The 288,358-nt window shown below is 45.6% G+C and overlaps 9 protein-coding genes and 1 long non-coding RNA gene across 12 annotated transcripts; 5 read left to right on the forward strand and 5 right to left on the reverse strand.

Annotated features, from left to right (window-relative positions):
* Window positions 1-38,701: 38,701 nt before the first annotated feature.
* Window positions 38,702-40,713, forward strand: LOC141993715 (galactose-3-O-sulfotransferase 2-like). The gene is given in 3 exon segments (XM_074963259.1): window positions 38,702-39,046; window positions 39,867-39,974; window positions 39,976-40,713. Coding segments are annotated over 3 exon segments (1,191 nt in total).
* A 17,414-nt stretch (window positions 40,714-58,127) lies between these two features.
* On the reverse strand, window positions 58,128-62,104 carry LOC141993492 (aquaporin-12-like). Its single transcript, XM_074963033.1, has 3 exons — window positions 61,498-62,104; window positions 59,159-59,275; window positions 58,128-58,288 (listed from the first exon to the last, which is right to left on the reverse strand). The coding sequence occupies exons 1-3, from the start codon at window positions 62,102-62,104 to the stop codon at window positions 58,128-58,130; spliced, it is 885 nt and encodes a 294-aa protein (XP_074819134.1).
* Window positions 62,105-79,255: 17,151 nt separating this feature from the next.
* On the reverse strand, window positions 79,256-154,797 carry PAK2 (p21 (RAC1) activated kinase 2). Of its 2 annotated transcripts, none has more exons than XM_074964191.1 (15): window positions 153,852-154,004; window positions 111,799-112,009; window positions 106,244-106,344; window positions 105,254-105,404; window positions 104,269-104,300; window positions 103,574-103,681; window positions 101,797-101,926; window positions 100,920-100,983; window positions 98,536-98,584; window positions 95,197-95,309; window positions 92,837-92,954; window positions 88,975-89,074; window positions 83,667-83,863; window positions 81,996-82,133; window positions 79,256-81,414 (listed from the first exon to the last, which is right to left on the reverse strand). In XM_074964191.1, exons 2-15 carry the CDS (start codon window positions 111,983-111,985, stop codon window positions 81,328-81,330), a joined length of 1,575 nt encoding a protein of 524 aa, XP_074820292.1. In that variant the 5' UTR covers window positions 111,986-112,009; window positions 153,852-154,004; the 3' UTR covers window positions 79,256-81,327. The 2 variants fall into 2 exon arrangements, with proteins under 2 accessions (XP_074820292.1, XP_074820291.1); XM_074964190.1 differs by lacking the exon at window positions 153,852-154,004 and adding an exon at window positions 154,501-154,797 and having other exon boundaries at window positions 79,257-81,414.
* PIGX (phosphatidylinositol glycan anchor biosynthesis class X) lies at window positions 119,565-189,172 on the reverse strand. Its single transcript, XM_074963261.1, has 10 exons — window positions 189,155-189,172; window positions 187,221-187,323; window positions 185,801-185,864; window positions 185,128-185,269; window positions 183,624-183,837; window positions 182,129-182,229; window positions 174,539-174,595; window positions 156,605-157,117; window positions 121,630-121,820; window positions 119,565-119,679 (listed from the first exon to the last, which is right to left on the reverse strand). Exons 2-10 carry the CDS (start codon window positions 187,309-187,311, stop codon window positions 119,565-119,567), a joined length of 1,488 nt encoding a protein of 495 aa, XP_074819362.1. The 5' UTR covers window positions 187,312-187,323; window positions 189,155-189,172.
* LOC141994112 (uncharacterized) lies at window positions 161,824-169,778 on the reverse strand. The gene is made up of 2 exons (XM_074964183.1): window positions 166,070-169,778; window positions 161,824-165,403 (listed from the first exon to the last, which is right to left on the reverse strand). Exons 1-2 carry the CDS (start codon window positions 166,778-166,780, stop codon window positions 165,392-165,394), a joined length of 723 nt encoding a protein of 240 aa, XP_074820284.1. The 5' UTR covers window positions 166,781-169,778; the 3' UTR covers window positions 161,824-165,391.
* Window positions 189,173-189,406: 234 nt separating the features above from the next.
* On the forward strand, window positions 189,407-200,265 carry CEP19 (centrosomal protein 19). The gene is made up of 4 exons (XM_074964185.1): window positions 189,407-189,578; window positions 191,234-191,340; window positions 198,780-198,980; window positions 199,347-200,265. Exons 3-4 carry the CDS (start codon window positions 198,851-198,853, stop codon window positions 199,706-199,708), a joined length of 492 nt encoding a protein of 163 aa, XP_074820286.1. The 5' UTR covers window positions 189,407-189,578; window positions 191,234-191,340; window positions 198,780-198,850; the 3' UTR covers window positions 199,709-200,265.
* Window positions 200,266-200,827: 562 nt separating this feature from the next.
* On the forward strand, window positions 200,828-207,549 carry LOC141994111 (uncharacterized). 2 transcript variants are annotated; one of them, XM_074964181.1, is made up of 3 exons: window positions 200,828-201,344; window positions 205,666-206,269; window positions 206,858-207,549. In XM_074964181.1, exons 2-3 carry the CDS (start codon window positions 205,687-205,689, stop codon window positions 207,397-207,399), a joined length of 1,125 nt encoding a protein of 374 aa, XP_074820282.1. In that variant the 5' UTR covers window positions 200,828-201,344; window positions 205,666-205,686; the 3' UTR covers window positions 207,400-207,549. The 2 variants fall into 2 exon arrangements, with proteins under 2 accessions (XP_074820282.1, XP_074820283.1); XM_074964182.1 differs by having other exon boundaries at window positions 200,837-201,344; window positions 205,861-206,269; window positions 206,858-207,548.
* A 23,375-nt stretch (window positions 207,550-230,924) lies between these two features.
* Window positions 230,925-239,353, forward strand: LOC141994114 (uncharacterized). The gene is made up of 3 exons (XR_012641025.1): window positions 230,925-231,247; window positions 234,625-234,846; window positions 237,429-239,353. It is a non-coding gene; the product is annotated as an uncharacterized LOC141994114 (long non-coding RNA).
* Window positions 233,641-234,324, forward strand: LOC141993641 (myb/SANT-like DNA-binding domain-containing protein 7). Its single transcript, XM_074963190.1, has one exon. It carries the CDS (start codon window positions 233,737-233,739, stop codon window positions 234,322-234,324), a length of 588 nt encoding a protein of 195 aa, XP_074819291.1. The 5' UTR covers window positions 233,641-233,736.
* A 26,577-nt stretch (window positions 239,354-265,930) lies between the features above and the next one.
* Window positions 265,931-271,743, reverse strand: NRROS (negative regulator of reactive oxygen species). The gene is made up of 2 exons (XM_074963034.1): window positions 271,626-271,743; window positions 265,931-268,362 (listed from the first exon to the last, which is right to left on the reverse strand). Exons 1-2 carry the CDS (start codon window positions 271,731-271,733, stop codon window positions 266,389-266,391), a joined length of 2,082 nt encoding a protein of 693 aa, XP_074819135.1. The 5' UTR covers window positions 271,734-271,743; the 3' UTR covers window positions 265,931-266,388.
* Between the last annotated feature and the right edge of the window lie 16,615 nt (window positions 271,744-288,358).

Below are 288,358 nucleotides of genomic sequence, written 5' to 3' on the forward strand. Positions count from 1 at the left end.
AACTCTCCGCACCCGTAACACTTATAATAACTTCTAGTCACTCCCTTATCACATGGGTTAGGAGGTTTAGTCCCAGGGTCCCCCCCACTCAGGCCTTTTCCTTCCTTCTGGGTTCCCTGCTGGTTTTTGGTCCCCCTCTTCTTCCACCTAGGACTCCCTGGGGATTTAGCCGCCCAACCCTCCAGGGTCAGGGTCAAGTGTCTGCGTCGTGAGGGGCCTTCCTTGGGGAGTTGGGTCAATTCCCTGGCTGTCATCCGTCTTTCCACCAATGTGATCATTTCGTTGTAGGTGGACGGATCATTCTGGCATACCCATTTGCGGAGATCTGGAGACAGTCCCCGCATGTAATGGTCCATTACCAAAGTCTCCAAAATCTCCTCTGGGCTGCATGCCTCGGGCCGTAGCCACTTCCAAATGAGGTGTATGAGGTCGAATAGTTGGGACCTCAGAGATTTATTCTCCCTGTATTTCCACTCCTTTAACCTCTGGGCCCATACCACTGCCGTCACCCCTGATCGTGCTAGGATCTCTGCCCTCAGCCGGGAATAGTCAGCGGCATCCTCGGTGGGCAGATCAAAGTAGGCCTTCTGGGCCTCTCCTCACAAAAAAGGGGCAAGAATGCTGGCCCACTGCTCCTGGGGCCATGCCTCACACTGAGCAGACCTTTCAAATGAGAGGAGATATGCCTCTACGTCATCCTCTGCTGTCATCTTTGGCAGACAACTGGTGGCCCTCAGGGTTCGGTCCCATAGGACCCCCGGGCCTGGGTGGTGAGGATCTTCAGCTGGTCCATTACCTCACGCAGGAGGGCTCGATCTTGGGTCACCTGGCTCATTAATAATTGGTTGGTTTCCTGCTGTAGCCTCATGCACTCCCGTTGCGCCATCGCCTGAGCCCGGGTTGCCTCCTGCTGGGCTGCCGTGGCTTGCACCAGCGCTCTCACCACCTCCTCCATTGTGGTACAAACAAAAACCCAACACCAAAAACCCTAGTGCACTTTTTTTTAAAAAACCTCTTTGTTCCGCCACGCTGTGAACAATCACGTATCCAACTGCTGACACCAGTTGTGGCAGAGCTCCGACCTTGTCCCCATGGGTCCCGCACTTCCAGGCGGTTTATGCTAGCTTCAGAGGCTCACTGCAACCCTCCACCTAGCCCTTCTCTGTCTAGGGCCAGGGATACAGTCTACTGAGCCCTTTTCATCATAAGCCAGCAATGGAGGTTGCTGAGAGAATTCCCGCAGTCTCTGGGTATGTCTACACTATGAAATTAGGTCGAATTTATAGAAGTCGGTTTTGTAGAAAGCGGTTTTATACAGTTGATTGTGTGTGTCCCCACACAAGTGCTCTAAGTGCATGTAGTCGGCGGAGTGTGTCCACAGTACCGAGGCTAGGGTTGACTTCTGGAGCGTTGCACTGTGGGTAGCTATCCCACAGTTCCCGCAGTCTCCGCCGCCCATTGGAATTCTGGGTTGAGATCCCAATACCTGACGGGGCAGAAAACATTGTTGTGGGTGGTTCTGGGTACATATCGTCAGGCCCCCATTCCCTCCCTCCCTCCGTGAAAGCAACGGCAGACGATCGTTTCGCGCCTTTTTTCCTGGGTTACCCGTGCAGACACCATACCACGGCAAGCATGGAGCCCGCTCAGCAAACCATCACTGTATGTCGCCTGGGTGCTGGCAGACGTGAGACTGCATTGCTACACAGCAGCAGTTAATTGCCTTTTGGCAGCAGACAGTGCAGTATGACTGGTAACCATCATCGACGTAGTCCTGGGTGCTCTTTTAATTGGGCACCTGGGCAAACAGTGTGACTCAGTGACTCAGTGGCTGAGGGAGTGACTCAGCCAGGTCATTTCCCTTTTAAGTTTCGTCTCCTGGCGATTCAGTCCTACTGGCAGTGCACTGTTTTTTAACCTCCAGCCAGCAGAAGAAGATGGCTAGTTGTCATACTACACCATCTTCTGCCGAGCACCCAGGAGATGACGATGGCTAGCAGTCGTACTGCACAGTCTGCTGCCAGCAAGATGTGTAAAGATAGATGAAGTGGCTCAAAACAAGAAATAGACCAGATTTGTTTTGTATTCATTTTCTCCTCCTTCCCTCTGTGAAATCAACAGCCTGCCAAACCCAGTTTTGAGTTCCATCCTTGAGGTTTTGAGTTCTATCCTTGAGGGAGACATTCAGTTTCTCGCAAAGCCACCCCCTTTGTTGATTTTAATTTCCTGTAAGCCAACCCTGTAAGCCATGTCGTCAGTCGCCCCTCCCTCCATCAGGGCAAAGGCAGACAATCGTTCCGCGCCTTTTTTCTGTGCAGACGCCATACCACGGCAAGCATGGAGCCAGCTCAGATCACTTTGACAATTAGGAGCACATTAAACACCACGCGCATTATCCAGCAGTATATGCAGCACTGGAACCTGGCAAAGCGATACCGGGTGAGTAGGCGACGGCAGCATGGTAACGTGAGTGATGAGGACATGGACACAGACTTCTCTCAAAGCAGGGGCCCTGGCAATGTGGGCATCATGGTGCTAATGGGGCAGGTTCATGCTGTGGAACGCCGATTCTGGGCTCGGGAAACAAGCACAGACTGGTGGGACCGCATAGTGTTGCAGGTCTGGGATGATTCCCAGTGGTTGCGAAACTTTCGCATGCTTAAGGGCACTTTCATGGAACTTTGTGACTTGCTTTCCCCTGCCCTGAGGCGCAAGAATACCAAGATGAGAGCAGCCCTCACAGTTGAGAAGCAAGTGGCAATAGCCCAGACGAGCGGGAGAGCCCCGCCTCTGCTGCCTACAATCTGGCGGGGTCCCTAGAGGAGGGTGCGGCAGGGATATCGCCGAGCATGGGAGAGGGCCCGCCCCAGGGGGAATCTTCCCTCCCTCATTCCGCCCCACCAATACCTCCCACGGTCCCTGAGCCATCGTCCTTGCCCCCTGAGCCGACCCCTGTTAGCCAACCCCCCCGATGATGCCATGGAGAGCTGGGCCCTAGTTCAGGGGAAGCGGGGCAAGCGGAGGGCTCGAGCTCCACTCCTTTCCACCTATGCGGAAGCCCCCCAGAAGACCAGAAAGGGGGGCACTGATGCCGAGCCCTCTGCCTTGCCCGTGGGCGCATGCCACTCCCTGGTGCTGGCTGGGGAAAACGTGGCAGCACGGGAGGGCAGTACCGTCCCTCCATTGGAGTCCCTTCCCTCCAAGGCCCCTGATGGAGCCCCACCTGCCCTGTTACCATCCGGAACCCCCGTGAGCCCCGGGGCGAGCGTCGCTTTGGGCACTGGCAGGGAGACCTCCGGGGTGGTGGAAGGAGAGCTCCCCTCCATTTACACGGAGATCGAGGCCCTGGGTCTGACCCCAGTCACCCAGGGGGAGGATGACCCTCTGCTAGTGGGCCTCGATCTGAGCGACCTCACCCCAGCCCCGCCTTCCCCATGCTCCTTTCCCCTAACCGCTGCTTCTGCTCCCACCTCCGAGGGTTCCCCGGGCTCCTCCATCTACCCGGCCGCAGGTGGCACCGTGCTGTTGGCCGCCGAGCCCACTGAGGCGACCGCTGGTGCCGTGCGGCTGGGACCCGAGCCCCACAGGCTGCCCCTCGAGGGCGTGGGGCGACCAACCTTCTTCCCGGGTGGGGACCCCACTGAAGATGCTGTGGCTATTACGCCGGCTGTGGTGCCAGAGCCCAGCGACATGGAGGGCCCCCTGCCCCGCCCCCAGCTCCCAGAGCCCGATCGAGAGGGGCCATTTCCCAACGGCTTGGCTCCTGGGGCCCAGGATCCTGCCTTTGCCCCTCTCCCTGACTCTGCACCCAACCCCTGCCTTACTCCTACTCTGGATCCCTGCCCTGCCCCTGATGTCAACCCCGCCCCTGCCCCCTCCACCTCCCGTGATATCATTGCTACCCCTGGGGCCGTCATCTCCTCGTTCTTAGAGGATAGCCCCCAGGGAGCAGCTTCTGTATTTCCCAGTCCCGACTCACTAGGAGCTGCTACCTTCCCTCCACCGCCCCCAATTGAGCCAGGGTTTGTGGGGGGCTGTGTGGCGCCAGCCCATCGGGCTCCACGTCGGGGGTCTGCCCCTTGTCTGCCCGTTTCGGGCTGTGTCAGTGGTCCCTCCGGAGGTAAGCCTGGGGCTAGTGACCCCAGCCCCCCATACACTGCGAGAGGAGCTGCGGGAGTTCCTTGAGGACGTCTGGGGTTCCTGTAACAAGGTGCAGCTCGCCCTGCAGTGATGGGGGGACTTCCATCAAATCCTCCGGGCCGTTAGGGCCCTCATGGGGGAGGGTAAAAGGACCGGGAAACAGGCCGCCGCGGCCTAGCAGCGGGTCCACCTCTTCCGTGACTCCCTACTTACCTACGGGGTAGGTCACGGATTGTTGCGCGGCCCGTTGTGAACCGCGAGCGTCCCTGCAGGCGAGGATCCCCCCCAGCCCTCCTCATGGCACCTCTCACCATCACCACGTTAGACACCCGGGGCTGTAGGATGGGTCTCCGCAGGTGCTAGGTGCTCTCCTTCCTTCGGGAGAGGGGGTACTCTGTGGTTTTCCTGCAGGAGACCCATACGGATCCAGCCACCGAAGATAGCTGGCAGCTGGAACAGGGGGACAGGGTCTACTTTAGCCACCTTACAGTTCGTACGGCTGGAGTGGCGACCCTGTTCTCCCCTGACCTACGGCCCGAGGTGCTGGGGGTCACCGAGGCTGTGCCAGGCTGCCTGCTGCACCTCCGGGTCTGTATGGAGGGGCTCGTGGTCAATCTCATCAACGTCTATGTCCCGACATCGGGCCCAGAGCGGCTGCGTCTCTTTCAGCAGGCGTCCGCCTTCCTCGGCACCTTGGATCCTCGCGAGTGCCTGGTCCTGGGCGGGGACTTTAATACGACCCTCGAGGAGCAGGACCGCTCGGGGACCGAGCAGTGCCCGGCCACCACAGATGTCCTCCAGGAGATAGTCGACCATCACTTCCTGGTGGACGTCTGGCACGACCACCACCCGGACGACGTCTCGACGTTCACTTTTGTCCGGGTGGAGGCCCATCGGTCGTGCCACTCCCAGTTGGACCGCATTTATTTATCATGTTTCCATCTTTCACAGGCCCACTCCTCCAGCATCCGGCCGGCCGCATTCTCTGATCATCACTTAGCCACCGTGACGGTCTCTCTCTGCACAGAGAGGCCAGGGCCGGCCTATTGGCATTTTAATAACAGCTTGTTGGAGGATGTGGGCTTCGTGGTGTCCTTCCGGGAGTTCTGGCTGGCCTGGCGAGGGCAGCGGTGTACCTTTCCCTCGGTGCGGCGGTGGTGGGACCTGGGGAAGGTGCGCACCCGGCTCTTCTGCCATGACTACACCTGGGGCGCCAGCCGATGGAGGGATGTGGCGATAGGGCAGTTGGAAAGGGAGGTGTTAGAGCTGGAGAGGCGTCTGGCTGCCAGCCCCGAGGATCCATCCCTCTGCGGGGTGTGCGGGAGAAGCGGGAGGAGCTCCGGGCCCTCGAGGACCATTGGGCCCGGGGTGCTTTTGTTCGATCCCGCATCCGCCTCCTTCGGCAGATGGATTGCGGCTCCCGCTTCTTCTATGCCCTGGAGAAAAAGAGGGGGGCCAAGAAGCACATCACCTGCCTCCTCGCAGAGGAGGGCACCCCCCTCACGGATCCGGCAGAGATGTGCGGGAGGGCCAGGGCCTTCTACGCAGGCCTTTTCTCCCCGGATCCGACCGATCCTAACACTTGCAGAGTGCTCTGGGACGAACTCCCGACGGTCAACGCGGGCGACTGAGACCAGCTAGAACTGCCTCTCACTCTGGCTGAGTTCTCGGAAGCCCTCCGCCGCATGCCCACCAATAAATCTCCGGGCATGGACGGGCTGACCATGGAGTTCTACCGTGTGTTCTGGGACGTCCTCGGCCCAGACCTAGTCACCGTCTGCGTCGAGTCTTTGCAGGGCGGGGTCCTCCCTCTTTCGTGCAGGCGAGCTGTGCTCGCCTTATTGCCAAAGAAGGGGGACCTCCGCGATTTACAAAATTGGCATCCCGTCTCGCTCCTCAGCACGGACTACAAAGTCGTAGCGAAAGCCATCTCGCTGCGGCTAGGGTCCGTGCTGGCGGACGTGATCCACCCAGACCAGACCTACACTGTCCCGGGCCGCACCATATTCAACAACCTATATCTGGTCCGGGACCTCTTGGAACTCAGGTGTAGGGATGGTCTGTCGTTCGCCTTCCTGTCCCTGGATCAGGAGAAGGCGTTCGACAGGGTGGATCACGGGTATCTCCTGAGCACTCTGCGAGCGTTTGGCTTCGGACCCCAGTTTGTGGATTTTCTCCAGGTGCTGTACGCCTCCGCAGAGTGTCTGGTCAGGCTCAACTGGACCCTGCCTGAACCGGTCAGTTTCGGGTGAGGAGTACAGCAGGGGTGTCCCCTCTCGGGCCAGCTGTACACTCTGGCGATCGAGCCCTTCCTCTGTCTCCTAAGCAGGAGGTTGACAGGGTTGGCGCTACGGGAGCCAGAGCTGTGGCTGGTCCTGTCGGCATACGCCGACGATGTGCTCCTCGTGGTCCAGGACCCGGGCGACTTGGCGCGGGTGGAGGCTTGCCAGGCTGTTTACTCGGCAGCCTCCTCCTCCTGGGTCAACTGGGTCAAGAGCTCTGGCTTGGTGGTAGGGGACTGGCGGCAGGTGAACTCCCTCCCACCCGCGCTTCAAGCCATCCGGTGGAGCGCGGGTCCACTGCTCTATCTCGGCGTTTACCTTTCTGCCACGCCTCCGTCTCCGCTGGAGAACTGGCATGGTTTAGAGGGCAGGGTGGTAGAGCGGCTCCGGAGATGGACAGGACTACTCCAGTGTCTCTCCCTTCGAGGGAGGGCACTGGTGCTTAATCAACTAGTCCTGTCCATGATCTGGTACCGGCTCAACACCCTGGTCCCGGCCCCGGATTTCCTGGCCAACCTCTGGACGTTGATTCTGGAGTTCTTCTGGTCAGGACTGCACTGGGTCTCTGCAGGGGTTCTCCGTCTACCCCTGGAGGAGGGAGGGTAGGGCCTGAAGTGTCTCTGCACTCAGGTCCAGGTCTTCTGCCTCCAGGCCCTGCAGAGGCTCCTTTATGGTGCAGGTAGTCCGGCGTGGAGCGTACTGGCGCACGCCTTCCTGCACCGCTTCTGAGGGCTCCGATATGACCGGCAGCTCCTTTACCTCCATCTGAGAGGTCTTCTGCGAGACCTCTCCGGGCTGCCGGTCTTCTACCAGGACCTCCTCCAGACCTGGAAACTGTTCACAGCGACCAGGTCTGTGGCGGCCTCCGTGGGAGAAGATCTCCTTGCGGAGCCCCTGCTACACAACCCCCAGCTTGGTGTGCAGGTGGCGGAGTCCCCCTCGGTGTGCCAGAGGTTGGTCCTGGCAGAAGTTACCAGAGTCGGAGACCTCCTGGACTACGACGGGGGAGACTGGCTGGATCCCCTGACGCTTGCTCAGCGCATGGGGCTCTCCAGACCTCGTACTCCCCTGCGCGTACTTCAGGAGGTGAGGGCCGCTTTGCCACCCGCTGCTTGGGTTTACTTCGACCGGGTCCTAAGAGAGGGCGCGCCCCACCCACCCTCCACCCCAGGCCCTCCGGACCTTTTCATCGGTCCCCTGCCCCGTGGACACAACCGACCCCCCCGCCCCTTCACCGTGAGCCGGCTACACGAGCTGCAGCCGATCTGGTTCCAGACCGCGCCAAGGAAACATCTCTACACGCTCGTGCTCCACACCCTTCATGTCCTCACCCTCACGCCCCGCCCTGACACAAAGTGGCAGGACCTTCTGCCACCTCTAGAGGGTGCGGAACCTCGGTGGGCCAGCCTATATTCCACCTTAGTCCCGAGGCCCGCCGGGCATATCAGTTGGCGGCTCCTTCACGGGGCCGTGAGCACAGGCGTGTACTTGGCGCAGTTCACCCCAATCCTGGACACCTGCCCCTTTTGCGGCGTGAGGGAAACCCTGGCGCACGTCTACCTGGAGTGCACCAGGTTGCAGCCCCTATTCCGGCTCCTCACGAATATTTTGGTAAGGTTTTGGTTGCACTTTTCCCCTCACCTCCTTATCTATGCACTCACTGTCCGTGGCCCCACTAAGTCGCAGGACCTCCTGGTCAACCTCCTCCTGGCCCTGGCTAAAGTGGCCATCTATAAAACCAGGGTGAGGAGGTTGGCCGATGGAGTCTCCTGTGACTGTGGGGCCTATTTCCGATCCTCCGTCCATTCACGTCTCTGGGCAGAGTTCCTCTGGGCGGCATCCACTGACTCCCTTGACGCCTTTGAGGAGCAGTGGGCGCTGTCCGGGTTTCTCTGCTCGGTGTCCCCGTCCGGTTCCCTTCGTTTGACCCTTTGACCGCACTCCTGTCCCTGTTATTCATTAGTTGTCCCCCATAATTATTTGGTTTTCCACGTCCTGTGGACCCCCCCCTTAGGCTGGGGAGGGATCCTTTAGCAGTGTTCCACTTCCTGGATCCCAATATGGCTACTCTGCTGTACCCAACTGGCCTTGGTCTATCACATAGGTTAAAGAAGCCAAAAGACTGTGGCTTACCATGTCTGCCTGCAAGCCGAATTCTGTTGCCCGCCGGCCCTGCGTATGTGATCTCTCACACCATACCTCGATATAAGAGGCAAAATGCGAATTTGTAAAGAAACCACACGTGCTATGTAATGTTAAGAGCTTGGTTCACCATGAAAGAGTCTACCCATTGTTCTCTAAAATGTCTCTTTTTAAAGACTAATCTCCCTTTTTTCCATCCCGCAGCGGCAAATGTTTCAACGCTCCCCCTATCATCTCCGTCCCAGGGGCTATCAAAGATTAGAAGCCGAAAAAAATGCACTTGCGATGAAATGTTCTCTGAGCTCATGCAGGCCTCCTACCCTGAAAGAGCCCAGCACAATGTGTGGAGGGAGACAATGTCAGAGTCCAGGAAAGCACAAAATGACCCGAGGACAGGAGGGAGGAGCAAGAGGAGTGGAGGGATGAGCGAGAGGAGAGGGGACATCAGCGTGATTAGAAGGAGGCAGGATGCAATGCTGAGCCTACTGGAGGATCAAACTGATATGCTCCGGCGTATGGTTGAGGTGCAGGAAAGGTAGCAGGAGCACAGACCGCCGCTACAGCCCCTGTGTAACGAACCGCCCTCCTCCCCAAGTTCCATAACCTCCTCACCCAGACGCCCAAGAATGTGTTGGGGGGGCCTCCGGGCACCCAACCACTCCACCCCAGAGGACTGCCCAAGCAACAGAAAGCTGGCATTCAATAAGTTTTGAAGTGTAGTGTGCTTCTTTGGTTCTTGTCCTTCTTTCCTCTCCTCCTCCCCCACCCCACCCGGTGCTTCCCTCTTCCCCCGCCCCTCCTGGGCTACCTTGGCAGTTATCCCCCCATTTGTGTGATGAATTAATAAAGAATGCATGAATTTGAAATAACAATGACTTTATTGCCTCTGCAAGAGGTGATCAAAGGCGGGAGGGGAGGGCGGTTGGCTTACAGGGAAGTAGAGTGAACCAAGGGGGCGGGTTTTCATCAAGAAACAAACAGAACTTTCACACTGGCCAGTCATGAAACTGGTTTTCAAAGCTTCTCTGATGTGCAGAGCGCCCTGCTGTGCTCTTCTAACTGCCCTGCCATTAAGGGGTAGGCTGGGTCCCCAAGGATAACTATAGGCATTTCAACATCCCCAACGGTTATTTTCTGGTCTGGGAAGAAAGTCAATTGCTGCAGCTGTTCCTGCAGACCAGAGTTCCTAGAGATGCGAGCGTCATGTACCTTTCCCGGCCATCCCACGTTGATGTTGGTGAAACGTCCCTTGTGATCCACCAGTGCTTACAGCATGATTGAAAAGTACCCCTTTCGGTTTATGTACTGGCGGCCTTGGTGGTCCGGTCCCAAGGTAGGGATATGCTTTCCGTCTATCGCCCCACCACAGTTAGGGAATCCCATTGCAGCAAAGCCATCCACTATGACCTGCACATTTCCCAGAGTCACTACCCTTGATAGCAGCAGCTCAGTGACTGTGTTGGCTACTTGGATCACAGCAGCCCCCACAGTAGATTTGCCCACTCCAAATTGATTCCCAACTGACCGGTAGCTGTCTGGCGTTGCAAGCCTCCACAGGGCTATCGCCACTCGCTTCTCAACTGTGAGGGCTGCTCTCATCTTGGTATTCTTGTGCTTCAAGGCAGGAGAAAGCAAGTCACAAAGTTCCATGAAAGTGCCCTTACGCATACGAAAGTTTCGCAGCCAATGGGAATTGTCCCAGACCTGCAACACTATGCGATCCCACCAGTCTGTGCTTGTTTCCTGGGCCCAGAATTGGTGTTCCACCACATGAGCCTGCCCCATTGCCACCAGGATGGCCAAATGGCCGGGGCCCGTACTTTGAGAGAAGTCTGTGTCCATGTCCTCATCACTCTCCTCACCGCACTGCCGTCGCCTCCTCGCCTGCTTTTGCAGGTTCTGGCTCTGCATATACTGCAGGATAATGCGCATGATGTCTAGAACAGTCACAACTGCCGCGGTGATCTGAGCGGGCTCCATGCTTGCCGTGGTATGGCGAAAGCAGAGTGGCAGTGGAAGCGGCGGGTGGATGATGATGCTGACAGCAATATGGCGCCCGCATGGAAAAAGGCACGAAATGATTGTTGCCCATTGCTATCACAGAGGGAGGGCAGGGAGGCTGGCAGCGGACGGTGCTGCTGGCTGGGAGAGCTATTCCTCTGCCAATATTCCAGGCAGGACTGAATCTCCATTAGACAAAGCTTAAAGAAGAGAATGACCTGAGTCACTCCCATTTATGTGCAGGCACCCCTGACAGACTTTACCGAGGTCTGCCAGGAGCACCCATGTCTGACCAGGCACCCCAACTGACCTTACCAAGGCCGGCTAGAGCACCCAGGAGACGACGAGGACAGATACCAGTCATACTGCACTGTCTGCTGCCACAGAGCAATGACCTGCTGCTGTGTAGCAATGCAATGTCACGTCTGCCAGCACCCAGGCGACATACGGTGATGGTTTGCTGAGCGGGCTCCATGCTTGCCGTGGTATGGTGTCTGCACGGGTAACCCAGGAAAAAAGGCGCGAAACGATCGTCTGCCGTTGCTTTCACGGAGGGAGGGAGGGAGGGAATGGGGGCCTGATGACATATACCCAGAACCACCCACAACAATGTTTTCTGCCCCGTCAGGTATTGGGATCTCAACCCAGAATTCCAATGGGCGGTGGAGACTGCAGGAACTGTGGGATAGCTACCCACAGTACAATGCTCCGGAAGTCAACCCTAGCCTCGGTACTGTGGACGCGCTCCGCCGACTTAATGGACTTAATGGTTTTAAGTGGGGACACACACACTCGGGGGTATAAAATCGCTTTCTAAAAATTTAACTTCTATAAATTCGACCTCATTTCGTAGTGTAGACATACCCTTAGACTCTATTGAGAGTCTTGTTAAATGCTGCAGAGCTGAAGTCACTAATACCTAGGTCTAAGTATCAGATTTACTTTAGAACCATGTCTCTGATGCAAGAGACTGCCCAGTCTGCACTAGCAGCAAAGCTTTTCCACTAACAACTGAAATCATTGAGAGCTGTGTTAAGTGGTGGAACCTGAAGACATCTTCGCAAGCTGGTGGAGAGGTGCAGCCAGCAGGGTAGCTGGCGGAAAGATGTGGGGAGCGGCCAGTAGATGGCTGGTGGAGAGGGCCAGAGCAGAGCCCTGCAGGGAGGCTAGCAGAGAGGGGCAGTGAGTGAGTGCCTGAACAGCGGACTGAGTAAGGTGCCTCCTTACCACCCCCTCCACCCAGGGTGGGAGGTGACCTCTGTAGGTGCACCTCTGAACTCTGGGGCTGCACTGACCAAGGACAGCAACTGTGAGTGGGTTGCAGGGATGGGCACATTAAAGGGACTTTTGGGTTGCTGGACTTAAGAACCTGAGGGGAAAAGGGCACTGCCCAACTTACTTAGGGGTGGGTCTTTTGCTCATGGTTTATGTTTATGAACCCTGTTTGCGGTGTTTTCCCAAATTAATGCCAAGTTACTTCCTTCCTTTTATTAAAAGTTTTTTGCTATGCTCAGACTCTGTGCTTGCGAGAGGGGAAGTATTTCCTCTTTAGAGGCGCCTAGGGGCTGGTGTGTAATTGCCCCAGGTCCCTGGGTGGGGGTGCTCAAGCCGCTTTTGGGTTGTATTGTTGAAAAAGAACACCTAGATAGTGAACCCGGCCCTTGTTGCTGCCAACTCTGACTGGGAGAAGGGTTACACAAGTTACATTTAGAATTGCTGGTCTCTACGCTGCTCTATGCTCATCCTCTTGAAACTCTGGACCTCAACATGACTCTTCCTTCCCCAAGAGTCTGCACCATACTGCACCTGGAGTCTCTCCCCAGGAGCTCTTACAGCTCAACTTCTGGTGCTCTACCCACACTCCCTTCCCCTCCTGCAGAGGGTCTCCCTGGTGCACCTTGCAGAGACCTCCATCACTTGTAACACTTTTCTGACTGATCTTGTCCCTTCTTGGTTCCAGAAGCAGAGGGTAAAGCCTGTTCTTGGAAAGCCACGATGCTGGGTGAACTGCAAAAGTGGGCTTGCTGGGAACAGGGCCAAGTGGAGAGGCACTCCAACGGCATTGCAATGCTTCGGTCTCATTCAGCACCCCCCCTTTGTTAACATGGCCCTGGTTTCAGTACATCACTGACTGCATCACACTTTATGCCGATCCTAAGGATCTGAGCTAGAGTACATGGAAGTCAAAAATAAATCTTCCCACTGAGTACAGTGGGCTTTGGTGCTAATGGCTACCTGGGCTCTCTTCAGGTCTAGCTGGCCCCCAAAGCAATAAGCTCACCTGGTAGGAAAGAGAAGCTACACAAAGACCTCAGGCTAGGCTGCTGACAGAAGGCATGTGAGGACTTTACCAGTAAGGAACTTTGGGTTCCTCCAGTCCCCACTGAGAGTCCAGGTATCTAGACCTGACGGGAGAGGTCTCGCTCATTTATCCAGAAATTACATCTTGGCATTTTTTGTTTGTTACACTGACATTCCTTGGCGAGTTCAGTGTTTTCAGTGTGACGTTTCATGACAGTGAATAAACAGCTGGCAACACACAGATCTCGCTACACTTTACAAAGGGAGAAGTTGAATTTTTAGGGTTTTTTACATTTGAAAAAGCACAGTAATGACCCCCCCACTAGGTGGCGCTATAGCACAACAACCACGACAGGGTCCTCTGTAGAGTGCCTGGACATGGCATTCAGAATGCAGCAGCCTAGCCGGTCACTTTGCCCACATCACCCTCTCTCTGCATCCCTCCACTGGCTCCCCCCTCTCTAGCACATCAAACATACGCTACTTGTCTTCACTTGCAAGGCCCATCCCAGTCAATTCCCACCCTGCCTCTCATCTCTCACTGCCTGTGCTTAGCTCCAATTGGCCTGCCGTGCCAGCCTGTCCTGCTGATGAATAGTCTCATTGTGTCCTTGTACTCCCCTGTCTGTATCCAACTGTTGTGTCTTGTCTTAGATTGTAAGCTCCTTGGGGCAAGAACTGTCCTTTTGCTCTGTGTATGTACAGCACCCAGCACAGTGGGGTCCTGCGCCAGGCCTAGGCTCTATGATAACAATAAAAATAATCAGTGTATGCTCTTGTGTCAGAGAGGAGCTGGTTTGCATTTCTACAATCTGTGTCCACCTGAGCTGAAGGTTTAAAAGCAGCCAGCCTGGGAGAATGGGAACCTCTGTCACCAATAGCCAGGGCAGTGAAGTGTAGGATTAACTACATAGAATCATAGAATCATAGAATATCAGGGTTGGAAGGGACCCCAGAAGGTCATCTAGTCCAACCCCCTGCTCGAAGCAGGACCAATTCCCAGTTAAATCATCCCAGCCAGGGCTTTGTCAAGCCTGACCTTAAAAACCTCTAAGGAAGGAGATTCTACCACCTCCCTAGGTAACGCATTCCAGTGTTTCACCACCCTCTTAGTGAAAAAGTTTTTCCTAATATCCAATCTAAACCTCCCCCATTGCAACTTGAGACCATTACTCCTCGTTCTGTCATCTGCTACCATTGAGAACAGTCTAGAGCCATCCTCTTTGGAACCCCCTTTCAGGTAGTTGAAAGCAGCTATCAAATCCCCCCTCATTCTTCTCTTCTGCAGACTAAACAATCCCAGCTCCCTCAGCCTCTCTTCATAAGTCATGTGCTCTAGACCCCTAATCATTTTTGTTGCCCTTCGCTGGACTCTCTCCAATTTATCCACATCCTTCTTGTAGTGTGGGGCCCAAAACTGGACACAGTACTCCAGATGAGGCCTTACCAGTGTCGAATAGAGGGGAACGATCACATCCCTCGATCTGCTCGCTATGCCCCTACTTATACATCCCAAAATGCCATTGGCCTTCTTGGCAACAAGGGCACACTGTTGACTCATATCCAGCTTCTCGTCCACTGTCACCCCTAGGTCCTTTTCCGCAGAACTGCTGCCTAGCCATTCGGTCCCTAGTCTGTAGCGGTGCATTGGATTCTTCCATCCTAAGTGCAGGACCCTGCACTTATCCTTATTGAACCTCATCAGATTTCTTTTGTCCCAATCCTCCAATTTGTCTAGGTCCTTCTGTATCCTATCCCTCCCCTCCAGCGTATCTACCACTCCTCCCAGTTTAGTATCATCTGCAAATTTGCTGAGAGTGCAATCCACACCATCCTCCAGATCATTTATGAAGATATTGAACAAAACCGGCCCCAGGACCGACCCCTGGGGCACTCCACTTGACACCGGCTGCCAACTAGACATGGAGCCATTGATCACTACCCGTTGAGCCCGACAATCTAGCCAGCTTTCTACCCACCTTATAGTGCATTCATCTAGCCCATACTTCCTTAACTTGCTGACAAGAATACTGTGGGAGACCGTGTCAAAAGCTTTGCTAAAGTCAAGAAACAATACATCCACTGCTTTCCCTTCATCCACAGAACCAGTAATCTCATCATAAAAGGCGATTAGATTAGTCAGGCATGACCTTCCCTTGGTGAATCCATGCTGACTGTTCCTGATCACTTTCCTCTCATGTAAGTGCTTCAGGATTGATTCTTTGAGGACCTGCTCCATGATTTTTCCAGGGACTGAGGTGAGGCTGACTGGCCTGTAGTTCCCAGGATCCTCCTTCTTCCCTTTTTTAAAGATTGGCACTACATTAGCCTTTTTCCAGTCATCCGGGACTTCCCCCGTTCGCCACGAGTTTTCAAAGATAATGGCCAAGGGCTCTGCAATCACAGCCGCCAATTCCTTCAGCACTCTCGGATGTAACTCGTCCGGCCCCATGGACTTGTGCACGTCCAGCTTTTCTAAATAGTCCCTAACCACCTCTATCTCCACAGAGGGCTGGCCATCTCTTCCCCATGCTGTGATGCCCAGCGCAGCAGTCTGGGAGCTGACCTTGTTAGTGAAAACAGAGGCAAAAAAAGCATTGAGTACATTAGCTTTTTCCACATCCTCTGTCACTAGGTTGCCTCCCTCATTCAGTAAGGGGCCCACACTTTCCTTGGCTTTCTTCTTGTTGCCAACATACCTGAAGAAACCCTTCTTGTTACTCTTGACATCTCTTGCTAGCTGCAGCTCCAGGTGCGATTTGGCCCTCCTTATATCTTTCCTACATGCCCGAGCAATATTTTTATACTCTTCCCTGGTCATATGTCCAACCTTCCACTTCTTGTAAGCTTCTTTTTTATGTTTAAGATCCGCTAGGATTTCACCATTAAGCCAAGCTGGTCGCTTGCCATGTTTACTATTCTTTCGACTCATCGGGATGGTTTGTCCCTGTAACCTCAACAGGGATTCCTTGAAATACAGCCAGCTCTCCTGGACTCCCTTCCCCTTCATGATAGTCCCCCAGGGGATCCTACCCATCCGTTCCCTGAGGGAGTCGAAGTCTGCTTTCCTGAAGTCCAGGGTCCGTATCCTGCTGCTTACCTTTCTTCCCTGCATCAGGATCCTGAACTCAACCAACTCATGGTCACTGCCTCCCAGTTTCCCATCCACTTTTGCTTCCCCCACTAATTCTACCCGGTTTGTGAGCAGCAGGTCAAGAAAAGCGCCCCCCCTAGTTGGCTCCCCTAGCACTTGCGCCAGGAAATTGTCCCCTACGCTTTCCGAAAACTTCCTGGATTGTCTATGCACCGCTGTATTGCTCTCCCAGCAGATATCAGGAAAATTAAAGTCACCCATGAGAATCAGGGCATGCGATCTAGTAGCTTCCGTGAGTTGCCGGAAGAAAGCCTCATCCACCTCATCCCCCTGGTCCGGTGGTCTATAGCAGACTCCCACCACTACATCACTCTTGTTGCACACACTTCTAAACTTAATCCAGAGACACTCAGGTTTTTCCACAGTTTCGTACCGGAGCTCTGAGCAGTCATACTGCTCCCTTACATACAGTGCTACTCCCCCACCTTTTCTGCCCTGCCTGTCCTTCCTGAACAGTTTATAACCATCCATGACTGTACTCCAGTCATGTGAGTTATCCCACCAAGTCTCTGTTATTCCAATCACGTCATAGTTCCTTGACATCACCAGGACCTCCAGTTCTCCCTGCTTGTTTCCAAGGCTTTGTGCATTTGTATATAAGCACTTGAGATAACCTGTTGATCGCCCCTCATTCCCAGTATGAGGCAGGAGCCCTCCCCTCACAGACATTCCTGCCTGTGCTTCCTCCCGGTATCCCGCTTTCCCACTTACCTCAGGGCTTTGGTCTCCTGACATGAAGGTCAGAGATTTACTACCATTTTTAATAGGTAGATATTTTAGATGGAGCAGGGCCAGCCCTTGAGTTTACAGGGCTCTGGGCCAAAATAAGATGTGTAGGAAAGCACCATTTGCAGATTTCTGCACACTTGAGAAAGGGAGAGGGGCTGATGCCCCCTGGAGTGCCTGGGGCAGGGCCCTAAGGCACTTGCTCGGGAGGGGTCAGGTTGATTCTCAGCAGCTGGTAGGGTCTCCACACCTTGAAGGATGGAGTTGTGTTGTGTGAGAAGAGGAGGGGCTGTGGGGTGGGATCATGGCAAGCGGGTGGCCTTGTGGTTAAGGCACTCAATTAGTATTCAGGAGGCCTAGATTCAATTCCTAGCTCTGCCACAGACTGTGTGTGACCTTGGGCAAGCCACACTCTCTCTGTGCCTTAGTTCCCTGCCTGTAAAAGGGAGGATGATACCTCCTTGCCTCACAGGAGTGACATGAAGGCATTTCTGAAGTACTCACATGCTATGGTGGTGAAGGCCATGCAAGTAGCCTCAGTCATTGCTGCTGAAATTTGCTATTTTTTTCCACACCAGAAGCTCATGTCCACCCTGTCCTTCTTACTGCCCTTTGATGGTCCCACACCTGGTTCCACCCCCAAACGCTATTCACGTGTCTGCCCCCTCTCCCTTGCAGCGCTCCTAGAGTGTAATGATACATGCAGATAGAACTTCACACAGTAGGGGGCGCTGTACCATAAAATTACCACCAACCCATAGCCATGTGTGCACACTGCTGTTTAGCCAGCTGAACACAAAATGGAGGGGTCTCCCACAGGCTTAAATAGACTTTATCTTGTGGGTGGAGACCCCCTCCTCTCTCCTATTCAAAGACCAGCTCCAAGATGGAGTTTTGGAGTCACATGGGCAAGTCACAAGTCCACGCATGACTCAGAACTTAGAGGTGGCAGCCATGGTTCACATGATTCCTTGAATGTCCTCAGGTAGACTTCTTATGTGGATTGGAGCCTTACAAGATTCATTGTCCTTCAAGTGTTTCTTGATTGGGTGCCTAATTTGCACATTCCTTTCTCAAGGAACTGACCAAATGCTCTACTAAGGTTATTCAGAAATCAAGCCAGTACACAGCCAATATTCATAACTTTGAATACAAAAATGATACATGCATACAAATAGGATTAATAGATTCATTAGATCATAACCTTTACATAGATATGTTATATGGCATATGTAGCAATAAACATATTCCATTTATGTCAGATATATATTAATAAGCATATTTCCATAAAGCCTGGTGGGAGGCACCATCACAGAGATGTCATCATAATCATGGGTGACTTTAATGCTTAGATGGGAAAGGACAATACTACATGGGCAATCACAACTGGGAAGTTTGGTATCAAGCCAAAAAACAGGAATGGGGAGCAACTGCTGGAATTTGTGGCTGCCAATGAGATGGAGGTCACTGATTCACTTTTCTGTCACCCAGGATTTCACAACGAGATCTGGTACAGCCCAGAACATTTCACAAGGACGGGGTCAGGAACAGTCCTAATTAACAGTCATTGGGGGCCAGTGGACATGCATGTACAAGTTTGAAGAGGTGCTGAACTTGACACTGACCATCAGCTTCTGCTGAAAAATCTGCACCTCTGATTTCAGAGACAGACAGTTAATTGGCTGAAATTAGTTCGATTATCAGACTCTGATTATCACCAAGCTATCAGACCTTTTCTGTTTGGAACTGCTTGTGGCAATCAGCAATGGTGTTATTTCATCAGTGCTGACTGCTGTCAGCTCGGTACTTGGGCCTTAGCCCTTCAAACCCCATCCGTAGATCACTGAGGAGATGCTCTCAGCAGTTGGAGCCTCAAAGTGAGGCTACAATTTGAGGCTTCAAAGATGTGTTTGCTGAGAGAAACAGCAAAGGGTAAATGGGTTCAACTTTAATGTGCCGTCAAGTCATCATGTAAGGAAGATATGGAATCTTTGTGGTTCAACTTTGGTGACCGTTTATAACAGCTGCCACCAGATACACCCTCCATAGCCTCTACTCAGCTTCAGGCATTGATTGGGGAAGGTGGCACCCGCTTGTCCAGTAAAGAATTGGGATACCAGCATCAGTAGTAGCTATGGGAAGACCATGTCAAGATACTGCTCAGTTGTCTGTCACCTGCAGCCCCTCTTCCAACTGAAGGGGGACAGGAAGTTGCAGTAGAGCCACCTTCCTTCAACCAAGACCAGACCTGGATAGCAGTCCATAAGCTGAAGTATGGGAAGGCAGCAGGGTTTGTAACGTCACCCATGGGTTGCTGAAGACAAGTCAGAGCATTCTTGTACCAAGGCTGCATGGAATCATAGGACTGGAAGGGACCTTGAGAGGTCATTTAGTCCAGTCCTCTGCACTAGTGTCAGGACTAAGTATTATCTAGACCAGAGGGGGGCAAACTATGGCCCATGGGCCACAGCTGGCCCACAGGACCCTTCCGTCTGGCCCCCGAGCTCCTGCCAGAGAGCGGGGTCAGGACAGGCTTGCAGAGGAGCCAGCCCAACTCCCTGGCAGCGTGGTGAGTGGGACAGAGGCTAGCCCCTGGCCCCTCCCCTTCTGCTCCCCTCCCTCTCTGCCTCCCTCCCTCGCAGTCACAGTTCCCCCAGCACCTGGGCAGCGTGGCTGCAACTCCGGCTGGGCAGCACAGCTATAGCGCTGCCAGACCTGGTGCTCCAGGGTGGCTCAGTCAGGGGGAGTTCTGGGGGGGGGGGGGGGAGAGGCAAGGAACAGGGGGGGTTGCGGGGCGGTCAAGAGGACTGTGCCCTGCTGCCAGGGACAGGGGCAGAGCAAGCCAGGGCCCCCCTCCACCTCCAGCATGGTTGGCCCCTGTCCCCAGCAGCAAAGCCCAGACAGGGAGTGAGGCCTGCTTGACTGCCAGGGAGAGCAGCCAAACGAGCAGGGGAAATGCACAGGGAAAGGACTGAGCCCCTTTCCCTCACCCCACAGGTAACGTGGGGCAGGGAGAGCAGGGAGGGTTGGATGGGGGCGGGGGTGCCCTAGGAGGGCAGTCAGGGGGTGGGGAGCAGGGGAGATTGGATAGGGGACAGGCGTCCCTGCGGGATGGTCAGAGGGCAGAGAGCAGGGGTGTTCGGATCGGATGCAGAAGTCCCAGGCGGCAGTCAGGGGTGTGGAGTGGGGGGGGGTTGGATGGGGGTGGGAGTTCTGGGGGGCTGGAATGGGGGTGGGGGCCAGGCCACGCCTCACTGTTTTGGGAGGCATAGTCTCCCCCAGCCTTCCCTACCCAGCTCTCTATACAATTTCTATACCCGATGTGGCCCTAGGGCCAAAAAGTTTGCCCATCCCTGATCTAGACCATCCTTGTCAGGTGTTTGTCTAACCAACTCTTAAAAAATCTCCAGTGATGGAGATTCCACAACCTCCCTGGGCAATTTATTCCAGTGCTTAACCCCCCCGACAGGAAGCATTTCCTAATGTCCAACCTAAACCACCCTTGCTGCAATTTAATCCCATTGTTTCTTGTCTATCCCCAGAGGTGAAAGAGAACAGTTTTTCTCCCTCCTCCTTGTAACAACATTTTATGTACTTGAAAACTGTTATGTCCCCTCTGTCTTCTCTTCTCCAGACTAAACAAACCCAGTTTTTTCAATCTTCTCTCATAGGTCATGTTTTCTAGACCTTTAATCATTTTTGTTGCTCTTCTCTGGACTTTCTCCAATTTGTCCACTTCCCTCCTGAAATGTGGCTCCCAGAATGGGACACAATACTCCAGCTGAGGCCTAATCAGCGCGGAGTAGATCAGAAGAATTACTTCTCATGTCTCGCTTACAACACTCCTGCTAATCCATCCCAGAATGATGTCCCCCCCCCCCCTTTTTTTTTTTTTTTTGCAACTGTTGACTCATATTTACCTTGTGATTCACTGTGACCCCTAGATCCCGTTCTGCAGTATTCCTTCCTAGGCAGTCATTTCCCATTTTGAATATGGGCAATTGATTGTTCCTTCCTAAGTGGAGTACTTTGCGTTTGTCCTTATTGAATTTCATCCTACTTACTTCAGATCTTTTCTCCAGTTTGTCCAGATCATTTTGAATTTTAATCCTATCCTCCGAAGCACTTGCAACCCCTCCCAGCTTGGTATCATCTGCAAACTTTATAAGTGTACTCTCTCTGCCATTATCTAAATCATTGATGAAGATATTGAACAGGACTTCACCCAGAACTGATCCCTGTGGGACCCTGCTTGATATGCCCTTCCAGCTTGACTGTGAACCACTGATAACTCTCTGTGAAAGGTTTTCCAATCAGTTATGCACCCACCTCATAGTAGCTTCATCTATGTTGTATTTCCCTAGTTTGTTTATGAGAAGGTCATGCGAGATAGTAACAAAAGCCTTACTAAAGTCAAGATATACCACATCTACCTCTTCCCCCTGTCCACCAGACTCAGTACCCTGTCAAAGAAAGCTATTGGGTTGGTTTGACGTGATTTGTTCTTGACAAATCCATGCTGACTGTTACTTATCACCTTATCTTCTAGGTGTTTGCAACTTGATTGCGTAATTGTTTGCTCTATTATCTTTCTGGGTACTGAATTTAAGCTGACTGGTCTGTGATTCCCTGGGTTGTCCTTATTTCCCATTTTATAGATTGGCACTGTATTTGGCCTTTTCAACTCCTCTGGAATCTCTCCTGTCTTCCATGACTTTCCGCAGATAATCGCTAATAACTCAGATATCTCCTCAGTCAGCTCCTTGAGTATTCTAGGATGCACTTCATCAGGTCTTGGTGACTTGAAGACATATAACTTTTCTAATTTTAAACTCGTTCTTTCCCTATTTTAGTCTCTGATCCTACCTCATTTTCACTGGCATTCACTATGTTAGCAGTCCAATCACTACTAACCTTTTTGGTGAAAACCAAAACAAAAGTCAGTCACTTAGCACTTCTGCCATTTCCACATTTTCTATTATTGTTTTTTCCCCTTGGAGTAATGGGCCTACCCTGTCCTTGGACTTCCTCTTGCTTCTAATGTATTTGTAGAGTGTTTTCTTGTTATCCTTTATGTCTCTAGATATTTAATCTCATTTTGTGCCTTGGCCTTTCATAATGTGTGGTTCAGTTGACCTTTGATCTCCCCCTGCCTAGACTCTGACCCCGGTGAGGTGCAGCACAAAATAATGCTTGTTTTGCCTTCCTTACCCTGCTCTATCACCTTTTGCCATGATTCTGCATCTTGGCTCTGGGAGAAGGGGACCGGCACCATGTTTAACAACATTGTCAGACTGAGCATCAGACTGAGATACTGATACAAGGTGGGGACTAGAAGGGGAACCTGCCTGTGGCCCTGCAAATATACAGCTGCTGCTGCCCTTCTTCCAGGCCATGATCTCAGACGGGAGCGACACTGATCTGTTGGCTGTGGTTTGCTGTCATCACAGTAAGAGGCACTTTTGTTGATCTTGGCTCACCGAGATACAGATGTATGAAACAGAGCAAGACCTGTTTGTGTCTTGGACGTCAGCGCAATATGGCTCTGCCCGGCATACTTTCTTCCCTTGTGTTTCTGGGAACTCTTGTAAACAAACATGGGCCTTTGGTGGATTGGGACCAAACTTTATGGACTCTTGAGAACCCCTGACTGACAAACCCCACAGATTGCTTGCCATGGGAGCAATCAGCTGCCTCACTGCCCCTGAAATAGCCCGACACCTCCCAGAGATACCCAGGGGCACCTCGCTACCACCTGTCCTTTGCAGATCTGTGCCTGATGTAGATCAGCTCCCTGACTCCACCAGCCCCTGGCAGCACAAGCACTGCCTCCGCAGGCCTCATTCTCTCCATACAGGCTAACACCATGTCCACACACCAACCCCTAAGTCCTCTGAGCATCCCTCTGGAGTGCTCAGGCCTGGCTCACTGAATGCTCAGAGCTCTCGGATCCTGTACTCCCAAAGGAACAGGACAAACCAGCTTCCTACGTTCAGCTCAGGACTCCACACCCGTCCACTTTGCACATGGTACTTACAAGGAAAACGAGGTACATTTATTATTCAAATAACAGAGATTTAAATGATAGTGAGTAAGACTACTGGAAACCAATGAGTACATGTAACACAAAATCATAACATGCTTTTCTAGAGCCTACACTTCACTCACAGGACATTCCTGTATGGTAGCTTACCCCAAGTCCTGTCCCCACGATTTTCAGCCAGCTGGCTGAGATCCCCACTCAGAAGATCAAGCCCACTGGTGGACTGAAGGATGCCAGAGCATCTCTGCATCCCCAGATAGACCAGACCAGACCTTTGATGGTCACCTGAAAGCAGGGTGTCTCCCCCCACCGCATACCTCTTCCAGTTAATATCCTTCTGCTGCGTCATACCCACAAGCTCATCACTAGCATTTGACTTAGTCTACACTAATAGACTTCTCTGGTAAGACACACGGTACACAGTGGCCCACCAAGGAATTAAGTGTCTCCCACCTCCTATCCGGAGAGGTTTGTCTCCAGCCATGCTACTTTTGCGTGACCTGCCTTTAACTATAAGGCCTAGGGCAGTGGCTCTCAATGAGGACTATGCACATCCCTGGAGTACACAGAGGTCTCCCATGGGGTACATCAGTTCCTCTAGATGTTTGCCTAGGTTTACAACAGGCTACATGAAAAGCACGAGCGAAGTCAGTACAAATTAAAATTTCAGAGAGACAATGACTTGTTTATGCTGCTCTTTATACTACACACTGAAATGCAAGTACAATACTTACATTCCAGTTGATTATATGATAAAATGAGGCAGTAGCAATGCTTCAGTACTAGTGTGCTGGGACACTTTTGTATTTTAATGTCTGGTTTTGTAAGCAGGTAGTTTTTAAGTGAGGTGAAACTTGGGGTACACAAGACAAATCAGACTCTGGAAAGGGGTACAATAGTCTGGAAAGGTTAAGAGCCACTGGCCTAGAGAACATAATTTTCAGCATATACACATAACTCCTCACATATTTCCATATATACAGCTCACAGTGATTATAATGACCAGTGTGCCACAGGCTTTCATCACAGACCTAGCATGATCCCTTTTGGTGAACCCAGGGGATCCCGGTACACCAGTTGGCATCAGGAGGTCCTTGAATCACATATTCCAGAGAAACAGCCGAAGTGGGTGGGTTAAGTACTGTAAATGGAAAACATGGAAATTAAATTGTCAGAAAAAGAAGTGATGAGATTAGCATAGGGTGACTTCTCAGAGTAATGTTAACCACAATTAGCCTAAATTTTCAAAAGTGAATAGTAAAGCTGGTGGGAAAGATGGAAAAGCTAGTTTTATAACAGTGTCTGAAGTTGATCACATTTCAAAGGGTTTGACACAACACCCCCTTGCCCCCTGCCACCCCGCTTTTAATATTCTTTCAATTTTGCAGAAAATTTTAAGCAAAAGTTTTCAGAATTCTTCATTTTCCAGAAACAAGATTTTTTGGAAAAAAAAATCAATAATTTTTCCATGAAGTAGTATGAATATTTTACACAAAAAATGAGCAATGTTTACATTTTTTTCAGGAAAATTCTTTTTGGAAAAAAAAAGTCCATTTTTTCAATAGAAAACTCTTCAAAAAATTTCAGCCAGCTATTGTGACTTTTGATGCCCAACCCAAGGCATCTTAGAAGTGCCAGAATTTCAGAGAGTGGACAATCGGGTCCCTTTTAGGTGGACAGTTGGGTCCCCAAATATTAAGGACAATAGAGTTGCCAAAGTCATAACAGGTGAACACTGAACAATTTGAAATGGGTGGTGGAAAGGGCAGATGGGTGTGTTTAACTGACACTGTACTGACTACAAGACATGACTTTTGTCATTGTTTAATGCATTGGCCTAACACTGTGAAATGGAAGAGAAGTTTGACTGGCATTTGATAAACTTGAGGCTGGAGGAGAAGGAGTTCTTTCAGGGTTCAATCTTTCTTTGTTTTAGGCTCTCTTATGAAATAACTCCTGATCCCCATGCATTCCTGTTACACATTTACAATGTACAGCTTGCAGAATGAAAAGGAGTACTTGTGGCACCTTAGAGACTAACAAATTTATTTGAGCATAAGCTTTCGTGAGCTACAGCTCACTTCATCGGATGCATTCAGTGGAAAAATTTATATACACAGAGAACATGAAACAATGGGTGTTACCATACACACTGTAACGAGAGTGATCTGGTAAGGTGAGCTATTACCAGCAGGAAAGTGGGGGGAGGGGGTGGGGAACCTTTTGTAGTGATAATCAAGGTGGGCCATTTCCAGCAGTTGACAAGAACGTCTGAGGAACAGTGGGGGGGAGGGAGGGAGGGATAGTTTTACTTTGTGTAGTGACCCATCCACTCCCAGTCTTTATTCAAGCCTAAGTTAATTGTATCCAGTTTGCAAATTAATTCCAATTCAGCAGTCTCTCACTGGAGTCTGTTTTCGAAGTTTTTTTGTTGAAGAATTGCCACTTTTAGGTCTGTAATCGAGTGACCAAAGAGATTGAAGTGTTTTCCGACTGGTTTTTGAATGTTATAATTCTTGACGTCTGATTTGTGTCTATTTATTCCTTTACGTAGAGACTGTCCAGTTTGACCAATGTACATGGCAGAGGGGCATTGCTGGCACATGATGGCATATCACACAACAGAACCACTAACCCAGGAACCTATCCTTGCAACAAAGCCCGTTGCCAACTGTGTCCACATACCTATTCAGGGGACACCATCATAGGGCCTAATCACATCAGCTACCCTATCAGAGGCTCATTCACCTGCACATCCACCAATGTGATATATGCCAACATGTGCCAGCAATGCCCCCCCGCTGTTCCTCGGACGTTCTTGTCAACTGCTGGAAATGGCCCACCTTGATTATCACTACAAGAGGTTTTTTCCCCCCCGCTTTCCTGCTGGTAATAGCTCACCTTACCTGATCACTCTCGTTACAGTGTGTATGGTAACACCCATTGTTTTATGTTCTCTATGTATATAAATCTCCCCACTGTATTTTCCACTGAATGCTTTGGATGAAGTGAGCTGTAGCTCATGAAAGCTTATGCTCAAATAAATTTGTTAGTCTCTAAGGTGCCACAAGTATTCCTTTTCTTTTTGTGAATACAGACTAACACGGCTGCTACTCTGAAACCTGTCAGCTTGCAGAATGTATATTAAAAACAAAATTGTAACACGTATAAACAAAAACATGGACTTCTTTCTAACCCGAGTGAAGCAACAGGAATCTTTGAACCTTAAGCTGTATCATGGCTATTTATCCATCTAAGGAAACAAAGATGCCCTGCTACTTCATGTGTGCAAACCCACCAGCTATTCTTTCACTCTTGTTAGCAATTGTCACCATTTACCTCAGGTGCTCAATTTATCACTGCTCATCAACACCGAGAAGAGTCTCTCATATGCAGCAGGGACAGAAAATGTCACCATAATCTTGTGAATCTTCAAGGCCACATATTGCTTCTGGAAGAGCAATGTGGATGGAGGTCGGTTCCTGTGCAATGGCTCTGGGGCCAAGACTGACCTTACTGCTTAGGTTTGGAACTGCCAGACTGGATGAGACCTGTCATCCAGCTAGTCCAGTACCCTGTCTCCAACAGCAGCTGGTGCCAGCCGCTTCAGAGGAAAGTGTAAAAAATGTTGTGATAGTCTCTTATGGAATAACCTGCACCCAGGGAAAGTTTCCTCCTCAGCCACTAATTGGAGCTTGGCTTGTGCTACAACACTTAATGGGCTGCAGAGCTTCCGAGAGGCTGGCTGCAACCTGTCTGCACGTCCCTCAAAGTTCACATGCTGATTCTTCTCCACCGGACTTTGCTCGTCCTTGTTACGCCCTATTCAGATGGCCTGGTGTGGTGTTTAGATGTTGCTTGTAATTATTAGAATTGGGAGCACTGGACTGGCTGTTGGGAGTCTGAAAGGACAGGAAACAGGAAGGAGTGGGGAGGAGTTGAGAGGCTGGGAGAAAGCTACAGAGGGTGCAGCAGCAGCTTGGTAAAGAGGTTTCCACTTTGAAAATAAAGTCCTGTTGAAGCTTGTTAGTACCTTGCCTGGTTGATACAACATTTTGGCGACGAGGATGGATCTTCTGCCTCTGAACCCACCTGCACCCTTTCTGCAAAGCCCAGGTGAGCCTCCAATTGCTTTTACTACCTGGATCCATATGACTGAGACTTATCTGTTTGCAATCAGTGCTACAGAGATTTCTGAAGTAAGAAAGCGTGCTCTGCCAATCCACTGCCTTGGAGCAGAAGGGCAGCGTATATTTTACACTTTTCCCCTTGCAGATGATAAATATGAGACTGCACTCATTGCATTAAAGAACTTTTTTGTGCTAAAAGTGAATGTAGTAGCTAATTGCTACAGATTTTGCCAGCGTGAGCAGAAACCAGGGGAAACTATAATGCAGTATATTGCTTCCCTGAGGAGTCTGATTGTAATTTGTGACTTTGGGAATATGGCAGATGAGATAATTAGAGACCAGCTCATTGAGAAAATAACCATGCTTCATGCAAGAGACCACTTACTTCTAGAACCACAACTTACACTAGAAAAAGCAATAACCATTGCTACTCAGATTGAGTCAGCTACAGCTGAAGCCAAAATAATGAGCATGGATACAGGAGGCACAGTCCAGGCTGTTACTCCTTTGCAGAAAAGTTCACTAGTGCTGCAGACACACAACTGAAGGAGGAAAACTAATGAAAAACCACCAAATCAGCAAATTCAAAAAACAGTAAAAGCATGCTTTCACTATGGATCTCCACAGCACCTTGCAAGCTACACAGGATGTCCAGCAAAAGTAGCTCAGTGCAATCATTGCAAAAAGATTGGACATTTTGCTAAAGTATGTCGCAGTAGCCAGTTCAATCAACAGGTGCATGCAGTTACAATACCATATGTTACTGTGCTGAGCGTTGACAAAATCACTGCTGCACATATTCCAGAACAGATAAAGTGCACTGTAAACATTTCCACCATACCCTCAGGCAAACCACACTCTATTCAGCTAATGTTGGACACTGGCTCAGCAGTATCTATACTACCTGATTCCATCTATCTGCATTACTTCAAAGATGTGCCTCTTACTGAACCCAAGCTTCACTTGGTGTGCTATTTGAAAAACCATACTCCAGTACGTGGCTGCCTGCCAGCAATAGTTACTTTTGGTGATTGCTATGTAACTGCAGAGTTCTACATTGTCCACAAAGGCACTCCTAGCCATGGCAGGGATTTATTGGCTGCTTTAAATCTCAGGGTATTTAATGGACAAATTGATCTTCCTCAGCAAAGCACTCTTGCAGTACACACACCAGTTTCAGCTGGGACCCAACACCAGGTTGAGGAGAAACACGGCTGAGCTTATGGGTTTCTGCATAATGTTAAAATGCGGAATAATGTGATGCCTGTACAACAGAAGTTACGGCACTTACCATTTTCAGTCAGGGAAGCTATTTCAGAGGAACTTAGAAAACTTGTTCAAAAGGACATGACTGAAGAGATTGACTCCTCGGAATGGGGTTCACCTATAGTAGTGACGCAGAAGAAGGGTGGAGGCACTTTGCCTTTGTGTGAACTTAAGGGAGCCAAATAAAGCTATTGTGATTGACAGCCATCCTCCTCCTCACATTGAAGAAGTATTTGCAGAACTCCATGGAGCAAAGATGTTTTCTACTCTTGATTTGCAGAGCGCATACCACCAGGTTATGTTGTATGAAGATAGCAGAGACCTCACAGCATTTATTACACGAGGGACTATTTCATTTTAAAAGTGTTCCATACAGTCTCACATCTGCCCCAAGTGCCTTTCAAAAAATGATGTCATTGATTCTGAAGAATCAACAAGGAGTTCAGTGCTATCTGGATGATATTATCATGTTTGGAAATACTTCTGAGGAGCATGACAATAACCTGCAGTCTGTACTAAACTGCATCAGCACAACAGGCCTCCAGCTCAATAGGTCCAAATGCAAATTTAGACAAACTGAACTCTCCTTTCTGGGGCATACAATTTCACAGGCTGGACTAAAACCTGATCCAGATCATATCCTGGCAATTTCAAATGTTCCTCCTCCAACAGATTTGCAAACCTTACGTTCCTTCTTGGGTCTTACCTCCTGGTATGCAAAATTCATTCCCAATTATGCTTCTGTCATTGAACCGTTATGGGAATTACTATGGAGAAGTTCGGGATGAACTTTCTTTGTTTGATGGCTGTGTGCTACGAGGTACACACCGGCTCCTTGTTCCAGAAGAATTACAGTCAAAACTCATACACCTGGCACATGATACTCATCAAGGAATTGTCAGACCCAAACAACGACTACGGGATCTGTATTGGTGGCCAGGGATGGACTTTCAAACTGAAGCGCTCATAAAATCCTGTGTCACTTGCCAAATGCATAAGACAGCAGTAACATGTACCCTTCCATTACAGCCTGTTCCTCTTCCTGAATCCACATGGGGAAAAGTGGCGATTGACATTGTAGGACACTTTGATATTGCTCCAATTGACTGCCGTTATGCCATCACTTTAATACACTATTTCAGTAAATGGCCTGAGGTAGCGTTTACATCGCAAATCTCTTCTGCTACAGTAATTAAGTTCCTCTCTTCAGTTTTTAGCAGGAAAGGTAACCCTAAAGAACTGGTTTCAGATAATGGTAGTCAATTTACTTCCCTGGAGTTTGAAACTTTTCTAGCACAGAGGAACATTTTACACAGAAGGTCATTCCCATATTACCCTCAAGCCAATGGGGAAATCGAACGGTTTAACAGAAGTTTGAAAGAGTTTGCAAACAGCTAAACTGGAAGGGCGATTTTGGATACCCTTCACTACTGATTTCTTGCAAGCATACCGGGCTACATGGCATGCCGCAACACAAAGATCATCTGCAGAGTTACTGCATGGGAAACAGATGAATACTAAACTGAACATTGCTGGATTGTTAAAGGCATGACCTGATGCTGCAGACGAGGATGATGTGAGAAAAACAGTTGAACAGAACAAAGCAAAGTATAAGGCTTTCACAGACAAGTGGCGGGGTGCCAAGGAACCAAAGTTGTTCCTTCGTTAGAATACGAAAACCTGGAATTTTACCCAAAGGGGACCATAAATTCACAGCTCCTCTTAAAATCATAGAGAAGAAGGGACCTTACAGCTACCAGTTTTCTGATGGGCGGGTATGGAATGCTTCTTATCTTGCACCTGCCTATGCACCAAGAGGAGATTATGCCAACACCCAGTCTACATTGGATGACTTCACCGTAGTACCAACACAACAAGACATTGCACTGGAACCGGGGCTGGAGAGACGGCCTGTCAGACCAGACAACCACCTGTCTGGACTAGAGACTATGTTATATAGTACCTACAGTGTTTTTAGTGTAATATTTCTGCCAACAGTATAGTGTCTTGTTTCATATTTGTTCCTGTGGTTAGAACAATAACGTTTATTTTAATTCGGAGAGTTTCTCAAGAGAGGAGGGAATGTGGTGTTTAGATGTTGCTCGTAATTGTTAGAATTGGGAACACTGGCTGTTGGGAATCTGAAGGACAGGAAACAGGAAGGAGAGGGAAGGAGTTGAGAGGCTGGGAGAAAGCTACAGAGGGTGCAGCCTCAGCTTGGTAAAGAGGTTTCCACTTTGAAAATAAAGTCCTGATGAAGCTTGTTAGTCCCTTGCCTGGTTGATACAACACCTGGCCAGTGCCTAGCCGTGGAAGCCACTGTGACTGAGCTTAGGGGCACATGGTAGCAGCCACGAAGACTCAATGGCCAACTATTAGGATGCAGTTATAGAGAGAGAGAAGGCCCCAAGCAACCACCCTGGAGATGGAAGAGAAGGGACACAACTGAACCCTCCCTTGTAAGCACAACTGCAGAGTAAAGTAACAGAGATGTCCGAGCAAAGCCAGATAAAATGGTTTCCAGCATATGCAACCATGGCAGTGAGCAGACCCTACTGCAGAGAGCACCATGAATCCGCATGGCACAGCTACCTTCCCCGCAGGGTACTCTATGAATTAGATGCACAGAAAGTAAACAATTTGCAAGGACACTTGATGCGAAAGAGCCCAACTGTGCAAACCAACTATTATTTGCCTTTCAGTTGAAAAGGTGCTAACCCAGAGCAGTCTCTGGGTCGCTGGCAGCGAGAACCATTCAGGTACAGTGCATGCTCTGGAATGTAGGCTCCATGCTCACTGCCTGAGAGAATAGTTGGGAGGGGCTCTTTGGAGCAGCCTCTCAGGAAAAGGCAAAACATATTTGCTTTACACAGTTCGCATCTCAAAGCACTCCACACAGCTCTCACAGTAGGAGTCGGCGAACACCCCAGCACACCATGCTGAAATTCAAAAGACACCTGATCACGTAAGTGTATTTGATTTTATACCTTTGAAATAAATCCTGTTCCATTTTATTGATGCTGTGTCCACCTGTCTCTTGTCTGGTCCACTTGTGTACCTAGGGTGCTATGTAAGGACTTGAGTGTTGAGTATCAATGGAACTCATTAGGAAGCAGCAGACATGCTCTGCAGGAATATTGGGGAAATTCAAACTGATGAGAGCATTGAAGCTTCACTAGGACATGAAGTAGCATTTCTCATCTCTATTGGCAGGAACAATCGCTCTAAGGAAGCCCCAGGGCTGCAAAGGAGGAACGGCAGAAGTGAGCTCACTGGAGCAAGTCGAGCAGTAGCCTGTATTGCTTCTGCCTGCTTTAAAACTACTTTTTAAGCACAGAGCTCCCTAATCGCAAGTGCGTGTTGCCTTCTTCACGTTGGAATTGGAAGGAGACGCACAGCCACCTGTGGTACTCAGCAAATATGCCCGCTTGCCATACTCATTTCTATGGCCTTACTCATGTTCCCTGTTTTCCAATGGAACAACTAATTCTGTTCCCATTCTACTGGGACTGGGGCTGTTCAACACATTCATCAGTGAGTGGGGAAAAGGAATGAACAGTCAGGTGGCAAAGTCTGCAGATGACACAAAAACTACTCAAGATCATTAAGTCCAAAGCTGACTGCAAAGAGTTACAAAGGGATCTCACAAAATGAGGTTATTGGGGGGAAAGTGACAGATGAAAATCACTGTTGATAAATGCAAAGCAATGCACATTGGAAAACAATCCCAACTACACATGCAAAACGATGGTGTTTATATTGGCTGTTACCACTCAAGAAAGATCTTGGAGTCATTGTGGATAGTTCTCTGAAAACTTCAGCTCAATATGCAGTGTCAGTCAAAAAAGCGAACAGAATGTTAGTGTCCATTAGGAAAGGGATAGATAATAAGAGTAAATATCATAATGCCATTATATAAATCCATGGCACTCCCGCACCGTGAATACTGCATGCAACTCTGGTCACCCTGTCTCAAAAAGGATATATTAGAAATGGAAAAAGTGGAGAGAAATGCAACAAAAAGAATCAGGGGTCTGGAACAGCTTTATATGAACAGAGATTAAAGACTGGGACTCTTCAGCTTGGAAAATTGATGACAAAGTGGGGGGATATGATAGAAATCTATAAAATCATGACTGGTGTAGAGAAAGTGAATAAGGAAGTACTTTTCCCCCTTTACATAATACAAGAACCAGGGGTCACCCAATGAAATTAAGAGGCAGCAGGTTTTAAAAAAATATATAAGGAAGTACTTCTTCACAGAAAGCACAATCAACCTGTAGAACTCATTGCCAGGGGATTTTGTGAAGGTCAAAAGTGTAACTGGGTTCAAAAGAGAGTTAGATCAGTTCATGTAGGATAGGTCCGTCAATGGCTATTAGCAAAGATGGTCAGAGATACAACCCCATGCTCTGGGTGTCCCTAAGCCTCTGACTGCCAGAGACTGGGACTGTATGGCAGAGGATGGATCGCTCTAATTGCCCAGTTCTGTTCATTCCCTCTGAAGCATCTGGTGCCAGGCATTGTCAGAAGACAGGATACTGGGCTTAATGGACCATTGGTCTGACCCAGTGTGGCCTTTCTTGTGAGACAGAGGGTTTCATATATGGAAAGGGAGACTGCCGTTTATTATACCAGATACCACTATGCAATGGTACCTGGTCCTCCCCTCTGTTTATCTCTCCTCGTTTAGAATGTTCGCTCTTTCATGCGGGGACAATTTTGCTCTCTGTCTAGTTTCTGGCATGACAGGCTCTGGTCGGGACCCAGAGGTGCTACTGCAGTACACAGAAGAAGAAGATAAAACTCTGGGTTTTTTACTCCCTTGGAGTCTAGATTCAGACCCACACAATTGATTCAGAGTTTATCTACCCAGCCTATTTCAGGGTGAGTACACCACCCAGGGGAACCTCTACCACACCAACATCCACAAGAGAAGATCACATGGCCTCACTGAAGTCAATGAGAGTTTTGCTATTGTCTTCAATGGGGCCATGATATCACTGGAGGTGTTATGTTCTTCCTAACCTTCAGGGAAGTCAGCCCTGTTTTTGTGATTTGTTGACAAATGAGTGAGAAAGCAGTTTAAACTCTGTTCAAATCACCCTAGAAGAGGAAATTAGTCCAATTAATTCCATGAGAAACTGCATCTCGTTCCCCGCAGTACAGAATATTTGTCCCCTGTCATTAATGAAATAAGCCTCTGCCACCAACGCAACTTTGGCAATTTTGTCAATACATCAGTATGAGTCATTGTGGGCTGAAAAGCAGAGGCAGCGTTTGAGGAATAGACAAGCAGTAGAGTATCAATAAATATTTGCTCATCACACAGTTAATTTGTATTGGTGTATTAACACTTCTGCATTGTTTGATTAATGGGATACAGCTGGGGAACAAAGTAACTATTTTACCCGGGCAGCAGCTGTCTCCACTCTGAAGGTGAAGGTTTGGACGGGCTGAAGTTTCACAAGCATTGTATGTCAAGTAAAGCAAACTCTCAAGAAAGGAGCTGACAACTCCTCCAGGTTATTAACTATTATTAATTAGCAATGAGATAAAATCAGGTATAGGGACTTCTCAAGTTAACTTCTCATTTGAAGAATGCTACTTCTACCAATGTACATAGCTCCCCTCCACAGAACAGCCCTGCTGGATCTGTGTCTCTCGTGTCTGGGTCTGAGAACAGTTCAGACCAGGGCTAAAGCAAGAGAGCCTGAGCTCTCGTCAATCTGGGCTCCTTGCATCTCATGCATCACCACCTCTAAGGTTCTGCAAGGCAAATGGGGCTCTCCCTGACACCTGTGCAGCTATCACTTGTCACTGCTGGGTTTGACAAGTATAAATGATTGAGCATAGCAAACAGGTCTACACTGGCAAGTTTCTGCGCAGTAAAGCAGCTTTTTGCACTCAAACTGAAGATGTGTACACACTGCCAAGCCACCTTGTGCACAGAAACTCCTCAGTTGCAGAACTGCAAAAAAAACCACAAAAAACCTTGACGAGAGTCGTAAGGCTATTTGCGCAGAGACTCCAGCGCTCTATTGTCAGTGTAGACACTTGATTGCTTTCTGTGCTGTAACTGGCCTCCAGAGCTATCCCATAATGCCTCAAGTGACAGCTCTGCTCATTGTTTTGAACTCAGCAGCCCTGGAGACATGCGCCCCTCCCCTTTCAAAGCCCAGGGAGGGAGGTGGGGGCTGATGTCGGGGATTCCCTCTCCCCCTGCCTCAGGACTGGTTGCTTCCTGCCACTGTCTGAACTTACAAGACAGCATGCTGACACACTCTCTGTTCCCCAAAACACACTCTCTCGCTCCCCCTGTCCCTCCATACACACAAACACACACACTCCCTGTCACACACTCTTCCCCCCCTTCCCCACTTCAGTTGAAAAGAAGCTGGCAATGTAGTAGGATGCCCATGGAACAATGGGATTGGGAAACCTGCATCATGTGACATTGTGCCTGCCCCATGAGGCACTGCAAACCCTTCCCAAAGCACCCTGCAGCCAATTGTACAGTGAGATAGCTACCACAATGCACTGCTGTCTTTGCCATTGCAAGAGCTGCTAATGTGGATGCGCTCCAGCGTCACAAGGAACACAGTGTGGACATGCAACAGCAGTTTAATTCCAGCATTTTAATAAAAGTGGTATAACTTGTGGCATAGAAACTTGCCCGTGTAGACATACCCTAAGGTAAGCTGTTTGCACTCTGGGCCGCTAGCAAGAATGAAAAGTAGGGAAAGCCTGTTTCTGTTGCTAAAATCAGTAGCTCTACTTTGAATACACAAAGGGAACATGTTTGAGTGAGAAGGTGATTTCATGAAGTCACTTTCCAGAGCAAAATCTCATGGTAAGAGGTAAATGGAAGAGCCTGGCAAATAGGATTTCTAGCGTTTATCAGTGTTTGCTCTTCAATTAGCTAAAAATGTTCCACAGTTGGAAGTTCCCACTGGGCTGCTGCAAGCTATGCGGATTATTGCCATGGCTGACTCTGTGCCCCTTCCATTATACCACAGGGACCCTTGTAAAAAGTGTGACCTTCGGTTTAAAGAAGAGGAACACAAAAGTAACTCTTGGGTCCTTGTTCCACACTGCCTTGCACCTTGCACTGTCATTTTTACAGCTGGGCATGTATTGTAAAACATGACCAAGTTAGAGTGATTATATTAAACCTGGTACATGTGTTTCCCTTCAGGAAATTGAAACTGACGCACAACAGTCAGGTAGGACGACTCTGGATTTCTCTCACCCTCATCACCATCCTGTGTGTTACTCTTCAAATTGTGCGGAATCTGCAACCTACCCAGTAAGTTCCACATATGACGGAGAATATTTCACCTTAGAACTCCCAGGAGCCAGATTGAGAACTGGAGTTGGCCAAATGCTGCCAACCCCCACACATCAAAATCAAAACATGTTTTCTATTCTGTTTCAATTTTCAACCAGATTTACTTCAGGTGTGTCTGTGCCCCTGTGTGTCCCTTTCCAAGAATAGCTCAAGAATGACTCAAGAATGTTTGCCAAAATGGTGGCCCTTAACCAAATATTGCAGAGCATTTGCAGAAAGTGAATCTTTTTTTGCGATCCCAAGCTTTGCTGGAAACCTGGTCTTATGAGGCCCCTATCCAACCATGGAACAGAAACTTGCGATTTGAGCTGTGTGTCCAGTGGAAACTACTTGAATCTCAAATATCAGACTGTCATAAATATAAAGGGAAGGGTAAGCCCCTTTAAAATCCCTCCTGGCCAGAGGAAAACTCCTCTCACCTGTAAAGGGTTAAGAAGCTAAAGGTAACCTCGCTGGCACCTGACCAAAATGACCAATGAGGAGACGAGATACTTTCAAAAGCTGGGAGGAGGGAGAGAAACAAAGGGTCTGTGTGTCTGTCTTTATGCTGCCTTTGCTGGGGACAGACCAGGAATGGAGTCTTAGAACTTTTAGTAAGTAATCTAGCTAGGTACGTGTTAGATTATGATTTCTTTAAATGGCTGAGAAAAGAATTGTGCTGAATAGAATAACTATTTCTGTCTGTGTATCTTTTTTGTAACTTAAGGTTTTGCCTAGAGGGATTCTCTGTGTTTTGAATCTAATTACCCTGTAAGGTATCTACCATCCTGATTTTACAGAGGGGATTTCTTTACTTCTATTTACTCCTATTTCTATTAAAAGTCTTCTTGTAAGAAAACTGAATGCTTTTTCATTGTTCTCAGATCCAAGGGTTTGGGTCTGTGGTCACCTACGCAAATTGGTGAGGCTTTTTATCCAACATTTCCCAGGAAAGGGGGGGTGCAAGCGTTGGGAGGATTGTTCATTGTTCTTAAGATCCAAGGGTCTGGGTCTGTAGTCACCTAGGCAAATTGGTGAGGCTTTTTACCAAACCTTGTCCAGGAAGTGGGGTGCAAGGTTTTGGGAAGTATTTGGGGGGAAAGACGTTTCCAAACAGCTCTTCCCCAGTAACCAGTATTTGTTTGGTGGTGGTAGCAGCCAATCCAAGGACAAAGGGTGGAATATTTTGTACCTTGGGGAACTTTTTGACCTAAGCTGGTAAAGATAAGCTTAGGAGGTTTTCATACAGGTCCCCACATCTGTACCCTAGCTTTCAGAGTGGGGAAGGAACCTTGACACAGACACTTGCAACAAACCACTTATAAACAAGCTACAGGACCGAGAATTTCACATAAATTTGGGGAAATCATGATTTATGGAGGCAATTTCCAACCAAAAGAAAATTAATTGAATGATTTATTCACCCAGCTCTGCTGACAGCTTATGCATTTGGATCCATCCTCTAGCATCCTAGAGACAGCCAGTTTCAGCTTACCAGTATTGTCATGTCCACAGTGTCCAACTCTAGCAAGTCACACTCGGTTTCTAGGAACAGCAAGATTCTTCATACCACAGCCAACTAGCAATTCCCTACTTGTCACCAGGGTACGACAGGAACCAGGCACCATAACATCTGGGTCTTCAGGCTGAGCCAAGAAGGCTAGATCTGGCACGATAGTAATAGATCTGCACACTTATTTCATAGTTGTCATAGATTTCAAGGCCAAAAGGGACCCTTTGATCATAGTGTTACCTTTATAACATAGGCTGTTACATTTCACACTGTTATCCCTGTGCTGAGTGCAATCACTTGGGTTCAACTAAATCATTTGCATCCTCAGGAGATAAACTTACGTGCCACAGGCAGAGAACAGGAGAGACAAAGGAGCCACTCAAGCCCTTGGCAATCCTTAGCACTCTACCTAATATCCAGGTTGAGGTCACCAGGAGACTTGGAAGGTTAGAGAATCTGGGGAGGCTGGACTGGATTAGGTGGCCTGTTGAAGGGTTTGGCAGCTGGAGTTAGACTGGCAAGCTGTGTGTTGAGGGACAGGTAGGTAGGTGGGAGCTTGTCAGTGTGCACAGGACATGTCAACAGCTGCAAGACAGAGAAGGTGATGTGCATCTGGGTTTCCCATCAGTCTGCCGGACTAAGAGAGATAGGGGTCTGGTGAGGAGTAATGGGAAGATCCACTGGTAGGAAGTCAACCTGTGAAACTCCTTGCCAGAGGATGTTGTGAATGCCAAGACTGTAATAGGGTTCAAAAAAGAACTAGATAAATTCATGGACGATAAGGTCCATCAATGGCTATTAGCCAAGATGGGCAGGGATCATGTCCCTAGCCTCTGTTTGCCAGAGGCTGGGAATGAGCGACAGGGAATGGATCACTTGATGATTACCTGTTCTGTTTATTCCCTCTGGGGCACCTGGCATTGGCCACTGTCGGAAGACAAGATACTAGTCTAGATCGATCTTAAGAACATAAGAATGGCCATACTGGGTCAGACCAAAGATCACCCACGATGTTCTAAGGTGTTCTAACATTCTCCCTCTTACAGCAACTGCAGGTGTGACCAGAAACTCAAGCGACTTTCCCTCCAGCAAACCACTGGCCATGAGAACTTGTTCCACCAGGAGAAGGGGACAAGCTCTGGCCACCGATTTCCTGAACCTTTGGAAAGTGATGTCCCACAAAACAGGCAGAAAAAGGTCATAGCCAAGCCCAGGTCTGCTGAAAGCATTCTGCACATCACAGAACTGGGCCAGACGTTCAGCCAGAACCAGGCCAGCACCTTGGACAGCCAAGATGGGGTCTGGAAGAAGAGTCAGGGAGAAGACAGCAAGGATGTGTGGATCCTTCAGACAACCAAGAGACTGAAATCCTAGCCCCAGGTCTCTGAAAGGACACCCAAAAGGGATCATATGGATAGAACTGTGACCCCGCCTCCAAGCAGGAAGCCCATGACTAAGGCAGCAGATCCCTTCAGCAAGAAACCAGAATCTGCTGCAGAGATCATTGCCAAGGAGCAAACTTCAAGGTCACCATTTGGGAAGGTTGCAGGGTCATTCCAGAGCCAGGCAGAAGCCACAGGAGGGGCAGCTCTTCCACACCTGCTACAACAGCTGCCCCAGCACCAGACTGGGTCACAAAGGCAGAGAAGCAAAATGACGTGGCATCATGGAGTATGGACAGAGAGTTGCTTCAGAGCAAATCCACAGTTCCCAGAGCTGGAGGAGATGCACTTGCCCACAGCCTGCCAGCTGTCTCCAACTCTTCTCGCACAGTAGCCTGCAGGCCCAAGACTCATGTGGTGTTCCTGAAGGTGCACAAGAGCGCCAGCAGCACTGTCATGAACATCCTGTTCCACTTTGGAGAGACGCACCACCTTACCTTCGCCCTTCCCATCAATGGTGCCAGCCAGCTGGGCTACCCACACTACTTCCTGGCAGAGTCTGTGGAGGGATTCACCCTAGGCAATGCTTCAGCATTTAACATTATATGCCACCACATGAGGTTCCTGCAGGCACAGGTAAGGGACAGAGCTTCAAGGCATCAGAAGGGAAATGGGTGGGGAGGAAGAGCAGCAGGATAGCAGTGAGATGGCCAGGACACCCCTCTGGGCTAATGAGCAGGGGTTGTCGAGAGGGAAGCTACAGTGATATTTAATTGCCCACTGCTCTTCAGCATCAGCAATGTCTCCCACCAGGCCTAACCCGGAAGCTGGAGACACTGCATCCTAGCGGTTGAGCCAGTGTCAACAAGCCTGACACCATCGTGTTGCTATAGTGGGGAATGATACGCTCAGGTGATGGACAGACTTGTCTCCTAGCATGTCCCATGGGCCAGTGGCTGAGTCGGGTAGTGGTTGGGATTGTGGATGCCATTTGGAGAAGTGTGTCCAATCCACCAGCACAGCTGGAACCAGAGCTAAGTGGGCATGAAAAGCAAACCCACCCTTTGGCCCCTAGAGATGACCCTTCCACTGCAGGTCAAGGCATGCTGGCAGAGCAGTGAGGGGAGCTTCCATTGCTGCTGCCCATTTTGTACATGCTCTGTGGCTAAATAGAGAACTCCAGGCTCCAGCATTGGCCCTGGGGCCCCTTTCACAAGCACTGCACTGATCCTGGGCATCTGGGCATATCCCTATTAAACACCCATCCTACAGCCCGTAAAGCCCCTTCCAAAGCAGCCGGTGGGGTAGGACTTGCTACTCTGCCCACACTCTCTAACTCACCAGTGAATTCAACTGACGTGTTAACCCGACTCCCATGGAAAAGACACATGGGTATATTAGACTGGCAGAGTAGGCTTCCCTCATTCTCTTCACCCCCTTCCCCTCACCCCTCCAGGTGCAGAAGGTGATGCCAAGCTCCACCTTCTACTTCTCCATCCTGCGGAACCCCATCCGCCTCATGGAATCCTCGTTCGTCTACTACAAAGGCAGCTCCCCCTTCTCCCCCTGCCCAGAGCCTGGAAGAATTTCTCAGCCAGCCAGCCAGGTTTTATAACTCCTCAGCCCCCGACAGCCACTACGCCAAGAACCTCATGGCTTTCGACTTCGGCTTCAACCATAATGGCAATTTCTCTGCCAAGCACATGCAGCTGATGCTGCAGTACATCAAAGAGGCCTTCGACCTCCTCCTCCTCTCCGAGTACTTTGACAAGTCCATGGTGCTGCTGAAGGAGGCACTGTGCTGGGACCTGGACAGCATTGTGTCCTTCCCACTCAACAGCAGGGAGGGAAGCACCGGGTCAGCCCTTTCAGAGAGCACAGCAGAGAAGATAAAGAGCTGGAACAGGCTTGACTGGGCAATCTACAGACACTTCAACAGGACCTTCTGGCAGAGGATCGACTGGAGCATGGGCCGGGAGCACATGCAGCAGGAAGTCAGGGTGCTGTGGGAAAGGCAGGAGCAGCTGGCCAAGACCTGCCTTCAAGGCGGGGAGAGGGGTAGTATAGGCCCCCGTGAGCTCAGGGACAAGTCACTGGCACCGCTGCAGCATGGCAAGGCCACAATTCTAGGCTATAATCTGAAGCCAGGGCTGGACAAGGTGACAGAGCGACTGTGCCTGCGCATGGTGACACCTGAGCTTCAGTACAGCAGATCCCTGTACAGGAGACAGTTCCCTGAGAAGGCCCAGCAGATCTACAAGCCAGCTCATCCACCCAGGATACACAACGGGATAATGGACTGAGAAAGTAAAAGTACAATGGCCTGCCCCAAACACTCGCCCCTGCTCCTGGTCTCCCCCTGAAACCTCTGTTGGTGGGCAGAACATAATGCAATTCAGCCAGCAGAACCTCATGGAGCCATACCAGAGAGGGGTCTCTATCTCCATCCATATTCCTCTTGCTGGTGAGGCAGGGGGAAGGTAAAGCCGGACCCATCTACATCAGGCTGAGGTGAAGTTGCCAGCCCGGCTGCAGCTGCTTTGCAGCCTCAGAACCATTTCAGCTAAACTGTTTAAATTCTAGTAGGTAAAAAAAAGTGTAGATCTGGAGCAGATATTATATTCTGTGGAGTTTGGGGTCACACAGGGCAGCAAGGCCTCAGGAGAGAGTAAGGTATCTTTGGCTCTGGAGCACACTCTTCATATTAATTATTTGTATTGTAGCTCCTAGGAACCCCAGCCAGGGACCAGGGCCACCAATGTGCTCGGTGCTGTATGAACACTGCACAAAAAAGCATCAGACGAGACAACCGGTAGACACTGTGATTGGTTGGACCCCACTTCTGGGGTGTCATCTGATGTACTGAGCCTCTCTTTCTCAACCAACCAGGGTTCCCTCTCCCGGCTTTGCTGAATTAGGCTCTCTGGCCTGTTGCTACACACACACACAGGGAGGGCGACACCCCACTGCAGTCACAGACTGAAGTCAGCCCTGTGTGAGAGGATGGCCCCAGTGCTCATGTGCACACCCCTTTTGGGAGATAAATTCAAAATATTACTGTCTTGCACTGTATAGAAAAATCTGCACAGTGCAAGCTCATAAAAATCCACCCTCTTCCTCAACGTAAAGAGAGATGTGCACAACTTCTTGCCCCCCCAGTTAGAAATTACATAAACTGAGTTTTATTATAAATAAGAAATAAGCTTATTAAGTACAAAAGGTTTCAGAGTAACAGCCGTGTTAGTCTGTATTCATAAAAAGAAAAGGAGTACTTGTGGCACCTTAGAGACTAACCAGTTTATTTGAGCATGAGCTTTCGTGAGCTACAGCTCACTTCATCGGATGCATAGCATATCGTGGAAACTGCAGAAGACATTATATACACACAGAGACCATGAAACAAAACTTCCTCCCACCCCACTCTCCTGCTGGTAACAGCTTATCTAAAGTGATCATCAAGTAGGGCCATTTCCAGCACAAATCCAGGTTTTCTCACCCTTCCCCCCCCCCCCACACACACAAACTCACTCTCCTGCTGGTAATAGCCCATCCCTCTTTGAAACCTCTCTTTATAATGCGCATGATAATCAAGGTGGGTCATTTCCAGCACTAATCCAGGTTTTCTCACACACACCCCACACACACACCCCCCTCCAAAAACCCCCCACACAAACTCACTCTCCTGCTGGTAATAGCCCATCCCTCTTTGAAACCTCTCTTTATAATGCGCATGATAATCAAGGTGGGTCATTTCCAGCACTAATCCAGGTTTTCTCACACCCCCCCCCACACACCCCCCTCCAAAAACCACACACACAAACTCACTCTCCTGCTGGCAATAGCTCATCTTACAATGTGCACAGCAATAATCCAAGTTTAACCAGAACGTCTTGGGGGGGGGGGGGTTTGTAGGAAAAAAACAAGGGGAGATAGGCTACCTTGCATAATGACTTAGCCACTCCCAGTCTCTATTCAAGCCCAAATTAATAGTATCCAATTTGCAAATGAATTCCAATTCAGCAGTTTCTCGCTGGAGTCTGGATTTGAAGTTTTTTTGCTTTAAGATAGCGACCCTCATGTCTGTGATTGCATGACCAGAGAGATTGAAGTGTTCTCCGACTGGTTTATGAATGTTATAATTCTTAACATCTGATTTGTGTCCATTTATTCTTTTACGTAGAGACTGTCCAGTTTGACCAATGTACATGGCAGAGGGGCATTGCTGGCACATGATGGCATATATCACATTGGTGGATGTGCAGGTGAACGAGCCTCTGATAGTGTGGCTGATGTTGTTAGGCCCTGTGATGGTGTCCCCTGAATAGATATGTGGGCACAGTTGGCAACGGGCTTTGTTGCAAGGATAGGTTCCTGGGTTAGTGGTTCTGTTGTGTGGTATGTGGTTGTTGGTGAGTATTCGCTTCAGGTTGGGGGGCTGTCTCTAGGCAAGGACTGGCCTTTCTCCCAAGATTTGTGAGAGTGTTGGGTCATCCTTCAGGATAGGTTGTAGATCCTTAATAATGCGTTGGAGGGGTTTTAGTTGGGGGCTGAAGGTGACGGCTAGTGGCGTTCTGTTATTTTCTTTGTTAGGCCTGTAGCAGCATCACTTGCCCCATAACCTCAGCCGTGCAGAACACAATGCCATCCACAGTCTCAGAAACAACTCTGACATCATAATCAAAAAGGCTGACAAAGGAGGTGCTGTCATCATCATGAATAGGTCGGAATATGAACAAGAGGCTGCTCGGCAGCTCTCCAACACCACTTTCTACAAGCCATTACCCTCTGATCCCACTGAGAGTTACCAAAAGCATCTACAGCATTTGCTCAAGAAACTTCCTGAAAAAGCACAAGATCAAATCCGCACAGACACACCCCTGGAACCCCGACCTGGGATATTCTATCTACTACCCAAGATCCATAAACCTGGAAATCCTGGGCGCCCCATCATCTCAGGCATTGGCACCCTGACAGCAGGATTGTCCGGCTATGTAGACTCACTCCTCAGGCCCTACGCTACCAGCACTCCCAGCTACCTTCGAGACACCACTGACTTCCTGAGGAAACTACAATCCATTGGTGATCTTCCTGATAACACCATCCTGGCCACTATGGATGTAGAAGCCCTCTACACCAACATTCCACACAAAGATGGACTACAAGCCATCAAGAACACTATCCCCGATAATGTCACGGCTAACCTGGTGGCTGAACTTTGTGACTTTGTCCTTACCCATAACTATTTTACATTTGGGGACAATGTATACCTTCAGATCAGCGGCACTGCTATGGGTACCCGCATGGCCCCACAGTATGCCAACATTTTTATGGCTGATTTAGAACAACGCTTCCTCAGCTCTCGTCCCCTAACGCCCCTACTTTACTTGCGCTATATTGATGACATCTTCATCATCTGGACCCATGGAAAAGAAGCCCTTGAGGAATTCCACCATGATTTCAACAATTTCCATCCCACCATCAACCTCAGCCTGGTCCAGTCCACACAAGAGATCCACTTCCTGGACACGACAGTGCTAATAAATGATGGTCACATCAACACCACCCTATACCGGAAACCTACTGACCGCTATTCCTACCTACATGCCTCCAGCTTTCACCCTGACCACACCACACGATCCATCGTCTACAGCCAAGCTCTGCGATACAACCGCATTTGCTCCAACCCCTCAGACAGAGACAAACACCTACAAGATCTCTATCAAGCATTCTTACAACTACAATACCCACCTGCGGAAGTGAAGAAACAGATTGATAGAGCCAGAAGAGTTCCCAGAAGTCACCTACTACAGGACAGGCCTAACAAAGAAAATAACAGAACGCCACTAGCCGTCACCTTCAGCCCCCAACTAAAACCCCTCCAACACATTATTAAGGATCTACAACCTATCCTGAAGGATGACCCAACACTCTCACAAATCTTGGGAGAAAGGCCAGTCCTTGCCTAGAGACAGCCCCCCAACCTGAAGCGAATACTCACCAACAACCACATACCACACAACAGAACCACTAACCCAGGAACCTATCCTTGCAACAAAGCCCGTTGCCAACTGTGCCCACATATCTATTCAGGGGACACCATCACAGGGCCTAACAACATCAGCCACACTATCAGAGGCTCGTTCACCTGCACATCCACCAATGTGATATATGCCATCATGTGCCAGCAATGCCCCTCTGCCATGTACATTGGTCAAACTGGACAGTCTCTACGTAAAAGAATAAATGGACACAAATCAGATGTTAAGAATTATAACATTCATAAACCAGTCGGAGAACACTTCAATCTCTCTGGTCATGCAATCACAGACATGAGGGTCGCTATCTTAAAGCAAAAAAACTTCAAATCCAGACTCCAGCGAGAAACTGCTGAATTGGAATTCATTTGCAAATTGGATACTATTAATTTGGGCTTGAATAGAGACTGGGAGTGGCTAAGTCATTATGCAAGGTAGCCTATCTCCCCTTGTTTTTTTCCTACAAACCCCCCCCCCCCCAAGACGTTTTGGTTAAACTTGGATTATTGCTGTGCACATTGTAAGATGAGCTATTGCCAGCAGGAGAGTGAGTTTGTGTGTGGGGTTTTTGGAGGGGGGTGTGTGTGTGGGGTGTGTGTGAGAAAACCTGGATTAGTGCTGGAAATGACCCACCTTGATTATCATGCGCATTATAAAGAGAGGTTTCAAAGAGGGATGGGCTATTACCAGCAGGAGAGTGAGTTTGTGTGTGTGTGGGGGGGGGGGAAGGGTGAGAAAACCTGGATTTGTGCTGGAAATGGCCCTACTTGATGATCACTTTAGATAAGCTGTTACCAGCAGGAGAGTGGGGTGGGAGGAAGTTTTGTTTCATGGTCTCTGTGTGTATATAATGTCTTCTGCAGTTTCCACGATATGCTATGCATCCGATGAAGTGAGCTGTAGCTCACGAAAGCTCATGCTCAAATAAACTGGTTAGTCTCTAAGGTGCCACAAGTACTCCTTTTCTTTTTTCTTTTTAAGTACAAAAGGTGAATGTTATGTAGTTAAAGGGATAGCAAACAGAACAAAGCAGATTACTTTAGTAAATAAACAAAAACTGCAGACTGAGCTTAACACACTAGATAGGTAGGATACAAATTAAATTCTCACCCTGAGTGATAAACAGGCTGGCAGATTCTTAAGGCACAAGTTGCCTTGGCTTTCCCAAGTTTTCTTACCTAAAGATCTTAGCCTGGGAACATCACTTGTCACACTTCAGTCTTTGTTCCTCAGGTGTTTTCAGGTGTGTTGTAGGGAGAGTGAGGACCACTCATGTTGTCATTGTTCTTCTTTTATATCTTCCTCCCACTTGCTGGAAAGCTTTTTTGCTATGACCTGGGTCAAACAGTTCCCATTGTGTAGAGCTATCTCTGAGGGGTTTCTGTTTCACACAGTTCTTGGGATAATCTTTATGCTTGTGTGCATTTCCTCAATAAGCCACTAACATTGTTTGGCCTCATCCACCGTAACACATTTGAAATACAGAGACATGGTCAATATTCCCAGCTTCAGATACAAAAATGATACATACATACAAATTGGATAAACACATTCATAAATCATAACCTTTCCAATGATACCATACATGAGCCATCTTGCATAAAGTATATCTTAGTTGTACCATATTCATATTATAACCATATTTCCATGAAGAATATGGGGTGTAACATCACACCTGTCCCCTTAAATTACTGCCAGAGGATTGGTCACTGACCAATGCGGAGGCAGTGTGCCCAGCTTCCTCTTTTCTAGACAGGGCATCTGCTCCCATATTCTCCTTCTCTTTAATGCGCACAATCTCCATGTCAAATTCCTGCAACACTAGGCTCCAACGTAGCAGTTTGGAGTTTTTGCCCTTGGTTCTGTTCAGCCATATTAAGGGTGAATGGTCTGTTAGAATCTTGAACCTCCTGTTAAAGAGGTAAGGCCTCATTTGTTTAATAGCCCACACTATGGCATAGCACTCCTTTTCTATAACAGAGTAATTCTGTTCATTAAGGGACAGCTTCTTGTTTCCTCCTGTTTGCAGCAGTAGAGCACCCAACCCAGTGTCGGATGCATCAGAGCACAATTCAAAAGTCTTATCAAAGTCAGGGCTGGCCAGCACAGGTTCTGCAGACAAGAGTGCCTTTGCCTTATCAAAACCCTTCTGGCATACCTCTGACCAAATTACCTTAGTAGGTTGATGCTTTTTTACACAAGTCCGTGATTGGGGATTCAGTGTTGCTGAACACTGCCCTCGCCCACCACCCACCCTCCTGTAATAGTTTGCCAAGTCTATGAAGGATTGGCCCTGTCTTTTAGTTTGGGGCACAGGCCACTTGATAATGGCTTCCACCTTGAGAGGGTTGGGGGTTCCACCCCCCCCCCCAACCCAATGTCCTAGATAAGGGATGCTGCCACCCCTATCTTGCACTACGGCCATGTCTACACTACGAAAGTACTCCAATTTTACAGAAGTCGATTTTTGGGAACAGATTGTATAAAGTCAAGTGCATGCATCCACACTAAGCACATTAATTTGGCGGTGTGCATCCACAGTACCGTGGCAAGCGTCGACATTGCAAGCGGGGCACTGTGGGTAGCTATCCCACAGTCCCCGCTGCCCATTGGAATTCGGGGCTGAGCTCCTAATGCCTGATGGGGCCAAAAATTTGTCATGGGTGGTTATGGGTAAATGTCATCAGTCAACCCTCCCTCCCTCTGTGAAAGCAACAGCAGACAATCATTTTGCACGCTTTTCCCTGGGTTGCCTGAGCAGACACCATAGCATGGCAAGCATGAAGCCCGTTCAGCTCACCACAGCAGTTATGACCATTGTAAACACCTCACGCATTATTGTGCAGTTTATGCAGAACCAGTACCTGGAAAACCCGGTTAGGAGGCAACAGCAGCGCAGTGATGAGGACATGAACACAAATTTCTCTAAAACTGCGGTCCCCAGCAATTTGGAGATCAGGGTGTTACTGGGGCACGCTCATGCCATGGAATGCCGATTCTGGGCCCCCCAAAAAAAAAAGCACAGAGTGGTGGGACCACATAGATTTACTTCCCAGACCAGAAAATAACTGTTGGGGATGTTGAAATGCCTAGAGTTATCCTTGGGGACCCAGCCTACCCCTTAATGCCATGGCTCATGAAGTCATACACAGGAACCCTGGACAGTAGTAAGGAGCTGTTCAACTATAGGCTGAGCAAGTGCAGAATGGTGGTAGAATGTGCATTTGGACATTTAAAGGGTCGCTGGTGCAGTTTACTGACTCGCTCTGACCTCAGCAAAACCAATATTCCCATTGTTATTGCTGCTTGCTGTGTGCTCCACAATCTCTGTGAGAGTAAGGGGGAGACATTTATGGCAAATCGCCTGGCCACTGAATATGCACAGCCAGACACCAGGGCGGTTAGAAGAGCACAGCGGGAAGCACTGCGCATCAGAGAAGCTTTGAAAACCAGTTTCATGACTGGCCAGGGTACCATGTGACACTTCTGTTTGTTTCTCCTTGATGAAAACCCGCCCCCTTGGTTGCCTCTAAATTCCCTGTAAGCCACCCGCCCTCCCCCCTTCGATCACAGCTTGCTTGCAAAGGAAATAAAGTTACTTAGGACGGAAGAACCCAATGCACAGCTACAGACTAGGGACCGAATGGCTAGGCAGCAGTTCTGCGGAAAAGGACTTAGGGGTTACAGTGGACGAGAAGCTGGATATGAGTCAACAGTGTGCCCTTGTTGCCAAGAAGGCCAATGGCATTTTGGGATGTATAAGTAGGGGCATAGCGAGCAGATCGAGGGACATGATCGTTCCCCTCTATTCGACATTGGTGAGGCCTCATCTGGAGTACTGTGTCCAGTTTTGGGCCCCACACTACAAGAAGGATGTGGATAAATTGGAGAAGAGTCCAGCGAAGGGCAACAAAAATGATTAGGGGTCTGGAACACATGACTTATGAGGAGAGGCTGAGGGAACTGGGATTGTTTAGTCTGCAGAAGAGAAGAATGAGGGGGGATTTGATAGCTGCTTTCAACTACTTGAGAGGTGGTTCCAGGAGGATGGTTCTAGACTATTCTCAGTGGTAGAAGAGGACAGGACAAGGAGTAATGGTCTCAAGTTGCAGTGGGGGAGGTTTAGGTTGGATATTAGGAAAAACTTTTTCACTAGGAGGGTGATGAAACACTGGAATGCGTTACCTATGGAGGTGGTAGAATCTCCTTCCTTAGAAGTTTTTAAGGTCAGGCTTGACAAAGCCCTGGCTGGGATGATTTAATTGGGGATTGGTCCTGCTTTGAGCAGGGGGTTGGACTAGATGACCTCCTGAGGTCCCTTCCAACCCTGATATTCTATGATACTATCATTTAAAAACCATGTATTCTTTATTAGTTGATTATAAAAATAGGGAGATAACTCACAAGGTAGCCTGGGTGGGGTGTGGAAGGAGGGTAGGAGGGAAGGAAAAGGCCACTTCAAAACTTGTTAAATGACAGCCTTCTGTTGCTTGGGCTGTCCACTGGGGTGGAGTGGTTAGGAGTCTGGATCCTCCCCACCTGCCTCATTCTTGGGCATCTGGGTGAGAAGGCTATGGAACTTGGGGAGGAGGGAGGGCGGTTAAACAGGGGCTGCAGCAGCAGTCTGTGATCCTGCTACCGTTCATGAACCTCCACCAGACGCCGGAGCATGTCCGTTTGATCCCGCAGTAGCCCCAGCGTTGCCCCATGCCTCCTCTGATCTTTCTGCCGCCACCTCTCCTCAGGTTCATTGGCCGCTTTCCTGCACTGTGCCCCTCCACACATTCAGCTGAGCTCTGTCAGTGTCGGACGACTGCATTAGCTCAGAGAACATTTCATTGCGCTTGCGTTTTTTTTGCTGCCTTATCTGAGATAGCCTTTAGGACGGAGGAGGAAGGCTTGAAACATCTGCAGCTGCAGGAGGAAAAAAGGGAGTGAAGTATTTAAAAAGATACATTTTACAGAAAAATGGCTATGCTCTTTCACGGTGAACAACACTATTCACATTACATAGCACATGTGATTTTAGTACAAGGTCGCATTTTGCATCTTATATTGAGTGCTTGCAGCTTTGGTGTTAGAGATCATACACGCAGTGCCGGGCAACAGAATTCAGCTTGCAGGTGGCCATGGTAAGCCATAGTCTTTCGGCTTCTGCAACTTTCACAACAGCAGCGCCCTCCTCTCTCATACCAAACAAAGCACGTTGAGTTGGCCATTTAGTGCTGTGATTTTCCTGTTAACATGCAGGGGCAGAAACCAAACTAACTCCCCCCCCCACCCACAACCAATTCTCTGGGATGATTGCTTTACCCCTCACCCCACTGCGTGGCTGGTATCAGGGAAGATCACTGATAGCCAAACGTGAACAGCTCAGCGCCAATGCCCTCCCCCACCTCACCCCACCCTGCCGCTTGGCTAACTGCAGGGAGGATTTCTTTTCAGCCACAGGCAAACAGCCCAGTAGGAACGGCCACCTCTGAATGTCCCCTTAATTAAATTCTCCTATTTCAACCAGGTTACCATGAACGATATCACTCTCCTGAGGATAACGCAGAGAGATAAAGAATGGATGTTGCTTGAATGCCAGCAAACACCGGGACCATACGCTGCCAGGCTTTGTCATGCAATGATACCAGATTACTTGCTACTAGCATGGCGTGGTAAAGTGTCCCACCATGGAGGACGGAATAAGGCTGCTCTCCCCAGAAACCTTCTGCAAAGGCTTTTAGAGTACCTCCAGGACAGCTTCATGGAGATGTCCCTGGAGGATTTCCGCTCCATCCCCAGACATGTTAACAGACTTTTCCAGTAGCTGTACTGGCCACGAATGCATCCCAAGTCCGCAGGGCTACTTAATCATTAAAAAACACTTGCTTTTATAACATGGATTATATTTAAAAAGGTACACTCACCAGAGGTCCCTTCTCCGGCTTGGTTGGGTTGGGAGGGTATCTCAGTCAGGGTGATAAAAAGATCCTGGCAGTCAGGGAGAACAGTGTGCTGTGTGCTCTCCTCAAGCTCATCGTTGTCCTCCTCATCCGCAAAATCCTCAGGCATGGTGGAGAGTACCCCATCATCGGAGTCCACGGAGAGGGGTGGGGTAGTGGTGGCGGCCCCCCCTAGAATTGCACGCAGCTTTGCGTAGAAGCGGCGTGTCTGGCGCTCTGTCCTGGAGCATCCGTCTGATTCTTCGGTTTTCTGGTTCGCTTGTCTGAGAGCTCCTTAAGTTTCACACGGCACTGTGTTGCGTCCCTGCTGTAGCCTCTGTCCCTGATGGCCTTGGAGATTATTTGAAATGTTTTGGCATTTTGTCTTTTGGAACGTAGTTCTGATAGCACGGATTCCTCTCCCCATACAGCGATCAGATCCAGTACCTCCCGTTCGGTCCATGCTGGAGCTCTTTTTCGATTCTGGGACTGCATGGTCACCTGTGCTGATGAGCTCTCCTGACCAAACAGGAAATGAGATTCAAAAGTTCCCAGGGCTTTTCCTGTACACCTGGCCAGTGCATCCGAGTTCAGAGTGCTGTCCAGAGCAGTCACAATGGTGCACTGTGGGATAGCTCCCAGAGGCCAATACCGTCGAATTGCCCTAATTCAAAATGGTGATGTTGATTTCAGCACTAATCCCCTCGTCAGGGAGGAATACATAAATCCATTTTAAGAGCCCTTTATGTCAACAAAAATGGCTTCGTTGTGTGGACAGGTGCAGGGTTCATTCAATTTAATGCTGCTAAATTCGACATAAATCTGTAATGTAGACCGGGCCTAAGCGTGGTTTTTGTCTGTCTTTACAACTTCACATTTTGCCCTACAGATTTCTGAGAGCAGTAGAATTCCAGTAAAGATATAGCATAACTTGTAAATCCAGTTTTCCTTTCCCCTAGAGTTTCTGGAGCAAAATATCTTGTTCGCAGTCCAGGCAAGAAGCTGCACTGAGCTTTGTGGAAGTTCAAAGGGTGAAAATTAGTGTCAATCTACCACCTGTATTTGACATTGAAAGGTTTTGCTTTTACTTACAACTGAATGTTTGAGCCTTCTGCCGATAGCCCCCACTTGCCAATAAGTGATGTCATTTGTAACCCAAGCAGCATCAGGGTTGCACAATGGCAGACTAAGTTTCACCAATACATGTTTAGGACTCGCTTCCTACTAATCCACAATGTTCAATGTTTAAAGAGTTTTTTTCCAGCATCACAAGAGACTTACTCAGATCAATTAATAAGTGGAACTACCTGCAATACGCTGGAAGCTGCACATCAACCATCTTTAATGGGTTTGCATTACCCTTAAAACTCCAAATAAATAGGGTTGGAGTATTTCGGCAAATGAGCAGTTGAGATTTATTTTGGGGAGAAACATTTAACTTGATAAAAGAAAAGGAGTACTTGTGGCACTTTAGAGACTAACCAATTTATTTGAGCATGAGCTTTCGTGAGCTACAGCTCACATTGTTACTCTGAAACCTGTCATTTAACTTGATGTACTCTATTACCCTTCACACTGCTATTTGGGGCATTCAATGCCTACTACAGGGCTAACACTATCCAATGGCTGGAAGTTGAAGCAAGACAAATTCAGACTGGAAATAAGGCGAACATTTTTAACAGGGACAGTAATTAACCACTGGAACAATCTACCAAGGGTCAGTGTGAGCTCTCCATTACTGACAATTTTTACATCAATACTGGATGTTTCTCTAAAAGCTCTGCTCTAGGAATTATTGGAGGGCTGTTCTGCGGCCTGTGCTATACAGGAGATCAGACCAGATGATCACCACGGTCCCATCTGGCCTTGGAATCTATTAATTTACTTGTTAAAAAGGGCTGAGATTTTTCAAAGCAGTCTGTGGGATTTAGACACATCTTTCATTGATTTTAATGGAATATGAATCTAAATCTCAGACCGTTTTGAAAATCTCAATCTGGGGTTTAAAATACCTTGCAGGTCCCCTTTTGCCCTCCCTGGAGCCAACAGGACAGGATGCAATGAAACAGACAGAATCAAGTCCTGGCAGTTCTGTGCAACTCACATTATTCACCAGTTTTTATCTCCAGCGCAAACACTCTTGGTACCCGAGTTTTCAGTGCTCGGTTAAACAAGAAGCAGCAGCTATTCGCTGGGAGAGCTTGAAGGATCCTTTGAACCTCGCAGGGTCTCATTCAATCCTGCTGCTAGATCCCCTCCCTGGCACATTTCTGGCTATGTTTGAACATGCAATTGTTTTATTCAGAGATTCATAGATACTAAGGTCAGAAGGAACCATTATGCTCATCTAGTCCGACCTCCTGCACAACGCAGGCCACAGAATCTCACCCACCCACTCCTGTGAAAAACCTCTCACCTATGTCTGAGCTACTGAAGTTCTCAAATCGTGGTTTAAAGACTTCAAGGAGCAGAGAATCCTCCAGCAAGTGACCCGTGCCCCATGCTACAGAGGAAGGCGAAAAACCTCCAGGGCCTCTTCCAATCTGCCCTGGAGGAAAATTCCTTCCCGACCCCAAATATGGCGATCAGCTAAACCCTGAGTCTATGGGCAAGATTCACCAGCCAGGAACGAATTCTCTGTAGTAACTCAGATCCCACCCCATCTAACATCCCATCACAGGCCATTGCGCCTATTTACCATGAATAGTTAAAGATCAATTAATTACCAAAATCATGTTATCCCATCATATCATCTCCTCCATAAACTTATCGAGTTTAATCTTAAAGCCAGATAGGTCTTTTGCCCCCACTGCTTCCCTTGGAAGGCTATTCCAAAACTTCACTCCTCTGATGGTTAGAAACCTTTGTCTAATTTCAAGTCTAAACTTCCCAATGACCAGTTTATATCCATTTGTTCTTGTGTCCACATTGGTACTGATCTTAAATAATTCCTCTCCCTCTCTGGTATTTATCCCTCTGATATTTATAGAGAGCAATCATATCTCCCCTCAACCTTCTTTTGGTTAGGCTAAACAAGCCAAGCTCCTTGAGTCTCCTTTCATAAGACAGGTTTTCCATTCCTCAGATCATTCTAGTAGCCCTTCTCTGTACCTGTTCCAGTTTGAATTCATCCTTCTTAAACATGGAAGACCAGAACTGCACACAGTATTTCAGATGAGGTCTCACCAGTGCCTTGTATAACGGTACTAAAACCTCCTTATCTCTACTGGAAATACCTCGCCTGATGTATCCCAAGACCGCATTAGCTTTTTTCACAGCCATACCACATTGGCGGCTCAGTCATCCTATGATCAACCAATACTCTGAGGTCCTTCTACTCCTCCGTTACTTCTAATTGATGCGTCCCCAGCTTATAAATAAAATTTTTTGTTATTAATCCCTAAATGCATAACCTTACACTTCTCACTATTAAATTTCATCCTATTACTATTACTCCAGTTTACAAAGTCATCCAAATCTTCCTGTATGATTTCCCGGTCCTTCTCTAAATTGGCGATACCTCCCAGCTTTGTATCATCCGCAGACTTTATTAGCACACTCCCACTTTTTGTGTGGAGGTCAGTAATAAAAAGATTAAATAAGATTGGTCCCAAAACCGATCCCTGAGGAACTCCACTGGTAACCTCCCTCCAGTCTGACAGTTCACCTTTCAGTAGGACCCGCTGTAGTCTCCCTGTTAACCAATTCCTTATCCACCTTTCAATTTTCATATTGATCCCCATCTTTTCCAATTTAACTAAAAATTCCCTATGTGGCATGGTATCAAACGCCTTACTGAAATCTAGGTAAATTAGATCCACTGCATTTCCTTTGGCTAAAAAATCTTACCTTCTCAAAGAAGGAGATCAGGTTGGTTTGGCACAATCTACCTTTTGTAAAACCATGTTGTATTTTGTCCCATTTACCATTGACCTCAATGTCCTTAACTACTTTCTCCTTCAAAATTTTTTCCAAGACCTTGCACACTACAGATGTCAAACTAACAGGCCTAACTAACCCAGATCATGTTTTTTTCCTTTCTTAAAAATAGGAACTATGTTAGCAATTCTCCAATCATACAGTACAACCCCTGAGTTTACAGATTCGTTAAAAATTCTTTCTAATGGGCTTGCAATTTCGGGTGCCAATTCCTTTAATATTCTTGGATGAAGATTATCTGGGCCCCCTGATTTAGTCCCATTAAGCTGTTCGAGTTTTGCTTCTACCTCAGATATGGTAATATCTACCTCCATATCCTCATTCCCATTTGTCATGCTACCATTATCCCTAAGATCCTCATTAGCCTCATTAAAGACTGAGGCAAAGTATTTGTTTAGATATTTAGATCACATAGACCTGCCTTTTCCTGGTGACGGTGCTATTCTCCAGTCTATCCCCTGTTCCCTCTGGCTGCAAGTTCTTTCCATTCCTATTCTCCCTTGTAATCCTCTTCAACCCATCCTGTATCCTCCTGGAGCTCATATTTGGTGTAGTCTCCATTGACTCTCCCCCTTTTCCTATAGGACTAGCCGCTCTTCTCTTCTTCCTTGCCCTTCCACCTTCAGTGACTACCTGCTGAGCCCCTTCTTCATTTTCCAACTCTGCAAACCTGTTCTTAAGCTCTATTTCTCCTTCACTAGCCCGTCTTTTCCTCTACCTGGTTCTTTTAGTCACATGCTTCCACTGACCACTTTCCTCACGCAGTCTCCCCTCAGAATTCCTCAGTCCTGCTTCCATCTGCAAGTCTGAGCTTTTCCCTTCAGATACCTCATGTCTTTGCTCCATAATCTGCTCGAACCCCTTTCTAAACTCAACCAGACTTTCCACCTGCATCTCCAAACCTCGGATCTTTTCCTCCATCAGCTCTATCAGACGGCATTTCATGCAGACAAAACTCTTACCAGGTGCCCCCTCCAGGATCATGTACATACCGCAGCTTCCACATTCAGTCATCTTCATTGTGTCTTCCGCTACATGGGTCACTCCCACTGCTGCCTCTGTCATAGCCTTCCCACCTAAATCCTGTTAATCTTCTCCTCCAACAGAGCTCCCACTGAAACTCCCCTGTTTACAGCTCTCTTTGCTAGCTCCTGTGCCGCTGCAGCTGTCTGTTATTATTTGTGATCCAGGAGCACATAGGAGTCCAGCCAGGGACCAGTCCCCTCACTGCGATTTTACCAAACCAGCTCTTAGTACCAGGTAGGAAAAGGGGCTGATGGTAAACCACGGTTTTGCCCTACAAAGTCTCCTGAGCCCTTAAAATGCCCAGTTAATTCTTAACTCTGCACCCTTGAAGGACTCACCCCAGTATCTGCACTTCTAGCAGAGAACTGGCCAAGCCACACTCTTGTAGCTCAGTGCAATGCTCAAATTGGGCCCAGGGAGCACTGTTGAGCAGCACGTGATGTTCCTTCTACAGCCCTTCCAAGCCCTGCTGCCCAGCTGGGTCTTGGGTCTGGATTGGTCACATGAGGTGGCCCTGTTTACAGCTTGGAAGCTCGTCTTGACCATTTATCACAGAACAATCACACATGCTGGAGGGATGCTGCCAGGGGTGAAAGTAACTTAAAGGACTTACCGGTACGCCAGAGTCCTGAGTGGGGGCATGGTCTCAACTGGAAGAGGTGATTTAAAGGCCCCGGGGCTCTGCCTGGGAGCCCTGGGGCCTTTAAATTACCCCGGAGCTACCAGCTGCAGAGGCGGCTAGGAGCCCCGGGGCTCAGCAGTGAATTAAAGGGCCCGGGGCTCCAGCCGCTGCAGAGCTCCAGGCATTTTAAATCCCTGCTGAAGCCCCGCTGCCAGAGCTCTGGTGGCGCTTTAAAGAGTCCGGGGCTCCCCGCAGTGGCAGGAGCACAGGGCCCTTTAAATCATCACCAGGGAAGCCGGTCTTGTCCGGCATGGCGTACCGGCTTTTGCCGGTAAGCTTTACCAGACCAAACCTGCTTACTTTCACCTCTGGATGCTGCACGTGTAAACCCAGCCCATGCTACAGAATCACTGTCTCATGACCCCCAGAGAAGAGAATCACCTTGCACACTGCAGGAGTTGATAAAACCGGTTGGAATTCACAAGTGAGACAACAGTTTTGTCCTCAGTTTGTGCATTTGAGAGTTCTTGGCTCTGCACAATATTAGGGACTCTCCCATGAAGGGGCAGGTATTGCATAACAATTGGGGCGCTTGATCACAGGGCCCTCAGATCATAGAACCTCATCGTTTCCCTTGTCCCCTTCTGGGTTCTGCATGCAGCTGGCAAGGCTGGGCACAAGAGCTCAAAGTCAGCGTGCTGAATGAACCGGAGTGGGGGCCTCATTTGGGAACAAGACCTAGTGGGGCCTCAGATTAGTTTGTATAACTTCCCTGGCACACAGCACAGCAATAGAGGAGCATGACTGGCTCACATGTATTGCAAACCCACTCTGTTCCCTAGCACAGCACAGCTGCAGGGCCATCCCGGGGCCCTTGAGCAGGACCCAGCACTCACTTTGCCAGCCAGCCAGTGCAGTCAGCAGATGGGCTGGATTTACAGATAGGCTCTTAAGGCACATGAAAATAATGGTTTCATTAACAAGGCCCCTCCCCTCTCCTGCTGGGTAACAATCTGGCCACTGATTAGCACCCCAGAGACTTTGCCAGCTTTGTGGAGCTGAGAAACAATCAGGAGAAACCATAACTGAGAAAAACAGCAAGTTCAGTCATCTCCCGCGCACACCGAGCTGTTCTCCAGGGCTGGGGTTGCTCATGGTCCACCTGATCCTGTAACTCAGGGTGTGGGAGTGGGTGTCTCCTCTGGGGTGAATTTCCCCCTTAGAGTACAACCCATTATCTAGGGGCAGCAATTACACCCGGCTTTCCCGCTCAGCTTGTATCGCTGTTGGCAAAGGAGAAACAGACAGCCCCTGTGGGGCTGGGCTAAGCCTGGGGACTGGATTCACCATCGAGGCTGGAGTGAAGCAGGAAAAACTTTCTGACACCCGAGCCCCTCTAGGACAGAGGGGCCAGTTGTGAAACGGTGCAGGACACTTTGGAATGGGCTGTTTCACTGAGCAGTCACTGCTTTGCCTTTCTATTTTTAAAAGGACAGTGCATGGATGTTCCAGGGGAAGAAATTAATGTGCCACTAGAGACAGATGCCTAGTGGGGACTTGTTCCACTATCTGGAGGTAACATTTGTATTCAATGGCAGTGACATGACAGGGTTTGAGCCAGAGAGTGGACAGACACGTGTGGGTGCAGCCCTGAGACCCTGCAACAGCAACAGCCCTTCTGGTGGGGAGCGAGATGGGTGGATGCCTGGCTGCACTGAGGGAGCAGAACGGTGGTGGTGATTTCCTTCCCCCTGGGGAGACGGGCTGGGGAAGGTCAGGAAGGAGGTGTGTGCACTGGGTGGAAGGCACGTGCCCTTTAGGTCGTGCTTATGGCACAGTATTGGAGCCTGTGATCTGACCAGCAGCAGAGTGGTGTGGTGTGCACGGTAGCTGGCGACGTTCTCTGGGGGCTTTCAGAGCCAGATCTCCATGGGCCAGCACTGAGGGATTGCTCTCATGTGGCCAAAACAGCTGGTACACTTACACAGTGGCATGAAAAGCCAGTGGTGCCCCCAGCGAGCGCTTGCTCACACATCACAGAGCTGGCCAGGTGTCTTCAGTCCCAGCTTCTGTCACTCTGGCCATGGGAGGGGTCCGATGGAAGGGAGAGATGGGCAGCAGCTAGGGGACCCTCTCACACCCTTCACTCAGCTCTGGGGCTTGGTTCACAGCTGCGGCTGCCCTTCCCCATTGTCTTCTGTCTGTTTGAGCCCAGGCACAGCCTTCCCCTTGGGGGTCCGGTATTTGCTCTTCGGGCTGTAAAGAAGGTTCTTCTGGAAGAGCCTTGGGATCGTCCCCTGGTACAAGAGAAGGGATGTGAGCATCCCTGAAAGCAGAAACAGGGGGATTAGGCCATGTCATTTACCATCTCCCTGCCCCATCCTTTGACACACACCACCCAACCTCTCCTTGGGCCAGATGGCACCTGCCCCAACTGGACCAAAAGCCGCTGGAGTCCCTGCTACTAGCACATGGTACTGTCAAACGCCAGAACAGCAAGAGGATTTAACAGAGAAGTGTTCCACCCGCAAAAGCGGGGCTGGGATTGGTCCAGGTCACAAAAGAATGGCCAAAGTGAATCCGTTTTCTTTGGAAGCAGCCGTCTGGTGCTGCAGAATATAAGTTTCATTTCACAAATTACAAATCTGGGGCTTATGGCTGTGAGGATAACCTTCAAATTACAGACCAAGTAAAATTGCCACAGCATGGTCTTCCTGAGTCTGCAGACAGCCTGCAACAATATAGCTCCACGAGATGTGATCATCACCATGTCTTTAACCCTGTCATCTCTCCCACCCCTCTCAGTCCCATCTGCCTCATGCTTTGCAAAGTGCCCCCCCCACCCCGGCCAGCGTTTGGCAAATGGCATTTAATGCGGCTCAGTTTTGGTGTGGCAGAGTTCCAGCCTGGCTGATGGGGAAGAGGGGTGCTGGGAAGGGCAAGGAGCATCTGGCTCCAATGGCAAGACTAGCCTCCCCCCATAATAAATAAGAACACAAGGAGTTGCCACATACCAGCCGGAGTTCCCAATTTCTATGCTCAGTACTTGTCCCTTTCATGCAGGTTCACTAACATGGCAGACATGCTAGGGAGGCTCCACCCCAGCCACATCCTCTGCCCCACTCTCTAGGTTGTGGTCCAGCATGGCCAGTCAGCAATACCTCCTGCACCTACTCGTACCCTGAACACAGCTCACCTGTGAGGGGTCCCAGCCAGTAAACCTGGATGTATTCTTGCAGGATGTTCCCAGAGCAGTGAAAAGTAACCATGGAGGCCAGGGTGGGGTTGAAAAAGGCCCCTGTGAAAGGCCCAGCTGTGAATGAAGAAAACAAATAGCGCAATGGGTCTCACTTGTTTGACATGGATTTGAACAAATGGGTAGGATTTGAGAAGTTCTACTGCCAGAACTTTGTGTTTGAACTTTCTGAAAAAGCAGAGTCAAGTCACCTTGAACAACCTTAACTCAGCCCAATGCGCCTGCCTCCATGTCAAATAGATACACACCCCGCCTCCTAGCTGCACAATGTCCAACCTCTGAAACCGACACAGTTCAAACCACAAACCCTACTAGCACCGGACAGCCTGACCCTCATGTCCACTGTGGCTAATGCTGCAGAGTATACATTACCTAACTGCAAGGGTAAACAGCATATAAGATATCTGCAAGGAAAGGTGATGAGTGAGAAGTAAAGGGTTAAACTGGCTGTAACACATCACCACCTAGCAGTGGAAGGTGAAATGACTGCTGAATGGTGTTCCTGGTGTGCTAGTGCTACTCTCTTGTCAAGGAGCTAGAACTAAAGATGATCTCTGGAGGAGACCCCACTGCTATAGGTGAGCGGGTGGGTAACGTGCAGGTTCACATGTTGAGTACATGCAGCATAGCAGGGCTGAGTGAGCGAAATTGTTAAGAGGTGACTTGGTCACAGCCTACAAGAACCTATGTGGGGAAGAGATTTCTGACAGGAGACAGACAGCTTTTCAGTCAATAAGAAAAAGGCAAAACAAGGGCCAGTGCTGGGAAGCTGAAACTAGACAAATTCAGAATAGAAATACAGGGTTTAAAAAAAAAATCTACTGAAGGTAAATAACGACTGGAACCGACTTGCCTAGAGGCACGGTGGATTCTCCATGACTTGAAATGTTTAAAATCAAGACCCGGATATTTTTCTACATTGGTTAAGCACAGAAATCCCTGAGTGAAATCCTTTGGCTTGTATTACACAGGGGGTCTGGCTAGATGGTCATAATGGGCCCTTCTACCAATGAACTACCAATCCTGGAGATGTATGGTGTATAAGCAGTACTTAATTTGTGCTGGGACTTGCCAGGGCTGAGCCCTGGCACCTCTGGGCCTGGCAGTTCAAAGCCCCAGCAGCACCACTGGGCTTGGCCCATCTGTTATGAAAGTAAAAAGAATTGCTTGAGCCCCACCCCCTCTTTCATTACACATTAAACGTTGTGTCTAGGTGTCTAACTACCAAGACCTTGGGAGGAGAGTGGGTGGTCACACAAAGGTGGGGTTAAGATTGTTTTGTGGGGGGAGGTGAGGAGTGGAGAAGAGAGGTGACCTTAACTGTGCATTGCTGTGCTTCCTGATGTTTATTTTTGGAGTGTAAGCTTCCCTTTGAATTTTCCTGGCTTCGAGGCACGTGTGTTGGTAACTCTTCCCCTTTGGTTTATGGATCTAGAATTACAACCTTATCTCCATATTAGCAGCTGGGTCTGGGAACTGCCTTTGGTTCTGAGCTATTCTCCCATCCCCTGAGCAGGTCAGCAACCCCCTGATGTACTGCACTGATTTGAAAGCTCAGTGCTGGTCGGGGGCTTGACAGTCCCATGTGGGCCAGTCCTCCAGCTGTCTCCTTTTGACCAGCCAGAAACTCCACCGAAATGCACCCTAACTTGGCTCCCTCCCACTAAGCCCCTCTCCCCCGTGACAAACACATCCTTCTGTCTCCTGGGCTGGGGGTCTCCGGGCTCCACAGAAGACAGCAAAGCTCAGTGTGCAAAATGGTATTGTGCTTTGGGTCCTAGCTTGGGATGTAGGTTCAAGTCCCTGCTTCATCACAGACTCCGTTTGACTCAGGCAAGTCACTCAGTCTCTCCGCTCCCATCTGTACAATGGGGATAACAGCACTCACACGCCATGCGGGGGGCTGGCTGATGCGCTCGGATATTACTGTAAGGGGGGGCCATACAAGAGCCACAGGTAGGAACATTTGTCCTCTATTCAGTGCTGCACTCTGTTCCCCTAGCATGCAGGGGGCTCCTAATATGTAGTGGATGTACCAAGTTCATGGGAAGCCCCATCTTGAGTAAAGACTGCCAGCTGTACCTGCTCAGATGCTGATTTTAGCAACATGAGTAGAGTTGAATCCAAACTAGCACTGGCTGTGAGCTAACCACTACGTAGCTGTAGGTCCCTGGAGCTGAAAAGCCAATGCATTAGCTCCCCGAGTTTCATCCATGTTCCTTTCTTGTATTTATACCAAGATGTTACAGGGGGGGAAAGAAATGTAGAAAGCTCCTCACCTGTGTAAGCCAGGGTGGTCACAGTCACTGCCAGGATGGGCGCTCTGTACCGAGGGTCATTGTGCTGGAACTTGAGAGCCACCAAATGGAAAAAGAAAGAGCAGACGCCTTCCACAAAGATGCCATGGTACAAAGAGGTATGGATAGAGGAATTGCAATCCAGGGCCATTAGATTCTGGATGAGGTGGAAGTCAGTCAGCTCCCAGGACCAGTAGTGTGTGGTGAGAATCCCAGCTGCCTCCATTCCCACAAACTGGACCAGAAGTTTGACAGCAGTAACCACAAAGGAGGAATCCATGACCAGGAATTCTTGGAGAGACACAGTGGGGTTAGCAGAAGCTCCATCAAAAGACACACCATGAATCAAGTAGAGAATGAAGCGGAGGGTCAGAATTACATCTGGGCCAAAGCCACCACCCCAGGGACCAATATCCATCAGCATCCTCAACTCAAGGCAGCAAGCACACAACTGTAATGAGCTGACCAGTTCTCTGACAAGATCATGGTACACTCCAAGAGGCAGAAGTCTCTTGGAAACCTGCCTGACCACCTCACAAATAGCCACAACTGAGAGAAAGAAGGCAATGGAAACATTCAACCCCGCCATAACAAGCCCAACAGAGATGGCAAAGCATGAGTGTCACCGTCCAAAGAACAGATCAACCTTTTCTTCCTCTTCTTTATAAAGGCACTTTTAAGCCAACGTGGCACAGCCTGACAGGCCCCCAGTCAGCAGGGTCAAGGGAGTCTTTGGGAAAATCCACACGTGTGGCTATGCAAAGCTTTTAAGGAGCAGACAGTGAGATTCTCCTACCTACAGTATCAGCTGCAGCCAGTGTTGTTGATGCTTGCTGCTCTCTGCTACCCCCACCAGCCTGCCTGTCCCTGTGCCTTCACCCCTAATCAGAAGGGAGACAACCACAGACCCCATGTGACTCACATATCCTCTCCCCTCCTTCTGCTTTAACATCAGCACTTGCTGCAATTAGAGAACCAACAACCTGCAGCCTGGGGTTTGTTCAGAACTTGTCTTCAAAGTTACACTGCTGGTTTGTTTTACAACTGGATCTAGCAAGTGGGTCCAGCAGCTCGCACCCCATGGCAGTAAATCTGGGAAAGCCCAGCTCCTGCCCCAGGGTTATTATTTGCAAGGCTTTATTATGAGCCTTTGGCTGCTTTGTTCTGGCCCAGCGGGTCATTCACTGCATAGATTTGCTAACTGGAGCAGAAAGCAGCACTTATGTCACCTTTGCTTCGGGTGGGCAGAATATTTGGGCAGCTTCTCTCTTTGTTTCAGTGTTTGGGATTGGTTATTGTACAGCACCTTAATGGTTTTTAGATAGATAGGAGCAGGGAGCTCACAGTGAAAGCCCTGCGCAGTTAACGAGGTGGTGATGAAATGCAAAGGCAGCACAGAGCTTGGGTATGTGTAGGGAAGGACAACAAATGGAAATCTCTTTGCATACCCAGGCCAGGGAAGGCTAACTACATGGAATCCTGAAGAGTCTCATCACTGCATTCCTTTTAGGTCTCCTCCCTCCTCAGCTTCTAAAATACAACTGTATCCTCCAGGCTTGAGAAGTGAAAGGCTCTCCTCTGAGAACCAATGTTCCATCTTGATCAGGTGGCAGGACACACTAAAGTTCAGGTTTGTCTTTCATTGCCCTCTTGCCCCAGGAAGACAAAGCATACCCTAGGAAGCAGCATAGAGTCCTTATTGCATGCTGGATACAACAGAAAGAGGATGGAGGGAACTGAGACACCAACAAGGAAAAGGAAAACCAGAGCAAAGATGATTTAGGCCTGGTCTACAGTAGGCTTTTATATTGGTATAAAATAAGGTGTGAAAAATCCACATCTGAGAGATGTAACTACATTGATCTAACCCCGATGCAGACAGCACTTGGTTGATGGAAGAATTCTTCTGTCGAATCCACCTTGGGAAGGTGAATTACCTACACTGACAGCATAGGTAGCATCTACACTGAAGCGCTACAGCGGCTGTGCATTTTCCCCCCAGTGATCCATGGGTAGGAGACAAGCTCAAAGACAAGTTCCCAGCTCACTCTCCCAAATGTGATAGATTTATTTGATCCCTGTCTCTAGAGGAGCAGTGGAATGGATATTCTTAGCTATGCACTCCACCACCATGTCCTGAACCCCCTGAAACCAAACTCCACGTAAACTGGTCTTTAATCCAGAACTGTTTTAAATCCTGGAATACCTGAGGAAAGCAATAGCAACTAGCGGTGATGCGATGCACCTTGCTTGTTGCATATACAATTCCAGAGGCCTATAGCAGTGGGTCGTCTCTTTAAGTAGGGTTGTTCCTAGTGGGCCACAGAAAGACATATTAAGAACTAAACTGTGGCAGGGTTGAATGAAGGAGATGTGTGATTTGAACTCTTATGATGTAGACAATCAAATGAACAAACTGAAGCACAGACCTATGAAAAAGACATTTACCTTTTCCATAACTGGTGTTCTTTGAGATGTGTTGCTCATGTCTATTCCACAATAGGTGTGTGTGCTCGCCACATGCACCGGTGCTGGAAGTTTTTCCCCTAGCAGTACCCGTAGGGGGAGTGCCCTAGCGACCCCTGGAGTGGTGCCTCCATGGCACAGCATAAGGGGCGCTGCACTCTCCCCCCACCCTCAGTTCCTTCTTGCCAGACAACTCCGACAGAGGGGAAGGAGGGCGGGATGTGGAATGGACATGAGCAACACATCTCAAAGAATACCAATTACAGAAAAGGTAACTGTCTTTTCTTCTTTGAGTGATTCGGGGGGAGGGATAGCTCAGTGGTTTGAGCATTGGCCTGCTAAACCCAGGGTTGTGAGTTCAATTCTTGAGGGGGCCATTTAGGGATCTGGGGAAAAATTGGGGATTGCTCCTGCTTTGAGCAGGGGTTTGGACTAGATGACCTCCTGAAGTCCCTTCCAACCCTGATATTCTATGATTGCTCATGTGTATTCCACAATAGGTTATTCCAAGCTATATCTGTTGGAGGTGGGAAGGAGTTCACAAAGTCTCAGGACAGAGAACAGCCCTACTGAACCCGGCATCCTCCCTGGTCTGAGAGAGAACTGCAAAATGCGAGGTGAACATGTTAACTGAAGACCACGTGGCAGCCCTACAAATATCCTGAATGTGGACATGGACCAAATAGGCAGCCGACGAGGCCTCTGCCCTAGTCGAGTGCGCCTTCACAATTGGTGGCGGAGGGATTCCCGCCAGGTCATCATAGGTACGGATGCACAAGATGATCCAGTTGGAAAGCCGCTGAGTGGAGATCAGCCAACCTTTCATGCACTCAGCCAAGGTGATGAACAGTTGTGAGAACTTTCTGAACGGCTTAGTCCGCTCCAGGTAAAAAGCCAGAGCCTGTCTCACATCCAGCATGTAGAGGCGGTGCTCCTCACTGAACGCATGGGACTTGGGGCAGAGGATCAATAGAAAAATGTCCTGACCCATGTGATAGACGGAGACCACCTTCGGGAGGAATGAAGGATGTGGGCGAAGCTGGACCTTATCTTTATGAAACACCGTATACGGGGGCTCAGAGGTCAGTGCCCTGAGTTCCGAGAACCGCCTAGTTGATGTGACCACCACCCGGAAGGCCACCTTGCACGAGAGGTGTGACCAGGAGCACATGGCTAGCAGCTCAAACAGGGGCCCCGTGAGATGGGCCAACACCAGGTTTAGGTCCCACTGGGGGCCTAACATACGGGAAGAGACAATCCAACCCCTTAAGGAATCGGCCAGTCATAGCATGGGAAAATACCGTTTGGCCCTGCACCGGTGGATGGAAAGCTGATATGGTCCCTAGGTGTACTTTGACTGACGAGGGTGCCAGGCCCTGGGCTTTAAGGTGAAGGAGGTAGTCCAGAATAAGATGGATTGGGGCAGCCACCAAGGAAATGTCCCACTTGTCCACACATCTGGAAAACCGAGCCCACTTTGCCAAGTAGGTTCGGCACATGGAGGGCTGCCTGCTTTCCAGGAGGACGCACTGAACCCCTTCCGAACATGTCCTTTCCTCCCTATCTAACCATTGAGCAGCCATGCTGTGAGGTGGAGTGCCACTGGGTTGGAGTGGAGGAAAGCAAGTCCTGGTCCTAGGAGAGCAGGTCTGGGCGAGATGGCAACGGCCACGGCAGGGTGACCGCCAGGCCCATGAGGGTCCCGTACCAATGCTGCCTGGGCCATTCTGGTGCAATCAGAAGGACCCGGGCCTTGTCTAGTCTTTATCTTTTCCAGGACCTTGCTGATCAGCGGGAATGGGGGAAAGGCATAGAGAAACTGACTTGACCAGGTCAGGAGGAAGGTATCAAAGATAGCGCCCCGTCCCAGCCCCCTCCTGGAGCAGAACCGGGGACAGCAACGGTTCTCCTGAGTCGCAAACAGGTCCACCGGGGGAGTTCCCCACACGTGGAAGAGTCTGTGTACCACCTCTGGGTGGAGAGGCCAGTCGTGCAGAGTGGAGAAGTCCCTGCTCAAGCAATCCACCCGTGCATTCCGGGTGCCCGGCAGATGGAAGGCCTGTAGGAAGATGATGTGGGCTATACAAAAGTCCCAAAGCCTGAGGGCTTCACAGCAGAGGATTGGGCCCCACCTTGCCTGTTAATGTAGAACACTGAGGCCGTGTTGTCTATGAGGACCCTGACCATCTGGCCCTCCAGGTGCGAGTGGAAGGTCACGCATGCCAGCCGTACCACCCTGAGCTCTTTGATGTTTATGTGGAGGGTCAGATCCTGAGCCAACCACAGACCTTCGGTCTGAACGTTCCCCACATCCCATGAAACGGAGGAAGCATCTGTGCCCCTCAAATATATGAACGTGGAACTACGCGTCCTGCAGATCAAAGGCAGCGTAGCACTCCCCGGCATCCAGGGAGGGGATGATGGAGGCCAGGGAGACCATGCAGAACTTGAGCTTCACCATGTACTAGTTCAGGCCTCGCAGGTCCAAGATGGGTCTGACCCCCGTTTTGGCCTTTGGGATAAGGAAATAGCGGGAGTAGTACCCCTTGCCTTTGAACTCCCCCGGTACTGCTTCCACAGCTCCTGGGCCCAGAAGCCGCCCCACCCCCTGCTCGAGCAGAACCTCATGTGAGGGGTCCCCAGGAGGGATGGGGGTGGAGGTCGTTGGGCGGGAAGGAAGTAAACTGGAGGATGTAGCCCTGGGAGATGGTGTTGAGGACCCATCGGTCTGAGGTCACCCGCGAGCACTCCGGGAAGAGAAAACAACCAATTGGAGAAAGGAAGCTTTATTGAGGGTGGATCCCTGATGAGAACTGGCAGGGTGCCCCTGGGCGTCCCATCAAAACCACCTTTTCCCCGCTTGCTTGCTGTTGGAGGACCCAGACTGGGGGGCAGGCCAAGACTGCCTCTGCGGGCACCTCTTATAGTCCCGCGACTTCTTATAAGCAGTCTCGTATTTTGAATGGGTGGCCTGAGCGAGAGTCTGCTGCGGCTTGAAATTAGGTTTAGCCGGAGCCAGAACATAGAGACCCAGAGTCTGGAGAGTCGTGCGGGAGTCTTTCAGGCCATGCGGCTTTGTATCCATTTGTTCCGCAAACAGAGCTTTGCCGTCAAATGGCAGGTCCTGCAGGGAGGTCTGTGTCTCGATGGACAGCCAGAGAGCAGGAGCCACGACGCCCTTCTCATGGACACCGCAGAGGCCATGGACTGCGCAGCCATGTCTGCTGTATCCAAAGCTGCCTGCAGGGTTGCCCTGGCAGCCACTGTGCCCTCCTCCACCAGCGCTTTGAACTCCTTCCTGTTGCGCTCCTGGAGGGAGTTCTTGAACTTGGGCAGGGAGCCCCACAGATTGAACTCATACTGGCCCAGGAGAGCCTGGGTGTTCGCCACCCATAACTGAAAGCTTGAGGATGAATACATTTTTCTTCCAAATGAGTCCAGCCTCCTTCAATCTTTATTTTTCGGGGTAGGAGCTGGTTGGCCCTGCCATTCCCTGTGGTTGACCAACTCGACCACCAGGGAGTTAGAAGCAGGGTGGGTGTATAAGTATTCATGCCCCTTTGCAGGTACAAAATACTTGCATTCTGCTCTCTTAGAGATGGGGGCCAATGAGGCCGGGGTTTGCTACAGGGCATTTGAAATTTTCGCCACCCCTTCGTGGAGAGGCAAGGCTACCCAGCACAGTGCCAAGGAGGACAGTACATTAAACAGGGAGTCAGAGGGCTCCTCCATCTCCTCTGCTTCGAGGTGGAGGCTTGATGCCACTTTAAGAGTTCTTGATGGGCCCGAAAGTCCTCCTGTGGGACGGAGGGAGGAGCGGCCGTAATTGCCTCATCCGGGGAGGTTGAGAAGGACGGTGTGGTACTTTGCATGTCCACAGGCACTGGAGGGTCCACCACCTGGTCCATCTCCAGGCATGGTGCCGAGGTGGACACTAAACTGGGAGGAGTGGTAGATACGCTGGAGGATAGGGATAGGATACAGAGGGACCTAGACAAATTAGAGGATTGGGCCAGAAGAAATCTGATGAGGTTCAACAAGGACAACTGCAGAGTCCTGCACTTAGGACGGAAGAATCCCATGCGCTACTACAGACTAGGGACTGAGTGGCTAGAAAGCAGTTCTGCAGAAAAGGACTTAGGGGTTACAGTGGACAAGAAGCTGGATATGAGTCAACAGTGTGCCCTTGTTGCCAAGAAGGCTAAAGGCATTTTGGGCTGTATAAGTAGGGGCATTGCCAGCAGATCAAGGGACGTGACCATTCCCCTCTATTTGACATTGGTGAGGTCTCATCTGGAGTACTGTGTCCAGTTTTGGGCCCCACAATACAAGAAGGATGTGGAAAAACTGGAAAGCATCCAGCGGAGGGCAACAAAAATGATTAGAGGACTGGAACACATGACTTACGAGGAGAGGCTGAGGGAACTGGGATTGTATAATCTGCAAAAGAATGAGAGGGGATTTGATAGCTGCTTTCAATTACCTGAAAGGGGGTTCCAAAGAGGATGGATCTAGACTGTTCTCAGTGGCAGCAGATGACAGAACAAGGAGTAATGGTCTCAAGTTGCAGTGGGGGAGGTTTAGGTTGGATATTAGGAAAAACTTTTTCACTAGGAGGGTGGTGAAGCACTGGAATGCATTACCTAGGGAGGCGGTGGAATCTCCTTCCTTAGAGGTTTTTAAGGTCAGGCTTGACAAAGCCCTGGCTGGGATGATAATAATTGGGGATTGGTCCTGCTTTGAGCAGGCTGTTGTACTAGATGAGCTCCTGAGGTCCCTTCCAACCCTGATAGAATCATAGAATATGATGTATGTCCCACCGACTCCTTCCTTGGGGGTCTGGAGAGGGAGGCCGATGGTCCTTCTGAGGCTCTGGTCACTAAGCAAGCCCCCACCAGGGGCTGCTTCGGGGGCCATGGTACCCACTGGTACCACTGGGCCAGCCACGGGGCCCGGTGCTCCTGCACCTGCTGGGACACCGGTGGAGCCGGCTGTTTGGCCTGGTCCATCAATGGACGACTATGAAGAAAGGCTGGGCTGACATATGACCTGCAGCTGTCCCTGGACAGGGAGGAGCGGCGGCATTGGGAGCGATGCCAACTATGGGACCACAATCCTGACATGGAGGACCGATACCGTTGGTAACAGCTGCTCCTCGATCGGCTCCAGCGGGCAGACCCGCGAAGGCAGTGCCGTAGCGGGATCCTGGAGCAGGACGTCAAACAGGAAGGACGTTGACATTCATGCTGTGACCAGCTGTGATAGCCCCTCCGAGACGAGGACCCTTACCGTTGTCTGCCTCGGTCCCGTTGGTGTTCGCTACTCAAGGCGGAGCCGTGCCGAGGGTCTCGGTCAGACAGAACCCAACCAGCCTGGTGGGCATCGAGGGCAATCTGCGTGGACTTTGCCCTGAATGGTTGCTGGGTGGTGAATGGCGTCATGAACGTTCCCTCAACTGAGACCGGTACCGAGCTGCGGGTGACTGTGGAGATCCCAGTGGAGGCTTGCCTCTGGACCGCGGGGCCGACATTGGCTGTGTTCCTGGTACTCACATGGACATAACATCCCGGGCCGCCTGCAGGGCCTCCGGTGTGGAGGTGTCAAGGTTCCTTCCCCGCTCTGAACTCTAGGGTACAGATGTGGGGGACCCGCATGAAAGACCCCCTAAGTTTATTTCTACCAGCTTAGGTTAAAACTTCCGCAAGACACAAAGTCTTTGCCCTTGGATTAAGTAAAACACTGCCACCACCAAGTGTTTTCGACACAGAACAGGGAAAGGACCACTTGGAGTCCTATTCCCCCAAGCCTTACACCCCCTTTCCTGGGGAAGGCTTGATAATAATATCGTCACCAATTGGTACAGGTGAACACAGACCCAAACCCTTGGATCTTAAGAACAATGAAAAATCCATCAGGTTCTTAAAAGAAGAATTTTATTTAAAGAAAAGGTAAAAGAATCACCTCTGTCAAATCAGGATGGTAAATAATTTACAGAGTTATCAGATTCAAAACAGAGAATCCCTCTAGGCAAACGCTTAAGTTACAAAAAGACACAAACAGGAATACACATTCCCTCCAGCACAGTGAATTTACAAGCCAAAACAAAGAAAAACTTAATGCATTTTCTAGATAGATTGCTTACTAACTTTACAGGAGTTGAAGGGCTTGTGTCCTTGATCTGTTCCCGGCAAAGGTATCACACAGACAGACAAAAAACTTTTCCCCCCCTCCAAATTTGAAAGTATCTTGTCCCCGCATTGGTCATTTTGGGTCAGGTGCCAGCGAGGTTACTTTAGTTTCTTAACCCTTTACAGGTGAAAGGATTTTGCCTCTGGCCCTAGAAGGGACTTTATAGCACTGTATACAGAAAGGTGGTTACCCTTCCCTTTATATTTATGACAGGAGGGCATCTGGACATCCGGGCAGGCCTGCTCCAAATGGGCCGGGCTACTCCGCTTGACTTGAGTCGGAGGCCTAGAGGCTGGTGGGGATCAAGGACTGCCTGACATGGATCTAGCCTCTGTCCCAGGTTTACTCTGGTGCCGCGGTGAAGAAGTCCTCTTCCTAGCCTTCTTGGTGTGCCCTGTGGATGGGGAGTGGTGCCGACTAGTCGATGGTGCTGAAGGGTTGCCGCGCACCAACACTGTGGCGCCCAGTGCCAACTTGGAGCGGCGCTCCAGAGCCGGGGTGAGAGCCAACTCCATCAGAATAGCCCGGAGCCTAATGTCTCTCTCTCTCGGTCAGAGGCTGAAATGACTTGCAAATCTTACCATGATCACTGAGATGGGTTTCCCCCAAACAGCCCACGTGTGGATTCCCCACTGGCATAGATCACCTGCAAGTGCCGCAAGACTTAAAACCTGGGGCACAGGGCATGCCCTGGCCCGGGCGCTCTAGCTAACCTAAACTAAACCAAACAACTAACTACAGGTACCAACACTGAACGAACAGTTTTGGGGACGAGCTACAGCAAAGCTGGAGCAGAGCAGTTCCGAAGCACCTTCACTGGCCGCAAGAAGGAACGGAGAGTGGGGGAGCACACAGCGCCCCTGATACCGTGCCATGGAGGTGCCACTCCAGGGGTTGCTAGGGGAAAAACTTCTGGCACGGATACACATGGCGAGCATGCAAACCTATTGTGGAATACACACGAGCAATCACTGGAAGAAGAAATCAAGTTTGGTATTAGTATTAAATATTTACATGATAGCTAATAGAGAGGAAGAATGACCCAGTGCTTTGGGTATTAAATTTGGGACTCTGGAGCCCCAGGTTGAATTTCCTGCTCTGCTACAGACTGTTGCATAACCTGGGGCAAGTCACTTTGGTGTTTCTCAGTACCCCATCTGTACAATGGGGATAAAAGTACTTCCCAACCTTACAGAGTGCTGAGAGAATAAATACACTGAGTGCTCAGAGACTATGCTCCTGGGGAGCATACAAGTACCACAAAGAGAAATGTCAACACCTAAATACCCCAACAGGGATCATGGCCCATTGTGTTGGGCACTGTACAGACACAGAAAAGAGAATCCCCTTAACCAGACACTATCACCTTCTTCGCAAGGGTAAGTCTCTCACATTGTGTAATCAGCATGTTAATATCCACAAAGAAACCAAGGTCCCAACACAGCTGTATTCAGTTTTATTTTCCCCTTCGTACAATTTATACAAAAAAATCCCAGAAGACAGGTATTGAATTAACCTTGAGCTGAGCTTTAGGCACTTTACAGTTCAAAATGGCTCCTTTGTTACTGAGTAAACTTGCAGAACACACCAGGACATGAAGACAGAGTATGTACATATTAAACCAATCACAGAACAACTCCTTGACCCCTCCTCCCACCTAATTGTTATTGTGGTGGAAAGGAAACAAGGGTTCTTTTCAATGAAGGCACAATAGTTAATTGTGAAGATATAAACAGCCACCCTGGGTTTCTTCCCCACACCGGTGTTTGCAGAAAGAACGCTTATGTCCCTCTATTTTCACCTTTGACTGCTGCTGAAATAAGCATGTGTTCTGCCAGGCATTCCCCTCATGTCTGTTAATACCCAGGCACCCATCATGGCAGAAGCACAGTGCTCTTGTTTTAGAAATTCTTGTATTCAAAGTATGGGACAGTGCGATCTCCCTATCATGGGCTGGGCCCCTGAAAGGGCAGAAAGCCAGCCTGGGGGGTTCTAAGGAAGGCCTCCCCACAAAGAAAAGCCTCTTATACTGGGTTCTCTGCATAAGCTTTTCAAGCTCACAATGCTGCAGCCAGGCTGATCTCCAACTAAACCCAGCTGACCTGTCAAGAGGCCCTGTGAGGAGGTGCGAAAGCACCAGGAAGTATAGGGGACAGTTCCAGCTGGAACAACACACCACACATCAAATCCTGTCGTTCTTATTCAGGGAAAACTCCTTTTGTGAGTCAAAGGAGCTCCCCATGAGTAAGGATTGCAGGAGATCCGGGCTTACCACCATAAAAGGTAGGTCATCGTGTCTGAATAGAGAAGGTTGAAAGACTGTTTGTACAGATAAGTAGTAACTTATTCCTTGGCTCAGAGAAAGGGATTCTGATGGTAGCACACTACTGGTTAGGCCAATCCAGAGCAGACAATTCCTGAGATCAGAATAATTCACTTCCCCTAAACAGATGTTCCCCACAACCGCCATTCAGGACAAAACCACACTCCTTATAAGGACTCAGCAGCTAGTGACCTCCCCCAACTCTGCCATCACCAATTAACTTGAATGCTTTGCTACAGAATGACCCCTTCCTTAGGAGCAGGAGGCAGAGTGGTGAGCCAGAGTTCCCACAAGATTTTTTTTTCCACATCCGAATCTGTCTGAATCTTGATTCCAACACAACAGGGTGGGTTTAATATTCCAGACACACAGGCAGTGTCTAGGCTAGAGAAGTTTACCATTCCAAGAACCCCTTGATCCTGCTGACATACTGATATAAACACTCCATGTCCCCACACAGAAGTGCTCGTCCTGGAGTACGTGTGTACCAAATACTATTCAGCAAGCATGAACACTGGCTCAGTCTACACCATTATAGAGGACACAGGCATTGGGGAGCTGAGCTGACCTGAGTTCTTGATTCTCCAGTTACAAGACTGGACCAGGATACGTTGTTTTAGGAGGAACAAAGTGATGAACTCCTGGTAGGAACCTGGAGGTTATCCTAGTTCTCTCCTTAAGTACATGGAGTCTGGTATCTTTTGACTCATGCTACAGTCGCTCAGCTCAACACCATAAGCCAGGGGTGGGCAAACTTTTTGTGCCAAGGGCCACATCTGGGTGGAGAAATTGTATACAGGGCCAGGCCAAGGGGTTGGGGTGCGGGAGGGAGTGCAGTGTGCAGGAATGGGCTCAGGGCAAGGGACTGGGGCAGAGGAGGGGTGCGGGGTGTATGAGGGGGCTCCTCAGGGAAGGAGGCTGGGGTGCAGGAGGGGTGCAGAGTGCAGGAGGGAGCTCAGGGCAAGGGGTTGGGGTGCAGGAAGCGATGGGGGCTCAGGGCAGGGAGTTGGGGTGCAGGCGGGGTGCGATGTGCAGGCAGGGAGTTGGGGCTCTGGCCTGGCGCCGCTTACCTAAAGCGGCTCCGGGGTGGCATCAGCACGCACCGGGGCCAGGGCAAGCTCCCTGCATGCCTGCCCTGGCCACACCACGCCGCTCCGGGAAGTGGCCGGCACCACATCCCTCATCCCTGCACAGCCCTTGGGGGGGGACACACGGGCTCCACGCACTGCCCTTGCCTCGCCTCCAGATACCTCCCCAGAAGCGCCCATTGGCTGTGGTTCCCCGTTCCCGGCCAATGGGAGGTGCGAGGGGCGGTGCCTGGAGGCAAGGGCATGCACAGAGCCCTCTGCTCAACCCGGGGCCCCAGGGACTTGGTGCCGGCTGCTTCTGAGAGTGGCATGGGGCCTGTGGCACCATGGGGGGCAATCCTGCGGGCTGGATCCAAAGCCCTGATGGGCCGGATCCGGCCCGCAGGCCGTAGTTTGCCCACCCCTGCCATAAGCATAAAAGCACAGAAAGACCTAACACTTTCAAAGCAAACACTTCTATTGCACTGGTTCAATTTTCCAGTGTAGATATCGCCGTAGGGAGCTGATGTTAATATATGATCCTTAAAAACAAACATTTTTAACCACTGTTACAAAAAGCAGCCACTCTAGCAACCTGCCAAACTCCCTCATTTCTTCCTAGCTTACAGCAAGAAGAATATATTTACCAGCAGAATGAGGGAGGATTTATGCCAAAACTTTTCCAAGACTGAAAGAGTAAAAGTCCAATCATCTGTTCCTTTTAAAACAAACCCTTCTCATTCTTGCCCATTTCATGCATTTTAAAAGTAAAACTACCTTGGAGCATGCTTTAAAAGCCAGGCTTAGGAAATCACATTGAGGCCTTCAAAGCTATGTCCTGTACCTAACCTGTAATAATGTGTATGGCATATCCTGCAACTGAATGGCATTTAACTCAGGCTCAAGGGAGGACTTGGAAATACATTAAGTTACTAAGAAACAATGAACATAATTACCAAATTATGTAACGACAGCTATAGCATCAATTAGTTTCCTATCTCATGTTAGTGCACAGGAAACACTACAGAACCAGGGACGCAGCACAACTTGAGTGCACTGAAATACAAAGGCAAAACCATCTGAGAAGCAGTCCAGGATAGCTCCATTTGTTGAAGTATTATTGCTCAAAGCCTGATAAATATGGCCCTGTTCCCATTTTCATTGAAATCAACAGTAGCTTTGGTATTGATCTGAATGAGAGCAATGAATCAAAGTCACCTGTACACTTGTACTAGAAACCTGTACCCAGTGGGAACCTTTATCAGCCAGATTCCCACTTTCACAACTCTGGATATTCTGGGACCGCCCCGCAAAAGGCCTAAATACGAAGGTTACAGATGAGTTTTTTCAGCCTCTCCCAATGAACCAAAGCTTTGTATTTTCACTTGCCTTTCCCAGTTTCCAAAGACAGAGGTAAATTAGCAACCCTAGTTTCTCTCCTACACTGAATTTATCTTTAGGGCTGTCAAAATTTGCAACAATTATTTTTAAATACTTATTTTAGGCATATGGCCAATTTTAGGCTGATGTGGACTGGGGACATTAAATGGCACTGATGCTTCCATGAAAAGCAAAATAAAAGATTTGAATAAACTGAAAAATAAAAAAAAAAACCCCCACAGCCGTTTCCTATCATCTTAGCCAACACTTGGACAAAAATGAAAGCTGATCCAGATCAGCCCTGTAGGAAACTCCTTCCAGCTAAACTGCCACAATGAAAGTAGGTACTCAATTGCCCCTGAATCTTAGGGCTTTCTCTGCATGCAGGGTTGCACTAGTTTAACGTAATATGAAATTTTAAATTTAGTTAAACAGATGCAAAAGGCTCTGTGGATGTGATTGTTCCAGGTTTAGACCAAGCTTATTTTGGTTCACCCGGTAAATAAGAAATGGGTTTATAAAGGACAAACTGAAACAAGAGTGCAAGTTTCTATGCAGACAAAGTCTAGCTCTCCTTAATGAGACATGAACTCTAATGTCCACATGGATTACATAAATACTATCAAGCAGTTTTTCTATACAATTTTTAAAAAACCTAAAATTAAATTCAAGATCTAATGCAACGTTAAGAACATGAAATGCACAAGGGGTCTTGCATACATAAAACCAAAGCTACCATGATAAGGAAAATAAATCATCTGAATAGGCAGAATACTGCACAATCCAATGCCCCAATGTTTTGAGGTTGTAAACATTTCTGGAAGACCACTTGTTTCCACACTTCTCTTGCTGACTGGACATTTGAGAAGGGAGAGAAGCTATTTCCTGAAGTATGTAGAAAGGGGGCAGTAATGGAGATATGCATGATGCATCCTTGATGTTCACAGCAGAAAAATTGTTAACAATGGAAACTTCATCCAGATTTCAACCAAACCAAACTTGGCCCCTACAAAGGTTCACTTTATTTGTCCTTTTTTTAGTGACATACTTCAGTACTGATAAACAGTTACTAAAGAGAAAATCCTGATAGTCTATCAACAGGCACTTCTGATCCAGTACCAAAGCCCAGGTAAGTCATCGACTCCTGAAGACTTCTCAATGCTAGCATAAAGCTGATCTAAGGAGATCATAGTCTGTTTAGACGAAAGGGTAGCATTTGTGCTCCATGCTTCTTGTACTCTATTCTGTATCACTTAAATGTGGCACTTAAGGAAATTTTTAATAAAATATTGCAGTCTCGTTAGGAATAATTTTACTGGAACTTTATACTGCTAGCAGCTTGATCAATGACTACTGGCTTGTCAATTCCAAATTCCATCACTAACAAAATACTACTTTACAGTGCTCTGTCTTGGAAGGTGCAGTGCAGACAGTCTGGTCAGTTCTTTACTAATGGTGCTGCTTTAGCAACAGCCTCCCGGAAAGATCTTGTTAGTTATCTGCTCCATTAAGAGATTGGAAGACAATCCAGATCTGCTCTCCTGGTTTCAAACAGTCAGGAATGGTTACTGGAGGCAGGACTGACTTGCAAATGGAGCTCAGTAGCAAGAAAAGCCTGCAGTTATCATCTGGTGTTGCTGTTATCGTTGCTTAGGAAGATTTTGAAGACAAAGGATAACTAAGCTGAGATGCAGCTCAAAATAAAAATCAATTATACTGAAACGGAAGTGTGCATGAACCATTTACATTTCTCGCTTAAATTCAAAGTTACACAAACAGAGAACATTCCCCTAAACCCTTTAAAAATCTAACCATTTTTACACTACTTTTACACTACTCTGATCTTAAAAAGATAAACACTCAGAAAGGGGAAAAACAAACATTTAAAAAAGTTTATTTCTAGCCCTGAAAGAACAAAGTTAATAAAGTAATCAAATACAGTAGTTAATATCGCAGAAACAATTAAATAACAGAATGAGATTAAATTAAACAAAAGAAAACATTAAAATCTGCGTACAGTAATAAAAAATAAAGCTTGAACCTACATCCATTTCCATCTGGCAAAGCGAAGGAGAGAAAGAAAGCAGACCAGAGAGGTTTCTCAATTCCAGCTATAAAGACCTTTAACAGTATCCTTGATTTTCCACCCTTTTCTGACAGCAGAGTTCAATTACTCTGATGTACTGTGAAGCACATCTCTTGCAACTACTCAGCACAGATCTACTTGTATAGTGAATATTCAGATGGGAATGTGTGACCTCATGTGTGAGCAAGCATGTCTACTTGGTGAGAAGTCAGGTTTATTCCAAGTTCTGTGCTAAAAAAATCCTAGAAGACAAACATTGCCTCACTTCCTTTCAAAACAGTACGCTGCCAATCTCTACTCCCGACTAACTATTGTGTTGTGCCACTGTTGCATTTATTCATATGCATATTTGTGATTGTGCCTGTCATCTGAGGTCACCTAGAGATCTGGGAATTCTGGCACGTTCCGAAGTGGTATTTTGTTTTCGGCATCCACTCAAACTCTGACTATTCTCTCTTCACCTGCACTAGTTATTCATCTAGGCTGGGGAGAACAAATGAGCTAGTCTCAGTTCTAACCTGGTCCTTCATGGGAAAAATGGACACTTGGAAGACATATGTAACATGTTCAGTTAGAAGATTGATGGCCAATCTACTGACATGCAAACTGCACAATGGTTACACAATGAAGCACAGAGCAGCAACTTCCCTATGACTTTTTTTGCCAGCTTAGTGACTCTACTTAACTATTTTCCCTCACTTTGCTGCAGAAATTAAATGTTCCCAATATTTCTGCTCTTTCCTTGACCTCTCTCCTTTGTCCTGATTACCTTCTGGCAACAGGAGCAAAAGAAACCTTATTGTAGAATCATATACATACAAGGGGCGCTCTTGTGCGCTTTTTAACTGTAGTTCACAGTACTCTAGGCCACATGAGAAGCACTAGGATGCATTCTGGTAACTCCTGGATGAGGTTTATTTTTAACTTTTTTAAAAGAATTAAAAGTTTAGAAATCACCCCTTAAAGAGATACAGATACTGATCTAGACAGATTTGCTATTGCAAGATCAGAAGGAAGTTTTCTTTATCAATAAGACTGAATTAATAAGTTAAAATTACTTCATGATTTTAAGTTTACCTGCTAATTTCAGAAAAAAAATATATTTATATGGTAGACTAAGTTTTGCTACCTGGGCGCGGGGGGGGGGAGGGGAAGCACGCAGCGGAGGCGCAAGGAAAGCCAAGTTATACTCCTGTACTAGGAGTCTGATTTTCACAAAGTCCATTGCCAGCAATGGACAAACAGGGAGCCACTGATGAGAAAAGATAAAAGATAATCCAGTACTCCTTGCTTCTCCCTATGGACAGGAAAATCTTTTACTTTGAATCACATGTATTGAAACCAGGCCACTGCCATTCTACTGTTTATGGTATCAATGGCTTTCAGTACATAAAAAGTTTGTAAGAGGGGAAGCAGATCTAGAGTATTCAGCCCATGACATGACACTTCCTTGGAATGAAGCATTCTAGTGCTTTATGGCTAGTGGGCTGCGTATTCTTTTGATTTATTCTTCTCGTTAAAGTAATTCAGCTTGGTAGCTGTTACACTAGTGCAGGGGTGGGCAAGCTACGGCCCATGAGCCGTTTTAAGCTGGTCCTTGAGCTCCTGTTGGGGAGTAGGGTCTGGGGCTTACCCTGCTCCGGCACTACAGCTGGGGCGCAGGGCATGGGGCTGCTCTACGCAGCTCCCAGAAGCAGCCGAATGGCCCCACTCCATTGCTCCAGCCGGGGCGCAGAGTCAGGGGCCACACTATACAGCTCCCAGAAGCCGCGGCATGGCCCCCCTCCGGCTCCTACATGCTCCGCAGAGGTGGTGCCAGCAGACGGGGTGGCATGCAAAGCCGCCTGGCTGTCCCTCCACATAGAAGCCGGAGAAGGGACATGCCACTGCTTCCAGGAGCCGCTTGAGGTAAGTGCCATTCGCAGCCTGCACCCCATAGCCTCTCCCCACGACCCAACCCCTCGATCCCAGCCCGGATCCCTCTCCCGCCCTCCAAATTCCTCGATCCCAGTGTGGAGCACCCTCCTACACCCCGAACTCCTCATCCCCAGCACCACCCCAGAGCCTGCACCCCCTGAGCCGGAGCCCTCACCTCCCCCCTGCACCCCACTCCCCCACCCCAGCCCGGAGCCCCCTCTCGCACGCTGAACTCCTCATTTCTGACCCCACGCTGGAGCTCGCACCCCCAACCAGAGTCCTCACCCCCTCCTGCACCCCAATCCCAATTTTGTGAGCATTCATGGCCCACTGTACAATTTCTATTCCCAGATGTGGCCCTCGGCCCAAAAAGTTTGCCCACCCCTGCACTAGTGTTTACAAGAAGTCAGACTGAAGTGTGGTGTTTCTATTTCCTCCATGAATAAGGTATCTTGTTGGTGCAAAGCAATTTGCTAGTGCAATTTGTTGAAGGATAAGTTCTGAGAGAATGAAACCCCATGATATATAGGCTCAGGAAGTGAAAGCTAATTTGTTCAGGTGCTCTAGGCAGAGCTATATCTCGGTTACCAAAACCCAGAACAGCCATTTCTATCCGCATATAAATATTGAAATTATTCGTACACAGAAGAAAAGAGCCTTCCCACAGTAAAAAGAACATGTGTCAAACTCTGGTTTATGCAATTTGTCAGACACCAAATGGAATCATCTCACCCCAGGACCCGGACTCTCTCTGCTTGACATGCACTGCCAGTTGGGAATGCAACACAACTGCTTAGCACCAAATTAGTGGCTATTTTTTCATGTGCATCATTTGGCACATTACAGTTACAAATTGATCCTTATGAAAATACTCTATAGGTATAAATGCAGCAATTTCAGTGGCTAAAATCAGGGACCAAGGATACTTCTATGGTTTCTACTGTTACTTCAGTTGGCACCATCTCAAGAACTCAACAACTCAAGTTACTCACTAGCTCTTATAGGAAGGCACTTTTTTCTTGCACTAAGTGTTTTCTTCTGCCATCCTAGCTAGTAAAAGGTCTTTAGTGAGAAGGGGCCATCCTGACATGACGACTCTCTCCAGTCATGCATCAGCCACTCCAGTAAGCCCTTTTCATGTCTGGTGAAACTACTTTCCCGCCTCAGACTGTCTCTCCATAGAACAGCACTTTGGTGTTCCCAGGTGTTCATAAGCTCCTGTTTGAATTATAAAAAAAGAGTCTTGGATCTTCATTTTCCTCAGCTCTGATGAATTATTTGTTCTTTTGATTTCATTAGTAGAAATGGAGCACATATAAAAATGGAAAAAATAGCTCTAATACTTAAATCTTGACAACTCCAAGGTTGTTGCATTATTTGCTTTTGGGAATAAAATTACAACATATACAAAAATTCATTTGATACAAAGGAGGGAAATGTAAAAAAAGTCAAAGGCACCAGCATAAATCCCATAGCCCAAGTAAGAGCATAGATACAACACTTGGTTTTAAGACCAACCGCTACACCACACAAGACATCCCTTCTGCCTTGGCCAACAAGTCTAGGGAAGTTTGGGGGAGGAGAGGGGGAGAGGAAGAGAGAGGAGCGGAGAATGGAAACAAACAATGGGGGGAGGGGGCGTTTCTTTCCTCAAACATCTGCTCCCTTTTCCTCATATGTGTAGGCTGACCTCCCAAAACCTGACCCACCACAATTTGCTACACTGAGATGTCTCTCTCTTGGATTAGAAGTCCCTGGAGCAGCCACAGATCAGAAAGACAGCTGAACTCTTCTCTTCCCCCTCTCCCTATAATCTACTTACAAGCAGATTTCATTTAAAGTTAGTTTTTTAAGTATCTGAGTTGTTAATTCTACAGTACAGTCACAGCTAAATTGTATGGTCAGGGGGTAGGGGTAAAGTGTACCTTCACATCTGTCACATCTGCTGTTAATCTAGTCATACGGGAGATGGCCAATGCAACTTGAAAGAGGACAGGAAAAGGGGAGGAGAAGGAAAGAGATCAGCAGATAAAATTAATGCCTCTCTCCAAAAGCTTGAACCTGTCATTCAAGTATTGAAAGTACCCAAGAGGGCACAATGAATGGGAACTGTTACAGCGAAGTCATCAAAAAACTTAAAACCCCAGGCATGGGAAGCAAGATTCCTGGCCTGTCTGCAAAAGAGGTGAAAGACCAGTGATTCAGTCCACAATTCCTTTTGGACCCTAAAAAGGGTTTACTTAAAAGTCACCATATTTCATTTCGAGTGTCTTCTGGGTGAGCGTTTTTCCCTTTTGCAGACTTTTTTCAACCCCCCCTAATAAGAGTAACAATTTTCATATATTATAAAGATTTAAAAAAAAATGAAGGCCATGGCAACAATGTTAGCGGTTACTCTTCATTGCTTCTTTGGCTGCCAGGATCAATGGCGTCAAGCTAGACAGAGGTTTGGCCAGTTTCAGGAAAGGATGCTGCCAGGAACAGAGAAACACAGTAAGTTAGTAAGAGTCAAATTTCAAAAACAAACTATTGTATTTACATAGCACTTTCTATCCAAGTTAAGAGAGCACTTCACAAAGGTGCCAATACGCAGCACCTCAAGGAGATATGCCCAATGAATGATCCCATAGTAGAACAGATTTGTTGACAGCTATTCCTCCACATAGCAATATCCAATATCCCTGGCTAGTCCCTGCCCTCCTCTTTCCAGCAACCTTCCCCATGCAGAGATATTCCTTTTTTTGATATTTTCCCTCTATCCTTTTCTGTGTTTGCTGTGCTGGCTACAGCAGCCTCTCTGTTTAACTAAGCTGTGGTGTCACTGAAGAATCACCGCTGGCAAAAAGCAGCCAGTAGTGATTGCAGTAGAAGAATCATCTACATTTGTGTTGCAAATTTTGATTCCTGTGTTTCCCTCCCACTATTCCCCATTAAATATTCTTCGGTAGGAAAAGGAAGACAAAGACAAGCGTCTGTCAGCACTAGCTGACTACAGTTTTAGTGACCTTCGAATTTCAAGCTTTTGGGAAGACTCCAACATACATATACTTACCTGTAACAGTTCTTTGGCTGATCCTCTTTTCTCTACATCCATCTCTAAACAACGATTTAGAAAATCCCGGAATATTGGGGACAGTTTCTCTGGATTCTGCAGCTCTGGTGTGCCATTAGTTGCTATTAAATACAAAGCCTGCAAACCGAGAGAGAAAAAGGTTGTTACACCCAAGTCGTCAGTTAAAATTCTAAAAAATGTAATTTGCAATGTATTAGTATTTCAAGTTAGAAGAAGCATTTATTGAATGGAAAAAGGAAAGGAGATTGACAGAGCAGACACTGACTAGCATATAACAATTAAGTTTCCTCGCTGAATCTTCAATTTGGATGCCTGATGCAGGTACTGAAATGTCATTTTTCTTTTTTCCTGTTGTGATCATTATACTAATCATGTAAAACAACCAGGAAGTAAACTTAGACTTTATCACATATATTCTCAAAAGTCTCCCCCTTAAGATGATAAAATAGGAATATGCATGATGGACCTAGGCAGGGTACCTCATTTGAGTATGTATAGTATGCCTTTGTATACTTTGTAACCACTATTCACCACTAATCTAGCTCCTACAAATGAATACATGGGCAGGTTTCGTGCTACAAAACAATGTCAATGAGCAACTATGGAATAAGAGCAGCCCAAAGACAGACTCCCACCACAAGGATGCTGAGATAAAGACGGTTGCTCTATGTGACAAACTGTGGACAGACTAACACTACACATACCTGATTTGGTTAAATATTTGGGCACAACTTCTGAACTCATCTCTCCATTAAGGGCTGGGAATGTTAGAGGCAATGCAGTAGGCCTGGTCTACACTTAAGTTGGGTCGGCATAGCTCATTCTCGGTGTGCTGTAGCTATGCTGACCTAACCCTCCAGTGTAGGCACAGCTAGGTTGACAGACAAATGCTTCAGTCAACCTAGCTGCTGTTGCTCAGGGAGGTGGACTTCCTACAGCGATGGTAAACCCGTATCCATGGCGCCACAGCAGCCTCTCTGTGCCCCTGTAGCACCCATAGTGTAGACATGGCCTGAGTCTTGAGGGGTAGAAGGAATACAACCTGCTTCTCCTCACATTGGTAGATGCTTGTAAGAGTGGCATTGCACAGCTTTAGCAACTGTCGCTTGCTTTTGTTAGTAACAAGGTGACTATAGATACTTAAGAATTTAGGGTGATGGACACTATAATAAACATATCCTTATATAAGGAGAAAGAGCACGCTTTGTACTTTGTTCTTTATAATTTAATTGGATTTACTTTTCTGAGCCTACAGAAGTTTATTGCTGGCAAAAGACTGTCAGTACTCAGATATGAATTCTACTATTTAACTAAAAAACAGGTACTGTCAAGATGCTTCAACCATGTTCTGGAGAGACCATCTCTCAGGGTGAAAGGGTAATATCCTCCATGTCTATTAGATCATCCTCCTTTATACTGGGAACTACCTGCACTAATTACCCTTGATTTTTTCATGTAGATTCCTGTCTATTAGGGACTGCCTTGACTGTACTAAACAGCCATCAGCTGATAACCATTTAAACACTTCTAACCTGGTTTGGATTCAAACCTGTAATCTATAAGTTAAAGGTCCCAAATCTCTTCACATTTCTGAGCCACTGTTTTATATGCATGATTGATGCAGCACTCCTAAAGGATGAAATATCTTACCCTCAGAGGGTTTTCATTGAGGTATGGGGGCTCTCCTTCCACCATTTCAATAGCCATGATACCCAGAGACCAGATATCCACTTTAGGGCCATAGGCTTTCCGTGTGACCACCTCAGGAGCCATCCAATAGGGAGTCCCAACCATGGTGCTGCGTTTGCTCTGCTCTGGGGTGATCTGAGCACAAAAACCAAAGTCGGCTGCATGATAATAAAGGAATTAGTTAATGACAGTTAATTCAGTGCATCCTAGTCTGCTGTGAATCCCATCTCAAAGCCCCAATTATCTAACTACACATTTTTCTATTACTATAGAAACATCTTTTGCATCTGTACATTTGCAATCTCAAAGTTTTCCTATATTTTTCATGTCACAGCAGAAAGTCCAACCAGCAAGTTGATACAAACACTGAAGAATATAGCCTACAACAAATAAAATCCTACTTAAAGAATTAAGTTTTTTTTTTATAAAGGTAACTTGTGGTCTCCTATAAAAGAGTGATGTTTTGTCTAATCCCTCTTCAAGCCACCCAGAATTCCAACAAAAAGGGACCAACAACATGTGTGAAAACGTTTTTGTGCACTGGTATAGACTTTATACTATGTTGTGTAATGTAATGGTCCTGAACCCGAAAGGATGACACCATCAGACTGGGCTCCAGTCCCAGTACAAAAATAGGTTACCATATGTTCGGGTTTTCCTGGACAGAGTCTTTTTTTGAGCCTCCTTTTTCTGCCCAGGCTGTTACTTGAAAATCCTGCCATGTCCAGGTTTTTGCAGAGCAGACAAGCTGCAGCTCAGAAAGAGCCCTAATTGGTCCCTCCCCTGCATCCTCAGCTGATTGGTCTATTCCCCTACAAGTCATAGCTGCCAGATCCCACCCACCCACATCTCATCTCTCCTTCCTTATGAAAGGATCTCACAGGCAGCCGCTGACTGCTGGCCATCGCTGTGTCCTGGGCTTGTGCCAGCTGCCCTGCCACCATGACAGTTCCCCCACCTCCAGTGGGCATCCCCCCCATCACTCCTCTTTTTGGGAACCTGAAATATGGTAACCCTATACAAAAATAATTTCGGTATTTATTTTTGTACTTACCAACTTCAGTATTTTAATCACAGGTTTAGCTACTGAATCATTGCACTATGGTTAACAAAGGTCTGGAAGTGAGGCTTTAGATATATGAAGCTACTATAAAGTATATTCAACAGAAAAAGCTTAGAGGAACAAAGCCATCACCTAGATAAGGAAACAACTGAAGAGCAAGCTAGACTCATTCTATATAGATTCATTCAAGGTCTCCACCTGCTGGCTGGAAAAGTGCATTTTCTTATTAGCAGCTCAGATCTTAGACACAGCAAAATAAAGACTTTGCAATGGGGAACAGGTTTTGGGTTTTTTTAAAATCTTTTTGGATTTTTGTTTTTAAATCAGACTATTATAGGTGAAAAGTTATGGTTCAAAATTAAAACACTTGGGGTTTGGAGCATTTTTAAAATGAAACATTTTAAGCTTAGATTTACCAAGGGCCACATTCTCAAAAGACAGGTTTCAGAGTAGCAACCGTGTTAGTCTGTATCTGCAAAAAGAACAGAAGTACTTGTGGCACCTTAGAGACTAACCAATTTATTTGAGCATAAGCTTTTGTGGGCTACAGCCCACTTCATCGGATGCATAGAATGGAACATATAGTAAGAAGATGTGTGTGTGTATATTTAACGTGTGAAAACGTGTGTGTGTACACACACACACACAGAACATGAAAAGGTAGAGTAAGAGGCTAATTAATTAAGATGAGCTATTATCAGCAGGACAAAAACAACTTTTTGTAGTGATAATCAAGATGGCCCATTTAGACAGTTGACAAGAAGGTGTGAGGATACTTAACATGGGGAACTAGACTGAATATGTGTAATGACCCAGCCAATCCCAGTCTCTATTCAAACCCAAGTTAATGGTATCTAGTTTGCATATTAATTCAAGCTCAGCAGTTTCTCGTTGGAGTCTGTTTTTGAAGCTTTTCTGTTGCAAAATTACCACCCTTAGATCTTTTACTGAGTGGCCAGAGAGGTTGAAGTGTTCTCCTACTGGTTTTTGAATGTTATGATTCCTGATGTCAGATTTGTGTCCATTTATTCGTTTGCGTAGAGCCTGAACTAATCACATTAGCCACTCCATCAGGGGCTCGTTCACCTGCATATCTACCAATGTGATATGTCATGTGCCAGCAATGCCCCTCTGCCATGTACATTGGCCAAACCGGACAGTCTCTACGCAAAAAGTCTCTTCGGGGAGGGATAGCTCAGTGGTTTGAGCATTGGCCTGCTAAACGGAGGGTTGTGAGTTCCATCCTTGAGGGGGCCATTTAGGGATCTGGGGCAAAAATTGGGGATTGGTCCTGCTTTGAGCAGAGGGTTGGACTAGATGACCTCCTGAGGTCCCTTCCAACCTTAATATTCTATGATTCTACGCAAAAGAATAAATGGACACAAATCTGACATCAGGAATCATAACATTCAAAAACCAGAAGGAGAACACTTCAACCTCTCTGGCCACTCAGTAACAAACTGAAAGGTGGCAATTTTGCAACAGAAAAGCTTCAAAAACAGACTCCAACGAGAAACTGCTGAGCTTGAATTAATATGCAAACTAGATATCATTAACTTGGGTTTGAATAGAGACTGGGATTGGCTGGGTCATTACACATATTCAGTCTAGTTCCCCATGTTAAGTATCCTCACACCTTCTTGTCAACTGTCTAAATGGGCCATCTTGATTATCACTACAAAAAGTTTTTTTCTCCTGCTGATAATAGCTCACCTTAATTAATTAGCCTCTTACTCTACCTTTTCATGTTCTCTGTATGTGTGTGTCCACATCCCCCCCCTTACTATATATTCTATTCTATGCATCCGATGAAGTGGGCTGTAGCCCACGAAAGCTTATGCTCAAATAAATTTGTTAGTCTCTAAGGTGCCACAAGTACACCTATTCTCAAAAGACCTCAACACCAATGTGCTATGATGCTTTTTGAAAATTTTGGCCATTATTTTAGTACCTAAATGTAAAATCTCTTGAAAATCTGGCCCTTTATTTTTACTGGAATGAATGGAATGCATCACCAATGCATTTTCAATGCGTATTCCACCCTGCTACTTTGTCCAACCTGCAGATCTCCCACTTCTTTTCAGGCATGGAGAGCACCAATGAGGACACAATCTCAGCAAAAGCCAGGGTTTATCCTAAGATTTATATTAGTTTGAGAAATAGGATTTCGAACTTTAAAAATGCTTTTCCCTACATTTTAAATGCTAGTACCAGATAATGCTGACAAATGGGTTTCATGCCTGAAAATCTTAACTGCTGTCTGAGGGCAGTTTAGCAAGCTACTACCTCCCTCCTTCCCGGTCTCCAAAGCAATAGCAGCCAGTAGCTCATCTTGCTACTCTTTCATAAAGGCTTTCCCCTCTAGGTCTATAGCATCATTCACTTACATTCCCTCAAAGGGTCAGTGTCAATCTGAAATCTAGGCGACTTCAAAAATGTGACAGAAGCAGCAGCTCTCTTACAGGCAGCCTATTAAAATCCCTGGGTGCCCCAGAAAAGCCTTCTAGCCTCCACAACACCAGCAGGGAGAAGGCAGGTGAGGGCCTCTGCAGACTATGCAAGGAAAGGTGTTTCAAGGAGACCAGGCACTGGCAGCCCATCCACTCTTCATCCCCCATTGCAATCACACTGGCCTCCCACTGTCAGCTTCTTCAGAGACAGCAACATTGGAAAAAAAAAAAAAAGATACCTTCACCCACCGTACCATCCTGAGCGCCGAGATGCCCTCAAGACTGCTCAGGCTCCTTCTCCTAGCATGGGAGTGCACATAAGCCACCTCCCATGGACCAGGTCAACCTGCCACCATCTTCGCTACAGATACTCCCTGTGGGTTGTGAGGTGGGTAATATTCCACGCCTCCTTCACCAAATAGAGGATTACAGATTCCATTAACCTCAACAGATTCTACAGCCACCTGCTTCAGCTAGCAAGTTTCTATAGTTACTTTCCCCTGCTCCCCCATGCCATCTCTGCTGATCCCCCTTCTTTCCTCTTTCAACAACCACCTCTTCTTCATACCTGTGTCTATCACCTACCTCACCTTCAACCTGTCCTTCCTTAAATCTTTCCTCTTTACACATCCTCTGCTAGAATCCTCTCTCCTCCCTCCATTCAATCTCTCCCACTCACACCTTCCACTGCCTCCCTTCACTTGTCACCTCATTAGGAAGGTAGCCTGCAAATACTTGGTTTGTACACAAAGCAAAAATTCCACAGCCCTATAAATCTGACAGATATACCCTTAAGAAGTGCACTTAATGTACTTGAGTAACCCCATTATGTTTCACTGTTCACCTCTCCCCACTACTGTTTACGAGCTCTCCCATGTATCATAACTGAAATTAGACTACAAGCTCTTGGAACAGTGGCAGATTTCCCGGGTGTTCAAATCCAGAAAGCAGCTTTCGAAGTGTCACCCCATGTCTTCTTAGGCATCTGTGTAGCGCTTAGCAAACTTTTAGGTGCTCAGTGTGTAAATCTCAATGCACCTCTCCCTAAGCACTCCTGACAACAACTGAGATTAAATTCACTAAATTTTTCAAGTTTTTTTTCCTTTCCTCATTTGCTGTATGAAAGATGCACACAACAACCAACTGCATAATAAGTGCTGTCAAATGCACAATATAAAACTGAAAACAAAAAATATTTTCCCAATCTCTAACATTATTTTTACCTTTGTAGTTAATTTTTTTTAACTACTGTTAAAAGTAAGACAAGTGCCGTGTCCAGCACAATAGGATCCTACCTGGTTTGCAGCCTTTAGGCAGTACTGAAATACAAATGTGTAATTTTCATCCTGTCAATTAAATGGACAGTGCAAAAGCATTTGGAGCAAGTTCTGACAATCTGAAAGGAGCCAATAAGGCAGCTCCGATTAGTGCCAGCTTCCCTCACTCGCAATCCTTGTATCTTTATCTCACTTTACACTGCAGGTTAACTCTCATTTACAAACGCATTCATGTGATAACAAGTTACTTAAACATCCTTCTTGTTTGATACACTCAAAGTCAGTAACTTTCAGATGCTCAGAATTACAAAACCAACTATAGTGGGCAAAATTCTTTTTGCAAAGCGGAATGAATTCCTTTGCTGATTATTAGTAAAAATTCATCTCAACTATCTGACAACTATGCGCTTACAAACATACTATTCATTGCAAAACGTTTAAAAAGAAGCAGCAGGTTGAAACAACTGTCTGGCACTCACTGAGTTTAACTGATCCATCCATTCCTAAAAGTACGTTGTCACTCTTAATATCTCTGTGGATTACCTGGTTGGCATGTAGGAACTCTAGTGCTTGCAAACACTGTACAGGGGAGGAAGAAAAGGAAAACATTTAGCAAAAGCAAATACAGTTTGTGTTGTGAATCAAAAAGCAAAGTTTATGTGCATATAATGCAATGTGTAAAAAGGTAGCAGGTATTACTTTAAATATCCAGCGGAGGAAGCTCTCATGATGAGAAACCAGACTACTCCCATCCAAAATTCACTGAGGTCAAAACCTGCTTCTTTAACCTCAGAGAATATGCTATTTCCTTGCCATTATAGAATTGCAAACTGAACTAAAGTGCTCACTAGCCAGGCATCATCCAAGATTCCCCAAAGTTCCAAAGCACTTTCACTTTGCTAAGTGTTACTTTTCACAGCTTTCCAGTTGTTGGGGAATCCTGACTATTGAGATCAGTTTCCTTTGGTAGAGTTTCACTATAAGGAGGATGCTTCACTCTTAAATATATGTAGTGCTTGCTATAAGGAAGGGTGCAAAACAGTTTCCTTTATAAAAATTTTTACATAATTCTAGCCCTCTCAATTATTCACTTTTTAGGCTGAAATTTTCCATGTTGGGTTTCTGCCTAAAGGTATTATTTGAGGAAAATCCCTCCAGTTATTTGAGTTCAGCAAAGGTAAAAAAAACCCCTACATTCTTCCTCATTGTAAAAAAAATTTATATATATTTAAAAGGCTACAACCAAAACAGTTGGGTTTGAAACTTTCCACAAATTAACCCTTATTGAGAATTAATACATATGCTCAGTTTAGAAAAGCGGTTTTGATTTACCAGTCATGAGTATTCGGAATTTACATGCTGGGCAGTAGAAATATTGGTTAAGTCAAATGGTGTGCACAGTTTTAAGTAAGTTTTAACCGTAAGTTTAAACTCATTCATGGGCAGCTAGTTAAATGCAGAGTATTAAGTTTCAATTTATTGGAAACTGGAGACAATTTAACTTTGAATTTGGCATCTAGACAGATCATTTTAAAACCACCATTTTCTTTAAAGTTAGCTTGTTTTGTATAATCTTAATGAGACCAAGAAATGAAGCTGAGTTTGAAATCAACAGCTTAAAATTTTTTGCCTGCTTTTCTTTAGATTTATTCAAAATCTAAGGCGTTAAGAATATAGCTGGGCTCTGAAGAGCTTTAGCTTTGAAACGATTTAAGGTGAGTTAAGCAAGAGCCCACTCTTGCTGATTTTACACATTCATAATCTTAAAACTTGGCTTGATCTTACTTCTCAAAATCAACAAATGTTTCCTGAACAGGCATGACTTTTACAGATTGCCTTGAACACTGTCCTATCCCTGAATAACTACTGCTTAATACATCACCTAGTGCAGAGGTGGGCAAACTACGGCCCGTGGGATAATCCTGCCCAGCCCCTGAGCTCCCAGCCAGGGAGGCTAGCCCCCCAGCCCCTTCCCTGCTGTCCCCCGTCCCCCGCAGCCTCAGCACACTGCGCCACCAGCTCTCTGCCCCGCCACTCCTGCCAGGGAACACAGGTGGCATGGCTGCAAGCTCCTGTCGCTCTGAGCAGCATGGTAAGGGGACGGGGAGTGGTGGTGTGTGTGTGTGGGGGAGGGGGGGTGTTGGATAAGGGGCAGGGAGTCCCGGGGGGGGGGGGGGGCGGATAGGGGTCGGAGCAGTCAGGAGACAGGGAGCAGGGGGTGGGAAGTGGGAGGGGGCGGATAGGGGGGAGAGGGCCAGGCTGTTTGGGGAGGCACAGCCTTCCCTACCCGGTCCTCCATACAGTTTTGCAACCCCGATGTGGCCCTCGGGCCAAAAAGTTTGCCCACCTCTGACCTAGTGGCTAGCCCACCAGCTCCCTCAATAGACCCTCCACTGTCCCAGTTTATTATGTTTTGAGTTTTTTTTCTTTGTTTATTTTATTTTAGTTTAAATTGGTTTAAATCCTTAAAAACTGTCAAGGAGCCTGAATTGATATAAAACCTTAGATTAGTTTAAGCTGATGATGGTAAGCCAGAGTGCTTTAGAATTAATTTAGGTTTAAATTACTGGTCTGATTTTAATGCCATCATTAGAGATTTTAGCTGTTAAAATAAAAACCGAGGCTAGGAATTCAGCCTCAGAAGTTTGCTTTGAAAGTGTTTTATGTACTGCAACTGGAAAAGAAAGTTGAGTTTTTATTTTGAAATGGCCTTGCTGAAAATTCTCAGATGAAATTGGGAAAGTGTGCTTTAGAGCATGGACTATTTCTTCCTAAAGATTTGTCCATCTCTGGTTGTGAACAGACCCTTTAGGTGCTGCAGCAAGATGAATAATAAATATAAAGAAACTGGAAAGGCCAAAAAATTGAAGACAAATTAACTGGGCAAAAAGATTCCTGGAAATAAAACTGCAAATTAGTTAAACAGATGGCAAACTGGAAATAGCTAAGCAGGAGTATACTTATTTTTATTAAAACTTTATAGGCTAAAAAAAAAAAACATTCTTGTTCACACCTGATCTTACCGTAACTAGTTACTTTTGCATTTAATTACATCCTCTATTTGCATATGAAGCAGCTCTGGTTTCCTCAGGAAATAATTACCTATCCCCACACGCTGGCGTATGAGCGTGCTTCCCAGCCCATCCCTTGCAGTGCATCATCTAAGCAGATGCCCAGCTGATGCACGCTAAGGGGCTTTTAAAACCTTCCCATGCAGGGTAGATAATACAATTACCCCAACAATAAATTGAGTTTGTGCTGGACTTTTGCATTCCAACTCAGGGAAATTGTTGGGATGTGATGTAAGGTAGATTTTTAAGTCTCCAGGTTTGATAACACACATCTTAAGATCATCACAGCTACAATTTTTTTGTTATTTAAGTTATTTTTCAGAAAATAGCTGAACAGAGAAAGCACGTCCTTCCATAATTTAATGTCTGAACGGACCACAGAACTAATTAGAGAGAGAACAAACATATTCAACCATCCAGTCCATTGCCATGCCAGTGTAGGATTGTACCCTCTGGTATCCCGTTTTACCCAGTCTATTCATAAGCCTTCTCGGTGATAGCTATTCCACCCCTTCCCCTTGGAGGCTACTCCACAGGGTAACAGAGCTCAGGTTTTCTACATATTCAGCCCACTTTTTCACTCATTACTCTTGGCTATATACACTCATACAACCATGGATTTCCCTGTTATTGTTTACACCTGCTAAATATCTGTAGGTTTGTCTTCAAATCTTTCTTTGAAAGTGAATCACTACAGCCACCTGAAACTTTTTGTTGCGCTTCTCTGAACGCCACCCAGCCTGTCAGTATCTTTCTGGTAAAATGGTAACTAGAATGAACATAATATTCCAGGTACCAAATAGAAAGGGACACTCCTACCCCAATGCTCCATGATTTGAGGTATCTATATACCAGCCCAAAACTCCATCAGCTTTTATTGCCATGTTGCATTGCAAAATCATGTCTCATTTGCTTTCTGCTGTCACCTTTAGCCAGCTCTATCCATCACTGGTTCCCCTCCCACAGCTTTGGATTGTTTTTCCCCAGATCTTTTAGGTTGCATTTTTTTGTTACTCATTTTGTTATTTTTCTGCACATCTCATCTTCATATTTTTTCCCTGACATCACTAGACAGTCAGTAGAATTCTCTCCAATTAAATATCCTCTTCGACATTAGTTAGAATGCTGCTTAATTCCTCTTTCCGATTATTAGTGAAGAAGTTAAATGAAGCCTGGACATCAAATCAATTGTTGCAGTGGCTGGCGAGTAATGTAAATGTGGGAAGAAGATTGCACTCTCACCCCATACCCACAGAAACATAACACCCACCTCTCTGCAAACAGCAGCAATCTGTGCCTCATCCATGCAAGTTTCTGTGACCACATCAGTGAGTGACCCTCCAGCGAGGTACTCCATCACAACAAACAATTCATCACCTACAAGAAAACTAAAGGCAGAAAATACAGAAATAAACTCATTTGCCAGGAGTGGAGAATCAGGACTGATAAATGACTGACAGTGTATTGCAGCAACTGTTCAAGAGAATACTTCACAACAGGGCTGATAAAATTCACCCTAGGGTATTTAAGGAAGTAGCTGAAGCAATCATGGACCCATTAGAGGTTTTCAAGGTCAGGCTTGACAAAGCCCTTGCTGGGATGATTTAGTTGGGGACTGGTCCTGCTTTGAGCAGGGGGTTGGACTAGATGACCTCCTGAGGTCCCTTCTAACCCTGATATTCTATGATTAGCAATCAAATGGATTCATGGAGGAAAGGTGAGGTCCCAGAGGGCTGGAGAAGGGAAAACATAGCACCTGTCTTTAAAAAGGTGAACAATGAGGACCTGGGGAATTATAGACCAGTCAGACTAACTTCAAAATCTGGAAAGATACTGGAATAAATAATTAAACTATCAGTTTGTAAACACCTAGAGGATATGATGATAAGGAATAACCAGCATGGATTTGTAAAGAACAAATCATGCCAAACCAACCTAATTTCCTCCTTTGACAGGGGTACAGACCTAGTGGATGGGGGGGAAGCAGTAGACATGATCTATCTTTTTTAGCTTTTTGGCAGTCCCACATGATATTCTCATAAGCAAACTAGAGAAATGTGGTCTATGAAATTACTAAGGTGCGTGGTGATTGAAAAATTGTACTCAGTCATTATCAATGATTCACTGTCAAATTAGGAGGACTTATCTCATGGGGTCCAATACTATTCAATATTTTCATTAATGGCTTGGATAATGGAGTGGAGACTATGTTATAAAGTTTACAGATGACACCATGCTGGGAAAGGTTGCCAGCACTCTGGAGGACAGGATTAGAATTCAAAATGATCATGACAAATTGATCTGTAGTCAACAAGATGAAATTCAATAAGGACAGGTGCAAAGTACTACAATTAGAAAGGAAAATTCAAATGCATACATACAAAATGGGGAATAACTGGCAAGGAAATAGTACTGCAGGAAAGGATCTTGGGATTATAGTGGATCACAAATTGAACGTAAGCCAACAATGCGATGCAGCTGCGAAAAGGGGACTTATTTTGGGGGTATATTAACAGTAAGACACAGGAGGCAATTGTCCCCCTCTACTTGGCACTTGTGAGGCTTCAGCTGGAGTCCTATGTCCAGTTTTGGGTGCCACTCTTCAGGAAACATTGTGGAAAAGTGGAGAGAATCCAGATAAGAGTAACAAAAATGGTGATAGATTTAGAAAATCTGACCTATGAGGGAAGGTTAAAAAACGGGGCATGTTTAGTCTTGAGAAAACAAGACTGAGGGGAAGACCTGATAATCTTCAAATACGTTAAGGGCTGCTATGAAGAGGACAGTGATCAATTGTTCTCTATGTCCAGTGAAGGTAGGACAAGAAGCGATGGGCTTAACCTGCAGACAGGAAGATTTAGGTTAGATATTAGGAAAGCTTTCTAACTATAAGGATAGTTAAGTATTGGAATAGGTTACCAAGGGAGGTTGTGTAACTCCCAAAATTAGAGATTTTAAAGAATAGTTTAGACAAACACCTGCCAGGTATGGTGTATTTGGTCCTGCCTCAGTGCAGGGAGATAGACTATATGGCCTCTTGAGGTCCCTTCCAGCCCTACATTTCTATGAGTTTTAGATTAATTAGGAAAACACGTTTTTAGGTAGACAGACTGGATTTAAAAGCTGGGGCCAAACTTGTCTTACCAAAATGCCAAAAGATCTTTGTTGACTAAAAAGTCAGGATTACAGCTTTGCATATCATCTAAAACAGCACCTCCAGCAGCTCCCCAACGCCAGTTTGGGATATTGGTTTGGTACCGAATCAGAAAAGAATGCTACTTACTGAATCACCAGCCCTACACCCTGCAACATACCTGACTTTTGCCCGGCGATCTCTTAACCCAAATACTCACTGTACTGCCTGAGTGTGTGCACAGGGGGGCCAGGTAGATTTGTATTTAAGGGGCTAGCACAATGTGCTGCCTGTGCTACTTGCCACTTGGCTATTTTTAGTGATTTTTAGAGTGCTAGCTCAAGCAAAGCTAATATGTCTGTCTACCTGAGCTGGGAAGCATGCTTCCAGCTGCAGTGGAAAAGTACCCACAGTGATCACAAAATCATAGAAGATGTCAGGTTAGAATCCTGACTCCTGGGAGAAGAAAGATTAACGGTTCGATTGTCTGCATTTACCTGTCTAGGAAATTGACTATGTTGGGATTCTTTAATTCTTTCATTACCAGGATCTCATTAATAATCAACTCCTTCTTGGGCTGCTTCTGCAGGTTTATCTGTTTGATAGCAACCTGAAAACAAGGGGAAAGGGTAAAATACAAGATGACGTGTTAGTCATACAAACCTGAGTGCCAAACCCCGTTGCAACACTAAATAACATTTATAATATTGCAGTAAAAGTGAATTGGCTGATTAGAACAGAGGACTAGACAACGCATGTGGGTTAGTAGTAACAAGGGATGCTCTGTCAAACTGTCCGACACCTTGCTGGCTATCAGCTGTGTACAAGATAGGACTGGAGCTGTATTTTATAAAAAAGGATAGCAAGTCAATAAAGTGGCAGCATGACTATTCCAGACAGTGAGCCAAATTCAGAAGCGACACAAATGGTGATCTAAATTACACATCAGAAAGTCAGTGTTGGTGCAGGCAGGAGTTGCTTGCAGCATGAGGGGAAGCAAAGGATAGGGTTATGGCAGGAAAAGAACAGGAAACTATGAAGTGATGTGACAGGCATGTCCTGTTAATTGCATTCCCTGCTGTTAATTCCCCTTCCATTGGCAGTTACACCACTATTAACATCACCCCATCACAGTCAAGGAAATGCAGTGCCAGCAAAAGAGTCACTTCCAACACAGTGCAGATCAGGAGATAGAGAAGTGGAGTCCTAGCCTCCCATATGAGGACAGATTAAAGAGGCCAGGACTTTTCAGCTTGGAAAAGAGGACACTAAGGGGGGATATGATAGAAGTATATAAAATCATGAGTGGTGTGAAGAAAGTGAATAAGGAAAAGTTATTTACTTGTTCCCATAATATAAGAACTAGGGGCCACCAATTTAAATTAATGGGTAACAGGTTTAAAACAAATAAAAGGAAGTTCTTCCTCACTCAGTGCACAGTCAACCTATGGAACTCCTTGCCTCAGGAGGTTGTGAAGGCTAGGTCTAACTATATAGAGGTTAAAAGAGAACTGGATAAATTCATGGAGGTTAAGTCCATTAATGGCTATCAGCCAGGATGGGTAAGGAATGGAGTCCCTAGCCTCTGTTTGTCAAAGGGTGGAGCTGGATGGCAGGAGAGAGATCACTTGATCATTACCTGTTAGGTTCACTCCCTCTGGGGCACCTGGCTTTGACCACTGTCGGTAGACAGGATACTTGGCTGGATGGACCTTTGGTCTGACCCAGTATGGCCATTCTTATGTAGGAAGGGTTTGGGGGACAGAAATGAAATCAGAGTCAAGAGAGAACCTATTAACAGGCTTGAAGATGAGTGATTTTGTAGTGGATACAAGTGATAGCCAGTGCAAGGTTTTCAGGAGAAGGCAATAGGATTTTCTCTATATGTTTTGTTCTGAACAGACTAGCATTTGGATAAAAGTGCGTTTGTGAGGCAAAAGGAGCTGCAAATATGAAGGTGTGAAGTGACAATGCCCGAAAGAGTGATTCAATAAAGTGAGTGATGAGAGAAAGGCAGACATGTTGATAAACAGGTGAGAGGTGAACTTTTACAACATAGCAAAACAAGGAACAAAGAGGAGCTTCGTGGGGTGACAACTTCAAAATTACAGCCATAAAGTCTTAAAAGAAGATCAAGGTTGAGAAATTGAGAGGAATGAGTTGGATCATTAATAACTATGGTATTCTTCTTGCCAAGAACCATGTCCATCTATGAGTTGGAAGTAGATGTTTTATAATTAAGACAGATGGAGAAGGAATGGTCTACTGTCTGATGTGTCATCCCCTCCAGAGCTAAAATAGCTTTTAGAGCTGGCAGCTGCATACTGTCTAAATGCTGCACTGAGGTAAAAGTAGTAATGAGGAAGCCATGTGAAAGATGGTTTCACTGCTAGAGGGAGGAAAGAGATTGGAAGTGATCAAGTGCTGGATCAATGGTCAGGCACCGGAGATTTCATGGGAACTACACAGAGGATCGGTAGTGCTACTGGAAGGGACAGGGAAAAGCTGACAATGTGATAACCACAGACAGATGCAATTCTGGAGTGGAAGAAATAGTAAGCTCCGTTCAGAGAAGAGATGTCAAGTGGGTGAAGGACTGAATTGGCAGTGCAAGAGAGTGACTCTGAAGATTACAGAATAGCAATAGTATCGCTGAAGATCAGAAGGAAACCCAGGAGAGGAGCTATGTCATGTTTTATTGTGATTATTACAATACTGCATATTTTGGTGTATCAGAACTTTAGTTTAAGTTTTTTGTTTTGTTTTGGGGTGTTTTTTGGGGTGGGGGTGGGGGAGAGGTCTTAAGGATTTGAGCTATTATTGTACCATGGGTTCTGGAGAGATAGGCAATGGAAAGCGTTTTTATAGGGTAGGTTGGTTGAAAAACGTACAGCGAGTTAGTTGTCTCCAACAGGAAGTAAAGAAGGGCTAGAAAAACGGAATCCAGGTATGGGATTTTGTTACAGATGGATAAGCACAAAAAGTGCTTAGTGAGAGACAGGTAAAGGAAAGTACAGGGGGAAATTACTCATTACATCCAGGGTGTGGTTACTCTTAGGCTGAAGAGGTAGAAAAGAGGAAGAAGCCAACAGCTATAAAGGTGAGAGGAAAAACTGTAGGTGAGATCATTTCAGCTATTAGCAAAATGAACATTCAGGTGCCAGAGGAGGTGGTGGCAGAAGGAGAGACTGACTGAGCTGATGGGTAAAGCAATTAAAGAAAAGATGATTTTAGAAAGAAGCCAACAATTGTGAATTTTAGGTGCAGGGGACCCAGGGAGTAAAAGATGTTTGAAGGAAAACACCAAAGCAAATAGGATGGTGAAGGCTTAACGAACAATTTGTAGATGACAATGATGCCACCACGTCTGCCAGGTGGTATGGGTGTGATCAATGGGAAGAATCTGGGAACAGGATATGGAGAAGGTAGCCTAATTAAAATAGAAGGAATTGTTTGGTGAGAAGCAATTTCCTTATGGGCAAGACTATCATGGTCACAGATGAAGCTATGTAGAAGGCTAAATGCAAAATTATTGGTCAGAATTCAAGACAATATTGCCTACAACACGTAGAGGTTAAACGGTTTTCAAAACCCACAACTCTGAACATCTTGGTCCCTTTGCATTTCATTGGAAGAACAAAATCCTATATTTAGTATTCATCATCTGGTTCCTACAAAACAAGGAATGCACTGTTACAAATGACTATCACAAATATTCTACTGGGAAGTAATGCCAGAGATGGGAGCCACTGGTAAAAAACCTTATCCAATTCAATCCGTCAACCATAGCTGCAGATTTAAATGGAAAATATTCATACAGAGCACACAGATCCTACCTCCTGTCCTGTTGCCACGTCGATAGCTGTGAAAACTGTACCTGAAGCCCTGTGAATACAAGGTAAGTGATCAGCTGTATGATTTCAAATCTAACAAGGATAAACATGCACAGGCAGATCACAGATTTTTTTTTTTTAAGTTTTGCACATCTAAAAACTGTCAGGAACTGCGCATTGGGTGAAAAAGTACTTCCTTTTGTTTGTAAAAACCTGCTGCTTATTAATCTCATCGGCTGACCCCTGGCTTTTGTATTGTGTGAAAGGGTAAACACACACTTCTCTAGTCACTTTTTCCACGTCATTCATCATGATGTTGTAGGCCTTTATCATATCCCTCTTTAGTCATCTTTTCTCTAGGCTGAATAGTCCTAATCTTTTTAGTCTCTCCTTGAAAGGAAGCTGTTATATACCCTTGAGCATCTATGCTGCTCTCCTCTGAACCTTTTCCAGTTCCACCATATTTCTTTTTGGGCGACCAGAGCTGGACACAGCATTCAGGGTGTGGGTGCACACTGTGGATTTATATAGTGGCATTGTGATATTTTCTCTCTCTTTCCTAATAGTTCTTTTTGACTGCCACTGCACATAGAGTGGAAATCTTCAGAGATCTATCGACAGTGACGCCAAGAGCTCTTTTTTGGGTGGTAATAGCTTAGACCCCATTGTATATATAAACACATGTATACAGATTTATGTATGGCTGGGATTGTTCTTTCCCCACGTGCATTACTTTGCACTTATCAATGCTGAATTTCATCTGCCGTTTTGTTACCCAGTCACCCAGTTTTTAGAGATTACCGCTAACTTCTCACAGTCTGCTTTGGACTTAACTATTTTGAATAATTTTGTATCATCTGCAAACTTTGCCACTTCACTGTTCATCTCCTTTTCCAGATCATTAATGAATACGTTGAACCCAGCACAGGTCCCAGGACAGATAGGTGGGGAACCCTCCTGTTCACCTCTCTCCACTGTGAAAACTGATAACTTATTCCCACCCTTTGTTTCCTATCTTTCAACCAGTTACTGATCCATGAGAGGATCTTCCCTCTTATCGGCTACTTAGTTTCCTTAAGAGCCTTTGAGGAGAGCCCTTGTCAAAGGCTTTGCGAAAATCCAAATACACTGTATCAACTGGATCACCTTTGTCCACATACTTGATGACTTTCTCAAAGAATTCTAATAGTTGGCAAGGCCTGATTTCCCTTTAGAAACCTGGTGAAATCAATAGGCAGCAAGCAGGTTTCATAGAAACAAGAGGAAATACTTTTTCGCACAACTGACCTGTAGAACTCACTGCCATGGCATGTTGTGATGGCCAAAAGTGTAACTGGATAAAAAAAACAAACTGGATAAGTGCATAGAGGAGAGATCTATTAATGCCTATTAGCCAAGATGGTCAGGAGTGCAACCCCATGCTTTCAGGGCGACCCCAAACCTCTGATCACCAGCAGCTGCGAGAGGAAGACGGGTGGATCACTCCCTAATTACCCTGTTCTGTACTCTCTCCCTGAAGTTCTGGAATGGGTCACTGTTGGCAACAAAATACTTGGCAATATGGACCATGGTCCAACCCAGTATAGCAGCTATATTCTTAAGAAAGAAGGGCATTCAAGGAGTACTCAAATAAAAAAGTACTAAATACAAATACCAGCCAGCTCAGAAAGAGCACACTAGTCGCCACAGGACCAGCCTCTTCCATAGTAACAGGAAAACTACTTTTCTTGCATGTCAGTGTATGCAAATCCCTATACCTTGTGCTATTCCCAAATATTGGATAAATCAGACAGTCAGTTCTAAAGGGGATTCTATTTCACCCCTCAATCCCCTACATACACACAAAATATCAAAATATTGTTAGAGGGGATGCAAACACAGTAAGAACAACATTTATATTAAAACAAATTATGCAAGCTCTGCCAGTATTCATCCTTCAACTGAACTTTTATGTTGAAATGATTCATGAAAATACCTAGAGCAAATTACACTAGATTGATAGCACCTTGACCGGGTTAGGAAAAACTTGAATTCTATCACCCTCAGCTTTTCACTAGTCATAACATTAAAAGAACAGATAAGTTTATCTCATGAAGGGGAAGAGGAGAAAAGAGACAAAAGTTCACTTAAATTAATACATTTTCACTCCCATTCAGTATCACCAGAAAGTGATCTGTTTCCAAAGAGACATTAATGCACACACACAGTCCCATAAAGGAACAGATTCAAAACTTCTATCACTGTTTGAAGTCCCCTGCATCTGATTATTACTGCCTATACACGGACATTTCTGCTTTAATAAACAGTGGCAAAAGGACAAGAGTACATCACACCTTTAATACTAGTTCATTCACTGAAAAATTTTGGATAGATCGACAAATACTCACCCCTGCCCAATTTTTTCATATCTGGTGTATTTTTTCTTGGGATCTCCTATGCTCACAATAGTCCCTAAAAAAAATTCCACACAAAACAAAGCCAACCAGTGATTTAAGGGAGCATTCTTCACTTTTTATTAGAGTACAATATGTGCTTTTTTCTTTTGATTCTTATGGTAATAAAAACAGAGCTTTTCATACAATTAAATGATATTCTTTTGTATGACATTTGTGACTTGTAACACATTTGTGGGATGAATCAGTAATAATCAGGTATTTGTACTGCCTATTCTAAACTAAGTCATTGCCTGCTTTGTGCTAGACAATGGCATTGGTTTGCTGAATGAGTGCATCTATGAAGGTTATGGAATTAGGAACAGCAAAAATCCACTGTATTCTGCACTAAAAGGAACACCTCCATAGAAGCTGATCACTGTGCCACAAGTGCGACATTGACCCTAAAACAGCTTCAAATGGGGAAATTTTGTTTACTTGTTAATTTCCATTCTTCAAGACCAGTCCAGATGCCTGAATACAGTTCCTCTCAACTAGCAGATGACAGAAAATAACCAGGTCTTTTGGTTACATCACCCTTATATGAAAAATGGGGATGATGGCTTAGTCAAAAGACAGTCATTTGTCTCCATTTTCTGGCTAACAGAAACTACAACCAAACATCTGTACAGATTGTTTTGTGATAGCCTCAGATCACTCATCATGCTGATTTGATATCTGCAGTCTTTTCTGTAACAGACTCCAATAGGTATTATCAGTTCAAAGCAATGTGCTGATCAGGTCTGCACAGACCCCTCCCATATAAATAATGGAATTACTGATAATTAGCATCAATACTGGAATTTGTATTTAAAAAAAAATTACAACTCACGTAGCTTTTCCATGATGTCTTCATCTGACATTTTGGTCTTCTTTTTCTGCTTGTCAGCCGACTTGGCAGCACTATCACAAGAGTCACCAGCTGGTGCAGGGATAGGGTCAATTACAGACCGTGTGTAAATCTGTGGTGAAAGAAGAACACTCACTATTAGAACTCAGAGTTCTCTTTGCAACCACTGACTTTCAGGTTCAAAAGTGCCATAAATTCTTATCTGACCACTAGCATTGTTTCACTTAAAACTTTTGGAACCAGGAGCCACTCATTCTGAGAACTGCTGCTTTTGAACACTAGCCAATGTGGCTGCAACACTACTTGATTCTGAAAGACTGACCTGGAGACTTGCTGGACAGTGCAGATGGCTAGGGGTCTATTTACTCAGGAAAGAGATCCCTGTTGCCTCTAGCTTCTTTTCTACAGCTGGGGACTCATTGCAAAAGCTGTTCTACAATGTAATTGGTACATCATTGCTTTGCTCTGCCAGACTGGGTGGAAATCTCTTCAAACACTGCAGAAGCATGAATTAAAGAGTCTGGTATTCACCTCCATAAAGCTGTTAATTTGAAAGCTTAGTTGGAAATACAAACATTACTAAGCACAGTAGTCTAACCTCCACTTTTTTTTGCAGGGTGGAGGGAAGGCTTTCTACCCATTTGTTCTCTAACAGGACTTCCTTATTACACCATATGCTGGAATAGAGGCTAGGGTTTAACTGCCCCTTCATCCTTTGTACATTTTCTTATTTCTTCAGTCTCTCCTCTCATTATATGATTCCTACCCATCATAAACTGCTCTTTATTTAACTGTGGCACAAATCATCTGAAAGGAGATTTTGTGAAGTAGTAAGCTATACTAAAATGAAGATGCAGCAGATACCTTTGCACAGCCCAATCTTTCGGTCTTGGGGAGCAGAAGATAGTTCACGTGTGTCCACTAAACTACCTAACTGTTCATCATTTGAAAAATTACATAAATTGAGTTATACTTGCTAATGCGGCAATATTTACAGATCTTTAGACATGTAATGTTCCACCTATATTCTTATTTAAATATCATGTGGCCTATTCCTTAAAGCAATATTCTGTGAACATTCTATACATTCCATACCTACCCTTCAGACAAAGCAAGGCAACAGTGGCAGAGAGGGAAGAGAAGATTACATTTGGCCTTTATAGGAGCGGGGGGGGGGGTTCCTCTGGAGGGAGGTGGGAGGGGGGGAGTTAAAAATGGTGCTAAAGCTTAACTAAGAATTTAAGTGTTTAAGTTCTCACATAAAATTTAGTACTAATAATATTCTTGTTGGTGGAATAAATTCCCAGACTTAACTACAATGCAGAGGGTTTTTTGTGATGGGATAATAGAAAAAAAATCAGGCACACAACATGTGAGTTTAAGTTTTTTAAAAATGTACATTATCCACAATATCTGGGATTTGCTAGGGGCATTGGTAAAGTTTTCTAATGATCCTCCTTATAATGTGTTTTAGAGGATGAGGAAATAAATTTGGGATTTTTTCAATGTAGCCCTGCAAAATATAGCACTGATTTGGATACTCCTGGTCCAACTGGTACCTGAGAGGTAGCTATACCTAGGAAAAAACATAACTTCTAAAATTAAACTAATATACATAAAGTGACATTTTGCAAATAATAAAAAACTTCCCCATCTGTTGTGGGCAGGGACCATGGGAAGAGGTTTGCAATAGACAGAACAGAAAGTAATGTAAAAAAAAAAAGCAAAAATTCCAGAGTAAATTAAAAAAAATACTCACTGATTTTGTATGATCTGGTCGAGGGGCAATAACCGGAGGAGGAACCTCTTCATCATCGTCATCATCTTCTGCTACTGCTGTTGAGGGCTCTGAACCTTTGGCATTGGGCTATATTTTTGTTATTGAAATGGAATAACGTGGAAATAAAATATTAATATATTAGAAGCAAAGCTGTTATTCTTCCCAAAAATTTTAATCAGCTTATGAGTTTTAAGGCATTTTTAGAATGAGGATCCAGGAATTCTTAGCAATTTAGAAGTAAAGTAAGTATGCTGAGAGACACAAAAGTATCAGTACATGTATTACAATATTCAGTTTATTATATTTCATTGATCTATATGTTGTTCATGATTTCAACAATACTTTTATAAAAAAGAAATATCTGAATATTTAAATTACCTCTTCTACTACTCTAAGTTGCTAGAAGCATATGTTAAGTATTTCTCACCATTCTTTAAATAATAAATAGACATCCATGGAAAGCTTTTAGCAGACACAGAAGTATTCATAAACATCCTTAAAACTAAACCACCTACTGGGCACTTGGTTTCCTGCGGGAAACGTCGGTTAAAAATACAATTCAATAAAATGTTACTCAATTTATTATGAAGTATATAATATGAGATTTAAATTAATTAAGAAAAACACTAATTGAGTAAGCCTGGAAAGGTGCAAGTAATAATAAATACACTTACTGCTGGTGTTCCTGAAGCAAAACCATCTTTTTCTAAAAACAGCAAGAAGAGTAATAAGTGAATATATATAATTACTGGAATAATAAATAATAAAGTGGACTTTATAGAAAACATGAGCAACACATCAGGAATATGGACAGTTCATGAGATTTCCCTGCTTCCAACCAGGTGAATTTTCATGGTTGATGAATGAAACACCTATTTCCCTGACTAGATGCAGACAGGTGTTACAAAAACTTCTCCCCCCCCATAGGTCAGGCAATATATATTTCAAATCCTGACCTGATACATGACTGGATCTCACCTGAATGGAGACTGTTTTGTCAAATTGTGCATTGGTTTTGATATGCATACGAGAGAGAAGATTATGACCAAACTGATAAGGCAAAGATGTGACAAACCCTTATCACCAGGCTATTTTTAAAATAGAAATCTTTTTAATTTAAACGGCTAAAAGGAACTGCATACACTGGAAAAATACAGTCAAATGTTTCTTCCAGCCATTCACACACATCTGTCTACAACTTGCATTAGAAGTGATAAGTTACACTGAACCTTTGGTCCTGTCATTTGGGAAAGTTGAGTCAATGCAAGTTACTGCACAGTAACTGTCCGAAATCATGTTCTGACTAGAGACAATGGGAGTAATAACCCCTACAGAACTTAACCAGTTAATCAATCTTATAGTTCTACCGTCATAAAGACAGGCCATTAATTAATTGATTTTAGCTGAGTGGTACTGCCATTTTGAATTATCCTGTTGCATTTGTTCTCTTACCCACCTGAAACAGGAAACTGACTGGACAAAGAGTGCAACTTTAGTGGAGCCTTTATTTGGTAGTGTCCCTTATCCATTAGATACTAGTTTGATTCTTTGGCATGGGCCTATCTTCCCAATTCTAAGTAATGACGTACAGGGAAGAGCAGACTGGATTGTAAGAACCAAACTCTGCTTCTGAATGTCTCGTATGTACTTGTCTCTCACCTGGAGCGGAGAAGCTCAGGTACTTCTGTTTTGCTGTGTCTTTGGAGTCATAGAATTTCAGCACATCTAGTACAGCCTGAGGGTTCTTCTTCTGCTCTAGCTTGGTGATATTTGAGGTCTGTAGCAATCTAGCCCATTGCTCTGGCATTCCCTGAAACAGGAGACAACCTTAATACGTAATATTTTTAAGTCATTTAAAAAAAAATTGGAATGGATTTTCTTTCCACATGTAAGCATTAATCTGTGATTCTAAGTGACTCAAATGTGGTGGGGGTTTCAGTCACTGAGTTGATCACGTGTAGGTGACAATATAAACCAAGCCTTCAGTTAAGCTAACACAAACATTCAACAGCTCTATCAGGTCTTCTAGCCTACTGGGGCACTTCAGGAAGAAGTTGTGTTCCTCGCAGCCTCCTGCCCCTACACACCCCCTTCTCTTAGTGAGGTACATTAAATCGGCATTCCCCATTCATCACTCAGTCTGATTTTCTATGTATATATCTATTGTAAATGGAAGTGAACTAATCAAAGGGGCTACTTCATTTTTCTACAGGCTAATAGGAATTCTCACTAAAGGTTCTCCCATGTGGTATAAAGTAAAGCATTAGGATTCCAGTGACTAATATTAAACATTTATAGTGAAGTAACACCTAGAGACCAACGAAGGTCTTGGTGTGGCAGGCATTGTAAATGACTTGTGACAGAGATCAGGTTTCAGAGTAGCAGCCATGTTAGTCTGTATCCGCAAAAAGAAAAGAAGGATTTGTGGCACCTTAGAGACTAACAAATTCATTTGAGCATAAGCTTTTGTGAGCTCACGAAAGCTTATGCTCAAATAAATTTGTTAGTCTCTAAGGTGCCACAAGTCTTCCTTTTCTTTTTGTGACGGAGCGTAACAGACTAACTTACACCTTATTCTTAAGTGACACATTCTCACTTCAGCAAGGTACCCTATGGCTTTCTGAACAGCTCTAGGACAGGTATACTTACAGTGAATTCTCCAGTAACAGCATCAAAGCCAACATGGATGGTGTGCTCAAAGTCTGATGGAGGAGAAATTTCTGGCCTTTCCTTTTCCTTTTTCTTGCTTCCTAAAAGACGACATTGAAAACCATCCACTTAAATTCAGAGAACATTCAGTCACAAGATAGAAGATCCCCAAGGTCCCTGTTTAATATAATGATAATCTTTGAGCAGTAATATATTCTTTATATTTATTCTGAAATTTGGACATGAACATTTCATAAATGCATGGAGCAGACTGTCCTGCAACATTTTAATTTTAGTTTAAGTTTCAGTGTAAGAATTGCTAACTCATTGCACTGAAAGTTATTATTTATATTGTAGTAGCACTCAAAATCTGAATCAGAATCAGGATCCCATTGTGTCAGGTGCAAAAAAAAAAAAAACAAAAACACTAAGTCTCCAGCCTCAAAGAGTATCTCATTTAAGACAAAATGCAAAAGTGGGTGTAACAAGCCACAGAAGGGGAAAAGGGTGATGAATCAGAAAGATTAATAGGTATAAGATCATGCAGTTAGATAGATGAACTATGTGTACAGCCTTATTCAGATTCAACTACATTTTTAAATTAGCTATTTTCTTAAACAACTATTAGATTATTTCCATTGCTGTCTAATTTTAGGCTTTTTACAAAAATCTTTGCCTCTTCCCTTTTTGTTTATATTTTTAAATTAAAATACTAAATACAAATCAGTTCCATCGTTGCCCTTTTTTTTTTTAAGCTGGCCGTACTCTGCTCAAGGTCCATTTTTATATTATCTCCTCCACAAACTATCAAGCCTCCTTTAAACTAAAAAATATACCCACAATTAAGTTAGTGACACCACAGGAAAGCCAGAGGCACTGACTGCTGCTTCCACAACCCTCTTCTTCCTCCCAGGAAGAGTATGTGTCCTTTAGTGGTCACTCCCTAGTGTAGGGAGAAATGGGGGTGGGTGAGACTTTCATGATCTCTTTGAAGAGAGGGGACTGGGTAACAGGGCATGGGGGAGCCTGACCTACCATCAGATATGTTCAATGTGTGATCTCGGAAACGACTGCAGATTCTGACACTAGGTCCACTTACTGATAAACAGCTGCATTTATTCTAGTGCATAAATCCAGAAATAATACCACATTGTGCTTATTATAATAAATGAAGTACAGTGCATTCACAGCACCGATTGTTAAATACCTATTTCTGTCTGACTTAATTATTGCTTTACAAGTTTCCAAACAAAATAAGCTTCTCGGTGAAGGCGACACTAAGTTTTAAAATAAACATTGCAGCTCAAATTACATTTACTTTGTTTTAAAATCACCTTAAGATGAAGGATTATGTTAAATTTCAGTCCAGGAAATTAAAAAAAAAAAAAGTTAAGTTATAAGCAACTCAAGTAGCACCACCGCAATTTTATCTGTAATGTGTCTATGGAGATGCAGAAATATGGGGAACAGCACATGCTAGGGTTGAGCAAAGTGGGCCAGACAATGGTTAATAAAAATAAGACTTTATCCATTGGGGTTTCACAGTTGGGTATTCACTCAAATATGGAGTTATCTGAGGATTTGTTTCTAATTACCAGCTTTTACTGTATTTCCAATTGTACAGACCCTCACACTAACAGGAAAGGAAAGAGGGAATTAAAGACTATACTTACAACTGAAAAGCCATGTGGCCTGCCTACAGCTGAACAATACATTGGAAGACATTGTTGTTATAAACAGGATATCTTTTATGTGGCTGCACAGGTCTGGAAGTCAAAATGTAAATGGATTGTCAAATGCTCTTATAAAGAAAAAATACTTCAACTACAGGATTAGGAAAACTGGATTATCTCTTTATTTGAAAGCATTAGAGAGCATCACTCCTTGCCCAACCTTTTGCTGCTAATTGTGTGGAAACAGAAAATGACTTATGTTCCTCAGAAAGACTGCAGGTCTGAAGCATTTGATGGCTTCTAGAGGACATAACTTGGTGTTCAAATCCCCAGGCATGTGCTACACAAATAAACCCTTCTTCTTTCAATCAAATACACATCTTATTAGTACACTGGGCAAAGACTCTAAGAACCATTGCTCCACCCACATGAACAACAGACCACAGAAACACTTTAAACAAATGCAGGCAGCAGAACTCAGCCAAGAGGCTGGATCAGTGAGTCATACTTTGGCAGCAGGTACTTGAGGCTCAATTAACAAGGCCACTGTGAGGCCACACTATTTCTGAACTTCTGATTATATTTGCATTACAGTTCTGTATTTAAAAGGGACTTCCTTTAGTACAGCGTGACTCCTTTGTTTCAAACCACAAATCGGTTTAAGATATGGTCGCTTATTCTCAGCGCTAACAGGAGCTTAGAGTGTTGCAGAAGTAGTAGTGTTCTGGAGCCTCTGGAGAGGAGGGAGCACACCTCAGGCCATTTTCCAATTACCCTCATGGTTGAAAGGCTTGAGAGCAAGACATGTACACAGCACTGCTCAGATGGAGGTTAAAATACAGGATCTTTCAAGGTGATGCTAATGGGGAGCAAAACAAGCAGAAATGTAAAATCCTGGAGAAAACCGAAAAGGAGTACTTGTGGCACCTTAGAGACTAACAAATTTATTTGAACATAAGCTTTCGTGAGCTACAGTTCACTTCAGAAAACCATAACCGCTGATTATAAAATATCAAAAAACTAAAAATGCCCCAAATTACACTGAAGGAATCTTGGCTTAGCCACTAATAAATATTCCACGCAAGAAAGCCAGCAAATATGCATAGTATACATTAGCATGACCAAATGTCTGGAGCCAAAGTGTAGAATGCTAATTTTCCTATTGCAAGTTTTTAACACTATATACAAAGCCAAGTAATATGGCAAAAGAACTGCTGCAGTTTCTGGCTTGCATGAAAACATGACACAGTACGTGCTTGTTCTGACTTATTCCAAGGACGATCACTTAAAAAACCAACAAGTAGAATACCAACGCTGAGTGAACACACCAAATACTTATTTTGACAGGACTGCACCACACTAGAGGCGCTATAGTTATAGTGGGGTGTTGGAATTAAGGTTGAGAGTCAATTACTTTTTAAAAGACAATTAATTCTACATGCTCTACATCCTCACACTGACTCGGATTGTCTTGAAATTTGCATTCCCTCATAGAGGTGAGGGGTAGGGTTAGTGTTCCAAATCTGGGATCTTGAAAAACCCGGCATTTTATAAAATCACTTGGTTCTTCTAATTTGTTTTGTACACACCTTAAACTAAGGCTCTGATCTCCCATAAACTGATCTCAATTGCTCAGGATTTACCTCAGTAAGGCATGGAACTCACTATCCCTCTGAGCGCTATTCACGTAACTCAAGTTGTGTAGCTTAGATCGACTTTCCCCTTTAGAGTAGACAAGGCCTTAACTGTTGAGGGCTTGTCTACACAGGGAAACTGACCACCACAGCTGCTGGATGACTTTCTTGTCCGGACACTATTCCAGAATAAAAGTGACCTTATTCCAGAATACTTACTCCACTCCCAAAAGTATACCAGTTAATGCCTGTTATCCATTGTAGAGAAACTCCAGAAGAATACTGAAAGCTATTCTATGAATATGCATGATCCTGCCTCTGGGGTTTCTTCTAAGAGGTAAAGCATAGTCACGAACTGACTGCTATTGGAACAGACAGATGAGTGAAGAAAGAACTGCCTTAGGGGAAAAGACTCAATATGGTGAATAAATTATTAGAGGAACAAAGTCTTTCCAAGCAAGGTGATGAAACCTGTGTCAGCATGACTGAAACAGTGCCGCTGGGTATATCAGGCATAAGAAGAAGCAGGGAGGGGAAGAGCAGAACCAGGAGGCATTAGGAGGAAATACATTAAATGGAAGTAAAAACAGTGAGGCTAAAACTGGGTTCATAGTAATAATATCAGATAGTAACATGTTACTGTGGACCAAGGGTGGGCAAACTTTCTGGCCCGAGGACCACATTGGCATTGCAAAACTGTATGGAGGGCCGGGTAGGGAAGGCTGCACCTCCCCAAACAGCCTGGCCCCCGCCCCCTCCCACTTCCCACCCCCCTCAAAACTCTCAACCCTCACCCTGCTCCTTGTCTCCTGACCGCCCCCTCCCGGGACCCCTGGCCCTAACCACCCGCCGGGACCCCAACCCCTATCCAACACCCCCTCACCCTCCGTGCCCTGATTGCCCCGACCCCTATCCACACTCCCTGACAGCCCCACCAAGATTCCCATGCCTATCCAACCCCCCTTGTTTCCTGTCCCCTGACTGCCCCCGCAGGGGCCTCCTGCCTCTTATCCAACCCTCCCCCCTCCCCCCACCCCCACACACCATGCTGCTCAGAGCAGCAGGAGCCACAGCCAACCACACCACCCGCGCTGCCTGGCAGGAGCGGTGGGCCAGAGCACTGGTGGCGTGGCACACTGAGGCTGCAGGGGAGGGGAGACAGCAGGGGAGAGGCTGGGGGCTATCCTCCCCAGCCAGGAGCTCAGGGGCCAGGCAGGACAGTCCCGCGGGCCGGATGTGGCCCACAGGCCGTAGTTTGCCCACATCTGCTCTAGTCCCTCACCCACAAAATCCAACCACACTGATGGCAATACATTTAAAATAGCTCTATTTTAATGTCTAAATATTTGCTCCTCTACAGTGAGGATTTCTAATTCTCAGATATTTGTACATACTTTAGTATTTTTTAAACACATGCTTAGCAGATATAGTAATCTCCAAAGGAGAATACCCAGGCAAAAAAATCAATTCAATTCTAAAAGGTTCAGCAATATATTATGTCTAAAGGAGACTCAGATTACACTGTGTAACAGAATTTATTTGGTATATATCCTGTTAGCAAATTAATTTTGTGATTTTAATTTTTTCCCTACAGTTCTGAAATGCAGGGAAATTTAAGTTAAGGCTAAAACCAACTTCCAGGGCTGTAACTTATTAGGCTTTGGGAAGATCTTGCTCAAATACAATTTTAAAAATGGGGTGCATGTGGAAGAGGAAAGGCTAGTTCGTTATTTATTTGCATTGCAGTGGCACACAGAGGCTCCAAAAGGAGATCAAAGATCAGGGACCCACTGCACTATACATGCACGTAACATAAAGGGCTTATAACCCAAGTGTAGGACTAGAGACAAAAAGCAGACACTATGAAAAGTAAGGGGAACAGAAGGTAAAAGGAGTGTTCTGAAGGGTGATTTAAGATGGTAGAATGGAATTTTATTTTGGAGGGGTTTTCTACCATCTATCAACTTAGTTTTAGTGTTTCTCCCTGCAACACTCCACGTTCAAGGGCCTCGAGATGCAAAGGAAAGTTTCCTCTTAGCCAAATCAAACGTGTGTCCTGGACATTAGCACTTCCTTAAAGGAGGTACCATCTGCAGTTGGAAAGACTAGAATAATGAGATCTGATACTCAAGTCCATGATATGAAGATTAGTGTGTGTTTGCACCACTTGCACAGCCAAATGAAAGAGCAAGGAGAAACGTATCCACTACTCATGGAAGATGGTTTTGTCTGCTCTGAGGTATCTTACCTTTTTCAGTGCCAGAGAAGATGGAGATGATTTTGTTCCTAGGTTTTCTCTCTTCTGGTACAGACGGCAGAGGTTTCAAGCTGTGGTTGGTAGACAACTGGTCTTTGCCCCCTGAACTGAAGATAGTACTGCTCATTCGGACGGGAGGGGCTGGTGGCTTATCTTCCATTTCTCCGTTATCAGACATGGCTCTTAATGGCTAGACAAAACCCTGAAATGGAAAATAGGAAACAAGTATAAACATGACTGGCAAACGTAAGGTAACAAAAACACTAGAAACAAATGCTGGATTCCTTCCAAAATTACCAGAAAAACTTACTACAAAGGATGCACTTCCTCTTGAAGGTGTATTAGGCATGTTAACTAAGCTAACACCATCATCTAAATCTCCAAGTCTTTTCTTATCCATTTTATAATTAGGCTTTGAAGGATACTTTTATCTCTAGGTGTCCTAAATGTCAATTTCCCCGTACACAAACTGACAAATATATTTTCATCAATAATAAAAATTTACAGATAGGCAAAGAAAGGAAAATGCTGCTTGAGTACTTAGAGTTTGATTTAAGCATATTTACTTTGTATATTTTGAAATGTGGTGTTGATAATTTGTGTTTCAACTGTTATAAAGTTTTAACTTTTTGAATCTCGATATCTACTGTTAAATAATTGTCTGACCCCCATCATAATTTCCTGCAACTGTGAAAATTTAAATCAATAATCAAAATGCTTAAAACCAAACATCAATATCTGTTGAAATTTTAAAAAATTGAATTTTGCCAAGCCTATTTATAATGCAAGCTCTTTGCGGCAGGGACAGCATTTAGATCTCACACAATGACAAACCCTTAGCTAACACTAAAGTAGACATTTAATGAAAATAGTGTTCCTCCTCTCCGCCTAGAAGCACATTCGCTACTACTTACTTTTGAATGGCCTACTTTTACATATGCTGACTACCTTCTTGGTACAGACTGCAAGAGAAGTCCCAAAAGTAAACCATGTCAAAAAGTCAAACTAAACAGAATCACAGAAGACAGATATGGAAAAGACCAATTACAATAATTCCAGCAGCCACCACTTATGAATGATAAACAGAAAGACATTTTATATGCGCCCTAGAAGCAACACCTCCAATACAAATCCCTTGCAAGACACACTACCCCTATTCAATGGAAAAGGAATGACTGAAAGAAAACCTGGCCAGAAAAGCTACCATGTCCTTCCAAAATAACCATTGGTTAAATGTGACTGAACTCTACCTCAAAAGCAATCCTTCAGCTGTCTTATGGATGAGGCTGGAAGTGGCTTAATATACATCAGTAATAAATGTCATCTGAAACCAGCCAGTTCCACTACTGAAAGTCATTTTGCCTTCATTTCCCAGTTGTAAAATGGGTCTTCTCACCTCTGGGAAATGCTTCAAGATTCTTGAATGAAAGGTGCTCTCTCAGCAAAAAGTAATTGACCCAGACTGAAAAGCAGCTATGATTACTGAAGCATTTAGCATCCAATACCGAAACATGTCAATTAAGAAAATATTGAAACTTGGGACCATGCTGAAACAAATTTTTTATTGTTCTTCAGCAGGAAATTTTACGTGGTGGGATTTCCACAAGCGATAGCGATAATAGCCTTGAATGTCTACAGTGCCTTTATTTCGGCTGGATCCCAAAAGGCTTGATTGCTTGAACTGACTGTACAATGTATACATTTTATTTAAAAAAAAAGCATTAATGCTTTAAGATGAAAAATCTGCAAATGAACAGTTAGAGACCCAGACAATTCAATTTTCCCAGTTCATAAACCTTCACTCACTCTCATCCCAGAGTTACACTGCCTAAAATTTGCAAAAAAGTATATACATAATTACTAAGAGGTTGTTTGAAATGGGTTTTTTTTTTAATAAATGAGATTTGATAATCTAGTAATTTGTTAACCTGATTTTTGTAGATAAGAATTTTTGCAAATTGTAGGAGGTAATGTTAAAATTGGGTGGGCGGTATAAACCAGACGGGATGAACACAAGATGAAGAATTAAAGGCAGCAAGCAACAGGAAGGATCCCTGAACTGTTAATTGCCCAAGAATTTAGCATTTTGTTTTTTAAGAAATGTTTAACCGTTAAAGTAAATAGGAGCTGCTCAAATGACAAGACAGAGCTTCTTGTCTCCTGCAAGACAAAGAGAAACCAATGCTCTTAGCTTCTTGATTATTCAGGTAATTGAGACAATTGAGCTAGAACACAGTCACAATGTTGAGAGCTTCTAGTGCTTGGCTGCTACTGGGATTCTTATTAAAAAAAGTAGTGGTGTCCTTATGTTCAAATGCCTCCATTAATACTAAAATGGAGAAAGGCCAAGGAGAGCCACAATCTAGGTGAGAAGTTCCACATTTGGGAAAACCTATACAGGATTCCCCCCCGCCATAATAGCCTGCTGATTTTTACAGTCTCTACTCATAATGAAATATGGAGCATACTAATAGAAAACATACACTGTGAATTAAAGTGCTTACTAAATTGCATTTTGGTGATAACTGAGAAGCAAATGGCTCCCTCATTATTCCTGCAACTCTGTCTTCACTAAGAAAACCATGCCAAGCACCTCTTCTCCCTCCCCAAAACTGTGTGAAAAATGGATGCCCCATTGGTCTTCACCCAGTTCAGCAAACTGTTAGCAAACTTTACTACACTGGTGCAGAACTGGACTGATCCTACGCACACCAGTAGGGCAACTATTTTCAATGTCATTTAAAGGAGTCAGGGTAAAATGTGTACGACATCTTTTATCAACACATCTTATTTTCATATCACAGATATTATGCTGTATAGCATCTTTGTACATTGACATGTTCTTGGCAGAGAAACTATAAACTGAATGCCATCATCTAGCCTCTCACCAAAGAGTGCTGTATAGTGCCAGTTCCTAACTACTAAACAAAGCAGGCTCACTTCAAAGACCACAAGAGTGTAATGTCATATATATCATGTAGTCTGAAATAGAGCGTAAATTGTTGCCATAAACATCTAAGTAATATAGTTTCTCTACAAATATCTTTACAATGCCAGTTAGTACTATGCAAGGGTCCAGTACCTTAACGGTAAACTGGACAGTTGCTAGTTGTCCCGCTCTATTGAGAGATTGACGTGGGACAGCTGTCAATGCTGTGTAACGTCTACCTAGAAGAATCTTTCTTCAGACACTTCTCTCTGTCGAGGTAGGAATAGATATGATTGCAGTATCTGAATACAGTGGAGATTTACTAGTTTAGATTCAGGTGACTTTTTCAAAGCCCAAAGGTTTGCTGAGTTTATCGATGCGTTCAGATTTTTGTAGCTGTACGCAGAACCCTCTGTATTTTCCAACATGTACATCCTGAGGCAACAGAATTCCAAAATTTCATTATTTCAAGGTAGGGAATCATAGAATATCAGGGTTGGAAGGGACCTCAGGAGGTCATCTAGTCCAAGCCCCTGCCCAAAGCAGGACCAATCCCCAACTAAATCATCCCAGCCAGGGCTTTGTCAAGCCTGACCTTAAAAACTTCTAAGGAAGGAGATCCCACCATCTCCCTAGGTAATGCATTCCAGTGTTTCACCACCCTCCTAGTGAAAAAGTTTTTTCTAATATCCAACCTAACCCCCCCCCCCACTGCAACTTGAGACCATTACTCCTCGTTCTGTCATCAGATATCAGTGAGAACAGTCTAGATCCATCCTCTTTGGAACCCCCTTTCAGGTAGTTGAAAGCAGCTATCAAATCCCCCCTCATTCTTCTCTTCCGCAGACTAAACAATCCCACTTCCCTCAGCCTCTCCTCATAACTCATGTGTTCCAGTCCCCTAATCATTTTTGTTGCCCTCCACTGGACACTTTCCAATTTTTCCATATCCTTCTTGTAGTTTGGGGCCCAAAACTGGACACAGTACTCCAGATGAGGCCTCACCAGTGTCGAATAGAGGGGAACGATCACGTCCCTCAATCTGCTGGCAATGCCCCTACTTATACATCCCAAAATGCCATTGGCCTTCTTGGCAACAAGGGCACACTGTTGACTCATATCCAGCTTCTCATCCACTGTAACTCCAAGGTCCTTTTCTGCAGAACTGCTGCCGAGCCATTCGGTCCCTAGTTTGTAGCGGCGTATGGGATTCTTCCGTCCTGAGTGCAGGACTCTGCACTTGTCCTTGTTGAACCTCATCAGATTTCTTTTGGCCCAATCCTCCAATTTGTCTAGGTCCCTCTGTATCCTATCCCTACCCTCCAGCATATCTACCTCTCCTCCCAGTTCAGTGTATCTGCAAACTTGCTGAGGGTGCAATCCACACCATCCTCCAGATCATTTATGAAGATATTGAACAAAACCGGCCCCAGGACCGACCCTTGGGGCACTCCGCTTGATACCGGCTGCCAACTAGACATGGAGCCATTGATCACTACCCATTGAGCCCGACAATCTAGCCAACTTTCTATCCACCTTATAGTCCATTCATCCAGCCCATACTACTTTAACTTGCTGGCAAGAATACTGTGGGAGACCGTGTCAAAAGCTTTGCTAAAGTCAAGGAACAACATGTCCACTGCCTTCCCCTCATCCACAGAGCCAGTTATCTCATCATAGAAGGCAATTAGATTAGTCAGGCATGACTTGCCCTTGGTGAATCCATGCCGACTGTTCCTGATCACTTTCCCCTCCTCTAAGTACTTCAGAGATGATGAGTGTACACAAAGATTTTGTGGGAGCTACTGGTTCTAGCAAAATGGAAGGTCTTTGAACAGCATGAATACCTCTTAAAGGGACAGTGCAGAGCAGGAGAAAAAATTGCATGCAGGCCTCTTGATAGTGCCAGATCTTATGTGCTGGGAATAAATGACATAGGTGAAATTCAAGGGGCCTGTTCTCTATGGAACTTGGATAAAAATGTGCATATCTGTGGTGGTGGGGATACATGGAGTCACAGCCCTAGTGCTATTGATGCGAGGCCACCCATTTCGCAGAAAACAGATTTTATTTTAAATCCCTATTTAAAACCAATTTACCACCACTTGACAGATGTCTGTATGGAATGTTGTTAGAATAAAAATGATACGTCAATTTGCACAGGCCTCATTGTTTTCAAATATTGTCAATAATTATGTGTGATTGAAGACATGCCAAACAGAGCTAGTTGAACATTTTTCATCTGCATGATTTTCTGACAAAAATGCCTCTTTTGGAGAACCAAAAGTTTCTGTGGGAAATGTTAGTTGTGCCAAGAAATTCAAATTTCTGCTGGAAAAATTGAAATGGCAGATCCCTGCCGGAAAGACACTTGTCAATTTCATTTTCCCCCAGTGAAACTGACAAAAAAAAGCTTTCCTGGAAGGCCAAGGCCCCGATCCTCTACCTCCTGTGTCCCTCTGTCATCCCCCAAGGGAGGCTCTGAGTGGCCAGGCTCTGCCTGGGAATGAAACTGACAAGAACCATGCAGGCAAGCAGCCAGGAAGGCAAACATTTCTGTTTCAGTTCTCCTGAAAAGGGAATTTTTCTTGAAAACCCTTCTCATGAACAAATACAGCTGCTGGAAAGGCAAGGATCTCAGCAACTCAGGCTTCCCTCTCTGCTCCAGGGCTGGAGATGCACAGGAGGATAAGCTCTGTGATTGACAGATGGCAGTGACCAATAGAAGCTTCAGATATGTCAGTAACTTCTCCTTTTCCTTAGCTAGGCTCCTCAGTACATGCTTTGAGAGTAATTTACTTCAAGGTTTTTCTTCAAATATTCTGTCTGGTACAGAAAGGAAGGCCAAACTCTCCTTTTTGTAAAGGAGTTGTACTACCTGCCATTGCTGGTTCAGATTTTCTTTCAATACTGCTGTTTTCACACTTGAAAAATTAATGTAAAGCAGCAACGGCGGGAGATGGGACACTAGAGGGTGAGGGCTCTGACTTACTACAGAGAATTACTTCCCAGGTATCTGTGTGGTGGGTCTTGCCAAATTGCTCAGGGTCGGTCTAATCGCTATATTTGGAGTCAGGAAAAAACGGTTACTCACTTCTCGTAACTGTTTTTGAAGAAGTGTTGTTCATGTCCATTCCAATCAGGTGTGTGCGCACGCACTCGCACAGTTGTTGGATCATATTAAAGAAGTTCTGTATTAAAATCACAAATGAGTTTGATTCCCCACAGTTTAAATTCCAGGGTATTACTAATTAAGAGGTCTCTTGGTTTTTGGTACTGTTTCTCTCCCTCTCTGTGTGAAACTCGCAAGCTGCTAATTGTGTTAGTACATTCTAAGACACAGTCTGTTTTCAAAGCAATTCTTTGTAACAACAACTACTCACACAGAGAGAGAGAGAGACTCAAAGCAATACTCTAACAGAAAGAGCACCCAGAGATTCCCCGCTTTTTGTTGTATTCATCTCGCTTTAACAATTGTGATTAAAATAGAGATAGAGGATGTATGTGGATGGATGCTTAGTGCGGATAATAACTGAATGATCAGGGAGGTGCCAGCCTAAGAATCCAGTGTCCATCGGCTGAAGAAGGCGTCAAGTGGAAATAACCAGAGGACCCCCCGGAGGGCAAACTGGAATCCACCCAACAGCCTCAAGGATGGGAGAACCAAAGAACAAGATAACATCTGGCAGCACGGAGCCGTCAGGAATGTGCTAGCTGCTGATTGATTCAGCAACAGCATGATGAAGCAATTCCCAAAGACTGGCATAGGAAGAAATTCCTATAAAAATGGACTCTAGAAAGTGAGAACTTTGGGGTCTGATTCTGCAAACCAACTTCCAGAAGCATCAAATGAGCATCCGACAAGGCCCTGGCTCCCCCCTCATGTCCAGGCCACCTGGCCAGTGGCTTGGCATGAGCAACTCTAAGGCTGGTAATTATGATAACAACCTTGCAGAACCTGTGTGTGTGTGTGTGGGTGTGGGTGAGAGAGAGAATAAACATGAAATTGAATGGAATGTTATAGCTATAACTAACTGCTTACTATGATTCTTTCTGTATTCACAATAAATGTGGCATTTTGCCTTTTCCTCTTTAATAAGATCCTGCTGGCTTTTATTTTATTGGTATAACACAGTGGCCAGAAGATTCTTCCCCATAGCAGCATCTGTCGGGTCGGTCTGGGCGCTCCCTGGAGTCACACCTTCATGACGCTCAATATAGAGCCCTGCCGACCAGCCACCCCTTCAGTTCCTTCTTGCCGGCTACTCCGACAGAGGAGAAGGAGGGTGGGTATTGGAATGGACATGAACAGCACATCTCAAAGTTACTGAGAAGCGAGTAACCATTTTTCTTCTTCGAGTGTTTGTGTGTGTCCATTCCAATCATGGGCCTCCCAAGACAAAGTTCAGGAGGTGGGATCGGAGTTGTTCACGAATTGGAGTACTGCTCGTCGGAAGGCCGCATCATCTCTGGCCTGCTGGGTGACCACATAGTGCACGGCGAAAGTGTGTATGGAGGACCATGTTGCTGCTCTGCAGATTTCCTGGGGGGGGGGAACCTGAGCCAGGAACGCTGTAGATGAAGCCTCACCCTGGTGGAGCATGCAGTGATCGGAGGTGCAGGAACACCTGCCAGGTTGTAGCACTCACAGATACAGGACGCTATCCATGACGAGACGCGTTTGGATGAAACAGGCTGACCTTTCATCCCGTCTACCAACAACTGGACCGATTTTCCGAATGGTTTAGTTCTCTCAATGTAAAAGGTCAGAGCCCTGCGGACATCCCGAGAGTGGCCACTTCCACTTGGGTCCTGGAGCAGCCTTTGATCAGCTAGTCATCAAGGTACAGAAATACCTGTACTGCTCCCTGCCGCTGGAATGAGGTTTAGAGTGGAAAACCAGGATGAAGATGTCCTGGTTGATGGTGAAACTGCGACAGAACCTTCGGGAGGAAAGCAGGGTGAGCACCTGAGCTGAACTGCGTCCTTCTAGAACACGGTGTAGGGAGGGTCTGATGTTAAGGCCCTGAGCTCAGACACCCTCCTGGCCGAGGTTATTGCTACCAGGAATGCCACCTTGTAAGAGAGGTAGAGCAGGGAGCATGTTGCTAAAGGCTCAAAGGGGGGCCCCCCCATGAGCCTAGAAAGGACCAAGTTGAGGGCCCAAGCAGGGACCGTTTGATGGACATGAGGGTATAACCTGTCGAGCCCTGTTAGGAATCAGCCGACCACAAGGTTAGCAAATACTGAGCAGCCCTGCACGCCTCGGTGGAAAGCTGAGATGGTAGATAAGTGCACCCTTCTTGAAGGCAACGAGAGACCCACCTGCTTCAGATGGAGGAGATAGCTTCAGTGCTGCACATTTTGGACTAACGTTGGGGGCAAATGGCTCAGCACCAATCAGATTGAAAATCCCTTCCACTTGGCAAGGTACGTGGCTCTTGTAGAGGGTTTCCTACTGCCAAGGAGGACCTGTCTAACCTGGTCTGAACAGGAAAGCTCCAACGGATTTAACCATGGAGCGTCCACACCGTGAGACTGGAGGTTCGGGTGTTGGAGACGTCCATGTTCTTGTGTGAGAAGATCTGGGGAGAGCGGCAAGGTAATGGGGGCTCCCACAGACATTTCTAGGAGGGATGCGTACCAGTGCTGACAGGGCCAGGCCGGTGCTATCAGTATGACCCGAGCTTGATCTCTGCGGATCTTGAGCAGCATCTTGTGAACGAGCAGTATTGTTGGAAAGGCATATATGAGAGAACCTCCCCAATGGAGGAGGAACGGATCTGCACTGGAGCCTGGGCTGTGATTCTGGAAGGAGCACAACTGCTGGCACTTCCTATTGCGTCACATGGCGAAGAGGTCTATCAGGGGGAACCCCCACCTCTAGAAGATTGAAATTGTGATGTCCGGGTGAAGGGACCACTCGTGGCTGTGGAACGACCTGCTGAGGTGGTCCTCCAGCTCGTTCTGTACCCCAGGGTGGTATAATGCCTGAAAGTGAATTGAATGTTCTACACAGAAGTCCCACAGCATGAGAGCTTCTTGGCACAGGGGAGAGGAGCGTGCACCCCCATTTGCTGATAGAGAACATTGCTGTTGTATTGTCCGTCATGACTGAAACACATTGTCCGGTTAGGTAAGGGCAGAATGTCTGGCATACTAGGCACACCACTCTCAGCTCTCTGACACGGATGTGGAGACCCAGATCTGCCTGCAACCAGAGGCCTTGAATTCTGCAGTCTCCCAGATGAGCTCCCCAGCCCAAGTCTGACGCGTCCATCACCAATGATGGAGATTGCTATGGGGCAGCAAAGGGAACCCCTGGGCACAACTCCTGAGCATTGATCCACCACTGGAGTAGAGGACCGGGCCAGGCAGGGTCGCAATCCTGTCCAAGCTGGGCAATACACTGACGCGAGCCACGACTGGAGCGATCAAAGCTTGAGTCGGGCATGCTGCACCACGTAGGTACAGGCAGCCATGTGGCAGAGAAGTTTCAGGACGTTTCTTGCTGTAGTGATGGGGAACTGCACGAGGCCTCGGATTATGTGGTTGAGGGCCTAAAAGCTCGCTTGTGGCAGGTATGCCCTGGTTTGGGTCGAGTCCAGCACTGCCCCATGAACTCTATCCTCTGGACCGGAGACAGTCGATTTTGCTTCGTTTAGGAGTAGACCCAGGTTGTCGAGGATGGCTCTGATAAATGTGACCTGAGCTTCCACTTGGGTCCTGGAGCGGCCTTTGATCAGCTAGTCATCAAGGTACAGAAATACCTGTACTTCGTGCCTCTGCAAGAATGCCATGATGACTGCCATGCACTTGTGAAGACTCAAGGTGCTGCTGACAGGCCGAATGGGAGGACAGTAAATTGGTAGTAGGTACTGTTGACCACAGACCTGAGGTACTTACAGTGGGGCTGAGAGATTGTGATGTGAAAGTACGCATCCTTCAAGTCGAGGGCGGCATACCAGTCTGCTGGATCCAGTGAGGCGATGATGGAGGCCAAGGAGACCATGCGGAACTTGAGTTTCTTTACAAACTTGTTGAGTTCTTGCAGGTCCAGGATAGGCCTGAGGCCGCCTTTGGCCTTCGGTATTAGGAAATACCGGGAATAGAAACCCTCGCCCCGTGTTCCTGAGGAACCTCCTCCACTGCCCCTAGTGATAGGAGCAACTGCACCTCCTGAATGAGGAGTTGCTCATGAGAAAGGTCCCTGAGGAGGGACGGGGAAGGGGGGTGGAAGAGCAGGAGGGCACAGAATTGGATGGAGTATCCCCTCTCTACCATGCAAAGCACCCAGCGGTCCGAAGTGATACAGGATCATGCACGGTAGAAAGGGGACAGTCGGGAGCAAAAGGTAAGGCAGGGTAGATCCAGTCTCTGATCTGGTGCGCCATCCTCAACAGCACCTTCAAAAGGCCGGTTTAGGGTCAGAGGGCGGCTTGTGCTGGCCAGAGCCCTGGCCTGAAGATGGGTGTTGCCTCCTCCTTCCACTCCTGTTCCTCCTCCGAGAATCGTCCTCTCGATTCTGTTGATGGAATCTCAGAGGAAGTTGTGGTCTGAAGTGTCTCCCCTGTGTGGCAGGAGTGTGCAGGCCCAACGACTTGAGAGTGGCTTGTGAGTCTTTCAGGTTGTGTAGCCTCTTGTCTGTCTTTTCAGAAAAAAAAAGTCACATCCTCAAATGGGAGGTCCTAAATAGTCTGCTGGAACTTGGAAGGGAGCCCTGAGACTTGGAGCCAGGCGCCCCTCCTCTTGCCTACTCACATAAAAAGCTTACTTTACACTGTATACTCCTGGGGGAATTATGCGCCACTGTGCAATGCAGAAGCAGAAATTAACATTGCGCACACTGAATTTCCTCCCCCGCCCCCAAAATGGGCTGCAGTGCTGCTAGCCGCCACTAGGGGTCACTGGACTCAGCAGAGCCCAGCTTGCACATGGAAGACACTGCTGGAGGGGGGAGCTAGAGAGTTCCTGGCAGCTGAAGTTTCCAGCATGCCCTGAAGGAAGGAGAGGGCAATGTGCAGGAAACTGTGCAAACCTAGGACCAAGCATCAGGCTGTTTCTCCCTCTGGATCCCTGGGCTTGTGGGGGGGTGGGGGTGGGGGAGAATGGGTGTCTGGGCAAGAGGGGCCCCCACAGCTGGGCTGTTGCAGGGGGCCTGCAGTTGGACTGTGGGGAGGAGAGGGTTCGGGTGTATTGGCTGAAGGGTGGAGGGACGCACAGAGAAATAGTAACTGGGTGTCATGGAGGTTTCTTGAACTCTCTACTCCCTGAGAAATTTGTGTCTGTCTGTATTATTACATATATATATTTGCTAACAAATATTTTGAAATAAGTTACCAAAATAACTGAAACTGGCATGATTATGTAGTGTTATTTTGAAAAATAACATTTGCAGATTCTAAAAATATTGTGCGCAGAATTTTAAAATTTTTAGCGCAGAATGCCCCCAGGAGTAACTGTACTAAAATATTTAGCCTAGAACTACTTGTTTCTTTTTTTTTTGGCAGGGAGGGGGAGAGATGGGGACTAAAGCAATCAGGGTTAGGGGAATAGAGCACTGGGAAATCCTCAAGACCCTCCATTTGATAAGAAAAAAAGGCACTTTAAAAATGACATGACATAGCAGCTGTGCAAATTCCTTATATCTCCTCTTCTGAAGCCCAGCTGATAAGCTGTTAGTTTTGTTTTTTTCCAGAGTGCTTGAAAATACCCAAGACCTTGTCCGAATGAGGGATGTGCAGCATTTCAGGAGGAAAATGATCCGAAGCAACATGGTGGGGAGCAGCAGGGAGAGCAGAGCTGCAGGCCAATGTGACAAAAGCAGAACAGAATGGCAGAGTGAACAGTGCATTAGTGTTAAATTAGCCACCCAGGTTTAGCCACTTGCGATTATAGCTCAAGTTTTATGAACATGACTTTTTTCACAAGAAATGTTTAATTTTTATTAAATTAATTATCAAAACCTTTTAAAGTCACAAAAAATGTTTAAACAAATATGGGTCCATTTCAAACCCTGCAAAATGGAAACAATTTTGAGTTTGTGATTTTTAAAAAAAAATTTTCCACTCACAACACAGCTCATTTTATGATACATGTAAAAGTGATTTTTATTTTTATTAATGGTTAACATTCATGCCGAAAATCAGGTTTACATTGAAGGGGGTGGGGTGTGAACTCTCCTTCCCTATTCAGCCTGCAGGAAAACAGTTTGCACAGAGGCAGGAAGTGCTTTCGAAACCACTGCAGAGAGGCTGGCACTCTGTACAAAGGCTGGAGCAAAAACTGTAGAGTGCATGCAAGATCTGCAGTCTGCCACTAGCTCTTCTTCCCCCACACCTCTTGCCACTACAGAAGGGAAAAGGTGTCTCACTTGGCATAGCTGTTCTTGCATCACCACAGCTGGCTTGCTGAATCATAGCTTTATGGGTATGATTGCAAGAAGCATGAAACAATTACAATTCTGACACTTACAAGTAGTTCTTGAGTACTGGCAAAACAGGAGCCTAATTCACATTTCTGTGCAACTTTTACCCAGATGGCTTGAAGATACTTCAGTAAGGCACATGAGATTCATATTCATTAGACTTTTTCCCTAACTTCCTGAAATCTCAGACAAGTGGGCATGTTAGGTCCAGTGAAGAGAGGACTGCGGAAAACGGCGCAGGCTGCAGGGATGTGCTGGCTGCTGCTTTCTGTGGCTCCCATTGACAACGAACAGCGAACTGCGGCCCCTGGGAGCTGCAGGGGGCCATGCCTGCGGACGGTCAACATAAACAAAATGTCTTGCGGCCCGCCAGTGGATTACCCTGATGGGCCACGTGCCAAAAGTTGCCGACCCTTGTTATAGTCAATTATTGTTCTAGACTTTTTCTCTCTGTGGGAGGAAGAGGGTTTGAGAACCTGTTGCGTAACCCAGTTCACACAAGAGACAAATAGAAGATGTGTCGAATATAAAAGTAATAAAGATGAAAAGCCTGAGAAGAATTCTGCAGCATTCTCAGAAGTGTACTACTGATATCAAGGATGATATCAAATAGTGTACTGGTATAGCAAGCTAGTCTGAACACACTCACCTTGATATGGTCCTCTTTTTCATGAGTGTAAAGTGGGTGGTTTCCTGGGAAACTTGTTAGGCATAACCCTTAATTGTGTTGGCCCTGAATTCTTTTGAGCTTTGGTTTGCATTGGTTTCTGAGCTCACATGCCATCCTTTTATGGTTTCCACCTTTGCAAGTGGGTGGGTCATCATGTTTGTTACTGAGGTGGTTCCTGGGATACAGAACTCCCTCCACACTAGAAACCTCATTTGGTTCCTCTCCACTTCGAAAAGGCAGTTTTTAAAGCTATTTTCAGAATAACTTAGTATCCCTATATTTATCTCATTCCCCTGAAATCCATTTCTCTCCTTTATTAAACTGGAAATCTGACACTTGTTTTGGAGTGCTTGTACTTCAGCAGGATTTATGTTTTAAATATATTGCACTGTGTTTTATCCTGTTGTATAGCATCCAAGGATTTGGGCAGAGGTAGGGAGGGGAAGAAGCTATATACGTATAATAATTTCAGAAATAAGTATTGAAATATTAAAGTTTTCACATTATAAGCCAAAAATTGTTAAAAACCCAAGGAGGGTTTTTTATTTTTATGGTGTTTCAACAGTTCTATTAAACTAATGTCTAAATCAGGGGTCTCAAAGTCCAGGCCCACGGGCGATCTGCGGCCTGAGAACCTCCCCACTGCGGCCCACAGAGAAGACACGCATGCAGACACACTGCCGGCAACGTCTACTGCAGGTGCCGCCCTCCACAGCTCTCATTGGCTGCGGGAGAGGGACAGAGATACCATCAGTAGTCACCTGGCAAAATCAGCCATGGAGGCAGCATCACTTTTTCCCCACAATGAAAATAAACAAGTCAAAATACCGAACACAACTATTTGATGCACACCTTGCTGCAATCCTGAAGGTTTCAACTGCTCAGTCACTGAGACCAAACATCAACAAACTAACAGAACTGAAGCGTTGCCAGGTGTCTGGCAAACACTAAAAGCTCTCTGGCAGGTGAAGAATTGTATAAAGTTGTATGACAGTTTTATTATTTATAAGAAATTCAAAATAAAAACTACAATATAAACATTTTCTTTCTGAACACCATCTTCAGTGATATTGACCTGCTGGGAGGATTTGAGGACTGGCACTGGTCCTAAGGTAAATTGAGTTTGAGACCCCTAGTCTAAATGATTAGAAAGAAGGACTGGAGGAAATGTCTTATAAGGACTGGTGTGTAGTAAACTGATTTAACACCGAGTGAGAATCAGAATGCAGTTCATGTTATAGCAACACTTGTTCAAGTTCTGGTGAGATAACTATTCTCAGTGCTCCAATCCACATCTCCAGTGATTCTGATTGACAATTCCTTCATACCCCTTTGTTTATTGCTTTTTGAGAAACAATCTTCTCAAAAAAAAGTTTCCTGAATGGAATAAGGTCTGATTTTTTTTGTTTATTTATTCTGGAAGGGAAAGGAAAAAAGGTAAAGTTGGTGGCAGACCTTCAATAAGCAGGTATAGATGCTGTGTGATAAATGCTTCCAATCTTCATTTTGGGGCCACCGGTTTTATGAGAGATCTTCATAGACCAAACAGTTTTTCAGTACAAAGCAAAGTGCAGACTATGTATGTGCACATATATTTTTTAAAGGCTCCCACTGAGTAATAAGTTTCTCTTGAATAGTTCACTTAGTACTGATCATAGCTCACTTCCTCTCTGGGATTAGCTCAAAGCAGTTTTCAGACAAGTTTTTATTTCAGCCTGTTACACCTAGCCACAGCTCACTTCCTGCCCCATCACTAGCAAACATGTTAGTACAGTAGCTAATCAATTTAAAATGACTTACTCACTCTAGAGAAATTCTAATCTGGTTTCAGATGAACCAATAAATTCAGATTGCTTCATATCAAAAGCAGCACACAAAAAGGAACTATTAAAAGCTGAACAGATTGGTTTCATAAGATTCCTTCAGCTTGATCTGTAGGGGTCCAAAAACTATACTAAGAGTCCAAATTCAAGTATTTTCAAGCTATTTCTACCTTTTAACTCATCAGAAAATTTATTAAAAAAATACTAGTTGCACACATAGAATTGCATGTATCCAGACTTGGGAAATCTGCTGTTGAACTTGCCAAACTGCCAAAATGGAGCCTGTGAAAAGCAAAAACGAGAATAATCTTGACAACAGTCGCTAGGAGTCAAAATGGTAATTCACTCCTGTCAGGGTTCCTTCCCCACTCTGAACTCTAGGGTACAGATGGGGGGACCCGCATGAAAGACCCCCTAAGCTTATTCTTACCAGCTTAGGTTAAAAACTTCCCCAAGGTACAAACTTTGCCTTGTCCTTGAACAGTATGCTGTCACTACCAAGCATTTTAAACAAAGAACAGGGAAAGAGACCACTTGGAGACGTCTTCCCCTCAAAATATCCCCCCAAGCTCTACACACCCCCTTTCCTGGGGAGGCTTGAGAATAATATCCTCACCAACTGGTTACAAAATCAAAGACCCAAACCCCTGGATCTTGGAACAATGGAAAAATCAGTCAGGTTCTTAAAAGAAGAATTCTTTTTTAATTTTTTAATTTTAATTTTGATTCTTATTTTAAAAAAAGAAAGGTAAAAATAATCTCTGTAAAATCAGGATGGAAAATACCTTACAGGGTATTCAGATTCAAAACACAGAGGATTCCCCTCTGGGCAAAACCTTAAAGTTACAGAAAACAGGAATAAACCTCCCTCTTAACACAGGGAAAATTCATATAAAACAAAAGATAAACTAATCTGCCTTGCCTGGTTTACCTATACTGGTTGCAATATTGGAGACTTGGATTAGGATGAGTTGGAGAAGATGGATTTCTGTCTGGCCTCTCTCAGTCCCAAGAGAGAACAACCATGTAAACAAAAAGAAAAGGAGTACTTGTGGCACCTTAGAGACTAACCAATTTATCTGAGCATAAGCTTTTGTGGGCTACAGCTCACTTCATCAGATGAATGCATCTAGCTCACGAAAACTTATGCTCAAATAAATTGGTTAGTCTCTAAGGTGCCACAAGTACTCCTTTTCTTTTTGCGAATACAGACTAACAGGACTGCTACTCTGAAACGATGTAAACAAAGAGCACAAACAAAAGCCTCCCCCGCCCCAAGATTTGAAAGTATCTTGTTCCCTTATTGGTCCTTTGGGTCAGGTGCCAGCTAGGTTAGCTGAGCTTCTTAACCCTTTACAGGCAACAGGATGTTGCCTCTGGCCAGGAGAGATTTTATAGCACTATATACAGAAAGGTGGTTACCCTTCCCTTTATATTTATGACAACTCCACTTAGTCATAACAAAACACTTATTTAGCTTCTATATACTAATATACTGAAGTCAAATACCTCTGACCTTGTAAGGCAGACAGCAATCTTAATAGGGTTCATTGCCACAAGTCTTACCAGATTTAGATACTCTCAGATAAACTAATGCACACGCCCAACGCCAGACTACATAGCTATAGGAGATAAAAGATGGAAGTTTAAAAAACACTGATATTCACTGGGGGAATGGAACAAACCCTACTCTAATCCCCTCCAACCAAGTGAAGAACTTTAACACTTCATCGATTTATTTGGTTTGACTAAAAGTTGTTAGAGGGCCAGAAAAAGACTAGCTTCAAAAGTTTACAAAACAGTGTTAGGATAAAAGCTCAGAGGAAGTCTAACAACTTCACAACTCATACAAGGGAAATAACTTATTAAATTTACTCACAGGAGAGGCCTCCTCACTGATGAAGCAGAGAACTCACTTGAGCGGTTCCTGCCACATTCCCAAAGCACACACACCACTTCATGCCTGGAAATGTTTAGAACAGAGGCAGTCTCTCCCTCACGTGTCTGTTCCCAGGCTAGGCACTTTGACAAATCTTAATCTACAAGGGATACAGGAGAAGTTCAGAGTACTACCTTGCAAAATAATAACTAGCAAGCCAAATGGTGTACACAATAGCAATCCAGGCAAATTCTTTTCATTCTATCCTTTTTCAGGCTCCCACTCCTCCCTATCTTTTTTGCTAGCACACTCAAAAGTAGAGGAGCAAACCTAGGGCAAATAAACAGCTGGAATTTAGTTATCAACTGGACATGGCAAGAAAAAATAAGGTAGTGTCAGAATACTGCATAAAAGCAAACCAGAAAGGTAGCTTCAACATGAATCATGGAGAAAGGATTTGTCTCTCAAACTGACTAGTCATATGCTCTACAGTAGACTTAACTACAGAAGAAATATATTCTCATAATGGGGTGTTTTAGAAGTGTTGCAAAGGTTTTGGTACCTCCTTCTAAATAAGGTAGGACGTACTCCAAAGCCATAGACAAGAAACACCCAGAAATAAAATATTTCCCCCTTAGGCCATTTCTGTGTAAAGATGCAAATCTTACATTATGCTAAAAAGCTGACATCTTAGGTCAAGGGCACTTCAAGTGACATGCAGAGTTCTAAGTGACCCATGGCTGACATAAGCCACTCTCTTTCATATTGAGATGGCCCACAACCTACGTATTGCAAATAGCACTGCTGTTCAGTGATCTTCACCCTTATTGCTGACACAGCAAGGCATGATTTTTGTGTAATGATTAACAAGCAAAGATAAACTGCTCTTAAAGCTCCTAGTAGGTTGCCACAGTGGCCCTCACTTTCCTAAAATCTACACATCCAGTTATAACAAAAAGCCAAACAATGGTGTGAACAGCTTCTTCAAAAAACCCAAAAGGCTACAGACTCAAATCTGGAGAAAAATCGCTTCCTACTATGCTCCTCTCCTTCCTACTATGCTCCACTGACAGATCTTTCATTAGAAAAGATATGCTCTGTGACTATCTTGCTTTTCACTATTAAAGATGGCATATGCAAAAGCCTCAATACCCAACCATAAACCTTCTGTTATCTTCTTCCATGACTAAACTAAACCAAATACCAATAACTAATTATACATTTCTGCTTGTCAGGGTTCCTTCCCCACTCTGAACTCTAGGGTACAGATGTGGGGACCCGCATGAGAGACCCCCTAAGCTTATTTCTACCAGCTTAGGTTAAAACTTCCCCAAGGCACAAAGTCTTTGCCCTTGGATTAGGTAAAACACTGCCACCACCAAGGTGATTTAACAAACGATCAGGGAAAGGACCACTTAGAGTTCCTATTTCCCCAAAATATCCCCCCCCAAGCCCTTACACCCACTTTCCTGGGGAGGCTTAAGAACAAACAAGATAAGCTCAGACCGGCCTTGGATTTTTAAGACCCAAAAACCCCAATCAGATTCTTAAAAAACAGAACTTTATTAGAACAAAAAAAGATAAGCGAACAACTCTGTAAGATCAGAATGGAAGATAATCTTTGAGGCAGTCAGATTCAAAACATAGAGAATCCCTCTAAGCAAAACCTTAATTTACAAAAAGACACAAAAACAGGAATACACATTTCCTCCAGCACAGCGAATTTCACAAGCCAAAACAAAGAAAAACCTAATGCATTTTCTAGCTAGATTACTTACTAACTTTACAGGAGTTGGAGGGCTTGCATCCTTGATCTGTTCCCGGCAAAAGTATCACACGGATAGACAAAAGTCTTTCCCCCCCTCCAGATTTGAAAGTATCTTGTCCCCTCATTGGTCATTTTGGGTCAGGTGCCAGCCAGGTTACCTGAGCTTCTTAACCCTTTACAGGTAAAAGGACTTTGCCTCTGGCCAGGAGGGATTTTATAGCACTGTATACAGAAAGGTGGTTACCCGTCCCTTTATATTTATGACACTGCTAAATAAAATACACATTTGGCACAAAGACAGTTTTATAGTTGATGCGTGTTAATGACTGTGAGTGAATTATAAGTGAACGAAGCATGAATATATCTATATCTGCTCTATATCTTTGTTCTGTATCTTCCAAATGCCAACTCATTAATCACATTTGTTTTATGAGTAATTAACACCCAAGACAGATGGGCATGAAAATTGGGTAAGATAAAACAAAAACAAGCCAGGTTGCTTTATTAATTAGGACTGCAGATGTGCGCATGGTGCAAATACATATTGTTGTGCTCCTCTTCCATTAACTCTGTCCATATGAGCCTGTAGAGAACCAAAGAAAAGTAAATGTCCATCAATTTAAATTCTCTACAGGCTCCCAAGAACCAGTACAGGAGGGGAGGGGGAAGAAGGTATGCAGTGTGTTCACATCACCAGCACATCTGTGACCCCAACAAATGAAGAGATCTGGGTTGTTTGCACGTGCTCATACTTCAGTAGCTGGGAGCAACACACTTTCAAGCCCTTATTTGCACAAGCTGAATTCTTCCAAGCCAAAGGGAAATGTGATTTTTTTTTTGTGGAAGTTTAAAGGTAGAGAAAACTCAAATTACTACTAATTGTTTGTGATACCGCAGCAATTTGGACCACTAGTCTGTGCTTGTCATCCCTGACAATGTGTCTTTATTAGGGCTACTGATGAATCGGTTAACTCATGTGATTAACAAAAAAACTAGCCGCAATTAAATAAATTGTTATTAATCGCACTGTGAAACAATACAATACCAATTGAAATTTATTAAATATTTTCGATGTTTTTCTACATTTTCAAATATACTGATTTCTATTACAATAAAGAATACAACGTGTATAGTACTCACTTTATATTAGTTTTTATTATAAATATTTGCACTGTAAAAATGATAAGCAAAAAAGTATTTTTCAATTCACCTCATACAAGTACTGTAGTTCAATCTCTACTGTGAAGCGAGCTTTTGGTTTCCATTACTTATAATGCTACTGGCATTGACATCACAACAGTTGCACATTAGAATCAATGGTAGAAAGAGTTTCAAGATTGGAGAGAGAAGAGACAGAACAAACCTGTCCCCAAAAAAAGCCATTTATCCCCACGTGCCCTAAATTCAGGTCTTTGTAGCTGTTCTAGGGGATAGACCATGGATGCAGGTTTATGAGTATTACTACCTCTGAGATAATGGACCAGTTCCTTTCACTCAGGCAATAGAGGCTCATGCTTTTAGATCTAGCGGTCCTTGGAGCACAGTTACACAGTGGTACTCCCTGTGGGGAGTTGAGACAGACCTCTGAAGTTTGGGACCAGCATCTCCAGCCACTGTAAGTGTGTAACAGTTGCTAATAGCATGGCTCTGTCCCTGCCGTTTCCCCTCCCCGCCAGTGGCTAGAATATGTAACTTGCTTATGAGTTTGCTACTAGACTTGAGCTAGTGGATCAGGTCTTTTAGTCCAAGCTGTAGAAGCTCATGTTTTCAGATACAAGTGACCCATCCACTCTACAAGCCACCACTGTGTACCACCACAATGTATGGGCACCACCTGCGGGAGATTGAACCCAGGACCTGTGGATCTAATAGCATGAGAATGTTGGTGGTGGTAATTTTAAACACATTAGTGGGACACCGTACCACATCAGTTTTCTAAACTGAACCATAGACAGAGGCAGTACATGGGGGGCATACACGGTAAATTTATAACAAATCAAGAGTAATCTCCATAGGGAAAACCAGTACTCAGTTTATGGCCGTGACATCCAAATGGCATGACTCAGCTTTGTGGTGCTATAGCCCTATTTGAGGGCTACTCACAACATGATGTCCCAGTTCAGCCCTGGAAGAATCCACCTTGCCACTTGTCAGCAGGAAACTTTCCAGCATGTGTACAGGAGACCTAAATTACCAACTGATACAAAATGTAAGCTTTTACTGAAAATAGTTTCCGGTCCTCATAATTGCCAATATAATCTTCCAAATGTGAAATGAGTGCAATCCAACACAGGGATGTCTTTCTGGGTCTATAGATGGTTCCACTGCCTGTGGTAGTGCTCAGCATTGCCAAAAATCTCTTGTCAGTTTCACCCCTAATCAAAACCCTATGTGCAGTCATGAAACTCACGAATCCCTTGAATTTCAGGATGCTATTCATGCCTGGGAAAGGTACAAGCCACTGCAAAGACAGGTGCTAGAGCTACTCAGGAAAGAAGGATGAAAAAATACAGAGGCGGGAAAGAGGGTAGCAAAGTACTGCTTCCCAACCTCTAGCAAACCCAGGGAAGGGCTCTTTGTGGGGAGGCAGGGCAAAGATACAAAAACTCTTTTCTCCCTTCTAGTTGCTGGATGGAGGTTAAGTCTCAAATTTCAGAGGCAAATGTGACAGCTAGAACACCCTAGCAAGGTCCAGGAGCAATACCCCTGATAGAAATTCCGACATTCTCTCCATTCACAGCAATTCAGGACTGAAGGAAGGCGTGTGTTCTCACCAAAATGTTTCCCCAAGAACTCAATGTTGAAGCCCCCCGACTTCATTCATATCTACATTTGGCTAACAAGTGTCTGGATAACAAATGTTTCAAGTCCTACTCTACATCCAAGATTAGCAGCTTCAGAGAAAACATTAAACCTAAAGAACAAGGGCACAGGCATGCCTTTCAATGTCTTACAAAATTATATCAAAAAATTCAATTTTCATTAGACTACTTATTTTGCTGCAATATTTAATAATTTCTTAAACAGCCCTGATTTGTATATCTCAAAGTTCGATACCAGCGATTCTCAAACTGGGGGTTGGGACCCTAAAGTGGGTCACGATCCAATTTTAATGGGGTCGCCAGGGCTGATTTATACTTGCTGAGACCCCGGGGCCAAAGCCCGAGCCCCACCACCTGGGGCCGAAGCCCAAGGGCTTCAGACCTGGGCATCAGGGCTCATGTTACACACCCCCTGCCTGGGTCTGAAGCCTTGGGCTCTGGCCCCCCACTCAGGGAAGCAAGACTCAGGTGGGCTCAGACTTTAGTCCCCCCTCCCACGGTCGTGTAGTAATTCAGCCTTGAGACAGACACCCGGCGTGGAAAATTTCAGCCCAAAAATCTGACAAAGTTGTAATCAATTGAAAACAGGGCGTTACAATGGGAAACATTGGGCAACCATAATAATAAGCAACGCTGCGAGGTCTGCCTATAAAACTCTCACACCAGTTTGATACAGAGTGAAGTGAAAAACCATCAAAGGAGCATGGTTGGTTCTTTCAGTCAATTGTGGAAGAAACGTAATGGTATGGGGGGTGTATTTCTTTTAAATATCATTACACTGATGGTCTAACTAATAATGCAATATAGAAAGAGTTATTAGTTCTAGTCTCCAATTCTGCCTTGCTGTCTTGCCTCCATTAAGTGTTGTACTGGGCCTAGCTACCACACATGAGATCATTTCTCCCTCTATGACATCCCAGAAGAGCTAGATTCCACTAGAATCATGAAATTGTCAGCTACTGGAGCAGTTTATCAACATGGGAGACTAAACACCGAAAACGGACTTAGAGTATGGAACATACTGAGGGCCCTACCAAATTCACGGTCCATTTTGGTCCATTTCATGGTCATAGGGATTTTAAAAATCCTAAGTTTCATGATTTCAGATATTTAAATCTAAAATTTCACAGTGTTGTGACTATAAGTGTCCAGACATAAAATGGGGTTGGGGGGAAGCAATGTTATTGTGGGGAGATCACAGTATTGCCACCCTTATTTCTGCACTGCTACTAGCAGCTGCGCTGCCTTCAGAGCTGGGCAGCCGGAGAGTGGCAGCTACTGACTGAGGGCCCAGCACTGCCGCCAGCAGCAGTGCAGAAGTAAGGATGGCAGAGTATGGTATTGCCACCCTTACTTCTGTGCTGCTGCCTTCGGCACTGGGCCTTCAGTCAGCCACCGCCACTTTCCGGCCACCCAGCTCTGAAGGCAGCGCCCCAACAGGAGCAGTGCAGAAGTAAGGGTGACATGGTATGGTATTGCCACCCTTACTTCTGCACTACTCCTGTTGGGGCGCTGCCTTCAGAGCTGGGCGCCCGGCCAGCAACCACCACCCTCTGGTCACCCAGCTCTGAAGGCAGCACAGAAGGAATGGTGGCAATACTGCAATCCCCACTAAAATAACCTTGCAACCAACCTGCAGTCCCCTTTTGGGTCGGGACCCCCAGTTTGAGAAACGCTGGTCTCCCCCATGAAATCTGTATAGGGTAGGGTAAAAGCACACAAAAGACCAGATTTCATGGTGGGAGACCAGATTTCACGGTCCATGATGCGTTTTTCATGGCCATGAATTTGGTAGGGCCCTAAACATGCTACAAGAAGAGAATGATCATGTTTTATCACATACTGAACAAAAAAATTCACCTCTATAAATGGACTTTCCTCCAATGAGTTCCATTCTCTCACACACACTCACCCCCCAACACAACAGAGTTACTTATTCCTATCTGCTGGAACAAAAGAGATTGATCTGTTTTAAACAGTACAGCACTGATAAAGCCCATAAAATATCAGCTTTAGCAGATACCTAGAACTAATATTTCTCCACAGTACTTATAGAAGGTTTGTCCACTATGCATTGTTAGCCATGTACCATACTTCCCAAATTGATAAGCATGGCACACAAGGCACACCCTGAGCAACAGAAAACCAGCTAGCAACAGCCAAAACAACGCACTTTACACATGGAGCCTGCTGCAAAGGGAAATTAGGATTGTTATCTTTGTAAATCACTGGATGCAGAAAACTGACCTCAGTCAAAGTTTCTCTTTGCTGCTGGCTCCATGTATAAAGTGCTATTGCTCATCCTATATAGCATAAAAAGAAAAAAGGACGGGGGAAGGATAAGGAAAATAATCCACGTTTTCCCTTCCAAGAATTTCACAAGTCTCTAACGGTTAGGGAAGAGTGATATTTTGATGGCCTAAGAAATTTGTTCACTCCTGCTAATTAAAAATGTTTTCTAACAGAGATGGATAGCTAAAACTACATTCATCTCCAATCTTGAGCAAAATTCCAGAAGACAAGCAAATTGACTTCTGTAAATTACAAAACCTAATCTCATTTCATGTTCCTTGCAGCGGTTGGGAGCACTGAAGAGGCAAAACATGGCTGCCAACAGTTACTTCTCTAAATAAGAGATGGCAGAGATGTTCCCCATAATTTCCTTACAAATGTTTACCCAGGTGGGATAGGAGACAATAAATCACTTCTAAATTGTAATGGGACAAAAGTAGGGTGGATAAAAATCGGTGATTTTAAATAAATAAATAATAAAAATCCTTTTTTTTTTAATTTAAATTGGATTTTTTTGATAAAATGTTTGAGGAAAAAACCAATCTAAAGATAGTTTTAATTAAGATACATTATAGCTCAAAATATCTCATCATGGAATAGGGATTATAAATTCTAATTCTATAGTATGAAACAATATATACATGTAATATAAATATATATGTTTTGAAAAGCTTTGTAAAGGAGTTCCAATAGTTCATGGATTAGGGACCCTATCTTATGGGGTTCCAGCGGCTTCTGTATAGATTATTTAGGTTAATCTTCCTATCTACCCAATGGGACTCGGTGCTCAGTCTAGAAGATACCATCAGAGGTGCTTAGTTTTGTAGTTCTCAAACCGTAGATTTGTGTCTCCAGAGATAACATGCTTAACAGCAAAAATGTTTTAAATAAATAATATATAGAGGTGAGAAATAAACCTCAACCCTATTGTCCCTCTGCAAATTTGCGTACACAGTGCCAATTCCTTACCTCTCTCTAAAAGTGCAAAGCTTCAAAAAGTTCAGTGAATAGAAGATTGTTGGGGGAGGAATGGATCTGGACAAGGAGATGAAGTCTGGAGATAAATGTGAGAACGGAGGGACAGGCAATAGAAACAAAAGTGAAACTGTTTGAACAGCATATTCCACAAGTCTTGAGGTCTTTTTGAGTGTGGCCTTCATTGATTTGAGATCTACCATACCATTCTCTCGTTAGAAGGGAAAACCTATAATGGGAGCAGACCGTAAAAGAGACCCAGTTTGGGAATATTTTAATGAAGTTCCTCTACCTGTGGGTAACACAGGCATGCATGCAAAATGCAAACATGCAACAAAGAAATGCAAAGCCTGGTTACCCCAATGAAACAACATCATGAAAAGTGTTCCTTCTCAGGAGGAAGCTGTGATGAAGATAAAAGGAACATGTCTGAACAGGATCTTCAGATTGGTCGACTTTTTTATTTCATACTTCTTTCTTAAGGACTGCCTGTCTTCTTTCTGGACTATTCTTGAATTCTCATATTTGAGCAAAAAATATAGCTATTACTCTATAGTACTACCTTCCTTTTACAATTTCACCTTTAAAATAGTAATGTCAGTGAATGCAAAGAGTAATACTAAATGAGCAGTATGGTGGTAATTAAATAACCGCATTGACTTATTTTGTTTAGGAGAATCTATTCTCAACATACAGGATTCTGAAGACTATCCACCTTCAAAATCACCATCATTTTCTATAGTTACAGAGTTATCTGCCAATGATAGTGTTTCAGTCACATTATGTATGTCACATAGCCACAGCATATCACCTGTAGCAAAAAAAAAAAAAATCTCCATCACCCAGAAACAACCATAGATAAGTTTGTGATAAGAACCAGCAGATTACAAAAAGAGGTAATTGATGAAAAAATTGCATGGTTTTTTTATACAACAAACTCTCCTTTCCATATGATTGAGAACCCACACTTCATTAACATGGTTCAGTCATTAAGACCAGGATACAGTCCACCCAACAGAGCAGATGTCGCAGGCAAATTGCTGGATAAAGTGTATGAAAGAGAAATTGAGCAGTGTGCAAAAGGTTTAGAGCAGGGATGGGCAAACTACGGCCCGTGGGCTGGATCCGGCCTGTCAGGGCTTTGGATCCAACCCGCGGGATTGCCACCCACGTGGCACCGCGGGGCTACAGCAGGCTCCCTGCCTGCCCTGGCCCGCGCCGCTCCAGGAAGCGGCTGGCATCACATCCCTGTGGCCCGGGGGGGGGGGGGGGGGGGGACACGGGACAGAGGGCTCCAGAAGCTGCCCTCGCCTACAGGGAGCAGTGCCTACAGGCGAGGGCAATGCACAGAGCCCTCTGCCCTCCCCCTCAGCGGCCACAGGGACATCATGCCAGCCACTTCCGGGAGCGGCGCGGAGCCAGGGAGCCTGCCTTAGTCCCGCTGCGTGCTGCTGCCACCCTGGAGCCACTCAAGGTAAGCAGCGATGGGCCAGAGCCCGCACCCCAAACCCCTCTTGAACCCCGCACCCCAACCCTCTGCCACACCCTGCTTGCACCCAACCCCCTTCCCTGAGAGCCTGCTGCACCCCTCCTGCACCCCAACCTCCTGCCACACCCCTTCTGCACCCCAACCCCCTGCCCTGAGCCCCCTCCAACACACTGCACCCCCTCTCACATCCCAACCCCCTGCCCCAGTCCTACATTCATGGCCCTGCATGCAATCTCCCCACCCAGATGTGGAACTTGGGCCAAAATTTTGCAATTTTGAAATTGCAAAATACTTCCGTAACACCCACTTTGCAGCAGCTACTCTGAAAAAAGTGCGAGGAACCAAGCTAATTCTCCCACAAGGCGTGCTATGGAACACAATAGTGGACTGTTTTGAGCACTATATCAAGAACTAGCCTAATCTGATGACAGTTTGTGAACAAAATCGTGAAAAAATAGATGGCACGGTCACAGCCAAAGTTCTCAACATTGGACGTAAGAGAAATAGGCTGAGTACCCTGAAGCCTATTTCTGAAGCCTTGAACAAAATGCAGGGGAAATCACTGTTTTATTGCTGACGCTGTTGAAATTTGGAAGGAACTGAGTGAGATCTTAAAACGAGAAATATGCAATGACAGAGTTAAATTACAAGCATTAAAAAAACAAATGGGACAAGCACTATCTCCAGCTCATTTTCTTGCAAATACTCTCAATACTCAGTACCAGGGTCAAACCTTAACTGCTGAAGAAGAGAAGTTGGCTATGACATGGACATCCAGCAATCATCCCTCCATAATGTCAACTATAATGAACTTCAGAGCTAAGGGTGAACCATTCAAGAAATACATGTTTGCTGATGATGTTTTAAAGAAAGTCACACCAGTGAACTGGTGAAAGTCACTTAAGCACTTGGATTCAGAGACTGTTGAAATGATAATCTCACTTTTAACAGCAGTAGCTTCTTCTGCCAGTATAGAGAGAATATTTTCTACCCTTGGACTAATTAATTCTAAATTGAGAAATCGTTTGGGACCTGAAAAAGCAGGAAAGCTTGTTTTTCTTTTCCAGATTATGAACAAAGAGGAAAATGAAAGTGAAGATGACTGAGTTAGCTACAGAAGCCAGTATTTTAAGTTTCTCATGTTGACCTGGCCGACATAGTCCATTTAATTTTTGTGGGGTTTTTTAAATATTTCATTTAACTATTTTAGTTGAAAACAGTTTTAACAAAAAAAACCCTGATTTTAAAAAACCTGAATGTTTAAATTCAAAAATTCATATGCTTGTTTTCTTAAAATATTGTGTGTTTGTTGTTGAAGAAAAAAAATCCAGAATATATAATGTTGTGTTAATTAAATAAAACAATTTAAATGTCTGTCTGGTGATGTTGCATGGCAAGAAAATCCTCCAAATATTAATGATTAAACTGTTGAATTGGAGATAGTTCACCTCCCAATGACTTCATAAATATCTGCTTCAATTACCTTTGGTAAATGAAATAACCAATCATTCATTTTCTGATATAGCTGTAAAACTAATCTGAAAAGTTTTCAAAATAAATCACTTAAAAAAAATGTAGGTTTCAGAGTAGCAGCCGTGTTAGTCTGTATTTGCAAAAAGAAAAGGAGTACTAGTGGCATCTTAGAGACTAACCAATTTATTTGAGCATAAGCTTTCGTGAGCTACAGCTCACTTCATCGGATGCATCCGATGAAGTGAGCTGTAGCTCACGAAAGCTTATGCTCAAATAAATTGGTTAGTCTAAGGTGCCACTAGTACTCCTTTTCTTTTTTTAAAAAATATATAGTGTGTACCTTCTAAAAATTAAACCGACATCTATCTCTGAGTTGTGAAGAATATGTATTAAGGTTATAACAACCGACAAGAATGCACTTTTATGTAGAAATCCATGATTAAATTGTGTCTTCCTGACTAGTGATTTAAATCATGATTTCATATTAAATCAATTTCATTTAAACCAAATCCACCCTGGACAAAAGTAAATATGCCAGTAACAGATTCCAGAAAATGTGTCCAGACAGGACTGAATATCAAGAGTAGTGAAGGACTGAGAATCCTGATAGAGCACACTTCAATGTCAGTAGATAACTTGTTATTCCAGAGAAATAAGACTAGCTTTAAATGGATATAGAGAAAGTTAAAGTTGTCTTTTCTTGGTTTCTCTCTCTCATTCTTCTTCCTTTCAATTTATGTTTCTTTTCTTGCTTTCCTTGAGAAATTACCTTAAAAATTCGACCAAAACATAAAAACTGTGGTTCCGAGAGCTCTGGTAGGTTCCACAATTGCATCTAGTGACAGCGTGACTATACCGGATGTGTCTCAGATTTCTCCTATAGCATCAGTAGTCTAAGAGTTTACCAAGCATGAGCCTGGCTGTGTCATACACAAGACAAGTCTTGGGGTTTATTCCAACCACAAACTGCATGTTGTGATTAGAGCCCCCATCTAATCCGCATCCAGAGGGATGGAAGTTATGATAAATCTTTGAGAGCCAGATACACACAGGATTCTGAAGCAGGGGTAGAATCGACCCTTTAAAGGTAGAATATTCAGAATGAAGTACAGGTCAATTCGAAAGAGTATGACAGACCCAGATTCCCTGACCTATTTGCAACAGAAAAGAAACGGTAAAGATTTATAGTAGACTACTCAAAGATTTTTATCTTCTGTTTCCACCTGCTGGGCAAAGGGATAACCCCTGTGGTCTGGAGAGTTCAGGGATAAACCCTCAGTGCTACCAAGACAATGAGGACCTCCAACCCTCCTCAAACCACACATATAAGATGGGGAAGAATCTAAACATGTGAAAGAATTAGCATTCATGAAAGAGAGAAGTTAGTAGCATTGCCTTGACACAGCAGCTAAAACAAATGCCAGCACAAGCCTCCACCCTATAGACCTCAATCCTGACTATGCGATTCCAATCACAAGTCTCTATGGAACAGAAACTGACAAACATACTGATTTATGTCAAATAGCATAATGGTTTTGAGACAGAACAAGGATTAATAAACCAGACATGTTAATTTAGGAACAAATTTGAATTACCATTTCCAGAGATACATTCAACCCCTCAACTCTGTACACAACCTACATCCTATACACACACACACACCCCCAGTTGTAGGACAATTTGGGGTTGTTAAAACGGTGATGTAGATTACTTATCCTGTCTCCAAAGCTGTTTTACAAGTCTGAATCCTGGCCTACAACATAAAACAGTTTAATATAATCTTCCAGGGAGACGAAGTTAAATCACCTTTAATTTTCAGTACAACTGCATTAATAATACTGTAGTATTACCTAACGTTAATTAGCATTTTGATGTTAGCTAAGGTCTTGCCATCCCTTCTCCACTCCTATTAGAGTTGCCTTATTTGCTATAAAAAGAACCATAGATTCTGTGAATAGATAGCGAGAAACTGTTCTGGAAGATATTGTCTTAAAACTCCCTGTAGACAAAGATATACAGGAGGCAGTTCCTTTCTACCCCCCCTTTTTTTTGGGGGGGGGGGAGGGGGGGAGAAGCACATATGCTCCTAAGAGAAGCAGATCAGGTATATCTAATTTCTATCCTATTCCCTCTGAAACTGCAACTGAACAGCATTGAATAAATGACAACCAGGAGACGTACTCGTACCAACTCCCTGATTATATTGGTTAGGATTCTGTTTAATACAGAGAATTATTTCTGGCCCTCTAAAGTAAGTTTGGACACATGAATCAACACACCCCACAATTCAATGGCAGGAAGTTAAGATAGACAAATTCAGATTGCAAATAAGGTAAATTTTTAACAGTAAGGGTAATTAACCATCTGAATAATTTACCAGGGGTCATGACATCACTGGCAATTTTTAAATCAAGATTGGACGTTTTTCCAAAAGATCTGCTCTAGGAATTATTTTGGGGACATTCTATAGTCTGTGTTATATAAGAGTTCAGACTAGATAAACACAATGGTCCCTTCTGGCCTTGGAATCTATTAATCTATGAAAACTATGTCAGGAACCAATTGTAACTCAGTGCTGTGTAGTCTGATAAATTGTTGAGAATCTTGCACCTGAGTTATATCTTGGCATGGAGAAGAGGGGACAAGCACACAAAATACTTTTACTGACTGCATTTCCATACTCAGTATTTTGATTTTAGAAGCTAGGTATTATGGCAGAAATTTAGGATAACCTGTTTTTGTTACTATGAGTACAAAACACTCAATGCTATTTCACACATTAAAAAAGTGGGCCTCTCTCAAAGTAATGAATCATTTAGTATAAACATGTACTTATTTCCTATGTAAAGGAGTACCATGGAAAAATGTAGTAATATTTTGTTGAAATGAATTACAACTGTTAATACCAGTTTGTTTATTTTATGTTTGATCTGCTGGCTGAAATAATATTTCCAACTCAACAATTCGGAAACATTGAGCTGAAACTGGCTAAAAAAAGTGATTAGAACAACAAAAGTTTACATCTATTCAATATGAAATGAACCTGTACTGAAATGACTCTCTCCTCCTAGAGAATGACTATGGCTGAGATTCTCAAATTGGGGTGCTTAAAATTAGGCACCTAAAAGCATATTAAGAAACCTAAATAAAATGGCTCTGATTTTCAGATGTGCCAAGTGACACATCCAAATGAATTTAATGGAAGCTGCAGGTGGTGAGCAGCTCTGGAAATCAAGCCACTTAATGTTGGTGCCTAAATATGCTTAAGTTCCTAACTTTAAGCACACCACTTTCAAAATTGTAGCCTATCACTTCAATATCAATAGCTGGAGATAGTGGTTCTACTTAGATAGATTTCCTCATAAATCAGTTTAATCCATTCCCTTAAGGAACCTGGGATTTTACCGCTTTAGTCAATAGATTGCTCTTTAGTGGGAGAAGAATATCCTCTAGGATTTCTCTTTTCCCCTAGAATTCCACATCCCGAATTTCTCACCACAAAGGCTGTGTTGGTGTAACCCACCCAGGGTCTGAAGATCCCTCCACAACTAGTCAGCACCACGCCTTCAGTGTACCACAGAAAAGTGATCAGTAAATGAGGCAAGAAGGAGCTACCTTCTATAATGCAGATTAGAGCATTTTAAATGCATTTTTGTCTACCCAGAGGTTTAACAGTTTATTGCATTAGATTATCAAGAAATGCATAAACACTACCCACATTTATTCCCCTACCAAGATGCACTGCAGATCCAAACCAACAAAACGTCAGAAGGATGGTCTTGTTTGTTAAGGCAGTAAACACTGTACTTGGATATTCAAGACATTGGGTTCAATCCTCTGCTTTGCCAGACCTCCTGAGAGAGTCACCAAGAGACAAAACTCTTCCTCCCATTAGCTAGAGAAGGGTGTTACTTCAAGTACAAATACCCACAAGCTAGAGGCTGATACAAAAAAATTTTAAAAAGAAAAAGTTCCAAGCAGAGACCAGGGACAGCATTCTCACTCTCAGCGTTCTCAAAAAACACAGTACCCTCCTCTTTCTCAGCACTGAGCGAGGAACCAGCAGGGCCTTGAGCACTGCCTCCGCACTTCACTTGTGGTCGTCTTCCTTTCCATCAGTAGCTTCTCCCTGCTGCTAGTAAGTCTCCAGTAAAGTATTCAAGCCTTTGGGGTGTGTCTGAAGAGGGCATGATGGTAAGCATATCAATCACCCTGGCAAGTAGGCTTACTCATCAGTTTAGTAGATATTAGGTAGATTTTTCAAGCTCCGAACATAATGAATGCCAGTATATAATTACAACCAATGAAATATTTGAAATTACAGTGTTTTAAGTCACACCAGCTAGTCTGGTAATCCAGAGTTACTTAGCTTTCAGAGGTAGGAAATACTAGAGGCAGTATGCTCAACTCAGGTGAGGAGAGGAAGTTTTCTAGCTCCCTCTGGCTAGCCCTGGAGGGAGTGCTGTCCATCTCTCCTACTTCAGGGGGGAATGATCACTATGATCCAGTCTGACAGAAAAGTAAAAGAGAACAAATGAAGTGACTGTAGGCTAAATAAGTTCCCCGCCCCCACCCCATTTAAAAAAAAAGTCACCCAGAGTTTCATTTCCATTTAGTCTTATTCACAGTTCAGACACAGGGACAGAACTACTCACCTAGCCAGGTTATAGCCCAACATTAGGACTTGAAGCATTCAGATAAATTCTCACTGGGCCTCTGCCCAGAAGCTGCATAGGATGCAACCCACTGCCTGGACTGTATCTGGGAACTTGTCCTGAAGCAGGCAAGCTAGTGTTTCAGTGGAATACAGGGGAACCACAGTGAAGGTTAGAACCTGTGTGGGGATAGTGCTAACAGGACATGTAGATACAGGTAAAAATACTCTAACAGGTCATTTACTCTACCTTCTGGGCAATGTGAACAATCCAAAAAGGCTGGAAAAGCTTCATTTGCTTATGGGTCTTGGATGAAACTGGGGAAGAGAAAGGGGCGTAACAATGGATGTGGGTACAACCAAATTTGAGACAGACTAAAGTTATTACATTGATGGATGCTCCGGGCCATAAAGATTTCCATCCCAAATATGATCACAGAAGCTGCACAGACTGATGTGGCTATCTTGGCTGTGGATGCCAGCAGGGGGGAGTTTGAAGCAGGGTTTGAGACTGGTGGACAGATTCAAGAACATGGGTTATTGGTTTGCTCTCTTGGACTGACTTAGGTACACAAAGGGTGTGATTTACCTCACTGAGATAGGGATGTTATTAGCCATTGACTCAGATATAGATACAACATACACAACCCCTTGATGCAGAAGAGCTGTCTGTGACCACCAAGCACATACTAAATTACACTCAGGCTGCTTGCAACCCAAGAGCAAGGGTATATCTTCACTGCACAGTTAACCTAGGCTCTTACCCAGGTTTTAGCCCAACCCCCCCATCATCCATAAAGTAAAACCTCTGACCCATGTTTGGAGGTACTTTATGTCCAGGCTAGCTTACTCAGTTTAGCATTGAGTTGGGTGGGAGGGTACAGAATCTAAGCTCTGCTCTAACATGGGCTGGAACCTGCCCACTTTGCTGTAAGGATGCAGGCTACAGGCTAAATCATTTGACTAATCAGAGTCCTCCAATGCCCTTCCCACAATTCTCCGCCAAAGAACAAACATTCTCCAGCAATTGACAAGGTGCTTCAGCACAAAGAACCATGGGACATGCCCCTAACACACAGGAACATGCAGAAACAGTGACGACCACAGTAACACAGGTGGGGCTTTGCCGTGGGGATGCTTGTACCCATGCTAGGCTAACCTAGGTGCCAATCACCAGGTTATCTGTGCAGTGAAGACATACCCTAAAGTAGTACCTTGTACCGATAGTGGTCACCATCTACTATGAGCCTGAGGTACTGCCTGTAACTTTGCCTAGGGAGAGGAAGTATTTTCACAAGTGGAGCTTACTACAAGTTCAAACATGGGTAAGCTCCACCCCTGCAAACTGTGCCTTTGACAGTTTACAGGACTGTATTAGTGCGGATATACTAGTAGCTGGCTACTAAGGGCTAAAATACCCAGTGCTGACAAAATCTAACTCTACGGAACTCCGGAAGAGGGGTAAAGGAATGCCCACAGCAGCCTTCACCTCTTCTTGGAGATTTCCTAGAAAGAGGAGACTACGTCAGTTAGAGCATTTTGAACGAGACATCCTTTTGAAATGGGACTAGATCAAAGTGCATTAACAAACTTAACATGTCAGCAGAGTGTATACAGACAGGTAACCGGCTGCAGGCTAGAGTGGGGCAGAGTCACACCCCAGTTCACCACAGTTTAATTGTTCGTGTGGACAAGCCTACAGAGACTACTGACACAGGAGCTGGAGTACCATAAGGCCAAAAGTCCAAAGGTGCACAGTACCCAGATGGAAAAAAGTCTGACAGCTGTCCAAACTGAAGTCCAAATGATATTCATGGGCCCAAACTAGATGTAGAACTGCAGGAGAATGGCAAGAAACCTGCTTTTTTCAGTTTGGAGAAGTCCACAGCACTGAACTCAGATCCATCTCCCACTGGATCAAGGGCTCATCCACAAAGTGCTAAGGGAAGGCTGTTCTGAAGAAAATCTTGCTTAAACCTATAATCCAACAGATCCTACAGAGTGGTAGTTGGGGTTCTGCACTGATGACTGTTCTGAGTGCTATGACATCCACTCCTTCCAAACCTTCAAAGGATGTTGACTCCTGGTGCTTTATCCAGACATACCCAACTGGCACCCCAATGCTGACAACTGAGGTTGCCAGGCCAAATCAGAGGAAGCCTATGCTTTTCAGGACCCTTAAGATCCAGGAAGTCCAACCTCACTGGGTTCCAGCTGGAGCTGACATCAGGATCCTTGTCAGAAAATCTCTCTTGTACCATATGGCACCACCGAAGTGCCAGACCACCAGAGATGCTACCCTCAGCATTTGAAGAACTCTGACCTCAAGTAAGTAGAATACCATCCGGCAGTTCCTCATAGTGCATCCCTAATAGAGGATGACATTTCAACTGGGAATTCTGCAACAGGCATCGGCACCAGGACAAGCAGAGAGCCCTTTCTATAAGTTCTGAGACTCATCAGCTCCCATAACACATCATAAGAATAGTATTTTTGAGGACAAAACAATTGGGTCTGGGGGAGTTGAATGCACCATTCCAGAAACATCCCCTTTTCAGTGTCACCCTAAATGTGTTGCCTTTTGAAAAAATTATTTGGGTTTTTAGGAAGCAAGAGACTGCAGGGAAGGGACTAATCTGCCCTAAGGTAGAAAATACTTATGAGGTGTCCCTCAAATAAATTTATGAAATAAATCATGATATATTGGACCAAAAGGATGAATCACATTAAAGAAGTTCTGAAAGCATGTGCTTATGCTGATAGTTGTGAACTTTTGTGGGTCTGTGATGAGTCAGAGGTGAAGTAACTACCTTCAACTTAACAGGAAGGAGAAAATTTCAGAGAAGCAGTCAGAAGCTGCACAATAAAGGCCTTGTTAGCCCAGTCACATCTCCTGCACTAGAGTATCTGCCAGCTGAATTCATTCTTGTTCAAACTAATGTTCAGTACAAAAGGAAGAGGGTGCATATTATGCCAAACCTTACTAAGAAAAGAATATATCACTTTTTAAGTTATATTTAAACCTATCATAACTACTTACTGGTTGCCTACTTTCAGCCATAATTCTTCAATGTGACACATTGAAACTTTACCTCTAAAATTCTCAATTGATCATGCAATTAAATATTAAATACTCCTGCATCTGCTTGTTACTATTTAGATACTACAGAGATGGAAGCTATGGAAAACCTTACGATAAATAACTGTAGAATGTTAACATGATACTGTTTTTAATCAATTGTCAGCTCATAGGTCACAACTAAAACCGTAACTCCAATCAAAAAATCAGATCTCATATCAGTAGCTGGAACACCCTATACACCAAATAGGAAAGCTTAACTTACATTTTCAGACTTGTTGCAAAGACGTAAACACTTTCAGTTTACACTATTCTCTTTCCAGAGGGGAACAACTCTTCAACTTGTGGGAGAGTGTTTAACCACTGCTCTTTTATTCAATTTTGTGACCAATGGAAGAATTAGCATAATACAAATGATGATACTGTAACACATAGAGCCACTATAACCAAAACGGGAGTTCATTGTGCGAGGCACCGTACAAACACACAGTAATGTCCATGCCCCAAAAGCTTACAAATCACAAAGACAAGACTATAGTGAGAAGGGAAACAAGAGGCAGAGAAATGCCTAATGTCATTCAGCAGATCAGTGGTAGAGCCAGGATTCCTGAGTACTATTCCAGTGGGTCGCACTGGCTTCCATAAAACTCAAGAATATTTTTATGTTAACTGCCATACTTCATAATTAAGATTTGATGAAAACTATCATTCTACATTCTAATACACCAGATGATTCCCAACCCCTATACCTAGATTAAATTGAGATATTAAAAAGCTACAAAAGTAGAAGGTAGGAGTAAATTCAATCCTTGAGGGGGCCATTTAGAGATCTGGGGCAAAAATTGGGGATTGGTACTGCTTTGAGCAGGGGTTTGGACTAGATGACCTCCTGAGGTCCCTTCCAACCCTGATATTCTATGATTCTATGAAATGTATCTTACCACAACTGTGTATGCAGGGAAAGAAAACTACCACCTTCATTAGCTCAGAGACAGAATTACTCTGATGCAAGATTCAAATACTGCAGCTGTTTGATGGCAACAGGTAACAGTTAATTTCCTGGAACAAGAATAAAATTTCAGTAACAAGTAATAACTTCAAGTGAAGCAAGCAACCTTGGACAAATCTGAGTTGGCAGTTTTTGTATACAAAGTCAAGCAGAGGCAATCAAGAATCTTCTGAAATGGATGTCCAGCTCCCATTCAACATTTCACCTATCCTACCAATATATCTAGGACAAGCATGCCCTAAACAGTATTGAAATGTTATGACAAGGAACAATAATAGAGGACTGCCAAGCTATTAACCTCTCTTCATTCAAATCCATTTTTAAGGCATACATCTGTAATGATGCTCACAAATACTGAGTCAATCATTCTTTAAAAACTGAGCATCTAGATATGCTCCTGATTAAACTCAGTATCCAGCTGTGGCCATGTCATTTTTCTTCCCTATTTGTCAACCTATCCTGCCATCTCTGAAGTTAGATTTCGATCTTTTTGAAAAGGACCTGTCTTTCTAGTAGTTCTGTAAATGTAAAGCACCTAGTGGGGATCTTTTGCTTTTGAGAACTATACAAAAATCTCTCTCCAGAGATAAACAAGGCAAGATCGTTAAAATGGTTCTAAACACTATTACATAACTAGTACTTGACATAATGCTTTTCATTCACAAACTCCAAAGTGCTTTAAAAAGATGTTTAAGTATCATTAACCCGAGAGCTTCAAAAATCTGCTTGCTTTGGGTGAGCAGATAGCCTGAACTGTCAAGTTAAAATGAGACCTAACCAGCAATTTCTGCAGAAATTTTTAATTTAAAAAATAAATTTCTAGCCCTAATAGCTGAAGAAATGACCTCTGAAAGAGCCAAAACTCATGTACTGTTTTCATGAATCTGCAAACAGCCAGCTCCAGTACTGCTGCTGGCCATGGCTTATCCAAGCTGCAGCAGAGTGAAATTTAAAACATTTTTGGTCAGATTTATTGCAGTCATTCAGAACCCAGTGGGCAGCTGTAAAACTGTCAATCATATATTACTACTGTTTGAGAACCCAAGCATTGCAGCTAGTCATAGTGGAAGAGGAACCAAGAAGAGGGTTGATTGGGGAAGGAGTGGAGAAGACTTTACCCCTCCCCCTTCACCCAAAGAGCCCCTATGGGAAGGGTATAGAAGCAGAAACCCACATGCAACAGCCAGGATGCTCTGGAGGTGGTGATGAGACAGGAAGCTTCTTCCTCAGCGAGAGCAGTTTCACATTTATCTGATAACTACTTGCAAGAAGCTAATACAAAATATGACATCCACAATCAGGCTTCAGGAAAAAGATCCAGTAACCTCTCCCGTAGCTGGGAATGATGAAGAGGGCCCCACTGCCCTTGGACTTTGCTGAGGGCTATGCCCACCTTCATAGCTAACTCTGGCGAGCAGGTGTGAAATTTCAAAGGCCTGATCCTCCCCCCATACTGTACCTGGGAAAACCAAAAAGAAGAAGAAACTTGTCTTAGGATGCAGAGCTGGGAACAAAATCCATGTCTCCAAACTCCAAGTACCAAGCTCTACCCTCTAGACCAGAGAACTTGTATACAGGCAGTAAAATGCAGACCAATACCCAATTAAGCTAACATAACTGACTTTCTATGAAATCTTGCTTGAAGATTTCAATCTCGTTCAATATAAAGCCTTGAAGTACAAGGCTAGCTCCTTCCACTTACAACACAACGATCCAAGCCCCAAAACTGCTAGTTCACGATCTGAACACTTTAATGCCAAAACATTTAACACTTCATACTTTCATCAAAATGCATAATGCAAATATTAAGCATAGTTTCTTTTAATCCTACATTACAGTGATACTAAGAACCCCACCCCTAAACAGAAAAGCATCTCAAGAATCCTTGGTCTGACTGCAATGCTTGCTCTAGTGATGTTCAATTGTAATTTATGCATAATTCTTATTTATGGCATGGTAATATTTTCCAAGCTCTGCTTGACAATTGCAGACTTGTGTTTGAGAGTCCCTTACAATATTTCCAAGAAAATACTACCTAGTTAACATGAGAGGTTCAAAGGAATATATAGCAAGGTAGTATTCTTTTTGAACCTTCTCACTGCTCCAACTGGTTTCTGCTTTCATAAAGAGAAAAAGAGCAGTGAAACTGATCATTGTAATTAAGTTTCTCTAATGATCTGGAATGATCTGGAAAGCTTTACAACCACCTGTCTGAAAAACTGGTTCTACTCTGCTTGAACTGCCAACAAAATACATCATTAAAGTTACATTTATAATTTGTTTCATCCCTGTAGAAGTCACAAATACCTTTAGCTATTTGATTTTATACCTTGAGGAGTTATAAAATAGCTTGGAAGGAGGGATATCATCTAATTGGCTAAAGTCAGTTTCAAGCCTACAAATTATAAACTATAAATCATATACCTGCTCAACCACTATTGCTCAAAACATTTAAGTCATTTTATAAAATGTCACTGGTGAAAACTGTTTCAGACTAATTTAAATCAGGGTGGGCAAACTATGGCCCGGAGGCCACATCTGGCCCTGCAGATATTTTAAATCTGGTCCCGAGCTCGCACCAGGGAGCAGGATCCGGGGCTTGCCCCATTCCAGCACTCCAGCCAGGAGGCAGGGTGAGGGGGCTTGCCCGCTCTGCACATGCCATGGCTCCACTCAGCTCCCGGAAGCTGCGACATGTCCACCCTGCAGTTCCTACACATGGGGGCAGCCAGGGGATTCTGCAAGCTGCCCCCACCCTAAGCACCTCCCCTGCAGCTCCCATTGGCTGTGGAGGGGGAGCACACAGAGCCACCTGGCCATGCCTCTGCATAGGAGCTAGAGAGAGGACATGCCACTACTTCTAGGAGCTGCTTGAGGTACGCACCGCCTGGAGACTGCACCCCTACCCCCTCTCGTCCTCCAAACCCATCGGTCCCAGCCTGGAGCACCCTCTTGCACCTCCAACCCCTCATACCCAGCCCCACCCCAGAGCCCGCACCCCTGACCAGCCTGGAGCTCCCTCCCACACCCTGACCCAGCCTGGAGCTCCCTCCCACACTCTGAACTCCTCATTTCTGGCCCCACCCCAGAGCCTGCACGCCCCCAGCTGGAGCCCTCACCCCCTCCCGCACCCCAACCCCCAATTTCATGAGCATTCATGGCCCACCATACAATTTCCATACCCAGATGTGGTCCTTGGGCCAAAAAGTTTGCCCACCCCTGCTTTAAATGCTTAAGTTTAAAGTACTTAAATAGGACTTCCACAGCCCGCCAGGTATGTCAGTGCTGTTAATGACTGAGGGGATCCTCAGCAAAATGTTTTTAGTAGCCAGATACTTTCCCCATCTAACTCAGCTCCTTCCACTTCCAAGCCTCTGCTATCCTCCTTCCTTTTCTCCCGACCTGTATATTTTGGTAAGACACATAAGTTTACAAAGCGCTGCTTGGGTCCCAGCCCAAGACTCCAGCATTAGCATCTTCACTCATGCCACTACTAGGCCAGACCAATGTTCCCTCTAATTTTTTGCATTCTTCCATGTGTGGAATGAATTTTGTTATGTGCACCAATATCGAGGTGATGTGTGCCAGGGGTGGGGCTAAAAGGTTCAGAGTGCTGGAGGGAGCAGAGGGCTGGGGTGCTGGATGTGAGGGCTCTAGCTAGGGGTGTGGGAGTGGTCTCAAGGCTAGGACAGAAGGTCAGGGTGCGGGGGGTAAAAGCTCTGGCTGGGGGTGCAGGCTCTGGGGTGGGGTTGGGGATGAGGGGTTTGGGGTTCAGGCTTCTCTGGGGCTGCGGCAGGGAGAGAGATCTCCCCCCAGCCCTCTCTCGCCACAGCAGCTCTGGGACCATGGCAGAAGCACCTCTCCCCAGCCGTGGCAGCTCCAGGGCCGGGGCAGGGGGGAGAGACGCCTCTCCCAGGCTGTGCACCTGCACAGCCCTTGATAGCCTGCTGCGCATCTTAGAAGGAACTTAGGGCCAGACCCTTTGATACTGATGTGGTTTAAGGATGGCATCAAAATAAACCATTTGTTTTTGTTTTGTTTTTAAGTAAGCCCTTTAAACACAGCTAGGAGACTTGTTTTGAAAACCACTATTTATCTTCATTGTGGCGACAGCAGAGACACTTCAATTAATGATCTGCTCATCTGCAGCAAGAGTATACTGGCACTGGAAGCTCAGACCAGCTCTCAGCCAACACTTTAGGAGTTTAAATTCCAACCCAAAAAGAATTTGGGAGAAGCGAAAGAAGAAAAAACAGGACAGGAGAGGATAAGTACTGGACTAAAAGTAGCCCTCTCAGTGGGGTAAATTAGAGACCCAGTTAGAGGGAGACTCCCTCTCATATCTGCACCCAAATTTTCTGTATTAGACATGTGGCTGGTATGTCTTGATCACAAGATAAGTGTCTGATCTCCAGATATAGGTAAGGAGGAATTTCCCCCCAAGTCAGATTTGCAGGGACTCTGAGGGATTTTCGCCTTCCTCCTCAGTATGGGATACAGAGTGCCTGCTGGGATCATCGACGTACATCTCACTTAATCAGTTTCCTGCCATTGCAAGGACTTTGGTGGCACCTCTGTCTCTCCTGTTCTCTGCCTGCGGCAAACACTAGTTTAGTCTCCTAAGGACTAAGTGCTTTATTTATCTAGCTGGGCTCAACACAGGGGTATTTGGCTGAAATTTAGTGGCCTGTAAAACTACATAATGTAATGACCTTCTGGCCTTACCCTGTATAGCCTTCTCCTGTGCAGGGCTGGGGGGGGGAGCAGAAAGAAAAAAAAACTAACAAAAATAGGAAATTAAAGAGAAGAAGAAAACCAGGCAGAAGACAGAAAGTGACATCAACAAAACAAAAGAAGAGGCAGGGCAACTACATTGAGACAAAGCATAAATAAACATGGGGTGCTGATCCACCAAGGAATTCTCCAACAAAAAAAACCACACTAATGGAATGCCGCAATATTTGGGTTGTTTACACTACAGGAGAATGTTACAGAAAAAGAAATCCAGTAGAACAGCTCTTTACCAGAAATATTTCTGTTGGAAAAGTACTTACAAAAACTAAGTCTGGGCAAAACTTTACTAAGAATTCTGTTAATTCTTTTTTGTAAAACTTGTTAAAATTACACAAAGAGGACAAATGTGTACCACCCACCTCCCAAAGCATAGATGACCTTTAAGTTTGAGAGAGCAGCCCCAGAAAAAATCAACCCCACAAAAATGTGCTTCTATCATACTATGAGAATTAAAGACAAACAGGATAGGGAGAAACACACGTTGTACTTAGTTTCAGGCCTAAATTTTCATGTCTATTTACACAAATTAAATTCAGCATATATCAGCAGCATGACAAAACTATGAGTGTCTTTTTTTTAAAAGCTACATATTATACAGCAAGATATATAGTGAGCATACCAAAATCACTCATGATAAGGAAATAACTGTACCTGGAAATTTTAAAAAACTCAATATTTGTTTCTAGAAAGACAATTTTATTACCAATTAAGTTTTGTTGAACATGAAGGCACTTCTAAAAGCAGAAAGTGGTGTCTGAAAGGAAGAGAACGGGAGTGAGAGAAACTATATTACAACTTTAAAAGCAGTATTAAAGTGAAATAACATGAATACATTGGCTCATTTAAGTCTACTTCTGTCTTATTTATGTGCTTGTTCTTAGAGTGATTACAGGATGGTGTGGCACAAAGTTGTTGCGAGTATGTTTTTGCAAGTACTATTATGCAGCCATCCCAAACTCACCTGTAGCTGTGTCACTGTAGCACTGACGCTTACTACGAAGGTGTTTTTCCACAGCTATAGTAAATTCACCCCGAGACACGGTAGCTACCTCTACAGCGGGGGTTAGATCAACCACCATGTAATATACGACGGAAAGTTTTTCATAGCCCTGAGCTGCAGCCAAACCCTGATAGCCTTAACGCTGCAGCGTAAGGTCCGCACGGGTCCCCACCCCGCCACCCCACACAGGTGTCCCAAAACCCTCACCCCGCCACCCCACCGTGCCATCCAGCACTCGCCACGCCCGCCAAGGAGGAGTGCACCCTCGCACAGAGTTTCGCCGCTGGGGGAATTGCGGGAGCCTGGCGGGGGGGGGAGCCTGGCGGCGGGTGCCCGAGCCCCAGGTCTCCGTCCTACAGTCTCCGGGCCGAGCGGGGCTGGGCAGAGAGGGCGCCGCCCACGCCTCAGCTATCCCCTACAAGGAAGCGACCCAGGAGGAAGCGGCGGGGTGGCGCCGCCACCCGCCGGCCTGAGGGCTAGGATTCCGCCCCGCGGCAGGTGGGAGCCTCCCAGCCGCTAGCCGGGCCGGGGCGTGTGCGAGGCGGGAGGAACAACCACCCACCCGCGTTGCCCGCTCCCCGCCCCGGCGCGCAGCGGGCGCTGAACTCACCGGTGGCGGACGGGACTGCCCGCTGCTCCTCCCACGTCCGGAAAGGAGCCGGCCGCCGAGGGGTCTGCAGGGCGGGACCTCTAGTTCGCACAGCGCGGCCGCCGCACGAGCTTCCTGCAATGGCGGCAGCGGGACCCACGGACGCGGCGGCGGCGGCGGCAGCCGGAGGGGGAAGCGGAACCGCCGCGCGTGGCCACAGCCCAGGAGGGGAAGGGGGAGGGGCCGCCCCTCGCGCAGATATTCACGCGCAGAGCGCGAGGACTACAGTTCCCATGACACATCTGCAATGCGGAGGAAGAAGTGGGGTATAGGCGAAGAAGCGCATCGATTGAGGACTATAGTTCCCATGAGGCATCAGCACGGTCAGGGCGGCCCCGAGAGAGGCAGCCGACGTTGCGCGGAGCCCGCTGGGAAGTGTAGTCCTAGTTAATCAGCACCTGCGCGGCCCCGATTCCCACCACGGGATATAGGCGGAAGCGCAGCGGTGCCGCAGCCCCCTCCCTCACAAGCCATACGTCACATGTCTTAAATGTTGGCCTCCAATGCAGCCATACAGCCCCTAGCACCGCGGCACCAATACCCAGGCCTATGCTTGTTCCTGTGTAGAGAGGAGCCACAGGGATGAAAGCGGCACCCCATCGGTCATCCTGTCCAGGCAGCTAAAATCAGAGCTTCACCCCCTCCCTCACCACGGCTAGGATTCATTTACCACCACGGGCGGCCCGCCCATATAGGCGAACTAGGCAGTCGCTTAGGGGGCCCAGTTAAATGGGGCACCAAATTTGAGGGGAAAAAATCAAATCAAAAATAAAATAAAATGAAAAAAAGATGAAAAAAATACAAATAAAAGTAAAAAGAAAAAAGAAAAGGAGTGCTTGTGGCACCTTAGAGACTAACCAGTTTATTTGAGCATGAGCTTTCGTGAGCTACAGCTCACTTCATCGGATGCATAGCATATCGTGGAAACTGCAGAAGACATTATATACACACAGAGACCATGAAACAAAACTTCCTCCCACCCCACTAGATAAGCTGTTAGCAGCAGGACAAAGTGATCATCAAGTGATCATCAAGGAAGGCCATTTCCAGCACAAATCAAGGTTTTCTCACTCTCCCCCCCCCCACACACACACACACAGACACACATACAAACTCACTCTCCTGCTGGTAATAGCCCATCCCTCTTTGAAACCTCTCTTTATAATGCGCATGATAATCAAGGTGGGTCATTTCCAGCACTAATCCAGGTTTTCTCACCACCCCCCCCCACACACACACACCCCCTCCAAAAACCACACACACAAACTCACTCTCCTGCTGGCAATAGCTCATCTTACAATGTGCACAGCAATAATCCAAGTTTAACCAGAACGTCTTGGGGGGGGGGGGTTGTAGGAAAAAAACAAGGGGAGATAGGCTACCTTGCATAATGACTTAGCCACTCCCAGTCTCTATTCAAGCCCAAATTAATAGTATCCAATTTGCAAATGAATTCCAATTCAGCAGTTTCTCGCTGGAGTCTGGATTTGAAGTTTTTTTGCTTTAAGATAGCGACCCTCATGTCTGTGATTGCGTGACCAGAGAGATTGAAGTGTTCTCCGACTGGTTTATGAATGTTATAATTCTTAACATCTGATTTGTGTCCATTTATTCTTTTACGTAGAGACTGTCCAGTTTGACCAATGTACATGGCAGAGGGGCATTGCTGGCACATGATGGCATATATCACATTGGTGGATGTGCAGGTGAACGAGCCTCTGATAGTGTGGCTGATGTTGTTAGGCCCTGTGATGGTGTTTCCTGAATAGATATGTGGGCACAGTTGGCAACGGGCTTTGTTGCAAGGATAGGTTCCTGGGTTAGTGGTTCTGTTGTGTGGTATGTGGTTGTTGGTGAGTATTCGCTTCAGGTTGGGGGGCTGTCTGTAGGCAAGGACTGGCCTTTCTCCCAAGATTTGTGAGAGTGTTGGGTCATCCTTCAGGATAGGTTGTAGATCCTTAATAATGCGTTGGAGGGGTTTTAGTTGGGGGCTGAAGGTGACGGCTAGTGGCGTTCTGTTATTTTCTTTGTTAGGCCTGTCCTGTAGTAGGTGACTTCTGGGAACTCTTCTGGCTCTATCAATCTGTTTCTTCACTTCCACAGGTGGGTATTGTAGTTGTAAGAATGCTTGATAGAGATCTTGTAGGTGTTTGTCTCTGTCTGAGGGGTTGGAGCAAATGCGGTTGTATCGCAGAGCTTGGCTGTAGACGATGGATCGTGTGGTGTGGTCAGGGTGAAAGCTGGAGGCATGTAGGTAGGAATAGCGGTCAGTAGGTTTCCGGTATAGGGTGGTGTTGATGTGACCATCGTTTATTAGCACTGTAGTGTCCAGGAAGTGGATCTCATGTGTGGACTGGACCAGGCTGAGGTTGATGGTGGGATGGAAATTGTTGAAATCATGGTGGAATTCCTCAAGGGCTGCTTTTCCATGGGTCCAGATGATGAAGATGTCATCAATATAGCGCAAGTAAAGTAGGGGCGTTAGGGGACGAGAGCTGAGGAAGCGTTGTTCTAAATCAGCCATAAAAATGTTGGCATACTGTGGGGCCATGCGGGTACCCATAGCAGTGCCGCTGATCTAGAATAAAATAAATAAAAGAATAAATGGACACAAATCAGATGTTAAGAATTATAACATTCATAAACCAGTCGGAGAACACTTCAATCTCTCTGGTCACGCAATCACAGACATGAGGGTCGCTATCTTAAAGCAAAAAAACTTCAAATCCAGACTCCAGCGAGAAACTGCTGAATTGGAATTCATTTGCAAATTGGATACTATTAATTTGGGCTTGAATAGAGACTGGGAGTGGCTAAGTCATTATGCAAGGTAGCCTATCTCCCCTTGTTTTTTTCCTACAAACCCCCCCCCCCCCAAGACGTTCTGGTTAAACTTGGATTATTGCTGTGCACATTGTAAGATGAGCTATTGCCAGCAGGAGAGTGAGTTTGTGTGTGTGGTTTTTGGAGGGGGGGTGTGGGGGGGGGGGTGAGAAAACCTGGATTAGTGCTGGAAATGACCCACCTTGATTATCATGCGCATTATAAAGAGAGGTTTCAAAGAGGGATGGGCTATTACCAGCAGGAGAGTGAGTTTGTATGTGTGTCTGTGTGTGTGTGGGGGGGGGGGGGGGAAGAGTGAGAAAACCTTGATTTGTGCTGGAAATGGCCTTCCTTGATGATCACTTGATGATCACTTTAGATAAGCTGTTAGCAGCAGGACAGTGGGGTGGGAGGAAGTTTTGTTTCATGGTCTCTGTGTGTATATAATGTCTTCTGCAGTTTCCACGATATGCTATGCATCCGATGAAGTGAGCTGTAGCTCACGAAAGCTCATGCTCAAATAAACTGGTTAGTCTCTAAGGTGCCACAAGTACTCCTTTTCTTTTTTCTTTTTACGAATACAGACTAACACGGCTGTTACTCTGAAACAAATAAAAGTAACAAAGATGTCATTATTTCAATTCCTGTGCACGTATGGAGGGAATATGAATTATAATTCATTTCTCTACATTTCTGAGAATGTATTAATATGTCAAATCGTTTATTTACTGCAAAATAAATAATATTTTAGTGACTTTTTTTTTCAATTTGTGATGTAGGGTCAAAACGACCAACTCTGCAATTTTGATAAGCAATAACTCAGCCACAATGAAACACATCTGCCAGCAGCAAGAGCTGCAATGCTAAGGAAACGTAACTCAAATATACATCAAGGTCACACAGCCAGAAATTCATGTAGAGGGGAGATATCGTGAGCTGATACGTGTCAAACGGTCATTTTAACACACATTGCAGGTAGACGGTTAAGAATTGAGCAAATACTGTAGAAAATTGTGTTTCTTGGTGCCAAAGAATAAAGAATAACATCTTTCAGCATTATAAATCCAAAATGTGAGTATCTTTAACTGTTATTAAGCGTTAGCGTTCTTATCAGGCTGTATAATTATGAACTTTTCTTTCTTTTCACGTAATAAATAAGGTCCATAACAGAAAAGTAACAGCGTTAATGCTTAACAGACTACGAAAGTGATGACGTCCAAGCAGGTAACCGTGAGGAAGGGGATTACTTTCCAAACAACCGATATCGGGTTATAACGTCGAAAAAGGTCATTTTGTTTCCATGTAAACGCTGTAACTAACTGTTTTAATAGGTAAGTGAGTGTATGTTACTAATCATTCAACCTTTAAACAATGAGAAGACGTGTTGAGATGGCTGCAATGTGGTTTAAATCACCAACCATGTGGTGTATCAGCCATCCTTAATGCTATAATGCTTGCAGTCAGGAGCACAGTACACAACAATATTCAAATGCCCCATGGCAGAAAGAGGAAAAAGAAAACCCTCAGGAGCTGAGTATTGTAAATGAAAGGCTGAGAAGGAAAATGACCAAGAAAAACTTCAGGGATCCTTCCTGAAATATCTTCTCTTTAATCTAAATGATGGAAGCAGTTCACAGCATCCAGATGAAGAAATTTTACTTGGAAAGGAGGTTAGCTCACATCCGCATGGAAGCAGTTTGGAACATCAAGATGAAGTTATATTACTTCGAGATGAGGGTAGCTCACATCCACAAAAAAGCAGTTTGGAAACTCAAGGTGATGGAAACTTACTTCTAGATGAAGGCAGCTCACAGCATCAGACTGATATGGAAGTGGAGAAAGTTTATTCAGCTTCAGAGAGACATGCAGAAATTGAAGTAAATGAAGTAGAATGAAGAAAGAATGAGGAACTTACAAACAAGTTACAGTATGGGGACCCAGCTTCATGGCCTAGATGTGATGACAGCGTGTGGCAAATTCTCATGGAACATGGACCTGAACAAGTTCATGAATTTCCCTTCCCTAAGGATGGAAATAAAATAAAATTATCTGCTCAGCATTACAAGAGGAAACATATTTATTCAAGTGATACCATCATAGGACCTAATCACATTAGCCACGCCATCAGGGGCTCATTCACCTGCACATCTACCAATGTGATATATGCCATCATGTGCCAGCAATGCCCCTCTGCCATGTACATTGGCCAAACCAGACAGTCTCTACGCAAAAGAATAAATGGACACAAATCTGACATCAGGAATCATAACATTCAAAAACCAGTAGGAGAACACTTCAACCTCTCTGGCCACTCAGTAAAAGATTTAAGGGTAGCAATTTTGCAGCAGAAAAGCTTCAAAAACAGACTCCAATGAGAAACTGCTGAGCTTGAATTAATATGCAAACTAGATACCATTAACTTGGGTTTGAACAGAGACTGGGAGTGGCTGGGTCATTACACATATTGAATCTATTTCCCTTTAAAGTTAAGTATCCTCACACCTTCTTGTCAACTGTCTAAATGGGCCATCTTGATTATCACTACAAAAGTTTTTTTCTCTTGCTCATAATAGCTCATCTTAACTAATTAGCCTCTCACAGTTTGTATGGCAACTTCCACCTTCTCAGTATGTATATATATTTCTTCTTACTATATGTTCCATTCTATGCATCCGATGAAGTGGGCTGTAGCCCATGAAAGCTTATGCTCAAATAAATTTGTTAGTCTCTAAGGTGCCACAAGTACTCCTGCTCTTTTTGCGGATACAGACTAAAACGGCTGTTACTCTGAAACCTGTCATTAATGGGGAAGAAATTCATCGAAACTGGTTACAATATTCAGTGTCGAAGGACTCTGTGTTTTGCTTTTGCTGCAAGTTGTTTAGAAATCAAGCAATTGGTACATGGCTTACTGAAAATGGTTCGAAGGACTGGAAAAACATATCTTCAATTCTCTTTTCACGTGAAAGAAGTACAGAACATTTGGAATGTTTTCAAAATTGGAAAGAACTTGAATTATGATTGAAAAAAGGAAAAACTATCGAAGAAAATTTACATATGATCAAGGAAAAAGAAGAATATTGGCAACAAATATTAGAGCATCTGATTGCTTTAGTGAGAGTTCTCGGTGGGCAAAATTTAGCATTCCGCGGCCAAAGTAGAAATTAAAACTTATACACTCCAGATAATAGAAACTTTTTAAAATTTCTTGAATACCTAGCTATGTTTGATCCAGTCATGAAGGAGCATCTATGTAAAATAACTGATCGTGAAACACAGGTTCATTACTTAGGAAAAAACATGCAGAATGAACTGATTCAAATCCTAGCAAATGCCATTAAAAAGAAAATTGTAGAAGCTGCCCATTCTCCAAAATACTTTTCAATAATACTGGACTGTACACCAGATGTGAGTCATGTTGAACAAATGATGATGATCATTCATTTTGTGGATATGGAAAAGTCTGCAGATGAAGATAATGTTGAAGTGCTCATAAAGGAACATTTTTTGAGTTTTGTACCACTGAAGGAGATGACTGGAGCATTTATGACTGAAACTATTCTACAAGAGTTTGAAACAATGTCATTCTCTGTTGAAAACTTACGTGGCCAAGGCTATGATAATGGGAGTAAAGACAATGGTGTGCAAAGGACAAAGATGGAAATCAATCCTAGGGCCTTTTTTGTTCCTTCCAGTGCGCAGTCTCTGAATCAGGTTGTCAATGATGCTGCTAGATGCTGTTTGGAAGCAAGCAGTTTCTTTGACCTAGTGCAACGTGTTTGTGTGTTTTTCTCAGGCTCAGCATGCCGTTGGGAGATTCTGACTCACCATGTGAATTCTCTAACTGTGAAACCACTTAGACAAGATGGGAGAGTAGCATTGATGCTTTGAAGCCTCTTCGCTATGAACCTGGAAACATTTATGATGCCCTAATTGAAATTTCTGATAATGCTATCTTTACTGGATCATCTGGCAATACGGCATGTTCAGCTACAGAAGCTTTTGCAAATGGCCTTTCCAAGTTCAAATTTGTGACTTCACTCATTTTGTGGTATAAATATCCTTTTCGAGATTAACCTCACTAGTAAGCGGCTTCAGGAAAAGAACTTGAACATACATTCAGCTATTCAAAAACTGCAGCAAACTAAAGAAGTAGTGAAGTTTGTTTGTGAAAATGTTTTTGTCAGTTTCCGTAGCTAGTGGGGAACGTAGCTTCTCAAAGTTAAAATTGATAAAAACACATCTGCGTTGAACAATGGTGCAAGAGAGACATGTTGGACTTGCCACAATGTCAACAGAGCATGAAATAGCTGGAAAACTGGATCTAAAAGAACTAGTGACTGAATTTTCAAAACTTAACGCAAGAAAAGTCATGTTTTAAGAGCACAGAGTGTTTTTTAATTTGGAGTGTTTTGTAAATACAGGTTAAAGTTCATTGAAGAGTTTTCTTATTTCTTTCTATACTGGATGTGGTGATAATGGCAGTTAAAGCAGGATAGCTTAATGGATGATTTTGGATTTGTAATAATAAAAAATATAATTAACATTTTAATTCATTTTTATTTGAAATCGGACTGAAATATCATCTAGCAGTCATGTACAAATCTATTCTGAAAATTTCGTGTCTCTATTTTATCTGATCTCAGAAACATTGGTTGGACAGACAGACGGACCGACAAACCGAATAATTAAGCCCATTTTAAAAAAAAATGCTTAAAAAAACATTAAAAGGAAAAAAGGGACAAAATGTTTCCCAGTTTACCAAAAACCTCAGCCTAGATCTGCCCTTGGGATTGGGGGTGGGGGACACCGATTGCATGGTTCACCTAGGGCGCCAGTTGCTGGCAGCTAGTCTAGGGCCGCCCCTGCTTACCAAAGGGGGATTATTTCCCTCATTTAAAACAAAACCCATGTATTAATACGTGCCTCAGTCAGACTACAATTGCAGGCTTTTTAAATTTCTCATTGTTGGCACACAGGCTATGGAAAAGTCTGAAGTCCTCTGCTTCTCTGAGCTGTGCAATTCTTTTCCCTTTTTGGGGCAAAAAGACTTTTTTAATAAATACTATCCTGTCCAGGTGCAAATGTGTGCTCTTGTCAGCAGCCCCTACCCTGCAGTTGTACTGCTTATCTTCTTGCTCTTTGATTCCCTGTTACTTTAAAATGGCAACCCCAATAGCCAGGGTGCACTAAAATGCTGCTTCACCCTCAAAAGTCCTAAGGGCCTGAGAAATCCTACAGAAGACTGATAGACATTTATGGGTGGGAGCCAAACAGACAAGCCTCTGGATAAAAACAATGAGGAGTCTGGTCACACCTCTGGATCATCGCCTACAATCCCTACAGATGGTTGTTATTTGTAAAATAAGCTACTTCAAAATGCAAAATTCCCTAAGTAAGATATTTCCTGAGTAGTAGCCAAACATTCTCTAATGATTCTATAGCACCATTACTGTACGTGGCAAAACACAGACAGATTGAGAGCTGGTTTCTTTCTAAAGGAGACAGAGATGGAATAGAAACTCTGGTCATCTACACTTTTGTCTATCGCTAATTCACACTTCAGCTCTGTCTTCCTTTCTTTTGAAATTTGATATATTTCCTCAAAACTTCTTAGAGTGCTGAATAAAATTTATTTACCATGAGTGCAGGAGGGGGTATCCTGCTTCTTTATTGCAATAGGAGACAAAGGACACAAATTGTCTCCTTGAAATCCACATCGTTTCCGAAAAACGAGAAAATGTTTGTCACAAACTCAGAATAAACTAAGTTACAAAAGGACGTCTGGCAGCACCAGGTAGCTGCATCTCACATCCCTACAAATATACTTTACTCATCCTTCCTCTTTCCTTAAGGTGTTTGGGGGAGGGAGAACCAACGCTTGTATCAACACCACTGAAGACAAATTAACCATGTTTGGGTGGTGTTCTACGTTCCTTAGGCACCACCAGTCTCTGCAGATGTAGCTTGCACACCTTTTCCTTGCCCCACCATCTAAACGCACTGGTAGTTAGGGGGAACAAATGGCAGCAGCTTCCACTGTTGCCATCCTCCACCATTCACCAGTGTGTGCCACTCTTCTAACACAGGGGTGCCAAGAGAAGCAGCAGTAAGAACACCCGTTGAAGCACTCAGGATGGGTTCATGTGGTCCTGCCCACATCTAAAGGCCCCTCTCCACAGCCTACGGGGAGTAGCCACTACACCCAGACATTAACTAAACACAGGGGACAACAAATGAAAAAACTGGGATGGGAGTGAGAGTCAGAGGTTCAAAATCAGAGATCCAGAGGGGGACACCAAGCAGAGACTCCCAAACAGTGCCAACTGCTCCTCATAGATGTCCAGGGAGCCAGTGGACCCTGCCCAGAGGAACTCTTCCCCCAGACATGAGAGCTAGAATTGGTTAAATGGAATCAATTACATACAGTAATGGAAAAGTTCTCAGTTCAGGCTTGTAGCAGTGGTGGAATGAACTGCAGGTTCAAATCAAGTCTCTGGAGTACATCCACGGCTGGGATGGGTCGTTCAGAGCTTCAGTTTGTAGCAAGGTTCCTCCAGAGGTAAGAAGCAGGACTGAAGACAAGATGGAGATGAGGCAGCTGCCTTTTATAGTTTCTTCCAGGTGTAAGAACACCTCTTTGTTCTTACCGTGGAAAATTAGAGCAAAATGGAGTTTGGATTCACATGGGCAAATCACATGTCCATGCATGACTCAGTTCTTTACAGGCGGCAGCCATTGCTCACATGCTAACTTGAAGGTCCCCAGGAAGACTTCTTATGTGGATTGGAATCTTCCAAGGCCCATTGTCAGTTAAGTGTTTCTTAATTGGGCACTTAATTTGAAAATTCCTTTCTCAAGAAGCTGACCAAATGCCTTACTAAGGGCATGGCTACACTTGCAGATGTAGAGTGCTGTGAGTTAAACCAGCCCTCGGAGAGCACAATATGGAAAGCGCTGCAGTGAGTGTCCACACTGTCAGCTGCAAGCGCACTGGCGTGACCACATTTGCGGCACTTGCAGCGGCATTGGGAGTGGTGCATTATTGGCAGCTATCCCACAGAGCACCTCTTCCCATTCTGGTGCTGTGGCTTGTGGGAAGGGGGCGGGGCATTCTGGGTCCTGTCCCACCGCCCTGTGATGCATCACTTCGCATCCCAGCAATCCCTGTGCTTCTGTCCACATTTGGCGCCATCTTTCAATGTTTTTTGTACTGTGTGCTCTTTCTTCCCTTTCTTTCTGTGAGAATGGATCCTGAAGTGCTGAGGAATATGCTGATGGGTCTCGCCAGCACGTCACGTTTGACAGTCAAGTTACTCCTTAAGCTACAAACTGACAGTAAGGAGTCCGACGATGATGTCGACTCATGTAATGCAATAATAAAGAATGTTTTCAAAGCCAAAAAAGCCATTTATTTAAAAGAAAATTCATTTACTGAAAAGAAACAGAACTGCTTGGGAAACAGAAAGGGCAAGGGGGTGGGATGGGGAACAGTTCAATCACAGATTTGCGTATGTCCTGTTCTCATGTCCTATTGCATACTTCCTGTCTGCACTGCTGTACGAGTGTTAGACTTCAGGTTGGCTAAAATGCATGGTGCAGTGGGTAAGGGTCATAGTTTGCAGGACTGGGTGACGAAGCTTCAGGTGTTGGAGGCAGCTGGTGGCGATAAGAACCCGGATGTTGGGGAAAGTGGGTTGGAGGTGACATGGGGGCACAAGGGAAAGAGTTTTGGGACAAGGGCTGCAGTGGGGGAGGGTGCAGTAGTGCTCCGCCTGCATGGCTACGAGTGCCTGGATCGATTCCACTTGGTGCTCCATAATGCTTATCAGCCTCTCCATGCTTTGGTGCCAGCACTCCGCATTCTGCTGGCAGAACCTCTTTTCACTTTCCCTCCACTCCTGCGCTTTTTGATTTTCATGAAGGGACTGCTGCATTACTTCATGCAGCATGTCTTCTTTGCTTCTACGTGGCCTCTTCCTAATTCTTTGGAATCTTTCAGATGGTGATAACACGGACAGCTGAGATCTCAAGGTTGCATCTGTAAAGGCAAAATGCAACACTTAACGGAGGCAGCATTGTTCACACCAGACAGAGCAATGATTCACCCATACTTAAAGAAGAGTACAGTCTAAACAATAGCAGAATTTGCCTGTCCCAAAGCGAGCGCACATAACCCACAGGACCCCCAAAATGGTGAGTAAGCACAGGGTCGAGGGGGACTGATTGTTTCACTGCTGTACTGTCCTCTGGGGTACTGTGCCTTGGGAAGAGCCAACAGCTGAAGGGGGCCCCTATACTGAACACTGTCCCCACATTTTCCACAGGAGTTCATCCTGGAAGATATCTCGCTGGTGAGGGTGACCTGGGAAGCAAGGGAGGGTCTACTACTACAATACGGCTTCCGCCCTGGCCCATATGCAGCTTCCCCATGTGCAGCAATGGTCCCCCGCCCCTCACGGCACAGTGGCGCGGACATGTTAGCCTGACTGGGACAAGGAGCACAGTAGCGCTCCCAAGGTACCTGCACAAGCGCATTGCACAGCTTCTGCATGAGACCTTTGAAGAGATCACTGAGGCCGATTACCGCGATGTGAGAGAACACATCAATGCCCTATTCCGCATCTAGGCACACATGCAGTCCTAACCCTCCTCACCCCAAGAGCCCGCACAGAATAACGTCCTTCCCAAAATAAAAGCCGCTTACCAGGCACGTCCTCTGGTGTTTGTCTTCCCCAAGCACCGGCCACTGTGACTGGCTACCTTCCTCCTGGCCTGAGGACAGCTCCTGGCTGCTTGCATCTGGGGATGCCGGGGTGTCGTCCTCCTCCTCAGCACCCTCGCTCCCGCTTTCCTCCTCCTCCTCCTGACTTGTTGAACTGAGCTCTGAAGTGTCCATGGTGGTCCTCGGAGTGGAGGTGGGGTCGCCCCCAACTATTGCATCCAGCTCTTTGTAGAAACGGCAGGTTGCAGGGGCAGCACCGGAGTAGCAGTTTGCCTTGCGGGCTTTGCGGTAGGCATTCTGCAGCTCCTTCACTTTAACCCTGCACTGCAGGGCATCCCAGTCATGGCCCCTTTCCATCATGTCCCTTGATATCTTCCCAAAGGTACTGCAATTCCTATGGCTGGAGTGCAGCTGGGACTGGACAGCTTCCTCCCCACACTGACGAGGTCCAGCACCCCACCATTGCTCCATACTGGGGACTGCCTGGCGCCTGGATGCATGGTCACCTGGAAAGATGCACTGAGAGCATTCCATGCCTTGCTGAGCAAACAGGAAGGGGATTTTCAAAATTCCCGGAGAATTTAAAGGGCAGGTCTGATGGTCACTGACGGCAAGGCGGTAGAGTTCAAAGTGATGACCAGAGTGGCTAGAACAGGCATTGTGGGACACTTCTAGAGGCCGATCAGAGCGCATTAACAGACCAGGACGTGCACACTGGCACCGCGGTGCTCCAGCCAGGACGCACCAAGCATTATGCCTCTTATGGAGGTGGATTACCAGGAGTGCTCCAGCCGCAGAGACAGGGCACTCTACGTGCCTTGCCAGTATGGACGCGTCATGAGTTAGGGCGCCTGGGGCTGTCTTAATGCGCTCTAACTCGCAAGTGTAGCCATGCCCTAAGGCTTCTTGGAATCAAAACACATTGAGATGCAAGTACATAGCCAATATTCATAATTTCAACTATAAAAATGATACACACACAGATAGCATAATCATAATTAGCAAATCATAACCTTTCCATAGACACCTCACACGACAACCTTTGTACAATATTTGCTGCAAATATATAACAGTGGTTGCAACAGTGATCTATACGGTTACAGATTCTGTCAATAACGTCACATAGGGCATCACCCCCCGAGTTTATGGATGCATTAAAAATCCTTGCTCTTGCAATTTCATGTGCCAGTTCCTTTAATATTATTGGATGGAGATAATCCAGGCCCCCCCGTTTGGTCCCATTAAGATGTTTGAGTTTGACTTCCACCTCAGATGTGGTAATTTCAACTTCCATACCTTTGTTCCTATTGGCCATCCTGCCACTGTCCCAAGCTACTCATTACTCTTATTCTAAACTGAGACAAAAATATTCGTTTAGGTGTTAGACCATCCCTGGATTATCTTTATACTCCACCCTATCCACAGTGATTAGCGACACCATTTCTTCTTTCCTTGTTTTCTTTTTATTTATATGGCTAAAGAATCTTTTGCTATTGGGTTTAATTTTCTTTCATCTAGTCTGATCTTCTGCATGTCACAAGCTACCAACACCACTGACTGCACAGTAAACCCAATAACCAAATCAGACCAAAGTATTACAGCCCACAGGAGACTAAACTATTATGTGCCACAAGCAGAGAATAGAAGGGATGAGGTGCACTGGTGCCTGAGGGCAGGGAAATGATAGAGTGAAAGAGAGAGAGAGAGAGAGACCCCAATGATCCTGGCAAACAACCTGCATCCACGCTGCAAAGGAAGGCATATTTAAAAAAAAATTAAAAAAAACCCAAGGCCACTGCCAATCTAACCTGGGGAATAATTCCTTTGCAACCCCACATATGATGATCAGTTGGAACCTGAGCATGTGAGCAAGAACCAGTCAGCCAAGCACCTGAGAAAGAGAATGCTCAGTACCACTTCAGAGCACTGACTCACCCTGTCCAGTGGTTCATCGCCAGCAATGGCCTCTGTAATTCTTCAGAGGAAGGAGATAAGAAAAACCCAGGATACTTTTGGGTGATACAGGGGGGAAGGGGGAAAAGGAAATCCCTCAGTGACACTGGCAAACCAGGTCAGATCAGGGCCACAGGCCAGTTCACTTGTGCATTAGTATAGATCAAAAGCAATTGTTATATGTAAGAGTGTATTCAGGCTAATTTACTTGCTATTAGGACAGATCAAAGTAATTCTGGAATATATAAGTGCGTATTCAGATGTTTAAACTGCATGAAAACGATTGGGTCCTTACTTCTATTGTTCTCGCTTATCTATTCCTGTTGTAATGAAGCAGCAAACATTTGTTTATAACCCTGTAACTAAATTACCCACCAAAGAAATCTTATGAATTGCTAATCAAGTATTTAACGACTTTAATAGAAAACGCTAATTTTAAAGTAAGTGATCATTGTGTGTGATATTCGAGGTTAAAGACTCTGAGTGCATTCCTCACTATCTGTAATCAAAAGAAAAGCCCACATGGTTAGAAAGAGTCAGCTTCTCTTCTGTGAGAAGATATAAATATGGATTCAAAGAAAGATCCTGTATTTCTGGACTGTTTGCATTCTAATATGGCACAATAACTGAACAAGAAGACGGAGATCCCCAGAATTATTCTGGGTAGCCCCAAAGGACTTTTGGGAAACCAGCAGTTCATTACATCTCTACCACCATTTGGAGTTTCAAACTGTGATTTACCTGTTACATTTTACATGATTTAACCTCTCAATAACTCTCATTCTTTTTTCTTAGCTAATAAACCTATAGTCAGTTTACTATAGAATTGGCTGCCAGCGTTGTCTTTGATGTAAGATCTGGAGTACCAATTGATTCAGGGTAAGTGACTGGTCTCTTGGGACTAGGAGAAACAATGTGGTGCGATTTTAGGTTTAAGTAACCTTTTATCACAAAGTTCAGTTTGTTTTGGTGACTGAAGAGGCTAAGAGGACGGTCTGTGACTCCATTGTAAGACTGGTACAGTGATCCAGGATTTTACAGGCTTGGTGAAATCTAATTATAGAACATACCGCCAGTTTGGGGTACCTGCCCTTATTTTCTGACAGTCTACCCTGTGGTATGCACTCTCAGTTGTTGAGCCACTCCAGACACCGCGATATCCTTTGTGACATCTTCAGTGACTAGCCTTGAAGCAGAGATTTTAGGCACAGAAGACATAAACCAGAAGAGAGCCTCAGGGCTGTTGAGCCCCACCCTTTACCATTACAACCAACCCCACCATACAATCTCATTCCAATTTGTCAGGTTCTGTCTTAAAACTAATCAAGTTGTTTGCCCTCACAACTCTTATTGGGAGGCTGTTCCAGACCCTCACCCCTCTGATGGTTAGAAATCTTCTAATTTCCAGCCTGAACTTGTTCATGACCAGTTTATACCCCTTTGATCTTGAGCCAACAGTGTCCTATAATTTCAATAGCTTTTCACCCTCCCTGTTGTTTACCTCCCTGCTGTATTCAGAGAGAGCAATTGTACTCTTAGCCCTGGTCTACACTACGAGTTTAGGTCGGATTTAGCAGTGTTAGATCGGTTTAGCCCTGCACACGACGAAGCCTTTTTTTCCGACTTTAAGGACTCTTAAAACCGGTTTCTGTACTCCTCCCCGACAAGTGGATTAGTGCTGAAATCGACCTTGCTGGGTCCAATTTGGGGTAGTGTGGACGCAATTAGACGGTATTGGCCTCCGGGAGCTATCCCAGAGTGCTCCATTGTGACCGCTGTGGACAGCACTCTCAACTCAGATGCACTGGCCATGTAGACAAGAAAAGCCCCGCGAACTTTTGAATTTCATTTCCTGTTTGGCCAATGTGGCGAGCTGATCAGCACAGGTGACCATGCAGTCCCAGAAGGTACTGGATCTGATCGCTGTATGGGGAGACGAATCCGTGCTATCAGAACTCTGTTCGAAAAGACAAAATGCCAAAATCTGAGTTACTACAGAAAATTCTTTCCTGGGTATCTGGCTGGTGAATCTTGCCCATATGCTCAAGGTTTAGCTGATCGCCATATTGGGGTCGGGAAAGAATTTTCCTCTAGGGCAGATTGGAAGAGGCCCTGGAGGTTTTTTGCCTTCCTCCATAGCATGGGGCACGGGTCACTTGCTGGAGGATTCTCTGCTCCTTGAAGACTTTAAACCACGATTTGAGGACTTCCATAGCTCAGACATAGGTGAGAGGTTTTTCGCAGGAGTGGGTGGGTGAGATTCTGTAGCCTGCATTGTGCAGGAGGTCGGACTAGATGATCATAATGGTCCCTTCTGACCTTAGTATCTATGAATCTATGAAAATATTTGAAAAAGTCTCCAAGGGCATGAAGGACAGAGGCGATAACAGGGACCCGCAGCAGTGCCACATGAAATTTAAGGAGCTCAGGCAAGCCCACCAAAGAACCAGAGAGGCAAACAGCTGCTCTGGGTCAGAGACCCAGACATGCCGCTTCTATGATGAGCTGCATGCCATTCTAGGGGGTGCCCCTTCAACTACCCCAGCCCTGTGTGTGGACTCCATCAATGGACTCTCACGCAACAGGGATGCGGATTTTGGGGATGAGGAAGAGGAGGAGGAGGTTGAAGCACAGCAAGCAAGTGGAGAAACCGTTTTCCACGACAGCCAGGAACTGTTCTTTACCCTGGATCTAGTACCCTCCCAACCCAGCGAAGACGGGCTCCCAGACCTAGAAGGCGGAGAAGGGACCTCTGGTGCGTGTACCTTTGTAAATATAATACACCGTTTAAAAGCAAGTGTGTTTAATGATTAATTTGCCCTAAGGACTTGGGATGCATTCACAGCCAGTACAGCTACTGGAAAAGTCTGTTAACGCTTCTGGGGATGGACCGGAAATCCTCCAGGGACATCTCCCTGAAGCTCTCCTGGAGGTACTCTAAAAGCCTTTGCAGAAGGTTTCTGGGGAGAGCAGCCTTATTCCGTCCTCCATGGTAGGACACTTTACCACGGCACGCCAGCAGCACGTAGTCTGGAATCATTGCATAACAAAGCATGGCAGCGTATGGTCCCGGTGTTTCCTGGCATTCAAGCAACATCTGTTCTTTATCTCTCTGTGTTATCCTCAGGAGAGTGATATCATTCATGGTCACCTGGTTGAAATAGGGGAATTTTATTAAGGGGACATTCCGAGGTGGCCGCTCCCGCTGGGCTGTTTGCCTGTGGCTGAACAGAAATCATCCCTGCTGTTAGCCATGCGATGGCGGAGGGGTGAAGCGATGATCCCAGAGAATTGGGTGTGTGTGTGGGGGGGGTGAGTTAGTTGGGTTTGTGCCACATGTTAACCCGAACATCGCAGCCCCTCCTTTTAAACGGCCAACCCATTTTAAAGAGCCAACCCAACAGCTGTTTGGTATGTGAAATGAGGGCGCTGCTGTTTGAAACCACCTCTCACACCATACCAGCAGGCCTTCGATATAAGAGGCAAAATGCTACCTTGTAAACAAAGCACACGTGCTATGAAATGTTATGTTAACAGCTTGGTTCACTGTGAAAGAGTCTACCATTGTTCTCTAAAATGTCTCTTTTTGAAGACTAATCTCCCTTTTTCCCTCCCGCAGCTGCAAATGTTTCATCGCTCCCCCTATCATCTCCATCCCAGAGGCTATCAAAGCTAAGAAGCCGAAAAAATGCACTCGCGATGAAATGTTCTGTAAGCTCATGCAGGCCTCCTATGCTGAAAGAGCCAAGCACAACGCGTGGAGGGAGACAATGTCAGAGTCCAGGAAAGCACAAAATGAACGCAAGGACAGGAGGGACGAGCGAGAGGAGAGGAGGGATGAGCGAGAGGAGAGGTGGCATCGGTGTGGTGAGAGGAGGCATGATGCAATGCTGAGGCTACTGGAGGATCAAACTGATATGCTCCGGCATATGGTTGAGGTGCAGGAAAGGCCATAGGAGCACACTAGACCTTTATGGAGGCAGACACTGCATTCAGCAACAACAGGTAAGAACATTAGTGTGTCTGCAAAGGGGGAAAAAGGGTTGTCCTGGCCATTAAACTCAGTTAAAGCTTCTAAAGATTAAGCCTATTTAGTACCAAATTGCTGATTCTGTAATCAAATTCCTACCTCTACCAGAAATTCAGGAATAGACACCATTGCAATTTATCAGAGCAGAAGATTATTTCTCTCAAATTAACCTGAAATAATTAACATAAACATTAATGAAGATAAATAAAATGCTAAGCAATTTATCCTACGCTGTTCCACATTTACACTACAATGACCAGACACAAACAAAACTAATCAGTGCACTGATGCTATCCTCACTAGGAGGCACCTAATTTTTAAAGCAAACTATTTGATTAGAAACAACAGCATGCTTGGCTCTGTGCAATTCATAAAGATACACACCATTTCTCCTACTCCAGTTTACCACTGTGAACTTTGTTTTCCATTTTTATGGTCACCTCTGCACATTTCTCAGCCACTCACTCATTAAGTTCCACAACTAGCAGTATTTTCCTAATTTGTCCCATGGAAATTCAGTTTTCTTTCTCTAGGCAATGATATGAGGTGGGCTAATCACTTTAAATAGTTCACACTGAACGTTATCTAACTGTCTTCAAGATTAATATAACCTTGAACAAGGGGAGGAACTTCAAAAGAGAACTATCTGCCAGAGCTGCGGGCCACTTGTGATGGCACAGTTCCAAGGTTCAGCATGCAGCATGTGTTTGGACATAACACAGCAAAAAAACCCAAAAAACTCAAATTTGGAAATTAAAACAAAAAAAACCCATCCCAGGACAAGTTAAACAACAGACGCTCACAGCTGATCTCATCATGGCACAGCTGCTCAGACACGGCTAAATAAGTAACAAATAAAGTCTATCTGAATTTTTTTTTAAATATCTCCCTTCCCCCAAACAGATGCAGAGGAGTCAGAAACTGAGGTAGTGGATGAAGTACTGGTGCAGCCATCATCATTCTGCACTTTGTCAAGGGAAAACAAGAGACCAGAGTCAAATCACTTTCCAACCTGCGGTAGAAGTCACAAGACGAGCTCTTTATTGAGTTTCAGAAGGAGATGAACAATGCCCAGGAATTCCAGAAGCTGTAACTGTGGAGGAAGAGGAAAGGCCAATTCTGCTGACAGAGGAAAGACTAGGCTGCGCAACTATAGGCCACATAAGAAGAGTATAGGAATAGAATTTGAAAGACAGGACTTTTGCTTTTTATTGCATCTGTAATTTCATAAACAGAATCACTTATATTTAATATCCTCTAGATATATGGGAAATAAAACAGTCTTCTGCACAAATCTGCCTTAGGAGTTATCTTAAACTCATAATGCCCCCTACTGACAGGCAACAGAAACACAAGTTATATTTGGGGCAGCTCAGTTTTTCCATTAATGAAGCAATTTCCTCTCTGTTTCCTTGTATTTCTTAATAGCTCCGATGATTACCTCCAGTCTTCCAAGTATTCAATTCCAGCTTAGCATCATTTCATAGATTCATAGATTTCAAGGCCAGAAGGGACCTCTGTGGTCATCTAGTCTGACCTCCTGCATAACACATGCACAGAACTTTCTCAAAATAATTCCTATTTGGATGAGGCTCTATTATTTCACAGGCTCTATTATCCTCTGAAAAATCAGAGTTATTAGTCCAGCTTCTGATTTACTCAGTAAACACCTGGAAGTTTCTTCCAAATTCTTAAGGCCTCTTTAAAATCATATAAATCTGGCTGCCTCCTGCAAGTCAACGTTAATAAAATAGGGACCATTGTGTCTTTCCAATGCTTGGAAATCCTTTCCTGTTCCAGGTTAAATGTACAGCCTCACAAAACAAATTCAAACACAACAGAGCTTAATTATGGAACAGTTTAAAATTCAAACGTTTAATGACCAGGGAACTTCTTTATCTGATAATAATCAATCTACCAAGTCAGTTTGTTTAAAATCTTGGAAGAAGAATGCGTAACGAGAGGCATTGTGGTCCAGCACGTAGGGCACACTAGATTAGGAGACAGGAGACCTGAGTTCTGTTCCCAGCTCTGCCAATGAATTGGTGAATAACCTTGGGAAAGTCACCTCATCTCTCTCTGTCTTTGTTCTCCCTCCCATCCTTTGTCTGCTTTGTCTAAATAGAATGCACGTTATTCGATGCAGGGATGGTCTCTTACTAGGTGTTTGTACAGTGCCTGGTACACGAGGGTCATGATCTCAGATGGGTCCTCTAGGCATTACCGTAATACAGGTGATACATAATAAACTGCATTCCATTTATGGAACCCTAAATGGAACAGACTAAGTTTGCATTCAGTTAAATTTAATGCATGGTACTCATTATTGTTTCGTACTGACTCCAGCTATAAAGTCTTGCTCAGTTTCATTCTGAGCAGTGCACCAAGGACAAGTGTCCATATTTGCATACAGCTGCAAGAACCAGACTGGAGCACAGGACGGTGGTAAGAAAAGTCACTGCACATACCAAGGCACCATGTTGTTTGAGCCCCACTGGAACCTGCAGTATCACTTCCTTATTCACCTATGAAGAGAGAGTTGGATGTTAAACCCGAGTAAAAACATATTCTTGAGCTATTATTCCATTGTCAATAGCTTTTGTTTCTCGTTTATATATGGTAATTAAGCAAGCTTCACAGCACAGTCTATTTAATGTTAGTAAACAGCCTTCAACATCATTTAACCACTCTAGTTGCTCGGGCGCTCTCCATTCATTTACAAGATTTATCCTTTCATACAGTATTGGAGTTCAAAAGTCAAAGCGGGAGGGAGAGACATTTAGTCTGTCTGCCCATCTTGAGAACTGGCTTCTTCTTGAACTTCTGGGGCATTTATCTGGTACACAGTACCAGAGGCACTGTACTGTTCATTTATTTTCTCTACAGCTTTGCTCTTATATTAACCTTGACATTAGGGACATTATGCAACTCCTGCACACTATAGGACTGGAGAAATAAGCTTATAAAATGAATACCTGGATAAATAACTTTCATGTAACCATGACCTGCAAAGACAAAAAAAGGGCTTGCATCCTTTTATGCTCCTTATTATTAATGAAGTCCTGAAGATTTTTGTCAAGAACAGTAAACAAGAAGTCCTCCAGTAAAAGCTGGTGACCAGACACGATATTCCTGATCATAGAATCATAGAATATCAGGGTTGGAAGGGACCCCAGAAGGTCATCTAGTCCAACCCCCTGCTCGAAGCAGGACCAATTCCCAGTTAAATCATCCCAGCCAGGGCTTTGTCAAGCCTGACCTTAAAAACCTCTAAGGAAGGAGATTCTACCACCTCCCTAGGTAACGCATTCCAGTGTTTCACCACCCTCTTAGTGAAAAAGTTTTTCCTAATATCCAATCTAAACCTCCCCCATTGCAACTTGAGACCATTACTCCTCGTTCTGTCATCTGCTACCATTGAGAACAGTCTAGAGCCATCCTCTTTGGAACCCCCTTTCAGGTAGTTGAAAGCAGCTATCAAATCCCCCCTCATTCTTCTCTTCTGCAGACTAAACAATCCCAGCTCCCTCAGCCTCTCCTCATAAGTCATGTGCTCTAGACCCCTAATCATTTTTGTTGCCCTTCGCTGGACTCTCTCCAATTTATCCACATCCTTCTTGTAGTGTGGGGCCCAAAACTGGACACAGTACTCCAGATGAGGCCTCACCAGTGTCGAATAGAGGGGAACGATCACGTCCCTCGATCTGCTCGCTATGCCCCTACTTATACATCCCAAAATGCCATTGGCCTTCTTGGCAACAAGGGCACACTGTTGACTCATATCCAGCTTCTCGTCCACTGTCACCCCTAGGTCCTTTTCCGCAGAACTGCTGCCTAGCCATTCGGTCCCTAGTCTGTAGCGGTGCATTGGATTCTTCCATCCTAAGTGCAGGACCCTGCACTTATCCTTATTGAACCTCATCAGATTTCTTTTGGCCCAATCCTCCAATTTGTCTAGGTCCTTCTGTATCCTATCCCTCCCCTCCAGCGTATCTACCACTCCTCCCAGTTTAGTATCATCTGCAAATTTGCTGAGAGTGCAATCCACACCATCCTCCAGATCATTTATGAAGATATTGAACAAAACCGGCCCCAGGACCGACCCCTGGGGCACACCACTTGACACCGGCTGCCAACTAGACATGGAGCCATTTATCACTACCCGTTGAGCCCGACAATCTAGCCAGCTTTCTACCCACCTTATAGTGCATTCATCCAGCCCATACTTCTTTAACTTGCTGACAAGAATACTGTGGGAGACCATGTCAAAAGCTTTGCTAAAGTCAAGAAACAATACATCCACTGCTTTCCCTTCATCCACAGAACCAGTAATCTCATCATAAAAGGCGATTAGATTAGTCAGGCATGACCTTCCCTTGGTGAATCCATGCTGACTGTTCCTGATCACTTTCCTCTCATGTAAGTGCTTCAGGATTGATTCTTTGAGGACCTGCTCCATGATTTTTCCAGGGACTGAGGTGAGGCTGACCGGCCTGTAGTTCCCAGGATCCTCCTTCTTCCATGTGGAAAAAAGCAAAAAGACTTTCCATATTTCCATGTGGAAAAAAGCAAAAAGACTTTTTTAAAAAACAAAACAAAAGAAAAACTGACCAAAAGCTTCCATGCCGTCTTTATATATAAAGAAGCAAAAAAGGACACAAACACCAACTTCTTTAAATCCTTTGCAGGTCACCTTTAATGTTCTGTGGCCTCCAAAGATTTCCGAGATGCAGAGTTGCTCAAATTACAGTGCCAGGTCACTCTTATTTCAGAATCTCTGCACTACTGCAGCACTGTTGAGTTTCAAAGCAAGTGCTGACTGTATCAAGGACTTGAATCCAGAACCAGTGTAAATGAAATAAAAAAAAAACTTCATCAGAGACATAAGCCATAGGTTTGCATCCAGATTGGCATGAAAGGCCTTTCCCTTTATCGTTCTTTAAACTTTTCTCTAAAAATAATCATCCAACACAAAATGTATAAACCCAAGAACATTCACATTCACCTTCCTCCTTTTGTTCTTCAAACCAGGAGTAAAATCCTTACGCATAGGCTTGGAAGGATTAGATTTTTATTGTTAAATGTCAGTAAGCGGCTATTTCACTGTACACACACCAGATGAAAAAATATTTCCATCAATGATAATAAAAATTTACAGAGAAGTAAAGTAAGAAAAATGATGCTTGAGAACCTATTAGAATAAGGATAGTTACTTTGTATATTCTGACATGTGATGTTGACAATTTGTATTTCAGTGGTTATAGAGCTTTAACTTTTTGAATCTCAACATCTCCTATAATTAAATAATTATTGTCTGACCCTCAATTTCCCACAACTGTGAAAATTTAAATTGGTAAAAACTGAGAAAATGTTTAAAAATAAGCATCTATATTATCCATCAAAATTATATATATAAAAAAAATAGAATTCTGCCAAGCCTAGTTATGAAGACCAATACATAACATCAGTTATACCTCAGGGCTCCAGGTAAACCACTACAGGAGGGGGAAAGGTCCAGAGACAGCAACAGTCATCAAGGAAAAGGACAGCACAGAATGTACAGAGGGAGCAAAAGTGGAAACTACGTAAAATTATGAAGGATGAGTATTAAAAAACAACACATTTAGGAACAAAATTAGAAAGGTCAAGGCACAAAATGAGATTAAACTAGCTACGGACATAAAGGGTAACAAGAAAACATTTTACAAATACTTTAGAAGCAAGAGAAAGACCAAGGACAAGGTAAGCCCGTTACTCAATGAGGAGGGAAAGACAATAACAGAAAATGCAGCAATGGCAGAAGTGTCAAATGACGTTTTTGTTTCAGTTTTCATCAAAAAAAAGTTAGCAGTTATTAGACAATGAACATAATGAACATCAGTGCAAATGGGGTAGGATCTGAGGCTCATATAGGAAAACAACAAGTTAAAAATCAACAATTTAGATATCTTCAAGTCAGCAGGGCCTGATGAAATACATTCTAGAATACTCAGGGAACTGGCTGAAGACATCTCTGAGCCATTAGCGATTATCTTTGAGAACTCATGGAACCCAGGAGAGATCCCAGAGGACTGGAAAAGGACAAATATAGTACCTGTGTATAAAAAAGGGGAATAAGGACAACCCAGGGAATTATAGACCAGTCAGTTCTCGTAAGGGGGTATGCAAGAAAAATCCTTTAATGGAAGTAGAGCATGAGTTGAGTTGTTGGATCATATTAAAGAAGTTCTGTATTAAAATCACAAATGAGCTTGATTCCCCACACTTTAAATTCCAGGGTATTACTAACTAAGAGGTCTCTTGGTTTTTGGTACGATTTCTCTCCCTCTATGTGTGAAACTTGCAAGCTGCTAATTGCGTTAGTACATTCTAAGACAGAGTCTGTTCTCAAAGCAATTCACACAGAGAGAGACTCAAAGCAATACTCTGTAACAACAGAAACAGCACCCAGAGACTCCCCACCCTTTTGTTGTATTAACAATTGTGATTAAAATAGAGATAGAGGATGTATGTGGATGGATGCTTGGTGTGGATAATAACTGAATGATCAGGGAGTTGCCAGCCTAAGAATCCAGTGTCCATTGGCTGAAGAAGGCATCAAGTAGAAATAACCAGAGGACCCCCGGAGGGCAGACTGGAATCCACCCAACAGCCTCAAGAATGGGAGAACCAAAGAACAAGATAACATCTAGCAGCACGGACCCGTCAGGAATGTGCTATCTGCTGATTGATTCAGCAACAGCACGATGAAGCAATTCCCATAGACTGGCATAGAAAGAAATTCCTATAAAAATGGACTCTAGAAAGTGAGAATTTTGGGGTCTGATTCTGCAAACCAACTTCCAGGAGCATCAGATGAGCATCTGACAAGGCCCTGCTCCCTCCTCATATCCAGGCCACCTGGCCAGTGGCTTGGCATGAGCAACTCTAAGGCTGGTAACTATGATAACAACCTTGCAGAACCTGTGTGTGTGTGTGTTTGTATGAATGAATGTGTGAATAAATATGAGATTGAATGGAATGTTATAGCTATAACTAACTGCTTACTATGATTCTTTCTGTATTCACAATAAATGTGGTATTTTGCCTTTTCCTCTTTAATGAGATCCTGCTGGTTTTTATTTTATTGGTATAACAGAGTTCCACCATTTTTCCCACTCCCCACTGACCCCGGCACCAAATATGCTAGACATTGTTAGGAGTAGTTATGGGCAGATAAAATTAAAGAATAATCAAGTAACTATGTCTCATTTAAGCTGGGGGCTCATCAGTTGAAAACACAGAGGAGGAGAAAGACCTAGGTGCATAAGCTGATCACAGGGTGACTATGAGCACCAATGCAATGTGGCCATTAAAAAAAGGCAAATGCAATCCTAGGATTGCATCAGGCAAGATATTTCAAGTAGACATTGGGAAGTATTAATGCCATTGTACAAGGCACTAGTCAGACCTCACTGGGAATACTGTGTACCGTTCTGGTCACCCACGTTCAAGAAACATGGATTCAAACTCAAACAGGTGCAGAAATGATTAGGGAATGTAGAGTCTATCTTACAAGAGCAGACTAAAAAAGCTTGGCTTGTTTAGATTAGCAGAACAAAGGTTGAGAGGGAATATGACTGCTCTCTATGAATACAAGAGTTGGGTAAACACCAGGGAGGGAGAAGAGCTATTTAAGAAAAAGGACAACATTGCCAAAAGAACAAATGGGGACAAACTGGATGGGAACAAGTTTAGGCTGGAAATTAGAAGGTTTCTAACCATCAGAGGCATGAGGTTCTGGAACAGCCTCCCAATAGGAGTGGTGGGTGCAAACAACCTACCTAGTTTTAAAATGAAGCTTGACAACATAATAGAGGCTCAACTAAATGCATACCCCAAATTAAAAAAACATAGAGAATCAAAAAAGTGCCACCGTGGCTAAACCACAAAGTAAAAGAAGGAGAGAGAGGCAAAAAGGCATCCTTTAAAAAGCGGAAGTTAAATTCTAGTGCGGAAAAAAAAAGGAGCATAAACTCTGGCAAGTAAAGTGTAAAAATATAATTAGGAAGGCCAAAAAAGAATCTGAAGGACAGCTAGCCAAAGACTCAAAAAGTAATAGCAAATTTTTTTTAAAGTACATCAGAAGCAGGAAGCCTGCTAAATAACCAGTGGGGCCACTGGACGATCGAGATGCTAATGGAGAGCTCAAGGACGATAAGGCTATTGCGGAGAAACTAAATGAATTCTTTGCATTGGTCTTCACGGCTGATGATGTGAGGGAGATTTCCAAACCTGAGCCACTCTTTTTAGGTGACAAATCTGAAGAACTGTCCCAGATTGAGGTAACATTAGAGGAGGTTTTGGAACAAACTGATAAATTAAACAGTAATAAGTCCCCAGGACCGGATGGTATTCACCCAAGAGTTCTGAAGGAACTCAAATGTGAAATTGCAGAACTATTAACTGTGGTTTGTAACCTATCATTTAAATCAGCTTCTGTACCAAATGACTGGAGGATAGGTAATGTGACGCCAATTTTTAAAAAGGGCTCCAGAGGTGATCTCGGTAATTACAGACCAGTAAGCCTGACTTCAATACCGGGCAAACTGGTTGAAACTATAGTAAAGAACAGATTTGTCAGACACAATGGATGAACATAATTTGTTGGGGAAGAGTCAACATGGTTTTTGTAAAGGGAAATCATGCCACTCGATCTACTAAAATTCTTTGAGGGGGTCGGCAAGCATGCGGACAAGGGGGATCCAGTGGATATAGTGTATTTAGATTTTCAGAAAGCCTTTGACAAGGTCCCTCACCAAAGGCTCTTGGGCAAGGTGGGCAATCAAGGGATCGGAAGGAAGGTCCTCTCATGGATTCGCAACTAGTTAAAAGATAGGAAACAAAGGGTAGGAATAAATGGTCAGTTTTCAGAATGGAGGGAGGTAAATAGTGGTATCCCCCAGGGGTCTGTACTGGGACCATAAATGATCTAGAAAAAGTAGTAAAAAGTGTGGTGGCAAATTTTGCAGATGATGCAAAACTACTCAAGAGCTGCAGAGGGATCTCACAGAACTGAGTGACTGGATGGCAAGGTGGCAGATGAAATTCAGTGTTGATAAATGCAGAGTAATACACATTGGAAAGCATGATCCAAACTATACATATAAAATGATGGGGTCTAAATTAACTGTTAACACTCAAGAAAGAGATCTTGGAGTCCTTGTGGATAGTTCTCTGAAAACATCCACTCAATGTGCAAGGGCAGTCAAGGAAGCTAGCAGAATGTTGGGAATCATTGGGAGGAAGATATATAGGAGGACAGAAAGTGTAATATTGCCTCTATACAGATCCATGGTATGCCACATCTTGAATACTGCGTGCAGATATGGTCACCTCATCTCAAAAAAGGTATATTAGAAAAGGTTCAGAAAAGGGCAATAAATATGATTGGGGTATGGAACAGCTTCCATATGAGGAGAGATTACTAAGACTGGGACTTTTCAGCTTAGAAAAGAGATGACTAAGGGGTGATATGATAGGGTCTATAAAATCATGACTGGTGTGGAGAAAGTAAATAAGGAAGTGTTATTTACTCCTCATAACACAAGAACTAGGATTCACCCAATGAAATTAACAGGCAACAGGTTTAAAACAAACAAAAAGAAGTATTTCTTCACACAATGCAGAGTCAACCTGTGGAAGTCCTTGCCAGAGGATGTTGTGAAGGTCAAGACTATAACAGGATTCAAGAACTAGATAAAATTCATGGAGGATAGGTCCATAAATAGCTATTAGCCAGGATGGGCAGGGATGGTGTCCCTAGCCTCTGTTTGCCAGAAGCTGGGCATGGGCGACAGGGGATGAATCACTTGATGATTACCTGTTCTGTTCATTGCCTCTGGGGCACCTGGCATGGGCCACTGTCAGAAGGCAGGATACTGCGCTAGTTGGACCATTGGTCTAACCCAGTATGGCTGCTCCTATGTTCTTACAAGTTTATGAATGGGATTATATGACAGCAAGCAACTAGATTAAATGATCTAGGAGGCCCCTTCTGGTCTGAAGTAGGAACTTACAGGTTTGTACTTCACATTGTTCCAATGACAGATATGCCGGTTTCTCACTGAACATGGAGCTTCCACTTCAGAATACTTCCAACATTCAACTGATGGGAAACCTAGGAAAAGCAGAAGTATGTTACACCAAGAATCAGACCAGGATGAAGCAATATATGGAATGCAAAATCCTTTCAAAGGGGTATCTATCCGTCATGCAGTTTAGCAGTCTCTACTCACTAAAAGCTAAGGGGTGAAAGAACATCAACACTGGCAGAACTTCGCTGGGAAACCTGCAGATTCAAACTAGTGCCGTCAGTCCCTTTCATAAATCCTTAAACTCAACAAATTTTTGGATATATAAGAAAGTCTACACCAGTGGTGAAATCCTAGCCCCACTGAATAGCAAATGGGGATGAAATACAATTCAAATGGCACCAGGATTTCACCATTGGTCTATGAGCTGTCTCCAATTTCCAGCCCTGCTGCTATGGTTCCTGCCTCCACCATACCCCATAATAACCTATTTTAACATTTCTCTTTATGGACTCCTGTTGTATCTCTGCAATGCTATTTTTTAAATTTAGTCTATTACTAGGAAATGTGGATCCCTACCATTAAAGTTTACTATAGGTGGCAGGGAGACAAGGGAAGGCAAAGAGTCTTGAAATCCCATCATCAAAGTATATAGAACCCCCCTACTGTCCCAAAGATGTAAGAGTGAAAATAATCCATCAAATAATGCCTGAGTAAAGACATAAAGGTGAGAAACGTATTCACATATCTGGTTTGGTGGTGAGTTAGGGAGAGTCTGTCTCTTGAAAAGAAACACATTTGTAGTAGGAGTGGGGACTTGATCGTTTATAAGATTTTAAATGATTATTATGAGATATTGGATTTTTTTTCAAATAAAGAGCCGCAGGCCCCTATCATTCCATCTCTCAGAAAGTCAAGAGTCCCTACAAAGATTTTCCTACTTAAACATTGTGAGGGCTGGAAAGCACCGGAATACTTTTGATTGACACAGTTCAGCTTTCCTTTGTATAGGCTAAACCATGAACTGCATCAATTGCAAGGTAGAATGCTGTGGAAACAGGTGGGTCATACAAACCTTCATCAGTCCAGATTCTACAGGGATTCTAAGGAGCAGGCCAACTGTCAACACTCCCATCTTAAAGACCCATATTAGGGGATACAATCCTCCTTCCCCTGGGGTTGGGGTGGGGGGGATTACTTAGAGGATAAAATGGGTATAACTGGGATTTCCAAGAAGTTTATTAACAACTAAATTAGCCCTTTGTCAGGATAAAGTAGCATTGATCCAAATAGATGTAAAAAAATAATTTGCCCTTCATTTGCAGTCACTAGTTTCCCAATTTTTAAATGACTATCCACATACCTCTCTCCACCAGTGATTTTCCCCAAAGTCTGGATTTCACACTCTGTATGGTAATAGTTATTTCTCTAATCCCTCCCTATTTCATACAACAAAGTAGGAGTTATGTGTATTTCTCACTTTTATGGCAATGAATCAATATTTCTGGACTCTTCAGAAGAGAAAGTGCTTCCCCATCATCCTCTGTTGGCCGGTGATACCGGCAGTGCACAGGCAACATGGATTTAAAACACCGAGCACACTGAGGGTCAGGTTTCATGTAAACAACAATGGCAAGGTCTGTGGCTAAGTACTCAGGAGATTCCACATCAACAGTATCTGGAAACATCAGAGCCTGTGGAAAACACAGACACAGTCAATACAGAAGAATGAATGTCATGAAAAACACACTGATATTGTTATATAGGGAATACAGGATTAAAATGACTAAAACAGTCAACCTGTCAAGGTACCCTACTACAATGTCATAAGGGAGACAACAATTTAATTCCCAGACTAGAGATCTTTTTCCTCAGAATGACTAAAATAAAATGAGCCATGTTCATTCTGTGACTGTCCTTTTCACATAGTGCCCATCACAGTTATGCTGCTAACTTCAGTGACGTTACGGTAGTTACCTGAGGACTACACTTGGGCCAATATTTTAAATTTGTATTACAGTACTGCCTAAAGATTCCAATGGAGTTTGGGGTCCCATTGTGTTCGGCACCATATCTACACATAATAAGAGACAGGTCTTACAACCTAAATAGACAAGATAGACAAAGGATGGAATAGAAAGATCATCATCTCCACTTTACAGAGGAAGAACTGAGGCACATAGATTAAGGAACTTGTCTGAGATCACACAGACTGTTTGTGGCAGAGTCAGGAACCTGAAACAAGTCTCCCAAGTCTCAGTATAGCACCTTAAACACAACGCCATCCTTCCTCAGAAAGTGACTTTCATTCCCAAGGATCCCAAAGTGCTCTAACAACTACTTTGCATGCATTTCCTGAAACTTCTTGTTTCCCAGTAAGCCTTGTGTGAAGAACCTGGAGCATTTTGAAGAAATGCTTTAGTAGAGTCCCATAAACTTTTTCTAAACTATATGGATAAATTTAGCTTCCAGGGCCTCTTTCCTACAGTTCCCCAGGTCACTGGTGTCACCATAAACCATAATACCACCATCCTCCCCTGCACTCTGTACAAGTCTATATTGCTCATGAGAGCCAATATATTCACACCCAATATTCTGAAAAACACACTACCTATATAACTAATAAGAGAATCCTATAGAAGTACCCTACATGTCTTCCAACTGCACTATAACCACATCTTCTGGGGGAGTTCCTCAGAGCCTCAGGATTGTCTTCCCTAACAACTCCTGGACAGTTACTTCAATCTAATGCAAGCTGTTTTCCCTTCATTCTAGTTTCCATCCATGACTGTGCCCCTACATAGTAGAAAGCTCTGTCATAAGAGGGAAGGGTCAAATCGGAATGGCTGATGAAAGTTCATCTTCATGCTAATGTTTCAAATTATAGACACTGGATATTTACTCGCAAATAATCAAATCATGATATGTTTTTTATTGTTTGAACCACTTCCAAACAATTCAACATGACCACTTGGACATCGTACCTCCGTTAGGTTGTGCTGTTGCAATGATGCTAACTCATAGGGATCCACATAAAGTCCTGTTGGTAGGTGTTCTTTAATTGCCACAGTGCAGCTTCCTATGGCTTCATCCCCTGCACCAAGTTCTACCTTTGTTAGCAGGTCTCTTAAAAAAAAATGTTAGCATAAATTTCAAATAACTGCACAAAAATTTAAACAGATCATCTCAAATATTAGATGTGGCTCTCTGCTATTTGTAGGATGCTCTGAGAATATAGAAAACAACATTTATCTATCTAGAATCTGACCTTTTCCTTTTAGGAAACAATATTTTATTGTATTTCCATATCTGTGAAAACCAACATGTCTCTTTTTTGTTAATTCCCCACTTATGCACCAGTATTACTGAAAATACTCAGAAATACATTTTCGTGTTGGCTTCATGTTCTTGCCGTGATATAACTAATAGGTGGCCACTAAATATTTAAGCACTGATCCTGCCAACACCTACATATATGCCTACCCTTACTCATAAGTAATCCCACTGAATACAGTGCAGTGCATTTGTTCAATTATGCATGAGTTCAATGGAGCTACTCACATGCATACAGTTAAGTACATGCATGTTTGCAGAACAGGGGCCCTGAGTAACTAGCAACTGATGCATTGCTCAAGTACATGGCTGTCATCAACTCACCTATGAAATCCCTCTTTCAGAAGCTGTTGAGTCACGGTGATATCAGGACAAGTGGCCTGTGCAGCTGAAAACACCACAAAATAAACTTTTACAGTGTTTATAGTATTGCCTACATTGTTAGGACTAACAATGATGAGCTACTTTAACTAGCTACAGCAAATTCTGAATTTACTACCTGTCTGGAAGAAGTGACTGTAGAATCAGTGATGGTAAAGACAAGACAGGCCCTAGTTTGCGGTCAGTATAAAGGGCATTTTAAGTCACTGGACACAGCCAGAACCCTGCCATTCTCTTTGAACCCAGACCTACAAACAAACATGTGCTTAAAGTTAAGCATGTCTATAAGTGTTTGCAGGACTGGGTCCTAACTAAACACAGATTGTGTTACTTAATGTCACCACCAAGGGCCTACAGATGTTTCCAGCCTAGACAAAGCAGTTGTGGCAAGGACAGCTGAATATGCTGTAAGCAATCAAAAATGACAAAAACACTTGACCAATTACAATACTTCTGGGTACATAAATCTAGTTAATTCTAATAATCTAATGACATTTGATACCTGGTCCCACACTGAGTCAGTTTTTAACTGAGCAAAATACATTTGCTCGCTGCACAAGATAATGTAACTTTTCTGGACCTCAGAAAAGTTCAATTGACTTACTCTTGTCTTTTGATTTCTGTAATCATTTGCAGTAGTGAGCGTAGAAAAAGATTCAAGGAACCATGCATAGGAACCACACACTGCTTTTGGCTATACTAACATTTCAAACATTCTTAACAACAATTTATTATAACTGATGTTGTTTAATAAAACCTACCAAACTTTTCAGTGAGAAGGGTGGGAAATGTTCAGAACATCAGAAAAAAAATGAATATTTACAAAACTGAAAATTATTGCTTCTTTTTCAGAGGATTTAACATTTTGGAGGCTTTATTCCAATGTAAAATAAAAAAAACTGCAAATACAGTGGGTTTGTTTTGTGTCTTCTCCTATCATAATACATAAACAGCATTCTATCATTACGTAGTAAAACCACAAGCATCTCTGTATTTCTGCATTGTTTATCAAACTATAGATCCAATTCACTGCTAATATAAGAAAGAGTAACTCCAATAACTATAATGAAATTGCACCTGCTTACACCAACAATTATTTTGGTCCCACATGTGTTCATTCTTCCCTGAAATAAAATGTTTGATTAGCACAGAATTATTTGAAACTAATCTCAGGATTTATGGATATTCTACAATGGAAAGTTTAATAACCTCTCCCACACTTCTTACTTCACATCCCTTCTCATTTCATAGTATGCGAGGAATTCACAAATTATCTCTTAGCAGTTTCAATTATCAGTTGCTTAGAAAGTTTATTTGGCAGCTTGCTCAGTGAAAGCTTAAATATTTTAATTTTTTAACTTACACAAATTTCCTGCTGTGCAAACAAGCAAGGATACTCTAAAGGTGAGAATACTTTTCCAAAGAAACACTTTCTCCATCCACTGCCACTGCATTTCCAAATGCAACTGCAAAAAATCACAGCTCCTATGAACATGGGATATTTCATCAACAGATTTTCAATTCAAATTAGATCTTCAGAAACTCTGTGTATCATAGTAATTATGCACACCAATGACACTTTCCATGTCACAAAGCCTATCAGCATCCTTGTCCTTATCTGTCCATGTGGGCTGGAATCCATGTGTTGGTATCTGTGTTAGCATCAAGACTTGTGTCTGGGCATATCTACACAGCTGCTGGCAGGGATCTGGGGCTCTGGTAGACATATGCTTGCTAGCTCTGATTGCTACTCTAAAAATAGCAATGTGGCCATAGTGGTGGGTCGGGCTACCCATCTAAAGTATGTTTTTAGCATTTCGGACTGTACTCGTGTGGCTAGCCAAACCCATCACCCATTACACTATGCACGCTACTATTTCTAGTGTACTAGCTCAACCAGAACTAGCACATGTGCGTCTACCCAACCTGGGAATTACCCCTTCCAGCTGCAGTGTAGCTGTGTCACTGTCAAGTTCACTGATACTCAAGCTATGACACATGGATAATAGTAGAGACAGAAAACATGTGTACACCACACACACAAAAAAGTGTGTGCTCTTAACACAGCTCACCCGGACTAGTTGATTTGATTAAAATTGCAGCAAAGACATGTCAACTCATCTTTTAACATGGGTTAATAACTTGAGTTCAACTCCAAGCTCTGCTACAGGCTTTAATTTGAGCTAACCCAAGGTCCGGTGTCTTCAGTGATATATTCACCAGAGCTAACGTAGAACCTACCTTATTTTTGCAGTGTACACACCCTCAATGCATAGGGGAGACAGTGGGTGTATGGGTGGGCGTGTGCATGCATGGGTCACTGTCGGGATCACAGACATAGGAGTACTGGTAGGGCCTCCGTTTGTCTCAGGATCCCCATCTTTCCCAGACATGCGTGCCAGAAGGACTGCCAACATGTGAGGACCAAGGAATCATAAAGGGGCCGGCAGGGGTGAAAGTAAGGTAGTACAGGCTGGTACGGCGTACTGGTAAACAGTAGCCGCAGGTACCGGCCCCTACTGCCTTGCTTTAAAGTACCCTGCTTAAAGTGTTGCTGCGTCAGCGCTTTAACATCGCCGCCGATTTGCGCTCCCCATCGGCGGCCCTGGTGGGTCCCTAGCAGCAGGGCCGCCGATGGGGGCGTGCAAAAGGGGCAGCGACGTTAAAATGCTGCAAGGTCCTTAAGCGCTGCCACGGCACAGACCCTACTTAAAGCACTGCCGCAGCAACATTTTATCGTCCCTGCACCTTTTCCACCCCATGGCTGCCAACGGGGAGGGAGGACAAGCAGCTGCCCCGGGGCCGGTGATTTAAAAGGGCCCGGGGCTCTGGCCGCTGCTGTGGTAGCGGCAGCAGCGGCCGAAGCCCTGGGCCCTTTAAATCGCCCGTGGATCCCCCGGCGGCGCGGCCCAGGGAGACGCTGACCCCCAGCCCCGCCCCTTCCACTGGGGCCGGAGCCGGCCCTGTGCAGTTAAATTTTCAATTTGACTTTCACTCCTGGGGGCCAGGCACACCCGCTTTGGCCCAGCCGCCAGGCCTGTGGAGATAAATTTGGGGACTTGGTACTTCATGCCGGCTGAGGCCCCACTCCCGCCCAATTCACTTTATGTACACAGACGCCTTGGGGGGCTCTTGAGCATGTCCCTCCGGCCCCCGTCAGCGCTGCGGCCACCCCCCCCCCCCAATGCCAGCACAGAAGGGGCTCTGCAGTTACGCCCGCAACCCGGGGCAGAGGACTGGGCGCCCCGCCGAGGCAGGCTCTGAGAAGTGACGGGGGGACAGGGCCCGCAGACACACGGGCAAGGCGCCGCCACCGTCCGCACGAGTCTGCGCTCCGCACGCAGCCGGACCGCCACACAGATTGCGGGCGCTGGGGCCTAGGCCCTGCCTGGACTGGCCACAGCGGCGGGAGAGGGGGGACACCGACAGCCAGCTCCCACCCCACGCTCACCGCCGCGCCTGCCTCGCACTGTCTCCAGCACAGGGCCAGGCCCCCGCAGAGGCGACCGCCGCGCCTGCCTGAGTTCGAAGGAACAGGCTCTGAGCCCGCCACCGACAACCGAGCGCGAGCCGCGGTTTCATTTTCTATGGTTCAGGCAACGTGTTGGGCAGCCCCGCTGGGGGCCATAGAGCCGCTCCTGCTGCAGAGGGGGCGCGGGGCGGTTGTCATGGTAACCGAGAGGCCAGGGCGGTGTATGGGGCTCCGGACGTCTACGCCGAGGTTAGGATATGTGGATTGGGGCTCGAGGCCTGACATCCCCCGGGCCTGCCTGCAGCCAGGCCGCTGTCCCAGTCTGTCGGCAGGGAGCGGTAGTGGGGGCAGTGCAGGGGGCTGCCTAGGCGCTGGCTACTCCCCCGGCTCCTGGGACTATAGCTACCTCCCCTGCCCCGGCCTCCCTCGGGCTATAGCTACCCCCACCCCGCCTCCCTGGGGCTATAGCTACCTCCCGTCCCTCTGCCTGCCTGCCCTGGCCTCCCTCGGGCTATAGCTACCCCCACCCCTGCCTCCCTGGGGCTATAGCTACCTCCCTTCCCTCTGCCTGCCCCCCCCCCACCTCCCTGGGGCTATAGCTACCTCCTGCCCCTCTGCCTGCCCTCCCTCACCCCCCTGGGGCTATAGCTACCCCGACCCCTGCCACCCTGGGGCGATAGCTACCTCCCAACCCTCTGCCTGCCCCCCCCCACCTCCCTGGGGTTATAGCTACCTCCCCAACCCCTGCCTGCCCCCGGTCCCTCTGGGGCTATAGCTACCCTCGCCCTCTGTCTGCTCCGTAGGTGTTGGAACTAGGGGTGAAGGGGGTGCGGCAGTACCACCTGGTTTGAAGTGGTTTCCCTCATTTACAGCAGTGGTCGTCCACAAGCTCCATTCAGGTGGTCACAGATAGTTCCGTCTTAAGGTGCGTTCCTGGGCGGCAGCATGCAAGAGAATGAAGGGCAACCCACAGGGCCATCCTTTGGCATACGCAGAATACGCAGCTGTGTAGGGCACCACATAATTTGGGGCTGAATATGCGGCACTGGCTCTTCCATCCCCCGGCTAGGCTCCCTGCTCCTTCCCCGCCCTGCCCCATTCGACCCCTTCCCCCAAGCCCCCACCTCTGCTCCGCCCAGCCCCACCTCTTCCCGCCCCTGCTCCGCCCCCACCCCGATTTCACCCCTTCCCCCAAATCCCCTTCTGCGGGCGACGTGGCCCGTGGGGGTACTAGAACTGGCAGAAGGGATCGGGCCCGCCCCCGCTCTCACCAGTGGCGGCGGTGGGAAGCAGAGCGACCCGGCTCCAGCCTGCTCTGCTCTGCCATCTCCAAGCCTTGTTGCTCCGCTTCCTGCTGCTGCCGCTGGTGACTGCAGGGGCAGGGTGGGCCTGACCCCTTCCTCCAAGCCCCCTTCCCCAAGAGACAGGGCTGGGAGCTGGGGGAGTGGAGCAAGCTGGGGCCAGGTTGCTCTGCTTCCCGCTGCCACCCGTGAGTGCGGGCCTGACTCCTGCTGCTGGGGTCAGGCCCCCTGCTAATGCCCTGCGCTGCCCTGGGCATCCCTGCCCTGCTGCTGCCCCCCACAGCACCTGCCCCTGTGGCCCTGCAGCCCTTGAGCGCAGCTCCTGCCGTGGAGGAGCCAGCCCCACAGCAGAGCAGCTGCTCCCCCCACAGGTGCTCGGGCTGCATGTGGCACCACCATAGTTAGGGGTGGCCCTGGTGGAGCCACACAGGCATGGCTAATTAGGTTCCTGGATCCTGCAGAAGAAGCACATGTAAGGTGAGACGGTGGCCTTGAGGGGAATAGGAGGTAGGTAGGAGGAGGCAGTGGGGTGAAAAGATGGGGTGGGGGGAATTTGGGACGGGCAGGGCTGCGTCAGCCTGAGAAAGAAGTGACTTTCCCCAGCTCCAGGGCTGCAGCTGCCAGGGAGAGACACCCTCCACCTCGTTCCCAACTCCAGCTCAGGGGCTGCCATGGCAGGGGAGAGAGGGTACATCCATCGCATTAGAAAGGTAAGACTACTGGTATTAAAATATGAGTTGTGTGCTTTTATTTGTAGAACAAAAAAATGTTAATTATTATTAAGTTTTTTTAATATAGCACTTTTATCCAAAGCACTTTACAATAGTTAGCTAATGGTACAAACAACATTTGGAAAGATCATTAAGTGGTCCGCTGAGACCCTCAGCAATTTTCAAGTGGTTCTTAAAAAAAAAAAAAAAGTTTGAGAACCACTGATTTACAGGGTTTACAGTTTTAATGGCTTTCAGCCCCCCCACTATAAAAAATTGTTCCAGCACCTATGGCCTGCCCCACACCTCACTGGGGTTATAGCTACCCCCACCCCCTGCTTTCTGCCTGTGGCTCTACCTGCCCCCATGAGCCCCCATCTCACTGGGGCCCATTGTTACCCACACACATACTGGCTGCACCCTAGGGTTGTCAACTCTGTCTGAAGCTATTCCGGGGAAAAAAAAAATTTTCCCCAACATGATGTAATGTCATTTTCTTAAAATATCCTATTAAAATCACCCGGATTGCTTTCAGTAGTCACAAGGAGATCAATGCCAATTCCAGGAGACTCCAAGCCAATCCTGGAGGGTTGGCAAGCCTGCTGTACCCCCACAAAAGCACTCGCTGCACACTGGCTCCCCTCCGGCTCCAGGGAGGATCCAGTCAGAGCCATCCCTAGCTATTCTGGGGCCCTCCGCAGCCCCTCGATGGGGGCAGGGGGCGGCTGGCCCCAGGCCTCCGTGCGGAAGGAACTGGCTTGTGGGACAGGGGAGAACCACCCCCCAGCACTCACCAGCGGCTGGAGCTGGGCCGCTGCACTTCCCACCACCGGTGAGTGCAGGCCCGGCCCTGCTTCAATCCTCAGGGGAGTGGGGGCCAGACTGGGATGGGGAAGGGGCGGGGCAGGAAGAGGCTGTGTGGAGCAGGGGCTTTGGGGAAGGGGTGGAGTGGGGGCGGGGCTGAGGCAGAGCAGGGGCTGGGGCTGGAGCAGCATACAGCTGCACAGGGCACCAGGAAATTTGGTGCCCCAAATTTCCTGGTGCCCTATGCAGCTGCTTACTTTGTCTATGGGTAACGACAGCCCTAGATCTAGTCCTGAAAACAATTAAAGATCTCCAATCTTTAACAATGTCCCACCCAGAGGATGGGAGCAGCGGACTCCATGGGACATTCCACGCTGGGCAATGCCCTGCAGCTCTTATTCAGAGGTTAAAGTAAGAGGGGCTTAGGGAGCAGAGCTCCCTCTCCTGTTTCTGGCTTAGCTAAACAGTGCTCCCCCACAGCTGCTCCTCCTCCTCAGCTTTTACAGAGGGTTCCTCTCCTATTTCAGGTTAGTTTAACTGCCAAACCAGGAACTGGCAATGGGTAGTACTGATGCTGCTTCCCACGCTTGGCTACTGCTCTAGAGCCACTAGAGGCAAAAACAAAGCTGCCCTGATAATGCACCCTGTAAACTCGTGTTTCTCAGCCAATAATCTAGGAATAAATAAAGGAGGGAAATGATAGTCTTGTGGCACTGGACTGGGACAAAGGAAATCTGGCTTCAGCTGCTCTGTCACACTGCTACGTTATTAGCTGGGCGCAATAAGATAAAGGAAGCTTTTAGCACTGGCTCTGTGGACTGGCACACCAAGACAACCTGTGTTTGTCAGATCTGGAAAATGTTCCTCACTAGCCTGCCCAAACTGACCACCAATGTCCTTTTCACTCAATGTCTTGCATTCTGGTAACACCCATTGTTTCATGTTCTCTATGTATATAAATCTCCCCACTGTATTTTCCACTGAATGCATCCAATGAAGTGAGCTGTAGCTCACGAAAGCTTATGCTCAAATAAATTTGTTAGTCTCTAAGGTGCCACAAGTACTCCTTTTCTTTTTGCGAATACAGACTAACACGGCCGCTACTCTGAAACCTGTCATTCTGCACTTTCCTGCCTGATTTCCTGCCTTAGTGGTGTAACACTAATATCCCCAGTTTGGTGTCCAGCAAAGACAGAACCTAGGAGGCTCCAACAAACACACTGTTATTGGTGCCTACTCAAAGATCACGCTGTATACCTGCACCACCACCCTCTTATCTGGCCACTTAGCCCTGGTCTACACTACGAGTTTAGGTCGAATTTAGCAGCGTTAGATCGATTTAACCCTGCACCCGTCCACACGACGAAGCCATTTACTTCGACTTAAAGGGCTGTTAAAATCAATTTCTGTACTCCTCCCCCGATGAGGGGATTAGCGCTGAAATCGACCTTGCTGGGTCCAATTTGGGGAGGTATGGTTGCAATTCAACGGTATTGGCCTCGAGGAGCTATCCCAGAGTGCTCCATTGTGACCGCTGTGGACGGCGCTCTCAACTCAGATGCACTGGCCAGGTAGACAGGAAAAGGCCCGCGAACTTTTGAATCTCATTTCCTGTTTGGCCAGCGTACCAAGCTGCGGGTGAATGTGGATCTCATCAGCAGAGGTGACCATGATGGAATCTCAGAATCGCAAAAGAGCTCCAACATGGATTGAACAGGAGGTACAGGATCTGATCGCTGTATGGGGAGACGAATCTGTGCTATCAGAACTTCGTTCCAAAAGACTAAATGCCCAAACATTTGAAAAAATCTCCAAGGGCATGAAGGACAGAGGCTATAACAGGGACCCGCAGCAGTGCCACGTGAAACTTATGGAGCTCAGGCAAGCCTACCAAAAAACCAGAGAGGCAAATGGCCACGCGGGGTCAGAGCCCAGACATGCCGCTTCTATGGTGAGCTGCATGCCATTCTAGGGTGTGCAGCCACCACTACCCCACCCCTGTGCTTTGACTCCATCAATGGACAGGGATGCGCATTTTGGGGACGAGGAAGATGAGGAGGAGGAGGAGACTGAAGCAAGCAAGCGGAGAAACCGTTTTCCCTGAGAGCCAGGAACTGTTTCTCACCCTGGACCTGGAGCCAGTACCCCCCCGAACCCACCCAAGGCGGGCTCCCGGACCCGCCAGGCGGAGAAGGGACCTCTGGTGAGTGTACCTTTGTAAATATAATACATGGTTTAAAAGCAAGCGTGTTTAATGATTAATTTGCGGCTAATACAGCTACTGGAAAAGTGTGTTAATGTGTCTGGGGATGGAGCGAAAATCCTCCAGGGACATCTCCATAAAGCTCTCCTGGATGTACTCCCAAAGCCTTTGCAAAAGGTTTCTGGGGCGGGCAGCCTTATTCCGTCCTCCATGGAAGGACGCTTTACCATGGCAGGCCAATAGCATGTAGTCTGGAGTCATTGCATAACAAAGCATGGCAGCGTATGGTCCTGGGGTTTACTGGCATTCAAGCAACATCCGTTCTTTATCTCTCTGTGTTATCCTCAGGAGAGTGATATCATTCATGGTCACCTGGTTGAAATAGGGGAATTTTATTAAGGGGACGTTCCGAGGTGGCTAGGGCAAGGGGGTTAGTTGGGTTTGTGCTGCATGTTAACCTGAAAATCGCAGCCCCTCCTTTTAAATGGCCAACCCATTTTAAAGAGCCAACCCAATGGCCATTTGGTATGTGAAATGAGGGCACTGCTGTTTGAAACCATTCCCACATGTTAGGAAGTTTAAAGAAGCCAAAAGACTGTGGTTTACCATGGCTGCCTGCAAGCCGAATTTTGTTGCCCGCGGGCCCTGCGTGTGTAATCTCTCACAGCAAACCGGCAGACCCTCAATATAAGAGGCAAAATGCGACCTTGTACTGAATGCACATGTGCTATGTAATGTTAACAGCAAGGTTCACCCTGAAAGAGTCTACCCATTGTTCTCTAAAATGTCTTTTTAACTACTACTATCCCTTTTTTTCCCTCCCACAGCTGCAAATGTTTCAACGCTCCCCCTATCATCTCCATCCCAGAGGCTAGCGAAGATTAGAGGGCGAAAAAACAGCACTCGCGATGAAATGTTCTCTGAGCTCATGCAGTCCTCCCACACTGAAAGAGCCCAGCAGAATGCGTGGAGGCAGACAATGTCAGAGTCCAGGAAAGCACAAAATGAACACGAGGAGAGGAGGGACGAGCGAGAGGACAGGTGGCGTCGGTGTGGTGAGAGGAGGCAGGATGCAATGCTGAGGCTACTGGAGGATCAAACTGATATGCTCCGGCATATGGTTGAGGTGCAGGAAAGGCAGCATGAGCACAGACCGTCGCTACAGCCCCTGTGTAACCATCCGCCCTCTTCCCCAAGTTCCATAGCCTCTTCCTTTCCATTTTCTACTTTTAAATGTCCTACTATTCAATTAAATTGAGAGTATCTTTGTTCTTGTATTATGAGAAAAGGTAAATAGGTGGGCCCAATTTATTTTCTCTATCTAGCATTGATTATTTTTATACTTCAGTTGGTGTGCAGGAGGCGCTGGGAGGGAGGGAGAGGACTTGAGCAGTGGGGCAGCTGGCAGGCGGGAGGCGCTGGTGGGAGGAGGAGAGCTTGGCTGCCGGTGGGTGAGTCGGCGCCTATGCCAGTCTTTTCAGTTTCTTGTCATATGGAAGTCTTTTGGTGCCTCTATTTAATTTTTGTCCCCCATCTCTGACTCTTCCTCTCTCCTATGAGTTATTAACAATCTGCTATATAGATATAACTCACAAAATTTTGGCAGGTTTCTTAAGAGGAGTATGTAATCTATTCTGGAAATTAGGGCTGTCGATTAATCGCAAACTCAAAAAAACTCAAAAAAAAATTAATTGCGATTTAAAAAATTAGTTGTGATTAATCTCAGTTTTAATTGCACTGTTAAGCAATAGAATACCAATTGAAATTTCTTAAATATTTTTGGATGCTTTTCTACATTTTCAAATACATTGATTTCAGTTACAACACAGAATACAAAGTGTACAGTGCTCACTTTATATTATTTTTGATTATCATTTTTAGAGTGAAAATATTTGTAAACAAAAGAAATATTATTTTTTCAGTTCACCTCATACAAGTACTGTAGTGCAATCTCTATCATGAAAGTGCAACCTACAAATGTAGATTTTTTGTGTGTGACATAACTGCATTCAAAAACAAAACAATGTAAAACTTTAGAGCCTACAAGTCCACTCAGTCCTACTTCTTGTTCAGCCAATCACGAGGATAAACATGTTTGTTTAAATTTACGGGACATAATGCTGCCTGCTTCATATTTACAATGTCACCTGAAAGTGAGAATGCGTTCACATGGCACTTTGTAGCCGGCATTGCAAGGTATTTATGTGTCAAATATGCTAAACATTCATATGGCCCTTCATTCTTTGGCCACCATTCCAGGGGACATGCTTCCATGCTGATAACACTCGTTAAAAAAATAATGCATTAATTAAATGTGTGACTGAACTCCTTGGGGAAGAATTGTATGTTTCCTGCTCTGTTTTACCCATATTCTGCCATATATTTCATGTTATAGCAGTCTCGGATGATGACCCAGCGCGTGTAGTTTTTTTTAAGAACACTTTCACTGAAGATTTGACAAAACTCAAAAAAGGTACCTGTGACGGGTTGGATCACAGAAATTGCCTTAGGGCTGCCAACTACTTCTGCCCCTGCTTTTCCTGCCAGCTTGAGACTCCAGCACCCCGTCTTGTTGAGCCAGACATGCCAGTCTGCTCCAACACAAACTCAGGGTCTGAACCATGTGCCCCAAAGCTGCAGGCTTAACTGAAAGCAGCTTAAGAAATGTTCATGTCTTTAACACTCAGATGCCCAACTCCCAATGGGGTCCAAACCCCAAATAAATCTGTTTTATATTCAGATATTTTATATATTTATACTCATAAATTGTTCGCCCTCTATAACACTTATAGAGAGATATGCACAGATGTTTCCCCCCCTCCCCAGGTATTAATACATACTCTGGGTTAATAAGTAAAAAGTGATTTTATTAAATACAGAAAGTAGGATTTAAGTGGTTCCAAGTAGTAACAGACAGAACAAAGTGAATTCCCAAGCAAAATAAAATAAAACACGCAAGTCTAAGTCTAGTACAGTGATAAAACTGAATACAGATAAAATCTCACCCTCAGAGATGTTTCAATAAGTTTCTTTCACAGACTGGACGCCTTCCTAGTCTGGGCACAATCCTTTCCCTTGGTACAGCCCTTGTTTCAATTCAGGTGGTAGCTAGGGGATGTCTCATGATGGCCATCCCCTTTGTTCTGTTCCACCCACTTATATATCTTTTGCATACAGCGGGAATCCTTTGTCCCACCCCTCCTTCTCAATGGAAAAGCACCAGGTTAAAGATGGATTCCAGTTCAGATGACATGATCACATGTCTGTAAGACTTCATTACCCACTTGCCAGCCCACAGGTATACAGGAAGACTTACAAGTAAAACAGAGCCATCTACAGGTAATTGTCCTGGTTAATAGGAGCCATTAAGATTCCAAACCACCATTAATGGCCCAATGGCCCTTTGCATAAGTACAATAGGACCTCAGAGACATTGTCCTAAAGTAGGTCTAATACTTAGACCCAGGTATCAGCAATTTCAGCTCTGCAGTGTGTAACAAGACTCTCAATTGAGTCTAAATTAGCTCTTTTATTATACCATGGAGAACAGAAAGATAAAATGATGTCCAGGACCCAAACCCACACCACCCTCTCAACTCATTGAGCTTTGGAACCCATGTCCCTTGCTTAGCGAGTGCCGTTCAGTTGAGGGTGAGCCCCTCCATTGGGATATGCCAGGTACGGTTCTGCTGCCCTTGTTTCACACAACAAGGAAAACAACACTTTATTACTCCTGCCCCAATAACAAGGAGGCTGGGGAATCCAGCCACAAGTGATCATATGGGCAAGCAATCCCATTATGCTGAGCACCTAGGCAGGGTGGGTGTATCCATGCAAACGAGATCAGCTTCTGAAGTCTTTAGCTCACCACTAGATGTCAGGGGAGAGCTTATTCAGACTTTGCTTACACAGACAAGTTGTCTCCTCCCCTTAATTCAAACCTTTTGCCCTGGTTTTAATCCAACTAGTCATAAATAGCAAGAAATTGGTGAAAAGGGGTTTTTTAATGGTTAAATAACTGTGAGCTTTTCCAGATCAGTGGCTGTAATTTGCAGCGGAGTATTGTTTATGAAAAAGTCTCTAATGCACTGATGCGTTGTATGATTTTTTCCATTTTTTAAGTAAAAAGAAATGTTTGGGCCTCCATTTGGTTATGTGGTACCCTCGTCGAGCCTGGAACACAAAAACTATGCCATGTATACATCAACCAAACAACCCAGACTCAGATGTAGAGTTGACAAATCTGGAAATCAACAGTTGGGTGTCGTACCCCCCATGGCACTGATTGAGCAAAGGATTTAAGCACATATTCAGACTTATATAGAGGGTTAAGTGCTTTTCTGAATCAGAACTGCTATAACCCTGATCAGAAACCATCCTTAAAATAAAGAGCAGCATCAGTTTCATTCATGTTTTCCTTTTTCTTTTGCAGTGAACATTGAAGCACGCACCTAGTAGAGCTCTGTAAGGTTTCATTTTGTTCAGCCAGTAGCATGAGCTGGGATGTCTTATGCTGCAAAGAAGTGTGGCATTCGTTTTCAGCCTCCATCCATTATCCTGATCTATGAAGATGAAAATAAGGATAGAGCACGCCAGCGCATCATGCCTATCCGAAACTTCTCCAAGTTTTCAGGTACAGTATTCTTAATTTTGGCATCCCACAGCCTCCTTCTGCAAAACAGCAATGGGGTAGGAGTGGGAGAGATGGCAGCTGGGCACCTCTTCAGGGACTGGTAGGTTTCTCCTCACCATCTCTGCATGGGAGGTTGTGTAGTAGGACTACTCTCTGGAAGTGGAATACCCAATGTTCTCCAGGCTTGGAGCTCAAGCCAGGAAGCTTCCCAGCCTGACCTGTCTAGTTTATAAATGAGTAGTGGGACTCCTAGGGCAGCACCTTACCCCAGAGAATCTTTGGGTAAAGATCATTTATTTATTTATTTATTTATTTAAGAATTGTGTGCTTGAGGACAATTCTTGGGAGGGGGAACTTTTTTTCCAGATTGCAGCAGGGCTGCAGAACAGCTGAAGAATAACCCTCGGCACAAGGCTTACCTACAAGGGGTCTCACTGCGGCAGCTGCAGAAATTATACAGTTTGCTAAGAGGCCACTTGCAGGGACAGAGTTTGGCCCAGACCTTGGAGCAGCTTCATCAGGAAGAGACCATTGACCCAGAGGAGGACCTGAACAAACTGGATGACAAGGAGCTGGCGAAAAGGAAGAGTATCATGGATGAGCTGTTTGAAAAGAACAGGAAGAAGAAGGATGACCCAGATTTCACCTACAATGTTGAGGTTGAGTTCCCGCAAGATGAGCAGCTGGAATCCTGTGGCTGGGATGCAGAGTCAGACAATGAGTTCTGATAATGGACAAGGCCTCCTAGATAATCAGTATGGAGAGAGAAAACCCATATTCTCATTACACAGAGAGCACAGTTACTGTGTCCATCATATCGCATCAGTCTACAGAGCTTGACTGACCGTGTTTACAAGCCATACAACTGATGCATTTTACATTGATAAATAAGAGATCAGTCCCTGTGGTGTTTTAACAGTTTGGGGAATAGACAAACAATTTTAAAAGTCTTACGTGAAGCTTGATAAAAAGGGACATGGGGATATTGAAAATTATTTTTAAATGGTTAGATTTGTAGCTGTTAAGTAATTGAAATAATTTTCTTTCAGCATTTGTTTGTTTACATTTCATTCATCTTTGGCAAGGAAACTAGACTGATTATTTTTGTTTCTATTCAATTTTATTTTAGTCTTTAAAATACAGCATTAAAGTTGCAAATCTTTACATCTAACTCAGAAGAAGAAACATTCAGATTCTTATTGCAAATATCTAGTATTTTGTTATTAGTTAGGCTATTGTGTTTTAATCTATACTCTGTAGACAAATCAATATTGCAGTGAAAACTTTACCTTTAGATTTCTTGAGTTGTGTTTAAATCTACAATCTCAGTGTTCCATGAATATATGTTTTCGTATTTAAGAAATAAAATATTTAGAAAACAGATTAACCTTGGAGAGATCATTGACAACTTAGTGATTTGGAATTCATAAGACAACAGTGATTTGTCTCCCTTAACTGTCCAGTGTAAATGGTCAGATTTGGGGAAGTTTGCTTTAAAATGGCTGAGCAACAATTTGGGAGAAAGTCACAAGAGTTTATGATACTTTTGGAGTGAAACAAGGTCTTTAGCTGTGCTGCCTTATCAGACTACTACTCCAAAATTGTTCTGAGAACTGCTAGATGGCAGCTCCTTCCAGTAGCTTTTATGTGAAGCCATGGCATCTAAGATTCTCCAAATAGCAATTTGTTCTCAGAAGAGGGCTAAAAGGCCTCCTTTATGCCTCCCCCCCCCCCCAGCCACTAAGTGTAAAGAAGGTAAAGAAGATAGTGAAGGAAAAGGCCACAGTGATTATAAATCATCTTATTAATTCTCAGGCCTTAGCTCCCAGACCCAATTTAAATGTCACTGGAATGTCTCAAATCTCAACACACATACAAAATGTAGTGCAACAGGGACCTATCCTGAACCAAAATCTAGTGTTGGCTAACCAGTCATCTGGGAAGCTGAGAGGAGAAAATTGCAGTCCCTCTTTCTAAGGTGATAAACATCCTCCTGGCAAATTGGAGGAAATTCACAAATGCTATGTTCCACTTGAAGTTTCAATGTTGCTGTTACAAGGGACACACATCAAGGCAAAGTCAGCTGCAGCTAAAGACATTCTAGTGTTTTTACAAGATGGCCTAACCATGGGGCCAAAGGCCAACACTTCTTGGAAAGACAAGTCAACAGCTACAGGCATATTGCACTGTAAGGAAGCCATGAGGTCTCTCTCATCACTATCACATAACAGATTTCTGAGGAACATCACTCTTATCATAATAATAATTAATGGTACCGTCACTCTTTACAGAGCATGGTGTATGCGCCGATGAGTTCTTTGATGGCTGCTGAGTCTGATGAGCGAATGACAGTCCCATCCACAGGTAGGGCACAACCACGCACTGGCAATGCTCTGAATCCAAGCAGCAGATTCTTTCCTTCTCTGACATTGGTCATCACAAAGCTCGATCCTGTCCGCCTCGCAATGCGTCACTCCATCTACAAGCTAACTCTGCCAACTAGAGCGGCATATTGCCCTCCTTTCTCAATCATCCACAGAGATTCCAAAGGATACTAAGTCATCATTGCAAGCATCCCGAAATCTGTGCAGTAGTCTGCCTCTCTTTCTAGATCCTTCACGAGCTTCAGAGTACAGCACACTCTTTGGGATCCTGTAATCCAGCATTCACTTGACATGTCCAAGCCACCTGAGTATTTTCTTACTAACCAACATTCCCATGAATGGCAAACCAGCACGATTTAACACTTCCACATTTGTCACCCTGTCTTCCGATCTTATTCAAAGAATTTTATGCAAGCATCTGATATGAAAGCTGTTTAGTCTTTTCATAGAATCATAGAATATCAGAGTTGGAAGGGACCTCTGGAGGTCATCTAGTCCAACATCCTGCCCAGAGCAGGACCAATCCCCAACTAAATCATCCCAGCCAGGGCTTTGTCAAGCCTGACCTTAAAAACTTCTAAGGAAGGGGATTCCACCACCTCCCTAGGTAACGCATTCCAGTGTTTCACCACCCTCCTAGTGAAAAAGTTTTTCCTAATATCCAACCTAAATCTCCCCCACTGCAACTTGAGACCATTACTCCTTGTCCTGTCATCTGCTATCACTGAGAATAGTCTAGATCCAACCTCTTTGGATCCACCTTTCAGGTAGTTAAAAGGAGCTATCAAATCCCCCCTCATTCTTCTCTTTCGCAGACTAAACAATCCCAGTTCCCTCAGCCTCTCCTCATAAGTCATGTGTTCCAGGCCCCTAATCATTTTTGTTGCCCTTCGCTGGACTCTCTCCAATTTCTCCACATCCTTCTTTTAGTGTGGGGCCCAAAACTGGACACAGTACTCCAGATGAGGCCTCACCAATGTCATAGAATCATAGAATCATAGAATATCAGGGTTGGAAGGGACCCCAGAAGGTCATCTAGTCCAACCCCCTGCTCGAAGCAGGACCAATTCCCAGTTAAATCATCCCAGCCAGGGCTTTGTCAAGCCTGACCTTAAAAACCTCTAAGGAAGGAGATTCTACCACCTCCCTAGGTAACGCATTCCAGTGTTTCACCACCCTCTTAGTGAAAAAGTTTTTCCTAATATCCAATCTAACCCTCCCCCATTGCAACTTGAGACCATTACTCCTCGTTCTGTCATCTGCTACCATTGAGAACAGTCTAGAGCCATCCTCTTTGGAACCCCCTTTCAGGTAGTTGAAAGCAGCTATCAAATCCCCCCTCATTCTTCTCTTCTGCAGACTAAACAATCCCAGCTCCCTCAGCCTCTCCTCATAAGTCATGTGCTCTAGACCCCTAATCATTTTTGTTGCCCTTCGCTGGACTCTCTCCAATTTATCCACATCCTTCTTGTAGTGTGGGGCCCAAAACTGGACACAGTACTCCAGATGAGGCCTCACCAGTGTCGAATAGAGGGGAACGATCACGTCCCTCGATCTGCTCGCTATGCCCCTACTTATACATCCCAAAATGCCATTGGCCTTCTTGGCAACAAGGGCACACTGTTGACTCATATCCAGCTTCTCGTCCACTGTCACCCCTAGGTCCTTTTCTGCAGAACTGCTGCCTAGCCATTCGGTCCCTAGTCTGTAGCGGTGCATTGGATTCTTCCATCCTAAGTGCAGGACCCTGCACTTATCCTTATTGAACCTCATCAGATTTCTTTTGGCCCAATCCTCCAATTTGTCTAGGTCCTTCTGTATCCTATCCCTCCCCTCCAGCGTATCTACCACTCCTCCCAGTTTAGTATCATCCGCAAATTTTCTGAGAGTGCAATCCACACCATCCTCCAGATCATTTATGAAGATATTGAACAAAACCGACCCCTGGGGCACACCACTTGACACCGGCTGCCAACTAGACATGGAGCCATTGATCACTACCCGTTGAGCCCGACAATCTAGCCAGCTTTCTACCCACCTTATAGTGCATTCATCCAGCCCATACTTCCTTAACTTGCTGACAAGAATACTGTGGGAGACCGTGTCAAAAGCTTTGCTAAAGTCAAGAAACAATACATCCACTGCTTTCCCTTCATCCACAGAACCAGTAATCTCATCATAAAAGGCGATTAGATTAGTCAGGCATGACCTTCCCTTGGTGAACCCATGCTGACTGTTCCTGATCACTTTCCTCTCATGTAAGTTTCCTCTCATGTCGAATAGAGGGGAACGATCACGTCCCTCGATCCGCTGGCAATGCCCCTACTTATACACCGCAAAATGCCATTGGCCTTCTTGGCAACAAGGGCACACTGTTGACTCATATCCAGCTTCTCGTCCACTGTCACCCCTAGGTCCTTCTCTGCAGAACTGCTGCCTAGCCATTCGGTCCCTAGTCTGTAGCGGTGCATTGGTTTCTTCCGTCCTAAGTGCAGGACTCTGCACTTGTCCTTGTTGAACCTCATCAGATTTCTTTTGGCCCAATCCTCCAATTTGTCTAGGTCCCTCTGTATCCTATCCCTACCCTCCAGCGTATCTACCACTCTTCCCAGTTTAGTGTCATCCACAAACTTGCTGAGAGTGCAATCCACACCATCCTCCAGATCATTAACGAAGATATTGAACAAAACCGGCCCCAGGACTGACCCTTGGGGCACTCCACTCGATACCGGCTGCCAACTAGACATGGAGCCATTGATCACTACCTGTTGAGCCCGACAATCTAGCCAACTTTCTACCCACCTTGTAGTGCATCCATCCAGCCCATACTTCTTTAACTTGCTGAAAAGAATACTGTGGGACACAGTGTCAAAAGCTTTGCTTAAGTCAAGGAATAACACGTCCACTGCTTTCCCTTCATCCACAGAACCAGTTATCTCATCATAGAAGGCAATTAGATTAGTCAGGCATGACTTTCCCTTGGTGAATCCATGCTGACTGTTCCTGATCACTTTCCTCTCATCTAAGTGCTTCAGAATTGATTCCTTGAGGACATGCTCCATGATTTTTCCGGGAACTGAGGTGAGGCTGACTGGCCTGTAGTTCCCAGGATCCTCCTCCTTCCCTTTTTTAAAGATTGGCACTACATTAGCCTTTTAGTCTTCTGGGACTTCCCCCGATCGCCATGAGTTTTCAAAGATAATGGCCAATGGCTCTGCAATCACATCCGCCAATTCCTTTAGCACTTTTGGTACGTTTGACATAAGTCGTCCATGTTTCAGAGACAAATAGAAGAGTGGATAAAACACATGTCTTATAAATATGCATTTTCACTTTAATTAACAATTTGTTGTTCATGGCTCTGTCTTGCAAAAAAACAAAGTTCCTGGCTGCTTTGCCAATTCTACTAGTGAGCTCAGCATCAAGATTTACATTCCTGGTAACAGTAGAGCCAAGGTAGCCAAATTGGTCAGCAACATCCAGATGAATGCCATCTAAGTTGGATCTGGTTCTGAAGAGCCTTGCTGCATGATAACAGTCTTCTTCAAGCTTATTGCTAGCCCAAAGATTTTGCACGAATCAAAGTACTTGGTAATAAGATGTTGTAGAGCATCAACACTGTGAGCCACAAGGGCTGCATCATCTGCAGACAACAGGTCCCTTATGATGATGATCTTCACTTTCATCTTAGCTCTTAACTCTTATCAGTCTTCTGGCAATATGCAGATTCCTGTCATGATCTTGATCTGTCAGTTACAAATCCTAATAAAACCACCTTTCAGCTTCACATTTGGTAGATCTCTTCCTCTTTTCACTGAAAGTATTTTGCCTACTTGCCACCTCTCTGTCCAAGGGGATTTCAGAGCTTAGCATGCTTTCAGTGACATCTCAATTACATGTATATCACAAATGATAGTTCTGTGAACTAACCAGCCTTCATTCCTAAGGTCACTACAATCTTCCTCAGCCCTGGTCTACACTAGGACTTTAGGTCGAATTTAGCAGCGTTAAATCTATGTAAACCTGCACCCGTCCACACGATGAAGCCCTTTATTTCGACTTAAAGGGCTCTTAAAATCGATTTCCTTACTCCACCCCTGACAAGTGGATTAGCGCTTAAATCGGCCTTGCCGGGTCAAATTTGGGGTACTGTGGACACAATTCGACGGTATTGGCCTCCAGGAGCTATCCCAGAGTGCTCCATTGTGACCGCTCTGGACAGCACTCTCAACTCAGATGCACTGGCCAGGTAGACAGGAAAAGAACTGCGAACTTTTGAATCTCATTTCCTGTTTGGCCAGCGTGGCAAGCTGCAGGTGACCATGCAGAGCTCATCAGCAGAGGTGACCGTGATGGAGTCCCAGAATCGCAAAAGAGCTCCAGCATGGACTGAACGGGAGGTACGGGATCTGATCGCTGTATGGGGAGAGGAATCCGTGCTATCAGAACTCCGTTCCAGTTTTCGAAATGCCAAAACCTTTGTCAAAATCTCCCAGGGCATGAAGGACAGAGGCCATAACAGGGACCCGAAGCAGTGCTGCGTGAAACTTAAGGAGCGGAGGCAAGCCTACCAGAAAACCAGAGAGGCGAATGCCCACTCCAGGTCAGAGCCCCAAACATGCCGCTTCTATGATGAGCTGCATGCCATTTTAGGGGGTTCAGCCACCACTACCCCAGCCGTGTTGTTTGACTCCTTCAACGGAGATGGAGGCAACACGGACGCAGGTTTTGGGGACGAAGAAGATGATGATGAGGAGGAGGTTGTAGATAGCTCACAGCAAGCAAGCGGAGAAACCGCTTTTCCCGACAGCCAGGAACTGTTTCTCACCCTGGACCTGGAGCCAGTACCCCCCGAACCCACCCAAGGCTGCCTCCTGGACCCGGCAGGCGGAGAAGGGACCTCCGGTGAGTGTACCTTTTAAAATACTATACATGGTTTAAAAGCAAGCATGTGAAAGGATTACTTTGCCCTGGCATTCGCGGCTCTCCTGGATGTACTCCCAAAGCCTTTGCAAAAGGTTTCTGGGGAGGGCAGCCTTATTGCGTCCTTCATGGTAGGACACTTTACCACTCCAGGCCAGTAACACGTACTCGGGAATCATTGTACAACAAAGCATTGCAGTGTATGTTTGCTGGCGTTCAAACAACATCCGTTCTTTATCTCTCTGTGTTATCCTCAGGAGAGTGAGATATCATTCATGGTCACCTGGTTGAAATAGGGTGCTTTTCTTCAGGGGACACTCAGAGGAGTCCGTTCCTGCTGGGCTGTTTGTCTGTGGCTAAACAGAAATGTTCCCCGCTGTTAGCCACGGGGAGGGGGGAGGGTTGAGGGGGTAGCCACGCGGTGGGGGGAGGCAAAATGCGACCTTGTAATGAAAGCACATGTGCTATGTATGTAATGTTAACAGCAAGGTTTACCCTGAAAGAGCGTAGCCACTGTTTTATAAAATGTGTCTTTTTAAATACCGCTGTCCCCTTTTTTTTCTCCACCAGCTGCATGTGTTTCAATGATCACAGGATCTTCTCCTTCCCAGAGGCTAGTGAAGATTAGAAAGAAAAAAAACCGCACTCGTGATGAAATGTTCTCTGAGCTCATGCTGTCCTCCCACATTGACAGAGCACAGACGAATGCGTGGAGGCAAATAATGTCAGAGTGCAGGAAAGCACAAAATGACCGGGAGGAGAGGTGGCGGGCTGAAGAGAGTAAGTGGCAGGCTGAAGAGAGTAAGTGGCGGGCTGAAGACAGGGCTGAAGCTCAAATGTGGCGGCAGCGTGATGAGAGGAGGCAGGATTCAATGCTGAGGCTGCTGGAGGACCAAACCAGTATGCTCCAGTGTATGGTTGCGCTGCAGCAAAGGCAGCTGGAGCACAGACTGCCAATACAGCCCCTGTATAACCAACCGCCCTCCTCCCCAACTTCCATAGCCTCCACACCCAGACACCCAAGAACGCGGTGGGGGGGCCACTGGCCAACCAGCCACTCCACCACAGAGGATTGCCCAAGCAACAGAAGACTGGCATTCAATAAGTTTTAAAGTTGTAAACTCTTAAAGTGCTGTGTGGCATTTTCCTTCCCTCCTCCACCACCCCTCCTGGGCTACCTTGGTAGTCATCTCCCTATTTGTGTGATGAATGAATAAAGAATGCATGAATGTGAAGCAACAATGACTTTATTGCCTCTGCAAGTGGTGATCGAAGGGAGGAGGGGAGGGTGGTTAGCTTACAGGGAAGTAGAGTGAACCAAGGGGCGGGGGGTTTCATCAACGAGAAACAAAGAGAACTTTCACACCGTAGCCTGGCCAGTCATGAAACTGGTTTTCAAAGCTTCTCTGATGCGTGCCGCGCCCTCCTGTGCTCTTCTAACCGCCCTGGAGTCTGGCTGCGCGTAACCAGCAGCCGGGCGATTTGCCTCAACCTCCCACCCCGCCATAAACGTCTCCCCCTTACTCTCACAGATATTGTGGAGCACACAGCAAGCAGTAATAACAGTGGGAATATTTCAGAGTAACAGCCGTGTTAGTCTGTATTCGCAAAAAGAAAAGGAGTACTTGTGGCACCTTAGAGACTAACCAATTTATTTGAGCATAAGCTTTCGTGAGCTACAGCTCACTTCATCGGATGCATACTGTGGAAAGTGTAGAAGATCTTTTATACACACGCAGCATGAAAAAATACCTCCCCCCACCCCACTCTCCTGCTGGTAATAGCTTATCTAAAGTGATCACTCTCCTTACAATGTGTATGATAATCAAGGTGGGCCATTTCCAGCACAAATCCAGGGTTTAACAAGAACGTCTGAGGAGGGGGTGGGGGTAGGAAAAAACAAGGGGAAATTGGTTACCTTGCATAATGACTTAGCCACTCCCAGTCTCTATTCAAGCCTAAGTTAATTGTATCCAATTTGCAAATGAATTCCAATTCAACAGTTTCTTGCTGGAGTCTGGTTTTGAAGTTTTTTTGTTGTAATATTGCAACTTTCATGTCTGTAATCGCGTGACCAGAGAGATTGAAGTGTTCTCCGACTGGTTTATGAATGTTATAATTCTTGACATCTGATTTGTGTCCATTTATTCTTTTACGTAGAGACTGTCCAGTTTGACCAATGTACATGGCAGAGGGGCATTGCTGGCACATGATGGCATATGTCACATTGGTGGATGTGCAGGTGAACGAGCCTCTGATAGTGTGGCTGATGTTATTAGGCCCTGTAATGGTGTCCCCTGAATAGATATCTGGGCACAGTTGGCAACGGGCTTTGTTGCAAGGATAGGTTCCTGGGTTAGTGGTTCTGTTGTGTGGTATGTGGTTGTTGGCCCCCCAACCTGAAGCGAATACTCACCACGTTGCCAACTGTGCCCACATATCTATTCAGGGGACACCATCACAGGGCCTAATAACATCAGCCACACTATCAGAGGCTCGTTCACCTGCACATCCACCAATGTGATATATGCCATCATGTGCCAGCAATGCCCCTCTGCCATGTACATTGGTCGAACTGGACATTCTCTACGTAAAAGAATAAATGGACACAAATCAGATGTCAAGAATTATAACATTCATAAGCCAGTTGGAGAACACTTCAATCTCTCTGGTCACGCAATCAGAGATATGAAGGTCGCTATCTTACAACAAAAAAACTTCAAATCCAGAGTCCAGCGAGAAACTGCTGAATTGTAATTCATTTGCAAATTGGATACTATTAATTTAGGCTTAAATAGAGACTGGGAGTGGCTAAGTCATTATGCAAGGTAGCCTATTTCCCCTTGTTTTTTCCTACCCCCCCCCAGCCTTCTGGTTAAACTTGGATTTATGCTGGAAGTGGCCCACCTTGATTGTCATGCACATTGTGGGGAGAGTGGTCAGTTTGGATGAGCTATTGCCAGCAGGAGAGTGAGTTTGTGTGTGGGGGGGGGGGTTAAAAAACCTGGATTTGTGCTGGAAATGGCCCACCTTGATTTTCATGCACGTTGTAAGGAGAGTGGTCACTTTGGATAGGCTATTACCAGCAGGAGAGTGAGTTTGTGTGTGTATGGGGGTGGGGGGGTGAGAAAACCTGTATTTGTGCTGGAAATGGCCCACCTTGATTTTCATGCACGTTGTAAGGAGAGTTTGTATGTGTGGTTTTTGGAGGGGGGTGAGGGGGTGAGAGAACCTGGATTCCTGCAGGAAATGGCCCACCTTGATTATCATACACATTGTGAAGAGAGTGCTCACTTTGGATGGGCTATTACCAGCAAGAGAGTGAGTTTGTCTGTGGGGGGGCGGAGGGTGAGAAAACCTGGATTTGTGCTGGAAATGGCCCATCTTGATGATCACTTTAGATAAGCTATTACCAGCAGGAGAGTGGGGTGGGAGGAGGTATTGTTTCATGGTGTCTGTGTATATAATAATGTATTCTGCAATTTCCACAGTATGCATCCGATGAAGTGAGCTGTAGCTCACGAAAGCTCATGCTCAAATAAATTGGTTAGTCTCTAAGGTGCCACAAGTACTCCTTTTCTTTTCACCAATTGAATATGAGGCAACAATGTGATGCAGTTGCAAAAAAGGCAAATATAATTAATGTGTGTAATAACAGCAGCGTTGTATATAAGACACGGGAGGTCATTGGCTCTGCTTGGCACTGATGAGGATTCAGCTGGAGTCCTGGGTCCACTTTGGAAAAGATGTGGACAAACGGCAGAGAGTCCAGAGGACAGCAACAAAATGATAAAAGGTTTAGAAAACCTGACCTATGAGGAAAGGTTAAAAAACCTGGGCATGTTCAGTCTTGAGAAAACAAGACTGAGTAGAGACCTGATGACAGTCTTCAAATATGTTTAGGGCTGTTCTAAAGAAGATTGTGACCAATTATTCTCCATGTCCACTGAAGGTAGGACAAGTAATGGGCTTAATATGCAACAAGGAAGATTTAGGTTAGATATTAGGAAAAACTTTCTAACTATAAGGCTCTGGAATAGGCTTACAAGGGGGGTTGTGGAATGCCCAGCACTGTAGGTTTTTAAGAATAAGTTAGACAAACACCTGTTAGTAATGGTCTAGGCTTACTTGGTTCTGCCACAGTACAGTGGGCTGGACATGATAACTTCTCAAGGTCCCTTACAGCCCTAAATTTCTATGATTCTATGTTCCTCTTGGTGCCCAAACCACAGATAATGAGTGTTACAGCCTCAGTAATGGAGCTAGGCTTTGTAGCTCAAGCTGTAGAGACTCGTGCTTTGAGCTTTGTCGGGCTGCACCCCTGTTCAATGTCTGGTGTGCCAGCCACGATGGTGGCCATCACAGTTTGATAAAAAGAAAAGGAGTACGTGTGGCACCTTAGAGACTAACAAATTTATTTGAGCATAAGCTTTCGTGAGCTACAGCTCACTTCATTGGATGCATCCGATGAAGTGAGCTGTTGCTCACCAAAGCTTATGCTCAAATAAATTTGTTAGTCTCTAAGGTGCCACACGTACTCCTTTCCTTTTGCGGATACAGACTAACACGGCTGCTACTCTGAAACTTCGATAAAAGTTGTACCAAAGTCACAGTCACGCACACTGGGAGAACCAAAATCCCTAAAGCAACTGCTTTCTGAAAGCAAACATGGCCAGGTGTCAGGGGGGTGAGCTGACTTCCCTCAGCTAAGCCTGGGGCTAGCCAGTTCAGCTTTCAAGCAGGTTAATGAGCCCAGCTGGGCTGCAGCAAAATTGTCTGATTGGCCATCCCAGCCAATTGGCTGAAAGGAGCCAACAGGTCTACACTTAAGTTCAGCCACAGCAGAACTGTGTTGCTGATGGCTCAGTGCTTCCGTCCGCAGCTGTGATCACTCCTGTTTCAGCCTTGCTCCAGTCCGCTGCAGTCCCCAACCCTGCTCCCTTGTCTGGCTTCTGACTCCAGTACTGCGCGTTGGCTCCAGTTGTTAGCTTCTGACACCAACTCTGATCCCTGGCTCCAGTTATTGACTCCTGGCTCTGGAAGACTAATTCTGCAAAGAATTGTGCCCACAGTAGAGCAGGATCTGGAAGACCAGTCAGGCTTTATATCTAATAGGAGCACTTGTGACCAAATTCTTGCTCTTACTAATTATATAGAAAATGGTTTCCAACAGATGGAGGAGACAGCAGGATATAATACTGTCTGGCACGCTGGCCTGCTGGTTAAGATGTCAAAGATGTTACCTTGATGGGTTGTTATGGTTACAGAAATGATGCTTTGAAACAGACAGTTTCAGGCAATGCTAGACAAATAAACTGTGCACATGGAAGATCCAGAAGAATGGACTCCCCTCAGGGATGTACTCCTCCTCCAACTTTTTTCAGCATATTTACGAATAACTTGCCTCCATCAAATTCAAAGCCATTTAAGTATGCAATTGACATTTGCCTCGCTTCAAGAGACAGAGACTTCAGAAAGATTGAGGACAACAGGAACCAAGACATGGCAGCCATTAGTGGCTATTGTACAAAATGGAGACTTAAGCCCAGGGGGGTCAAAGACAAAGTTGTCATGGAAAATCTCAGCCATGCCAATGCTTCACAATAGCTCAACATCTTCCTGAATGGGGAACAACTGGCACACGACCTAAAGCCCGTATATCTAGGACGGGGTGGGCAAACTTTTTGGCCCAAGGGCCACATCTGGGTGGGGAAATTGCATGCAGGGCCCTGAATGTAGGGCTGGGGCAGGGGGTTGGGGTGCGGGAGGGAGTGCAGGGTGTGGGAGGGGGTGTGATATGCAGGAAGGGGTTCAGGGCAAGGGGTTGGGGTGCAGGAGGGAGTGCGGCAGGGGGCTCAGGGCAGGGGGTTGAGGTGCAGGAGGGGTGCAGGGTGCAGCAGGGGGTTGGGGTATAGGAAGGGTGTGGCAGGGGGTTGGGGTGCAGGAGGGGTGTGACAGGGGGCTCAGGGCAGGGGTTGGGGTGCAGGAGGGGTTCAGGGTGCAGGCTCCGGCCTGGCACTGCTGACCTTGAGCGGCTCCAGGGTGTCAGCAGCACGCAGTGGGACTAAGGCAGCCTCTCCCTGCGTCGCTCCCAGAAGTGGCTGGCACCACATCCCTGCGGCCCCTGGGAAGGATGGGGGGCAGAGGGCTCTGTACGCTGCCCTCACCTGTGCATACCTCCCCCGAAGCTCCCATTAGCCCCGGTTCCCCGTTCCCAGCCAATAGGAGCTGCGGGGGGCGGTACCTGCAGGCAACGGCAGCGCGCGGAGCCCTCTGCCCACCCCCTTCCCCTAGGGGCCGCAGGGACATAGTGCCAGCCACTTCTGGGAGCAACGCGGGGCCAGGGCAGGCAGGGAGCCTGGCTTAGCCCCGTGGCGCCATGGGGGTGGCAATCCCATGGGCCAGATCCAAAGCCCTGACAGGACAGATCCAGCCTGTGGGCCATAGTTTGATCTAGGAGTAACTCTAGCTCACACCCTTACCTACAAGGATCACCTCACCAAAACAGCTCAGAAGAATAAGAGCAGTAATGGCCTCCTAAATTGCTTGTGGGCTCAACGTAGAGAGTTAATGTGCAAACATTGCTCAGCTCAGCACTAGCTCTCTGTTACTCAGTTGGAGAATACTATGTTCCTGCGTGATTCAATTCTACCCACACAAACCTACTTGATGTATGACTGAAACAAACGATGAAAATAGTAAGAGTGTCAATGAACACTGTGTGGCTACCAGTTCTCTCAAATATCCCAGCTCCTAACACCAGGAGTCAGATTGCAGCAGAGAATCTCCTGGACAAAATCCAGGTGATGCCACAACTGCCACTTTTCAAAGCTATACGGGAGGGGCCTTGCCGCCGACTCATCAGCAGAAAATCAACCTGGACTATGTTACCAACCAGCTCCACAGCAGATGCTGCTGTGTTGTGGCAAGCAAAATGGGGCAGAACTGCTCCCTCTGTAAGAAACTCCTTCCTCATCACTCAGTCTGAGGGGAGACTGCCTGGCTTCGAGCTGCCATGCTATCTCCAGCGCAAATGCAGCCATTCCAGATAAGGGGTGTGGGAAATGACCACACCTGGGGACTCAGAAACAACCCTCTTTGTTGCACACTATTGGATGGCTGCTCATCTCATGCTGCTGTAACAGGAGGGCTTTGCAGACTCCACTCTGTTGTCCCCAAGATTGAGGAATTGGTAAAATGTGGGATGCCTCCCTAAGCCCTTTTTGACACTTCTGACATTTTGAACTTATTCTATCTTTATTGTACCATTTGTGCACGCACTAATAATAGTGTCTTGTGAAATGAAACCTCTGCCATACATCCAAATCTTGTGTCAAACTCCCTTGGCTAACTGTGGGTGGTAAGACTCACTGTGCTCATCGGCCTCCTGCCTTTTCTATAGGTGTAATAATCTTCTAGCATGGCATTTGTAAAGAATAGTGTGTCTGTAGTAACAATAGTTGTAGCCACAATCAAACGTGACTATTGTGTTGATCACAATAAAAAAGTTGTCAGTGATGAGCCCTAGATACATCGCCACAGGATTTTTGTATTCTGCTGCCTGTGTGATTTGGATGTGGTTATAAGGGTTTGCCAAGTCCTCGATTGGTCCCAGATGCAGACAGCTGAACCCTGCTACTGTAAGAGAGAAGGCTCTGAAGTCACCCTTTGCTATTAGTATTTATCGAGTGCTGTAAGAGTACCAGCTGAGAGACAAACTCAGCAGAACTGGCCCCTTCCTCAGATCCCTCACAGCTTAATGGTTTGGTGCACAGGTGTTTCTGACATGTACAGCAAACGTCTCTGGCTGGAGTATGTTGGAAAATAGAATCTTACCAGAGAGGGAGACAATAAAGAGACCAAGGACAGAGCCTGGAGGACCCAGAGGAAAAGCCACCTAAGGGGGAAATGCTGGAAGAGAAATTGGAGTCAGAGGAAAACCAAACACAAACCAGAACGTCCCACCAGGGAGAGATTGACTATGTCAAAGGCAGTGGAAATAAGAAGAAAAAGGAGAAGAGGGCCTCAGCCTTGGCCGGCAGTAATCCTGATTGCTAATAATAATTAAAATAAATACTTTGTTAGCTCTTGTACAGCATTTCTCATCCCTGGATCTCAAAGCGCTTTACAAGGAGGATGAGAATCATGGTCTCTTAGTATCAGGGGGTAACCATGTTAGTCTGTATCCACAAAAACAACAAGGAGTCCGGTGGCACCTTAAAGACTAACAGATTTATTTGAGCATAAGCTTTCATGGGTAAAAACCTCACTTCTTCAGGTGCATGGAGTGAAAGTTACAGATGCAGACATAAATATACTGACACATGAAGAGAAGGGAGTTACCTCACAAGTGGAGAACCAGTGTTGACAAGGCCAATTCCATCAGGGTGGATGTAGTCCACTCCCAACAATAGATGAGGAGGTGTCTGCCAGGAGAGGCAAAGCTGCTTCTGTAATGAGCCAAATACTTGAACAAAAAATCTTCAATTTGGCTCATTACAGAAGCAGCTTTGCCTCTCCTGGCAGACACCTCCTCGTCTATTGTTGGGAGTGGACTACATCCACCCTGATGGAATTGGCCTTGTCAACACTGGCTCTCCACTTGTGAGGTAACTCCCTTCTCTTCATGTGTCAGTATATTTATGTCTGCATCTGTAACTTTCACTCCATGCACCTGAAGAAGTGAGGTTTTTACCCATGAAAGCTTATGCTCAAATAAATCTGTTAGTCTTTAAGATGCCACCGGACTCCTTGATGATCTCTTAGGGCATGTCTACACTACAAAATTAGGTGGCTTTTATAGAAATCGATGTTTAGAAAGCGATTTTATACTGTCGATTGTGTATGTCCACACTAAGCGCATTAAGTCGGTGGAGTGTGTCCTCAATACCATGGCTAGCATCAACTCACAGAGCGGTGCACTGTGGGCAGGTATCCCATAGTCCCCGCAGTCTCCACTGCCCATTGGAATTCTGGGTTAAGCTCCCAATGCCTGATGGGACAAAAACATTGTTGCAGGTGATTTTGGGTACATGTCGTCAGTCGCCCCTCCCTGCGTGAAAGCAACGGCAGAGAATCAGTCTCCCCTCCCACCCCCCCTCCCTGTCCGTGAAAGCAATGGCAGCCAATCGTTTAGTGCCTTTTTCCTGGGTTACCCATGCAGATGCCATACCACGGCAAGCATGGAGCCTGCTCAGCTCACCGCTGCTGTTATGAGCATTGTAAACACCTCATGCATTATCCTGCAGTATGTGCAGAACCTGGCTAGCAGCCACCAGCACGAGGACAATTGTGAGGAGGACATGGACACAGACATTCCCGAAAGCACAGGATGTGGCAATTGGGACATCATGGTGGCAGTGGGCAGGTTGATACAGTGGAACGCCGATTCTGGGCCCGGCAAACAAGCACAGACTGGTGGGACCGCATAGTGTTGCAGTGGCTGCAAACTTTCGCATGTGTAAGGCCACTTTCCTGGAACTTTATGAGTTGCTTTCCCCCGCCTTGAAGTGCAGGAATACCAAGATGAGAGCTGCCTGACAGTTGAGAAGTGAGTGGCAATAGCCCTGTGGAAGCTTGCAACTCCTGACTGCCGACTGTCAGTCAGGAATCAATTTGGAGTGGGCAAATCTACTGTGAGGGCTGCTGTGATCCAATTAGCCAGTGCAGTCACTGACCTTCTACTAACAAGGGTAGTGACTCTGGGAAACGTGCAGGTCATAGTGGATGGCTTTGCTGCAATGGGGTTCCCTAAGCGTGTTGGGGTGATAGACGGAACTCATATCCCTATCTTGCCAACCAGTACGTAAACTACATGGGGTACTTCTCAATGGTGCTGCAAGCACTGGTGGATCAGAAGGGACATTTCACCGACATCAACGTGGGATGGCCGGGAAAGGTGCATGACGCTTGCATCTTTAGGAACTCCGGGCTGTTCGAGCAGCTGCAAGAAGGGACGTACTTCCCAGACCAGAAAGTTACCGTTGGGGTTGTTGAAATGCCAATAGTTATCCTTGGGGACCCAGCCTACCCATTTTTCCCATGGCTCGTGAAGCCATACACAGGCAGCCTGGACAGTAGTAAGGAGCAGTTCAACTATAGGCTGAGCAAGTGCAGAATGGTGGTAGAATGTGCCTTTGGACGTTTAAAAGCTCAGTGGCGCTGTTTGCTGACTAGGTTAGACCTTAGAGCAACCAATATTCCCATTGTTATTGCTGCTTTCTGAGTGCTCCATAATATCCATGAGAGTAAGTATTTTGCAGCCACACTACAAATCAAAACTGTTTGAATGACAGCCTTCTGTTGCGTGGGCCATCCTCTGGAGTGGAGTGGCTGGGTGCCGGGAGCCTCCCACCACGTTCTTGGTTACTCATCGCTGCCTGCTCATAAACTATGTATTACAAAAAGATCTGGGTGGAACAGAAGTCAGAATCTCTGATAAACCAGTAGTGTTAATGCTGTAATTCCAGTGCCTTTATTCAACTGTTTTTTATACTTGTTTAAAGTTTTAAAGTGCTCTTCCTGATCCATTTAACTCACGAATTGTACTACTAAAGCTTTTCAAGTAATATACACATCATTCCGATTGTAATGGTCACAAAGTGCAAACTGTCCAAAATAACTCCCAGGTGATTCATTAAGAACTGATCCCTCATATATGCGGTGTCTTGTACAAAGATTGAACTCCCTCAGAGTTCATGTATGCTTCAGTATGCAGTTACTCATTAGAATATTTAAGGGGAGACTTTCAGACCCAAGGGGCAGCTAAACACCCAGCTCCGTGTGAAGTCGGTAGTAGTTGTGCACCAACTCCCATCTGTGCTTTTGAAAATCTTCCCCATGTCTTACGAAGCTTACAAAGAAGGAAAGCTTTCCAATGCTATAATTGGTAAAAGTGGAGGAGCTTGGTTTGTCAGACTGATCAGCAAAGCCAGCACTGACAAGCTACATGAAAAGGCAGCAAAACACCAGGCCTCTGGACTGCATCAACATGCAGAAAGCCTTATAAGCCCACTTTCAAAGCCAATTTTAGAAGTACTTAATGAAGCTAGTAAGAATGCTGGAGACACAAAACAGTTCATGCGAACAAACATGGCTGTGGCATCATACTTCCTATTTAAGAAAGAGATGCCACACACTACAAACTACAACGTTAAGTGCATTGTCACTTGTTCATCCTGAAGTTGAACACTGGTTCCGAACAAGACCAGCAAATGCTCACTGTCTTTCTGCAAGAAACTCAACTGACTGGCTAGAAGCATGCGGTGCAACAGTGAAAGCCTCAACAGTTTAAAAAGTGAAGAATTCTTGCACCATATTCAAAAAATTTGCATACATGGCTGATGAATGCACCAGTGCAAATGGGCATCAAGTATTAAGTCATTGTGTACATTATCTTGATGTCAGTGGTAGGCCAGTAGCTGCATTTCTAGATGTTCAAGTTATAGAAGACACATCGGCTGCATCTGTGACAACGCACATCTTAGAAGAGCTAAATGCTTGCCAGTTGGACCCCAAACAGATGGCTGCTTGTGTCTTTGATGGAGCTGCAAGCTTCTCTGGAAGACATGGTGGAGTACAAGCTTTGCTTAGAGAAAAGTGTAACCCTAATCTCTCCTATACACACTGCAGAGGCCATCTACTCCAACTAGCACTAGTACGAGCTGCAGAATCTTCAAAAGACATTTAAAAAGCTATAAATTTAATGTCTTCATTTTATTATTTTTTCAGCAAGAGTCCAAAAAGAGTGAATAGCTTGGAAAATATAGAAGATACACTGGGACTGAAGTTCATATTAGTCCAACCTGGGAAAACCCTTTGGCTTTCTTGGCTGTTGTCTTAAAATTGTGATCCTTGTCTGTTGTCTTAAAATTACTCCAGCCATTATTGCTGGCTTTGGAAAGTATCTACCAAGATAGGATGGATCTAAGTAGTGAGGCTGGTGGATTACTTTTGCTACTATGTTCAGAGAAGACTATTGCCATTCTCTCTCTCTCATAAGTCTACTGTTGAAACCACTTGGGTCATTAAACAATGCCATCCAGGCATCTGCTACAACAGAACAGTAACTCCTCACTTAAAGTAGTCCCAGTTAATGTTGTTTCATTGTTACATTGCTGATCAATTAGAGCACGTGCTCGTTTAAAGTTGTGCAATGCTCCCTTATAACGTTGTTTGGCAGCCGCCTGCTTTGTCTACTGCTTGCAGGAAGAGCAGCCCGTTGCAGCTAGCTGGTGGGGGCTTGGAACCAGGGTGGACCGGCAGCCCCCCTATCAGCTCCCTTATCAGCTCCCCACTCCCCTAAGTTCCCTGTGCACCAGCCGCCCAGCAGGCTATCAATTGCTGGTAGTTCAGCTGTCCCTCCCCCCACTGCCATGTGCTGCTCCTGCCCTCTGCCTTGGAGCTGCTCCCTGGAGCCTTCTGCTTGCTGTGTATGGGAGTGGAGAGGAGGTGGGTTAATGTCAGGGTGTCCCCCTCCCCCCTACTCCTGCCCCCCTCTTATCCCTTCTCCATATAGAGCCGGGTGGGGACAGGACAGGGCTCAGGACGGAGAGAGCTTGCTGGCCACAGCTGCTGTCTCAACTTTCTGATCTTTTTAAAGGCAATGTACTTAGAATGGTGTCAGCATACTTAAAGGGGAAATGCGCATCTCTCTCTCTCCCACACACAGGGTGTGTGTCTCTGTCTGCCATGCTGTCTCCCCTCCCTCCATCTGTGCTGCCTTGTTGAGTGTGAGCTACATTAACAACAATGTGTTAACCCTTGCGGGCTCAGCCAAGTGCCAGTTCATCATTTAGCTGTAAGGCATTCCCTGGGAAATATCCCACCCTCTTCCACCCTCTAACTTCACCACCTCAACCAAGCTTCACAATCATCATTGCTCTGTACAGTATTAAATTGTTTGTTTAAAACTTATACTGTATATAATATAATATAATTTTTTGTCTGGTGAAAAAAATTTCCCTGGAACCACGCCCCGCCCCCCCACATTAATTCTTATGGGAAATTGGATTCGCTTAACATCATTTCACTTAAAGTCGCATTTTTCAGGAACATAACTACAACATTAAGTGAGGAGTTACTGTAGTAGATCTTTGTCCAGCAATAGAAGCTAAATTTGGATCAATCAGAAAGCTATCCGTTGAAAAAGTACTGGAAGAAGCAAAGACTTCAGTCCAGAAGTTGACTAATGAAGGCATTTATATTGAATCCTTAAGTGAAGAGGACAAGAAGTGTTTGTTAAGACAATTGAAAAAGTACACAGACTTGATTCGTAAAAATCTACAACAGCGACTTCTAGATTCTACTCAACCTCTACGTAGCTTTTACAGATGCCTGTCCTATAAAACACCAACAGTTGAGTGGAGTGAGGCACTACCAGCAATGGGGTGCCATGTGACCAGGACAGAATAGAGAATTTGAACACAGAGTGGAATATCATACGACGAATGAATGAAGATTTGACTTCAACTTCTTTTTTATTGTCACTAGTGGCTTGACCCAATATTTGTATTATGTTTCCTGGGATGAAAGAAGTAGGAATTCATCTCTTGCTACTCCCAGTCACAACAGCTACAGTTGGTCATTCTTTTTCATCATTGAATAAAGTTTTGTGTTCTGAAAGAAGTCGCCTTCTGCCTGATCATGTGAATGAACTAATGAGCATATCAATTGAAGGAATGGAAGTACCGGACACATGAGAAGCCACCAAAGATGAACGCATTGCATTCAAGAAGTTCGTTAACAGAGTTGTGCAAAATTATAACAAGAAACCAAGAAGGATGTAGACCTAGTGCTTCATAGAAGGCTTGAGTAGACAACTTTAATTTGTGTGATGATTTTAAAACATGAGTTAAATCTAATAAAATGGTCATGAAGCATTTTTCAGTTTTTACTATGATGCCGTACAGCCCACCTTCACCCTCACAGTCTCACCCCTCATTGGCCCTTACACACACACCCCTGTAAATTCAAACACCCCCCCTAATTTCAATTCCTGGGGAAACCACTGCACTGGAGCACTCTGGGATAGCTCCCGGAGGCCAATACCATCGAATTGTGTCTGCACTACCCCAAATTCAACCCAGCAAGATCGATTTTAGCGCTACTCCCCTCGCCAGGGAGGAGTACAGCAGTCAATTTTAAGAGCCCTTTAGGTCGATGGAACAGGGTTGGTTGTGTAGATGCACTGCTTATAAAATTGACCTAACGCGGCTAAATTCGACCTAACCTTGTAGTGTAGACCAGGGCCCAGTAGAGAAACAGTCATAGCAAGACACTGCTTCCCATAGACATTCATCCCAGCACCAGCACCAGAATTTGAGGTTCTAGAGAAGGTATAACAAACTCTCTGCCCCACAGAGAAAATAAAGTCAGAAGTAAATTTGCTGTCCTAGTCCAGTTACCTGCCCCATGCATGGCTACAGAATATTAATGTAGACAAAAGAGCTCTTCCACATAAAGGATTTGTGAGGAGTAACAGCATCTAGACTCTTTACTACTCATTCCTGTAGGGGTCACCAAAGCAGCGTCATAACCTCAGGCAGGCTGCCTACAATGCCAAGAGAAGCCAGGCAGCCATAGCAGGAGTCAGGTGTCATGCTTAGGAAAATTTTGACCCAGAGCTGTCTCTGCCAGGGACATATGACCTCCAGGCTGTTGAGCAGTTAGTCTCTGTCCCCCTGCCCAAGGGTGCTGATACTGATGGGGCACCATGTCCTGTGTAGAGCTGGTCGGGAAATTTTCAACTATAAATTTTTTCATCAGAAAATGCAGGTTTGTTGAAACTGGAAAGTTCATGGGAAAGGATTGGTGTTGGTGATTTTTTTTTCTACTCAACATTTTTTTGAGAAAGTTTAGAAATTGTTGTAATGTTTTGTTCTGGCACTTTCTAAATGAAAAATTCTGGGTCTCTGGTTCAAATCAACTTTTGGTTTAGAAATTTAAGTGAATTATAATTTAAAAAAAAAGTAAAATAAATAAAAAATGGTTGAAATGAAAACGACACATTTAGATTGACCCAAACAAAAATTATTTTGGATTTTGTTTCTGAAAATTTTCTAGACTTTGACATTTTGTCCCATTTTGGGATAGGAAAACCAATTGCCACCCAGCTCCAGTTCTGGAAGCCAGCAGAGGAGCTGGAGTCACTTCTGGGGACATGCCAATTGCTCCCTCTAGTTTTAACACACACAGAGGACACCCCCTCTTCCTATACATGCACTGGTATGTCCCTCTCTTGCTCCTCCCATATTCAGACCCCCTCAACCAAACTTTTGTCCCAAGGATTTTCCGGGTGAACCTTAAGAAAGAAGAGCTCAGCTCAAGCCCAAATTTCCCTAACTACAGCATAGCTCAGCAGTGACTGCCCTAGTGACTCCACCTCTTATTTACATGGACGGAAGGAACCAGAGACCAAAGTCTCGTGTTCGGTCTAGTCTGCAGGATTGGGACCTTCAAGTTACAGAACAAGAACAAACAAAACCAAAATAGAACTTCTCAAAAACCAAATAGGAGGAAAGGCTCAAACCAGTTGTCAAAGGTTGTCCATGCAAACATTTATCGGATGACCTCAAGCAATAAACCAACCCCAAGATCAGCCTAAGGATGAAACCTGACTTCAAGGTAAGAGGCCAAAATCTATTATTTGCAGCCCATTGTGATTCTAGGGGTGGGCGCAGATTGCACTGTTTACTCAAGAGCCTCATCTACACTACAGCACAACAACGTAGAGCAGTGCAAGTTGCAGTGGTCCACGGTATCCATGCTAGCCACCCTGTGCCCTACTGGCCCACTCCCACACCTTGCAATTGTTGCCTAGCCTGTGTAGTATTGCATCTCTTCCCACTTTACCTGTTACAGCTCCCTGGAGCTTCCCCGCAGCAGACAGATAATGTCAGTGGTACAGAATGTAAAGCTGCTATTGCACTGGTTTATGTTTGTGGCTGATTCCATTGCCTGCTCCAGGTGCATGTGAGATATGGGATGTAGTGGGGCAATTACCCCACTCCTGGGATAAAAGGAGTGAGAGCAGCTGAGGGAGGCTGGTTAGGTAGCTGGTCACAGGTGTGGCCAGCTCAAGCAGGGCACAGCTGGCCCTGATAAGAGGGCTGTGAGTAAGGAGCTGTGACAGTCTCACTCCAGATCTGGAGTGAGAAGGACCTAGCTGCCTGGGAGAGACAGGGTACTTTCGACAGAGCAGTGCTGGGGAAGGGGCAGGCTGAGCTGGGGAGCTCAGGCCTGGCAGGAAGGTCTAAGGAGGTACTGGGGCTGCAGGGAGACAGCTGGGGGCTAGAAAGGCAGCAGGTCCAACCCCCTTGCCAATGATGAGTCCATTACAGACTGCAGTTTGCCCCAGAGAAAGGGGGCTAGATGACAACTGTCAGTAGCCACTGAGGCAAGGTGGGCATAGGGGGAGGGGGTTCCCCTGGGAGGGGAGACCCAGAGTGTGGGGCAGCACTCCAAGGTAAGGGGCACCGGGGTCTGGGAGGGACACGGGGCCAGAGGTAGGGGAAATGAGGAAGCAGCTACAGGTAGGGAGAAACCGCCTAGCAGGAGGTGCTCTGAGGCTGGAAAGAGCTAATTTCTGGACAACTAGCAGGAGGAGTCGTGCCGGTGAGTTGGCGGTCTGCTACACATGGTGGAGAATGCGGGCAAGTACAGTCCACCCCGATACAAGGGGAACTGTGCGGACAAGGCAAGTTGTGCCACTATTGAGGGATGATGGATCCCGGATACACAGAGATATTCTTTGCGGAAGGTGCTTATGCCTTCCTTGCTTGGGCCCCGGTGGAAGGGGGCAGATGACCCACAAGGGAGACGGGAGTCTCTGCTGCAAGGGATCTGGGAAACCCAAGAGGGACTATGGGAGGTGCAGTGGGCCCTCCAAGAGCAGGTGGGGCAGCTGGCAAGGGAGCAGCAGGCCCTGGTACCCCTCCTGAGAAGGGAGTTCAAGAAGAGCCACCAAGAGCATGATGGAAAGCTGAGCACCAGGGCCAGGAGGCCTGGGGCAGAGTGCAGGGTTTGTTATGCCTGTGGGAGGCAGGAACATTTGAGACAGGACTGTCCCTACTGGGTTGGGGGCAAGGAGTGTCACCCAGAATGGAGGAAGGGACAAGACCCTGGGAAGGGCTGTTGGGTGAAGAAACCCAAGAGGGGATGGACATGTTGGGCCTGTGGTCAGCAAGGGCACCTATGGAGGGATTGCCCAGACCCAGGGAGCACGGCCCAGGGCAGACCAGGGAGGGCTTGGCCCAGGAAGGAGTGGGAAAGGCCTGAGGCTGGGAGGAGGCAAGGAGCTTGCTTCTTGTGCCAGGAGAGGGGCCATATTAGGAGACACTGGCCCCTCGAGGGAAGAGATACCTAAGGACCCCAGAGGGTTGAAGGCTGGCAGGGATGACCTGCCAGGAAGCCATGCTCAGTGGAAGGTATCCAACAGAGGTACTGGGACAGAGGGGGCCCAGCAGAAAGTGGGGACCCAGACTGTCAGGGAGCAGGCTACAACAGGAACCCAGACCCTGAAGTTAGAGGGTCTGGGGGACATTAGCCTATGTATGTGACTGATGGCCGCAGAACAGGCCTGCTGGATGGTGGAGGTGGAGCTGCAAAAAGCCCACAAGGAGAAGGAAGACCTGGCCCTAAAGTTGAAAGAAAGTGAAGAGAAGCAAGAGCCACTGGCAGGACACCTCTGCGTCATGCAGGCTAGGAGACCCTCTACCCCCCAGAGGTGGGATTTTGAGGTGGGGGGGGGTAGCAGGGCGGTTACCTCGCTCCTGGGATAAAAGGAGTGAGAGCAGCTGACAGAGGCTGACTAGGTAGCTGGCCACAGCTGGCCCTGATAAGAAGACTGTGAGTAAGGAGCCGTGAGAGTCTGACTCCAGCCCTGGAGTCACTGCCAACTGGACTTTTAATGGTCAACACCGCAGCCCTGGAGTGAGAAGGACCTAGCTGCCTGTAGAGAGAAAAGCCTGAGACAGAGAGGTGCTGGGCAGGGTCAGGGGAGCATGCGGAGCTCCAGCCTGGCTGGCTCCCAGACTGTGGCCTTAATACAGGGGCCAACTAGGTGCTGGGACCATGGGGAAGTGGCCCAGGGAAATCAGGTAGTGGCGGAGAGGCAGTGAGCAGCTGCCAGCTATAAGGTCCCTGGGTGGGGGCCCAGAGTAGCAGGTGGGCCTGGGCAACCCCCCCACCCCTTTGCCCCACTGGCTGCCAAGGGAAGTGGCCAGTCAAAGGACTGCAGTTTGCCCCTGAGCAAGGGGCTGCAGTTTGCCACTGTGGTGAGAAGCCGGGTGAAGGACTGCCAGTTCAGAGTTGGGACACAGCCAGAGGGCTGTGTCCTGAAGAGGACACCGTGGTCCGGGAGTAATGCAGGTCCCCACAGACAGCAAAGATGGTGGAGAAGTAGTGACAGAGAGTGAGACACCACAAGAGGAGGGTGCCCTGCTGATGGACAGAGCTAATTCCAGGATGACCAGCAGGAAGTGCCATGCTGGTGAGTCATCACCTTGCTACAGCGGCAAGAGCTACCATCCCACTGCAAATGTGGATGCTAAGGCTGAGAGTCACCAGCTAGCTCCTTGACCCAAATGCAGTCTGGGCTTGAAACTGTGTGCACTGCTGCCTTTGGAAGTAGCCCAGGTCCAGATCTGGTATGATTGAATGGGATACTACTCAGTGTCAATAGGTGTAATGGGCCTGTCTTGTCTTGTGTAGCACTGCAACTGGGTTCTGCTACTGTCTATTCTGTGGATGAACCAGGGTCACATTTCACCAACATTCAGTGAAGTTTTGCAGTTTTGGTTAGAAGTGATCAGGGGCCAAAGCACCAGCTGAGTCAGTCATAACTTCAGAAAGACCAATGAAGGCCTAAAGTCATTAGTTCCAGGGGTGATTATTTCCCAGACACACCTACCAGATCCAATTCTATTAATTGGCTTGATTCTTATGTTGACCCCTCACTTCCCTATGTTGATAATTGGCAAGGGGAGAAAAGCTAACAGCTGGTGTTATCCTGGAGAGCATAGGAAAGGCAAAGTGAGATGGATCCAAAGTGAATGACTTCAGCCCTCTGGTATAAACCAGTGAGCTGCGTGGGAGAGTTTCTGGGCACTATCCCAGGGTCTGCAGGCACACAAAGCAACGGAGCATTTTGCAAATGAGATCTTAGCTATCTTTGCAGAGTGCTTGACACGCTATAGGAAAAGCTCCAGCCACGATGTTTGATCAAGGACTGTGCAAACAGCACTAAATACTGGGGTTTCAGCCTACCACATGCAGCAGATCAGCAGTTTAAAGGGAAACAGGATTAAGGTGCATGCACTATGGGAACAGTAACTAAGTTAGGATTGCCAACCCTCCAGGATTGGCCTGGAGTCTCCGGGAATTAAAGATGAATCTTTAATTAAAGATTGTGTCCTGTGATTAAATCTCCAGGAACATGTCCAACCAAAATTGGCAATCCTAAACTAACCAGCTCTCCAAGGGGTGCACAGTGGGACTGACAGCAGGCACCTTGACCTGTGAACAAAAGGTGTGTCTACGCTGCAATTAGACACCTGTAGCTGGCCTGGACTAGCAGACTCAGGCTCCCAGGGCTCAGGTTAAGGAGCTGTTTAATTGCAGTGTAGACATTCAGGGCTTGGGCTGCTGCCCCTGCTCTGGGACTCTAGCACCCGCAGGGTCCTAGAGCAACAGGTGTCAGTCTTGAAGGAAGGGGTTAAAAGGGGAAAGTCCAGCCAGCTGGGGAGCTAGGAAGAAAAGCAAACCTCCCACTCTTTATGAGAAAGGTCTGGCTGGGGACAGACTGTGGCCTGTCAGAGCCTCCCAGAGGGAAGGTCGGCCTGGCGTGGACTACTATCAAGATTTTTGTTGTAGGTTGGTATAAAGTGATGGTGCGGCTGGAACAGTGTGAAGTGGTACTGGATATCCTCAGTTTGCCCTTTGAAGGGAAAGTACAAGTTATCAGTAAAAACTTCTGTGACACTCTATACCTTGGGGGAGTGCCCTGTAACCCCCATATTCATCATCTGTATATAATTGCGATATTTCATATAAACCATGTCATGTGAGGTATCGTGGGAAAAGTTATGATCTGCTGAAACCCACTGTTCCATCTGAATATGTGTCATTAATGTATACGAAGTAATGAGAACTGTGTTGTATGATTGTCACTAAAACATGCTGTGGGTTTGGGAAGTGCCCAGATACTAGCTCTCCAGAGACAATGACAAGGGAGGTAACCAACGCGCAGGTGGGTGCTGAACAGACATCAACAGCCATTGTCCAGCAAGGAAGCTACAATGCAATGACTCATTTGCACAAGGCCACACCGGGGAATTGCTCAACCTCAAGTGACTCAACAATGCCCACCAGACATGCCTGGATTTATGTTCTCTAAGCACATGGACTAAGGGCATAAAACAGAACACAGTGACCCCTGTACTAGGCCTTTTCTCCTTTTCCCCTCCTATACTGTAAGCAACAAGGACACTCAGAAGACTGAAGACTCCAAGAGAGAAGACTGATCCAGGTTTCAAGGATGAAACCTGTGTACTATGAACTGCAATATCCAGTGGGCTGAGAAACTGCTTAATCTAGATGTTGCCCAGTCTAATAGGGTTGAGTGTTTAAACTGCGTGCTTATATTTTATTTTGGTAACTAACTCTCTCTGACTTTTTGCCTATCACTTAAAATCTATCTTTTGTAGTCAATAAACTTGTTTTACTCTTTATCTTTACCAGTGAGTTTGTCTGAAATGCGTGGTAAATCTGCTCAGGTTTGCAAAGGCAGGTGTAAATCCACTTTCCATTGATGAAGCAGTAAACCAATTAATAAACTTGCACTGCTCATCTTGAGCAGTGCAGGGTGGTATATTCCTGAGGTACAAAGCTGGGAGGTGAGTGGATTTCGCTGGTGCCTTTCTCTGTGAGATTCATGAGTGGCTCTGGGAGCATTCATGCAATCTAGCTAGGTGTGGGGCTCCACATGCAATTGTGCTGAGTGATAACGGCGCCTAGAAGGGGTTTGCTGCTTGTCACTAGCAAAGCATTGTGAGAGAGACAGCGCAGGCTGGAGAGTTAAGGGGGCACAGCAGTCCCGCAGTCCCAGGCTGCACCCTGGGGATCCCATCACAACTTCACTAACTTGTTTAAGTTCTACTTTTCCTAGAAGGGCCTTGGTACTATAGGGGAGTTCATAGGATTGCCCTCTTGCTTTCAGCAGTGTTGAGGCTGGGATCCCATACGTTGCTTCATACAGGCCCCTTGGCCATTAGGATTTCCCTTGTTTTCTAATGTCCCTTTTATGCTCTGGGTTAAGTTGTTGGAATAAAAGAGTGAAGTAGCTAGAGGACATGTTGGGGCAAAACACCTCCCTGTTAATTCTAACAAGTTTGTGTCTCTCACTTCTGCAGCCCTATAATCACAAGTATGGATCTGTTTTAATGAACTGGATGGGCCCGAGACCCAGGTATCCAGGAGTTCCTGAGATGGAATATTGGCTTTGTCCCATCACACCAAGTGCGCTTGCATAGAGCATGTGCCTTGGTTTCTACAGATGGAGTGTGGGGAAAATGCTACACACCAGTCTCACAGGGGTCCTACATCCTAGTTAACACCTGTATAGTACTTTGACTTCAAAGTACTACATAAAGTCTAGTTATTACCAACTACACATTCTTAAAGCCATGCTAATCATTAAACGTGCCTTGGACATCTATTTCTCCCAGCTGCAGTTACTTTAGTTCATAAGCACCCACCAAAAGTGTTAACTGAATACCATAGTGCTTTCTAGGGGAAAACAGTTGCTTTGGTCACAAATACATAAACACTCTTATCTTCACAGTATACACACAGCAAATTTAGATAAAAACAAATACTCTTGCTAGAAGGTTGCAGCATAATGCTACTTTATTTCATAGAATTCAGAACAACATATAATACCCCAAAAGAGAGAGAGGAAAAAACAGGCTGCTTCCTGAGGCAGAGAGGCACAATTCATCCCACCTTAATTTAAGCTTCCTCTTCCCAGCGGCTGACTCCGCTTGCAGGCTTTGCTACAGAGCCACATAGCCTACAAACATGACCAGAAGACCCTTCCTTCACATTCTTCAAGTAATATCTTGCAATTCCTACACCATCCTCAATACATCTCACACTGCCTGGACAAAGGGTTTTTTTGACATAGAGGTATGTGGCCAAGTGTGTATTGTCTGTTTGCGTGCCTGGCTGGTGGTTCTGTGTGTGTTCTATAAAATAATGTTGAAAACTTAACTGTAGATGTGTGTGGGTATTTTGGGTGCATCTGTAATATGCAAATATGTGTGCAGGCTTCATGGTTTTTACTTTTGCTTTTTCTGAAATAATTGTTTTAAAACTTAGTATGTATAGCATTGTTGGTTGGTTGGTTTTTGTTTTTGGTGCTTTACATGTGGCTAACTGTTTCTATTTGTGTATCCTTGTCCTGCTTCTCTTAATATTCCTATGTACCCTGTGTGTGTGTGTGTATGCAAATTGGCAAAGCCCGTTCTATTAAGCCATATATAAATGTAAGCAGAGTCAGGTTGAGCTCTAACCTGACATCCGGTGGTGAGTTGTGGAAAAGGACTGCAAGGGCTGATCTCGTTTACATGAGCACACCCACCCTGCCTAGCATGATGGGACTGCTCTCTTCACTTTGGTTACTGTGGGATCGCCAGTCTCTTTGTTATTGGGGCAGGAGTAATAAAGTGTTATCCTGGTTATGTGAATCAAAGACAGTAGAACTGTACCTGGTATTTTATGACAGAGGGATTTGCCCTCAATTAAGTAGCACTTGCTAGGCAAGGGACACGGTTTCTAGAAGCCAGTGAGTTGAGAGAGGCTGGGGACAGGTATGTGTATCTGCTGGGGGTGCCCAAACACCAATTTCATCACTGCCTCTCTCCACTGTGTAATATCAGAGGTAATTTTGATTCCATTAGGAGCCTGGTTACAGGCTGCTGAGCTGAATTCACTTGGGGCCAATGTTGCACCAGTACTCAGGCTCCTCTGCTATGAGCTGAGTGCTGTTGGGGGTGCTCTTGGGACAGCTGCTGGAGATGAGCAGCTTGTGGTGAAGGCTGCAGCACACCCCTGTGGAAAGGCAGGGCAGTTGGCCATTGACATGAGCAGCAGAGCATGTAAGGTGTCCCCATACCTTCCCCCGTCCTTTTCCACGCAGGCTGGGAGGTAAACTCTGCAGATGAACTTTTGAACTCTGGGGCTGTGCTGGACTTCTGGGACTTTAGGTGACTTTTGGGTTGCCGGACTCAAGAACCAAAGGGAAAGGACACAGCCCAAATCTGCTTGTGGGTGGGTCTTCTGGTTCATGGTTTGTGTTTATGAACCCTAGTTGTGGTGTTTCCCCAACATAATGCCAAATTGTTTCCCTCCTTTATTAAAAGGGGTTGGTTTTTTTGCTACACTCAGACTCTGTGCTTGTGAGAGGGGAAGTATTGCCTCTTAGAGGTGCCCGGGGGGTGGTATGTAATTGTCCCAGGTCACTGGGTGGGGGCTCAAGCTGCTTTTGCATTGTGTTGTTGAAACAGAACCCCTAGATACTGAACCCGGCCCTTGTTGCTGGCAACTCTGATGGGCAGAAGGGTTACACAGATTTTTACCTTACTTTTCCACAAACTGCAGGCTATCCCCTAGGTTTGTGAGGTGCTAAGTCTGCCAGCCTTGGAATAAAGAGAGGGGAGAGAGAGCAGGAGGGGAGAGGGGGAATTCTGCTAACTGGTGTGTCTTGCTCCCAGCCTATGGATCAAAATTTTATCCCTGCCTCTTTGTCTGTAGGAAAAAGTGTTCGATTCGTGTCTTGTTGTTAGATCTTCTGACAACCTTGACAAAGTCAGAAAGAAAATAAATCTGCTTTTTCTGAAGTCATCTTGTGAGCAGTTTGTCCCCCTGGTATTTGCAGGATAACTATCAACTGTGCTGTATTATCAGTGTGTGTAGGTGTTTGCAAGTAAAGATTCTCATTTTTATTTTTTCTTTGTAGTTTTCTAAATGAGCAATATATTTACTGATAAAGCATCTAATTTATGCTGAGAATCTAGGCTCTTTGAGATAGAGACTGTTTCCTTGTTCTGTGGGGTTTTTTTGGGGTTTTTTTTTTACAGCATCTAGCACAATGGGGATCTGATCCCTGATGAGCTCCTAGGTGTTCTGATAATACAAATAGATCATAAGTATAATTTGTTTCTTGATTACAAATACTAAAGTGTAGCTTTCCCTAACGTTTCAAAATTTCACTGCATTTATTAAATTCTCTTTTAACCCTTTTCATAGAATTACTTTCCCTTATTTAAGAGTACAAGAAGATATCTGTTTATACCTTTTTAAATTCTGAGTGAGTTTAATGGAGCAAATGGGCACAGTTTGTGGCAAGAACAGTCACAAATACCTCAAACTCAGAACTGTACTAAGTTGTAGTTTTGAAAAGAGAGGCAATAGTTAATGGGAAAGAAAACTAAATAGTCTAGATCGGATTTGATTCTCACAGCCATTCTCTGAGATTAGCCGTTGCAAGGCAGGGGGTGGCTGGAACAAAGAACATAGCCCTTCCCCCTGTATTTCAGCCCAAGCAGGAATTGAAATGACACAAAGTGGGACTTTCCCATTTTAAATCCCTGTTCCCACTCATGCCTGCATGTGATTCAGTGCCAAAGTGAAATGCTGCCTGAAAATGGTCTGACTGGAATGGAGTGGGCGGGGAGAGGAAATTGAGGAGCTATTGGGAAACAAGGACAAAGACTGCCCCTCGTTGCTTCTGCGAACACAGCGAGCCCTGTCCCTCTGTAAAAAGGCAAACAGTAGCCCAGGAGCCATCACAGATTCAGAGGGGACAGTCTTTGAGTAAAGCTCCTGCAACACCTGGCTGCCGAGCTCAGGAGAGAAGGATGAAGTTCGCTCTCCGTGCCGCGCTGTCCTTGGGGATATTGGGTAAGTGCCTGGAGAGCAGCAGTTTCGAGATGGGGGTGTCACTGACATTCTCAGCAGCCCCCGCACAGCAAGCAGGAGGCTCCCGGGGGCAGCTCCAAGGCAGCGGCAGTGGCAGGAGGGACAGCTGAACTGCCTGGCAATTGATAGCCTGCTGGGAGGCTGTGGCACAGGGAACTTAGGGGAGCTGATGGGGGGGCTGCCTGCCCACCCTGGTTCCAAGCCCCCACAAGCTAGCTCCAATGGGCTGCTCTTTCTGCAAGAAGTAGACAAAGCAGGCGGCTGCCAAACAACGTTATAAGGGAGCTGTAATGAAATGGCCTTTGGTGGGACACTACTGAGAGTATCAATACAGGACAAATTGCTTGGAGCGGGGCAGTCACAGCTCAAGGCTGGGGTTCCTTCATTACTGAGGCACACCAAACGAGCCAAACAGAGAGGACTTAAGTTTTACCCCAGTGGCTAACCAGAAGTCATACAAGCAATTCCCTCTGATACTCCAGTTCCCTTGTATCACCACCAGCACTGCTCCTTATGGGGATGAATGGTTATGAAAACCAATACCCCAGTAAAAGAGAAAAGGTTCTCCCAATCCCAAAGGACCAAGCCCCAGACCCAGGTCAATATACAAGTGAGATCTTACTCACAAATCACGCTGTTGCCAATCCTTTAGAATCTAAAGGTTTATTCATAAAAGGAAAGAAATATAGATGAAAGTTAAAGCTGGTCAAAGTAATCAACTATATACAGCAATGGAAAAGTTATTGGTTCAGGCTTGTAGCAGTGATGAAATAAACTGCAGGTTCAAATCAAGTCTCTGGAGTACATCCACAGGTTGGATGGGTCATTCAGTCCTTTGTTCAAAGCTTCAGTGTAGCAAAGTTCCTTCAGAGGTAAGAAATAGGATTGAAGACAAGATGGAGGGGATGCAGCTGCCTCTTATAGTCTCTTGCCATGTGGCTTGTGCTTCTTTTGTTCCAAATACATGTTTCCCAGCACATGGCTTGAAAGCCTTAGCGTCCTCTCTCTAGGCATGCCCCTGCATGCATTGCTGAGTCATAAGGTGTACCTGCCTTTTTTTAATGGGTCAATTGTATAGCTGATGGTCCTTAATGGGCCAAACTGATGCCAAACTGTCTGGGGTGTCACCCAGAAGCATAGCACAAGTTTGAAATAAAGACAGTATAGAGCCAATACTTATAACTTTAAATACAAAAACGATACATGCATACAGATAGCACAATCATAACCAGAAAATCATAACCTTTTCATAGACACCTTACTTGACCTCCGTTATATAAGATTTGGTGCAACTACAGGATCTTGGTTACAACAATGATCTCTGTGGTCACCGTTCATGTCAATAATGTCACAGGAGCATTGCATAACTTTAAACAAGCATGTTTTCTAATTGTTTCATTGTTACATTGCCAATCAATGTTAACCAGGAAGACGTTAAGTAAGGCGTTGCTTTGCTAAATATTGATTACAGTAAGTTTAAAAAAGTTTAATGTAAAGTTAATGTTGGCTCCTGTCTTGCTAACTTAGCACCTTGCTTATTTCTGGGGTGTTTTTTCACCTCAACTTTGTACCCCTTATATGTCTAAGGGGTTCCATGAAAGGTTGTTGATGTAATAGAACAGTGGTTTTCAGCCTGTGGTCCACAGACCATGTCTAAGATTTTCAAAGGCGTCCACACCTCCATTTGAAATTTTTTACAAGTCCTCAAATGAAAAAAGGTTGAAAACCACTGCTCTGGGGGAAATGCCCCGATCGAGTAAGCCCTGGAAGTTCATATGGATTGACTTGAAAGGTTCACTCTACCAGAAACACCAGCATGTGTGTGAATTCAAAATGCATGAATTGAGGACAAGAGGCTCTTTATTCACTGTGCACACTGTGGTTGGTGGGGGTTTAGTCAGTATTTGCCGGTCAAGACACCTTGGTGGGGGAAGTCAGTATTTGCTGGTCAAGACACCTTCTCAGAGTATGTGGTGTCATGGCCACTGAAGGAAAAAAGGACTTAGGCACTTATGGCTGCATTGATGAAACATGTAGTGTTGCAGTTCAGTCCACCAAGCTGCATCTGCAGTGATCAGGGGAAGGAACTGGAATCATGGGGCTGGTCTACACTATGTCGTTAGATCGACATTCCCCACATTAGGTTGAATTTATAATGTGCTTGTCTACACTACAGAGCCCTTCCCACCAACCTAAAGCGGTTTTAAAATAGACACCTGTACTCCACCTCAATGAGAGGCGTAGCACTAGATTCGACCTTCCTGGGTCAAATTAGGGGTTGTGTAGACACAGCACAGTGTATTTTGACTTGTTTGGCCTCTGAGAGGTGTCCCAGAGTGCTCCAATGTGTCCGCTCTGGACAGCACTTTCAACTCCACTGCACTTCAGCCAGGTAAACAGGAAAAGCCTTGGGAACTTTTGAATTTCATTTCCTGTTTGATCAGCATGAGACCTCACCACCACAGCTGACCATGGCTGCCCAGGTACGCAAACGCGCTCCAGTGTGGAGCACACAGGAGACACTGGATCTGTTGGCTGTGTGGGGAGAAGAGTCTGTGCAGGCAGAGCTCCGAACCAGCAGAAGAAATGCTTACATCTATGCCAGGACATGGAGGGGAAAAGGCTACACAAGGGACACACAGCAGTGCCGTGTGAAAATAAAGGAGGTCAGGCAAGTGTACCAGAAGACAAGGGAGGCAAATAGTCGCTCTGGTGCTGAGCGACAGACATGCCGCTTCTATGAACGGCTGCATGCAATTCTAGGCGGGGACCCCACCAGTACTCCAACACTCTCCATGGATACCTCCCAGGGGACCCAGGCAGCCATGGGCAACAATGAGGAGGGCATTGTTGAGGAAGAGGAGGAGGAGGAGGAGAACGTGCAGCAGGCAAGCAGAGGATCCATTCTCCCCAGCAGCCAGGACCTTTTCCTAATTCTGGAGCCAATCCCCTCCCAGGAACCACTGGTGAGGGACTGTGATGGCAGGGAAGGCATCTCCAGTGAGTGCACACTTGTAATAACACTACAGGGGTTAAATGCAATTGTGGTTAATGTTTAATTTGAGGTAAGCAATTGGGATACAGTGCAGCTATGCAAAGGGTGCTCCCTGGAAAAGCCAGTTCGTATTTCCCTGGGTGTGCTCTCACACCGCCTACCCTTTCATGTGTGCTTACCATGCCTGCCTGCAAACCGAAATCTGCTGCCCAGTGCTCTGCCATGTGTTGTACCTCACTGGCAGGCTCTTTTAAAACACAAAATTTGGCCGAGTACCTCAGGGAATGCATTTACTGCTGTGAATTGTTTAATTCATTGCAACAGTTAACCTTTTGTTTTCAACAATATATGCTTTTCTTTGCAGCTGCAACATTTTCTCTGGGTGCTTCCTCCACTCCAGCACAAAGACTGCCCCAAGGCTTGGCTACACTTGAAAGTTAGAGCGCATTAAAGCAGCCCCAGGCCCCCTAACTCACAACCCATCCACACTGGCAAGGCACTTAGAGCGCCTGGACTCTGCAGCTGGAGCGCTCCTGGTAATCCACCTCCACGAGAAGCATAACTCTTGCTGCGCCTCGGCTGAAAGGTCAGTATTAACGAGGTGTTGCATTACTGCGCTATGATCGGCCTCCGGAAATGTCCCATAATCCCCTTAAGTCAAGTGGCCACGCTTGTCATTGTTTTGGAATCGGCTGCAGAAATATGCCCTTTCAAAGCTCTGTTTCTGACAGCTGGCTCTGTTTCTGACGCTTATCTGCTCCGGGACAAAGCAACCATTAGTGTGGAATACTGCTTGCTGTGAGTGTGAGAGAGAGAGGTGGGGGAACAAGGGGGTCTGCTGCTGTCTGAACTTACAAGACAGCATGCTGACACGCTCTCAGCCCCCCCCAACCCACTCTCTCTCCCCCCACATTTGAAAACATGTTGCAGCCAGTTGCATGCTGAGATAGCTACCACAGTGCACTTCTCTCTGTGGCATTGCAAGAGCTGCTAATGTGGCCTCGCCATTGTGCTTGACTCTGACAGTATGAACACACTGCAGCGCTTTCCCTACTGTGCTCTCCGAGGGTTGGTTTAACTCACAGCGCTCTACAGCTGCAAGTGTAGCCATGCCCCCAGATTAGAAGGCCAAAAAAAAAAAAAAACGGACAAGGGAAGACATGTTCTGTGATTTGATGCGTTCCTCCGAGGCTGACAGGACCCAGCTGCATGCATGGAGGCTTACACTCTCAGAGAGCATGCGCATCAATCAAGAGGGCACGAAAACAAGCAGGGAACAAGAGCGTAACACGCAAGAGAAGATGTTGTGGCTCATGGGGGAGCAAACAGATGTGTTGAGGCATCTGGTTGAGGTGCAGGAAAGGCAGCTAGACCTTAGAGTCCTGCTGCACCCAATGACGAACAGCTGCCTTCCTCACCAAGTTCCATATCCTCCTTTCCCAGAAGTCCTAGAATGCGGGGGGTGGAGGTGGGGAAACTCCTTTATCCCTTGAACTCAACTCCAGGGGATGGTTCATAAAGCAGAAAGCTCTCATTCCCACAGCTTTGATTGCTAGACAGTGCAATTGTAATAAGCTATGTGTCATTGCCCCTCCCTCCCTGTGTTATCAGGCCCTTACCTGGTTATCATTGCTATTCATTGCTGTCTCTGTTCACTGTTTGTTAGCATAATAAAAATGCATGAATTGAGGACAAGAGGCTCTTTATTCACTGTGGTTGGTGGGGGTTTAGTTTACAGGGCAGTACATGCAAAAAAGGGGGCAGGCTGGTAAGAAACAACACAGAGAACTGTCACATCAGTGTTGGATCATTCATGAAACTGGTTTTCAAAGCCTCTCAGAAACACAGCGTGCCTCGATGTGCTCTTCTTATCGCCCTGGTGTCTGGCTGCTCATAACGGGCAGCCAGTCAATCGGCCTCAACCCCCCCCCACCCCCCCCAGAAACTTCCCCCCCCTTACTTTCACAGATATTATGTAGAACACAGCAAGCAGCAACAACAATAGGAATATTGCTTTTGCTGAGGTCTAACCTGGTGAGTAAACTGTGCCAGCGCCCTTTAGATGTCCAAAGGCACATTCTACCACCATTCTGCACTTGCTCACCCTATGGTTGAACTGCTCCTTACTGCTGTCCAGGCTGCCTGTGTACGGCTTCATAAGCCATGGGAGCAAGGGGTAGGCTGGGTCTCCAAGGAAAACTATTGGCATTTCAACATCACCGATGGTAATTTTCTAGTCTATGATGTTCGTTCCTTCTTGCAGCTTTCTGAAGAGACCAGAGTTCCTAAAGATGCGCATGTCATGTACCTTTCCCAACCATCCCAATGAAATGGGGTGTCAGTGAAATGGCCCCTGTGATCCACTAGCGCTTGCAACCCCATTGAGAAGTAGCCCTTCCATTTATTTACTCTTTGGCAAGGTGGTTTAGTGTCAAGATAGGGATATGTGTTCCGTCTATCGCCCTACCACAGTTAGGGAACCCCATCATGGCAAAACCATCCACTATGTCATGCACGTTTCCCAGAGTCACTATCCTTCATAACAGCCCATATGATAGATTTATCCACTCCAAATTCATTCCCGACTGACCGGTAGCAATCTGGCATTGCAAGCCTTCACAGGGCTATTGCCACTCGCTTCTCAACTGTCAGAGCAGGTCTCATTTTGGTATTTCTGTGCTTCCGGGGTGGGAAAAGCAATTCACAAAGTTCCATGAACATGGCCTTATGCATTCAAAAGTTATGCAGCCACTGCTCCTCATCCCATACCCGCATGATGATGTGGTCCCACCAGTCTGTATGTGTTCCACTGTGTCAACAAGCCCGGCTGCCACTGCCAGTATGTGCAAATTGCTCCGTTCCATGGCTTCCAGCACAGCTATTTGTGTGGCATCACATTCTTCTGCACGGCGGCTCTTGGCTAGGTTCTGCAAATGCCGCAGGATGATGTGTGAGGTGTTTGTGATGTTCACAACAACAGTGTACAGCTGAGCAGGGTCCATGCTTGCTATGCTATAGTATCTGCACGAGTAACCCAGGCTTAGGCATGAAAATGATTGTTTGCCATTGCTTTCAGGGAGGGAGGGAGGGAGGGAGGAGCCAAGTGCATCATGGGAGGCTGATGATATGTACCCAAAACAACTCACAAAAATGTTTTTGTCCCATCAGGCATTGGGAGCCTAACCCAGAATTCCAATCGGCAGCAGAAACTATGGGATAGCTGCCCACAGTGCATCATTCCATGAGTCAATGCTACCCATGGTAGTGGGGATGCGCTCTGCCAACGGAATGTGCATAGTGGGGACATACACCATCTATTTTGTAAAATCGGAGGCTACAAGTCGACTTTAATAAATTCAACCTAATTTCATAGTGTAGACAAGCCCATGTTTATTACACAAGGTTTGCTAACAACTCGAGAGAGCCACAGTGAGGACTCCTGGGAATAATGGGGGAGCGGAGAGAGTATACCACACCGTCGGTTCCATGCTTAGTCAGTGAGGACCAACAACACCTATATACAAAGACACCTTTTGTCATCATTACATACAATGCCAGCCAACATTCAACTATCCAGTATTATCTCTATGAGATTATTTGTGCACTCTGCAAACCCATGCTCCCCTGTGGCTTGTTATTCAGGCAGCAAGAACCAGAAAGGCCCCCTGCACCTATACAGGTGGATGACACAGTGGAGTGCCCCAAGGACAGCATTCCAAAAGGTAGAGTAATAGATGAGCTGGGAGCACCAGAAGCAGGCATTCCAGGCACAAGTTGCCAAGAAAAGGAATTGTGTCCCTCCAGGAAGGAGAGAAGGTGTGGCTATGCAACTGGAAAAAGCAGCCTGGAAAAAATCCAAGCTTTTACCTTCTCTGGAGGGGACTTTGCACAGGAAATAAACTAAACCATTTATCTTTGCTGATGCAAAAAGCAAGAGCTTGCCCCTTTGTAGTGCACAGATTCACTGAAAGAAAACACAGGACAAATACTGAGGATACTCAACAACCTTCGCAGAGAAATGGAGAGGAGGATTTGGAAGAACCCCAACAGGTTCCTATATGAGACTGGTTGTGGAGGAAGAAGAGGTGTCTTCAGGACCTCAACACATGGCAGTCTTCAGCGCACAACAGATAAGCCTAACCTGGAGATATGAATACGTACTCACTGATAATCTAGAGCCAACTACAAGTTGTGTCTCCATGACTGAATACAAGACTTGAACTTGGCATAACATGAGCTTTGGCATAATATAAGAAACAGTTCCAACTGGCTCATGTCTGAGCCTCTTGAAGGTACAGTTCCCCACAAGACCAACAACATAACCTCAGTTGATTGCAGACTACCTCCTAGGAGTTAAAACGATAATAAAACATTTCTTACTATTTTGAAACTCTTATTAAACTAAAAGGGGGGAGGTTGAAATGATTAGTGTAAACAACACCTCCACCAATAGGTAGTGCTCTGTCTTCATCTCAGAGCCAAGTTGTCTTGTTTGCGGGCTGAGGGGGAGCACTAGGAGGAAGTTAAGTTCTGCCTGCATGTTAGGATAGAGATATTCAGACCTGTCTGCAAAGACCTATACTTTAAGAATTTAGGTGTATTCTTATCACTTAGCTAGTTATAGAGGTATAAAAGAAAGAATCAAAATCACTGTCTGCCTGCGTAAGGGCCTTCTCTCACTGTGACAGTCTGAGGCCCTGTTCTTAGACTAAGATCTTTGGCTAAACAGCAGAGGCAGCCATAAGCTAGGAAGTGTATGGTCACATTCTTACATTCCAAACTAGTCACATTGAAATAAGGTGCTATTGGGCTGTTAGGAATACAATCCTGTCCTGATAATGCCTATCACCTCAAGAGAAAGGGAAGTGCCTAGAAGATGTAAAAGGAAACTTAGTTTGAAAGCATCCTGTCTGGCAAGAGCTCATCTATCAATAGCTGGGATGTGAAATCCTCATTTCTGTGTTGTTCTATCACTGTAGTCCCTATTTCCCTATTGTTTGTCTGTATAATCTCTGTCTGGTTCTGTGATTGTTTCTGTCTGCTGTATAATTAATTTTGCTGGGTGTAAACTAATTAAAGTGCTGGGATATAATTGGTTAAATAATCGTGTTACAATATGTTAGGATTGGTTAAATTTCAGTAAAATGATTGGTTAAGGTATAGCTAAGCAGAACTCAAGTTTTACTATGTAGTCTGCAGTCAATCAGGAAGTGGCAGGGGGGGGGGGAATGGGAACAGGGAATGGGGATGGGGAAATTGGAATAATGTTTTGCTAAGGGGGGGAATGGGAACAGGGACACAGGTAAGACTCTGTGGTGTCAGAGCTGAGAAGGGGGAAACTGGAATCATGCTTGCTGGAAGTTCACCCCAATAAACATCGAATTGTTTGCACCTTTGGACTTCGGGTATTGTTGCTCTCTGTTCATGCGAGAAGGACCAGGGAAGTAAGCGGGTGAAGGAATAAGCCCCTAACACTGCATGTCCTGGAGTTGTTGCATTGTCCCAATAAATCCTTTGATTTCTGTAAGTGAGTATTATAAAACCAGCGGAGACAACTGGAACTAGGGTTGCCAACATTCAGTGTGGATAAAAATCAATGATTTAAAAAAATAAAATAAAAAAAATCGGATTTTTTGATATTATGCTTTTTGAGGAAAACACCTATCTAAAGATAGTTTTAATTAAGATACATTTATAGCTCAAAGATATCTCATCATGGAATAGGGATTATAAATTCTAATTCTATAGTAGGAGACAATATATTCATGTAATGTTTAAGAAAAGTTTTGTAAATGAGTTCCAATAGTTCATGGATTAGGGACCCAATCTTATGGGGTTCCAGGGGCTTCTGTATAGATTATTTAGGTTAATCTTTCTATCTACCCAATGGGATTCAGTGCTCAATCTAGAAGATGCCATCAGCTTAGTTTTGCAGTTCTCAAACTGTGGATTTGTGTCTCCAGAGGTAACATGCTTGTTAACAGTAAAAATGTTTTAAAATAAATAATATACAGAGGTGGGAAATAACAGACCTCAACCTTATTGTCCCTCTGCAAATTTGTGTACACAGAGTCAATCCCTTACCTCTCTCTAAAAGTGCAAAGTTTCAAAAAGTTCAGTGAATAGAAGATTGTTGGGTGTAGGATTCATAAAGGTTTATGTGCTTGGCAACATTCAGGGCACACCCGGAGTGTTGTGTAGGAGTAGTGCACACACTGCTCCATCCAAGGGCATCAACCTTGGAATCTCGCCAAGATGATATGAACCGTGGGAAGCCTCTGAGGACTGGGCTCAAGGCCTGAGAGCAAGGAATGCGGTAGATAGAAATTGGTAAATAAGAATGTTAAACAAAGCCAGTGTATTCCTTTTATCTGTTGGAGAATGTAATGCGCGGGGGGAGAGAGAGAATAAAGGGGAAGGTGGAAAGCTGACAGGCAGAAGCCCGTTAGCAGAGACTAGCCTGCTTGCTTGCTAAAAGCTGTGTTCTGTCTTGTCATTGAACCGCCACAGTTGGGGAGCGGAATAGATCTGGACAAGAACAAGTCTGGAGATAAATGTGAGAAGGGAGGGACAGGCAGTAGAAACAAAAGTGAAACTGTTTGAGCAGCATATTCCAGAAGTCTTGAGGTCTTTCTGAGTGAAGCCTTCATTGATTTAAGATCTACCATACCATTCCCTCACTAGAAGGGAAAACCTATAATGGCAGCAGGCTGTAAAAGAGACCCAGTTTGGGAATAAGAACGATTCAAGAAATATATGTTAGCTGATGATGTTTTAAAGGAAGTCACACCAATGAATTGGTGGAAGTCACTTAAGCACTTGGATTCAGAGACTGTTGAAGTGATAATCTCACTTTTAACAGCAGTAGCTTCTTCTGCCGGTGTAGAAAGAATATTTTCTCCCTTTGGACTAATTCATTCCAAATTGAGAAATCGTTTGGGACCTGAAAAAGCAGGAAAGCTTGTTTTTCTTTTCCAGATTATGAACAAACAGGAAAATGAGGGTGAAGACGACTGAGTTAGCTACAGAAGCCAATATTTTCTGTTTCTCATGTTGACCTGGCTGACATAGGTGATTTGATTTTTATTTTTTTTAAAAATTATTTCATTTAACTATTTTAGTTAAAAACAATTTTAACAAAAAGAAACCTGATTTTAAAAAACTTGAATGTTTAAGTATAAGAGGGGTAGCCACAAAAACAACGAGGTGTCCGGTAGCACCTTAAAGACTAAGGGTGTGTCTACACTACGAAATTAGGTCAATTTGATAGAAGTCGATTTTTAGAAATCGATTTTATACAGTCTTTTGCGTATGTCCACACTAAGCGCACTAAATCTGCGGAGTTCATCCTCACTATCATGGCTAGCATTGACTTACGGAGCGGTGCACTGTGGGTAGCTATCCCACAGTTACCGCAGTCTCCGCCGCCCATTGGAATTCTGGGTTAAGCTCCCAGTGCCTGATGGGGCAAAAACATTGTCGCGGGTGGTTTTGGGTACGTGTCGTCAGTTGCCCCTCCCTCCGTGAAAGCAACAGCAGACAATTGTTTCGCGCCTTTTTTCCGTGCAAACGACATACCAAGGCAAGCATTGAACCCCTCTCAGCTCAGCTTACCATCACCGCGGCTGTTGTGTCCTAGGTGCTGCTGTCAGCAGACGGTGCAGTAGGTCTGCTAACCATCATCATCCACTGCTTCCGCTGCAACTCTGCTCTCCTGCAGCTCAGGGGATCCATTCTGGTCCTGCTGGGTGCTGCTAACCATCGTCATCCACCGCTTCTGCTGCAACTCTGCTCTCCTGCAGACGCCATACCATGGCAAGCATGGAGCCCCCTCAGCTCACCGTCACCGCTACTGTTTTGAGCATTGTAAACACCTTGCGCATTATCCTGGAGTATATGCAGAACTAGGAGACGCCAGCATGAGGAGGATTTTGATGAGGACATGGACACAGACGTTCCTGAAAGCACGGGCTGTGGCAGCTGGGACATCTTGGCAGCAGTGGGGCTGGTTGATACAGTGGAACGCCAATTCTGGACCAGGCAAACATGCACAGACTGGTGGGACTGCATAGTGTTGCAGGTATGGGATGATTCCCAGTGGCTGTGAAACTTTCACATGCATAAGGCCACTTTCCTGGAACTCTGTGAGTTGCTTTTCCCCACCCTGAAGCACAGGAATACCAAGATGAGAGCCGCCCTGACAGTTCAGAAGCAAGTGGCGATAGCCCTGTGGAAGTTTGCAATGCCTGACTGCTACTGGTCAGTCGGGAATCAATTTGGAGTGGGCAAGTCTACTGTGGGGGCTGCTGTGATCCAAGTAGCCAATGCAATCATTGACCTTCTGTTATCAAGGGCAGTGACTCTGGGAAATGTGCAGGTCATAGTGGATGGTTTTGCTCCAATGGGGTTCCCTAACTGTGGTGGGGTGATAGACAGAACGCATATCCCCATCTTGGCACCAGACCACCTTGCCAACCAGTACATAAACCGCAAGGGGTACTTCTCAATGGTGCTGCAAGCACTGGTGGATCACAAGGGACATTTCACCGACATCAACATGGGATGGCTGGGAAAGGTGCATGACACTCACATCTTTAGGAACTCCAGGCTGTTCAAGCAGCTGCAAGAAGGGACTTACTTCCCAGACCAGAAAATTACCATTGGGGATGTTGAAATGCCTATAGTTATCCTTGGGGACCCAGCTTACCCCTTGCTCCCATGGCTCATGAAGCCTTACACAGGCAGCCTGGACAGTAGTAAGGAGCAGTTCAACTATAGGCTGAGCAAGTGCAGAATGGTGGTAGAATGTGCCTTTGGATGTTTAAAAGCTCACTGGTGCTGTTTGCTGACTAGGTCAGACCTCAGCACAACCAACATTCCCATTGTTATTGCTACATCTATCTCTGATTTGTGAAGAATATGTATTAGGGTTATAACAACCATCAAGAATGCACTTTTATGTAGAAATCCATGATTAAATCGAGTCTTCCTGACTAGTGATTTAAATCAAATTGATTTAAATCAAATCCACCCTGCCAACATTGTATTTAAAAAATAAGGGACTGTTTTCTACCCCACCCCTCCTCCTGATATTATTAGTTAATAAATAAACCATACTCACCTACATTCACCAGGGGTATTTCTTGCTGCTATTGGCAGCACTCAGCATTTCCTGATTTCATTGTATAGAGATGAAAAAATAAGGGATGTCCCATGTAATATGGGACTGTAGCACACTAAATGGAACCGAAATAGACAAGTTGCTCCTCACATCCCAGGTCCTGTCAACTTACCGCAACATCCTCTATGCTGTCAAGGGAACTTGTTTTCTTCACACAGCTGAAAAGAGGGAGCTGATTTTTCATGGCATCTTTCAGTTTAACACATTTCCTCTGCGCTGCATCTGATATTGTGCTCAATCTAATGCTCTGATGGGCAGCAAGACATAGTGCTGTGGGGAGAGCAAAAGAGGATTAAGGGGTTGTTTCAGCACCCCCGCACCCCTAGTTCCAGTGCCTATGGCCCTTGGTCTCCCTGAGGGGCAGGATGCTGCTCAGCGACATAGGGGAGGGGTTACTCCCCCTCAGACTCCTGTGCTGCCATGTGCGCTGGGCCATAAGTGCTGTGTAACACAGGGCACACTGAGCACAGGGATCCCTGATCCTCCAGTAATGGGGTGAGGGTGGTGGGGTCAATGTCCTAACTACCAGTCCAGCTGTTGGTCCCTGGGGTCTCCTGTATCCTGGGGACACCGGTTGCCCTTTGGCTTTGCTTTGCCTACATCACCTTTCCCACCACACTGGGGTCTCCCCTCCGCCCCTGTTAACGATGCTCCCTCACCAGTCAGTGGGGCTGCCGTAGAAAGACATGAGATCTCCCTGGGGCTGGCCACCCTGCCTCTGCACCGCAGCTGGGAGAACCATTCTGCATAGATTCAGGAGCATCACCTCTGGGGCAGTTTGTGCAGTGGGAGGGTGATGGTTCCCATGACCTGCTCCTGAACTAGGGAAACACCAAGAATCAGTCACAAACATTTGGAGAGTCGAAGAGTAAATCCGTTTGAGGGAATGAGGCAATTTTCTCACATTTATTTGCAGTCCAGAATTATTTATCAGATGTTTTCTGTCATTCATTCCTGCTCTGTTGCTCATTCAGGGACAGCTCATGGGGAATATCTCATAGTAAAATATTGGGCCATTTTGATTGGATGGCTGGGTCACATGGGGCTAAATCCACAAAGAGAGTTAGGCAAAACCAAAAACCAAATCAAAAAGAAATCATTTCAGGTTGAAACAAACCATTTCAATTCAAATTAAATGTAGTCTTTGAACATTTAGTTTTAAAAATGCCAAACAAAATGTTTAGACTTCTCTGAGACTTATTTATGTTATTTTGGTGTGGGAGGTGAAGCTATTAACCAAATTCGACCCATGTTCACAAATGCTTTCTGTCCACCTAAAACTGCTTTATTTGCTTAAAAAAAACCTACTCAGCCAAGAAACTTCACCCAGCTCAACTCCCAACTGGCTGGGCTGGGGAGTGAGAGGCTGGGGCTGTGCTGAGGAGAACATTGGTCTCTCACATAGCAATGCACAGCACCACCAATGCTCAGTGACCCAGTGGCTACGAAGCCTGGGGCCATATTCTGAGCTGGCACAACTCAGCAGAGCTAAGTGAAGCTAAGGCAAGTGGTGGAGTGTCCATCTCTTGATGTCTTGAGACCAAGACTGGTGGCCTCTCTGGAAGATGCTTTGGTCCAACACATGTTATTGGTCTCAGGACAGGGGTAACTGGGTGAAATTCTCTGGCCAGGGTTACACAGGAGGTCAGACAAGATGACCTAATGGTCCCTTCTGGCCTTAAAATCTAAACCTCTACGTTGATTTTGAAGCATCCCCTCTCCAGTGAGAACCAGACCCAGCCAACTGACCTCCCTTTCCTGCATATTCTGCACTCCACTAGTCCAACATTTGTCAGACAACAAGACTATTCTGAATGGAGCTGCAGGGAACTTGTGTGTGCAATGACCTACTGTCAGCAGCCCTGCTCTTCCTGCAATCAGGCAGTTGGTGGCTTTACATTTTAGATAAGCTTTTGGCTTATCCTCTCTGCCTCAGTTGCTGCCCTAGTATCTTCTGACCCCAGCATGCCAAAGGTGAAGTGGTGCACAGTGAGTAAGGATGAGAAGGCCAAGTGTGATGAATGGAGTGCAGTGAGCGGAGGCAGCCTGGACTGTGCGGTGGCAGAAACCACAGAGAAATGCATTGCCAAGATAACAGTACAGGCTTTTTCCACTGCTCTCTCCATGCATCTGCCTATGCAGGGAGCAGTTTCCTCTCTCTATCTTTGAGCAGCGCTGGTAGGGATTTTTTTTGACAAAATATTGAATTGGAAAATGCTGATTTGCTGAAATTGAAACATTTAATGGGCAGGGATCACTTTTTGACCAATTTCTCAATCTGAAAACATATTGCAAAAAGGGCTTAGAAACTGTCAAAACGTTTTCACATTTTCTGATCACAAAACTCTGGTTTTTTGATTGAAAGTGACTCCGTGTTGAAATTAAAGCTAATCACAGTTAAAAAAAAAAAAGCAAAAATGATCAAAATCAACATGAAATGTTTCAAAACTAGTGAACCATAGATTTCAGTTCACCTGAACCAATATTTTGGGGGGAAGTAGGCATTTTTGCTTTGAAAACCTTCAAGATTTCCACTTTTCATCCTGGCTCAGGAAAGTCTTTTGAAATTGTGAAAATTTTCACGACAGGAGAACTTCTGCCAGCCCCGTCTTTGAGTGACAGGCATGAGCAGCTCATTTTCCTCTGGAGACCTGTAGACAGAGCAAGTGAATTCCTGCAATGCAGAGATATGTTAAAGATTCATATCCTCTGCTGGTGTAAATCTGCACATCTCCATTGACTTACAGCAGCTCAGGATCTGGCCTCTTGTGTATTTGCTGATATGTTGGATTCAGCATGCTACAGTGGCCATACTGGTCTGTGACCATGCAATAGTAACAGCTGATTGTCCCTTAGACCTGGGCCCTGATGATTCAGCCAGCAGTGCAAAGTGCTCTCAGCCTGGAGACGGAGGTTCAGATACAGTCCTAAGAGTGCCAAACTACCAACATAGCAGTGGTTAAATTCACATGCTCTGGGTGGGCAGGAGCACAAGGAGCTTTGCCCTCTTCCAGGGGAGCCATCCCAGCCAGCAGAGAATGCTGGTAGCTGTTCAGGCAGCAGGGTCAGAATCATGGGGTTTCTGCTGCACAGCACACAGCGGAGAGACATCTTCCCCCTGCCAGCTGCCTCTTCTATGACAGAACCTTAAAAAGAGGCATTAGTGGGCAGGAAGAGGGTGGGAGAGGAAATACAGTGAACTAGCTTCACTTTGTATTTGATGAGTTGTTTTCATTGCAGAAAGGTGAAGCGGATGCCATGAGCTTGGATTCAGGTTACGTCTACATGGCTGGCACACGTGGCTTGGTGCCAGTCATGGGAGAATACTACAGGGGTGAGTGTGGAGCAGTCTATCCTTCTAGCTTATCCTTGGTGGGGAATTCACCGTTACAGCAGCACCGATTGTGCTGTGAGTTGTGGGAAGTCAGTGGCCCTGGTTCTCTGTCCCGGCCGCAGTAACCTCTGTGGGAAATGGGGGGAGGGGCAGAAAGGGGCTTTAAATCACTCCACCCCTTGGATGCTGCAGGCAGATTTGGACAGGAGTGGTCCTGGGCATAAGCTACAGCGGCCCCTTAATGGCTGGAGCAGGGTACCCTAACCACACCCTTCCCCTGTTCTGACACTCCCCTCCCTCCTGTCATCAAATCCCCCCAATGGCCAAAGCTGCTCCATTGGCTCTATCCCTCAGAGAACACCTGCCCTGTACCAGGGGTATTCCCTGGTGGCCAGTTCCAGATACTCATTACAGTACAGACCCTTAACCACAGATGCAGCCGCAGCCAGAGTAGCTGTACCTGAGCTGGCTTTAATGGAGCTCACTCAGGTCCCAGCGCAGTGAAGCCGCAGCAGTGCACATGTCAGTGCAGGACAGCCCCATGAGTAATAACCCCCGGCTCTGGGTGGGCTTGCACAGCCCATGCTGCCGCAGTTTCACTGCTCCAGGACCTGAGCTGGCCAGATTGAAGGTAGCTGAGATAAGGCTCATAGAGCTGCAGTCACACCCGGTGACTGAAATATAGCTGTACCAGAAGTCAGTTATTCTAATTTCCATCTCCAATCTCTGTCTAACTAGCCAGGTAGCCCTAGAAGAGGGTGGGGCAATGCTCTGTTCTGCTAATGCACTAGGTGTTAGACCAGCTACTCCTGTCCCCATCTACATTAAAGGCTTCTTCAGAAAGTAACTTACCAGCTACCCCACAGAGAAACCACTGCTGTGACCAGAATCCTTACAAACCTAGGTACCTGTATTTTTGGCATTAACTGCACACGTGCTTTTGACGCACTTTCCGAAATCTCCACTTTCCCATTTCAGCTGACCATACACGATGCAGGATTCGAGGAGCACAGGCAGGTGATTACTGGTGATGGGAGGCAGAAGATAAAATCCTGAAAAACAACGCTGGTCAAGAGACACAAAACAAAGGGTTAGGAATCAATAGCCAATGTTCACCACAATCACTATGGCCAATGTACTTAGTAACCATCTGGAAAACAGCTCCAGTAGCAAATGGAATGGTCCCCAATTATGTAGGTAAAAGAGCACAGGGAGGAACTGCATAAGGACCTCCCCAAACTAGTCAAAATGTGGCAACATGAGTGCAGATAAAATATAACAGAAAACATGGGCAGGGTAGTACCCACTGTAAAGAACAAAAAGAAAAGGAGTACTTGTGGCACCTTAGAGACTAACCAATTTATTTGAGCATAAGCTTTCGTGAGCTACAGCTCACTTCATCAGATGCAGACTAACACGGCTGTTACTCTGAAACCTGTAAAGAACAAGTTATATTACCTAAGGATATAAACAAGTGGGGTTGGAAAAAGACTTACCCCTTGGTACAACATTACCCATCAGGCTGGGAGCATTACGGGGGACTTTTGCTGCCTTCCTGAAACATTTTCTACTAGCCTCTGTCAGAGACTGGTTTCAGAGTAGCAGCCATGTTAGTCTGTATTCGCAAAAAGAAAAGGAGTACTTGTGGCACCTTAGAGACTAACCAATTTATTTGAGCATAAGCTTTCATGAGCTACAGCTCACTTCTTCAGATGCATAAAGTGGAAAATGCAGTGAGGATGTTTTATACACACAGACCATGAAAAAATGAGTGTTTATCACTTCAAAGGTTTTCTCTCCCCCCACCCCACTCTCCTGCTGGTAATAGCTTATCTAAAGTGATCACTCTCCTTACAATGTGTATGATAATCAAGGTGGGCCATTTCCAGCACAAATCCAGGGTTTAACAAGAATGTCTGAGGAACAGTGGGGGGGGGGGGGTAGGGTAGGAAAAAACAAGGGGAAATAGGTTACCTTGCATAATGACTTAACCATTCCCAGTTTCTATTCAAGCCTAAGTTAATTGTATCCAATTTGCAAATGAATTCCAATTCAGCAAGTCAGAGACTGGAGCAGACTAAATGATCAGTGCTAGCATGGCAATCCCTGTGCTTACATGAACGTTTGTTGAAACCACTGTTCAGAGAAACTTCTAAGGGCATTGGACCAAGCCCCAGCTCACTGTGTGTGGTGATTGTGTTGCAGAGCTGAGGCTCCCCCGCAGGGCCTGGCAGGGAAGCATTCACTGCAGCAGTTTGTGCCGTGCCTGTTCTGGGGGAAAGCAGGGACTTTAGATCTAGGGCTGTCAGGAGCACTAACACATGCCACTTATTTTTTAATAAGGAAAAGATTAACCTTTCTTCTGTTTTGTTTAGGAGCATGAGCTAGTCCTCGTTGTGGGAGCAGGAGAGGAAAGACCTTTGCCCCAGGCTTTGAACCTAGAAAGGGAGGAAATCTCACATTCAGATACTAGCGTGTGGGGTCTCCTCACCACAGATACATCAGGCAGGGGCGCCATGTAGGGAGGCTGGGGGGCACCTTCCCCACCTCCCCCCAGATTTCGTACTGCAGCTCACTCCTCATGGACACACCCAGGCATACAGGAAGTGAGTGCTGGTCCTTTAAGACAGGCGCTCAGTGTGTATGTGTGCACACAAAAGAGTCACACAACCCCTCCCCTGAGCAGTCAATCAGCTGGCGGCTTCTTTGATGTCAACAGCCCCTGACTGGGGCTCCCCTGCATTGCTGGCATACGCCACTCTGTGCTGGGCACTCCATGCCCTGTCTCTCCTGGCCAAAGCCTTGGGTTTGCACTACTCCAGTCTGCTACTTCGCTGAACTTTCCTGGGGATGGGGGAGGAGGGGAGGGGGGTTGTTGGTTCCTGGATCCTGCAGCTTCTTCATCCTCCAGGCTGCCAATTGCAAACTCCCCCTTCTCCCAAAAAAGGGTTTGATCTAACGCTCTCAGACCCTTATCTGCCAAATGGATCTGTCACCTTTGGTGAGTTCATCATCACAGTTGAAGTGTATTGCTGTCTGCCATGCATCACTAGATGCTAGTGCTTTTACTGACGTGATGTAGCATTATTTCTAAAATGCCTAGGACAGTGCTCTAAAGAAATGAAAGGCAAAAGCTCAGTCAGGGTAAGGCAAGACAGTGGGGTAGTTCTGAATTATCCACAGGGATTTCTTTCCGGCCTCTCCTCAGCTTCTAGTTTCATCTCCAGTGTTTCAACAAAAAGAGCAAGAGCTGCCTCCAGACTACCCCTTCATCTAGTATTGGACATCATAACCTGTGATGTATGTGTTTAAGGCTCTAGCCCCTGATTAAACTCTCTTGTAAAATGTCTTGCTTCCCCCCCGCAAGAAAGGGTTCTGTGGTGGATAATCTCAACACAGATGGATCTTTTACCATAGTAGTTAATTCATTGCGATTGGTCCTACACAAAGGTCTAACGTTACTGGCAGGCAATGTTTGTTCAAATCTTCATATTAGGAGTGCTAGTGACAATGTAGGATTCAGGCCTGTATTTTTGCTTGAAATAGTATTTTGAGTTTTGCTTGCCTGTTTGATTTTTTTTGATGCACATACATTCTTACTAATATGTGTGAACAAAGGGATCCTTATGTAAAAACAAAGGACAAAGACACTGTGTATGTTGCTTTTGCCTAGCCAGATGGGTTTGTTAGTATAATGGGAACAGATAAGAGCAGTTAAAGTGTGACGGGGGGTATGGTGGGAATATAATATATGAGCATACACTTTAAAATTGCCTCAACTCCTATCTCAAGGAAAAGTCAAGCAACCAGTCAGGAGGGGCAAAGGGGGATGGGGGGGGGGGGGTCAGTAAATCATTAGAAGGCCAGAGAAATGCTTCTCCCTGACCATAGCATGACCATAGCACAACCTCACTCCTCACCCCTCCCATGGGATACAAAAGAGGTGGGACAAAGACTCATGACCCCCCAAAATGCAACATGACCATAAATTGTAAGGGGTGGGACTCTGGGCAGTCATTTCAGGTATAATTATGCCTGCTAAGGAGGGGGGGATGGGACACTGGGAAACAAGACTCTCCAGCAAGCATGTATACCATAACTCTGATGCCGCAAACTAACCCCAATAAACATCGCATTGCCTGCACTTCAGACTTCTGGTGTGCTTTCTGTCTGTGTGACAAGAACTAGGGGAGAGGGTGAAGAGAAAGCCCTCTAACACTTTACAGAAATTTTACACAGAAACATCAGCAAGTGCTAGTAATGAGGTACACTTTAATACTTCCAGTAAGTTGTGCTAAATGAATTCTTCACTATAGTGAGCCACTTAGGGAGGGGTTTTACCAGGCAATCCCTGTCCATAGCTAGCTCTAGCATAGTTTCCAACAAAAATTGCAACTAACAAACACAAAGGGACAAATTCAGCTCTCCTTAGCACTGCTGTAAATCTGGAGCAATTGCATGGGTTTCAACCATTATTCTAAATTTGGAGTTGTATAAATGAGAACAAAATATGGTCCATCTTATTTACATTTTTAGTTTTGATCTTACTGCTACAAGATTTTGAACAATATATTTTAACCTCGTTAATACAAAGCCTGAGGTTCACTGACATGGTACTAAATTTAGAATTCCAATCAAGCATTTGTGCATTGGAAAAGTAAAATACAATAATTGCTGCTATGAAAAGTGCTTCAGTTGTGGGGTACTATGAATAGGGCCCTACCACATTCACGGCCATGCAAAACATGTCAAGGAACATGAAATCTGGTCTCCCACCATGAAATCTAGTCTTTTGTGTGCTTTTACCCTATACTATACAGATTTCACAAGGAAGACCAGCGTTTCTCAGATTGGCGGTCCTGCCCAAAAGGGAGTTGCAGGGAGGGGCATAAGGTTATTTTAGGGGGGTCACAGTATTGCCACCCTTACTTCTGCGCTGCTTCAGAGCTTGGCAGCTGGAGAGAGGCAACTGTTGGCCGGATGCCCAGCGCAGAAGTAAGGTAGCAATACCATACCATGCCACCCTTACTTCTGCACTGCTGCCTTCAGAGCTGGGCAGCCAGAGAGTGGCAGCTGCTGACTGAGGACCCAGCTCTGCAGGCAGCAGCGCAGAAGTAAAGGTGGCAATACCATACCATGCCATCATTACTTCTATGCTGCCTTCAGAAATGGGATCCCGGACAGCAGCTGCTGCTCTCCACCTACCCAGTTCTAAAGGCAGGGTGCAGAAGTAAGGGTAGCAGTACTGCAACCCTCCCTCACTCACACTCACAACCTTGCAACGCCCTTTCCCCCCCCCAACTCCTTTTTGGGTCAGGATCCCTATAATTACAATACTGTGAAATTTCAGAAATAAATAGCTGAAATCATGAAATTTACTATTTTTAAAATCCTATGACTGTGAAATTGACCAAAATGGACCATGAATTTGGTAGGTCCCTAACTATGAAACAATCTTTGAGTTAGGGTATAATTAAACATTGTTCATGTTGCAGCGTTGGGGACCCCAGGGCATGGCCACTAGTTAAGTTGAGGGGATGGAAGGCCATAAGGGTCGAGGAAGTCTCCCTGCTCTAGGCCTAAGGGCTTCTTGTCAACCCCCCTTAACGGAACTCAGGCCTGGCTGGTTTGAGTAAGCTCTTTTGCTCTTAAAACAATGTTGCAGCCGCAGATAATGCCTTATAGTGTAAGGTTTGGTGACACCAAGTTAAAGATAACAGGAGGAGACAGCTTCAAGGCCAGACAGGATGTGCTGGTTGTTTAAGTTGCTAGGAACGCTTGTTAGAGGTTGCAGGAAATAAACATTGTTGTAACCCATATAAGGAAGGCAGAGTATTTGTGCAAAGCTTTGATTGGCTAATGTGTAGTGCAGTAGCATTAAGGAATATGAAAGTGTGTGTAATGACCTGCTCTGATGTGCAGGATTTGAGATTTCTCTCCCTGTACCTTTCTTTGGAATTCCAAATAAACTTTACTACTTCTCCACCCCGTTGTGATTATTGGGTAATGCACACCAGGCAACGAACCCCTGCTGTTGCTTGCCTCAGGCACGCTGTGCCAGCAACAGCTTTTGGCGTCCCTGGGTGGGCTGTGAGGCTCCAATTTAGCCTTGCCCGGATCCCTTCCGGCGGTCAAGGATTGCAGCGACAACCGACGCCCAGCGCGCACCGGTGAGTTCATCGGGGTTCTCGGGGGAGACACAGTTTGATTGACCCCGGAGGGCACGACGGTGCAACGCACTCACATAGTGGAGAAGTACCAAGGGTGATGGTGGGAGGAACCGGTCCTTCAGATAAGGTAGGAACTTTGTGAAATCCGGATTGTGCTCTCTGTTTGAACTTGGGGACGCCCAGAGTTACCCTGTAGGTATGAGACAGGGACAGAGCACGGGAGGTAGGGCACAGTGCACGCCCCTAGAGTGTATTTTAGTAAATTGGAAGGTATTTGGATCAGATCCAATGACTAAGGGTAAACTGAAGCGATTTTGTACGGTTGACTGGCCTCAATACCAATTAGAGGACCAGGAACAGCGGCCTCCCGGAGGATCACTTAATCATAACACAATCCTCCAGTTACCCCTGTTCTTGTCAGCGAACGGGGAAGTGGAATAAGCATTCATATGCTTACTTGTTTATGACCTTGTGGTCTCGTACTGATATTTTACAACACTGTAATTTAACCCAGATTGGCCTGGTAGCAATTAATGTCAGTCCCCGGACCCCCACCCCCACCCCAATTGTAATGGCAGATCCGGTATCTTCTTCGGCTCCTACACCCACATAGAGTGAGGCTCAGAGTAAAATTCCTAGTGAAGCTCATAGTGAGGTTCGGGCTCCATCTGCTGGACTATATCCGTTACTTACCGAGACTAAAATTGCCCGTAATGCAGCTGAAGGAAGGGCCGCTCTTACCATGCAGGTCTATACTCATGCACCTTTTAATCTGATGGACCTGGCCGCTTTCAAAGCACAGGCTGGGGAACTTAGGGCCAGCTCCTCAAAGCTATTTAGGCACCTCACTTCTGTTGATCTCAATGGGAGTGAGGTGTCCAAATACCTGTGAGGGTCTGGGCCTTAGCAGCCAATTCGTGATTACTAGTAGAGTCTGAAATGTAGACTCACTCACAAACAATATCGCCTCCTCCCAGCACTAGAAAAAAGGTCAGGCCCGCAAAATCATGAGATTGGCTTCAAGTCATGAGACGGATCAAAAATTGTGAGTTTTTATTTGCGTTCTGGTTTTTGTGCCACTAGTGTACACTTGGATCAGGTTTCCAAGCTTTTCTCTACAAGCATGAGGGCTAGCATGGAGTACACAGGAGGTGGTGGATCTCATCGCTGTGTGGGGAGGAGTCTGTGCAGGCAGAGCTCCGATCCAGCAGAAGAAACGCTGACATCTGTGCCAAGATCGCGCGGGGCATGGGGGAGAAGGGCTACACCAGGGACACGGAGCAGTGCCACGTGAAAATAAAGGCACTTTGGCAAGGGTACCAGAAGACAAGGGAGGCGAACGATCGTTCTGGTTCTTCACCACAGACATGCCACTTCTACGAGGAGCTGCGTGCAATTCTCAGCAGTGATCTCACCCCTACCCCAAAACGCTCCATGGATACCTCCCAGGAGCCCCGAGTGACCTCGAGCCACAACGAGGAGGGCATTGTTGACGAGGAAGAGGAGGAGGAGGGGAATGCGAGGCAGGCAAGCGGAGGATCCATTCTCCCAGACAGCCAAGAACTGTTTTTAAACCAGGAGCCCATCCCCACACAGGACCAATTGTCAGCGGAGCGTGATGCCGGGGAAGGCACCTCTGGAGAGTACACATTTCCAATCAAACTGTAGGGGTTACATGCTATTATTTTTAATGTTTAATCTGAACAAAATAGTAGGTGTGGTGGGTACTGGTGGCCACTGTAGCTGCGCAGAGGGTGCTCTCAGGAAAAGACTGCTCATGTGCTCGGGGATGGCCCGGGAATCCTCCATGGAGATCTCGAGGAAGCTTTCATGGTGCTACTCTGAAAACCCTTGCAGCAGGTTTCCGGGAAGGGCTGCCTTATTTCATCCTCCACAGTGGGACATTTTCCCGCGCCACTCCAGTGTTACCTCTTCTGGCATCATTGCAGCACACAGCATTGCGGCACAAGGACCAGGTCTGTACCCAGCATCTACTCCCTTGCTACCTCTGTTACCCTCAGGAGAGTGATATCGCATAGGGTCACCTAGGGGAAATGATCATTCATGGCCCACCATACAATTTCCAAACCCAGATGTTATAAATATAAAGGGAAGGGTAAACACCTTTAAAATCCCTCCTGGCCAGAGGAAAAACCCTTTCACCTGTAAAGGGTTAAGCAGCTAGGATAACCTCGCTGGCACCTGACCAAAATGACCAATGAGGAGACAAGATACTTTCAAAAGCTGGAGGGGGGGAGAAACTAAGGCTCTCTCTGTCTGTGTGATGCTTTTGCTGGGAACAGAACAGGAATGGAGTCTTAGAACTTAGTAAGTAATCTAGCTAGATATGCGTTAGATTCTGATTTCTTTAAATGGCTGAGAAAATAAGCTGTGCTGAATGGAATGGATATTCCTGTTTTTGTGTCTTTTTGTAACTTAAGGTTTTGCCTAGAGGGATTCTCTATGTTTTGAATCTAATTACCCTGTAAGGTATTTACCATCCTGATTTTACAGAGGTGATTCTTTTACTTTTTCTTCTATTAAAATTCTTCTTTTAAGAACCTGATTGCTTTTTCATTGTTCTTAAGAGCCAAGGGTTTGGGTCTGTGTTCACCTATGCAAATTGGTGAGGATTTTTATCAAGCCTTCCCCAGGAAAGGGGGTGTAGGGTTTGGGGAGGATTTTGGGGAGAAAGACGTTTCCAAGCGGGCTCTTTCCCGGTTATATATCTGTTAGACGCTTGGTTGTGGCAGCAATAAAGTAGAAGGGCAAAAGGTAAAATAGTTTGTACCTTGGGGAAGTTTTAACCTAAGCTGGTAAAAATAAGCTTAGGGGGTTTTCATGCAGGTCCCCATATCTGTACCCTAGAGTTCAGAGTGGGGAAGGAAACTTGACACCAGATGTGGCCCTCAGGCCAAAAAGTTTGCTCACCCCTGTGATAGACATGTGATGGAGCCACTATGGCATTTTATTCATTCTGGCTGAAATTCACCCCCATTCAGAGGGCCAATACACAAGGTCTGCACAGCACTCAAGTCTTATTTGGGTTCCTTAAATGGGACATAAGTGATATAAGGGGCCTGGGCAGGAATGAATTTCGCCCGCTAGGCACTAGTTTATGTGTTTCCTTTATCATATTTGAATATGAATATTTCTGCCTATATTCTCCACATCTTTTGCTGAATGGCTTATGAGATAGTCACATTTAAAACTTCCCAGTGCAGGATATATTTCTGAGTGTTAATTAGCTATGCCAGTTGGGCAGTAATGGACTGGTGTTATAAATATGGCTGCCTTTGCATGGTATCTCCAAAGACTTTCTGCAAGCATAGTCATTGTATTAGGCTTGTGAGTGCAAAAATGGGAATTCTTGCCTAGTCACGTCATGGCATTATTATGCTACTGTCTGCAGAACCTTTTTTCCAGCTCTTGTACTGTTCAGCTGTCTGAACTAATTGCACTCAAGTGAAGAATCTTTCCTGACAATCAGCTTTACTGCATTTTCCCCCTTGAATTTCAGTGGGCTTATCGGTCAACAGGTGTTTCTCAGTTTTGTCACAAGTTTCCATTAGAACATCTGTCTGAATAGCATCTGTACTTTTTGCTTTTATTTGTATGTGCTCTACAAATATCCAATGAGCCTCCTCCAAAAGCAAATGCTCTTAAAGTATGGAAGTGCACTGAGTACATCCCCAGTAGATACATTAAGATTTAGGTTAGAGACAAGCTGTGCACTGGAAGAATTTATGGTTTTCCTGTACATTTTCCCATAAATAGGGCACCATTTAACATGTGTGCATGTGACATTACCAGCAGCTGGTACTGAAATGCAAAGGTCTGATTGATGGAAAGACTCCTACAGACTTTGAATCAGGTCCTGTAGCTCTAATGCTTTATATTGCCCAGGCAATCCTCCAGATTCCCCACCCAACTTCATTGTGAATAAATGCTTTTTTCCTCCTCTACGACTCAAGTCACAATCATGACTCAATTTGCAAAACTCCTCTCCCCTGGATAACGTGGGCATTTGGAATGGCTCAATGGCTATCAGTGTAACCTCTTGACCTTTGACAGTGGTCCCTTGAAGAAAATAGAAATGTGACCACAATAAAAAGCTATAATTCTGTGGTGAAAACAAAATGCAGCACTAGAATGAGGCAGAAAGGAAAAACCACTGAAAAACAGCACAAAGCACCTTCGAGGGAAAAGGCAGTCAGACTCAGCCCACTGAGGTTAGCCAGATGCAAAAGGCTTTGCTGATTAAAGATGAGATCCACAAGGCCTAAGCAAAGCATCACCCCATTATTCAGACAACTGCTCTGGCTAAAGCCATAAATACCTGAGGTGAAACAGGAGCCAGAAAGTAAAGTCATGTTTCAGGAGCTCGGCTTTGAGGTACAGGTCACTTAAACTCATGCATGCACACACAAAAACACAAATGAAGGTAGAAAGCCTCTGGTTTCAATTCTGCGAGAATTTCAGCTCAGCAGGAAACACCCCCACAAGCTGAAGGCTTTTGCGGCTGCCAGGGCAGTATAGGTTGATGCAGTTCTAACCCGTTCAGATACGGAAAGAGAGGAAGATTGAACCCAACGATGAATCCGGGCACTCACTTAAATCCAGGGGGATCTAACACAAATGCTTCTGCTGATCACAGCTATGACAGCACAGCATGGAGAGAGAGAGAGAGCTCCCACGGCATTTAGGTCAAAGCCAACACCTTAAAATCAGTGCTGTTCCAGCTTTCTCAACCCTTCTCCCCATTATGGATCAACATGCAGTCCCCAAAGCACACAAGCTCCTTCCCCTCACCACCACCCCCCACTAAAGTAACCAACCCAGTTCCCCCATCTAACAATGCTGACCCAACCACCCCATCCATTCCAGATGGGGGAAATCTATTCAGTTCCTTCCCAACTAACAACCCTCCTCCCCCACTACAGAAACCAATCCACTTCCTCTTAACAGCCCAGTGATGTACCAGCCGAAGTCCTGACCCCCTTCTAGAGGTGGAAAGTCCCTTCATTGTCTACCCAACTCCCCAGCCTTTCCGCCTGCCAACCACCCAACCAAGAAAACACCTCTCTGACCTCCCTATGAACAGCAGAATCCCACCTGACCTGAGGGAACCCAGAGCCCACCTCAACCCAAACCTTCCAAATGCTGCCAGTTCTAGACCCAAATACAAAGCCAAATGCTAGTCAAAGTGCAATGCCACTTCATCCCCCGTCTCCTCCAGCTGGGGTGACTGCAGGGAAAGTTGTGGGAGCTCCAGCTATGGGAACAGAAGACAAGCCACGCTGAACACAGCAAGGCAGCTAGTTGCCTTCATAAAGCTTCCTTCACTTCTCGGTCTCTAACTCACGCACATTTTCCTCTACACTGGTCTCGCTTGATCGAATAAAACCAGAGCTCGTTCCCGCTCCATTCCACCTGTTTCCTGCTGGGTACTGCCAGATGCCCATCCTCCTGCCCACACACACACTGAGCTGAGGCTGCTCACCCCCACAAAAAAGGAGAAGCAACATCAGCTTCTCTGCTGCTCAGCAGCACGGTAGAGGAAGCGAACACATCCGCCCTGTGAGGAGGAATCTGCACGCTCATTTCTCAGTTCTCACAATAGCACTAAAGGCAACTGCTCCCAGCACCTAAAAAACAGGTTTCCTGCCCCACCCTGACTGCAGAGGGGCCAGCAGAAGGGACATGAGGATAAGGACTGGTCGGCCCCTGTGCCTCGTACCTGGCATAGCAGAGGGAGCAGGCTGGGAGCTGGGGTCGCAGCCTAAGGGAAGGGTATAAAGGAGGCTTTACACCACCATTGCACCCTACAGATTCTGGGCTGCTGTGGGGGCCAAAATCCACCCTTTCCCCCACCCCCAGTGTAAGTTAGAGCAGCCCCCAGCAGCCTATCCTGCCATGATGGGCTGCATAGCAACCAAGAATCTCTGCAGAGCTCAACACTAGGGATAACACCTAGCTTGATCAGCCTCCTCCCACACTGCGCCCTCTGATCCTGGGGCCTGGGAGTTGGGGCAGCATAGTGCTACTGCTGTCAGCCCCGTGCTGTTCCTGCCCTGGGGGATTTTTTCCCCATCTCTGACAGTACCTGTATATCACCAGAGTAGCTGTTGGGCTGGAGCGGGGGCCAGAATCTGCCCTGTCCGAGCAGGTATGCTCTTATGGTGAAAGCACATTCCTGGGAGTTAGGAGAGCTGGGTTCTATTCCCTCAAAGTCGTGGTGTGGCACCGGGTACGACACCCAGGCCACACACCTAGAGGGGATTAAAGTTAGTCACCTAAATCCATCTTCAGACACCTGAATAAAGGTGGGCTTATTCTCAGAGCTTGTGATCCTCCACACCTCAGCTTGCTTTTATTGAGGCAGCTGACTCTGGATTTAGGTGACTAACTTTAAGCACCTAGGTTTGAAAAGTTGGCCAGATTAGCTTTTGTGCCTGAACTTGCCCATCTGTGAAATAGGGGTAATAATTCCAACCTACCTCATGGAGGCATTGAGAAACATACACAATGGCCCAGATCCTCCAGTGGTGTTGATCCACTGAAGTCAAAGGAGCTGCATTTAGACTTAGTTTAGCATTTGTAAAGCTACTTGAAATCCTCAGACAGAAGGTGCTGCAAAGCACTTGGTGTAAGAGATACCATCTCACTGATGTTAATCCCTTGAGACATGCTTTAAGAGTGTCCTGGAGACAGTAGCTTAGAGCAAATAGATCAATCATGTGACTAACATGAGATAACTGCATGCAATTAGCATGTTTCCATTGCTAAAAACACATGTGGAGCCATAATTCAACAAAGCATTGGCCAAGCTCAAGTACATTTTTCCACAGCCATACAGAACTTCCGAGTGCTCTGACTTACCCTGGGGCAGGGGCACTGGAACAACGTGTACAGTGGAGGTGCTGAGAGCCACTGAACCAACTGTAACCCTGCATATGATGGAAACCAGTTCAAGCACCCCTAGTTCCAGCACCTATGCCCTGCAGGCATTGCACACTGCGACCCAACCCCCCACTGGCACTGCGTGTTCATCATGCAGAGCCGGGACCTGGCCCATGGTGTCAGCACAAGCAGAAGGCTAAGACACAAGGTAGAAGAGTGGGGGTGTGGGTGCATACACCAGAGAACACAGAACTGGGCCCAGCCCTGAGCATGTGGTTTTCCTGTCTATAAACCTCCACCACAGGGAGGCCTCAAGTAGTAAGAAAAGCTCAGTGTACACTCCAGTCTAATGGCCTGGATGGGCGCCAATAGGGTCTCAAATTCTGTGCTTGTAGCACTGCTCACAGGGCCTGATCCTGCACCACTAAAACCAACAGAAGCTTTGCCACTCACCCAGCAGCTATTGGATTAAGCCCCTAATGGGTTAAATCTAAAGCAGTGATTCCTAATTAAATTCTTCTGCGAATAAATCCATAACAGAGGCGAGATGTTAATGGACACAATTCTTATTCCCTATGAAGGCTACCAGTCATGTCTTCTACCCCTTTGTAGCTGGCCTTCCTTTGCAAGGCACTGCCCTACAAGTCCCTGACCCTACCGTCCCTCAGTCCGCCAGCCCATTGTAAACACCCCCGTTGCCTTGGAGCAGTGGCAGTTTTTCCCAGGCACTCTAACCTCCTCAGAGACCTGCCCCGAGTGGCTCTTTGTATCTTATTTGATTTTGGCAATTCAACTGTGCATCGTTACTTCCCACTGACATCAGTAACCATCTCATTCCCGTGGCTCAGTAGCTACGCTGCAGATACAGCCCCGAAGTGACTGCTATTTCCACCTACCAAAGACACTGGAATAAAGGAATGGAAAAAAATACAGGAATTAAAAACAAACAAGATTCAACTAGCACCAGCTACCACTGGGGATGGTACTCATGTAGTGCCACATTGTCTGCAGATGCGTGTATATTTATAGCCTATCACCATCTCACTTCTATCCTGTTGTTCTGGATTTGTGTCATTAGAGAACTGCTTATGGGCAAAAGAATAACTGAAATTGCTCAAGGGTTTCCCCAGCCCAGGACTTACCTTGGTCTCAGTTATTTCTGTCTAAAATATAAATAGCAATAAGTTTTTTCCAAGTACTTGTTTCCCCTGTATGAATAGCATCTCCTAGCTCCAGCACCAGCACAGCTCAGACACACATGGAACTGGAGCGGTACATGTTCCACTCAGAGAATGGCCCACCTTCCCACACCAGAGAGAGAGGACAGAAAAGATGTGCACAAGGAGGAAAGGTAAACCAGAGCTGAACAGCTGATGTGACACCTTGTCCCAGAGCACCACCTGGCCATGTGGGGCTCTAGCTCATCAGTACTGCTGGGCTTCCTTCAATAGGGCTGGATCCCCAGAGATGCTGAACCAATGGGAACTGCAGATGCTGAGCACCTCACAGGATCAGGTCCATAAATAACATGAGGCACATCAAAATCCTTTTACAATCACTTTGTATGTCAGTAGCTCCTTTAAACAGAAGATGTCAAAGCATTTTCCAGCTGATGAATTCAGCCCCCTGGAAGGTAGGCAAGTATTACTATCCCCTTTGTACAAAAAGGTAAATTGAGGTACAAGTGGGTAAGTAACTTTTCCAAAGTGTCATAGACTCAGTGGCAAAGGCAGGAATAGAACCCAGGAGTCCTGACTCTTTGTTCCCTCTTCCAGAGATGGAGGGGAAAGGCACAGACTGGTCCCTCCTCTTATGGACCCTGATCCAGCAAATCAATTAAGAATGGGAGTAGTCCCATTGACCTCAATAAGACTGGTCACAAGCTTAAGTGCTTTGCTGGATCAGTGCCATGCCTCCTTAGGATTGAACCAATCCCCTCAGATCACGGTGCTTATTCTGCCCACTTTTATAATAAAAAGCAAGTGCTCTGGGCCCCATTTCTTTCCCCTTTCCCTCTTTCATTCCCAGGCCAGTGGTTTGAATAGAAGCATGCATCTTGCATCATGACCTGCATCAAAGATGCCAACAACCTTTCACCATCTCAGTGGCTAGTCCCGTTCACAGCAGCTTCTCAGTGCACAGGCTCTGGCTTGTGCAGAGCATGACTGCCTACCTCCTCATAGGGCAGCCACTGTGATCACACCTGCCATCTGCCCTCATCTCTCTACTTGGTCCCAACACCAGGACATGGTCCTATCTCATCTTCAAAACCATTAGTGGGCATGGCCCTGCTACATCAGTGACTGCATCTCCATTCACCATCTTTTGGTACAATCCAATTTACAAAATCAAGGACAAAGTACATGAGAGCTAGAAATAAAGTGCTCAGTCTTCAGTTGTGGGTGATCTCCTCTAGGCACAGTCGAGGTGGGAGGGCAGGGAACAAAGGTGGCTCTAAGCCATCTTTATGGGTCCCCACCACTAGGGCCAAATAGGTTCTTTTCTATCCCCCAGAACGATGTAGAGCAGTCTCAGGCCTGTTCTAAATTGTGCCAGCTGCAGCAGCTTCTTTGGTGTTGACCTGGTGGATATTCGACTGGGACCACGCTAAGAGCCAATTATTTTGGAATGTCAGTAAATCTCAGACAAACACTCCACCAGAGAAATCTGAGCAGCATTACAGAAATAAAGTCTGAAGAAAGAGAAAATGTGCTGGGGTGGTAAGAGATTTCTCAACCACAAAACCCAGAGCACCATCAGTTTTCATAGTTCATGGGCGCGTCTCCCAACAGGGTCAGTTTTGACTTCAAAAGTGCCTATTTCAATCTCTCTGGCAAACAAGACTTAAGGTCAGAAGCACCCTTATAGATTCTTCTTATTCTGCAGACTTGCATGAGATCTAGTCACCAGTCTACCTACCTACCTGTCTTATCCATCTAATAGTTTTATTAGAGTGCCCATCTAAGTACTTCCTAGGCAAGTTAGATTTGCAAGGAAAATTCTGGTGGAAGGGAATTATCTTCTTCAGCCCCTTCCCTACTCTCTTTCCCACCCCAAAGTCACTCCTTACTGGTTACAGAGGGAAAGATTTATGGAAGAGAAGAGTCTTGCAATAAGCATGAATGTGATGAGGCCCTGGATTAGTCTAATCTCAGGAAGTTCATTTCACAGACAAATCTCTTGATCAAGAATGCTTTAGGCCAGATCCTGGCTCCCACTATGGTCCCTGTATGGCTCCAGCACAGCTAAGTGGCTTCAGAACCAACTTAGTGAGCTGAGAACATCCTAATGTAGGGGACGAGTACCATGCCACTCTTCACACCGCTCCCTGACCAGGAAATGTGGCCTGTGGGGAATGCGTAGGTGCTTAGATACTATGGTGATGAGCACTTAATAGCCAGTGTGAGTTACAATAACGCCCAGATAAACACGATCATTTCCACCCTCTGTACCTCAAAACCCTGGAATCCCCATATTCACCCCTGTCATATAGTTATGATATATTTCATACAAAGCATGCCATGAAAGATATCATATGAAAAGTCATGATCTGCTGAAATTTATTGTTCTGTCCAAATATGTATATCATTAGTGTGTGCGAATTTATGAGATTTTGCTGAATGGCTCTTACTGAAATATCTCGTAAGTTTGAGAGTCTCTAATGCTAGTTCTCCAGTGACAATGACAAAGGAAGTGACCAACATTCAGGTGGGTGTTGAACAATCGTCACCAGACATTGACCAGCAAGAGAATAGTAAACAAGGGATTTACAATACAATGACAGTTGCGCAAGCACCACACAATGGGGACTGTTCAACTCTATGACTCAGTTGCACAAGACCACACCAGGATTGTTCAACCCTGTGACTCAGCAAGGCCAACCAGGCATGCCTGGACTAGTGTCTTCCAGGCACATGGACTGAGGATATAAAACAGGGGACAGTAGCATCATGCTTCTGCCTTTCTCCTCCCGCACCTGTGCTGGAATCAACAAGAACACTGGGAAGACAAAGATTTCAACTGAGGAGACTGGTCCCAGGCTTGAGAGAGAAGCCTGTGTGTTTAGTGTGGTGAGAAAACTGCTTGATCTAAATACTATCTAGTGTAACAAGATTTAAGATTTAGACTGTGGTCTGATCTTTTATGTCTATCAGTTATAATCATTTAAAATCTATCTCTCTGTAGTTAATAAATCTGTTTTATATTTTACCTAAAACTGTGTTTTGGTTGAAGCGCTTGGGAAATCTCAACTCAGTTTACAAATGGTGAGGGGGGCAGACTGGGTAATAAACTTACACTGGTCAGGCTTCTGACACGGGCAAGATGGTACAGCTCTGGCGTGCAAGGCTGGGGAACTGGGGGGAATTGGCTGGTGCATTTCTCTGTGTGATTCATGAGTGGCTTTGGGAGCATTCATGCAATCTAGCTGGGTGTGGGGATCCACATGCTGTTGTGCTGAGTACTAATAGCACCCGGAGGGGTTTGCTTCTTTTCACTAGCATGGTATTGTGAGAGACAACCCAAGCTGGAGAGTTAAGGGGACACAGTTCCAGGTTGCACCCCGGGGTTCCCATCCCACACCCACACTAACTCTTTGGATAAATGAGGATTTAGCCAACACTTCCTTGCACTTACAATTTTTATCTTTTGTTTTAATATAGAAGTTGCCAAATAAAAAATTACAGAAGAAAAATGTTAATAAAAATAAAGTGAATATAATTTATTCTTGTATCTTGCATTCAATATTTTACATTATTCCCAACCTGTTTTTTTTAAATGGCCTCTTCTTTAATTGGGATAGCTACTTAAACACAATTAATGACATCACAGTGGATAGCCTAGAAATGTTCAACTGTATTGTTCTACACATCTTATCAAACAAATCTAATCATCACTTGTATGTGTTTGTAAGTCAAGAACAGCTGCCAATTCCATTCAGTTGTCATGTGCTTGTTTCTACGGAGACCAAAATGTAAATATGATAGATGTGTTCTCTCACTGCTGTTATTGTTGCTGTGGATATGGGTTCCAGTTTCAAATCTCTTTGACCTTCTTTTTTTAAGGAGTGAAAATTTGAAACAATCACAGATTGAAATTTGACATATTAAGTCATATCCAAGGGAAAAACATTTCTGGGTTTGTTTCTTTTAATAAAGCCTCACCCTCAAAAAACATTAATTAAAGTGTGCACTTCAAAGTTTAATCATTAAGGTGATGGGGACTTTTTTTTACATTATACAGCTCAAAATGAGTTGATTAAAAAAGTAGAGTTTAGCAAGGGGGTCATCTATGCAGTTTAACCTTGATCATTAATTTACAAAGACTACCAAAGGATTTTAAATGGGGTAGATATTTAACCCTGAAAAACTGGTTGAGCAATAACCACACTGCAATAAATATAATGAGGATTTTCACTCTCACACTTAACCTGCACATTCTATTTTGCACATAATATGTATACAATATTCTCATTTACTCAACTGAGAATTAATTAGTCCTTATGCAAACCAACCCCCCTTCTGCTAATCAGCATTCTGGTGACTATATAAATGTAAAACAGTTTTTGTATAACAGAAAACCATACATCTCCTGGATACTATGGTGATGAATAAATGTATAATGTCTGAGGGTGACAGTGGGGAGGGAAAAGCAACTGTACATCCTCGCACTCTGATTGGCTAAGACTGTTCAATTTTAACATAAATTCAAGTAAATTGTCATGAATGGGAATTTATGTTTCCAATTAGGAGAAAATAGATCCCTGTAGGCCTTAACGCAGAACTGCAGCTTCATTGGTTTATATTAATAGTGTATACATATGCATATTTGCTTTATATTTCACAGGACTTATATACCCTGAACTCCTTTCCTTAGGCACCAGTGAAGCATCCTCTAGCAAACAGATTTCAGAGTAGCAGCCATGTTAGTCTGTATTCACAAAAAGAAAAGGAGTACTTGTGGCACCTTAGAGACTAACCAATTTATTTGAGAAGTGAGCTGTAGCTCACGAAAGCTTATGTTCAAATAAATTGGTTAGTCTCTAAGGTGCCACAAGTACCCAAACAGAGATAGATCTCGCCTGCCTCTCACTCTCTGGCATCCAATGAGTCCACTTTGCAGCTGCCTCATTGGTTTTTCTTAATATTTGCCCTTTCCTCATCATGATCCTCACCTTTCCCTTCTGAATTTCTCTCCCATTTACTCATTTTCAGTGTCTTAAACTCCATTCTCATTACTCCAATCACTAATTCTCCTGCCTTCTGACTCCATGTTGAACCCTGTGCTCCCTGAGTTAAACTCCAAGTGCCTCCATTGTGCTTCCCAGCAGAAGGCCCTACCCCTGCCCAGAGCAAAGGGAGAACATGCACCAGGAAGCGACACACTCAAAATGCAGCAATGAGAACATCAGAGAGCCAGTATCCTGGTCACTCCCTCCAAAGCACCCCTGCTCACTCTGCTCTCGGCCCCTCACAGGGATCACAGAGTTACTACTCTGCCAGCACTCTGTGAGCCAACAGCCTACTCCTTTCCCCACAGAGATCAGTATGGGCTGGACACTCTGTACTGGTTTTTCACCATTTGAAGCAGCTTGTGCTTGAAAGTAAGGAAGATGACAGCAAAGGCAACAAGCAGGGTCAGGCAGGCAGGGAGAGTAAGCACCAGGTACAGCAAAGCCATATTCACTGTCATCCACCTGCAGCTCTGGAGCACAGACTCAGGCAGTCTCACTGTATTAATAATGTTAGAGGAGTAGTTACAGGTGACCTGCCCCCTGTCCACAACACGCACTGTCCTGAGACTGTGAAGGAAGTCCCACCACTCCAGTTTGCAGCAGTCAAATGGGTTCTGGCTGAGGTAGAGCACACTCAGACTCCTCCCAAGTTGCATCTGCATTGAGTGCTGTGGAAGAGAGGGAAGATGGTTTCTCCGGAGATCCAGGGTATGCAGTTTCAGACCACTCAAGGACTCCGGAAAGCTGGTCAGGGAGTTTCCTGAGAGGTCCAAACTTACCAAGTTCTGAAAGCCAGAGAAGTCAATGTCTTCCATGGTGGAAGAGAGGCCAGTGTTCCTGAGAGATAAAACCTGCAGCATTAGTGCAATATCTTGTAGAGGTTGCAGGCCCCTAGCCAGTGCTCTCTGATTGTTAGACAGATCTAAGTGTGTTAGTGGTGTCCCACTGAAAGCATTGCTCGCCACCATTTCCAGGCCACACCCAGCCAAGTAAAGTTTCCTAAGGGATGTTACATTCCTTAAGTCTATGCAGATGGGATACTCAGCCCCATCTGCATTAGCTTGCTGGGGACAGAGGTCTATGTGGTTGTGACTGAGGTCAACTGTAGTGATCTCTGTGTGGGTGAAAATGTTAGGCGGCACCCTCTGCAACCTATTGGCACTCAGATTAAATGATCTAAGGTTTGGCAGGGTGCCTTCAGAACCTAGGTCCACCTGCAGTTCTGAGAGCTGATTCTGGCTGAGATCAAGGTCCATGAGCATGCCCAGTGGTTCTCTCTCCTGGATGTGAAGGGTCTCTAAGCAATTCTGGTTGAGCTTCAGGTGGGAGAGGGAAGTCATCCTTCCCAGGAAGCCATCAGGGAGGTACCAGAACTGGTTTTGGCTCATATCCAGAAAGCTCAAGGAAGAGAGATTGCTCAGGCTGACCTCTTCCCAGAGATTGAGGGTAGTGACATTAGTGGTATTGCCCTCTATGAGAAGGAACTGCACTGTGACATCCATGAGGGATGTAGCATTGGGAAGTTTGCGATAAAAGCTCATCTCATTGTCCCTCAGCAGCAGGGAGCGCAGTTTGCTCTGTCTTGGTAGTAGCGGGAAGAACAGGAGCCGGTTGTGGGAGAGATCTAGCGTCTCCAGCTCAAAGACAGCATCACCCTCTATGGCCAGGAACCACTCGATTATGTTGTTGCTGGCATTAAGTGTCTTGAGCTGGGTCAGACCAAACTCCACAATGCAGGGAATGTAGTTATAGGCCAGATTAAGCATCTGCAAGCCCTGCAGGCCTTCAAAGGTGCCCCCCTCGATCTCATAGATGTAGTTCTTCTCCAGGTTCAGCTCCTGCAGCTGGCTCAGGCTTTCAAAGACAGAGGAGTCCAAGCGCATTATGATGTTTCTGGCCATTGACAAGGACTCCAAGGAGGACAGGTTGCGGAGCATGGTAGCCACCATGTCCTCAGTGAGATGATTCCCAGACAGGTCCAGTTTCCTCAAGGCTGGTAAGGAGCGAAGAGCAGCTGCCGTCACAGAGTAGTTTGTAAAGAGGGTGTTGTCTGCCAAGGAAAGATTTTTGAGGTCTCTGCTGCCAAGGAAGGCCCCAGGTTCAATGAGTTCCAGTCTGTTCCCACGCAGGCTCAGTGTCTCCAGGTTTTGGTATTGCAGCAGAGAGGTATTCTTTAGGGTCCGTATAGTGTTGTGATCCAGGGAAAGCACCTCTATGTCAGCTGGGAGGTCTGCTGGGACTGTGCCTTGCCATCTCCCATTGCAATCCATAGCTCTGTGCACCTGAAACAAGAAATACAAATATATCTATATCTATATATAAACAACACTGGAAATAGTGAAACTGGGGGCAAAGGCTTAGAGTTCAGATAGGAGAGGGTGCACAACATCTGATTCTTTATTTTCTGCCATCATCCTGACCTCTCCGCCTCTTCCAGATGACAAACATCAGATGGTAGCAGCAGTAATTGTTGCCTGAATCACTGATATGGTGAGGCCTGTGGGCTGCTGGGGGAAGACGGTAACTGCCCCTCAAAAGACATACAAGATCAGATTGGCCTACTCTGAAGTTACAGCCAGGGTCTGCTTTCCAGCTCACCAACTATGTTCCCTATATCCCTTTACGACTCCCTTCTGGGATGCACTGGAAAGCAGAGCCTGCCTATGGGAGTAAACCAGGGCAGGACATGACCCTGCTCCAACATTCTCCCTGCCCGCCTACGCTGTTGGAATAGCACCAGCCACTCCTGGAGGCTGAGTTGCTGACTTGCACCCTGCATGGCTCCACGGGCAGCAGCAGCATGGAGCAGAGCCCTTGTCATAAATAGAAAGGGAAGGGTAAACCCCTTTAAAATCCCTCCTGGCCAGAGGAAATCTCCTCTCACCTGTAAAGGGTTAAGAAGCTAAAGGTAACCTCGCTGGCACCTGACCAAAATGACCAATGAGGAGACAAGATACTTTCAAAAGCTGGTAGGAGGGAGAGAAACAAAGGGTTTGTGGGTCTGTCTACATTTTGTCTTTGCCGGGGATAGACCAGGAATGAAGCCTTAGAACTTTTAGTAAGTAATCTAGCTAGGTATGTGTTAGATTATGATTTCTTTAAATGGCTGAGAAAAGAATTGTGCTGAATAGAATAACTATTTCTGTCTGTGTATCTTTTTTGTAACTTAAGGTTTTTGCCTAGAGGGGTTCTCTATGTTTTGAATCTAATTACCCTGTAAGGTATTTACCATCCTGATTTTACAGGGGGGATTTCTTATTTCTAATTCTATTTTTATTAAAAGTCTTCTTGTAAGAAAACTGAATGCTTTTTCATTGTTCTCAGATCCAGGGGTTTGGGTCTGTAGTCACCTAGGCAAATTGGTGACGCTTTTTACCAAACCTTGTCCAGGAAGTAGGGTGCAAGGTTTTTGGGAAGTATTTTGGGGGGAAAGACGTGTCCAAACAGCTCTTCCCCAGCAACCAGTATTTGTTTGGTGGTGGTAGCGGCCAATCCAAGGACAAAAGGGTGGAATATTTTGTACCTTGGGGAAGTTTTGACCTAAGCTGGTAAAGATAAGCTTAGGAGGTTTTTCATGCAGGTCCCCACATCCGTACCCTAGAGTTCAGAGTGGGGGAGGAACCTTGACAGCCCTGGTAGAGCAGACCTGCTGTTAGAACTCCCACTCAGAGGATGTGGATCAAGAGATTGCATTGCGGGGTGGGGGGAGGCAGTATCCTTGAGCAGATGAAAAAGAGGATCACAGAGTACAGAGCAAATGAGGGACCAGGAAGAAAGAAAGGGGACTCCCCACCAAGGAGTGGGAAAGAGCCAATCAAGAAGAAAGAGGGATTTGGAATGATGCAGAGAAGGGGGTTCGGGGAGGTTTAGATTGGATATTAGGAAAAACTTTTTCACTAAGAGGGTGGTGAAACACTGGAATGCGTTACCTAGGGAGGTGGTAGAATCTCCTTCCTTAGAGGTTTTTAAGGTCAGGCTTGACAAAGCCCTGGCTGGTATGATTTAACTGGGAATTGGTCCTGCTTCGAGCAGGGGGTTGGACTAGATGACCTTCTGGGGTCCCTTCCAACCCTGATATTCTATGATTCTATGATTCAGGAAGAGGAGAAATTAAGGGTGCAAAGCACCAGAGGAGAGGAAGGTTGATCTTGTGATTAAGACGCTGGACTGGGACTCAGATTCTGGGTTCAGCTCCATGTTCTGCCCCAGAGTCCCTGTGTGACCTTGGGTGAGACACAATCTCTCTATGCCTTCCTCAACACCTCATTTGTAAAACATGAACAGCAGCATTTCCTCTCCTGTCTTCTCTACTTAGACTGTAAAATCTTTGGGGAAGGGGCTGTCTCTTACTTTGTGTATACACAGGATCTAGCACAATGATGTCCTGGTCTCATCTGGGACCTCTAGGCACTAATTTTGTACAAACAAAAAGAGGAGAAAACAGGACAAGAAGAGGAAAGAACCAAAAAGAAACTGGAGAAAATCCACCCTGTTCTAATCAGTGCCTCTTATCAGACAGAAGCTGGCTGCCTGAAGCAGAACCAGTTCTGTCAGCAGGAAGCAGCACAGAAGGACTGAAATCACCTAGACTGGCCTAAAGGAGGAAGGCTAAGAAATGGCAAAAATAATGCAGGGGAAGCGTTGCATTTGGTTTGTTATCACATGCCAGGCCAGATCCTCTGAAGGACTCAGTACCCACAATAAGGACCAGATTTTCAAGCTCAGTTCTATTTACCTAAGTAAGTGGTCAGATTTTCTGCAGAGCTCTGCACATTGGTCAGTATGTTGGGTGCAGCTGAGTTCTTTTACAGATGGCCTCAGCTGTGGATGCTGAGCGCTTGAAAATCTATCCCTTAGCGTGTAAGCTCCTGGGGCATCTTCCTCCGCTTGCCGTATAGCTTCAAGCATACTTCACTGATCAGCAAATAAGCATCATTTCCAGACAGGGAGCTGCAGCTGCTCAGCACCTCTGAAAATCAGGCCCAAGATACCAGAAATTACCCAAAAACTGAGGCACCTAGAAATCAGTGGCCACTTTTGAGAGTACACACAGTATTTCCAAACTCCCGCCGCCCCTCCTATTTGTGAATCACAATCTCTAGCCTATGCAGCTTCTTCATTTGGCATCACTCACCTCATTTCTATATTTTTATTAGTTTCAAAGAAAAGGAATAAATGCTGTTCCTATGGCAATATTTACATTACAATGCCCTATTCCACTTTATCAATCAACTGCACGAGACGCCCTGCTTCATTCACTGTGCACCAAATAAGCCTCTTGCCTCATATTCAAAAATGGCAAACCAGGTTTTGCTCACATTTAAGAAAACCCAACAACTTTGGGCTGAGATCAAGTCTGGAAAACTGCAGCCTCATGGTGAAAGTCATAGGCTAGAATGAAAACAATGGAACAGAGCCTACACTGAGCAGTCACTGCCAGTGCTTCTAGAGTACATACTCAGAGAATACACCTGCTTTTCCGAAGGCAGTGTGCAGTGAGAAGTGAACAATTAACAAGTTCACGGGTTTGCATAAGAGGACTCACTAGTTTGCAGGTCCTGTGATACGTTGCCAGGGCCATTCCAGTCTTGTTTCCCCATCCTGCTTCTATAAAGACTAAACTCAGGAAGACACTGAGAAACACTGACTCCATCTCAACAGCAACAGTCCTGCAAAGAGAGAAACCAAAGATAAGACACATTTGAAAGATCTGCTCTGCTTTTTTCCCTTCATTCATGATTATTTTTTGGCACACCAAAGGATTTCCCAGGAAACATAAGACAAGACAGTCTCTGCCTCCCAAACTTTCTTACACGGAACAGGGATTTTCGATCCTTTGTCAGCCCAAGATCAGACTTGGGCTCTAAACATTTTCTCGGCAGCACTTTCCTCACACTGTGGTGTTGGATCCACTGCCCCCACCAGGCCGCACTATACTGTGTGGGACTGATGCCCCACTGGAGCACCCTTTGCACCATGCCATAGGGATGACACTGGAGATGTGGGTGGAGCACATTGGGCATCATGACAGGTTTCAGATTAGCAGCCGTGTTAGTCTGTATTCACAAAAAGAAAAGGAGTACTTTTGGCACCTTAGAGACTAACAAATTTATTTGAGCATAAGCTTTCATGAGCTACAGCTCACCTTACGAAAGCTTATGCTCAAATAAATTTGTTAGTCTCTAAGGTGCCACAAGTCCTCCTTTTCTTTTTGGGCATCAGTGGCTCTCAGTTGACTTAACAGTTCCTAGAGGGCTATTACAAAAAGCATAACATGCCTCTGGGCAGCAAACTCTGCCCCAGGCTCCAGCTAGGGAGTGAAGCCACTTGTGTCCCCCCTTCCCCAGTGTGCCCAGTGCAGTTCCAGTGGAGTTTGAGTCCTATACAGGAAAATCTGCACTGGAGGCATCTTCTGGTCCCAACTTTATTAATTACTCTGAGGTTTATTGCAACAAGTTGGTCTCTGTTGCACAGTTCAACCCCTGGTGTAAGAACAGGGCAGGTTAATTTTGTGGTTCAGTAGTCCAATATCTAAGCCACTCAGGAGGCTCTCTAGTGCTAATAGAGAGGTAACCTCACACCCATTTACACTGAGAGACAGTGTGGCCTAGTGGCTAGGGCAATCTACTGGGACTCAGGGCCTGTGACCTGGGCAAGACATTTTACCTCTCTGTGACTCTGTTTCCTTTCCCACCCTTTGTCTATCACACCTATTAACGTGATAATCAACAGTATTTAGGCACCTAACTCCCACTGAAATCAACTGAAGTAAGGAGCCTAAATGCCTTTGAGGATCTGAGGCTGAACTCTTTGGATCAGGGACAGTTTCTCACTGTGTGTCTGTGCAGCATCAAGCACAATGGGACCCTGATCTCAGCTGGAGCAGTTGGCACTGGTGTAATACACAGAACACAAATTCATACAGAGTTTGAATAGAGGAGTAGACAAAGTATGTAGAAATATGCTACATTTTGATGCTAGGATGTGAAAATCCTTTTTAAAGGAACATTAGCATCTAATTGAATAGCTATTTGCCCACATTGATTAACTGACATGTTTCATAAAGACGTTTCCCTCTATATTATAAGTTTCAAAATCCCACGCATCAAATGTTCTCTTTATGTGTCTTACTAGCAAAGAAGGGGCTTGATTTTTAGCCATGCTGAGGATGCACAACTCCAACAGAAACCAAGCCCTGAACTCCCCTGAAGATCCAGTCCTTAATTAAGGTTCCAGTGATGCAGATCAATGGAACTTGCTGCTTTTCAATCAAGTGAAATCAGATAATAATGGCAATTCATGGCATCAGAGTTTATAACATTTGCATGCAGGAGAATGATAAACCTAAGGCAAACATGCCGGGGGACCTTGATTATACTACTCACAATTCGCACTCTATGAGCAGTGTTTTCAAACCTGTGAACTAAAGAAATGGAAGAGTCTTTCTGGCAGCTGAAGTGGCTAGATCAGAGGTGGGCAAACTATGGCCTGCGGGCCACATCCGGCCTGCGGGACTGTCCTGCCTGGTCCTTGAACTCCTGGCCTGGGAGGCTAGTCCCTGGCCCCTCCCCTGCTGTCCCCCCTCCCCTGCAGCTTTAGCTCGCTGTGCTGCCCGCGCTCTGGCCCTCTGCTCCTGCCAGGCAGTGCAGTGGCGGGGCTGCTCCGGCCGGGCGGTGAGGCTGCGAGCTCCTGCTGCTCTGAGCAGCATGGCAAGAGAGCGGTTGGATAGGCATGGGAGTCCCGGGGGGCCTGATAGGGGTCGGGGCAGTCAGGGGACCGGGAGCAGGGGGGGTTGGATAGGGGGTGGGGTCCCGGGGGGCAGTTAGGGGCAGGGGATCCCAGGAGGGGGCGGTCAGGGGACGAGCAGGGGGGGTTGCACGGGTCAGGGGTTCTGAGGGGAGCAGTCAGGGGGCGGGAAGTGGGAGAGGGCAGATAGGGGGTGGGGGCCAGGCTGTTTGGGGAGGCACAGACTTTCCTACCCGGCCCTCCATACAGTTTTGCAACCTCGATGTAGCCCTCAGGCCAAAAAGTTTGCCCACGCCTGGGCTAGATCTAAAGTCTTGGACACACCTGGGGCAATTTTCAGATTTTTTTATTTTTGTTTTTACCACCAGCCAAACCACCACTAAATCACAGATTCAAAGAGATCGCTTACTGCGTCCCCCTGGGGGTTCCCCCCTCTTTTTTCTGTATTTCCTCTGGGACAGATCCTCAGCTGGTGTAGCTCAGTATAGCTCCACTGAAGCCATTTGCAGCAATTGAGGATCTGACCCTCCATGCCTTGAGCAGTGCCAAGATACCACCGGAACAGATGCAGTACTGAAACCTAAAAAAGACCAACCTTGATGTATCTTTATTTCAGCCTTTTCCAGCGTCCTTGTTTTCTTCACACTGATTTTTCTATCATATTTCACCTTTATTAAATGTTTCAATGCATGTTAACCTCAAACTCTTTCCCTTTTCAGGAGGTTCTCTCTTTTCTGACCCAGCCTCTCTCCCACAGCTGACTTGTTTGTTCTCTCCCAAGCTCTGTCTGCCCACCATTAACTGTCTTCCCTCCAGTGACAGCCCCCCTCCCTCCATCTTTCTCCCAGCTTGCCCTGTTGGGATGCGGGCCAAAGTGTGGCTTTTGCAGCATCCTCCAAACACAGGTGGTGAGCGTTCCAAAGGGAGACCATGAGAGACAGCGGACTTGAGAACTTGAGGGCATTGCCTTCCCGACGCTGGCACAGCCCTGATCACCACAGAGCGGGGAGGGGAGGACACTGCACTAGAGAAGGAGTTTTCTGCATGCATGAAGCACATCAAGGCATACAATGCTTGGTAACGCTCCACACTCCCAGTGCTCAGATGTACACACACAGAGTAAACCATGGGTGCCATGGCTGTCATAATGATCGACCATCCACCTGGGAGTTTCTCTCCGTTGCCCTCCTCTGCACCCATCCCTGAACTTTATCTTGGACAGGGTGAAGTGCAGAGCCCAGTTTTGGGGGTTACTCACCGCTCGGGGCAGCATGCACAGATGACGGGCACTCATGCTGCAGACAGCCGCCCTCCTGCTCTCTCTCAGCTGCTTCACAAAAGGCAATGTTAGCTGCAGCCCTTTTTTTTCTTCCTCTCACTTAGCATCAGGTTAATTTAGATCTTGCGGAAGGAACTAACGGAAACTGCAGTCACATGGATTGCAGAGTTAGCTGCAAGCCACTCTGCTTACTGATATCAGCACTTACTCAAGGGTCATGCACATGCAAGTCAATTAAAAACAAGAAGGAACCAGGAGCAAGGGGGAGGGGAAGAGGGGAGGGGAGGAACTAGCCCAGGTCCAGGCTATGAAACCATTAGCTGAACTCAAGTTAATTGCTCTGGGACCTCTTCTGGGGACAGACTGTATGAGTGGTCTGCTCTGGTCTGTATGAGTGGTCTACTATGACATTTGTAACAGGGCTTCTCTGTTTGGACAAGGGAGCAAAGACATCACAGTTTCAGTCTGATCAGACAAACTGGAGCCCGTTTGAAAGCTCTCCCACTACAAGAACCTGCAGGCTATATACAGAATGACACACAACAGTCCCATATGCTGCAGTGCTCAGAGGTTACCCCCTCTTCCTGATTCCAGTGTAACCTTCCTCTTAATGTTGTGATGACCATCATTCTGGCTGAGGAATATTCTCTGCAGAGCCAATAAATACCGCTCCTCAGGCAGGCTAACTCCATTATCAAACTATGGGGAACAAGGGACCCAATCCAACTCCCACTGAAGTCAAAGGGAATCTTTTTCCATTCATTCCAACAGGATATGAACCAGGCCTCTAACAGTCCTAGCCCTTGAGCTTGGGAGCAAAAGACCAGGACCTGGAATCAAATCTGCATCTCCTGCATGGTCATGTCACACCAGGTCTATGGGCCAGCTCAGAGCCTCATTTAAAGAGTTCTAAAAGCGAGTCTTAGGAATTCTGTTATAAAGAAGATTCAATGTAATCTGTAGCAAGCTGGACCAAAATTCTGCCCCCCATGGACCCAGGTTTCTATAGCATTGAGCATGGCAGCTGGAAATTCTGGGGCAGCTTCATTTAAATATTAAAAATGGAAATTTTTATGGAATTCAGTACAAAAATACTAATACCAAGAGTGCAGCATCCCCCATGTTACTTTCTTTGATATTAAATTCTATTTATTTTAAGCCATCCTCACATTTTAAATTTTCAGTGTTCTACAGAGCTTTGTATTAACTTTTGCCATGCAATGAAACATTATTGTCATTGGGAGTGATGGGGGATTGGGCCACACCATAAAGAAAATTGGAGTTTTTGGCAGAGGAGGTAGTTTGGGATTGTGAGATAAGCACATTAGTTGTGTGCTTTCTGCAAAAACAATCAGTACAGAAAAAATTAACAGTGCTCACATTACGTTGGCATCATTAGGTTTCAGAGCCAACACTAGTGTGGTAATGGGAAAGTTTGCAACACTCTCAAAGTTAGCTTCAGGCTGGCTGCAGAATCAGGAAGACAGCACTGCAGTGGCTACAGCCAGCTCATCTTTTTAAGGCTCTCTGCAACAGTTAGGGTTAGAAACAATTTTTTAAAAATAAAAAAGGAGATTCTGGAGCAGAATTCTGCAGCAAGGGATGTAATGTATGTTGTCATAGAGTGGGGGAGGGATAGCTCAGTGGTTTGAACATTGCCCTGCTAAACTCAGGGTTGTGAGTTCAATCCTTGAGGGGGCCATTTAGGGATCTGGGGCAAAAATTGGGGATTGGTCCTGCTTTGACAGGGGGGTTGGACTAGATGATCTCCTGAGGTCCCTTCCAACCCTGTTATTCTATAAATATATGCAACGTGGTGGTGGTAAAGGCCATTTTCAATTCATTCCTCACATAGCATAAATGGAAGACTTATTAACTAGACTCTCTCCAATGGATTTTTAATCAATCAAGTAGTTCTACTCTGCAATGAGGCACAAAGCAAATCTCTAGCAATTTAGGACATAAGAAAGCAGAGAAAGAAAATGAGCCTTACTGCTCCCTTTCCCACTTGCTCTCCTCTTCCATAAATAGGTCCTTTGTCAGAATATACTGCTGTGTTCACACCCTACACTCATTGTAATAATTTTTGCACGAGGCATGTTTTGTGAGGTATTTAAAAACTCATAACTTGCTGATAAATAATATCATGGCAAAATGCATGTAGCAGCATTATATATGAAGTTATAAACGCAAGCTGAAACCATGACGAAGGCTATGTCTACACTACACACCTTACAGTGGCACAGCTGTACTTCTGCAGCTGTGCTGCTGTAAGGTCTGTAGTGTAGCAGCTCTATGCTGGCAAGAGAGAGCTCTTCCATCTGGATAATTAGCCCACCCTCAACGAGCTGCAGTAGCTATGTTGCTGGTAGATGCTCTCTAGCCGACATAGTGCTGTCCACACCGGCACTTTTGTCACTGAAGCTTATGTTGGACGGGGGTGTGTGTTTTTTTCACACCCTGCCAGACAAAAGTGCTAGTGTAGACATAGCCTAAAAGGAGGTTTTCCAGAGAAGTCTGCAGAGTGGCCAAACCAGTTCCTCAGAGACAAAGGGCAAACTGACACCTCAACCAGGTGGGAACAAGGCTGATGGACAATTACCTGCTAAGCAGCCATTCTATGGCAGGAAAGGAGGCAGGGCAAAAAATCTACATCTTTACAAAGAAACAGCATGGAGGTTCCCTTCCATGCAGACTCCCTGTCGCCTTGCTCCCAGATGGAAATGCTTCTCAAAGTGGGACAGGACTAAGAAGGGGCAAATACCCCTCCCCTCTGCCCATGGCATTCACTGTACTTGAAGTGACAAAGGCAGCATTTGTCGGACTCTGGGAGAAGGGGTCCTGACCTAAGAAGTTTGGTCAGTGAGACAGCTGAAAGTATGTGATGAGAAAACTGCTTTGAATTTAACACAGTTTGTTAAGTTAGACACTAATAAGTGTTGTAGCTTTATTTTTCTTGTAATCATTTCTGATTTTTATGCCTCATTACTTGTTCTCACTAAAATCTCTCTTTGTAATTAATAAACTAATTTTACTGTTGTATCTAATCCAATGTATTTAAATTGATGTGTCTAAATAACTATTTGAAATAATAAACTGGCATATTTATTGGATGATTGGAAAAAAGCAAATATGGTGCCCATCTTTAAAAAAGGGAAGAAGGAGAACCCTGGGAACTACAGACCGGTCAGCCTCACCTCAGTCCCTGAAAAAATCATGGAGCAGGTCCTCAGGGAAAGCATTTTGAAGCACTTAGAGGAGAGGAAGGTGATCAGGAACAGTCAACATGGATTCACCAAGGGCAAGTCATGCCTGACCAACCTGATTGCCTTCTATGACGAGGTAACAGGCTCTGTGGGTGTGGGGAAAGCAGTGGACATGATATATCTTGACTTTAGCAAAGCTTTTGATACATTCTCCCACAGTATTCTTGCCAGCAAGTTTAAAAAGTATGGATTGGATGAATGGACTATAAGGTGGATAGAAAGCTGGCTAGATTGTTGGGCTCAACAGGTAGTGATCAATGGCTCGATGTCTAGTTTGCAGCCGGTATCAAGCGGCGTGCCCCAGGGGTCAGTCCTGGGGCTGATTTTGTTCAACATTTTTATTAATGATCTGGATGATGGGATGGATTGCACCCTCAGCAGGTTCACAGATGACACTAAGCTGGGGGCAGAGGTAGATATGCTGGAGGGTAGGGATAGGGTCCAGAGTGACCTAGACAAATTGGAGGATTGGGCCAAAAGAAATCTGATGAGGTTCAACAAGGACAAGTGCAGAGTCCTGCACTTAGGATGGAAGAATCCCATGCACCGCTACAGGCTGGGAACCATCTCCATCCTTAGAGATTTTTAAGGCCTGGCTTGACAAAGCCCTGGCTGGGATGATTTAGTTGGTGTTGGTCCTGTTTTCAGCAGGGAGTTGGATTAAATGAGCTCCTTAGGTCTCTTCCAACCCTAATCTTCTATGATTCCATGATTCCTTTTAGAGAAATAACAGATCTAATATAACCTATATTGTCCAGGAGAAGACCGGACAGTACAGGACATACATCTTTGCGGGGAAAGCTAAGACTGGGGATGTGTTGGGGTGACCCTGAAGTGTAACCCAGGCTGGTGAGAGCCAGGGTGCAGCTGTCAGGCTGCAGTTACACAGAGACATTCAGTGGGTGGCTTGTATAACCCACACACCCCCTGGGTGTGGTGTTCTGTCCCATCTAGTGGCACTAAGACCACTTAGAGAGAGTGATTAATGAGTCTACAACTTTAGCTATTAGGCATATGGCTTTTAGCTCATGCAGTAGAGGCTCATGCATTTAGCTCCAAAGGTCCCAGGTTCAATCCCAACAACCGGAGTCTGTAGGTGTTATAAGTGGTGGCTCATCAGGGATTTCAACTGGGAAGTCACTGAAGCTTGGGACGCACTTCCTCAGCTAGGGGAAGTATGTAATCCACACACCTCCTGGGTGTGGTGTTCTGTCCCATCTACTGGCACCGAGACCACTTAGAAAGAGAGATTAATGCGTCTTCTCTACAACCTTAGCTACTAGGCCTCTGGCTTTTAGCTCATGCAATAAAGGCTCATGCATTTAGCTCCAGAGATCCCAGGTTTGATCCTGCCCGCTGACAACCGAGGTCTGTCGGTGTGACACTTGCATGCTGGCAAGCTGTTTGTGAACGGCCCAGGTGGGAGCACTGTAAGGCATCCAAGATTGCAGGGCAAGGGTGACACAGCTGCTCACTGGTCCGGATTGTACTCTGGGTCTGTCACAACTCCTGCCAATGGGCTTAAGCCAGAGCATGTGTCTAAGTTGTGGGGGAGAGGGGGGTTGTTTGTTTTATTGCCGTCACTCTGAATTTTGTTTCTTTTTTGGTATAAGTCAGGTCCCTCCTGTCACTTAAGCACAGTGTTCTGTGGTTTCATTTCCTTCATTTTCAAAGAAGTTTTAAGAACAGAAATCAAGAAGGAAAAGAGACACACATCTGTTGTCTAAAGTACCAGAGGTCATGATAGAGGCCTCAGTGCTGGGCAAAGACAATGGGCTGCTCTGACTTACAAAGCTGAACAGGGTTGAAAACTAGTCATAGTCTGCTTTTGATGTGCTCCACACTCAGTTTTTTGGGGCTATCACGTCTTCTGAGCTACCAGAATTCTAGCTTAAAACAGATCAGGAAACCACAACCCCAATAGATAGTGGAGTTTGAATTTCCTGGCATACATCCCAGTGATCACACTGTGGTGAGGTACCCACCAAGACTGCTGAGTAGAAGGCGGATAGGCTGGTAAAACTGCAACAGAAAGTGGCTGGATGAGAAGCAGCCCCTTGTTTGCTGATTAGCAGGCCTCAATGTGTTATTTTCTTTCCTGTATGGAACATGATTTCTTCTAAAGTGGAACCTCTGAGAGTAGGGGTCACCCATAGTTCAAGTAGCTGCTGCAAAAAAAGCAGCTCAGCATCTCCCCATGTAAGTAAGAGCTAAATTCATAGAAATGTTTATTGACAAGCCACACCTACTCACAAATTGACTTCAGTACTGAGAACAGTGTAATCTATGAGAAGTCCAACAGAACAGCACGAGAGCCTTCAGAATGATGCAAAACATTATGGGCAAGCCTCGAGGTTGTAGTTGGCAACTGGCATTTTGCCAGCTATCAACTGACTGTGGATAGAGTCCATTGGAAAAACAAAGCTGAAGGAGTAAGAGAACTTACAGCTCCATGAGCAGGAGGTTGGACTAGATGACCTCCTGAGGTCTCTTCCAACCCTAATCTTGTATGATTCTATGAAACTGAAGATCCTGGGACATTTCAGAGACAAAGAAAAAGGATTTTAAAGCAGCATCTCATTAGACTTGAGAGAAACTGTTTTTAGTTACTGGAAATGCTGTATAGTTCCAACAGTACCCATTGTAGGCCCCTGCTTTCATGTTTGATTCTAGCTCAAAGACAGACGTCAGGTTGGATCTGGTTGGCCACTCAATATTTCACGTTGGGGCCACTTACGTTGTGGTCTAGAATCTCAGCTTTCATTTAAAAACGTTATGTTTTCTAGCCCTTACGGTTGTAAAGAAAACCTTCAAAATGTGATCCAAGTGTTACTTGATGCAGTGATATCTGCCAGAGTCTGCAGACAGCCTGGAACAATTTTTCTGAAAACCTGAAATCCCTCATACCTCAATAGGATGCTCACTCAGAAACCAAACACTGATCGTTTTAATGTCAGTCTTGGTAATTACTTTACTACTGAGATCCAAGCCTGCAATAAAGAGGAACAATCATTATGAAGATCTGCACATCTACTGTATTATCTTACCTTGGCATCATGAGGGGGCCAAGTTTGTGACATAGGCAGAGTTTGGGAAACTACCATCTCCTATTTTTTCCCATCTTAATTCTGATCCAAAGTAAATTTGACCAAAACTCAGCAATTTTGAGTTACTATAGAGGGGGGAAAGGCTTTTTCTGTCAAAAACTATATTAAATATATTCACCAGCATTTGCATGTTTTGAAACATCCAAATGAAAAAAAAAAAACAAAAGTTGGTCTTCAACTTATCTACATCACATATTTTTATTTACTACTGACTGATGTATGCTGTATAGGCAATGTAAGCACATTAATATTTCTATAATTAACCTTTGTATTTAACATTTTTCACTTTGAGCTATCTTTTAGAGGAAAAATAGCATAACTGTTATTACAATGCATGATAAAACTCATCACTTTACAGTCCAACAATAAGCCTATATTGCTGCCCATCACCATAGGAAAGGAGATTATTTATAAAATACTTCTACTCAGGATAAAATGGTTTTATGGAGTCATATTATAAGTAATACTATTAAGAGATATATCTTTATTAAAAAGAAACCAAAGTTCCACCATTTTTCCAAAGCTGTAAACACTTCTAAACACAGGTGCCAGATGTATTTTAAAATGAATCATTCTGTAAACCATATTCCCATACAAACAAATTTAACAAGAAGTAGTTCATTAGCTAAGTAAGAGAAAACATTAAAACTAGACCTAAATAATGGCTTGATATTAAGTTAGAGTTCTGGTACTGTTCTCCCTCCTGGCTGAATGTCTTGGGATCCTTATTTGCTACCTTGTTCTTTTTTATCTTGTCCGTTTACTAAATGGGAGTCCAAGTCCCTAGAATTAAAGAGTTACAGTAAGTCCCTGATCCTGCAAAGAATTTCATGTGTAAAGTTAAGCAAGTGTGTAAGTCTTTACAAGATCAGGGACTTGCCAGTTTATCTGGAGCTTTACAAGGAACAGGGATATGGTACCTTAATTTCCTCTCCGAGAAAAACTTATTTAACTGTCTAAACTGAGCTCTAGAAATGCCAGCAACTTCAGAGTGTCTTTTTTCCCCGGCTGCAGCCAGAATTCTCTCTTTGTTCATACATCCAACAGCGCTTTTTCCTTGCTCCAAGCCTCTTTGCCGAACATGTGCTAATACTTCTATGCCTATCTAGAGTGGAACTTTGTGCTACAAATGTCTCCAGTTTCAGAGCTTTCAGGGATCCCCAATATTCAAAGTTTTCTAAATCTGGGCTAACTGCTCCAGTGATTTCAATCTATGATCAGTTTTAAGCACTTGCTTAACCAATGCAGCCTGAACAGGGACCTCAGTGGCCATCTTGTCCTGTGATTGAATCTCCACATCTGGCCCCCGGGACCGTCCTGCCTGGCCCTTGAACTCCCGGCCTGGGAGGCTAGTCCCCGGCTGCTGCCCTGCTGTCCCCCCTCCCTGCAGCCTCATCTCGCTGTGCTGCCCATGCTCTGGCCCACCGTTCCTGCCGGGCAGTGCAGCGGCGTGGCTAGTTCCAGCCGGGCAGCGTGGCTGTGAGCTCCTGCTGCTCTGAGAGGCATGGTAAGGGGGCAGGGAGCAGGGGGCAGTTGGATAGTCGTGGGAGTCCTGGGGGGCCTGATAGGGGTCAGGGCAGTCAGGGGACAGGGAGCAGGTGCAGTTGGATGTGGGAGGTCCCAGGAGGCAGTTAGGGGTGGGGGGTTCCAGGAGGGGGTGGTCAAGGGGCAAGGAGCGGGGGGGGGGGTTGCATGGGTCATGGGTTCTGATGGGGGCAGTCAGGGGGCAGGAAGTGGGAGGGGGTGATAGGGGGCGGGGGCCAGGCTATTTGGGGAGGCACAGCCTTCCCTACCCAGCCCTCCATACAGGTTCGCAACTCCCATGTGGCTCTCAGGCTAAAAAGTTTGCCCACGCCTGAGCTAGACTGACCCTGTTACACCTATTTTATTGTCCATGTTTTTTCCCCCCATTAATACAACAAATCTCAATGTTTACAGAGGAGAAAATGCTCTGTGTGTTCAGTTTTGCTTCTGGAGCTTCCAACAACTCATGGATCAATCGTTCTTTCTTCTGAGGGGTTTGCCATTGGGAAAGACTACAGTCCAATGGAGCTGAAGGGCAAGGTTTAAAGAAGTCATTAATTCTTTACCTCCCTATTTAAAGTGCATTTCTACTCTGAAAAGTGCTTATTGCTGCTCCATGTGTATTCAGTTACGCCTGCTGGCTTGAGTGAAAAAAAATTTCCTTCACTCTTTTTCTGCCTTTTGTCTTTTTTTAGATTATTACTTTGCAGCAGGGATTGCATCTTCCCATGTGTTTGTATAGCCCCTAACCAAAAGAGCTATCAGCTGTCAATCATTTAATAATAATGTACTGCTTTTCACTCCCATCAGCCCTGCAAAACCAGCACACCTGAGAGCATGAAATGGGTTCTATCATTTCTTGTGCATCATTATAGTTGTTTATTTCCTTTCTACTTTAACACCTTGGCACACCTACTAAGGCAATGGGAACACATGGACCACCACTGATGGTATAATTTTACCCACAGAACTGGTTTTTTTAATTGGTTGACAGTGTACAAGCAGCAAAAAATCCAAGATGAGTTTGCAGTTGGGAAAAATATGGTTGGACTCCATTGTGACGTTGCTCTCCATATGCTTTATGAAAATATGCTTCTGAATATGACATAACTGGAATATGATTTACACTAAATACCATTTGTCATTAGAAAGCTTGTAATCTGCTATGCATTATTTCTATGTCTGGAGTTAGGAGGATAAGATATAAACTTGTATCACTGATGTAAACATATTAACTGGAGGCCATTAAGAGTGCTCCAGAAACAGCCAGTTGTAAATGGCCTTAGTTACTTGAAAACCCTCCTGTATACATGTGGGCCAGCCCATGGGAAATGGAGACTAGGGGTCTTACAGAGACATGTGACCATGTCACCTGATAATGAAATCCATCTTAAATCTGGTACTTTTCCGTTTAGAAGGAGGGGACCCAGAGAGACAAAAGACTCATGTCTTGTGCCAAAGCTATAAAAGGGGGTGGAGCAGGACAGAGGGGGAGGAGTCACGAGAAAACCCCTGCTTACCACCTGAGATGTCTTCTGGAACTAACAGAGGACTGTACCAGGGGAAAGGATTGGGCCTAGACTAGAAAGGAGTCTAGTCTGTGAAAGAAGCTTATTAGAACATCTTTGAGGGAGAGATATTACCTGTAATCAGTTTCTTAATGTATTAGGCTTAGACTTGCGTGTTTTGTTTTATTTTGCTTGATGACTTCCTTTATTCTGTCTGTTATTACTTGAAACCACTTAAATTCTACTTTTTATACTTAATAAAATCACTATTGTTTATTAATAAACCCAGAGTAAGTGATTAATACCTCGGGAAGCAAACAGCTGTGCATATCTCTCTATCTGTGATATAGAGGGTGGACACTTCATGGATTTACCCTGTATAAGCTTTATACAGAGTAAAACAGATTTATTTGGGGTTTGGATCCCATTGGGAGCTGGAGACAGGTAACCTGCTGAGCTATTTGCAGTTAAAGCCTGGGTCTGTGTTGCAGCAGCCTAGCATGTCTGGCTCAACAAGACAAGGTTCTGGAGGCCCAAACTGGAAGGGAAAACTGGCTCAGGGGTAATTTCAGCACGTCAGGTGACAGTCCCAAGGGGGTCTCTGTGTCCGAACCAATCACATCCATAACTGAGCAAACTTGATCTGAGATCATGGAGACAGACATAGAGCCCCACAATCACTTCACAGTCACTTCACAGACTAGATTCACCCTTTAACCCTTCAAGTCTTACCATACAAAAGCAACAAGAGTTCCACAAGGAGATCAGAAGGAAGTCAGATTTAGGTCTTAGTAGAAAGCAAAACCAAGCTTCTAGGACCACAGCAGCATTTGGGTGTGTGCTAGTCAGTGGCTTAGCCATATCTGCTTTACCGACTGATGTGAGAAGGCTAAGTATACCACTTTGCAGGGTTCAGTGACTCAGTGGATCCCTCCCTGCCTGGGAGACATAGAAGAGGGCAGTGCTACCTCAGTGGCATCTTTCCTTCCGTTTTCCAAGAACACAAATTGAAATGTAAATGAGGAGGAAGTGGGCAGGGAGGAAATCATTTCCTTCCCCATAAATACACCCCAGGTGGAACTTTTCCAAGTTAGATAATGCTGCCTCTGCTAGTGTTCACTTACTCATCCTGTCCCCATCACACCATTGGCAGCGGAAGCTTTAGGGCCAGCAATCAACAGAGTAGCCCCTATCAGTCCAGCCACAGGCTGGAAGGAGGAAGAGTGGTCAGCAATTGTAGAATTATAGAAGATTAGGGTTGGAAGAGACCTCTGGAGGTCATCTAGTCCAACCCCCAGCTTAAAGCAGGACCAACCTCAACTGAATCATCCCAATCAGTGCAGAGGCACAAGGGAATCCCCTGGTTCTATCAGATGAAGCTCCCACTTTTCTCAGAAAGGCAAATCCCACTCCCTTAACATAAGAATGTGACAAACTGAGATGAGTTTCCTGCCCCATTTGCTAGACTAGAGCATGTAACAGGACTAGATAGCCCAGAATTTCAAACATTAAACATATTAACCATGCCTTACATTCCTATATTAATTGAAAGCTAAGTATTTGCACTTCCTTATAACTTGTGAACCAAGGTAAGGTGTACTGGAAGTTTAGATGTTCTAATCTAGACAGCTGTTAGTAATTCATTTTTATATGAATACATAAGTTTTTGAAGGTACAAGATAGAAAAGAATACACTCTCTCCTTCCTGGTCTACCCAGAGTTGAGGAAAACTTCAGGGGCAATCTGCTGCACCCTATATTTTGGTCTCTGGTTGCATCTACACTAGAAAATTTTGGATCAATTTTCCAGCAATGGTCAAAGTGCTAGTATAGACAGAGTTCAGGCATTTTTACCACTGTGATCTAAAGCTGCTCAGTGCAGCTTTTCACAGCAGTGGTAAAAACTCCTGAACCCTGTTTATGCTAGCATTTCTGCTAGTGCAGGAACACATCATTAATTTTTCTAATGTAAAATTTGCAAAGCTCTGGATACTAAAATATCAAGGATCAAAATGTAATGACAAGTCACTGTTGCTGACATTATTCAGCAATGCAAGTGTGGCAAAATAGCAATTCCCATCTGCAGAGTCACATATACCTTTTTCCTGCACTTAGAGCTTGTCTAACTGGGGAATCTGACTAGAATAGCTATTGCAGAATAGCTATCTGTGTGGACACTCTTATTCCAAAATAAGAGTGACTTTTTCCAGTTTTGTTTAATTCATGAAGCAGAATAGCTTATTCTGGTCATCTTCCCCGTATACACCAGCCCTTAGTTCTCACTTCTCTTTAGGAGAAGAGAGTCATTAATCCTAAGGGAAGTGAAAGTATTATAGCAAGTCCTCCCACAGACCTATATACATCCCAAGCAACCAATCCACTTTGGCCAAGATGGCCAACCATATGCTACACATTGTGTCAGACAAATAGGATTTTGTGGTGGGTTAAAAATCAAGTTATTAGAATAGGTTGAGAAAGTATGTTAGATGTGCTCACTCTCTAAAGTCCTCCTTTGCCCCAGCACTTCCACCTCTGGCAGTCAGCATCACACCCTCTCACATGCTGCTTTGAAATCAACTTCCACAGAGTCAAGATAAGCCAATCTACTATTTTTTAAAAGGATGAACTTGAGGCACCATATTTTATTTGATGCACTCTTTATCATAACAAAAATGGCCAGGAATACCAGTCACCCTGTGAACTTCTGCAATTTTCCCCTCTTCTTTTTTAAAGCAGTATGACATAGCCCCTGTAGTGGCTTGGAGAGCCAGCCACTGACGTCATACTTGAAAGAAAATCAAAACAAAGCTCTTACTTGTCTTGGTTCTAGTGTCTATTTTTCACTTAGCCACAGAGTACTGTATAGGTTTCAGAGTAGCAGCCGTGTTAGTCTGTATTCGCAAAAAGAAAAGGAGGACTTGTGGCACCTTAGAGACTAACAAATTTATTTGAGCATAAGCTTTCGTGAGCTACAGCTCACTTCATCGGATGCACTGTATTTTCCACTGAATGCATCCGATGAAGTGAGCTGTAGCTCACGAAAGCTTATGCTCAAATAAATTTGTTAGTCTCTAAGGTGGCACAAGTCCTCCTTTTCTTTTTGAGAGTACTGAAGAGATAACATATGCAAATGGCAGAAGAAAAAGTAGAGAGCTCAAACAGCCACACTGATCCAAAATGAGATGATGCGATCTGCTGGGTAGCACGTTGAGAAGAGTGGCAACCTAATCTGTCAGTCAATAGACATCACATCCCAGTAACACTGTAAAATCTGGCTAGAGATTAATTTCAGAATTGAAGGCAAAGCAAGAACCTGGATGTACCATAGCTTTACATTTAACAGCAAATCACTCCTACATTTCAGATTTCATTCTACCCTGTTTCTCTCTAGTTAATATTTAATCTGGCTCTACTTTGGGAATTACTGATTTTAAATAATTTTTTCTAGTGTAAAACAAAATTAAATCCTCAACCAAAAGAAAGCTATAATTTATCAGGCTACAAAGCACTTTCATGCGACATTAATCTATCAGTGTTTGACACCAGTCATAATGTGAAGTTATCATTCTCTGCAACCCAGAGTGTAAAAGGAAGAAAAAAAAATCATTGTGGAGAAGGAACGAGTGTAGCGGTACATGCCACATTACACTGGTTAAGCTTTGAGGTTGACTTTGGTGAATGTTTCATGGTTTCTTCCCCTCCTCCCCACAGCTCCGGCTTCTTAGCCTTCTCTGATCTGTTTGGTAACTTGCTGCCCTCTGCTGTTGGAACTAGACTAAACTGAAAATGGGTTTGATCAGCACAGCATTCAGTCTACAATACAAAAAACCTACCAGCCGATATTAATTT

The sequence above is a fragment of the Natator depressus genome, chromosome 9 (assembly GCF_965152275.1).
Source record: "Natator depressus isolate rNatDep1 chromosome 9, rNatDep2.hap1, whole genome shotgun sequence".
Taxonomy (NCBI): domain Eukaryota; kingdom Metazoa; phylum Chordata; order Testudines; family Cheloniidae; genus Natator; species Natator depressus.

Coding starts and splice junctions, on each gene's coding strand:
- LOC141993492 (XM_074963033.1), bottom strand. CDS start 62,104: ATGGCGGGGTTGAATGTTTCCATTGCCTTCTTTCTCTCAGTTGTGGCT. Junction 59,276..61,497: donor GACCACCCTGGCTTACACAG/GTGAGGAGCTTT, acceptor CTTCATTCACAG/CTGGGCCTTTCACAGGGGCC. Junction 58,289..59,158: donor CTGGCTGGGACCCCTCACAG/GTGAGCTGTGTT, acceptor TTCTGCTTTCAG/GGATGCTCACATCCCTTCTC.
- PAK2 (XM_074964191.1), bottom strand. CDS start 111,985: ATGTCTGATAACGGAGAAATGGAAGATAAGCCACCAGCCCCTCCCGTC. Junction 103,682..104,268: donor TTGCTTCAGGAACACCAGCA/GTAAGTGTATTT, acceptor ACAAAAATATAG/CCCAATGCCAAAGGTTCAGA. Junction 81,415..81,995: donor CAGCCAAAGAACTGTTACAG/GTAAGTATATGT, acceptor TGTTCCTGGCAG/CATCCTTTCCTGAAACTGGC.
- LOC141994112 (XM_074964183.1), bottom strand. CDS start 166,780: ATGCGCTCTGATCGGCCTCTAGAAGTGTCCCACAATGCCTGTTCTAGC.
- PIGX (XM_074963261.1), bottom strand. CDS start 187,311: ATGCAGTGGCAGTGGATGGAGAAAGTGTTTCTTTGGAAAAGTATTCTC. Junction 183,838..185,127: donor AACAGCACAACCTAACGGAG/GTACGATGTCCA, acceptor TGTTTTCCACAG/GCTCTGATGTTTCCAGATAC. Junction 157,118..174,538: donor TCAAACAACATGGTGCCTTG/GTATGTGCAGTG, acceptor ATTTTATTCTAG/ATCAGCGGCACTGCTATGGG.
- CEP19 (XM_074964185.1), top strand. CDS start 198,851: ATGTCTTATGCTGCAAAGAAGTGTGGCATTCGTTTTCAGCCTCCATCC. Junction 198,981..199,346: donor AAACTTCTCCAAGTTTTCAG/GTACAGTATTCT, acceptor CTTTTTTTCCAG/ATTGCAGCAGGGCTGCAGAA.
- LOC141994111 (XM_074964181.1), top strand. CDS start 205,687: ATGCAGAGCTCATCAGCAGAGGTGACCGTGATGGAGTCCCAGAATCGC. Junction 206,270..206,857: donor AGGCGGAGAAGGGACCTCCG/GTGAGTGTACCT, acceptor TTTCTCCACCAG/CTGCATGTGTTTCAATGATC.
- LOC141993641 (XM_074963190.1), top strand. CDS start 233,737: ATGGCTGCCCAGGTACGCAAACGCGCTCCAGTGTGGAGCACACAGGAG.
- NRROS (XM_074963034.1), bottom strand. CDS start 271,733: ATGGAGTCAGTGTTTCTCAGTGTCTTCCTGAGTTTAGTCTTTATAGAA. Junction 268,363..271,625: donor ATCACAGGACCTGCAAACTA/GTGAGTCCTCTT, acceptor TTCTTGTTTCAG/GTGCACAGAGCTATGGATTG.